The sequence below is a fragment of the Homo sapiens genome, chromosome 12, assembly GCF_000001405.40.
Source record: "Homo sapiens chromosome 12, GRCh38.p14 Primary Assembly".
Classification (NCBI taxonomy): domain Eukaryota; kingdom Metazoa; phylum Chordata; class Mammalia; order Primates; family Hominidae; genus Homo; species Homo sapiens.
This window is the reverse complement of record NC_000012.12, coordinates 108,078,143-108,365,801: the sequence shown is the minus strand read 5'-3', so window position 1 is coordinate 108,365,801 and position 287,659 is coordinate 108,078,143. Positions and strand designations below refer to the sequence as shown.

General features: G+C 46.4%; 2 protein-coding genes, 4 long non-coding RNA genes and 1 pseudogene across 24 annotated transcripts, besides 13 other annotated features; 5 read left to right on the top strand and 2 right to left on the bottom strand.

Moving 5' to 3' along the window:
- Positions 19,379 to 19,879: an enhancer, noted in NCBI's record as "H3K4me1 hESC enhancer chr12:108739700-108740200 (GRCh37/hg19 assembly coordinates)". NCBI's record gives its function as "activates a minimal SCP1, AML or CMV promoter by ChIP-STARR-seq in naive H9 embryonic stem cells {active_cell/tissue: H9 hESC(naive)}" and the evidence as "EXISTENCE:reporter gene assay evidence [ECO:0000049][PMID:30033119]".
- Positions 26,208 to 26,327: a silencer, noted in NCBI's record as "silent region_4826". NCBI's record gives its function as "represses an Ori minimal core promoter by ATAC-STARR-seq in GM12878 lymphoblastoid cells {active_cell/tissue: GM12878}" and the evidence as "EXISTENCE:reporter gene assay evidence [ECO:0000049][PMID:35858748]".
- Positions 26,435 to 27,058: an enhancer, noted in NCBI's record as "H3K4me1 hESC enhancer chr12:108732521-108733144 (GRCh37/hg19 assembly coordinates)". NCBI's record gives its function as "activates a minimal SCP1, AML or CMV promoter by ChIP-STARR-seq in naive H9 embryonic stem cells {active_cell/tissue: H9 hESC(naive)}" and the evidence as "EXISTENCE:reporter gene assay evidence [ECO:0000049][PMID:30033119]".
- On the top strand, positions 26,491 to 77,756 carry CMKLR1 (chemerin chemokine-like receptor 1). 5 transcript variants are annotated; one of them, NM_001142343.2, is made up of 4 exons: positions 26,491 to 26,775; positions 35,595 to 35,807; positions 72,138 to 72,213; positions 72,843 to 77,756. In NM_001142343.2, exons 3-4 carry the CDS (start codon positions 72,211 to 72,213, stop codon positions 73,959 to 73,961), a joined length of 1,122 nt encoding a protein of 373 aa, NP_001135815.1. In that variant the 5' UTR covers positions 26,491 to 26,775; positions 35,595 to 35,807; positions 72,138 to 72,210; the 3' UTR covers positions 73,962 to 77,756. The 5 variants fall into 5 exon arrangements, with proteins under 5 accessions (NP_001135815.1, NP_001135816.1, NP_004063.1 ...); NM_001142344.2 differs by lacking the exon at positions 35,595 to 35,807; NM_004072.3 differs by lacking the exon at positions 72,138 to 72,213.
- Positions 31,443 to 31,592: an enhancer, noted in NCBI's record as "active region_6959". NCBI's record gives its function as "activates an Ori minimal core promoter by ATAC-STARR-seq in GM12878 lymphoblastoid cells {active_cell/tissue: GM12878}" and the evidence as "EXISTENCE:reporter gene assay evidence [ECO:0000049][PMID:35858748]".
- Positions 48,742 to 49,260: an enhancer, noted in NCBI's record as "NANOG-H3K27ac-H3K4me1 hESC enhancer chr12:108710319-108710837 (GRCh37/hg19 assembly coordinates)". NCBI's record gives its function as "activates a minimal SCP1, AML or CMV promoter by ChIP-STARR-seq in primed H9 embryonic stem cells {active_cell/tissue: H9 hESC(primed)}" and the evidence as "EXISTENCE:reporter gene assay evidence [ECO:0000049][PMID:30033119]".
- Positions 48,742 to 49,270: a biological region, named in NCBI's record as "Sharpr-MPRA regulatory region 632".
- Positions 48,976 to 49,270: a silencer, noted in NCBI's record as "tiled region #632; K562 Repressive non-DNase unmatched - State 13:Ctcf". NCBI's record gives its function as "represses a minimal TATA promoter and a strong SV40 promoter by Sharpr-MPRA in K562 cells {active_cell/tissue: K562}" and the evidence as "EXISTENCE:reporter gene assay evidence [ECO:0000049][PMID:27701403]".
- Positions 49,376 to 49,670: a silencer, noted in NCBI's record as "tiled region #8395; K562 Repressive non-DNase unmatched - State 23:Low". NCBI's record gives its function as "represses a minimal TATA promoter and a strong SV40 promoter by Sharpr-MPRA in K562 cells {active_cell/tissue: K562}" and the evidence as "EXISTENCE:reporter gene assay evidence [ECO:0000049][PMID:27701403]".
- Positions 59,615 to 60,136: an enhancer, noted in NCBI's record as "H3K27ac-H3K4me1 hESC enhancer chr12:108699443-108699964 (GRCh37/hg19 assembly coordinates)". NCBI's record gives its function as "activates a minimal SCP1, AML or CMV promoter by ChIP-STARR-seq in naive H9 embryonic stem cells {active_cell/tissue: H9 hESC(naive)}" and the evidence as "EXISTENCE:reporter gene assay evidence [ECO:0000049][PMID:30033119]".
- Positions 61,707 to 62,228: an enhancer, noted in NCBI's record as "H3K27ac-H3K4me1 hESC enhancer chr12:108697351-108697872 (GRCh37/hg19 assembly coordinates)". NCBI's record gives its function as "activates a minimal SCP1, AML or CMV promoter by ChIP-STARR-seq in primed H9 embryonic stem cells {active_cell/tissue: H9 hESC(primed)}" and the evidence as "EXISTENCE:reporter gene assay evidence [ECO:0000049][PMID:30033119]".
- LOC196469 (DNA dC->dU-editing enzyme APOBEC-3G-like) lies at positions 83,520 to 84,852 on the top strand (annotated as a pseudogene).
- On the bottom strand, positions 101,598 to 111,904 carry LOC124903078 (uncharacterized). Its single transcript, XR_007063585.1, has 2 exons — positions 107,855 to 111,904; positions 101,598 to 106,150 (listed from the first exon to the last, which is right to left on the bottom strand). It is a non-coding gene; the product is annotated as an uncharacterized LOC124903078 (long non-coding RNA).
- Positions 111,905 to 115,264: 3,360 nt separating this feature from the next.
- On the bottom strand, positions 115,265 to 236,514 carry WSCD2 (WSC domain containing 2). 13 transcript variants are annotated; one of them, XM_017020244.2, is made up of 11 exons: positions 235,876 to 236,514; positions 198,221 to 198,377; positions 193,968 to 194,128; positions 169,588 to 170,520; positions 159,399 to 159,513; positions 155,497 to 155,681; positions 140,942 to 141,063; positions 138,638 to 138,812; positions 132,907 to 133,071; positions 125,258 to 125,458; positions 115,265 to 117,811 (listed from the first exon to the last, which is right to left on the bottom strand). In XM_017020244.2, the coding sequence occupies exons 4-11, from the start codon at positions 169,967 to 169,969 to the stop codon at positions 117,459 to 117,461; spliced, it is 1,698 nt and encodes a 565-aa protein (XP_016875733.1). In that variant the 5' UTR covers positions 169,970 to 170,520; positions 193,968 to 194,128; positions 198,221 to 198,377; positions 235,876 to 236,514; the 3' UTR covers positions 115,265 to 117,458. The 13 variants fall into 13 exon arrangements, with proteins under 13 accessions (XP_016875733.1, XP_016875734.1, XP_016875732.1 ...); XM_017020245.2 differs by lacking the exon at positions 235,876 to 236,514 and adding an exon at positions 233,942 to 234,016; XM_017020243.2 differs by lacking the exon at positions 193,968 to 194,128.
- LOC124903077 (uncharacterized) lies at positions 125,349 to 174,840 on the top strand. 2 transcript variants are annotated; one of them, XR_007063583.1, is made up of 3 exons: positions 125,349 to 125,474; positions 131,731 to 131,786; positions 174,783 to 174,840. It is a non-coding gene; the product is annotated as an uncharacterized LOC124903077 (long non-coding RNA). The 2 variants fall into 2 exon arrangements; XR_007063584.1 differs by lacking the exon at positions 125,349 to 125,474 and adding an exon at positions 131,519 to 131,610.
- On the top strand, positions 177,983 to 183,302 carry LOC105369965 (uncharacterized). Of its 2 annotated transcripts, none has more exons than XR_001749312.2 (3): positions 177,983 to 178,069; positions 180,888 to 181,031; positions 181,144 to 181,233. It is a non-coding gene; the product is annotated as an uncharacterized LOC105369965 (long non-coding RNA). The 2 variants fall into 2 exon arrangements; XR_007063582.1 differs by lacking the exons at positions 177,983 to 178,069; positions 181,144 to 181,233 and adding exons at positions 181,533 to 181,670; positions 183,222 to 183,302 and having other exon boundaries at positions 180,973 to 181,031.
- Positions 183,470 to 187,725, top strand: LOC124903076 (uncharacterized). The gene is made up of 2 exons (XR_007063581.1): positions 183,470 to 183,651; positions 187,455 to 187,725. It is a non-coding gene; the product is annotated as an uncharacterized LOC124903076 (long non-coding RNA).
- Positions 236,204 to 236,293: a silencer, noted in NCBI's record as "silent region_4825". NCBI's record gives its function as "represses an Ori minimal core promoter by ATAC-STARR-seq in GM12878 lymphoblastoid cells {active_cell/tissue: GM12878}" and the evidence as "EXISTENCE:reporter gene assay evidence [ECO:0000049][PMID:35858748]".
- Positions 246,140 to 246,259: an enhancer, noted in NCBI's record as "active region_6958". NCBI's record gives its function as "activates an Ori minimal core promoter by ATAC-STARR-seq in GM12878 lymphoblastoid cells {active_cell/tissue: GM12878}" and the evidence as "EXISTENCE:reporter gene assay evidence [ECO:0000049][PMID:35858748]".
- Positions 246,270 to 246,319: an enhancer, noted in NCBI's record as "active region_6957". NCBI's record gives its function as "activates an Ori minimal core promoter by ATAC-STARR-seq in GM12878 lymphoblastoid cells {active_cell/tissue: GM12878}" and the evidence as "EXISTENCE:reporter gene assay evidence [ECO:0000049][PMID:35858748]".

The window sequence follows — 287,659 nt, the reverse complement described above, 5'->3', positions numbered from 1 at the left end:
CTGCACTCCAGCCTGGCGCCTGAGCGAGACTCCATCTCAAATAATAAAAAAAAAGACTGTTGAGGGGACCTTATGTCTTTATGAGCACCCCCACTTTACAGAACAAAACCCCTGAGGTTTGGAAAGGGCACTTGACCTCCTGGCTGTAAATTTCACAAGGTGCATTTGGTTTTGTGCTGCCTCTCTGCCACCCATCTCAGTGCTTACAGCATCACAGATGCCATAAATATTTTCTGAATGGATGAATGTTTATCAGCAGATCAGAAACTAGAATTGTGTGATGTAAAGGCTTCCTTTGTGGCTCAATGGCCAATTTCAGGAGTGGCAGCCTCACTGCTGCACAGCTCAGCCCTGTTTTGTGTATTTCTCACATGGTAATGAAGAGTGGATGGGGGATCAGGATTCCCACAGGTGGAAGCTCAGCATCTCAGGCAGTGGGAATTTTCCTATAAGGGCTTTAAAAGCCCCAAGAAAAGGAAGAAAGTTTAAACCAGCACCCCCAATGCTTAGCTTTGGCCAGACAACCACCTCCTCCCCATTCAGGTGAACTCTGCAGTGAGAGAAGTTACTCTGAAGGCTCTATTGCTAAGAGAGGTTCATAGGGATGCATCTGAAATAGGCCCAGAAGATTTAGTTGTAGCCCAGGAGGGAGCCATGAGCCCATGAGCTGGAGGAAAGTAGGGAGATATATAAGAAGCAAGAGGCTGCAGAGACAGGGGAGGAAGTGGAAGGGAGGACCAGGCTCCTTGTTTGCAGATGGTGCTTGGGGGACTTAGCACTTGCTAAACACAGTGATGAGGACATTACTTGGACAAAGGCCCTGCCTTAGCAGAAACCATGGCCCAAAACAAGAACACAAAATCGGTGGGAACGACAGCACCTGATTCCAACAGATTCAATTCACGGAGACTTTGCTTCAATGTAACAGACATTCCCTGAGCACCTCTATGGGCTAAGCTCCGTGCAAGGCACTGTGGGAGTTAAGAGAGGTAGGACTGTGTACAGTTAAGAGATTGCATTCTAGAGCCAGACTGTCCAGGTCTGAATCCCGGTTCCTCACATACTAGCTGTGTGATCTTGGGTAAGTCACTTAACTGAGTCTGTTTCCTCATCTGTAAAGTGGGTACCAGCAGTGCCTATCTTATAGGGTTGTTGTGAGAATTAAATAGGTTAATACAAATAAAGCCCTTGGCACAGTGTCAGCACATAGTATGTGCTCAGTAAGTATTGTTGCTATGAAAATGTAACTGCAGCAAATATCCCTGGCCTTATACAAATGGGGCTGCAAGAACAGAAGTGTCCAAATGACATGGCTTTCAGTCCTTACTTGTGAGACCTCACTTTTTCCTCAGTATCTCCCCCAGTGATTTCAGTGGGTCTCCAGGGGCACCTCCTCGTGTTCCAGAAGTTGTCCATTCAGGTTCTGCATCGAGCTCGCAGAGGAAGTCCCTGGGCCACAGGCCACGTGAGGGAGGCCTCTCCAGAAGGACCCAGTTGCCAGGGTCTTCTCGAAGGACACTGCTTCCCTCCTGGGCCCTGGGTAATTCTACTCCTGTCCGCTTTCCATAGCCCATATTAGAATGGGGTGGAGGGACTTCCTTTTCATTCAGGCTTGCCTCGGTCAGCTGGGCCCCAGAGAAGAACTGCTTGAACCCAGAGTGCCCCCAGATTTTTCATGAAAGTGATTCCTTGAGCTTCTGATTCCATCTGTTCTGTCTAGGGGATCTCTGCCATGAACTTCGTTTTCCTGGCGGTACCTTCTGAGCATCTCTCCAGGATTGTGTTGTCTCTCTCTTTAATATACACACACACACACACCACACCACATACACATCACACACACACATCACACACACACACCACACACACCCCACACACCCCCACATCACACACACACCACACACACTCTCACCACACACACACCACACACACTCACACCACACACACATCACACACACACCACACACACACACCACACACACATCTCACACTGTGTACTCACACACACACCACCCATGTACACACACACACCACACCCCCCACACATCACAAACACACACCACACATATGCTCACACACACATCACACACACGGCACACACAGCACATACATGCACACACACACTCATACCACACACACCACACACATACACCACACAAACCACACACACCACACCACACACATGCACCACACACCTGTACATATGAACACAACACCCACACCCCCCCCACACATCACTCTCCAACACCACATACAAACATACCACACACGACACACACACCATACCACACACATGCACATGCACACACGCCACAGACACACCACACACACGTACACACACACCAAACCCCCCACACATCATACACACCACACATATCACACACACACGTCACACCACACCCACCACACCACACATATGCACACATGCACACCACACACACCACGCATACACACCACACACATGCCACACACACACGCCACACACACTACACACACCCACACACACGCCCCCATACACCACACACGTCACATACACACCACACACGCCACACACGCCACACATGCACACACACACCCCACACATGCCACACACACACACGCCCCCCCACACTCCACACACACACCATGCACACACACACTCTCCCAGCTCCTCCTCTGGAACAAGCTTGACCACGTCAGGTCTTCTCTTCCATGGTTTTTCCAAATCAGTTTGAGCCACGTTTTACTTTTGTGGCTCTTGTCAGAGAGGCCAGGCCCCATGAACTGCAGGGAGTGGGCCGTTCTGCCCATGTTGGGGGTGGCTACATGGTGCCACAGCCATCCGTGGCCCATCCTTGAAGGGTATGGATTTTGCTGGATGTCTGGGGTCTGGGGAAGTCAAGCAATTCGCTCGTGTGGCAGGATGTGATTTTCTGTCACTTTCACCATCTCACTCTTCCTCTTCCCCACCCCTTATGAGAAAGAAGGCTCTTTTACTAGAATATCATGTTAAAGTGATGCTTTGGGAGGTGGTTTTATTCATCAAACACTTATGTAATCCTTATTAGGCACCAGGTCTAAGGCCTTTAGATGTGTGATATCCCTTAACCCCCATGACAGCCCTATGAGCCTTATGACTCCCATTTTACAGATGTGGAAACAAAGGCCAAGATCATACAGCTAGTAAGTGACGGAGCCTGGATGAAACTCAGGCTGTCTGGTTCCACAGGAGTTGTGTTCTTACCCACCTCGCTCTGCTGCCTTTCCAGTGAGCTTGATCTTCCTAAGAGGAAAACTTGCTTGTCTTCTAGACCAGCCTTGCAGTTGGTCTTGGGCAAGAGAGGCTTCCCTGGGCAATGGAAGACAGAGGCCTGCTCTGATACTCCTCTGGCCTTGCCCTTCCCCAGGAAAGTGGTTATCCAGAGCTCACTTCCTCCTCCTTCTAGTGCATGTCCTGAGTACCTGGGAGCTGAGGATTCCCTGCCCAAGGGGCTTGCAGGGCTTCTTCCCTGGATCTTTTCTCCCAAGAGCAGTGCACTCAGGCCAAAGATGGCTAAAGAGTGACAGATTTTGGATCTGAGCACTGGGCTGTGTGTGTTCATCTGTGGGTGCAAGGCCCTTCTTAGTGTGCGATGAAGCTGGGGTGGGAAATTAAGAGGGGTGGGAAATAGATGGATGACCAGCTTTCTCTCTGCTGTCTTCCAGCGTGGAGCACTGAGAAATCTGAGTTCCTCATTAGATCCTAGGCTTCCAAGTTGTTGGGAAAGGTCTGTTTGTCAAAGTAGGAGGATAGAACATTTTCTGTTTAACGTTAGCAAGCTTGATTGATAATTTTAAGCATTTAGACATATGCTATGTGGACCCCCATTTATCCTCTTGCCCCCGGCCCCACAAATGTCAGGGTGGACTTGTGAAGTGGATGTGGGACTGAAAACCTATTGTCCCAGCAGCTGGGGATGCTGCAACTATCAGCCTCTGCAGGAGTCCCCTCTGATGTAGAAATCACTCTTGCTTAACTTTCTCAAAGCCATGTCCCTTCGGGAAACAGCCCACATTGATTACAGTGCAGGAGTAGTAAGGTCTGGTATCTTGTCCCACCTCTTCCTGGCTCTGTAGGATCATCTCAGCTCCAGCATTCTCTGTGGGGTTAACAGAAGCCTCCACTGAGGCTATGTCCCAGCCAGATTTCTCCCTCTGCCGATGCAGCATCCTTTCTGTCCCCATGCAGGTGTTGATTCCTTTGTGATGTGTCTTTGCAATGCCTTCACTAGGGGGTAAGTCTACTCCACCCCACTGGTGTTGGGCCTGGGGGCTATGAGGAACTCTATAGAGAATATATGCGGTAACAGACTGTAGCCTTGCCTGTTGGCTCCCCCGTTCTAGGGAAGAAACCTTGGCCAGGCAAAGATAGGACAATGATGCCAAATAAGTCATTCACTTTAGTGACATTACTGGGTCAAGACAGGGGGTCAGTTTTATGAGAAGCATTAAGCTGGGAGGAAGGGTTTGAAAAGTATTGGAAGATATAATGGAACACTGTGATTATTCACTTTCTTCTACACATCTATGGGGTGTGGCCTTGTGACTTGCTTGGCCAATGGAATGTGGGCAGAAGTGACGATGTGCCAGTTCCTCACCTGGGCTTTAAAAGTCTTCATGGGCTTATTCTCACCCCTCTTGAATTTCTGCCATCACCTTGAAAAGCACATGCCCTGGCTACCCAACTTGTCCAGGGAGAGTGAGTGGCACCTGGAGCAGATTGGGATCCAATCAATGGCTAATAGCCAAGCTTGGCCAAGCCCATCCAGGTTAGCTGATCACCCCCCAGCTCACAAATATGTGAGTGAGAATGAAGTATTATGGTTTTAAGCCACAGAATCTTAGGTGCTTTGCTAGACAGCATCAGTGGCAAAATCTGGACACAAAAGTACCTGTGCTTGTTTTGGGGAAAAATGATGGGTTTCCACTCTGTAATTCCTGAGTCAAATAGACATTGAAGAAAGAGGTTCCACAAGGATGTTTTCATTAGCAAGCCACTGGGGAATTCCAGGGAAGTGAGCTCCAGGCTGAGAAGCATAAAACTGGGAGGAAGAGCTTGAAAGGTATTAGAAAGCATAATGAGCCACTGTGATGATTCATTTCTCCTATGCATGTGGGTCAAGCCCAGTTGCTGGTTGGATGCCCTGATCTCAGCAGATGCTTCCACCAAAACCTCAGGGGCTTCCCACAGTCCCCAGGGAGGTGGTCTTGAAGTCTTAATGTGGTGTTGTATGTGTGGATGTTGGTGAGAAAGATGAATGCCCTGAATGCTTCAAATACAGGGACAGCTGCTGGCCTGGGGACCATGAGGAGCCCCACCATAAAGAATGTTCTGGGGTAACAGACTGCAGCCTCTTCTGCTGGCTCCTTTGATTTAGGGAAGAATCCTTAGCTGTGCAAAGGTGGGAAAATGACCCCCAAGTTAGTCACCCATTTTAGTGACATTACTGGTCCAAGACAGGGGATCAGTAATTGGCTTTCTGCTACTCACTAGCCATGTGATCTTGGGAGCAAGTCTGGCCTCAGTGTCCTCATCTGATCAATGGGCACAACAATGCCTCATACATTTATCTTGATGATGAATGAAAATAATTCAAGCTCAAATCTACCTCAGGGTGTTTGCCTTGGCAATTTCCTCTGGCTGGTACAGTCCATCTTGAGATTTTGATGGCTGATAATTGGATCCTTCAGATTCAGGGAGCCCACCCTGCCTGCTCACACAGCTGCTTCCTGACTGCCATCATCACACCCCCCATTTTTTTTTTTTGAGGTGGAGTCTTGCTTGTTGCCCAGGCTGGAGTGCAGTGGCGTGATCATGGCTCACTGCAGCTTCCACCTCTGGGGCTCAAGCAATCCTCCCACCTCAGCCTCCTGAGTAGCTGAGACTACAGGTGTGCACCACCACGCCTGGCTAATTTTTGTATTTTTAGTAAAGTTGGGGCTTCACCATGTTGGCCAGGCTGGCCTCGAACTCCTGACCTCAAGTGATCCTTCTGTCTCAGCCTCCCAAAGTGCTGGGATTACAGGCGTGAGCCACCGTACCTGGCCGACGACCCCCTGTTTTATGCACCTTTGAGTACTTACCACTATCTGAAATGATCTTGTGGACTTCTATGTTCCTTGCTCCCAGGGATGACCTGTTGACAGCACATATAGCAAAGGGCCTGAAAAATAGTAGCTGCTCAGTTAGTCTTGTTTGAATGAATAAGCAACTGGAGAGGTGGATGCAGTGTCTGCTGCCAGTAGGCATGATGTGAATATACAAATATACATTCTCTTTCATTCTTTCATCTGAGGACTCCCAGAGAATCTGATGGGTTTGGGCTTAAATTAATTGGAAATAACTTTTCATTTTCCAGGTAATTCCTCCAGTCTCTACTTCAGAGGTTACACATTGGCGGCGTGCACTCCATATGTGGTTCTCCAATATATTCTGATGGATGGCATGGTGTTTCCAAACCATTTGAGACAACTTCTATAAATCAGGATATTTCATATTTAAAAGAATCTTACTTTCAGATATTTTCAGATAAAAAAAGGGAGATCCAGCAAAGCCAGGCCTGAATTTCTGCTTGGCAAGGAGGGGCTGGCACTGAGTAGCCACCCTCTGGGGTCAGGTGGACCAATCCCTGACTGGTCCACCATTGCTCCCATCGCTCCTTCAACGAACCCCTGTCCAGTCCACTGGTTCCCATGACCTGCCTGGTCTCTGCACGTGTTTGTGTCCCCTGATCTATTCTTTTCTGGTTCTGCCGAATGGGTCACAGCTGACTTTACTGTTCCCTCCTGCTGTTCGGCTACTCCCGCAAGAATTCATGGCCCCGAGCTCAGCTCCAGAACCCTCTTGCTTTCAACTCCCACCCCATCGCTTGCTCTTGGTATACGGATTTTAAAACATGCACAATTGATTTGCCAAGAATGGGATGATTAATTAGAAACGAAGACTCATTGTGGGAGAGCCTCGGAGGCGGTTTTGATCTCTATGCTTCTTGAATTTCCTTGCCTTTGTTCTGGCCCCAGATAGGGGACTCATTAGGCAGCGGGGGCTGCTGGGCACAGAGAGTTTGCTATTTTTGAAAACCTCTGACTCAGCACCCCCCTCCCCAGCCCTTCTCTTTCTTCTTGAGCTATGCCCCTTGCTCTGAATCTGAAGGTGTGTGCTGGGAGCTGACATGGGGATACAAGCCCACACCTGGCAGGCTGCGAGGGTGCATTTCCTTCTTTTCCTAAATTTAAGAAAAAATCATCTCCAGACAATGCTCAGCCTTGTCAGAGTAGTGGAGACATGGTGGGGAAAAGTAGCCTGGATCTGAGAGATTTCCTTTAGAATCTTGCCACCCAGGTGTGGTTCTCAGTCCAGCAGCATCTCAGGTATCCAGGGGAAGCTTGCTAGGAATGCAGACTCTTGGACTCCAACCCAGACCTACTGACACAGAATCTGCACTGAGCTCCCCAGGCAATTGGTGTGACCAGAGAAATTTTCATCTTTATCTTGGTTCTAGTGCATACTTTGAAAGTGGGTGCCATCTTCCACACTATTGTTAAACCACAGTGGGATCTGATTCTCACGAATCTCCACTTCACCCCCAGCCCAGTGCCTGGCACATAATAAGTGCTCAGTGTGTCTTTGTAGATTTGCATCCACCATATCCACCATAGAGGTCAGGTTCCTTATGTGGTTCTCAGCCTTGGCTGCACATTGGATTCCCTGGGGAGCTTTATACATTACTGACCCCTGGGCTCCACCCCAAGAGATTCTAACTAACTTGGTTTGGGTGTGACTTGGGCTTGGAGATTTTGAAAGCTCCCTAGGGAGTCAAAAGTGCAGCCAGGGTCAAGAACAACTGTTTTTGTATATTTTTAAAATGTTGGTGCATCTGATGAAAGTTCTGAGTGGTCACAATCCTTCTTTAAAATCCCATGGGGGTGAGGGTGATGCGGAAACCCACTCAACATCCCTACATTTTTCCTCAGTGTTGGGATCAGATAGCTGTTTTCTTACTGAAGAACGGATGCCATTACTGGATTGTATTTAGGGGTCAAGACATATGAAATGCATATCTTGGAATCCAAGAGTCACACTCCCAGGGCGAGATGCTCACCTTGTGGGCTGCTCGTGGGATGCGAGGCCACACCCACACACGGAAGCACCTGCCCTTTCGCATCCTTCTCCTCTCCCACTTTCCCTCGTTCATTCCTACTCTTTCTTCAGATCTCAACCTGATGCTCACTTCCTCCAGGAAGCCTCCCCTGACCACCCACCTCTGGGTAGGCAGGTTCCTTTGTTAAATGTATTCAAAGAATGGGGCTCTTTTCAGAGCCTAGTTGGCAGTTAGACACTCAGGCATGGAAGGCTGGGGTTGAAGTTGGGGACCCCACCCTGGACTGGAAACTTGCTAGGAGCAGTTGTCAGGCCTTTGTAGCCCTTCATGGTATTCCAATGTATCTAGCAGGGACCTAGTAAAAATTGCAATGAATGACTGAATGAGTGAATGAATGAATGAATCATCGAGGTTGTTGAGGGTGTTGGGGGAAGGGTTATTCCTTTCCACACAACCTCTATGTAGATGTGGTTTATCCAATTACCATGAGCTACTCAGCCAGCCCTGCAGCATGCAGTGAGGCATAGCTGTATTTCTGAGGCCTATAATTTTCCAGTAATTAGACTTTCAGGCACATATGTCTTGTGGCTCGAATATGATTCTGTTATACCTCTGTTGCTAAAGTAACTGCTACGTAAGCCTTCAAAAATTTGCTTTAATAATGATGGGCTATAGTGGATCTGTGCTATTTAGGTAACTTGCAATCTACCTTCAGGACAATATAATTACATGGCTGGGTTATTTTTAATTTCATGGGACAGCATTCCTCAAGCTTCAGCCATCCCAGTGCCACCGTTTTTATTTTTGCCCTGCTTGTATACCATTTCTATGGTGTCGTGAATTTAATATTGTCCTTTAAATCTACTCATTAAAAATGTCAGTGAATGTACTCATTAAAAATATCAGTAAATGTAGCTCAAAAGGGAAATTTACATGACCACAGTAAATAGAAAACCAATATCAATTTCCTCAAATAGAAAGTGACCATAAAATACCACCCCTACATAAACAATCAAAATAAAACACGGTTATTAATGTTTGGTTGATACTGTTGCCTGCCCAAGGCTTTGAGCTTGAGGCCTGCTCTTTCTTTGTTATAAAGGGAGATTGGCAAATGTTGAAGAAGGTGTTAAAGACCTGGTAGCACCAAATTGAGACTTTCCCTGGTATAATTAGAAGGACAGAAAAAGAATCGAAAAAGCAACTTTCTCATGTTGTGATTCAATATTTATTTAGTGTCTTGTCTATGTTATAGGCTATTGTTTTATAATACAAATTGATTTGTCTGAGCTCATAGCTTGCTCTTATAAAATCAATAGCAAGTTTTATGTTTTGGCGTCAAGTTTATTGCAATTTATTTTGCTTTTCTCCAGTTATTTTTTATAACCAGATCAAAAGGGTGGAGATCAGACGGAGACTTCAAGACCCACCTCATTTTGAAGTCCTTTGTTCAGCCTGGCCTGTGAAGTTAAGAACCACTGACAAATCACAGGTGCCTTTGAAGTGTAACTGATCAGGGTCAGAACCCTGGCCTTACCACGTTCGCTCCCTGATCTGGCACAAAGCACTTCACTTCTTTAAGGCTACATTTTCTATGCTGTAAAATGTGAATGGTAGTATCAGCCACATGGGGTTGATGTAAGGCCTATAAGAAGTTGTTGCATGTGAATCCCCCTCTCACAAGGCAGGTGGTCCTTAATTGGTGGTCATTGTGGATCCTGTGAGCTCTGAGTGAGCAGGGCAGTGTCTGTCTTATTCACTGAATAGCACTAGGGCCTGGCACTTAGTCCACGCTCAATACATATCATCACATTTGAGGAAGTTTGGGGGTACAAAGGGTGGGGAATAGTGTCTGCTCATGCTGCCTTCTTAAGAATGTCTTCTCCAATTAGGTGGGTGGAAAAGAGGCATGTGTCAATTTAGAGACTGCCTTTTGGGGCAGAATGGTTCTTGAGATTCCTGGGGAACAAGGGCTGTGCTGGGCAGTCAATATGAGGGGATCCCTACTCTTTTTTACATGAATGGTGGAAACGAGGACAGCAGATGTAAATCCACAGAATTGTAAACCATCAGAAGGACCCAATTCCCTTGTTTAATAGAGGGGAAATCTGAAGCATGGAGAGAGGAAGTGACTTGACTATGGTCATCAGCTGGTTGGAAGCAAATCAGAGGCTTGAACCCATGTCTTTTAATGTCCAGTCCAGAGCTCTGTCCCCCATGTCATGCCCAGCCCTTATGTGCCTCCTCTAGCTGTTGTCATATAATGACCATTTGCTTTTTCTTTCTTCAGAATATTGCAAAGGCTCTGGCTTTATCTCCTCTCTGGGAATAAATCCACTTTCTCTACCAGCACCTGCAGAAAGCAGGGAATGCTGGAAGCTTCCTTGTGTGCACACACGTCCCGCATAGGGCTCAGTTTTGATGCCTGGGGCATGAGGTCAGGGTGTGTGCATCACAGTGAGGGCTGTGCCAAGTGGTCTCCAGAAGGACATTGCCTGATGTTTCCCTCTGGGACCTCAACTGTTGAACTAAACAATGTTTATTCTTTAATATTATGAAACATGCATTAAGACCATGGGAAAGGAAAAAAGTATCAAGAAGAAGAAGAAAAAACCAACTGTAGTCCCACTACCCAGATAGAGATAACCACTGCTAATATCTTGGCACATTTCCTTCCAGTCATTTTTCTCTGCATACACACACACACACACACACACACACACACACACACACACACACACACACAGACACACACACACACACACACATGAGCTTTATACATGCTTTATTTTTTCTTCTTAGAGCACAAATTTTATTCATGAATTTGGAGAAAAAAATATTTTTTATATTAAAATTAACATGGCCACATTTTGAAATAGAAGGCAGAATGTGCCCGAATTTTGTAAAAGAAATTATGAGGCTTCATTGAAAAATGCATTAGTGTCTTGGGCTTCACCAGAGACCTGCAGAGCTATGCATTCATTCATTTGGTGGGTAGGTAGGATAAGTATTTCTCTCTCTCTTTCTCTCTCTAACTGATACAGTTTGGATGTTTGTCCCGTCCAAATCTCATGTTGAAGTGTGACTTCCAGTGTTGGAGGTGAGACCTAGAGGGAGGTGTTTGGGTCATGGAAGCAGATCCCTCATGAATAGCTTGATGCTGTCCTTGGGGTAAAGAGTGAATTCTCACTATTAGTTCATGCGAGAGCTGGTTGTTTAAAAGAGTGTGGCATCTCTCCCTTCTCTCTCACTTCTTCTCTTGCTGTGTGACATACTAGCTCCCCTTCCTTTCTGCCATGACCAAAAGCTTCCTGAGGCCTTACCAGAAGCTGGGCAGATGCTGTAACTTGCTTCCTGTACAGCCTGCAGAACCACGAGCCAAATAAACCTCTTTTCTTTATATATTACCCAGCCTCAGGTATTCCTTTATAGCAACACAAAATGGACTAACACAATCACCAGGCACCATGTACTTAATATGTACGATGTAAATATACAATGTAATATTATATATTTAACATATATAGTTATATTTTTAACATACATATACTTCTATATAACATATTAAATTATATAACATATTAAATGATAATACATAATAGTTTTATTTATATACAATTCACATGGTATACAATTCATCCATTTAAAGTGTACATTTCAATGGTTTTTAGTATGTTCACACAGTTGTGCAACCACTACCACAATCAACTTTAGAACATTTCTTTTCCTCAAAAAACCCCCAAATGAAACCCTGTGTGTGACTGGGCACGGTGGCTCACACCTGTAATCCCAGCACTTTGAGAGACCAAGGTGGGTGGATCACTTGAGGTCAGGAGTTTGAGATCAGCCTGGCCCACATGGTAAAACTCTAGCTCTACTAAAAATCCATAAAAAATTAACTGGGCATGTTGGTGCATGCCTGTAATCCCAGCTACTCAGGAGGCTGAGACAGGAGAATCACTTGAATCCAGGAGGCAGAGGTTGCCGTGAGCCAAGACAGCACCACTGCACTCCAGCCTGGGTGACAGAGCAAGACCCTGTCTCTAAAGAAGAAGAAGAAAAAAACCTGTATGCATTGCAGCCACTCCCCATTTCTCTCCAATCTCCCTCCCACAGTCCAAGGCAACCACTGATCTACTTTCTGTCTCTATAAACTTGCCTGTTCCTGACATTTCATAGAAATGGAATCATTAAACGTGTGGCCTTTTGTGTCTGGCTTCCTTCATTTAATGTAATATTTTCAAGGTTCATCCGTGTTGTAGCAAGGATCAGTACTTCAGTCCTATTATGTTGGAATAAATTCCATTGTGTGCATATAGCACATTTTGTTTATCCTTTCATTAGTTGATAGACATTTGGGTTGTTTCTACTTTTTGGCTATTATGAATGATGCTGCTATGAACATTGGTGTACAAGGTTTTGTGTGGATATATAGTTTAATTTTCCCCAGGAATGGAATTGCTGGGTCATAAGGTAACTCTTTGGTTTTTCTAAGGAACTACCATACTGTTTTTCAAGGTGGCTGCACAATTTTGCATTCCCTCTAGTAGAGTATGAGGGTTCTGATTTCATCACATTCTCCCCAAACTTTATAAAGTTCCTTGGGGAGCCTGCTTCAACAAACAGGGCACTAAATGGCAATTCTGCAAACGCTTACTGACAAGTAGGCACCCTTCAGCATCAGTCACCACTCATTCTTGTTTGCACCATTAGTTTATCTCTTTTTTTCCCTAGTGACAAAAGATATTCTGACAAGAGTTCATTCAAGTTGCCTAAAATTCTGGATTAGTGAGGTTTGACCATCCAGGAAATCTCCTATCAGGCAGTTTGCTGCTTTCAGCTGTCATCAGTTGATTGATTCATTGATTCAGCAAACATTCTGTGAGCACCTGTCATGTGCCAGCCACAGTGCCAGGAACTAGGTACATGAATATGAATCAGACTTGTGGTTTTATGCTTATAACCACTAGAGGTTCTGGGATCCTTTTGAGAATCTGATGAAAATTTTGGACCTCCTCCCCAGAAAAGCTCATGCCCACACAGACATATGTGCATAATTTTATGTGTTTATGGCCTCCTTGAAGATGATCAATAGATTTATTAGGGAGTCTTCTTGAAGGTCATACGAAGATTTCCAGGTTCAGAATCATTGTTGTATTCCAATAAATGAACAAAAAATATGGTGTCTTATTTGTGTCATTATTATTATAAAACACCTTGAAGTTTGATTCCTAATCAAAGATTTTCTTCCTCCTACTGCAGGATTTGTGGGCTTTGGTATTTGAACATGGGTGCCTAGGCTGTATGCATGGGATATTTGGGGTGCTGCAGCTTCAGCAGGCAGCTCTACAGGCATGCTCCCTGCCCTCATGAAGCCTGCAATCTGGGGATGGACTCCTGTTCACACCTGACCTAGGCTCTCTCAGAAATAGTTGATGGATCTCCTGAGATCATCTGAGCTCTGGCTCTCATCCACGGTGTGCCAGGGCTGGGCACAGTGGCTCATGCCTGTCATCCCAGTGCTTTGGGAGGCTGAAGTGGAAGGATCGCTTAAGACCAGGAGTTTGGGACCAACCTGGGCAACATGGCCAGACTCCGTGTCTAAAAAAATGAATCTGATTTTTTAAAAAAGTAAAATAAATAAATAAATACAAAGAAAGAAAGAAAAGACAAAAACAGCGGGCCAGGAAGAATCAAGGATGAAATGAGCAGGAGAGAGGCATGCAGGCAGTGGGGCCCTTGTGGTGTCAGCATGCCTGGATCACACCAGCCTTGGGAACCTCCAATGAAGACGGGTGTTGCAGGTGACTGAGTCCAGCCTGGTCTTTTAGATGACATCAGGGCCCAATTAAGGGTTTAGGAACAAATACACCTAGACTGGTGGAAACCAAGGGGGGACATCTGTGGGTGTGCAACAAAGCCAACGAGTGTAGCCACAAACATCTTCAACATCTGGAAGGTCTGTGGTGACACTTTGTGGTGTTTTCTACATCACACAACCAAAATCCTATTAAACCAAGGAGAAAGAGGAGATTCTCTCACCTGCGTCCTGAAGGAATGCATCTGAGCAGATATAGGAATCTTTCTGGGGTGAGTGATTTCTGGGGCGAGTGACATCTTTTTGGCGTGTGTGATTCACAGGTTTCTTTTGCTGAATGCTAGGTAACTTCTTGGGGCTCCCATTTCCTTTCTCTCTCCTCAACATCACACAAAAGGAATGTGGAAATGTATGGACCAGGAGGCAGCCAGCTGCTGCAGAGCAGGCACTAAAGGAGCACAAAACAAAACCTTATTTATGAACCCTGGGTGTCTTGGAGTGGGACTGTCCGAGAACAGGTAAGCCTGGGAAAATGGAGGAGGTGTCGATTTCAGCATGGGCCAGCTCCTCAGATGCTTATGTTCCTGTGATTATGGGCTTCTCATCGGTCACAGCCTCCTTTGAAAAGCTCTGGACTCTTTCCCCATACACTATGGTGAACAATTTGAGGAGGGGTTTGAATCATTGCAGGACAATCATGGGTCACTGGTAGTCCCTAGAAAGCAAACCTTACCTTGTGTAGTCCACTGAGGGAACTGAAATGTAGTATGTACTGCAATTATTGCTATTAAAGAAGCTTACAATAATCAAAATCAAGTGTTGGCAAACTTTTTCTTAAAGGACCAGAGAGTAAATATTTGAGGATTTTGTGAACCATGCAGTCTGTTGTTGCAACTTCTCAGCCCATGGTTGCAGTGTGGAAACGGCCACAGACAATGCATAAATGAATGGGCATGGTTGTGGGTTCCAATAAAACTTCCCTTACAAGAACAGGCAGTGGGCCAAATCTGGCTCTTGGGCTATAGTTTTCCTACCCCTGATAATATTATAATACTTTTTAGGAATGAACACTCACCGTGAGCCAGGAGCTGAGCTATGTGTTTATGGTATTATCCCCATTTCACAGAAGATGAATCAGTTTCAGAGAGGTTTCATAACTTGCCCAAGGCCACGCCGCTAGTAACTGATGGAGCAGAGATTCTGATTTCATTGCTTTGTTCCTAAGAAATGGTTACAAAAAGTATTATGAAGGATGGGAGGTTAGAGACATAATGATATTGTTATTAAATTATTACAAGTATCAACTAATAATACATAATGAGAACATTTCTTGAGAGTCTTCTATGTGCTGAGAACTATGCTAAGTGCCTCCTACAGTGCTAATGTCTGAATGTTGTGTGTCCCTCCAAAAATTCATATGTTAAAATCCTTACCCCCAAGGTGAGGGTATTAGGAGGTGAGGACTTTTGGGAGGTGATTGTGTTGTCTTGATTAGGATTAGTGCCCTTACAAGAGACCCCAGAGAGGACCTCCCCTACTCTGACATGAAGTTACAGTGAAAAGATGGCTATGAGGAAGGACCCTCACCAGACTCTGAATCTGCCAGTGTCTTGACCTTGGACTTCCCAGCCTCTAGAACTGTGAGCAATAAATGTTTGTTGTTTGTAAGCAACCCAGTTATGATATTTTGTTACAGAAGCCCAAATGGATGAAGGCATACTGATTAACACAAATCATCCCCACCACAACCTGCTATTACTATTATTACGCCCATCAGGGAACTGAGGCACAGAGAGGTTAAGCCACTTGACTTAGGTCACATAGCTGTCAAGTATGAGGGCAGGATTCAAACCTACACTGTGCCCTCTACCTCCCCCAGTTGCTATTTTGAAGCCCACACACGCTACAATAATATCCCATTTATCATCTGATAGGGCTTGGGCCCTGACTAATAACAACGTAGCCTTACATGAGGACCCTGGGCTCCTAGCTAACAAGCGATACCCCTTTTTTTCCTGGATCATGGGTTGGTCCCAGGAGACGATCCTGTGTAACTGCGGTTTAACCAACTGATCAGGAAATATTTTAATATTTACAGAACTGGTACAACTCTGGTAGCTGTGCCACTATAAGGTGAGGGCTTTCTAAGGAGGCCGGCCTGGGTGGTGGGGTGCGTGGATGAGCAGAGCAGGAGGCCCAGGTGGTGACCAGAATTCCCCGGGCGTCAGGTTCCTAGCTCAGATGCCAGTAGAGGGATCTGAGGCCTGGGACCCCTGAGCAAATAAACTCAGTCCCTGGGCCTCACCCACCCAGGCCCAGGGCCAGCGCCCCCACTTCTCCCATCTCTCTGCAGTGGCAGCAGCCTGAGTCCTGAGTCAGAGGCTCCCACAGGAAAATAAACTTTCTGTACTAAGAGGAGGAGGGGGAAGCTTACTTTTCAAAAATAGGAAAGGCAGCCCCGTTGCTATGACGAATTCCTCGTGTTGCTCCGTGTTTTTGAAAATTTTTTATTTTTTTTTATGACCCACATAAAAAGGTACATACAGCCTCGTTGTAAAAATACATGGAAAAACCTCCATCTTATGCCCGATTCAAGTGAGGATCAAGATATGAGGCAAGGAGAGCTTGTTTTAAAGTCTTTGAAGGCTCTGGGATCTCTGACATTTGGGGACCCCACCCCACATCATGGTGAACCTCAAAATGCGTGTTTCTTATAAAAATATCTGGAAAGGTTTTAAAATAGTTCATACAATCTGGGCTTTTATGAAGAATAAATTATTCATCGTGTTCTCGTGACTTGTGCTCTTCTATTTCCAACGACAGGAGGGCCGTGGAGGTGCAGCTGATTCACTCATGTATTGCAGACGTTGAACCAGACGTTTATTAATTTTGATGTCGCAGTTTCCTTTTGGTGTTCTGGGGCCAACTCGCTTATGATTACAGGTTTCAGATATCTCTGCAGGCCCTTAACAAGCTGGTGGGCTCCAGGTTCTGGGCCCCAAGTGTGGGGCCATGGGGGCAGGGCCAGGGTCAGGAGCACCAAGCAACTCCTGGGGCCTCAGTTTACCCATATGCAAAATGGGAGTGTTTCAGGATAAAATATGTAGAAAGTTGGAGATAGAGAGGGAGAAAGAGGAAGGAGAAAGAGGATATAAGGGTGAAATCGATGGGATAGAATACAAATAATTGGCAAATTGTTTATATTTGGTAAATATAAATAATTTATATTTATAAATATAAACTTACCATATTATTTATATTTACAAAATATATGTAGTTATAAATATATTTTTACAAACTATGTATAGTTATAAATATATTTTTACAAACTATGTATAGTTGTAAATATATTTTTACAAACTATGTATAGTTGTAAATATATTTTTACAAACTATGTATAGTTGTAAATATATTTTTACAAACTATGTATAGTTGTAAATATATTTTTACAAACTATGTATAGTTGTAAATATATTTTTACAAACTATGTATAGTTGTAAATATATTTTTACAAACTATGTATAGTTGTAAATATATTTTTACAAACTATGTATAGTTGTAAATATATTTTTACAAACTATGTATAGTTGTAAATATATTTTTACAAACTATGTATAGTTGTAAATATATTTTTACAAACTATGTATAGTTGTAAATATATTTTTACAAACTATGTATAGTTGTAAATATATTTTTACAAACTATGTATAGTTGTAAATATATTTTTACAAAATATGTATAGTTGTAAATATATTTTTACAAAATATGTATAGTTGTAAATATATATTTTACAAAATATGTATAGTTGTAAATATATATTTTACAAAATATATATTTACAAAATATATATTTTACAAAATATATTTTTACAAACTATGTATAGTTGTAAATATATTTTTACAAAATATGTATAGTTGTAAATATATTTTTACAAAATATGTATAGTTGTAAATATATATTTTACAAAATATGTATAGTTGTAAATATATATTTTACAAAATATATATTTACAAAATATATATTTTACAAAATATATATTTTGTAAATATATATTTACAAAATATATATTTTACAAAATATATATTTACAAAATATATATTTTACAAAATATATATTTACAAAATATATAATTTACAAAATATATATTTTACAAGAAGTTCTTAAGTTTATATTTACCCTCAGTTGCCAATTATTTATATTTTAATAAATGAATATAAATTTAAAATATTTTAATAAATATAAATTTAAAATAGTTTATTAAATAAAATATTTATTTAAAATATTCTACTACATAAAATATTTATTTAAAATACTTTAATAAATAAAATATTATTTTAAATACTTTAATAAATATATTTTAATAAATATAAACTCCCTATAATGGAGTTTCTTGTACTATTCTTGCCACTTTTTTGTAAGTTTGAAATTATGTAAAAATGAAAAGTCTTCCCCACACCCCAGGTGGTGGTGGGAAGAGCGGGTGTCGGATTAATTGGGAGACTTTGAGCTGTGCTCAGATGAAGCCTGGGATGACCCCAGGGGACCCAGCATGTCGAAAGAAGTGGCTCCACTGTCCCTGTCTTCCTTAACTAAGCAGGTCCATTTCTGTACGCCTTGTATTTTGGGGCTCCATATGGATTCTTCTGGGAAAAAGGGGTCCTTTAAAAAGAAAGCCAGAGACTGGTGGCTGTGGAGGTGCCCCAGGACTTGGGTCTAAGGATTTTGATATGGTTTGGCTCTGTGTCCCACTCAAATCTCATGTTGAATTGCAATTCCCAATGTTGGGGGAGAGACCTGGTGGGCGGTGGCAGTCCAGGGGGCAGAGACAGATGCACACATGGTGAAACGAAAAAGCAGTGTGATTTGAGAAAGCATGAATGTGTTGGCCAAGTACAGATATGCTTGGCAGAAGGATGATCAGGTAGATGGGAAGAGAAGAAACAATCCTGGAAGGCTGCCTGGAGGACAGGACATCTGAGCTAGATTTTGAAAGATGACCAGGAGGTTACTTGGTGGCTGGGCACATGGTAGCAAGAGGGTATATCTGGCCAAAGGGGCAGTTCTAACAAAGGTGTGGAGTCTTTAAATTGCATGATAGGTTCAGAGTAGGAGGGGAAGAGGTAGGCCATGCAGCTAGGGGGATGGCCAGGGGTGAGGCCACCAGAAGCCCCTGTGTCTGTGTGTGTGAAATGGGGGCTGGTGGAGTTCTCTGGGAGTTGGGAGATTAGATCAGCTGCTCAAGACTTGCGGTGTGGCTTTGGGCAGTCACTAAACTTCTCTGGGCCTCCATTCCCCATGTCTCTCCCCACTGCATGTCTCTCACCCCCCAGAAATGGAAGCTTTCGCAGAACGAAGCTATGTGCAGTTGGACGTCACCTGAGTGCTGGGGAACAGCCACAGGTCTCATCAGCTCCGAGCTCCTCCCATCCCAGTCTGGGGTCCAGGAAAAATGCTCTAGAGCAACCTTGCCCAGCCCTCCGACCCCTCCCAGGCATCCAGGGTGGTCCCACCACCCCCAGAGTGGAAAACTACCTTTTTCAGAAGGGGCTGGGTAGGTGGGGTCCCCAGGGCTCACCAGAGAGCAGTGGGCCTTGCCCTCCCCCATCAGAGAAAACCCCTCTGCTGGCCTTAGAGGTGGGGCCTCCTGACTCCCATCCTCACTGAGGGCCATTAACCCTTCAGTGCTGTTAACCCTTTCCAGCTTGGACAAAAGTCTGGGGGCCTGGATGCTCATCTAATGGACAGAACAGACTAGGCTGCCAGTTTTTTCCTTCTGTTTCTCTTTCTCAGTTCCAAAACCTCAACTTCACAATTGTCTGTCTTTCCACCTCAGTCTCCAAGTCCTTAAGAAACTCCCTCCTCCTTCCCCCTCCTTCTCTGAGCCTGGTCTATAGGACAGAAGTAACTCTCACAGTTCCTGAAACACACTGCACAGACTTGAATCCTGTTTCCAATAAAATATTTGTCTGGGGGCATAGCACGTGTCTGGTGACAGCTCAATGCTCAACTTTCCTGTCTTGGTAACTGCAGTCCTCTCTGTGGCTAAGAACTAGAACTCAGACTTCAGGAAGGCTCCCCTGTGTCCTTGGCCCAGCTGGCCTGAGTTGGTTGCTGACTTTGGCCGTCCATTTATTCATTCATTTAACATATACATGTATTGAGCAGCTTCTTCGTCCCTGGCCCAATCCCTGTCCCCAGTCCCTGTCCCCCTGGAGCTTTAGGTGTGGAGGGAGGAAATATACTTTGCACACATCATCATGGCATTACGATTGAGGATGGTGCTGTGGTGGAGGTCAGGGTGCCATGAGAGGTTGGGAGAAAGTGACATTTCAGCTGACCTCTGAAGGTCCTGCTCCCCCTAGGTTTCTCTCCAGCTGTGCCATCCCTTTAGTTTTTCTCCATCTTGGAAGATGAGGTTGGCAAGAACCAGGTTATGGGGGATTTTGATAGACCAGAATCAAGACACTGTAATAGGGAGCCATGAAATGTTGTTGAGCAGTGGAGTGACACAAAACAAAATAGAACGTCAGGATGGCCAGTTCTGCGTGTCCCAAGACACAATTGAGGGCCTGCATTTGGGAATGTGGCCTTTTTCCCCCTCATAAAACCCACCTCCTGCACAAGGTATGTGGCCTTTTTAATGCTCAATAGAAGGGGGTGGAAATCCAATATTTACTACATGACAGTTGGGCTAGACAGTTTTCTAAGCATGTTATGTGTATCAACTCTAATTTTCCCACCAACCTTTTGAGGTAGGGACTCTATTAGATTCAGGGAGGTTAGGAAATTGCACAAGCCCACACAGCTAGCAAGTGGAGCAGAGACTCAAACCCAGATCTGCCTGCCCCCAAGCCCAATGTTCTGGTCTTCTTTGAAACAGCTCTTGTATTAGATTTCTACTGCTGCTAGAATAAATCACCACAAACTTAGTGGCTTAAAATAATACAGATTTGTATCCCTACAGTTCTGGAGCTCAGAAGTCCAAAATGAGCCTCATGGGCTAAAATCAAAGTTTTCGTAGGGCTGGTTCCTCTTGGAGGCTGCAGGGGAGAATCTGTTCTTTGCCTCTTCTGGTGTCTGCAGGCTGCCCACACTCCTTGGCTCCTGGTCACATCAGTAAATCTCTGCTTCCTTCATCACCCCACTGCCTTCTCCCTGCCCTGATCTCCTGCCTTACTCTTAATAGGACTCTTAATAGGACACTGGGCTCGCCTGTATGATCCAGGCTAATCTCCCCATCTCAAGATCTGTAATTCAATCACATCTGCAAAATCCTTTCCCTTTTACCACCTAAGGTAACATAGGTAACATATTCTCGGGTTCTGTGGATTGGGATGTGGGTATCTTGGGGGACCATTATTCTGCCTGTCACAGTCTTCCAGCCTATTTTGCCCTCTGCTCTTTTAAAGGCTGCTTGCATCTTCAGGACGTGTTAGTTGCCTGAGAATCTTTTATTTTTATTTTTATTATTATTTTTAAGACAGAGTCTTGCGTGGTGGCCCAGGCTGGAGTGCAGTGGTGCCATCTTGTCTCACTGCAACCTCCACCTCCTGGTTCAAGCAATTCTCCTGCCTCAGCCTCCCAAAAAGCTGGGATTACAGGCATGTGCTGCCATGCTTCGCTATTATCTTTTTTAGCAGAGATAGGGTTTCACGATGTTGGCCAGGCTGGTCTTGAACTCCTGGCCTCAAGCAATTGTCCTGCCTTGGCCTCCCAAAATGCTGGGATTATAGGCGTGAGGCACCATGCCTAGCCTGCCTGAGAATCTTTCCTGGTAATTAAGGGGTTCTTAGAAAGCATCATATCTCATTTAAAATGGGGAGTTTCACTGGGCGCGGTGGCTCACGCCTGTGTCCCAGTACTTTGGGAGGCCAAGGTGGAAGGATCACTTGAGGTCAGGAGTTCGAGACCAGCCTGGCCAACATGGCGAAACCCCATCTCTACTAAAAATACAAAACTTACCAGGTGTGATGGTGCGTGCCTATAATCCCAGCTACTTGGGAGGCTGAGGTGAGAGAATCACTTGAACCCAGGAGGCTGAGCTTGCAGTGAGCCCAGATCTTGCTACTGCACTCCAGCCTGGGCAACAGATTGAGGGAGACTCAGTCTCAAAAGAATTTTTTAAAAAAGTAAATAAATAAATAAAATGAATTCTCCAGCAGGCCAGCTTCCTGAGCATAGGGCATGGCTGTCTTGTTCACCAGCCTGTGCCTGCCACAGAGATGGGGTCCAGTAAGCATCTATTGAGCACTGAATGAACCAGAGAAGGTATATGAGTCCCCCAAGGTCACACAGCCCATCTTTGGCTGAAATAGAGGAGCTCTCATTCCCATGTGGCCTGTCTATGCCTTAAAGAAAGTCCAAAGTAGGCAGAGTTTGGACTTAGAGAGGATCCTTCATGTGGCAGGATGCATCTTTGAAGACCTCCTTTGGTTGGGAGCCTCTCTGCTGAGCCTAGTTTAGCCACTGATGATCAGGGAGGCTGGGGAAACCGTTCAGCTTTAAGTAGAGTGTTAGGAATCTGTGAACACTAAAGATCTGCCGGAAGGAGCTACCCAGTGGCTTGGGAATGAGATATAAGCTCCATTACACTAGGCACAGCCAGTACCAGGAGAGGGAGTGGTAGGGGTGGAACCAGTCCCTGCTGAACCAGTCCACCCTGCGCCAATGGGACAGAGTTTAGTTGGAGGACAGCATGGGATGAGAAAGGCAACCCTCCTCCCACTCCAGGTCCAGGGCAGGCATTGCTCACGGATCACTGAGTTCCTTGCAGCCAGGCCAGGATGTGGCCTCAGATTCCCTTTAACACAGAGCTCCAGGAATCAAGAACCAGTCAACCCGAGCTGGACCTCAAAAGGAAGCTTGACCCTCCATCCTGATTCTATGTGGAGCTGCCAGGGGTGTACACAGAGGTTCCTCTGAGGGTCCTGGAGGAGACTGCTTCTCTCTCAAGTCCCAGTATCCCCAGGTCAGCCCTTAGATTTCAAAATCCTCTTTAAAACAAAAGCATAAAAACCCCCACAAGCAACAACAAACACTTTTTGCTCCAAGAAAGAAAAGCCAAACTGTTCAGCCCTGTTCAAAAGGGATGGCCAAAGGCCCGTGGCTTCAGATTGTCCCACAGCCACCAGGTGGAGAGTCATAAGCCAGGCAGCCCCACGCCTTCCTCACTGGCCCAGTGGGGCTGTGGGTTCCCACCTCCTCTGCCAGCCACCCAGGGACCCAGCTGGCTGGGGGACCAGTGTCCTTGCTCTGCCAGTTGTGGCTCCTAGCTGATGAGACCCGAGCTTAGGTTTGGCTGGGAGGCCAGAGGCAGAGGGAGGCATGCCACAGCCACAGCCACCTCCAGGGAGGAAGAGGCATGTCCAGGAGTCCATCCCCGGGCTGGATTTACCCAGCTCCTCTTCCATAGTACCCGTGTGCTTGATCTTCCTCGAAGGCTGCCTTCTGGCCTCCTTCTCTTCTCTCCCACTCTCCCTCCTCTCCCCCACTCCTTCTTCTCCTCCCCTCTCCTTTATCTCCCTTTCCTCCCCTTCTTCTCTTTCCCCCTTCCTCCTTCTGACCCCCTCCTCCCCTTTCTTCCTCTTCCCTCCTCCTCTCCTCTTCCCTCTTTTTCCTCTTTTCATCTCCCTCCTCCCTTTCCCTCCTCCTCCTTACCCCCTCCCCCTCTTCTCCTCCTCCCTCTCCCCTCTCCTCCCCTTGACCCCTCCTCTTCCCTCCTCCTCCTCTCTTCCTCCTTCCTCCTCCTCTTTTCATCTCCTTCCTCCCTTTCCCTCCTCCTCCTTACTCCCTCCTCCTCGTCTCCTCCTCCCCCACCCTCTCCTCCTCCCCTTTCTTTCTCTTCCCTCCTCCTCCGCTCCTCTTCCCTCCTCCTCTTTTCATATCCCTCCTCCCTTTCCCTCCTCCTCCTCCCCCTCCCCTCTCCTCTACTTGGCCCCTCCTTTTTCCTCCTCCTCCTCTCCTCTTTCCCTCCTCCTCCTCTCCTTTTTCCCTCCTCCTCTTTTCCTCTCCCTCCTCCCTTTCCCTCTTCCTCCTCTTCCTCTTCCACTGTCCACAGCAGATGAGGAAACTGAGACTCCAAAGGTGAAAGGCCTTGCCCAAGTCACACAGCTTACAGTGACAGCGACAGGAATTCAAACCAGGTCCGTCTGCTATCAAAGCCTCTGTTCTTAGCCACTATTCTGTGCATTGGCAAGGTGACTTGTTCCAGGGCCCATTTCAATGGATTCCTAATTGAAATGCCTATGTCAGTGGATCTCAAACTTGAGCAAGCATCAGAATCCCCTGGAGGGCTTCTTAAAACCCAGATGGCTTCCTGGAGTCTCTGATTGCCAAGGTCTGCAGTGAGGCCCAAGGGTTTGTGTTTCTAACAAACTTCTGGGTGAGGCTGCTGGGGTTGGTATGGAAACTAGACTTTAGGAACCTCTGGTCTCTATTAGATGGTGATATACAAGATCCCTGCCACGTTATGGAAATATCCTCTCCTTTCACCAGGAGAACCTGGGGAATGACATGATTTGGCTTTGTGTCCCGACCCAAATCTCATCTTGAATTGGAATTCCATAATCCTCACGAGTCATGGGAGGGACCAGGTGGGAGGTAATTGAACATGGGGGTGGTTTTCCCCCCATCCTGTTCTCATGATAGTGAGTGAGTTCTCATGAAATCTGATGGTTTTATAAGAGGCTTCCCCCTTTGCCTGGCACTCATTGTCTCTCCTGCCACCCTGTGAAGAGGTACCTTCCATCATGATTGTAAGTTTCCTGAGGCCTCCCCTGCTATGCGAAAATGTGAGTCAATTAAACCTTTTTTCTTTATAAATTACCCAGTCTTGGGTATTTCTTCACAGCAGTGTGAGAACGGACCAATACAATTACTAACTTCTGGGTGACCTTGGGTGAGTCCCTTGCCTCCTCTGGGTTCAGTGTTCTCATCTGTACAGTAAGTGTTTCGATATGATGTTTTGTTCCCTAGATAAGCCCAAAGAAGAAGAGAGCAAGGAAGACAGTTGGGTAGACTGGGCCTGACTTCTGACTATAGAGACCTGTGTGACCTCAGGCAAGAGACTCAATCTCTCTGGGCTTCAAGTTATCTGTGAAATGGAAGAATGAAATTAGATGGTTTCTAAGTGTAAAGCTCACTGAATTAAAGGATTGAGGATGGTGGGGAGAGGTCGGTGGGGTTCTAAGGCTGATCAGACGATGAGGACATAGTCCTCCACCTGCCCAAGACTTTGAGGCCCAAAACACAGGTTTCTCTCCTTCTCTCCCTCCCTCCCCATCTCCCTCTCCCTTCACCTTCCCCTCCTCCCCATTACCTTCCTCCCTGCCCTCCCTTTTCTTCCTTTCTTTCTTCTCCTCCCTTCCCCTCTCTTCCCCTCCCCTGCCCTTCCCTTTTCTTTTTCTTTCTAAAAATATTATTTTAGGCAGTCGTAGGCAGTCTTGGCTTTGGAATCAGACAGACTCAGATCCAGCCATGGCTCGGTCAGCATGAGCTTGGCGCCCTGGGCAAAACGACTTCTGCTCTGTGGCCCTAGCATCCTCATGTGTAGAATGGGCAAGTGATGCCCCCCCGACGTGGGTGGTGGTTCACACGGCTTACTCCATGGAAGCACTTGGCACAGGGGCCCACATGGGCACTTCTGTTATTTCTTCAGTCTGGAGGCCAAGGGTGGGCCTCCGAGCCAGACAACATAGTTGGAATCCCAGCTCTGTCAGCTGCTGGCGGTGTGGTCTTGAGCAAGTGACTTAATCTCTCTGTACCCCAGTTTCCTTATTGGTAAGACTGGAGTAGTAATAATTCCTGTTATCTAGGGTTGCCGTGAAGAGTAAGTACGCATCGCCTAGCACGCTGCCTGGCTGTCGGTTGTTTTGATTATTCCACTAATGATGGTGACCACACAGCCGATGAACCAGGCACTTAGCGCCTGGTTAGGGCAGGGAACAGAATACAGTTCTTTCCCTACAGAGTTCCTGGTGCAAGGAGTTCTCGGTGCAAGGAGAGAGACATCTTAACAGGCAAGGACAGCACTGCATCAGTGAGGTGATGGGGTGACCCTGAGGGGCACAGCAGCCCCCGAGGGTTGGGGAAGGCTTCCCTGGGAGGTGACCTTCAACCTGAGACCTGAAGAGGCAGTAGGAGACCATCGGGCCACGAATTAGGGCAGGAATAGCATCCAGGTGGGAGGAACAGCGTTGCAAAGGCCCAGGGTGAGAGGCAGCCAATCTCTCGGTCAGTGTGGAGCTTGAGCCCCTCACCGGGAGCAGAGGCGCTTGCACTTCCCCCAGCAGCCGGGTGCTCAGATGTGCTCCCTGTTTGCGCTCAGTGGGCACGGCTCCCCGGCTGCAAGAGGCTGCCAGAGGGGCGGGTCGTCCCCAGCGGGCCCCCGCCGCCACCCACAAGCCCAGTCCCCGGCTGGTAGGGGCACCCTCCCCTCGCAGCCCCCTCTCCACGCAGCTAGCCGCCCCCGCCCTAGGTCAGCCCAGTTTCCTGCCCCTCCCTCCTGCTCTCCTCCCTCCAGCTGTTTCTCTGGCTGAGTTCTGTCCCAGTCCCATTCAGGGAAGCAGCCCCGGCGGCCAGCAGGGAGCTCAGGACAGAGCAGGCTCCCTGGGAAGCCTCCGGGTGATAGGGGTGTTCCAGCTGCGGCGCTCTGGGGGTTCAGAGGGGGATCTTGAATGAACAAATGAATGAACTGCTTTCTGGGCAAACAGCCACAGCCAGAGGAGCCTGTGATTGGCAGAAAGAAGCCAGGGTGTGCAAGTCTCCCCAACAGCCTCGAGTGGCCTGCAGTCACAGGGAACCCTCAGGAAGACCTTCCGGGCAGAGACCAGAGGGAAGGTATCATCACACACTTGCCTTGGGTGTCTTCTGAGGGGGGCCAGGGAAGGGGAATGAATACTAACAGAGAGAAAAGTTTGTTTCTTTTTATAATTTCATATTTGTTAAAAGGAAGAGTTTTGTTATTATTTTCAGATGTCAAAAGTAATGCATGTTCATTGTTTAAAGAAATAGCAAGGATACACAACTAAATATATGAATGTGGATTTCCACATCTAGTTTGGTAACCTGCTTAACCACAGATTGTGAACTTTTTTCCATATCACCTATATTCTTCCAATATACATTTTTCATGGCTGCATAGAAAGGCTATCTTAAGATTATTTGACTTTTCCATAATAGATTTGCTTCTTTTTTTTTATTAGAACAGTGCTGCAATGAATATTTAGTATGACATCTTTGTGTGTGTGTCTTATGAATACCTTTTAGAAATTGCTAGATTTAAGGTTTGCCTATTTTTAAGACTTCTGAGCTTTTGGTCACACTGCACCCTGGAAGGCCGTGGCAGCTTGACCTCTCTACGATGTTATACCAGGGCACAGTATTCTCACATACTAAACCCACCTTGTTGCTACCCATCCCTTAAACTTTCCCTGATGTGAAGTCGAGAATAATATCTAGATGCTTCAATAGGCATTTCATTTCTTTGTTAGTGTTGATTCTCTTTTATAAACTTATTTTTCACATTTCTAGTCTGACTCTCCTGTTCAAGTCTGTTCCCATTTTTTTCTCCTCTGGGGGCATGTTTATCTTTTTCCAATTGATATCTAAGGGTTCTTTGTATATAAAGGACACAAAACCTTTGCCGGCACTCTCTGTTGAAAATATTCCACTCCCTCCTCTGTCTTCAGAATAGCCCATTTTAAATGGGCAAGCCAGCTTTGGCAAAATTATAAGCATTACAACATCAGGGAACTACTACTTGATATAAGCCCAATCACTCAGACCTGTGCGGTTCAGAGATGCCAGATCACTGGTCTGAGGTCACACGCCTGAACGTCCAGGTTCTGAGTCTTTCTTTTTCTATTAGGGAAAGCCCTCAACTTCCCTTTTGCATCCCCTACCTCCTTCTCAAGACCAATCTTCTCTGTGGTTCTTGCTGTATCTCCTGCCCCTTCCAAACTGGTTTGAAGGTAAGATTCCTCTAAATGCCTTGGCTGCTGAGGTGAGTGTGACTGGGTCATTCAGGCCTCTGGTGCAGGAGGAGGCAGCTTGGCCTTTTCTTTAACCTAAACCAGTGGCACTCAAATGATGATGTGTCATACACTTGGGAGGTCCACAGGAGAGTTATCTCTTGATGCACAGGGGCCTTCTTTGGACTCCCCCAAAACTTCAGGGAACAGATAACCTTAACTTTGGGCAAGTCATGCCTTTCTCTGGCTTGACTTGTTCTGAGAAGTCCCCTACCCGCACTGGGTCAGGGCTTGTCTGCTAGGCTCTCCCAGGGCCTATCCCTCCCTTATCACGGCTCCTACCACACCGTGTTCTAATGACCAGTCATCTTGTCTGTCTCTCCTTCTAGCCGGGAGGCCCCTAGAGGCCAGATCTGGGATATTACTTTTTTTCTGCATCCTCAGTCCCCTGCACAAGAACTAGCATATATTAGGGTCATTGTTCATGGAATAAATAAAGTAACCAGGTGTCAGTTTCACCATCTGTAAAATGGGGTGGGGGAAGTTGGACTGAAGTCCCATCTCTTAGATGTTTACCTAATAACTCCTCTCAGTTTGCAAACCACTTTCTCGAGATGATTTTATCAAATCCTCACCATGGCCACATGATGAAGGTACTATTAACATGCCCATTTTACAGATTAGGAAACAGAAGCCTGGAGAGTTCTGATGCTAGACCTCCCCACAAAAGGGAGTAGAACATTGTGCAAGAAGGGGCACCTTGGTCTTAGGCAAGGTACTCCCACTCTCTGGCCACAATAATATCATCTGTAAATAAGGATGATATTATTTGATATTATTATCACTCTGGGGGTGGGCTTGAATTGGCCTGCCACCTGCCAACTGAGTGACATGGAATCAGTTATTCCTCATCTTTGTGCCTGAGTTTCCTCATCTATAAAATGGGAATATGATCAGTAACTGCCTCATAAGATTATTCTAAAGAGTAAATGAGATCATACAAGTAAAGCTGTAAGCAGAGGATTTGTTGTAAAATAAGGTCTCTATAAACATTAGCTATTGTTCTGATGATCATTTCTATTCCACTGTGCCTGTCTATACCTGTGACACTCATCTGAGCCAAATGGAAATTATTATTGATTTCTTTAGTGGATTATTAATGCTCTTATTCCCACTGATGTACAAGAAAACCAAAAGCTTATTTCATTCTCTTTGAGCTACACCACATGGGTGCAGACATTACCGCCAGTTGCGAGGCTATGAAGTAGACTCAGAGCTTCTCAAAGTGCAATCTCTAGACCACCTGCATTAGAATAATTGTGAGTGTTTCTTTTTTTTTTTTTTCCTGGAGATGGAGTCTCGCTCTGTCGCCCAGGCTGGAGTACAGTGGCGCAATCTTGGCTCACTGCAAGCTCTGCCTCCCGGGTTCACGCCATTCTCCTGCCTCAGCCTCCCAAGTAGCTGCGACTACAGGCACCCACCACCCCGCCCGGCTAATTTTTTGTATTTTTAGTAGAGACGGGGTTTCACCGTATTAGCCAGGATGGTCTCAATCTCCTGACCTTGTGATCCACCCACCTCGGCCTCCAAAAGTGCTGGGATTACAGGCGTGAGCCACTGCGCCCGGCCAATTGTGAGTGTTTCTTAAAGCTTCAGTTTGGAAATCAGAATCTCTGTGGATGAGGCTTCAGTGTCTGCATGTTGAACCAGCACCCCAGGTCATTCAGATGCACCCCAAAACTTGAGAACTACCAACCTAGAGTGCTTAAAAGTCTTTCCTTTTTGCCCTTTGTTCACACTGGGGTCTTGGGTTCTTTGCTGCACAATAAGGTTTCTTTTTTCCCTTCTAAGCAAATATTCATGTACTTCTGTGAATCCACATGTTCCGTGTCAGCAGTTGAGGCCAGAAGGTTTGGCAGAGAAGAAGCGAAACTTTGTCTTATAGTACCACAGAAAGTCAGATCGTGTTAGCAATCCCCCAGCATGGAGGCTTTGAAATTATTTTCAGTTGCAGAATCCTTTCCACAAATGAAAGTCTTATGGGGAAGTGTAATTTGAAAACAGATAAAGGTGGTGTTATTCTTGTTGAAACAGAGGTGGAAGACTCCAGGCTGCCACTAAATCTCACTCTTGTTGCTGAAGGGCCTCTAAGAATCTTTGTAGCTCCATGGGGCAGGCAGGAAACTGCAACTCCTCTACTCCAAGGAGTTAAGAGACCAAAGTTCTAGACATTTGTTGAGCTTACTGTGTGACCTTGGCAAGGCACTCTTACTCTTTGGCCACAATAATTTCATCTGTAAATAAGGAGGTCGAATGGTATATCAGCTAGGGTAGTAGCTGCAGTAACAAATAGGTCCCCAAAGGCATAAGGGCTGAAGCAAAGCAGAGCTTTATTATAAGGCAAGTATTTCTGAATGGAGGGTGGTCCTCTTCCTCATGGTACTTCAGTGACTCATCTGGTGGTCCCACTCTCTCCTCAGATATCCTCATTGTCTGCAGCCAGGTGCACAAGACAAAAGAAAGTATGGAGGTGGCATATTTGCTTATCTGCTTTGGCCTGGAAGCAGCAGACATGACTTCCACTCACATGAGAACTATCATGTGGCCAATCTAGTTGCAAAGGAGGCCAGGACATGGAGTTACAAGGATATGAGGTTCTTGGCAAAGAGCAGCTCTTTCCCAGCCACAGTCGTGTATTGTGGACAGGGAGAATGAATTTTTGTGGACAGCTACCTGTCTCTGTCACAAATGTGGTGACCTCTTGGGTTGCTTCCATTCTTTGATTCTAAGTCTACATTTCCATTAGTCAATCTTAGTTAACATGGTGATGTTGGACTCACAACATCACCTATCCTCAAGGTAATTCCCATCAAATATACTAAGTAAATTTCCAGACTCCAGGCCCCTAAACATGGATTTTTCTGAAACATAGGCAACTGCCATTCTCTTTTCCCCCTGGAAAAAGGAAATAAGAATAATGGTTTGATAGAACATGCTGCGGGTTATTAAGCCAAAGGTATTTATATCCATTATCTACTTGAATCTCCCTACAAGCCTACATGGAAAGGCCTCAGGACTATCATCCCCATTTTATAGGTGAATAAAATGAGGCTCAGAGAGCTAAAGGGACTTGCCTAAGGTCACACAGCTCATAGCAAAAGAATGGGATTTGAACGAAAAACATCTTATTCCTGTCCTAGGGCCCCACTGCACATTTGAATGTTGGTGTTCATGTACGTGTACATGGTGTGGTTAGAGTCGGGATTTTCCTTGGGCTGGGCTCCCCCAGGGCTGGGCATGAGGGAAGTGAAAGCTCAGGAATCATGCTCAAACTCCCCAGAATGGGCCAAGGCTGCTGACTGTAAGGCAGCTGGGTGGTTGTCCTAGGTCCTGGGGTGAAGAAGTACAGTGTGACCAAGTATTACAGCCACTGGCTGTGTAAAAGAGAAGGGACAGTGCATGAGGGTGTTGTGTGGTCCTGGAAGACACTGAGGCTTCAACTGGGCTGGCCACATAGTGGGTGCCTGGGAGCACTTTCCTGTGTGAATAAATGCATGTGGGAGTAACAGCTGCAGCACTGTGAGAAAATGAGATGAATCAGACCTGCTTCCTGTCTTTGAGGCCCTCAGGGGAGGAGAGACAAACTTGTAACATATACTTTTATTAATTCACTCAACAAACATTTATTAGCATCTACTACACGTCTGGCTCTCCACAGGGCAAGAACGATGGAAAGACAGGATTCCTATCCTTGTGGAACCCATTTGAGAGATGAGGAAAGTGAGGCCCTGATTGGTTACGTGACATTCCCAAGATCATTTGGCCAGATTAGGACTTGAAACACCTGGCTTCCAGCCCAGCACTTTTTCCATAGCCCCTGCTGAGGAGGTGGCCGTAGGCCAGGACTGAGATGCAGTGAGGAGCCCCTGTTATTGGCAGCCACTTTGAGCTGCCGCCGGACTCAGGACATGCTGGTTTCAGGCGATAGCACGAAACCAGTTATTTCTTTTTAGAACCTCTAGATTTTTGCAGCAATGGACACAGGTATGAATGAGAAAAAGTAGAAATCCTTGCACTGTCAGATGGAATCAAGAGGCAGTAATTCTACGTGGTGCTATCAGAGAAAGAAATGTTGACGTCTGGGTGACGTTGGCTGGTAGCACACTGTGGTGATGATAGATCCCAGATCCAAGTGCTCCAGAGTTGAGATCCCAGCTCTGAACTTTAACCTCCTGAGCCCCTCAGCTTCCTCATTCATAAGGTGGGCATGCTATGAGTACCTGCCTGTCAGGGTTATGGTGAGATTAAATGAGTCCATATCCATCAAGCACTGAGTACAGCACGTGGTCAGTTCAGTGAAGGCATTTCTATTTTTATTTTTGGGACAGTGAGCTTTGAAATTGGCCTTTGCACATCTGGGTGTCTGGTGCCTTGTGATCTTGGGTTCCCAGACTGGAAAATGTCATTTGGGCTAGTCTCTTGCCTCCATGTCTGGCCCCAAGGAGAGGTCTTGGGCTCTGCTGGTGGAGAGTGCCCTGGGCCTCACTGTCTTCACCATAGACAGTCTCTGGCAATGTTGGAAGTACCAGCGGCTGACTCAGCAGGGAGGTCAGCTGCTATCCAGGCAGAATGTCAGAATCGGTTCTGCTTTCTTGGGGTATAGGACATGGGTCCTCAGATTCCAGCCCTGGGTTCCTGCTGAGGGCAGCTCTTGTGCAAGGAGGTGGGTGGGTGGGGAGATGGGTACAAAAAACAACAGTGAGCACACTTGGTTTTTCCTCCTGGAAATCAGGGGTCAGAGAAACAGGAAGTCAATGGAGAGAGGGTGTGGTGTAGTGAGAAGAGGGCAGGCCCTGTGGTCTGGCAGATGTGAGTTCTAATCCTGGGTTTGACACCTATTGATTTATTTTTTATTTTTTGAGACAAAATCTCATTCTGTCACCCAGGCTGGAGTGTAGTGACATGATCACAGCTCATTTGCAGCCTCGACCTCTGGGGCTTAAGTAATCCTCCCACCTCCTGAGTAGGTGGGACTATAGGCATGCATTACCATGTCTGGCTAGTTTTTGTATTTTTTGTAGAGACAGGATGTATTAGTCAGGGTTCTCTTAGAGGGTTCTCTTACGGTTCACTCTCTACATATAAAAAGGGGGAGCTTATTAAGTATTAATTTACATGATCACAAGGTCACACAATAGGCCATCTGCAAGGAGAATCAGTCTGAGTCCCAAAACTGGAGAACTTGGAATCCGATGTTCGAGGGCAAGAAGCATCCAGCATGGTAGAAAGATGTAGGCTGGGAGGCTAGGCCGGTCTCTCCTTTTCAGGTTTTTCTGCCTGCTTTATAGTCTCTGGAAGCTAATTAGATTGTGCCCACCGGAGTAAGGGTGGATCTGCCTTCCCCAGCCCACTGACTCAAATGTTAATCTCTTTTGGCAACACCCACACAGACACATGCAGGATTAATACTTATTATATTTTAATCCAATCAAGTTGACACTCAGTATTAACCATCACACAGGGTCTCACCACATTGCCCAAGCTGGTCTTGAACTCCTGGACTCAAGTGATTCACCTGCCTTGGCCTCCCAAAGTGCTAGGATTGCAGGCATGAGCCACCGCATGTTTTTGCGGTGAGCCCGGCCACCTATTGTTTTTGTGAGCATGTGCAAGTCACATACATATAACCTCTTTAGGCCTCAGTTTCCTCCTGCCCAGGGTTGTTGAGAGAGTGTCTGCCATGTTCTTTGGCCTGGAGTAGGTGCTCAGTAAATGACTTGGGGTGGGGAATAAGGGCAGGGGACACTCAAATGCCCATCCTTTGTTACCTGAATTGGTTTGAACAGTTATCAGAATCTATGAATTCCTGAGTGTTATATGAAGTAAGAATTCAGGTAGCAAGTGTATATGTTTCCTGTTACTGCTATAACAATAACCATAAACCGAATGGCTTAAAACAACACAAACTTATTATCTTATTAGTTCTGGAGGTCAGAAGTCCCAAATGGGTTTCACTGGGCTAAAATCAAAGATTGCATCTCTTCCGGAGGCCCTAGGGGAGAATCTGTTTGCCCTCCTTTTCCAGCTTCTAGAGGCTGCCACATTCCTTGACTCATGGTCCCCTTCCCCAGCCTTCAAAGCCAGCAACCGCAGGTTGAGTCCTCGTCACATCAAATCACTTTGACTCTCCTGCCTCTCTGTCTCATTTTTAAAGACGCTGAGCTCACCTGGGTAATCCAGCATAATCCCACCATCTCAAGATTCCTAATGACGTCTGCAAAGTGTCTTTTGCCATGTAGGATGACATATTTACAGGTTCTGGGGATTAGGATGTGGACATCTTTGGGGATCTGTTATTCTGTCTAACAGTGACATTGGTCTGCATCTGATTGTTTCTTGAATTTCGAATTTAGATATTGGGAGTTCAGGTGGCCATCTATTGACAGTTGGTTCAGCAGAGTATTGACCAATTAGAATGGATGCAAGTGTAGCAACCAGTGAGGCTTTACCAGGGAGTATTCAGTGATTATCAGGACCGAACCAGGAACCAGACTTTGGCATCATTTAGACTGCGTTCACGTCCCTGCACTTATGAACCTGCTGACTCTGAACGAGGGGGTTCTCCCATCTGTGAAATGGGGATGGCGGCATGTTGTACATAGGGTAGTAGTTAGGATGGAAGGAGATAGTAAGAGTTAAGTGTCTGGCACCTGGTAGGAGGCTCAACAGGAATGAATGATCCCCCAGGAGTTTAACTTCCCAGCTTGAGTCTCTCCATCCCAGGTACTGGTGATTTCTAGTTATGAGAACCTTTCTGTCTCTGCCCCATGCTAGGGAGACATGCTTGTCTGGCTCATGGGCTGCAAGGAGCACAAGGGCTCCTTCTCTTCCCCCCTGTAAGAGAGGAGGTTCATTTTTGAGGATGTGGATGCTAACTAGGAGGGGAGAAGGTGCCAGCTGCCCAGCCAGCCTTGTGTTTGACCTGGAAGGCTCTTGGGATATGTGTTGGCTTGAGGGCTGGATTATCTTTGTCCCCTAGGCTGCAGGAGCCTGCAGCCCCCATTCAGCTGTTCTACTATCAATGGGGCTCAGTGTCTCCTATGTCTACCTCCTTCTGCTCCCAGTCCTGCTACCAACTGCTCTACTTTATTTCCAAGTCACTGTTTATATGCCCCAAGAGGGGCTACCTCATTGGTTCATGTAATCCTTCCAGGGTCCCCACTGGATCCCTGCTGGGGTTCTCTCTGATGGTGGATGGATTCCCTCTGAATCTGGAACTTGCATTTCTAGAAGGTCCCAGAAGAATCACGAATTGGCATTGAATTGAATTGGCACTGACCTTGACATGATCTAGTCCAGGGATGGAAGTCCACACCCCTCACCATGTGCTGTGGCAGACATCACACATCAGTCATGACTTTTCCTCTAGTTGAACCCAGATGTCTTTGTCATTTATCTTTGTGGATCAAACACCCCCAAATTTAGTGGCTTGAACTGACTTATTCATTTATAATTATGCAACTTAGCAGAGTTCTGCAGGGACAGTGCATCTCTGCTCCACATAGTGTTGGCTGCGTTACTCATGGGCTGCATTCAGCTGGGAGCTTGACTGGGGCTGGGATATATAAGATGATCTCACATCCTGGAACTTGTGTGCTCTGTTTCTCTCTTTCTCTCTCTCTGTAGCCCATCTCTCCAGCAGAACTGCTTGGATTTTTCTACCAGGAGGCTCAGGGCTCTGCAACAATGATAGCAGAAGCTGATGGCATCTAGAGATCTAGGCTGGGACTAGCACAGCATCACTTCTACCACTTTCTGTTGGTCACAGCAACTCACCATGCCAGTGCAGATTCAAGGGGAGGAGAAATAGAGTCCACTTCTTGATGGGAGGCGTGACATGTGAGTATTGGGGCAGGGTGGGATGTTAGAGTCTATCTTTAAAGACAATCTACCATCTTCATCTTAAAACAACGAATGACAGTGGCCATCTGAGATAATCATTTGTCACCCTAAGTTAGACTACACTCCCATTTTTCAGATGGGAAAACTGAAACTCAAAAAGGATTTGTTTAAAGGAGCCTCTGTTCACTTCACAAGCATTTACTGAGCACTAACTGTGTGCTAGGAGCATGGGATACAGGGAGCTCCTGTTGAGTGGGAGACAGGTGAGTAAACAGACAGAGTGGAGGCCCATCTAGCCAGAAGGTTGGCTTTAATGTTGGTTGCTTGGGGCAAATTTTGCTCACAGGTCACAGTCACCCATGATGATTCCATTCATCATCCATTCAGAACAGTAAGTGACTACTGGGCCATTTTTACCAAGTGCTTATTGTTAAATACCCTCCCACTTATGCCTGCTTGATACATTTAGTGTGCAAAGTACTGCAGGAGTGAAGTGGAGGTAGCTTTCACTGGGGAAGCCAGGAAATAGTGCTTCGAGAAGGAAGCATATATTCGAGCTGGGTTCAAAGGGTGAATTGGCCTTCAGTTGCTTATAGGAGCAGTTGGCTAGACATGAGAGAGATTTTAGGCAGGGAGAGCTGCATGAACACAGATCCAGAGACTTGATGAGTGCAGGGAGTCTGGCGTGGTGGGCAGGAAGCAGGGATGGCAGGAGGAGGTCGGAATGCTCCTCAGGGCCTTGAAGGCCCCACCCAATTTTCCAGGTGGTCCAATGTGCTTTATTTCATGGGAACAGCATCCTGCTGCCTCCAACCCTTGCCCTCTCCAAACTCAGTTGATTAAATTTGAACATTTGGACAATGGAAGATTCCAGACAACCCGAAGCTAATTAAGTTTGAAATTCCAGTGGGCATGCTGGTTTGTGGCTTTATCTCATGGGGTGTCTGGCCCATAAACCAGCTTGGAGAAGAGAATCTTTCTCTCCACTGGGGGCTTTCTTGATTGAATGGTGGGTCCCCCTCCCACCACTCCCAGGACTTGCTGATGGACGTAGGCATAGAGGCTGAGAGGAAATGAGGTGTTTCCTTTTGGTTTAATCCTAAAGGAGAGCTGATATAAGATGGCACTTTGGGTTGCCCAAGGCCATTTGGTGATGTCTTTACTGGAGAGAGGCAGACTTGGCCACCAGTTGCAGCAGCCAGACTAACCCAGGCTGGGCATTAAAGGGCCCCCCGGCCTCCTAGCTATGGGGAGGTACGGCTGACTGACGTCAAGAACAGGTCTTCAGGGAGTGCAGGCAATTTTCAGTCTTTTTTATGACAGACTCAACTCACAGGGGGCCTCTTCAGCTGTCAGGGATTTAGGTCATGAAGAAAAAGGGCTTCCCTTGAGTCAGAAGGGATGGCCACCGGGTGGATAGAGGCAGCTGCTCCGCTTTCTCCAGACCTCTTTTGAAACCCATTTCAGCCACGTGCTGGCTGGGAGGCCTCAGAAGAGTTGCTTAACTGCTCTGAGCCTCAGTTTCCTCAACTTTACGAAGAGGATCATAAAAGGGCTTTCCTCACTGAAGTGTTGTGGGGCTTAAACGAGATCACGTGTGGCCCGGAGTTGGGGCTAAAAAATAAAGCGTGGCCTTGGTGTCAGGGGGCTTGCCTGGTGGGGAAGGGATGCGGGAGATCAGCATTCTTGAACCATGAGAGGCTAAGAAATGCCGGTTGTAGGCAATGCCAAAGTCATAGTTTCGTTCCAGGCTTTTCCCTTTCGACTTCCTGCCTTGGCCAAAAGACATGGTAGGGACTGGGTGGAGACCTTGACTTGCTGGCCTCACTTCTCCCGGGGGAAGCTGGCCCTGTCTGGCCTAAACAGGCCTTTCTTTTACTGTTTTTCCCTCTCACCCCATGAAAAGCCTCAGATGTGAAGGAAATCAGGAAATCATAAACACGACTCTGGGGAGGGGAGAGAACTGCTGTGAGCAGCCTGTGAGGCCAGCTGGTGGGGAGATACCCTCCCTTCCCCATCACAGGGTTTCTGACAGGTCTCCCGGGAGGAGATTGTCAGGCTGGGACCCCGGACATCCTCCATGTCCTGGAAGGCTGGCCTCTGATCCACACTTTCTCAGCCCCGTCCCACCCCGTCCAGTGTTTCACATTTTCCCGGGGCCCAGGAAGCCCACTGCACCTCCTCGTTCTTCCTTCCAAGAGCCTTTTGCGTTGGTTCCACCGCCTGAAGGGACAGGTAGCCTTCACCCATGGAGTTCAGGCTGGGCTGCTGCCCAGTCCTGCTTCCCGCCTCCAAGATTGTCCTCTGGGACCAGTCCTACCTCTTGGCTGATCACAACAGGCTGCTTATAAGCCAAGTACCTACCTGCTGGCTTCACAGACACTCATCAGATGTGTGGGCAGTGGGAAAAACAGTCCTATTTTATAGCCAGGGAAATGGAGGCCCAGAGAGATGATGTGTGTTCACTCACTCCTTCATTCTCTAATTCACAACATCTCTTTCTCTCTTTTAAGAGACAGGGTCTCACTCTGTTGCCCAGGCTGGAGTGCAGTGGCGCAATCATGGCTCACTGTAGCCTTGAACTCCTGGGCTCAAGCCATCCTCCCGCTTCAGCCTCCCAAGTTAGCTAGGACTACAGGCATGTGCCACCATGCCCAGCTAATTTTTAAAATGTTTCATAGAGACAGGGTCTCACCATGTTGCCCAGGCTGGTCTCAAACTCCTGGCTTCAAGTGATCCTCCTGCCTTGGCCTCCAAAAGTGAAGGAGTTATAGGCATGAGCCACCGTGCCTGGCCTCAGGACATCTTTCTTAGCCAACCCCCCTCTCTGTCTTTGAAAGGCAGCCACCCTCTAGCAGCTGTAGCTCTTTGCTCTTTGGTGGGTTCTATCGTGTTACAGTTCCATGTTTGGAGTTAGACCTGAGTTCAAATCCTGAGTCCCTTGATTACCAGCTGGGTGATCCTGGATCAGTTTCTCTCTCTCTCTCTCTCTCAGCCTCAGTTTTTTCACTTATAAATTAGAGTTGATGACAGGATCTGCCATGAGTTGTGTGGTGAGGATTAAATCAGCGAATCCATGAAAAAGCACATAGCAGTGGGACCAGTGCTTAGTAGATCCCTTGTAAAAGAAGCATGCTGAAGATTTCCTTGCACTTAAAATAAGGCAGGGTGCATGCGAGGCCCTTGGGAAATGCTTTCTGAAATGCGATTGAATTCTGCAATCACCTCCTCCGCTCTAGCCCCCAGCCCCTTAGCAGCCAGCTTTCCCCTGTGTGTGATGAGGCCCAGAGACTGAGGCTCAAAGACATCAGCTGAGTGCCCAAGGCCACATCGCCCAGGCTGACCCTGTTCTCCCAGTCCCCTTCTCCAGAGTCCATGAATCCTCCCCTGTGATTTCCAGGCCTTTCTGCCTTTCACGTGCTGCAGACCCTTTCTATACTGATTATGGCCTTTATGATGGGACTGTCTCTTCATCTTCCATGGCTTGACTCATCAGTGTCATGGCCCATTGCCTCAGAAGCCTGTTCTCATCCAGATGGCCAGTTGGAAACCAAAGCAATAAACTCACTCACACTGAGGTGTTTGCAACTGATGATAGCTTGCTGGAGTGGAAGTTTTGGGAGCAGGATGCCTTAAGCCAGCAGAGAGTGCTCAGGGTGGGGGACATTCAGGTGCTGTGGACATAAACACAGGGAAGGGGAGGCTTTTGGTTGGGGATCTTCTTAGAGACAAGCAAGCCACAGCCTCCTCTGCTGCAAGGACCTGAGGAAAGAAAACTACTGAGTCAATTTCATAGGAGAAGTTTGTAGTTCCAACTTATTTGCACCTCCGTTGGGGCCTCTCTCTTCCTCCCTTTTCTTGTAGACAGAATGGCCAAAATTGGGTTATCTTAAAAAAAATGACAAAGCTGCATGTTAGCAGAGTTCAGAGAAATAGGGCAGGCCTGGGAGGTCACGGAGGTGAGTGTCCCAATCTTGGTGCACTCATGTCTACACTGCCCACCCACCCGCCAGCATTTCTGACAGAGCCTGGGGGTAGGAGTGGTTACCCCAACATGTCCTGTGCCCTGGATGAGGAGCCTGGGGTCCTTGCACTTTCTGCAGAACTGGTAAAACTGTCTTTCAACTCATTTTCCTCCCCTCCTTGTTCAGGGAGTGGAAGTGAGAACTGGGAGAGGATGTGGTGTTGGTGGCTGCGCTGGTGTGGGTAGAAGTGCATTTTATCCAGGTGTGTTTAGAGAGGCAGGATGGCAAGACGGTCAAAGCTTCTGGAATTCGGTGGCTTGGCTTCAAATTCCTTGACTTCCTTGCTTGATTGCCTCAGTTTCCTCATCTGTAAAATGGGTGTAAGGATGATGTTGCCTCATAGGGTTATCTGGGTGGGGCAGGGGGAGATGGATCTGTGGGAGGGTATGTTTTATTTCTTTTCTTGCTTTTGGTATTTGCAACAGCCAGCTATTTAAATATTTTTGGTATTTGCCACAGCCAGCTATTTACCCATTGGGGAAGTTGGAATTGGGCTGATAACAGTAGGGGTGCAAGTTGCCTTGCACCTGCCAGGAGTCTACACAGGGCTGCGCTTAGTGAGTGTACAGCCTGAGCTATTTTGTTACCAGCAACCCATATCCCCAGCCACGATGTGGATTTAGTAAGAAGCTCTGTGGCTCTGATCTTCATGCTCTCAGGTGATTGAGAGTGGACAGGGGTGAAATGAAAGAAGCCACAGTCCAAGGCAGGCCCCCAGGACAAGTTTCCAGAACGACTCATGAGGCTTGTCTGGGTGTCTTCTGGCTCCCCGAGGGGTGTGGTGTCTGGAAGCCCTCTGGAAATGCTGGGGACAACTCCAGGCTGCCTGATCCCTGTCCTCCCAGTGCACCTTCCACAGCCCTGGCTCTGCTGCCCTGTCTCGGCTGCTCCGTCTCCTTCTCCCTCCTCCTTTTCCTCTTGCCCTCTTTCTTCTGTAGCAAGTGCTCTGAACCAGCTGTGGTCTTCCAGAGGTTGAGTGCAGCAACTTTGGGCAAAACCAAGCACTTATTCCCGGTGGGAGTGTTCTCAAGGCCCTGGGTATTGACAGGGTTCTTGCTGGTTTCTTCCCTCTGGGACCTGGCTGTGGTCAGACTGGAGGCTGTGGGAGGAAGCATGCTCAGGCCACCCACCACATTGTGGGTGCTCAGTAAACACTTGCAAGGAAATGAACAAGTGAGCCCAACAGCAGAAGGGTGCACCCTCAGCCCTCAGGGAATAGGATCTCTTTCCCTTAGGGAAAACCAAACCCTCACTAAAATTATTTCAAGACCATGTGTTTTATTTTTAAACTGCATACAATTATTTTGAGGGCACATGCTTTAAAAAAATAGCTTGGGAACTTTGCATTCAGTGCCATAATAGGCCCATGCATTTAAAGATGAAAGTGGAGCCCCTTGGAAGTCTTTGGGTCGGCTCCAGGGAGAGGCGCCTCGTCTGTGCTCTGGCTTCCCGTCTGCGTGGCTTGCTTGGAGAAACTTGGGGTAGAGAACTCATGGATTTTCAGGTCTGAGGGGAGTGCTCCCACATGATAGGATCCTCTTCCCCTCACCTCTCCATTGTATATTGGAGGGAATAGGGGCACGGGGAGGTTAAGCGACTTGCCCAAGGTCACACAGCTGGTAAGCGGCAGAGCCAGGGCTTGAATCCAGGCAGCCTTCACTACAACACTTGAAAAGATGCCCCTTTGGTGAGCCCTGTTCCTATCTGCCCCCCTACATCTGTGTCTGGGCAGCCAGGCCACATTTCCTGGACAGCTGAGATGTGCTTGTTCTACAACAAGCGTGATCACATGCAGCTCCCAGAAAAAAGAGACCGGCAAGAACCCAGTCGTCACCAGGGACCCCAAGTACCTTTCCACTGGGGACAGGTAAATGCCTGGTTTTGCCCAGAGATGTAAACTCTGGGGTCTCCCTGCTGGAGCCCTAGACCTCTGGCCTGGGCTGGGTCTCTGACAGGGAGGGGACCTGCCAGGGCTGGACTGTAGACCCCTGGTCTCTCTGGAGCTGGAAGTAGTCCTCTGTGCCTCTTATCAGAGGTCCTTGGCTGTGGGGCCAGCCTATTCCTCCAGGTGGCTTAGCTGTTGCCAGTTCCCTTCCCTTGGCCCCTGTGCCACTGTCTGTGTGGCAGTCTGGAGTTGGCAATGATCAAAGAACTCATTTCCAGAAGAGGAAACTGAGGCGCTAGATTGGATATCAGAGAAAGAGGACTGGCATCCAGTCCTGTTTCTCCAGCCAAGCTTGTTTGTGAGCTCAGGCAGGGACTGCACCCCAAGTCCTACACATTGGACCAGATGGCAACTTCCAGCTCAGTGTCATCTGAAGATTTGCAGCCTTGTGGTTCAGAGAGGGGCAGAAACTTGTGCAGGTTCATGGAACATTTGGAGCAGAGTCAGGACTAAAACCCAGCCTTCCTGTCTCCACTGCACCTTGTTCATTCCTCAGGTTCCCTCAGGGAAACATTTGAGGGCTAGGGTTTGAATGGAGAAGGCAAGCTGTCCTTTGGGTCTTAGTTTCCCCCAATGTCAAACAGAAGGGTTGACAACCCCAGCCCACCGGAGCCTGTGTCCACATTTTTACCAGTCTGCAGATAAGCCACAAAAATAAATAAATAAATAAATAAATAAAATAAAAAAGGGAAAATCACAGATAGCAAGGTAAGCATTTCATAAAGTGAAACATTTTCAACTGAAAAAGATGAGTCTATGTCTCACCTATTTTCGTGGGTATTAATGTGTTGTTTCTTTTCTGAAGTGGTGGTGATGGTAAAGGATGGTTTTAGTTTTGCAGTGTCCTTACTTGGCAAATGTAGAAAGGTGGCAACTCTATGACAGTCTCAAAAATTTGTGGGAAATGTAACCAGTTCATGAAATCCCAAGGCGTGAAGTTGACTGAACTAAGCTGGTCTCTTGGGCTTCTTTGAGCTCAGTGGGGGATTCAGGTGGGCACTGTCTGGCTGAAGGGGGAATCTGAGAGAATGAGGTATGGAGGGAAAGGTATCTGCTGCCAGATCCAAGGCTGGATTGCAGGGGGAGAATGCACCTGGCACATAGTAGGTGCCCAGCTGTGGCAATTGGATGAAATGATTACCATGTGTCTTAGTCCATTTTGTGTTGCTATAAAAGAATACCCAAGGTTGAGTAATTTACTAAGAAAAGAGGTTTATTTTGCTCATGGTTCTGCAGGCTGCACAAACAGCATGGAATCAGCATCTGCTTCTGGTGATGGCTTCAGGGAGCATCCATTCATGGTAGAAGGGGAAGGGGAGCCAGCATCACATGAGGAGAGGAGGGAGAGAGGGAAGGAAGGTGCCAGGCTCTTTTAAACAATCAGTTCTTGTGGGAACTAACAGAGTAAGCCCAGGGCTAGGGGAACCTGTTGGCATAGTATCAACTCCAGCTGCCAAGTCAGGGAAGGCTGCCTGGACACAGTGAAATTTGAAGGACAAGCAGGAGTTGGCCAGTGGGCACCCCAGGCTGAAGTAACTGCAGAGGCACAAAAGCATTGCACTTTCACACGATACAGCTGGAGAAGAAAGTTGTGAACTGAGTTGGGATTTAAAGCTGTGATGGTGGAAACTCAGGCACTGTGTGGAGCAGAGGTAGAGTTTCAGCCGGAACATATGGACCCCAGTGTCTCCCTAAAATCCCAAAGGGGTGGCATGACTAGGGGACGAAGCCCTGAGCTTCCCTCCCCAAGCCCTGGGAGGTATGCACCAGGTAAGGGGTGCTTTCTCCTGAGCTCCAGCAGGAGTTCCAACCCGTTCCAGGGATCCGGGACTCAGAATTAACATCCTAGCCCTCAGACTGTTACCACTTCTCCCTCCACATTTAGAAAGAGCCAAAAGTGCCAGCCCACCTCCCAAGCCCCTCATGTAACATATACCTGATTACCCAAAAGCAAAGATTTATCCTTTCTCCCCTCCCTTCTTCTACCTTCCCCTCAACCTCTTCCTTTTAAACAATCAATTCTTGTGGGAACTAATAGACAACTCACCCATTACTTGGAGGACAGCACCAAGACAGTCAGGAGGGATCCACCCCTATGACCCAGACACTGCCCTTAGGCCCTACCTCCAACACTGGAGATCAGATTTCAACATGAGATTTGGAGGGGACAGATATTCAAACTGTATCACCATATGTGCTCAATTCCTAGTTCAGTCAGGGCAGTGAGCAGAGAGAGAGCCTTGGCTGGAAGGGGGCTGTGTGGGGAGGAGCTAGGGAAGGGCATCAGGGTGTCTTAGATCTGGGAATACAGAGGAGAGGAATGAGTCAAAGTACATTCTAAGAACCCCTGCAGTGGGTTCTGATCTGGATCCCTGTCTCAGATTGGGTTTCCCTGAAGCAGAGCCTGAGACAGGGATTTGGGTGCACGTTCTGTGTTAGGGTGTGCTCTCCAGCAGAGTCAGAGTTAGGGGGTGGTGAGTGACGCAGACGCGTGAAAGTGCAGGATGGGATCCCATCTTTATTTTGATGTTTTGCTCATCATGCAATATTTTGCGTTAATTTTTATTATTTATTTATTATTATTTTTTTGGAGACAGGGTCTCACTCTGTCACCCAGGCTGGAGTACAGTGGTATGATCGTAGCTCACTGCAGCCTTGACCTTCTGGGCTCAATTGATCTGCCCGCCTTAGCCTCCTGCATAGCTGTAAATTTGATTTTGAAAAAATGTTGCATTACATTATTATTTTTTGTATGAGTGAGGTTTTTGGCAACCCTCCTCCCTAAGTTTGCACTCAAGGCAAGTGCCTCACTTGCCTCCTCCAGTCCAAGCTGTGCTCTCAGGAGAATGGGAATCAGGGAAGGGGTTATTGAGGATATGGCCTCAGGTGAGACTAGCTTCAGTCTGATCCCACGGGGACCCCTGGAGTGAGCATTGTGCTCTGCGGCAGCCAGGGAGAGGCTGCTCCTGCTCTGCTGAGGGCAATTCTTAGGAGGAGAGGGCAGCTGTGAGCTGTTAGCATCTAATATTCCCTGCAGCTGGCAGATGGGGGACCCTGCTAGTGAAGAGGACCCAGACTAGGCACCAAAAACATCCACCACAATACCATCCTGTTGTTCTTTGAGAAGTGGCAGTAAAAATTTCACAGGTTTACAAGCACTTTTGGCTGCTGGACTGTGTTTCTTTGAATATGGCTGTGCTGGAGTTTCTGGGGTCCAGTTTCTATTCCTCTTGTAGAACGAATGAATGAGCAGGAGGGTGGGTGGAGCCAGTGTGGATGTGGGTGTGACCTGAGGACCTGGTTGGTCCTAAGCTGCTGGCTCAGTTTCCTGGAGGGTGGGAGCTGGGGAGAGGAAGGCCAAAGTGGAACAGGTGTCTGTGATTCTGCCCACGGAAGGAGACATGGAGGAGGAAGAGGCTGAGGGGAAGATGGAAGAAGGAGGGAAGGAAGGAGAAATCTTTGCTTTTGGGTAATCAGGTATATGCTATATGAAGGGCTTAGGAGGTGGACTGGCACTTTTGGCTCTTTCTAAATGTGGGGGAGAGGTATTCACAGTCTGAGGGCTGGGATGTTAATTCTGAGTCCCGGATCCCTGGAGTGGGTTGGGATTTCTGCTGGCACTCAGGAGAAAGCACCCCTTACCTGGCGCATACCTCCCAGGGCTTGGGGAGGGAAGCTCAGGGCTTCGTCCCCTAGTCATGCCACCCCTTTGGGATTTTAGAGACACTGGGGTCCATATGTTCTGGCTGAAACTCTACCTCTACTCCACACAGTGCCTGAGTTTCCACCATCACAGCTTTAAATCCCAACTCAGTTCACAACCTTCTTCTCCAGCTGTATCATGTGAAAGTGCAATGCTTTTGTGCCTCTGCAGTTACTTCAGCCTGGGGTGCCCACTGGCCAACTCCTGCTTGTCCTTCAAATTTCACTGTGTCCAGGCAGCCTTCCCTGACTTGGCAGCTGGAATGGATACTATGCCGACAGGTCCCCCAGCCCTGGGCTTACTCTGTCATGATTTACTCATCGTCTGTTGCTCTTACCTGGCTTTGGGTTTCTTGGGAGTGGGAACTATATCTTTGTATTCTATCTCCCAGCCTGACACCTGGCAGGTAATATGTGCTCAGTAAGGTTTATTGAATGTAAGAATGAGAAATGTGTAATATGTCATCAGATATTTATACCTCAGTGTGAAAGAAATTCTGAGAGGAGGTTTTTGTTTTGTTTTGTTTTTAAACCATACTCCCTTACAATCATGCCACATTTATGTGTGAGGCCAAGTCATATAATGGTAAGATTCATAATTATACTCAACAACAACAACAACAATAATAACAATGGATAATATACTGAGAACATACCATGGGCCAGGTATTATTATTCTAGCTGTTTATATTCCTTCTCTTATATCCTAATACTAACTTTATAAGGTATATATTATTTATGAGGTATGTACTTTGTGAGGCATGTATTGCTCCATTTTACAGATTGGGAAACTGAGGAAAGAATTTAAGCAACAAAGAGGTCTTACAGGTAGTAAGTGACAGAGCTGGCTCTGAACTCAGGTGGTCTGGCTTCAGAACCTGTACCCTTAACCATCACACATTGAACATGGCTTTTGGGTTGAAGTCCTAGCTCCTCCATTTTCTAGCTGTGTGATCTTGGGCAAGTTGCTTGACCTCTCTGACTTTCAGTTTACTCACCTGTGAGGTAGGGGTGGTCCTCAATGTTGTTGGGAGGCTGGGGCAAAGTAAGGGATGGAAAGGACCCTGAGGGTTGACAGGGATGGTTCTCATGGCTCAGCGAGGCAGCGGTTTCAAAGATCTCTGCTCATGGTTACAAAATGAGCCTTGGAAACCTGCATCAGCAGAGACGTCATGGCCAGGGTTCTTGGCAAAGGGCATGGAGGCCAGGAAGAGGGAGACAAAGGCTCCTTGTCAGCACCTTGGGGCCCTAGGGGAGGCAAGTTGGGAAGATGTGAGTGCTACAAAGAGGGAGATGAGGACTCTTGCCTGGAAGTGAGGCAGGCACCCTGTTGTCCACCAGGATTTGCTCTGCATAAGGCATGGGTGGAAAATTCCTTTGGATCCTTTCCTGAGTGGCTGGGAAAGCTGAGACTAATTCGTGGAGGGGAGGGGTGTCTCCACACCTTGGGAATGTGATCACTATTTTATTTTAAAACAGAATAAAAAGCAGCTTCAACTTGGCAGTTCTCAGGGCTGCTTGGGGCCACCAAAGGCACCTCCAGAACATGGCTCCTTGTGGGCTTGGGCTCTGGCTGCTATGGGATCAGGGACCACACTGGAAACCTGCCATTGGCAGGTGGCTGCTCTGTTTTCTGCAGAGACTCCCTCCTCCAGCCTGACTGGCATCTTCTCTGGGAACCCACAGAGAACAGATCTGCCCTCTGGGGTGACGAGGAGGCCTCAGGCAGAAATCTCCCTCACACTGTGGATACTGTCATATATCCACAGAATTCTCTCCTGATAGCTGATCCCCACAGTGACCCTGCAAACAATTGTCATTTCCCTTTGATAAACGTGGAAACTGAGGACAGGGAGTTGGAACAGCCAGTACAGCTAGAATAAGAACCAAGGTTCTCTGACTTCCCATGAGACAGACTTTGTACTAAAGACATGGCCCAGGTTCTATGGGGACTGAAGGTCTAAGTGGCTCTGAAGGATATTCTTGATGGATCAAAACACAGCACAGTCAGTGCAAAGGGAGTGCTTAAAGCCCATTTGCTCATTATAAAAGACCAGGGCTTGAGAACTCCAGACTCTATTAAGAATATGTGGAAAATGATACACATATGTAGTTAATTGTAACATTGTAACACACACAATGATTTATTATAACATTGTAACAGCAAGAAACCGGAAGCAACTCAAGTGCCCATCCCTGGGACTAGTTAATTAAATGCTGGCAAATCTACCAATGGAATACTATGCAGCTATCAAAAAGGATAAGATGCTTTGTACATATGAATATACTAATAAGAAATCATCACCAAGAGATATTGTTAGGCAAGAAAGGCCAGTTGCAAAATAATGTGTTTAGTATACTTCCGTTTATGCAAAATGAGAGAAATGAAATGAAAAGAGAATGTATTTCTCCAAAGAAACTCTGGAAGGAGACATGAGGAACTAACATAGGGAGGTGGGTACAGTGGAAACTGGATGGATGGTGGCAGGTAGGAGCAAGATTTTTCATTCTAATCTTTCTATAGTTTTAGATGGTTTGAACATCACCAGTTAGAAGGAGTTGTGATGCCTGGTCAGCAATTTAAATTCAAAAAGCCTATTAGAATTGTGGATGGATGGCTGTTAGGCTAACAGTGTTATTATGTGAATAGTATGTGTGTTGTAAATTCTAAGGCCCGTGGTTTTCATTCCTATTTTCTCCTTGATTGTGACATAAGCACATTTGGAGTTTTCAAACTAGCTGGATTTATTGCCCAGCTGACTACGGCTTTCCTTGATGTCAGAATGAGGCCACCTTTGGCCCACTTTGAACCAGCTGAGAGAGTCCTGTGGGGTTTACACAGAGCCCACCCCTCCCTCCAGTGTCCACATCATCCTCATGACCGTGATGCACTCCTGGTGGCCTCCTGAGGCCATGGGTAGTCAATACCTATGTCTCATAGTGGACCTGCCATTTCATTCCAAGCTCTTGGTGAAATGTTTGTAGGGAAAACAATGCGTTCTTGTGGGCTCTCCTTGACACTAATAACCATGGATGAAGAGAACCTCTAGAGCACATAATGACTGAAACCCATGCTCAATGAAGAGAACTGCTTGGGATGGCTTTCAGCTCATCTTGTGTCTGCCAGGACCTTCCCAAACACTGCCTCCAGCCCACCACCAAACAGGCTGTGTGTTAAATCACACCTTTTCCTGTTAAAATCAACCAATGACATTGAGGCTGGGTACAGTGGCTCATGCCTGTATTCCCAGCCCTTTGGAAGGCTGAGGTGGGTGGATCACTTGAGTCCAGGAGTTGGAGACCAGCTTGGCCAACATGGCGAAACCCCATCTCTACAAAATACAAAAAAAATTAGTGGGGTGTGGTGGTGTATGCCTGTAGTAGTCCTAGCTACTCAGGAGGCTGAAGTGGGAGGATCACTTGAGCCCAGGGAGGTTGAGGCTGCAGTGAGCTGTGATTGAGCTCCCACTGGCGGTTCCAACCGGTGCCTGTGGCTTTCCATCCCAAAGCAAAAGCCCCACCCATTTCTGCTATGGGGTTGACACCTTGCCCGTAGCTCCCTGATCTTTGGGGATTTTGGAAATCCCCAGCACTGCCTTTCCTGTGCTTTTAAATGTATGCAAATGCAATAGCAAATGGCCCTCACCCCAGGAGGACAGCTATTCATGGGGCCCCTCCCTGCCCACACCGGGTGGCTCCATGGGGTCTTGTTAAACCTTCTCAGAGGTTGGCAGAAGACTCCTTTTAGCCTTGTCCCTTTCTTCTTGCCTCTGGGTCTCTCTTCCTGGGGACTTTCTTCACCCTGCCTTCGTCTTTCTTCTGCCACTTTGCTGCTTTGCCCTGACCGCTCTGTCCTCCTTTTTCCAGTCCCTGTGCGTCTCTCCTCTTCCTGCTGGCTTTCCTCTCCCTGCCCCTCTTCCCCCTCTCTTTCTGTCTACGTTGAGGAGGTGTCATCCTCTGTTCTCTCTGCTCTTTCTTGGCTGTGCTGCTTCTTCCTCCCTCCTAAGATCACCTATCCCGCCGAGCCCCTGCCCTGCTGGGGCCTGAAGTGAAGAGGGCTCTTCCCTCAAATTCCCTAGAGCTGAGGGGCAGGGCCAGCATCTCAGGCTGGCGACCAGTGCAGCCACACAGGGCTCAGAAGGCCTGTGCTTTGTTTAACACTTGGCAGTTGCTGTCCTGAATTCTCAGTAATTTTTGAATAAGGGGCTGCATTTTCATTTTGCAGTGACTCCATGAAGTATGCACTGTTTCTGCTGAGGATTATGAACTTCCTGGGGGGAACACATCCCCTCCTCTTAGAGCTGTAAGAGCTGGGCTGAGGCGCAGGGTCCAAGTGCTGGTCCTGCGTCTGCTCCTCACTCACCCAACAGTAAGCAGCAAGATTCATCTTCATTTTACCAATGAGATAAATCAAGGCTCAGAGAGGCCATGTCACTTGCCCAGGGACCCACAGCTCATGAGCCCGGATTGAAGGAAGCTGACTCTGAAATTTGGACATTCTGTGGTCCTTTCCTGGCTGAAACCATAGGGGCTTTGGTAAGCCACCCTTTTATCAGTGAACTAAGGCTCAGTCTTTGCATCTGGAAAATAGAGGTAGTGAAAGTAGCCATCTGTGCAGAACCAGCTGGTGTTTAAATCCTGGAAAGTTCCTGGCACATGGCTACCTCCTGAAACAGCAGCCACAGCCTTTCTGAGCCTCCATTTTCTCATCTGTCAAATGGGGATCATGGTGGTACCTGCCTCACAGGACCCTTATGGGAATTTAATGACACAGGACGTGTGCTTAGCTTAGGGCCTGGCACAAGTAGGTGGGCAAGGCTAGTACACAGGAGCTTCTAGGCCAGAGGAGGGAGTAATCTATGAGTAGGGAAACTGTAGGATTTATTGTCCTGACTGGGGCACTTTGAGAATGAAAGGAACATGACAAGAAGCATAAACAGGGATTGTTGTGGGCAAGCCAGGATGGAGGGTCACTCTACCTGTGTATCAAGTATGTCTTTGTCATGATTGTCTGTTTCATAAAATATGTTCACAGATAGGTGAGTATAAGGATGCCCCAGGCCCACCCCCAGCTGGTGTGGAGAAAGACTGTGTTTGGGCTGGGTGCAGTGGCTCACACCTGTAATCCCAGCACTTTGGGAGGCCGAGGCAGGTGGATCACCTGAGACCAGCCTGACCAACATGGAGAAACCCCATCACTGCTAAAAATACAAAATCAGCCAGGTGTGGTGGCGCATGCCTGTAATCTCAGCTACTTGGGAGGCTGAAGCAGGAGAATCGATTGAACCTGGGAGGTGGATATTGCGGTGAGCTGAGATTGCGCCATTGCACTCCAGCCTGGGCAACAAGAGCAAAACTCCGTCTCAAAAAAAAAAAAAAAAAAAACAAGGCTGTGTTCGAGCCTGGGCCATAGAGAATGATGTCCCTCGGGCTGGGCATGATGGAACATGATGGTAAGCCCAGCACTTTGGGAAGCAAAGTGGGAGGATAGCTTGAGGCCAGAAATTCAAGACCAGCTTGGGCAATATAGCAAGACCTCATCTCCAAAAATTAAAATAATAAAATTTTAAAAAGGGAGGGGGAAAAAAGAAAGAGTAGTGTCCCACTTATCACTGCTACTGCTACCAAAGCTTCAGTTCTGAAAAAACATCAGGGAGAATGACTTAAAGGCCACGGTTCAGGCCCCTTCTCAGATATTCTAGAAAATTCTTTGGATTACACCAGCAGTGCATACACCTGGATGTGTAGACTGAAACTCACAGTCATATCTAGGAAAAGCAGCTTTTACTGAATTGCAGTTTGGGGCAGTGCTGTCCATCAGTGAGTGTTTGGAGCCTCCCTTAAAACATTCAGGAACTGGAGACCCCGTTCCGTGATCAGATCCCCCATGTCTTCTCTCCACAGGCTTCTGGAGACAGTCCTTCTGCTCCTAGCATCAGGAAGCCTTACTATTCCCCTGAGTGGGTTTGGTTTTTAGCAAGGAGCATGTGACTCATGTAACTGGGTCCCCCTTTCAGGAAGCTGGGGTTCCAGTGTATGGTCCAGCCACTGTCAGTGTCTAGGAACTTCTGTGTCCCCTGCATTTCACCCTTAGCCGTGACTCCATTTTCTGTCTCTACACATGTTTCCCTTCCTTCTTTTACTTTAATTTATGTTCCCTGTATAAGTGAGCCTCTTTTGAACCTCCCACCATCCACAGCTGCATCACGCCAATAATTAAGTGAACAAAAATAAAAAATCGACAAACCTGCAAGCAAAACCATATTGTGGCACCCCTCCCCAACCCAGGAGAGCAGCTCAGTTGGCCTGGTGGGGGTCGGCTGGCAAAGGGTTAAGAATGATGCAGAGGAAGTGCTGGCGGAGATTAAAGGGAGGAAGTGGCTGCTGCCTGGGGAGGGAGGTGGCTGGCTTGTCCTGTGTGACTCCAGGGGCCTAAACCAACACTGACACGAATGTGGCAGTTTGCTCAAGGTCAGTGTAGTGAAAAAAAGGAAGAGCTTTCCAATGACTTGACAAGTCTTTCTAGAAGTTCTACTGGTGGGGGTTTCAAACTCACTGATAGCTGACTCCAGACATAGCTCTCTTTAAACATAACAGCCAAAGGGCATGTTTGTTTGAGCCAGTCTCTTCATGTTCATAGAGTGACCAGCGGGCCCTGATTGGCTGGGACATTCCAGTTTGAGCACTTTACATTCTGCATCCCAGGACACCCCTTGGTTTCTGGCAAACCAGGACAACTGGTCACCCTATGCACCCTACGTATATGATCTCATGAAATCTTTACATTGACCCCCTTTACAGACGAGGAGTCTGTGATTTAGTAATCCAAGATTACATAGCATGGGAAGGGCCAAGCTGGGATTCACATGTGGATTTGCTGTAACTGAGTGAGGCTTAAGCTGTCAGCTGCACTGAGCCACTTCCCTTTTCCTGTAAGATGAGGGTGTGAGACCCCTTGATCCTAAAGCCTCTCTAGCAATGACTTTTAGGATTCTAGAATTTCCTCTGGTCTTCGAGCAGCTTTTTGTTTTCCATGGAAGGTGGGGTGGGGTAGGGTGGGGGGCAATTTTTCCAGCAAGACCCCTCCTAGGTCAAGGCTTGGGCTTTGCCTTGGGAGAGGTGACAGCCTGGTGACAGGGTCAAAAGGAAGGGCAGCCTGCCCCTCCTTCCCTGTGCCTGGGAACAGGGTGGGATCTCATACTCCACCGTCCTGATTGCTGGCAGTGGTGCCAGTCCATTTGTCAGCTGCTTGGGCTGGAGCCAGGGAATTCCAAGGGGCCAGAGCCTGCCTGAGCACTCCAAGGCCTCTGTGCTCGTGGCTGGCAGCCTAGGCAGGAGGACCCTGGGGCAGCTCAGGGCTCTGGGATTTTTCAAAGCTCCATGTGGCTGGACAGGCCTCTACAGACTCCCTGCCCTGGGAGTCTGGCCAGCCTGTGGAGACTGTGCAGAGGGGGGTGATTTGGAGTCTCTAAGTACCCCAAGTCAGTGAGGTAGCATTGTGAATGTGCAAGGTGCGGAAGTTGCACAGGTGGGGACAACTGATATGAGATCACAGGGCCCCGTGTGCAGCAGGCAAGCCACAGAACATAAAGGACAGTGACCGTCACTGAAGACCTGGACTCCAGAGTCAGGCAGTGCAGATTCAGATCTCTCCTCTGCCCCTTCCTACTGTGAGATCTTGGGCCAGTGCCCTTGCTTCTCTATGGCTTGATTTCCACATCTGAAAAATGGGAATGAAAATATCTACCTCGAAGGTTTGTTGTGAGTGGAGGCACTGAGTATGCCGTCTGTGCCTAATAAGCAGGGGGTGGATTCCATGAGCCCCAGACTCTCAGTTTTGGTTCCTCTCACCCCATAGCTGCACCCCAGGACCCTGTGACAGGCAGTGGGTGAGGGCTCTTCCCCATGGAGAAGCCGTGCTGGTAGGCTGTAAGGGAAGTCCTAGGGAGAGGAAGGAATGCTGCCTGGACACGTTTCACAGTCTTGTGATGAAAGGGGCCTGTCAGCCCATCCACGATGCTTGGAAATGCTGTGATAAGGGCATAGATGCTTTGAGTTCTCACAGATCTGAGTTCAAGTCCTGGTTCCACTGGGCACTGGCTGGCGATCCTGATCTGGTTCCTTTTACAGCCTCAGTTTCAACATCTGTGAAATGGAGGTAATGTCCTCAGGCCAGGGGGAAGATGGATTGTCAGGACACAAGGAGATGAGGGGGTGTCAAGCTCACAGCTAGGTGCCTGGCACGTAACAGGATGGGTCTCTTTCCTCTTGTCACCTTGCTGTTTGCTCTGCCTGGATTTGTGCACATGAGGCTGGGAGAAGCAAGGGGATGCTTGTGGAAAGCACACCCCAGGCAGAGGGACCTGCAAGAGCAGAGGCCCAGGTGCTTTGAACCATGCTCGGGGTACTGGGCTCCTTAAGCACAGGGAGCAGGTTGGTTTGGAAGGACTTGGCCTCTGAGGTCCCCCCAGCAGTCCTTCCGTGCCCCCAGCCTGGGGCTTCCCATGAGTCCTGCAGCCCTGTCCTGGGTCAGGGGTCGCTGACTTCACTTGGGTTGTCCAAGGGGAAGGGAGGCTAATGCCCATGCTCAGTGGCCCACCCTTCCTCCTGTTGCCTCTTGCCTCCACCAGCTCTCCCCCTCTATGCTGCCTTTTCCCCTTAGCGTCCTTTCCCTGGCACTTTTTTTCTTTTTAGGAGGCAAAGTCTTGCTCTGTCACCCAGGCTGGAGCGCAGTGGTGCAATCATAGCTCACTGCAGCCTCGACTTCCTGGGCTCAAGCGAGCCTCCCACCTTAGCCTCCTGAGTAGCTGGGACTAAAAGGTGTGTGTCACCACACTTGGCTAAATTTTTAAATTAAAATTTTTTCCCCTAGAGGCAGGGTCTCTCTATGATGCCCAAGCTGGTGTTGTACTCCTGGCTATAAGTGACCCTCCCGCCTCAGCCTCCCAAAGTGCTGGGATTACAGGCATGAGCCACTGTGCCCAGTCTCCCTAGCACTTTTAAGTGTTAATATCTCACACGCACACATACACACATTCATGTCAACCACTAACTGGATCTGACATAGTAGGAATGGTTTTGGCATCTGAGCCCCAGTCCTGACGCCATTTTGCTGTATAACTGTGGCCAAAAACCTCCTTTGTGTGTGGGCCTCTGCTTCTCCATCGTCATCACGACATTGACTTCAGTTCACTGGGGAAAAGTTGAAAGCAGGACCCTGATGGTGGAATTGAAGGCATAGCAGCAGTGTGTATCTGGCATCAATTTGCAGTGGGGGATGCCTTTCCAGAACCCCAGCACCAGACCCCAGAGACTGCTGACTGCTCCTTCATCTGCACCCTGCTCATCTCCTGGGCGGGGGGTGGGGGGGCGGTCTTCGAACTTACCTGCCTCACACACGTGTCCTGGGATGTGCCTCCCTGGTGAGCTGCAGGTTCTGGCTGCCCCTCAGCACTGCCTCCCTCCTGTCTCTGCCTACCCGCCTTGCTGAAAGGCCCTGGGTCCATGAGGCCCGGGGATGGGGGACTCGGTGTTACCATGGCAACCATAGCTTATCTGTGGCATCATGGACTCCGGGGGAAGATGGCTCCCAGCCCCCAGGACTGGACAGTATGGGCCCTTCTCTGTGACCTGGCTTTTCCCGTGAAGACCCATCTGAGTATCTCTGGTCCTCACTCCTCCGCTCACTCAAGACCTTTCTTGGAGCATTGGTGGTTGCCATGGAAATGGCTCTGGAAGCAAACCAGTCCCTGTGGGCTGAGGAAAAATCCTTAAGAAAAATAAAGAGATTGCTTGGCTTCCTGGCTCTCTGATGGGACATCCTGATGCCTGGAGCCTCCAAAAACTGCACTTTCTGGGTAGGCCTGGAACTGGCAGAAGGATCCTCAGTTCACCAGGCCTCTTGCTATTCTCCTGCCTCCAGCCTTTCCTCTTCCAACGCAGTGCCCACATCAGCCACCCAGGTTAGAAGCTGGAATCTTTTTAGAAGGATGATACCCTCTGCTTAAAACCATCCATGGCTCCCTATTGCCCATAGGATAAAGTTGATGGCTTGCAGGGATCTCACAATCTGAAACCCTCTTCTTTCCTTAGCCACATCTCCTGCCTTCTCCCCTCCCCTAACACACACACACACACACACACACACACACACACAGCCCCTAACCACACTTTTTCAAGCCTCTGTTCCTCTGCAGGTATGTCATTTCCCTCGGCTGCTCCACCTGGCAAAGGCTTCATACCCTCCAAGGCTCAGCTCAAATGCCACCTCCTCCAGGAAGCATCCCCTGATTTCCCCAGCCCTTTCTCTTTACTTTGTGCAGAGCCAGGGCCACACACTCAGTGACCAACAGGGCCAGGCAGGAGACCCAAATGACCCATTTATGAACATTTTTCATGTCCACAAAGACATACGTGCTCTCCTATGAAAGCTGAAAATGAGAATGACTTGGTTCCTCTTTCTCTCACTGGATTGCACTTATTTCTGCCACAGCAGAGACCCTGGACAAACTCAATGGCAAATTGCAACTGGCTTATTACCCCAGGGAACAATAGGGAGGGGTGGGGACTGTGGATAACCCCTGTTCTGTAATGCAAGCCCAGCATGGCCAGTTTGCTGGAAGCCTGGAATTTAGGTGACATCTCAGAATACTGACTGTGCCACGATCTGTTCCTGCAACCACTTTCTCTGCATGAAGGTAGTGACTGGGCCATCTTACTCCCACAGCATTTGGCAAGGAGTGTGACCCTTAGACGTTGCCCACTACTGGCTTTTTTTTTTTTTGGAGATGGAGGTCTCACCCTGTCACCCAGGTTGGAGTGTAGTGGTGCAATCATAGCTCACTGCAGCCCTAAGCTGCTGGGCTCAAGCGATCCTCCTGCCTTTGCATCTGCTGTTCCCACTGCCTACCATGCTCTTCCACAGCACCAGCCCATGTCTCCCTCTCTGTGTATTCAGGTCTCCATTCAAAGGTGGAACAGGGCATAAATGCTGGGGGAGGGGAATTCTATGTTAGGGAGAGCGTTCCAAGAAGCTTCTCTGAGAAGATGACCCTCTTTGTATTTTATTCACAGCACAAATCACTGCCTGCTATTATATTCATTGTATTTTTTCAGCATTTACATAGAGCTTCCGATGAACCAGGCATGCTTCTAAAACATTACCAACATAAACCCATTACCAACATTCAATCCTTGCAACAACTCTGTGAGGGAGGAGCAATGATCACTCCTATTTTCCAGATGAGGGAACTGAGGCACAGAGAAGTGTGATGACTTGCCCATGGTCACACAGCAGAGCTGGGATTCAAACCGAGGCAGTCTGGCTCCAGATGTGTTTGTCTTCCTTATTATGTATTTGTTTACTTGACTGTTTAGCATCTGTCACCCCCGACTACCCCTCGACTCCAAGGGCAGGGATGTGTCTGGTTTGTTCCCTGCTGCAACCCCAGTACTCAGATCCAGGCCTGGCTCATAATAGGTATTTAATGACTATTTCTTGGAAGGATGGAGGAAGGGAAACAGGAGGATTAGAGGACTGGAAGGAAGAATCTTTGGCCTTCAGAGCTGAGCCCAATATCAAGATTGTCTTGTCGGAAGCTTCTCAGCCTCCTGAGGGATTTGAGTCAGCCTGTCTGGAGGGGCCCCTGCCTTGCCCGTCCTCACCCTCTAATAGAACCTCTATTTTCTGACCTCTCCCAAGAAGAGGTGCCAAACCTCATTCCCAGCTCCCTGGACCCATGCTGAGCACACTTCCTACAGTGATGGGAGCCCTGGAGGGGAACAGTCAAGGCGAGGGCAGGAAGTCTCCAGAAGGAGGTGGCCTGCAGGGAACAGGCTGTTGAGCGGCCAGCGAGAGGTCCGGGCGGGGCTACCCTGGACCAGATGTGCTCAGGGGATGAGCAGAAGAGAGAGCTGGGAAGGGGCTTGTGTCCTGAGAAATTCTCCTGGGACCCTAAAACAGTGGACTTCACTGAGGGAGCAGTAGAAACACATTTCAGTTTCACCCTGTGAAAGAAATCCCCTTTCCCTATTAATGCAGTGGCTGTGGTGGTGACAAGCACCTCACCAGCCTTGTTTCATTGAATCCTCACAACTCCTTGAGACAGATGCTACAGATGAGGCTCCTGAGGCTCAGAGAGGTAAGTAACCTCTATGAGGTCACACAGCCAGGAAGTGCTAGAGCTAGAAGTGAAACCTACTTCCAGATGATATGTGACAGGATTCCATGGAAAACCAAGGGAGGAGAAGCTGGAAGCCCAGCCTGGAGCTCCTGATTCTACCCACGTGCTCACTCGGTCACTTCACTGAATCTGAATCTCAGTTTTCTCATCTGTGAAATGAGAATAATGGGCAACTGGCATTGTTTGTGACCTGATGAAGGGCTGGCTGTTTTTCTAGGTGTGCCACAGAGGTTATTCTCCTTCACCATCATGGTATGTTGGGTGGTCCACATGCCCCAGAAGTGGAAAAAGAGACTTGGAGGTGTGGAGAGCAGATCCAGGTCACCCAGCCAGGACCACCTCCTTGTTAGGTGTTAATGCCCTGTCCCGACTGAGGCCAGACAATAGCTTGGTTTCAGCTGAGGGACTTGAATAAAGTGAAACACGCTTTGCAGAGCCTCTTGCAGAGGATGTAGGGATGCTGGGGAGGTGGGAGGCTGAGCTGAAGCTGGGAATGGCAGAAGCCATGGCTTCCTTATCCAGCTCACCAGAGCAACAGAAAGGAAGGAGCGAGGCATGGGACTCAAACACAAGGGCTCCAGAGCGGATGAGTCTGGGTTCTCCACCTCCTTGCCCTTCTCCCCACCCGCTGGCAGATTGGGACCCTGTGGCTGGGTAAGTTTCTTGAGTTGCCACTTTTCAGGTATCTCAGGGTGCCAGAGAAGAGAAGCAAGGGCAGAGGGTGAGCTGTGCTGACCTGGTTGTAAGAGAAGAGTGACTTCTCAGGGGGCGCTTCTGGAGGCATGTGGGGCCTCCGCTGCCTCCCAGAGTCGAGATTCCAAGCCCACACCCAGAACAGCACACCAAGTGCGTGCCACAGGCTGGCTCCCAGCATGGGCAGAAGTCACTCACCCCAGCTGCCTTCTTGACCACATCCTGAGCAAGCTGTAAGCATCCCCAGCACCAGCCACCCTTTGGCTACAATGTGTTCATAGCTTGGGGATTATTTGCAAGAGTGGACCCAAGGCTGACGTCAGGGGATTAACTAAATATGGTGCTGGACCTCCCAGTCCAGTGGGATATGCGCAGGGGAGAAAATTTGTTTACAGGCCAGCTCCAGGGGCTGGGGCGGTGTTTATGGGGAGAGGCACAAGCTGGATGGCTGGGAAGATACTTAGGGCTTGTGTACGGGACCCATTATTGGGGGCTACAGGGGCTTCCTGGCCTGGAAGGACAGATGTCCATCAAATGCTCTTGCTGGGGACCTTCTGTGACTAGGAATGGCTGCTGGGGAGATGGTTACAAGGGCAGCTAGGTGTCCAATAAAGTAATGAGGCTGAGTTTGCAAGGGCGTGTTCTCATGGAACTTGGTTCCGTCTGGGTCTGGGCTCGAGCCTCAGCTCAGTCCTCAGGTAGGCAGGGTCTAGATTGCTCAGGCCATAGTAAGGCATTGGTCTTGATTCTAAGAACAAGGAGGTGCTAAGAGGTTTTCAGCAAGGAGTGACATGATGTGGTTTGCTTCTTGAAAAGATTTGTCTACTAGGAATAAAATGGTCTGTGTACTAGGTAGATAGGTTTCTAACCAGTTAGGAGCCCCTGGTAGCCACATAGGTAAGCAGAGGTGATGCTCACAGCTGTGAGTTGTTGGGAGGACAAAATGGGAAGAACTTGTTGATAGATGTGTGGGTAGGGAGGGAGGGGAAAGTGTGGAGAGTCTGGTTTCTGAGTCAGAGTGTTGGCAGGAGATGGACAACCCACTCAAATGAGGTGATTAACGAGAACTTAGTCAGGGGAGGACTGACAAAAGGGTAGACAGTACAAGGGATCCCTACCACGCTCCGGGTCCAGTGAAGGCGAGAACTCACTGTTCCTAGACTGAGGGGCTAGAGCAGGAAGTAGTTAAGGCACCCAAGGAGTGTGGCTGTGGCCAACCCGCACACCTCTGACAAGGAGGGAGCTGGAGGGTTTGTACCCAACCGCACGCTCCACGCCTGCAGTTGTGGATCAAACCAGAGGTCAGAGGGCAAACAGCCTATTGAGATTTTCAAGCAGGTCAGCCTGTAGGGCACAGAACAGACAGGGATCTGGAGACAGAGATCCCCGGAGAGGAAGGAAACGCTTTTAAGGCTCAAGGAGTAGTGTTCTAATGGGAGGATGCCAGGCAGTGGCGTGAATATTTTGGGTGGGGGGGTCTCCCTGAGTCGGTGAGCTCATCAGCTGCTTTTCCTGGCCTCTAAGCAGGTGGGCTGTCTGGGTTCAGGGGCATAAGCTCCTTGTTTTTGCCCATTCTTATGGAGTCCTAAGCTCCGTCGTGGCCCCTTCCAAACCCGAAAGAAAATGGGACAGTCTGTTAGGCAGCCCGTGCCGCTCTGCTCTGCTGCAGTGACTCAGTGCGAGCTCCCACATGTGGGCGTGGGACCAGGGAGGAAATTCTCTCCTGACACGGAGCTAATTCTGTCCTGGGGCTGGCAGCCAGGCCTGTGGCTGGAACATCTGCAGACACTGTGTGGTTTCCAGGTTCCCGAGTCTGTCAGAGCCTGGGGATACAGGGATCTGGAGGTGTCTCTGGAGCCATCCTTGGGAGATGAGAGGCCCCTTCTCTCTGCCCTGGAGGGTAGGAGATCTGGTGAATGGACTGGCCCAGAAGGCAGCAGGCAAAGACATCAGCACCTACAGTCGTCCAGGCCAGGGGGAGGCTGGTATGCTGCTCAGGAGAGACATTTTTGAGGGCAAGAGTGGTGACTGGCCCGCCTCATTACATTTCAGCTGCTGGTTGAGGCTGTGATCTTGTGCTTTGGGGTCAAAAAGTCCTTGGTTCAAATCCCGAGCTGATGCTTAAAGGCTGTGTGAATCTGGACTAGTCACTTCACCTCTCTGAGTCCCTATTTGCAAATCTATGGAACGGTCTATGTGGATCACACTGAGGCAGAAGTTATGGAAGTCCCAGGCACAGTTCTAGGCTCTGGGGATACACCATAAACAAGAGAGACCAAGTCCCTCTTTTCTATGATTTAGAGAGGGTCATGCACTCTCTGGGCCTTAGTTTCCCCTGCTACAAGAGATGGTCCTCCGAGGGGCCTCCCAGCTCCTTTTGGAGGCTGACAGAATTGGAGGAGAGGTGTCTGAGCCATCTGGCTGGACTGTCAGGGTGGGTCATGTGGGGAGAAGATGGGGACAGGAGCCAGGCCAAACATGGTCATTTGCAGAGCGAGGAATGTTTCCAGTTTCCCTGATGGGCTCTTACGCCCACAGGCCCTGATAAAGCCCCTGCATTTGGCCTGTGGCCTGCTTTCAGGAAGAGGTTAGTGGTAGCCTGCGATGAAAGAGACAGCAGATTGACAGAGTGGCTGCTGGAAGCTTGGGCTGGCTAGGCGCACAGGTGAGGAATGTTGCAGGTGAGGGGCAGCCGAGCCTGTCAGAGGGGGAGGGCTGACCCGTGACCGGTGTGCAGGAGGTGGAGAAAACATGGGAAGAGAGAGGAGGAGGTGGAGACTGAGAAGACAGGGAGACTGCAGAGAGATGGAAGAGACGGAGAGGGCCAGGAACAAAGAGAGGCAAACACAGAGACTGGGGGAGAGAGAGAGGCAGAAAGAACAAGTCAGATATGAGACAGAGGAGAGTAAGAACAGGACAGAGGTGGAAGCAGGGAAAGAGACAAAGGACAGAGAGACCAGGGCAGAAAAGGAGCCAGTGCTTTGCGATGTAAAGAACCCATTGGGCAAAGGGGTTTAATCAAGGAAGCAGAAGGTAAATATCTGCTGCCCAGATGGTCCCCGGCCCTGCTGTACACTGAGCCCATAGGACACACACCGGCAGGGGAACAGCCAGAGGAGGTGAGGCCCTGGATCCATATGAACTTGGGTTTTGAATCCCAGTCCTGGTAATGGCAAGGAGAACTCACTGTCTCTAGGCTGAGGGGCAAGAGGGAGCAGTGGTTCTTGGTGCCTGGAGAGTATAGCTGTGGCCAAGTCGACCCATGGAGACCCTACAGGGAAGGAGCTGGAGGGTAAACACCCAACCTTGCTGTCCTCCAGCCCTGCAATCCCTGCTTAACACTGTCATCGATCAACCAACCAGGCAGGTGTGAGGCAAGCTACTTGCTCCCCTGCCTCAGCTTCAGACATCCCCGTTGGTAAAGTGGGACTGATACCAGTGACCTTGCAGGGTTAGGGGGAGGCTGCAGAGAGAAAAGGTGTGCTCTCACCCACGGTGTGCTGCATCCCAGCAGCCACACCAGCTCTGGGGCGCAGAAGGCTCCACATGTCCTTGGAGGATGGATGAATAAATGAATGATCCCCGCCTCCAAAGGCTTCTCCTGTAACCGAGATTGGAGGCATTTCACATTCAGGCTATTAACCAGAGGCAGAGGGACCTGGGGGAGAAAATTGCAGGGGACCCGGAGCCCTGCCTTGCTCCGTCTGTAAAATGCACACCCTGAATCTTGCCAGATTGATTTTCTGGGGGCCCTTGGGAGGTTCCACTGGGGCAAAAGCCAGAGTTTTGTGGAATGTTCCAAGGAGGCGAAGCAGTGGACAGAGAGTGAGCTTGTCAATTCAGCAGGGTTTGGGCTTGAAGCCTGTCTCTGAGCATTCCTTCAGAATGGCTAATTGGACCTACCTTACTTACCTGAGCTCTCTGTGTGACCTTGGGCACGTTAGTTACCTTCTCTGTGCCTGTTTTCTCATTAGTAGCAGTGCTTACAACAGTGGCTGGACTGTAGTGAGGACTGTACGTGTATTTGTTTAATAAAACTTAAGCCAATAATGTCCATTGGAGGCTTTTGTTCTGCATGGCAGGAGAAGCCAGATGTGACCTTGAGGCCCTGTCCCTTTCCCAGCAAGGGTCCGGCAGCGGGGGTGTGGGCAGGACACAACTGTCTGCCTGGTGACCATCCCACCCCCAGCAGGGGCTGGGCTCGACGAGGAAGGACTAGGGCCCAGGACTCTTTGCACAGCCTCTCCTGGCTGGGCTGACGTTGTTACTTCCTTTGGCCGGTCCAAGTTCATTCCCGCCTAACGGGGAAAACGGGTGGAGCTCTGAGGGCTGCATGTTTGGCCCCCTGCCTGGCCACTGTGGCTCGGTCAGGGATTCAGTAACCAAGACTCTGAGCTGGGCACCACCCAAGCATGAGCCCCAGGCAGGGATCGGAGTGTTTGTTTGTTTGTTTTGGGGTTTCCTGGACCTCAGGAGAGGAGGGAGGGTTGACATAATTATACCCCTCCATCCCTCCACTTCTCCATCAGGGGCCCCCAGAAGTCCCTGCGCTTGTATTTTCTTTCTTCACTGTGCTCATTTCCCAGTAGCCCTATTTCCCAGTCCCGTGACCCCTCCCACCCTCTCTCCCATGGAGCCATTCTAATGTGTTCAATGTGCGTCTGGCTATTTGGCTGGATTCTTGCAAAACGTGTGTTGCCGCTTTGCAGACATGTTCTCAATGTACCACAGCACTATTAGGGTCCTGATAGCCAGCACCTGTGTGGCTCTTTGTTGAACTGACCTGAGGCTGGGAGTGGCTGGGAATGCACACTCCAGGACAGGGCGGAGGCATGCAAATACTCCTGGAATGTGACCTGCACTGTTCCCAGGGTCCTTGATGGGTGTGAGCCAAGGCCACCCTCTGTAGGACGCTGTGGGATGCTGCACCCCTGCCTGGCCTCCTCCCACTTCCTCACTCCCTCACCAGTTTTTCCTGAAATGCTTCCTTAATAAATCACTTTTGCCAGAATCGTCAGTTGAGGATTTGCTTCTGGGGAAAGAAGACATATCCAAAAACGATGCACATGGACACCTCCCTGTGTGTTTCCTTGCAGGGAGGTGGGGCACTGCCTGGATATTCACTCAGGAGCCATCACAGAGGGTTCGCAGATACCTGCAGCATGGCATGAGGTGCCTGTGCTCCCACCCGGCCAACCTGGGAAGCGTCCAGCTTTCTAGTTCTTGCCACAGTCTAGAAGGTGTAGAATGTCATCTGGTTGTGGTTTTCATGTGCATTTCTTTGATCTTCAATTTGTCATATGCCTGGGTTTGGGGGTTTCCCTCCTGTCAATTGCCTGTTCCTATCATTTGCCCATTGTCCTGTCAGGGTCGCTGTTTTTTGGATTTGCAGGAAGGGGCTCCTTGAGTACGCTAGATAGCAATCCTTTTTGGGTTTGGAGATTGTAAATATCTTCCTCCGTTGGAGGCAGGAAGTGTGTGTGTGTGCATTCTGATGTGTGTGTCTGTGTGAGCACACATGCCTGTGTGTGTATGTGTGTGTAGCCCATTATAATGGTGGGATCTGGGCTCCCACATGAGCTAAGCTTCAGGGCAGAGAGGTGGAGGCTGGATTCCCAAACACAAGATGAGCAATTGAGTGGAGCCACAAATAGCAACACTAATAACAATAACACAACAACGACATGGGCATTAAGCTCTGTATGTTTCCAAAGCCTCAGTCTCCTCGTCTGTAAAATGGGGGAAGGATACACCCCCTTTGCAAGGTTGTTTTGGAAAAAGTCTGTGACGACATTTCTAATGGGCTTGGCTCCTGCCACATAGTAGGTGCTTAATAAATTATGATGTCAGCAATAGTAAAGCATGTGCTTATTATGTGCCTACTATGTGCCAGGCACTGAGCTGGGGGCTGGTGGAGGATGAACACATGTTACATAGTAGGGCTTTTTTGTGTGGGTGGCCTGGGTGGCATTTTCAGGTAAGACATGGTCTGCAGCAGAGGGAGAGGCCTGGGGAACTAGACAGAGTGAGAATCAGAACCAGGTACTGATAGAAAACTTGGGTGGACGCGGCCGAGCACGGTGGCTCATACCTGTTATCTCAGCACTTTGGGAGCCCAAAGTGGGTGGATCTATAAGGTCAGGAGATTGAGACCATCCTGGCTAACATGGTGAAACTCCATCTCTACTAAAAATACAAAAAGTTAGCTGGGCGTGGTGGGATGTGCCTGTAGTCCCAGCTACTCGGGAGGCTGAGGCAGGAGAATCACTTGAACCCGAGAGGCAGAGGCTGCAGTAAGCTGAGATCGCACCACTGCACTCCAGCCTGGCAACAGAGTGAGACTTCGTCTCAAAAAAAAAAAAAAAAAAAAAAAGACTTGGGTGGATGCTGATTGTGGTCAGAACCACCACTGACAACAACAATAGCAACATTGACTTTCTGCTCTACAGTGATGGAACGTGCTTTGTAGGGCTTTTTTCACCCCCTGAGCCTCTGTGTCCCTCCCTGTCTGAAAATGCGTATAATTGTGTCCCGACCCTGTAGGGTGATCATGAGGATTGGGCGAGATGGGATAAACTCCTTGGCTCATTGTCCAGCACAAAGGAAGTACTTTATTAATGATTAATGGTGAACTTTCTTATGCTAGGCAGTGCTGCAAATGCTTCACCAATGCCACTTATTCAATTCTCACAACAGCCCTAGGAGGTGGGTCCTTGGATTATCCCCATTGCACCAATATTGAAATGGAGGCTGTAGAGAGGGCTAAGTAATGTGCCCAGGGTCGCACAGCTCACAGGTCATGGAGCAATAGTCCAGCCCTGATGGATGGGAAGCAATATCCTGGGCCCTTAATCCCTTTGTTGTGTTGTTCTATGTTCTATGGCATCAACAATGTCACTGTTATTATTTCTAATATCCAGACAGATCCAGTGAGACAGAAAAACAAGCATTCATTCATTCATTCATTCATTCATTCATCAAACAATATTCTGGGTAATGCACTAGAGTTACGTAAGATATTACTATTGGGGAAATTAGGTGATAGGTACATGGAACTTCTCTGTACTACTTTTGCAATTGCTTGTGAGTCTGTAATTATTTCAAAATAGAGTTATAAAAGGAGTAAGGCAGAAGTGACCCCAATGTGATTTCTAAGCACTAACCCCCAAGGTTAGCTTGTAAAAGGCCGTGTTCCCTGGCGCACCTGCTCCTGGAGCCCAGGGCTGCCAGGCAACAAGCCCACTCTCCTGAAGCTGCCATGCTGTGAGTAAGCTCAAGCCACATGGCGCCCTGGTCCATAGTGTAAGAGAAACAAAACGAAACCGAACAAAGCCCAATATCCAGAGGACCTGTCTGGTGCCTGGATTCTGCTCCAGTCTGAGGAAATGGAGCTGAATAAGACCCAATTCTTGTCCTCAGATAACTTGTTATCTAATCAGATGCATATGCCAGCAATAATCACATAAATGCCATGTGCCCCACATGGGTGAGCAGGACGCTGTAGGAGCCAGAATGGGGAGTGTATTTGTTTTCCAGCGCTGCCATAACAAACTGTCACAAACTGAGTGGCTTAAAACAACAGGAATTTATTCTCTCATGGTTCTGGAGGCCAGAACTCTGAAATCAAGGGTCGTGCTCCCTCTGAAGGCTCCAGGGGAGGATACTTCCTTGCCTCTGCCAGCTTCTGGTGGCTCCAGATGTTCTTTGGCTTGGGGCAGCATCCCTCCTATCTCTGCCTCCATCCCCACATGGCCTTCTGTTCTGTGTCCATGTGAAATCTTCCCCCTGCTTTTCCTCTTATACGGTGACTGCAATCTGGGGCCTACTCTAATCCCGGATGATCTCATCATGAGATCCTTACCTTAATCTCAGCTGCAAAGACCCTTTTCCCAAACAAAGTAACACTGACAGGTTCTAGTGGATGCACCATTTGGGGGCAGGGGGTGGAATGCAGAGGGCATCCTTCCACTTACTACAGGAAGGAGAGGGGATGCTTCCTAGAAAGGATGCCTGAACCTGGTTGCTAGGGATGAGGTTGACTTAGGGAAGGAATTTAAAAGGGAGTAGAAACTCCTACACTGAAAAAAAAGTGATTTTGATTTTTAGAGACTGCCACCTAGCAAATGTGTTGGTCAAGAGAAGTTTCAGTTGTTCCAGTTCATGCCTCTCCCACAAAGCACAGCTCTCAGACCTCTGGGGCCTTGACCTTCTGGGTCTTTCTCTGACATTCTTGCCAAGACTGATGAGCTGGGAGGAGCACCTGGTGCAGGCATATGCAGGGCATCCCAGAGCCCAAAGTGTTCTCCAGACCGTCTGCTGCCCAGTCCTGACTCCAAACACAAATTCCTGTCACTTTAGCTATTCTAGTCCTGCACAGCATGCGGGGTGGGTATTGTTATCATCCTCATTTTGCAGATTGCACATCTGAGGCCCTGACAGGAGAAGCAGCTTGTTCAGGTGACACAGCAGGTCTCCTGCCGCCCACACGTGGACCTTGTGCTGCCATCTCCTCCCTGGCATTCCCTTCTGGAGCCCTCCTGGGACCGTCCCAGGGAATGGACCAGTATGACTGGCTTAGGGAGTTCTGACTCAGGGGGATAAGAGCGGAGTGGCTTTTGCCCTGGGGCCAAATCCAGTGTGAGTTCAGGGTCTCAGGCAGAATCTTGGTGCTGGGCCTGGAGAATGGGCTTCCCCTGGGTTCTCTGGGCAGCTGAGGGTGGAAAGGGAGGCAGACAGGTGTCAGGCCGGCCTGCCTCTATGGGCTGTGATGAATGATGTGGTCTCTGGTGAGTAACCCCCGTGTGTGTGTCCCAGACCTCAGCTAGATTGTCCTGAAAACTGGGAGGGTAAATTCCCTGAGGGGCTAGGAAAAGTGGAGCAACAAGGAGGGTGTCCCTGTAGGGTGGAGCTGGACGGCCTGGTGTATCAGGAAAGGTGTGAACAGACATCGGTAAATGTGTTCTCCTTTCCAGTAAGCAGTGTGGTGAAGAGCAAGACTCATAGTCAGAGCAAACCCAGATGTGGATCTGTCACTGGCTGAACTCTGTGACATTAGCATCACTTCCTCCCTTTACAATGGGAGTGATAGCAGTACCACTCCTGGAGGTTGTTGGAGATGCATGAGCTGATGCAATGAAAGTGCTTGATACAGTGTTTGGACTCTTATGTGCACCCAATCAATTATTAGTTATTACAAGGAAGTAAAACCAATATAAAGTATAATTCGATGTAGACATAAGGACCAAGCAAAACCAGTGCAGAAACCTGCAGACTAGAGGTTTTTGTGCCTTTGACCAACAAACATGACTCTGAGCTTCCTTGTGGTCACATCAAAAAGGGAAATGTGATCAGTTGTAGAACATGGATGATCAAGAACGAGAAAGCAACCCAGTTCCTCAAGAGAAGCAACATTGTTCCTTACCCTGAATCCTCCAGAGTATTTCTCACTGAGCACAGAGCTTCATAAAGGGTATCCCAAGGGAGTCAGGGAGCAACATCATTGACTAGGAATTACATAGCATTGCAGGTGTGATTTTCATGTGGTAACTGACTGCAGAGGCCTTGAGGAGGAGATGAAGGGAAATCTATGAAGGTGGCTCAGAGAAGGCAGCTCTGTGGCAGGACCAGGAATGTGACAAAGGTTTGGGCTATCAGGATTGAAGGTTGAGGCTTACGGAGGTCAGAGTGGTTGGGATGAGAGCTGATAATCCCTCAGGGAAACAGGAGGAACCCAACAGCCTTTTCACTTGGGATCCTTGGAAGTCAGATTCTGGAGTCAGAGCTCCCTGCTGTGTGGCCTCAGGCAAGTGTATCCACCTCTCTGAACCTCAGTTTTCTCATCTGCAAATAGGAGTTATTTTTACAGGGCTATTATGGAGTCTTGCAAAGCACATACAGTGAGAGATCAAGCAAACGTTAACTATATGTATGTACATATTATGTACACTGGACCCTTGAACAAGTCAGGGGTTAGGGGAGCCAACTCACTGTACAGTCAAAAATCCACATATAACTTTTGACTCCCCCAAAATTTAACTACTGACAGCCTCCTGTTGACCAGAAGTCTTGTTAATAACATATGCAGCCAATTGACACGTATTTTTTTATGTTATATGTATTATATTCTGTACTCATACAATCAAGTAAGCTAGAGAAAAAGAAAATGTTATTAAGAAAATCATAAGGAAGAGAGAATATATTTACTATTTATTAAGTGGAAGTGGGTCACCACAAAGGTCTTCATCCTCATTGTTTTCATGTTGAGTAGGCTGAGGAACAGGAAGAGGAGGGGTTGGTTTTGCTGTCTCAGGGGTGGCAGAGGCAGAAGAAAATTCACAAATAAGTGGACCCACGCAGTTAAAACCTGTATTGTTCAAGGGTCAGCGGTATATATAGTGACGCATATTTTTTTCATAAGCTTCCTGGTTGTGGAGGATTTAAGGAATTTGGGTAACTAGAATTTTACAGCTCTTTATAATTCACAATTGGCAAAGGCTTCATTGTCATTTCACATGATTCTCCCAACAACACGAGGAAGGTGTTCTTACCCCCACTTGAGAGGAGAGGACATTGGAGCTTAGAGAAGCAAAATCCTTACCTGTGTCCCTCTTTTTTTTTTTTTGAAGACAGTCTCACCCTGTGGTCCAGGCTGGAGTGCAATGGCCTGATCTTGGCTCACTGCAACCTCCGCTCCTGGGTTCAAGCAATTCCCCTGCCTCAGCCTCCTGAGTAGCTGGGATTACAGGCACGTGTTGCCATGCCTGGCTAATTTTTGTATTTTTAGTAGAGACCGGGTTTCACCATGTTGCCCAGGCTGGTCTCAAACTCCTGGCCTCAAGTAATCCTCCCACCTCAGCCACCTGAAGTGCTGGGATTACAGGCATGAGCCACCGTGCCTGGCCTCTGTGTCCCTTTCTGACCTGCCCTTGATCCCACAGCTGGAGAGACAAGTGGCCAGGAACTCACTGGTCCTCTGGCTTCCTAGCCTCATCCCACCTTCCCAGGCAAAGACCATTTTAGAAGGGAGTTAAGAGTGGAAGCCTGAGAAATAATAACAATGCCAATAACAACAATATAGTGCTTACCCCATAAGGGGACCTGTTCCAAGCACTTAATCCTCACAACCATCTTCTTATGAGGCAGGAGCTATTATTATCAAGCCCATTTTACAGATAAGACAACTGAGTTGCAAAGAAGGTAACTGACTTGCCCAAGGTCACAGGGGAGTTCCTGCAGATCCAGGATGTGGATGCAGGCAGTCTGGCTGGGCCCAAGAGTCTGCTCTTCCGCTTGGTTTGGTAGCAGAAATGTGCTCAGGACAGGAGGGATGTGTGTTAGGACAGAGCAGAGGCTCAAAGCAAACCTGTGACTTGTGCCTCCCTTACGCTTCCAGAGAGAGAGGCGTCTTGGGGTGGGGGCGATGCACCAACAGGGGACACGAATCCACTCAATTCCTGGAAGGATGAGGAGTTAGGGGTGGAAGGAGGGACATGCCCAGAGGATGTCAGCATCATTCTGTGCCAGCCCAGCCTGGCCCCAGCTCTAAGATGAAAAAACATGGCCTCTGACCCCAAGCTGCTCCCAGCCCAGCCAGAGAGCCCGACATGATGTCATCTGCTTCAGGCTGCATCTCTGCAGATGCTGTGCGAAGCACTCAGTCCTGAGTCCCAGATCCTCCTCGACCTCCTCTCGGGACTCACACACCCAGCCCACTGTCAATGAGGGAGGGGAAGGTCAGAGATGGGGAGATGCCCGGCGTGCCCTTCCTCCTTTCTCTGCCTTCCACCTTCTTAACTCATACTTGTCCTTAAAACTCAACTCAGATGCCATTGGCCCCAGGAAGCTTCAGACTCCCAGGCTGGGTAACAGCCCCTCCTCTGGGCTTCTTGGGGCATTCTAGTCTTGCCCCAGCCTCAACACTGTCTCTTTGTCTCATACCTGTGAGCTCCTTTTGGGAAGGGACCCTAGTAAGGCCATGTCCTCATCCCTGGTGCCTGCACCGTTTGGCACAGGGAATGTCAACTTGGTCATTTCTTCCAAAAGGAAGGTTGGTGATGGTCATCAATCTGAGCAGATCATGGTCTCAGGGGCAGTGTGGAGTGACAGTTAAGAGCTCAGGCTTTGCAGATGTGGTTCAAATCCCAGCTCTTCCAGCCCCTGCCTGCATGCTTGGGCATGGGTCCTGATCTCTCTGAGCCCTGCTGTAGCCCCTTATGGGGTTAAAGTGAGACCATCTGGACTGAGGGCTTAACATGGTCCCTGGCATACACAAGAGCTCAATGTGCATTCCCCACTACTGTCATGCACACCTGTCAGGTTACCTCCAGTCATGGGAGGCCAGCTCCAGTGTCCCCATCTTCTCTCTGCATTCCAGTGCCATAGAAAACCCTTGGAGACCCCTTGGTGGGCACTTCTGAAATATTGTCCCAGCATAGAGTGGGATAACACCCAAGCTTTGATTGTGAGCCCTCTGAGTGCAAAGCCCTCAATGGAATTTTCCAAGTGGCTTTTATTTAATAAAAGCAAAAGATGACTTTTATGTAATAAAATATAACCTTAAGCTGGGAAGGATCAGTAATGAATTTATGTGCAGGAAGGTTGGAGTTATTTATAATAAAGCATTGATTAGCAGCCTTGTGAAGCTGAAATATCTGGTTTGGAGCCCATTTGACAAGATGGGGAGATCATGAGCCGCAGAAAAAAGTGCATGGGCTCTGGGGTATCAGAGCCTTGGTTTTAAATCCTGCTTATCAGCTGTGCACCTCTAGGCAATAATGCAATCACTAGTATTTATTGAGGGCTTACTATGTGCCAATACCAAGCTAAATGCTCCACATTTCTGATGCTTCTAGTTCTTATATACACTCTGTGAGGTGAGAAATCCCATTTATTGGTAAGAAAACTGAGATTCAGGGAAGAGAAATCACTTGCCCAAAGCCACACAGCTCATAAGTGTCCGGGGTTAGGTATGAACCCTGCATGTGATCACTGCCTCCAAGATCTTGCAAACTTGCAAACTCCTCAGAATATGTTTGTTCTTCCATAGACTGGAAAAATACTCAGCAAGATTGTTATGGGGCTTGTTTAAAGTGCCACTTAAGTTGTCTGCACAGCGGAGGCTCAGTGGATATATTTGTGTCTGTCTTCACACCAGACTGCTGTGGCTTCAGAGCCTGCATCTCATTCATGGTTCCCATAGGGCCCAGAGAATATCCAGCAAGAATGATGCTTCTTTCTCTGAGCCTCAGTCTCTCTATTTCTTAACACAAAAGGAATAACACCTGCCTGGAAAAGTCCCAAGGAAGACTAAATAACAAGAAAGAATAAAAGTTCTTGGCACATAGCAGGTACTCTGTGTGGGTCTTCTCCTGTTTTCTCTGTGCTCACACTTCCTAAAACAGTATTTTGTGGGTCCTGCCCTGGTAGTGGAGTTGAGTCCCGACCTGGTAGTGGATTGAGCCATCCATGTACCTCCTCTGTGTCTTCCTTTACTCATGCCCGACTCCAGCTGTCAGCTAGGGATGTGCTGGGAGAGGGGAGTGGTTAGAATGAAGAGTCCAGCACTTGACCTGGGAAGAGTCAGTTGACCTAGGTTCAAGGGGCTCCATCCCTTCCTGGCTGCATAACCTTGGCTGAATAACAGCCTTTCTGAACTTCTGCTTCCTTCTCTGTAAAATGGGAATAAGAACAACAGATCTTATTTCTGGCTGGGTCCACTCAACCCTCTGGTTCTTAGACCTGGATCCAATTGCTGCTTTTTTTTTTTTTTTTTTCCCTACAGGTGTTTCTAGCTGTGTACAGGGACTGATTGGCTGAGGACTCACATTGGAGAGCTGCAGACAACATAACGGTGAATGGTGAGGAAGTCTTGTGGTCTGAACTCCAAAGGGCACCAGTGACCACTGACAGATTGGGTGCACAGGGGGATCACAACAAGGCTGTCCACTTGGTTTTAGAAGCATGTTGGAATCAAGTTCACAGCACCATGTACCTCTTCTTCATTGCACTTAGCATTATTGCAATGTTCCCATTATTTGAGGGACTTTTTGATGAACAATTGTCTCCCCCACTAGGCTCTAGAGGAAGACAGGGCCCCAAGCAGACAGAAAACATGGTTGTCAAAAGGATAGACTCTGAAGCTTGGATTCAAATCACAGGTCTGCCTTTTCCTAGCTGTAGGACTTCAGGCAAATGACATAAGCTCTCTGTGACTCAGTTTCCTCATTTGTAAGTTGAGGCTCATAACCTACCTACCTCATTGAGTTACTGTGAAGATTAAGAGAGTGTAGAATGCAATAGTGCCTGGCATGTAGGAGGTACCAGAGAGGCATTTGTTCAATAAATAAAATAGCAAAGAAGGAAATGGTTAAATCACAAAACTGGACTTGCTCAGAGTCAGGGGGAACATTGTTGGTCTTGCTGGTATTGGTCAACCTCTTAAAGCCAACTCTAGGGTTCCTCTAATGGTCCCTGTCTTCTCTTGCAGAGAATGGAGGATGAAGATTACAACACTTCCATCAGTTACGGTGATGAATACCCTGATTATTTAGACTCCATTGTGGTTTTGGAGGACTTATCCCCCTTGGAAGCCAGGGTGACCAGGATCTTCCTGGTGGTGGTCTACAGCATCGTCTGCTTCCTCGGGATTCTGGGCAATGGTCTGGTGATCATCATTGCCACCTTCAAGATGAAGAAGACAGTGAACATGGTCTGGTTCCTCAACCTGGCAGTGGCAGATTTCCTGTTCAACGTCTTCCTCCCAATCCATATCACCTATGCCGCCATGGACTACCACTGGGTTTTCGGGACAGCCATGTGCAAGATCAGCAACTTCCTTCTCATCCACAACATGTTCACCAGCGTCTTCCTGCTGACCATCATCAGCTCTGACCGCTGCATCTCTGTGCTCCTCCCTGTCTGGTCCCAGAACCACCGCAGCGTTCGCCTGGCTTACATGGCCTGCATGGTCATCTGGGTCCTGGCTTTCTTCTTGAGTTCCCCATCTCTCGTCTTCCGGGACACAGCCAACCTGCATGGGAAAATATCCTGCTTCAACAACTTCAGCCTGTCCACACCTGGGTCTTCCTCGTGGCCCACTCACTCCCAAATGGACCCTGTGGGGTATAGCCGGCACATGGTGGTGACTGTCACCCGCTTCCTCTGTGGCTTCCTGGTCCCAGTCCTCATCATCACAGCTTGCTACCTCACCATCGTGTGCAAACTGCAGCGCAACCGCCTGGCCAAGACCAAGAAGCCCTTCAAGATTATTGTGACCATCATCATTACCTTCTTCCTCTGCTGGTGCCCCTACCACACACTCAACCTCCTAGAGCTCCACCACACTGCCATGCCTGGCTCTGTCTTCAGCCTGGGTTTGCCCCTGGCCACTGCCCTTGCCATTGCCAACAGCTGCATGAACCCCATTCTGTATGTTTTCATGGGTCAGGACTTCAAGAAGTTCAAGGTGGCCCTCTTCTCTCGCCTGGTCAATGCTCTAAGTGAAGATACAGGCCACTCTTCCTACCCCAGCCATAGAAGCTTTACCAAGATGTCATCAATGAATGAGAGGACTTCTATGAATGAGAGGGAGACCGGCATGCTTTGATCCTCACTGTGGAACCCCTCAATGGACTCTCTCAACCCAGGGACACCCAAGGATATGTCTTCTGAAGATCAAGGCAAGAACCTCTTTAGCATCCACCAATTTTCACTGCATTTTGCATGGGATGAACAGTGTTTTATGCTGGGAATCTAGGGCCTGGAACCCCTTTCTTCTAGTGGACAGAACATGCTGTGTTCCATACAGCCTTGGACTAGCAATTTATGCTTCTTGGGAGGCCAGCCTTGACTGACTCAAAGCAAAAAAGGAAGAATTCTCAAAAGCATTGCCATGAACTGGGATTGGCATAGGGCGGTGGGATTAAGCTGCCTATTGTGTGTGCCCCAGAAATGACACTCTCCAAGGTCCATTCCTGGTGTGAGCAGTGAGGGGGTCAGAGCAAACCCAGTGTGATGCAGATCACACTTGGCCCTTGTATATATATTATCAGTAGCTGGCCAGAAAACCCTACCTTCAAGTCACTGCTCTGTGTTAAAGTATGTGGAAATGCATAGGTGATCTGGGAGAGGAAGGTGACATATCAGCCCATGAACTCCATAGGCCATGAATTTGGCTTTCGGATCAGCTAGGAAGACAGAGAACTGGTCCTGAGAGGTCCTGTGGGCTCTTTGCAAGGGCAAGACAAGTGAGGGATGCAACGAGGACTTGAGATTTGGCAAAGAAATGAGAAAGGAGAAAAGAACCTTTAAAGGATGCAGGCATGGAGCAGCTCACCCTAGAACATCGCAGGCTGATGGTGCTTTAGGCTGGAGCTATTTGGGGCGTCAGGGTGGTGCCAGCCCCTGATCTCACCTTGCCCCTCTTACCTGGGGGTGGGGTTGTGGCAGGCATCTTCACCAGCAGCCCTCACCCCATCACAGGGATTTTTTTCTGCCTTTCCTAATCCACTCAGCTCTGGCTGGAGGTGCTTAGAATAAAACACTGGTGGTGGGGCTTCTCATTCTGGTTAATTTCCTCAACGCCTTTGGAGACAGGTCCAAAATGCAGCTTTGGGAAGCAACTCCGGAGAGTCCCCTGGGAAGAAGAGTATGTCCGAGGACTCAGTCACTTGAGACAGAGTCTGGAGCTGGACTCCTTGAACTGTGTTTCTGAGCTGCAGACACCAAATACCTCCTGGATACAGGTGCCTGGCATGGCTTTTCTCATCTAATACTGACACGTCCCTGTGGCCACAGAGTGTCATAGCCCCATTTACAAATGACATAGCTGAGGCCCAGATGGGGAAAGTAACTTGCCCAGCATCACACAGCTAATCAGTGGCAGAGTTAAGATCTGAACCTGGCTCCGTCTGGCTCCAGAAACTCTGTTCTTCTATTTGGAATTTATCTGTGGAGATTATTCTAGTATATTGATAGCCTACATTTATTTAGCACTTTTTATATTATGCACTTTACATATGTTTTCTCATTTAATCATTACAGCAACCCTGAGTTAGGTATGGTTATAACTTCCCTTTTACATAGGAGGAATCTGAGGCTTAGAGAGGTTAAGTAACTTGCCCAAAGGTACCCAGCTAGTCTCTGCCGGAGCTTGGATTTGAACTTCAGTTTGCCTGGCTCAAATGAGGCTGCAGAGTTGGGAAGGACTTAAAAAGTTTGGAGATTTTTGCCATAAATATTGATTTTTCTGCAAATGAGGATGAACATCTTAATGGCCTTTAAGAAACTTTGCAAATAGTTTTCAAAAATGATGCAACATGGCAGAGAAAATGCACTTGGCTTCCAGCTCCCTCAACAGCCATTAACAGCCTCCTACCGTGGCTCCCACCTCCTATGTCTCCAGAGATCAAGGCAATGGGGAGGGAAAGCTGGCAGGAGGCAGTCCCTTGTGGGCCTGAGGCCCTTTGGCTCCTAAGTGTCCACATTCTGTTCTCTTCCAAGTCCCTTCATTGTTAAGCTGATTCTCCAACAAGATGCAATGAACAGATGCAATGTCTACCCCGCGCTGGGCGAGTTCCCGAGGCCATGGGCTGTTTGGAATCACACTTCATTAAGAGACAAACTGTTCCTTCCCTTATTGTGCCTTAATGCTTATGACAAGGCAGCTCTGAATTGATCCCAAGCTGGAGCCTCTGAATGCTTTAAAGAGTTTGAATATAGACGGTTTGAGAGCAAAAAGGGAGCTTTAAATATTGCTCAGTGGCCCCCATCTCCCCTCTTCCCACATTTACTGAGGCACGAGATGGGATGGGACCTGTCCCGGGTCACAGCAGCAGTCGTCAGCGCCTTGGCCCTCCTGGCTTGTAGGATGCTGCTTTTCCTGGGCTTCTGGCAGTCCAGGCCAGGATGGGGGAGCCAGGAATTCATGTTGTCATTGGAAAAGCTGATAAACAGGAGCACAATTCAAACCGGCTGTTTTCCTCCTTAGAGTCTGGCCTCCCTCTTTCTGGCTGCTCTGTGGGTCTTCCTGTTCTGACTTAGGTTCCTGTCAAGTACTTAAATGCAGCCTTAACATCCCATACAGTCTTGTCCCCACAGCTTCATGTGAACATCTCCATGGGTCATGCATATATCGTCCCTGCAGTGTGCAAAGTGTGCTCACCTGCACTGCTGCACAGGCAACCAACATACTTAGTGCCCAGAGCCTTCTCTCTGGGCCCAGGACTCAGTGATGGGGCCTTACTTAGCCCTGCCTCCTGGGTGGGGTGGGGGAGCTGAGGGATCGTGAGGACAAGAGGTAGAGGGAAAAGAAAAGAAGATGGTGTTTGAGGATAGGGGAGGGACAGGAGAGGGGACAGAAAGGTCCCAGAGCATGATGATGAAGGAAAGGGATCTGGCATTCATGAAGCACCTACGATGGTTCAGGCACAAACACTGAAACCTCAAATTGGCCCTGGCAGAAGGGGACCATCATAGCAAGGTGGGGGGGGGGTGCAGAAAGTGAGTTTCTGTTTCAAGAACAGACTTCACTAGTTCAGAGTTGCACAGCTAGTGAGGTATGGAGCTGGGCTTTGAATCAGGTCAGCTGCCTGAATGCCCAACTTCTTCAGCCCTTGGAAGGAGAGGGTGGGGAGAAGAAGAAGGAAAAGACAAGGAAGAAAGAAAGAAGAGAGAAGGGGAGAGGAATGGAAGTCCAAAGAGTGGGAGGAATTTGATTTCAGAACCATCTCCAGCTGACCCTTGAGCCAGCAAGGACAGGGAGAAGGGAAGAGCAAGAACACGAAGGGCCTCAAGCACCGGGATGCCTTTGCCAGCCTTAGATAATTCCCAGAGCGCACAGAGCCCTGCAGGTTCCTGGGTCCTTCTCCAGAGAAGAGGCACAGAGATTCTGGCAGCAAGGTTCAGAAGGGGTGAGGAAACTGGGCACTGACAAAGGGAGGGGATTGGCTCAAATTCGACCCCAGAGTCAGCTCTGGTGGGGTTGGGAGCCTGGATGGGTGGGAGAAGATAGAATCCAATCGTGAAAACCATAAGGGACCTTCAAACTCATCTTGCCCAGATGTCTCCCATTTCACAGATGAGGGAACTGAGGTTTTGAGAGCTTCCCCTGAGGACTCTGCAAAACGAGGTGGTGTCTGGTTTGGATGAAAGTGGTCGGTGATTCCTCAACTCCTGCCCTGCCTCCCTCTCTCGTTCCTCCCTAACATGTTATGCTCTTGTTGGGGCTGGGATGCCCTAGGCCCAAGGTTACCAAATCCTGGGTTTGGAAAATTGCTGCTGGGGGTGGTATCTAGGACCAGAGAGGAATCTACTATTTCTACTGTGAAATAATTCAGCAGGGGGTCTTCTTACTTCTTCCCTTTGAGGACAAAGTTTCTCTCGAATAAAGAGACTGAAGCAAGAGTGTGTGGCTCAGTTCTGGGGGTTCCTGCCATCACCTCCCTTTTGCCTTCCTCACTTACTTCACAGAACAGCAGCTGAGGCTCAGAGAGGTGAGGCGGCCAGTGCAAAGTCACAGAGCTATGTTGTGGGCAGCAGGAGAAGCCCTGAAGTCCCCAACCTGCCATTCTCAAACCTTCGAGCTCCAAGAAATTTGCATTTTGAAAAAAATTCTTTTCACTTATTTTGCTTTTCTAGCAACTGAGGATGTGAAAGAGGTAGTTACTCACCCAAGATAATATAGTAAACCCTAGCAGATAAGGGACATAAAGCCAGGCCTCCTCATGGTCAGGTCTATACTCTTTGGCACTGCATCAGGTGGCCCAAGGACAGATGCTCCTGTGACACATTCATCCATTCACCTTTTCACCAACCCATTCACCCTAACATCCACCCACCTATCCACCCACCCATTCACTCCAAGATCTACCCATCCACCCATTCACCCCAAGATTCACCCACCCATCCACCCACCCATTCACCCACTCATTCACCCCAAGATCCACCCACCTATCCAACCATCTATTCACCCCAATATCCACTCACACATCCACCATCCATTCACTTTAATATCCACCCACACATCCACCCACCCATTCACCCACTCATTCACCGCAAGATCCATTCACCCATCCACCCACCCATTATCCCAAGATGAGCTCACCCATCCACCCCAACATCCACTCATCCACCCACTTACCCACTGACTCCGACATCCACTCACCCAGCCATTCATCTCAACATTCGCCTAGCCATCCATCCACTCACCCATTCACTTACATAACCATCTATCTATCCACCCATTCATCCATTCCATTAAAATGTATTTAACAGCTACTCTTTTGCTAATTCTGTGGTAGGCACTATATACAGAGAGATGATCAAGACGTACACAGCCTCTGTCCTCCTGAGCTCATTCATTGACTTATGAGAGAGACAGCCAATAATCAAAATTATACACGTCCCCCAATGGGAAACAACCCCAGGAAATGTTTTCTCTGTTGCCCAGGCTGGAATGCTATGGCACGATCACTTTAGCCTTGACCTCCCTGGGCTCAGGTGATCCTCCCATCTCAGCCTCCGGAGTAGCTGGAACCTCAAGCACATGCCATCACACCCAGCTAATTTTTGTATTTTTTATTTTATTTTATTTTTTGTAGAGACAGGGTTTCTCCATGTTGACCAGGCTGGTCTTGAATTCCTGGGCTCAAGTGATCCTCCTGCCTCAGACGTCCATAGTGCTGGGATTACAGGCGTGAGCCATGGTGCCAGGCCTGCACACACATTATAGAGGGATCCGATCCTGTCCAAAGACTAAGGAAACTTCCTTGGGGAGGGGACACTTGAGCTGACATGTGGAAGATGGGTGGGCACGGATGTGGTAAGGAGGTGCAGGAGGAGGGTGCTCCAGGTGGAGGGGACAGCAGGGGCAGTGGCATTGATGCAAGAGGGAGCAATGCTCACAGTGACGGGAAGTGGTGGGGGTGGGGGGCTGGCTGCAAGGAGGGTGTAGGATGAGTGAGACCAGGTGGGGGTGGAGTGGAAGGGCCAGGCAGTGGGGGAGACCTTCACCCTGAGATGCGGCAGCCATGTGCAGGGGAGTGCCATGCTCAGATCTGCATGCTGGAACAATGCCCCTAGCTGCTCTGGGGAGGACAGGTTGGAGAGGGGCAGAGTGGGAAGCCCGGAGGCTACTGCAGCCTCAGATGAGCCATGGTGGAATCTGGACTGGGGAAACAGAAGCGATGCTGGAGAGAAATGGACTATTGGAAAGATATTTAAAAGCTACCCAAGCTTTCTCAGGGGAGTGGTTAGTGGGAAACCAACCCAGGGCCCATTTCTGCTACACAGAGGCCTCGGTGCATTGCTTTATTGTCTGAAATTAATTGTAAATATTATTCAAATGTACCACCCAATGCACAATTATATTTCTCAGGGGAGCCCTCTGAACACATAATAAAGCCCTATAAATAATACATATATTAACCTAAGAGGAACAGAGGCATGTTAATGCTGCAATTGCAGGTTGTGCTGTGGGGACTTTATACAGATGAGATGCCAAGCACTTGGACTTGGGGTTTGACCTTGGGGGTCACCTGAGTTCTGTCCTGGGGAATCTTCCAGAAGTCTCTCCCCCTGGGATATGGGGATACCCCCAGACAAGTCAGGCAGCTACTGCTCTAGGTATCTAGTCAATAGACAGGTGGGGGCAAGATGAGAGTTGGTGAGGGAGGAAGAAGCACAGGTCTATAAAACACTTACCTTGTGCTCAAAGATGCAGAAACAGCAACAGCAGTAATAATAGCAAATACTAATTCAGCCTTGTCTAAGTTTTGGGCAAGCTCTTCAGTTTCATTGTCTCATTGAGTCCTTGCAACAAGGATTTCACAGTAGGGGTATTGCTATCTCCATACACAAGTGAAGAGATTGAGGTTCAGAAAGGTGAAGTGACTTTGCCCGATGCCACACAGCTGGTAAGTGACAGAGCTGGGATTCAAACCCCAGTATGTTTATCTTGAAAGCTCCTGCTGTTTTCCCCAGAAATGTGCAAATGCAAAATGTCCTCTGTAGAGACCCTTCCCTGGAGAGAAGAGGACAAGAACATATTCTCTTTCCCATGTCAAATTTTGAAGATGTGGGAGTCGGGGAGTCTGAGGAATTGCTTTTTCCTTGAGAGGAGGAAATTGCATTTGAATGGGCTTGTCACTTTCTCACAACCCTGAGAATCTTAGGGTTTTTGCGTTTGGAAAGGACTACTTCCTCAAGTTTGTCCCTTCCTGTTCCCCCATTTCACAGATGGTGAAACTGAGACCTCTTTGCAAATAAGATGGAGACCACCTGCCTCACTGACTGCTGGGAGATGAGAAGTGTGTGAAAATGCTCACCTGAGTCACTCTTAAAACACCATCACCCCAGAGACCTGAGCATTCACCAAGCCACCCTGCTTCACTTCTTAGTTTATTGACAAGCACTTTGGTGCTAATCTGCTGTAAAGAATTTCTGCCCAGGGTCTGGGCTCCCCTGAGGAGTTTCCAGCAGAATCCTGGCTGAAGGGGAGGCGGGAGATCTTGGCAAAAACTGCTGTAGGGCAGACATGCTTTGTTTGGGGGCATAAATGTTACTCTTAAAGATTGTCCTGAATATGAGTGAGGGATGCTCCCCATCTTGACCTAGATAGTGGTTACACGGGGTAAGGGGTGGGGAATGGGGGTTCATCTGTAAAAACCCAATTATCTGTACATTGAAGACGAACGCACTTCACTATAGTAAGTTATGCCTCAGCAAAAGTCTTTGTAAAAATAAAATAATTCATGTTGTCTGCAGAAATGAGTTCCCACCTCCACTGGTACCCAGGACAGGTAGTGGCAGGACAGGACCAGGTCTGACGGTTTGTCCTTGATTCAAGAGAGCATTTTAGAGGGCAGTGGCTCCTGCAGCATCCATCCAAAGAGGTAGAGTCTCAGGAAGGACTAAGCCCTCCTGGGGGCCTCCCCAGCCTCACCACCTGACTCAAAGGGACTTTGATGTTTATGACACCGGGTCAGGTAGGCTCAGGAATCAGACTGCGAGGGCTCGAATCCAAGCTCTGCTATTTACGTCAGCTAAGGGCAGGGTTAGAGTTAGGCTCTGTGACCTTGGGCAAGCTATTCAATGCCTCCGAAGCCTCAGTTTTCTCCTCTGTATGACAAAGGGCATGATAAAGGTTTGCAGCTGTGAGGATTCAGTGAGATTGCTGCACTTTAGCGTTTAGCAGGTGCCAGGCTCTTTCATCTGAATATGCATCGGCTTTCTTGCTGGCCTCCCCACTTCTGTCTTTGCTCCCTCAACCCACACTGTAGGAAGCAGCCAGAGTGAGCTTTTATCACAGAATACAGTAATCCAGAGCCCTTACTATGGCATCAAAACCCCTATGTGATCGGCTACTGCCTCCTTCTCTAAGTTCATCTCATGCTGCTTTCCAGCTAGGTGATCCTTTCTGCCTCTCAAGCAAAATGAAACAAACAGATCAACAGCAACAATACAGCCAAGATTGGTCCCACCTCAGGCCCTTGCACTTGCTATTCCTGCTGTTTCTGGGCCCACTTGCCTCTTCCCTTTGCATGACTGATTCGTCCGCCTCCTTCTGGTCTCAGTCCAAATGCCATCTCCTCAGACAGGCCATGCTAAGGTAGCCTCCATCCCTACTCGCTGCCTATCAGATCCCTATTTTGTATTAGTGTTTTCTTTATACTAGTTACTGCCATCTGAAATCATATTATTATGTGTGTATTTAGTGGCCTTAAGTCTGGCCCCTACTTGGATCCAGCAAGATGGCAGGGACTTTGGCCACCTTATTGTATCCCTAGCAGTGCTTAGCCCAGAAAAGCTGCTCATAACTTCTGGTTGAATGAATGAAGACATTATCATAAGCTGACATTATTTTTGCCATCATCATCATCGAGTTTCATGACAATCACTTTTATAATACACCGTTTCCAAAGTATTTTCACATTTTTTTCCTATCTTAATGAAACCTGGGGAGGGTGGGATTTTTCCTCATTTCACCAACATGGAAACTGAGGTCGCAGGTCACTTAGTTTAGAAGTGGAGGAGACACAGTTCTTTACTTGTGCCATTAAGAGTAATCACAGGCTGGGCGCGGTGGCTCAGGCCTGCAATCCCCATACTTCGGGAGGCTGAGACGGGCAGATCGCTTGAGGCCAGGAGTTTGAGGGCAGCCTTGTCAACATGGAGAAACTCCGTCTCTATTAAAAATACAAAAAAATTTAGCTGAGCATGGTGGCACACGCCTGTAATCCCAGCTACTCGGGAGGCTGAGACACAAGAGTCGCTTGAACTTGGGAGGCGTAGGTCGTAGTGAGCCAAGATCACACTAGTGCACTCCAGCCTGGGCAGCAGAGTGAGACCCTGTCTCAGAAAAAAAAAAAAAAGAGTAATCACAGACAAAGGAGGTTTCTATCAAGTGCTTCCACCTCCCTTGGCCTTTTCTTTTCCCTGTTGTCTGATTTATTACAGCCAGAAAATAAAGGAACCAGATGCCTCCCTCCTCCTCATATTGTTTTGTAGTTCTTTTCCGGACCAGGTTTCTGTTAAGGGTTTGGCTGGTACCACTGTGACCACAGACTTCCTGTGTTTATCCCTTCACTTAGAAATCATAGTCAACTGGGCATTAAAGTCTGTGCTGGACACTGGATGACGCTAAGACACCAACACACAGCCAAATACCTGGGGGTCCCGTGGGGCCCAGAAGCCTAACACAGAAAGAGGCAGATCCAGGGTATCTTTTCCCTGGTTTCCACTATGCAGATGTTTTCCACCTTCAGAGCAACATCAAGATGAGTGAACAAGTCTCCAGTTTGCCTCCAGATGTTGGGACTGCGGTTGTGGAGCAAATTCCATACAGGGAGGTGGAATGGAGGCTCTCAGCCTTGCCTGCTGGCAGATGATAGCCTGGTGGATGGCAGGCAGTTTACAATACCTAGCCCACTGCCTGGGCACCAGTGCCTTACTGGGAAGGATTGACTTGTGATGGGATTTTAGGGATGGTGACAGGCAGCCAGAGGGAACTCCACATTGGTCAACCTATTTCATCCTTATCAGAAGCTTAAATGGTAAAACCACCTTGTCTTCAGAAACGAAGAAATGCTGGGTCAGCTGAAATTCGAGCCCTCACTGTCAGAGAAGCTAAGCAGAAACATCTTAGAGGTAGGGACAGGGGACAAATTTCAGACAAAGATCATGGTCAGGGCAAGCCTGCCAAGAAGGCTGCACATGAAGCCTCAGATCAGAAACCTGATGGAGTGGATGTATCCAGGCACATTCTACTACAACTTTGAAAACAGACCCATCCTCTCAGGTTGGAACACCACCTGGCTGTGCTACAAAATGAAAACAAAGAAGGACCCCTCAAAGCCCCCTTTGGACGCAAGGATCTTTGGAGGCCAGGTCTATTCCAAGCCTGAACACCACCCAGAGATGAGATTCGTAGATTGGTTCTGCAACTCGAGGCTGCATCGTGACCAGGACTACCTGGTCATCTGGTACATCTCCTGGAGTCCCTGCTCAGAGTATGCAGGGAACGTGGCAGAGTTCCTGGCCAAGGATGGCAAGGTCACCCTGACCATCTTCGTTGCCCACCTCTACTACTTCTGGGAAGCAGATTACCAAGAGGAGCTTCACAGATGGTGTCAGAAAAAACAGTCCACATGCCAGCATGAAGATCATGAACTATGATGAATTTCAACACTGTTGGGACAAATTTGTGTACAACCAAAGAATGCTATTTGATCCTTGGAAGCAACTGAATACAAATTATGCATTACTGCACAGCATGCTGGGGGAGATTCTCAGACACATTCACTTACAATTTTACCAATGATCCTTCAGTCTCTGGGCAGCACCAGACCTACCTGTGCTGCAAGGTGGAGTGCCAAAACAATGATGCCTGGGTCCCTCTGGACCAGCAACAAGGGCATCCTACCCAGCCAGGCTTTGAATAATCTCAGTTGCTATTAAGATTTCCATGCAGAGCAGTGCTTCCTGTACCTGATTTCCTTTTGGAAGCTGGACCGGGCTCAGTGCTACAGGGTCACCTGGTTCATCTCCTGGAGTCCCTGCTTCAGCTGTGCCCAGCAAGTGGCTACATTTCATTGGGAGAACAGATGTGTGAGCCTGCACATCTTCGCTGCATGCATCTATAATTATCTCCCAGGATATGAGGGGCTGTGCATGCTGCAGAGGGCTGGGACCCAAATCTCCATCATGACCTCCGGAAGTTTAGGCACTGCTGGGTCACCTTTGTGGACCACCAGGGATGTCCCTTCCAGCCCTGGGATGGACTAGATGAGCACAGTCAAGCCCTAAGTGGGAGGCTGCAGGCCATTCTCCAGAATCAGGAAAACCATAGGATGGACCTCAGACTCTAAAGAAGGCAGAAAACCTGTGTTGAGCAGCAGAATGGAAATCTTTCAAGAAATGCAAACAGGCCATTCACCACTATCTCTGGCTGAGCAGTGGACACTAGCAAAGCAATGAGCTCCTGACAAGTAGTTTTTTTTTTTTTTTTTTTTTTGAGACAGAGTCTCGCACTATTGTCTGGGCTGGAGTGCAGTGGCACAATCTTGGCTCACTGCAACCTCCGCCTCCCAGGTTCAAGTGACTCTCCTGCCTCAGCCTCCTGAGTAGCTGGGATTACAGGCGCCCGCCACCAAGCCTGGCTAATTTTTTTTTGTATTTTTAGTAGAGATGGGGTTTCACTATGTTGGCCAGGCCGGTCTCGAACACTTGACCTCATGATCCACCCACCTTGGCCTCCCAAAGTGCTGGGATTACAAGTGTGAGCCACTGTGCCTGGCTGACAAGTAGATTTTTAAAAAAATCAGAGTGAATTACTTTTAATCAAAAATTTATACCATGTTTCAAGGATACAGTAGTTAAGATTATGGTCAATACACACAGAAAGTTTTCAAATTTACTAATCCAGTGACCATTTGATTTTATATGTAGAAGAATAAAATGAAATACTAAATAAAAAAAAAACTTCTAAAATTTGGTGAAGACAAGGCTTGGCAACGCCAAAGAAACTTTTTTCTCCTTGAAACAGGGTCTGGCTCTATAGCCCAGGCTGGAGTGCAGTGGTGTGATCATGGCTCACTGCAGCCTCGAGCTCCTGGGCTCAAGTGCTGTCCCCACCTCAACCTCCTAAGTAGCTGGGACTACAGGTGTGCACCACCATGGCCAGCTAACCACAGAAACTTTCATCTGTTTATTCTTTCTTTAGGCACCATTAATACCTAAGGCAGGTAGAATGGGTCCCAGAAAGACACAATTGGTAGCGGCTGATTGTTGGCTTCGGTCATTGCCCATAGGTCAGCTGGTACAGGATGCCTTAAGGTGAAAAGGAGTGAGGGTGCATGAAGAATAATGAGCACAGGGAAGAGAGAAGCAGAGCAAAGTACCAGATAAAATACCGGCCAAGCACAGATGAATGTCTTCAAGGAGCTGTTATGTTTCTCTGCACAATGTAAATACCCTTGCTATTTCAGGATGGCGGCTGGCCTGCTCAGTAACACACATGTTCCAAATAAAGATTTTGCATGAAAGTAAAAAAAAAAAAAAAGAAAGAAACGAAGAAGTGAAGTTCAGTGGGAACAAGTAAGCTTCCCAGAACCACACAGAATCTACCCATTGATTTGTATTGAGGATTTACTATATGGCAGGCAATGTGCTAGGCTCTGGGGATACAGCTGCAGATGCCATCCTGACCTTCATGAATCTTGCAATGTATTGGCATGCAGCAGAGCTGAGATTTGAACCCACAGCTGTATAACTGTGTGGTTTATACTCTTTTACTACATATCCTTCCTGAGTTAAATAAGTTAGATACAGAGGAATTAGGACAGAGCAAAGGGAAAGACTTCATGTTATGAAGCCTTGAACTTGTCAGGAGTTAGAGAAGACTCACATTTTGGCTAGGGATTGCTGAGTTGAGATTGATTCTGGGTTTTATGACGCACCTGTCAATAACTGCTCTCCCATCCCTGAATTCTCAAAACAGAAAAGTGACCTAATCCAATAGCTTTTCCTTCCTTTGAAAAAGCAGTAAAAGATGATGCTGCTTAACCCAAGTGAATGGCATGCTAAAGGTGAAATTGCAGGAACTGAGGCAGGTTAAAGGATAAAGAAACAGGGAATAGGTGGAGGCTCCCTAGCTTCTTCCATTCTCCCTATAGGGACGATTGGTTTTGCAGGTTATTAGAATCTGAAATGTCCCCACTTTCTGATTCCTGAATTCCTTGGGCATTCTATCCTTTTATAAACCTCATTTCGGTCTGCTGGCCACAGAATCCTCACAGATATAGATAGATGTATGGAAACAGCTAGTTCAATCTTAACATGTCAGAGATAAAAAGCCCTATAATCAGTATTGTCAAGCCCATCCCAGGATCTCTGATGAAAAATTAGTCTCACAATACATTAGCAGTGAGACATGGCAAAAACTTGGACATGTCCATGCCCGGCTCCGGTTTCCCACTCCATGATGTGATCCTCCATTTCATTCAACTGCTCAGTCATCTTCTCATATTTTGGTTCAGACACATCAATCCCTGTAAACTTGAGAAGCACAGAAACAGAAAATCAGTATATCTTTAAAGGCTAGGAATATATATTACACGAATAAAAGTCTTGATACCCTATGCTATTTAACATTTATCTTAGGAATCACGGTTTAAAATAAACCAAGCAAAGTTTGAAAGAAATAAGATTATATCAGTTAGAATGCATTGGACTGCAAGTAACAGAGACCTCATTCAAAACGGTAGAATCTATAGGAAAAGTGCATTCATTTGCATACTAAGAATGCCTGGAGGTTGAGAACTCAGCAACTGAATATTGGCATCAAGGATCCAGAGTGTTTCCTTCTGTTTGCTCTGTCATCTTCAGAGGATTGGCTTTGTCCCCAAAATGACATATCTCCTGGTCAAAAGATGGCACTCACAGTATCAGATATTGCAGCTGCCCATGGCATCAAGTAGAAGAGCCATTGATTATCTCAGAGTGTTGCAAGGGAATCTGCCCCCGCCCCCAACCCCCTAGCAGAACTCCCCTCACACCTTTTTGGCCAGAACTGGGTCACATGGCTACTGCTAAACCAATCACTGATAAGGAAAGAAGATTGGTTTAGACCAATCAGGATCCACCCAGGGGACACAGGACAAAGAAGTGGACATTCAGACAAGATCAGGGTTTCATTTACATGGAAGAAGGGGAATGGGTTAGGGATAGGCACTGAGTGGTGTCTCCTACAGAAGAGACAGGAGACACTTTAAAAAATAATGACCAACCTGTTCAGGCCGGAGATTCACATTTTTGTTAGGAGAAAACATAAATTATTGGATCTGAGCAAAATTATGGTGTTTGGTGGGGTGGGCTCTCCTAAAAAGTAAGAACTTATTTCTCAGAAAATCAGAATGCCTTATCCCTTGAGAGTAATAATTTTTCTCTTTTTTTAATATTAGCTCATCATATTTGGCAAAAAATTTAGTATATATAAACCAGGAAAAAGAAAAAGAAAGTAAGAGAGAAAGAAAGAAAGGAGGGAGGGAGGGAGGAAGGAAGGAAGAGAAAGAGAGAAAGAGAAAGAAAGAAAGGGTAAGAAAGAAAGACAGAAAGGAAAAAGTGAAAGAAAGAAAAGAAAAGGAAAGAAAGAAAGAGAGGAGGAAGGGAGGGAGGGAGGAAGAAAGGAAAATAAAGAGAAAGAAAGAAAGGGTAAGAAAGAAAGAAAGAGAAAGTGAAAGAAAGGAAGATTGATTAAAGGAAAACTACCTGTGAACCCAGGAATAAGTACTATTATCATTTTAGTTTATAATCTAAAGTCTAGTTTATATGTCTGTATCTTTTAATAACTATCTAGTAAAAAAGATACTCTGTTCTATAACATTTTTATTTATGAACAGACACTTCTCAAAAGAAGACATTTATGCCCAAAAAACACATGAAAAAATGCTCATCATCACTGGCCATCAGAGAAATGCAAATCAAAACCACAATGAGCTACCATCTCACACCAGTTAGAATGGTGATCGTTAAAAAGTCAGGAAACAACAGGTGCTGGAGAGGATGTGGAGAAATAGGAACACTTTTACACTGTTGGTGGGACTGTAAACTAGTTCAACCATTGTGGAAGTTGGTGTTGCGATTCCTCAGGGATCTAGAACTAGAAATACCAGTTGACCCAGCCATCCCATTACTGGGCATATACCCAAAGGATTATAAATCATGCTGCTATAAAGACACATGCACGTGTATGTTTATTGTGGCACTATTCACAATAGCAAAGACTTGGAACCAACCCAAATGTCCAACAATGATAGACTGGATTAAGAAAATGTGGCACATATACACCATGGAATACTATGCAGCCATAAAAAATGATGAGTTCATGTCCTTTGTAGGGACATGGATGAAGCTGGAAACCATCATTCTCAGCAAACTGTCGCAAGGACAAAAAACCAAACACCGCATGTTCTCACTCATAGGTGGGAACTGAACAATGAGAACACATGGACACAGGAAGGGGAACATCACACCCTGGGGACTGTTGTGGGGTGGGGGGAGGGGGGAGGGATAGCATTAGGAGATATACCTAATGCTAAATGACGAGTTAATGGGTGCAGCACACCAGCATGGCACATGTATACATATGTAACAAACCTGCACGTTGTGCACATGTACCCTAAAACTTAAAGTATAATAATAATAAAATTAAAAAAAAATCAGTTCACTAAATGTTCCTCTATGCAGGTTTGGTTATTCAAGTGATTGCCTAGTAGACATAGAAGTTTTGCAATTTATCTGACCAATCCCCTACTGATGGACGCTTAGGTTAGTTCCTTTTTATTATTGTTTCTGTAATTTCTTGATGGGTTCTTGCTCCAGTACAGCTGAGTTTCTGAGGCCCCACACTTAAGCCCTAGGAAGCCAGCAGATTTAACTAACCCAGGCTTTCTGCACACTAGCCCGGCCTCTGGGTCCCTGCTTCCCTCTTAGAGCAGAGGGAAGAGCTCTTTGGAACCTTTAAGAAGAGGTCAGCCAGCTTGGAAAAGAGGGGATGGTAGGCAGGCAGTGATCACATGCACAGGCTCTGGAATCAAGCCACTATAATTGGGTAAATGATTCTCCCTCTTTGAACCTCAGTTTTCCCATTTGTAAGATTGGGAGTGTAATAACAAACATTTTGCAGGGTTGCATGAGGATTCTGCAAAATAGTCCATTTACAAAGCTTATCACATGGTCTGGAAAACTACGTGATTAAAAAGTTGCCAGCTCTATGGGAGGCCAAGGTGGGAGGATCACTTGAGCCCAGGAGTTTCAGACCAGCCTGGGCAATATAGGGAGACATTGTCTCCACAAAAAAAAAAAAAAAAAGAAAGAAAAAAAAGAAAAAAGAAAAAAAAAAGAAATTGCTAGCTCTCACTGTTGTAATGTTTTATTCTTTTTTTTTTCTTTCAAAACTGGAGCTACAAGATTGCATTTGCTTTGTTATCTCCGGGGGGCCATATCTAATCCAGGCCATTGATTCAGGAGGCTGCACAAATCTGCCTAAATTATGTATTGGGGTTGCATGTTTAATGCTTGCTTCAATTTGGTTGTGTGAAGAAAATGTATTTTATTTGTCTGTAGCTGATCTGGTCTTCTCTTCCCTCTCTGACACACACCCTATGTTGGCAAAAAAAAAAAAAAAGAAAGTTTAAAAAATTAAGCTATACCCCTGTTATGAGTTGAATTGTATCCCCTGTCTCCCAGTTTACATGTTAATAGCCTAACTCTCAATACATCACAGTGTGACTTTCTTTGGAGAGAGGGTCTTTACGGAAGGAATCAACTTAAAATTAGGCCATTGAGGTAAGCCCTGATTCCACTAGGACCGATGTTTTTATAAGAAGAGGATATTTTGGGCACAGACACGTACAGAGAGAAGATGGCATGACAAGACACAGAGAGAAGATGGCCACTTACAACTCAAGGATAGAGGTCTGGGACAGATCTCTTATAGGCCTCAGAAGGAACCAGTCCTGCTAGCAGCTTGATCTCAGACTTGCAGCCTGCAGAACTGTAACGATAAATTTCCATTGTTTAAGGCACCCGGTTTGTGGCACTTTGATTTGGCAGCCCTAGCAAACTGATACAACCAAGTTTTAAAATATTTGTCCTAATGATAGTTTTACAAGTTCCTGAGGCAAATCTTCTATGGATAAACATATGCATCCTCTCTGAAACTCTGCCCTCCTCAATTTTCTCCTGGGGAGGCTTTGGGCATATGGAAGGTGGGCATGATTTGATGGTCCTAGGAGAGTATGGAGGAGTGAGGAGCAACTAGGCTCCTCTGTTCTCCCCTGTGCTGCTTGCCATGCCACAGGTGGTAGAATACAATGGATGGAGGGAGCTTACTCTGGGCTTGGCCAACAAGCTTCCCTTGGGCTCCCCTATGTGTAAACCCTGTCATTCAAGGCACCCCTGCCTTACCCTTTGTCTTAGTCATTTTTCTGTTGCTATAACAGAATACCCAAGACTGGACAATTTATAATGAACAAAATTTTATCTAGCTCATGATTCTGGAGGCTGGGAAGTCGAACAGCATGGCATTGGCATCTGGCATGGGCCATCCCATGGTGGAAGGGCAGAAGGCAGAAGTGAACACAAAAGACAGACAGGCACCAGGGGCTGGACTGGCTTTATAATAACACCGCCTCTATAACTTATCTGCTCCATCAGTAAGGGCATGAATCCATTCACGAAAGCTCTACTCTCATGTCCCAATCATCTTTTATTAGATCCCACCTCCCAACACTGTTGGATTAAGTTTCCCACATATACACTTTTGGGGGACACATGAAGCCATAGCACCCTCCATCCAGCTTTGATTGAGATGATGTATCCCAGGAGGGTGGGCATGGTTGCTTGAAGGTCACCCAGACCTGTCCCATGGCTACCCTGCTGACTGTCAACCCCACATCCATGTCATGTGAAAACTGAGGGGCCCGAGAAAGCCAGGGAAGTGGGGATGTGATCCAGAGAGGCTCTTCTGCCCTCTGTGCACCTGGAACAAAGTGGGGAGAGGGAAAACCAAGCAAGCACAACTGGCCAGTCTGCTCTTCTGCTCCTGAATCCCCTCCCTCTTCTTCTTTCACTAGCCTGGGTTCTGGAAAAGGGTCAGCTTTTCTCTGTATTTCCCTTTGTAATATTCTCCTGTCATCTAAGGGTAAGCCCCAAAGTTATAGAAGGAAGGCAGTCAGTTCCTCGCTCTGGCAGGATCCAGAAGCCAATCCTTTCTGGCTTAGCTGTCATGTGTCAAAGGAAGAGAATAAAAGCTGGAACATCCTCCCTCAAGGCAATAGCCTGACTTCAGTTGATAACCTTGCTGCACAATTCTATTTTGCATGTCAGAAACAGAATATCACATCATTCTTTCTCTTACATAACAGATCCTATCTTCCTCCCATGCACATGAACTCTGGGGGCCAATTGGACAAGATCACCTACTTGAAACCCTAACCATACGAGTTCCTTCATAATTTCCAGAAGAGTCATCAGATACAATTTTTAAAAATTCTTTCTGCTATTCCCAACAGGCTTTGGATCTTAAATGCTAGAATAAAAAGCCAAAATGATCATTATTAAGATAATTACCAAAAATTCTTCAATCATTATTAACAATTATTCCACCTTTCACAGAGGAGGAAATGGAGGCTCAGAGAGGTGACATCGCCTGCTCAAGGTGGCCCAGCTGGTGAGATAACCCGAAGGACAGCATTGAACACAGCTTCATCTGACTTCCAGATGTTGATCATTGCACCACAAAGAACCTCATCCATGGACAGCCTGGTATTGCTGTACTCAGGTTCCTGTCCAGTTGCACACAATTTTTCTGCTCACTTATGTGGAGTTGCTTACTAGACTTCTGAGAACCTGGGGACTGGCCAGGGACAGAATTGGAAAATATCCATGGAAAGGGTGTGCTGGGTGTGATTCCCTAAGGTTCTTAATGCATTTGTAATAGGATTAGTGTTGCCTGGAATCCTGGGCATCTGTCCTCCTCTCCTGTGCTCCGTGTGTCCCTTGGGTCTGAGGATTGCCAGGAATTAATAACCCATCCGGGGCCTTTGGAGACTAAGAAAATAGATGCTCAAGCTCTTCCCCAAATGTCCTGTATGTGATGCTCTTTGTAGTGTGTCTCTGGATGGTACTTTCTGGCTTACATAGGGCTTCATCTGCCTGACTTCATCCCACTCTACAGGTTCACTGGGACAGGAGTGATGGGCTTCATTTTTAAAGATGAGGACCAGGTGCTCACAGAAGTCAAGCCATGTGCCCAAGCAACACAGCTAAGGGACAACCAGGCCCAGGACACTGTGGCTACCAAGCTACTTTGCTCAACACTGAACCCAGTGACCATGGGCATTTGGTTTCTACACTGTGTACCTCAGTTTCCTCATCTTCAAAATGAAGAGGCAGCACAGGGTCTGAAATGGGATGCTAGACCAGGAGGCAAGGACTTGTGCTTAAGTCCTGGGACTTAACCCTGTCCCAGGGTCTTTGTGCAATCTTGCAGAGGTCATTTTTCCTATCTGGATCTCAGCCTTCCCTTCTGAAAAGTATGGAAAGGGAAAGGGAAGGAGATGAGTTTTGACACCAGTGCAATTATTGGAAGTTAGCATGCAACAATCATCTACTATTCACCGAGTCCTCTTCTTGGAGACTCACATTACTTCATTGACTCCTCCCCAAAACCTGGGAGGTGGGCGTGGTTGTGCATGTTTTACAGATGTGGAGACTCAACTTGGTGTGTTGCCAGATCCATACTCTTGGCCAGACAGCTTCTCGGGACTCTGATCTCTGACATTCCAAGATTCCAGGCAGAGGGGCCAATCCTGCCTCTCCCACTTTCTAGCTGTGTGACATTCTGGAAGGGTTGCTTGACTTCTCTGAGCCTCAGTTCTTTCATCTGCAAAATGGGTCCAATAGTGCCCACCTTGTGGAGCTACTGAGATAATTAGATGATACAGTACAGGTTGCACTGTCCAGCATATGGCAAATGGGGTCTCTTTGTCTTCTCCCACCCACATTCAGAAAATGCTTGAGAGGAGCCAGGCTAAGTGAGGGGGTCGAAGGATCTCCTCTCTCTCCAGCAAATCCTGCCTCCCCCTCCCCCAATTCTGTTCTGCTCCACCAGACTCAAGTTCCAGCAGCTGCAAGTAATTGGATTTAACTTAATAGTCTTATTGATGCCTTTTGGTTCAGGCAACGCAGAGGCCCCTGGGTAATTTGCACATTTTAAACAAACCAAATAAAGAGCTGATAAGCATAAACAAGTCCATTTTAATTGGATTAACGGGGGCTTGGCTTGGTGACCATAAAAACCACAGAGGGGCTGGAGAAAAAGGGCTCTTGGAGATTTCAGATTTTCTGCTTCTTTGGACTGCCCCTATCCACACCCTTTCCCCCACCCTGGGGCATTCTGCACAAGGCATTGGCTTCCTGCTGAATAAATTGTGCTCTATTGTATTCATGTCCATGTTTTACACAGACGCACATGAGATGGTGGTGTCTTTCCTCCACTCTCCCTCCCCACCTGCTATGTACAGTTTGACAAGTGGTTCTACCCACTGGCTTTGGTCTGAGATCAAAGGCCCAAGCCCTGACCCTGTCACTTTCCTGCTTATCTTGAGCAATTCATTTAATCCTCTGAACCTCAGTTTCCTCCATGGTGAAAAGGGATGGTACTGGTTTCTGCCCTGTAGGTTTGATGTGAGCATTACATGCTGGTAAGTTGCCCGCCACTTAATAGGTTCACCAAAATGGCAGCCACTAATAACATGAGCCAGTTGGAGCGGTCACAGCCCCTGCTCTCATGGGAGCCAAAATCTAGCTGACATCCCAGCTAAATAGAGACAGCCACCTGTAAGTGTAATACGTACTGAATGAAGACTCACCTAACCCAGCCAAAGGGGCCAGGATGGCTTCCCAGAGGAGGTGGCATTTAAAGAATGAATAGGAGCTGGCTAGAGTTGCACTTCCCAAACTAATGTGTGTGCAAGTCCCCTAGGGATCTTGTTAAAATGCAGTTTCTGACTCCAAGGATCTGAGGCAGGGCCTGAGATTCTGCACTTCTAACCAGCTCCCAGGTGATGCTGACTGGGCTTGTCCGAGGGCCATATCTTGAGTTAGTAGAAGTTAGCGAGTTGATGAAGCCAAGATTTGAGGCCAGCCAGCTTGCCCCCAAAGCTGGCCTTTTTAACTGTGCTCTGCCTCCTCAAGAGACCAGCAGGAGGATGGGGAACAGGTATCCTGAGGCATCTAGCAGGGCAGATGGGTCTCAGAAGCTTGTAGCCTGGGTGGGAAATTATATCAACATTTCCTTATTTTGTCTTACACTTCCATGACTGTTTTGCATTTGACAATGTGCTATATTTGAGCCTGTTCTTATGTAAAAATAACACTCCCCTCTCTGAATATATTTTTTCTTCTATATTCCAGTAAAATTCATGTCCCAAGCTGTGCCTTCCCACGTGGTCCGACATGGTCCCACATGGTCCATCCAGGGAGTGCTGGTCCTATGTGATCACTGGCCTGGGCAGCAATTCACAGATGCTTTTGAGGATGGAACTGTCTGACCTGGACTGCATCGTGGCCTGACTGCCAAGGCATATGTCCTGAAGTGTGGTGGGGTTTTGTTTACACACAAATTCTTATCTGAGGAAGGAAGTAAAAATCCTGGTATCATGCCTCCAATTGCATCAGAGCAGGGCAGTAGGGTGGAGTCTGGTCTGCAGAGACAGCCAGGCCTGGGTTCCAGAGCTGGTCTTGCTTTTTTCACAGCTGTGTGATCCTGAAGACATTATTCACCTCTCAGCCACAGTTTTCTCATCTGTCAAATGGGGCTTGTACTAGCACCCTGTCAAAAGCTGTTAAGAGCAAATGTTAATTTCTTGCTTTCTGGGGGCCCAATGTACTCAACTGTAAAATGGAAAAGTTGAGCTAGTCCAGGGGTTGACAAACTATATCCTGTGGACTGCAGCCTGTTTTTGTAGTTACAGTTTTAATGGCACATGGCCATGCTCCTTCATTTACATATTGTCTATGGCTGCTTTTGTGTTACAGAGACAGAGGTGATTAGTCATGACAGGCTTTATGGCCACAAGCCTAAAATATTTGCTATCTTACCTGTTACGTAAAAATATTTGATGTTCCCTGGGCTAGTCCAGTGAATTGCAAACTTTTATCAGCTGATATAGGGCACACTCTTGGTTGTCTACCTGTTGCATGTTGGATTTTTCAGATAAGTGGACTCTGAGATGGAATGTAGTGTCCAGGACATTTTTTTTTTTTTTTTAAGGGAGTGCCCTTGGATCAACACCTGTGGAAGGATGGGGAAGGAAGTGGAACCAGCCAGAGAGAGAAGTTGAGCTGTGATGCAGGCTCAATGACATTTTCAGCTGACTCCTTAGAGACATAGAATGCCTCTTTGGGAGTTGTCTTAAGTTGTGCTGTGTGTTCAGACCTTTTACCTTATATCAATTAGTCCTTCAATAAGGGCTGCCCCAGGAAGGGCATGACCTTGAAAGCTGAGGCAATCCCTGAATAACTGACAATTGAGCCCAAGGACTTCATTGAAAGGAGCAGTACATTTTAGAGTCCCCCACCTAGCCCCACAGCCACTCCCAGTCTATTCATTGTTGACAGAGCTCTGCTTTGTTTGATGACCAGCCCTAAGGGTTAAATTCTGACTCCCTGACTTGTTAAAGCCTTTCATCTTTCTCCCTTTCCCCTTTACCATCTTTTCCTTCTCAGTCTTCCTTAGAGCTAGCAGTGATCATGGGACCAATTCTGGCCAATAAGGTATAAGGAGAAGTCTGCAGTGATGGAGGAGATAGCCTGCAGAAATAGTGGTCCTGAAAAAGACACTTTGCTTTCTGACTAAAAGTGATAGGTTTGAAAGGGCAATTTGACTGACAACCCCTTTCCATTTTCTTCCTTCCTACATTTCTTCCAGATGTAGTCATTGATGCCTGGGGCTGTAGCAGCTCTATTGAGGCCATGAGGCAACATGAGTTCAAAGGATCATCACATTAGGATGGCAGAATGAAAACTAAATAAATAAATGAGAAAACAGATAAGGAAAAGTAAAGAGAAGAAAAGAAAATAAAAGAGAAAGGGTCTAGGCTATTCGTATCATTGTTGAATCATTGAATTAGGCCTGGAACCATTGATCTCCAGTCTTCTTGTTAAGTGAGATATTGTATTAAGTACTGTGAGTCAGATATTCTATTACTTATTGTCCAAAGCATTTCAAACTAATAGGGATTGTTTGGCCTTATGAAACCCTGCATGGAACCTTATATGTGAAGATGAAATCAGAGCTGTTGTAGTTAAAGCAAACCTGGAAGCTTAGACCTTCCCTCCTATACTTACCTCCCTTTGGGCACCTCCACAGATCTCTGGGGAATCCTGTTTTCAAACTGAGGATGGTGGTGTGTCAGTTACCTATTGCTGCAATGACGCTGTGTAACAATCACAAAATTTCAGTGCATACAGCAATAAGAGCTTGTTGCTCACCATCTGGGCTGGTTAACTAGAGAATGCTGCCGATCTTGGCTGGGGTCACTCATATGTCTGGTACACAGTTGATTGTTGGCTGATCTAGAATGGAATCAGCTTGGGCAGTTGGGTCACTAAGCTTTCCTCTCTAAGTCTCACCTTTCAGCAGAGGTAATAGACATGAAAGACAGCAGTCAAGCCTAATTAGGCAAGCACTTTTCTAGCCTCTGATGATATCATATTTGCTAACAGCCCAGTGACAAAGGCAGGCCACGTGGCCAAACCCACAGATGGAGTGGGAAATTACTGCAAAGTCACATGATGCAGGGTGTAAGGAGGATTAAGAAACTAGGACCATTTTTACAATGTAACACATGTGGTATCTGAGGATCCTCCTGATTTTAAATGTATGACCTTGAAAGGTCCACAGGAACCCCATTTTAAGGAAGTGGCTTTTTCCATTTCAATGATCAACCACATGGTTTAGCAGGTTAGTTCTTAGGGCATATGCTACAAAACACCTGGGCTTAAATACCTCAGACCAGCTAGATGTTGATCAGATACACCTGTGATGACAAATATGGCTACCTATAGTGGGGATTCAGTGGATTAGACCTATATCCATACATTTAAGAATTACACTAGGAGAACCAAGGAGCCTGTGGTTCCCACCCTAGTGTCCCTGAGTGGGGAGAGGGATGATTTGTAGCTCAGAAACATGAAGGGACTGTCAAAGACTCATGAAATCAGCCATATGAATAGTGGAACATAAGTTAAAGTTCCACTTGTTGCATGACACATGAATTTCATCAAGATTAAAAGAAAAGCACTGAGCATACTTATGTAACTAACTGAGGTTGGCACACCAATATGCTGCATTTGCCTATGTGGTGCTTGGTTCACCCTCCTGCGCTCAAGGATTTGTTTATTTGTGTGGCCACCCACACAGCTCTGTGCCACTGGATACACATGGTTTCCACTCTTCTTCAGATTTTCTTATCATGCTCACATGCAATTTCTTTCCTGGGAGCTGCCACCACTTGAAAGTTTGTCCAAATAACAGCCTATCTTCACCTAGTCAGTCTTTTCAGAAAACCATCAGCCTGTATGCATTTATGTGTCTTACTTTTGTTCATGTCTTTCTCTTTCTTCACCTGAATTAGAATCTCCAGAAGGGATAGATTGAAATTATAAGCATCCCAAAGGAAACAATGGTGCCTAGGCATAAAGGGTATTTCAGGACCACGGATAAAGCCCTTGACACAGTAGACACGGTATGTCTATCACACAGCCCATGGAGGACAAATCTGTTGCTTAATTTTCCTCTCTGTAGAGCACTGTTTCATCGGGAAATGGATAAGTGGTTAAGAGCTGGAGTCTGGGGTTAGCACGTCTCAGTGTCACTCCACCCCCTCTCACTACTACCTTCTTGACACAGCCTCTGTTTCCTCTTCAGTAAAATAAGAAAAATAAAAGTGTCTAACTCCTAGAGTTGTTGGGATTAAGTGGCATGGTAGGTTGAATTACTGGCTCTAATTCTTCATCCCTACTTGTTTTCATGCCATATGACATGGCAGTTCATTCTGCTGGAGTCAGGGTATATTTCCCCATTCCTTGATTTTGGGTTTGCCATGTGACTTGTTTAGCTAATGGGATATTAGCAGATGTGTTACAAGCAGAGGCTACAAATGTGCTTAGAAATTCTCTCCTGTGCTTTTGTCATTGTCATGAGCAAAGCTTCCCCCAGGTAGTAACTGCTTCTTCAGCTTGAACCCCAGAACCAACCTACATGGAAAAATTGGAGCTCAACCTTTAGTCTGCAGCATAAGACCTGAAGTCCAGCCTGGCCCTGCCATGTTGTAGCACACACTTAAACCTGCAAAATAAATGATTGCTGTTTTGAATCACCGACCTAGGATGGTTTGCAATGCAGAGTTATCAAGACAATAGCTGGCCAATACAAATAAGATAAAGCATGGACAACACTTAAAACAGTGCCTGCAAAAAGTAAATGCACCATAAATTTTGGCTTTCAGGGACATCATTATCAGGAGCAGACAGAAAGGTCAGTGGTGCATTACCAAGGTCTGTCTGTCCAACCTCAGGCAAGTTATTTAACCCACACTTGTTTTCACTTTCCTCATGTACAGAATGAAAACAAGAATACCTCTTCTGAGTATGTTTGAAATAATCAAAAAAGGTATGAACCTAAAACAGTTTTGGAAACTATAAGTTGTTCGACAATAAAGGCAATGTGGTCAGGTGTTCCTAGCACATCCAATGAGTTAGAAACAACACTCACATTATGAAATCAAGTTGAGAGACACAACCAGTGCCATAGGGAGCAACAGCCATTAGCTGAAATCAACAAGCTACTAGCTTTAATCCAATTTGTCAACAATACACCTTCTACTGATTTGCTGCCAATTCCCAAGTACAGCCTCTGGCCTCACCCAGAGGCATCCACCGGTGTGGTGTACTTTTAGCATCAGGAGAAGAACCAAATGGTTCCCAGCAATCTGCTGTAATGACTGAGAAAAAATGTTTTCATGAACACTGTTCTCTTGGGGTAAGGAGCTACCACCTGCAGGTCTCCTTGGAAAGGTAACTAAGTTACTAAGAATAGAGGCACATGAATAGTTATCCCTGTTTAAAACAGATTAGCAAGCTGTCCACCAACTGGGAGAGGGAATGAGGCAGAGGGTAGATGTGTTTTGATGGTAAGAATGAGGTAGGGTAGAGAGACAGAAAATACAAAGCATGAATCCATGCCAAGGAGAAGGGAATTGAGAGAATGGGAGAGGATGGGAGAAATGGACAGTAATGTTCTTTGGAAGCCACTGGCAATTAGGAGACCTTGATATGCCTGGGTTCACAAGAGCATGTGAAATTTAAACAAAGATCTCTTAAATAGACCAGAAAAAGCACAAATTAAAACAGAAAAATTGAGAAGTTGAACTTTGTTAAAATGAACATTTTTTGCCCTTCAAAAAATACTGTTAAGAAAATAAAAAGGGAAGCCATCGACTTGATGTAAATATGTATATTCAGTAAAGCTTGTTATCAGAATATGTAAATAATGCTTACAACTCATTAATAAGACAAACAACCAAATTAAAAAACAGGCAGAATATTTGAACAGACACTGCACTAAAGAAAATATAGAGATAGTAAGTAAACATGTGTAAAGATGTGCTGTATCATTCCTTATCAGAGAGATGCAAATACAAACCACAATGAAATGTCACTCAAACCCACTAGAATATCTGAAAGTAGAAAGACTGACAATTCCATGGCTAGGCATGGTAGCTCATGCCAGTAATCCTAGCTACTAGGTGGGAGAATCACTTGAGGCCAGGAGTTCAAGACTAGCCTAGGCAATATAGCAAGACCCTGTCTCTACACAAAAAGTAAAAATAAAAAATTAGCCAAGTATGGTGGCATAAACCTTATAGTCTCAGCTACTTGGGAGGCTGAGATGGGAGGATCACTTGAGTTCAGGAGTTCAAGGCTGCAGTGAGCTATGACTACACCACTGCACTCCAGTCTGGGCAACAGAGTGAGACTCTAAGAAACAAAACAAAACAAAACAAACAAAAAACCAACCGACAATAACAAGTGTTGGTGAGAATGTGAAGCAACTGAACTTTCATACATAGCTGGTGGGAATGCAAAATGGTACAGCCTCTTTGGGAAACAGTTTCTTTTTTAAAAAAAATAAAGTTAAACCTACACTTAATTTTTGACCCAGCAATTTCACTCATAGGTATTTACTCAACAGAATGAAAGCCTATGTCCATACAAAGACCTATATGTGAATGTTTATAGCAGCTATTCTAAACTGGAAATAACTCAAATTGCCAACAATTGGTGAATGGTCAAAAAAACTGTGGTATGTCCATATAGCAGGGCACGGTGTAGCAATGAAAAGGAATGAACCGCTCACACATGCAACAACATGGATAAGTCACAATAGCAGGAAGTCAACTGAAAGAAACAAGACTCATTGTATAATTCCATTCATATGAATTTCTCAAAAAGGCAAAACTGTAGTGATAGAAAGCAGATTGGTGGTGGCCAGGGGGTCATAAGGCAGAGGAAGGGAATCAACTGTCAATGTCAGGAAAGAACTTTTTGGGAAAATGGTAATGTTGTATAGCATGATAGTGATGGTGATTACGTGGCTGTATACGTGACTGTCAAAACTCGTCAAATCACATACCTGAAATTGGTAAACCTTGTTGTATGTGAAATATACTTTAATAAAGCTGACCAAAGAACATGACAAAAGAAAACACTAAGCCCATGGTACAGGATGTATTAATAGACAATACTGATTAAATGGCTTTGATAGGCTTGTCTCATTTTCTAGATTAGGAAACTGAGGGTCAAGAACATGAAATGACATTCCTAGGTCCACACCACTGGGAAGTGGCAGAGTCAAGACTTGAACCCAGGAAGGTGAGCTTGGAGCCCATCTGCTTTCCACAGGACCCCATTCAGGCCCTGAGACCAACCAGACTGCCATCCTGTGGCTTGAGAATTAGGTCAATTGTTGGGGAAAGACATAATCCTAACATTTGAGGGGCCCCTGGTTTCTCTTTAGAATTAGCTAACAATTACCAAATCCATGTATTTAATGAGGTGGAAAGCGGCCTATGATAACAATAATTAGCACTTAACCATCTCTCTCTGTAACACCAGCTTGCTTTAAAGGTATGTTTATTAATTAAACACTTTGCACAGAACTGGGAGGTGAGGGAAGGGTGGATGGTCGGCTTTCCAGGAAAGCCGACAAAGGCAAGGAATTGGGTGCGGTTTTTCCTAGGTCAGGCTCCTGCCAGTCTCAGCTTGGGGCCCTGTGGCCTTGGTTCACTCAGCCCATTGACATGCAGAGAGAAGGCACACAATCCTGCCGCCCCCTCTAAATCAGAGTTTTGACAACAGGGAATGTAGGTGTGAAATATTATGTGCCCTTGGGCAAGGCTCTTCCCCTCTTGGACCTCGTTTCTCTCAGTGAGTTGGTTCATGCGATTCCAAGTCCTGCATACACCCCTAGACTTCCCATTTCAAGGATGCACTGAATCCTTAGGGGATCACTCAGCCCACCACCTTGGGGTTACAGTGGGGAGGACTGAGACCTGGAGAAGGCAGGGCTTTGTTGGTATAGTATTTCTGAACAAAATCCAGTTCCATGATTAGAGAGGGGAATACATAGATTTTGGCTGAAGAAAGAGTTGCTGGAAAAGTCACACTATGGTTCAGTCCTCATGGAGCAGCCTGGATCTGGAGGCAGGGGACTGGATGCTTTTGTGGGGTGTGTTGGATAAGTGGAGGGAGGGTGCAGTGTGGAGTGACTGTGTGAGCCAAATAATTGCCAAGGGGTGAGTGAACATGCAAATAAATGAATGATGGATGAATAAATGAATCAATGAATGAATGATATTAGAGAGGCAACTAGATGTCAGTCTCTGTATGTTTCAGTCAGAATCCCAGGAGGAGATTAGGATAATCCAAGGAAGATTTTATTATGGATGGATGTTTATGAAATTGTCATCAGAGTGTGGGGGACCCTCAGGAGAGTGTGGTGACCTAGGAAACTGTTTCCACTTCCAGACTCAAAAGGAGGAAGGAAAGGGGCAGCTCCTGGAACTTGGAAGGAGAGAATGTGCAAAGAAGCAAAAGTAAGGGTGTGATCCAAGGCAGAGCCAGCCTACAGCTGCCCTGCAGGGAGGAGGCCAGAAGAATAAATTTCCTACCTCCCTCTGCTCCCGTCCCCAATCTCCTGCCAGCTCTCTTCTGACACAGCCCACACAGGTCAACCTCCTGAGAAGAAGGTAAGGAGGAGAGGCAGGGGAGTGGATTCAGAGGGGCATACAGACGTCATCCAGCCCCTTCCAGAAATTTTCTACAACTCGCAATTCTCTACTTCTGATCTCCATGCATACCCTTTTGAGGTACCTTGAAGCAAATAGTGAGTCAAACCAAGGGCGATCCCAGAACTGTGCCCCAGTTGCGGTGAGTCAGTTCTCCCCAAAGTTTCTCTACTTTTCCTCACCCAACATGACAGCTAATACTATTCAAAGATGCTACACCATGATCTCACATCCCATGTACTGTTTTTACAGTGGAATGTTGCCTTCCCCATCAAAGATAGAGTCTATGTCCCCTCCCTTCGAATCTGGGTGGGCTTGTGACTATGAGGAAATTATGCTCTGTGGCTTCTGAGGCTAGATCTATAAAATCAATACACTTGCCTGCCCCCTCTCTCAGGACACATGCCTTGGGATCCCTGACCACCAATAAGAAATGCTTCCATGAAGCCGCCATGCTGGAGAGACCACATGGGGATAGAGAGAGATGCCCAGGTGTTCCAACCCCTTGACATATGAGAGATGAGCAGTCAGAAGATTCTCGTTGCCAGCCAATGCCCAGTGGAACAGGGATGAGCTGTTCTTGTGCAGACTACACATCCATAAACAAATAAAGGGCACAGGTTCTGATGCTGACAGCCTGGGCGTGAATCTCTATTCCTCTGTGTGACTTTTGGGCAAGTGACTTCACCTCCATGAGTTTCAATTTCCCCATGTGCAAAATGCCATAGAATTGTGAAGGTTAATTGAGTTCGTCTATGTAAAGTGTTTAGCAGAGTGCCTGAACTGGTTCAATTTTTGTTTAATGTCAGCAATTCTTTACTCATCATAGCCACTGGTTTTGCTTCAAGCAAGTTCTTCCCATTATCAGTGTCCCAATCTCACTGTGATAAATAAAGGGTTTGAAGCCAGTGGTTTGCAAGCTCCCTTCTGGCTTTGGTTCTCTAGCTCTGGGACTAATTTACATACTCACCTGCTTGGGGGAAGGGAATTAGACCCCAGGCCATACACTACCTCCCAGCAGTCCCACACCAACCAGAGTTTGCAGTGCACAATCTGTACCACCATATACTGAGGACCTGTCTTCTAGATTACAGATCAAGAAAGCCCTGTTCAGAGTGATCCGGAGGGTTCTACCTCTGGGGCAGAAACCTTTATCCTCCCTCTTCAAAGCCCTGCCTTTCTTCCTGAGAGACCAGGCACTATCCTCCCCAGGGCAACCACTTATTGTCAACTGCAGATTTCTGGCCTCATAAACTTAATAAGAGGCAGAAGGAAGATTGAAGCTATGTATAGATCATAGAGAGTAAAATACCATCGGTTTCGGGCTTCTCCAGTATAATGTTCACAAGCCAGCTGATCATGGGGCCACATGTAATCTATAAATATGTTCTGTTTGACCAACATTGTGTTTTAAATGATAAAAAGGTAAGAGATTTTACCTAAAAGTTTCTTGAAAAAATTGGAAGCTCTGGAAACTGTAGCTTATGTAGGAATAATTGACTAAAGCTAAGTTGTAGCCATCTCCTTCATGGGATGTAAATTCTCCTATACAGCTCTACCATCTCCCTTCCTCACCTTTGTGTTGTAGGGTCACAAATTATATAAAAACACAACAATACTGGATTTTATATTTACTTATGTATTTACCTTTATCAGAGTTCATTAATCCTTCATGGCCTTGTGTTACTGTCTACTGTTTTTTCATTTCAGCCTGAATGTATCCCTTTAGCATTTGTTGTAGGGCAGATCTACTAGCAAGGAACTCCCTCAGCTTTTGTTTATCTAGGAATGTCTCCATTTCTCCTTTATTTTTGAAGGATAGTTTTGCAGGATATAGAATTCTTTGTTGGCAGTTTTATTTTTCTCTCAGGGCTTTTAATGTCTCACTGCCCTCTGGCTTTCATGATTTCTGTTGAGAAATTGGCTGTTAATCTTATTGAGGATTCCTTGTATGGGACAAATCACTTCTCTTTTACTGTTTGCAAGGTTCTCTTTGTTTTTGTTTTTTGGCCATTTGATTATAATATATCTCAAAGTGAATGTCCTTGAGTTTATTCTACTAAGAGTTTATTGAGCTTTTGGATGTATAGATTCATGTATTTATTCAAATTTGTGAAGTGTTGAACTGTTATTTTTTCAACTATTCTTTATATCCCTTTATCTTTCTCTCCTTCCTCAGGAACTCCTATATGCATATGTTGTTATTCTTGATAGTGTCCTATGTTCCTTAGGCTCTGTTCACTTTTCTTTATTCTTTTTCCTTTCTGTTCCTCAGACCAGATCATTCTAATTTTTCCATCTTCTGGCTCACTGATTCTTTGTTTCTGCCTGCTCAAATCAGCTACTGAACCCCTTTAGTGAGTTTTGATTTCAGTTATTTTACCTTACAGGTCTAGAATTTCTATTTGGTTTCTTTTTATAGTTTCAATATTGTTTCTGATATTCTCATTTTATTCATACATCATTTTCCTGATTTACTTTAGTTATTTGTTCATGGTTTCCTTTAATTGCTCAGATATATTTGGAACCATTTATTTAAGGTTATTGTCAAGTTACTCCAACGTCTGGGCTTTCTCAGGGATGATTTCTGTTAATTTATTTATTTTTCCCTTTGACTAAGTCATACTTTCCCATTCTTTTGCATGCCTTGTGAAAGCTGGTTGTGTTGAGTATTATATAGTGGTAACTCTGGATATCATGTTTTCCCTGCTCCCAGGATTTACTGTTGTTGATTGTTGGAGGCTGCAACTGTTCATTTGTTTAGTAACTTTTCCAAATTATTTTCGCAAAGTCTGTATTCCTTGTCATGTGTGGTCAGTGAAGTCTCTGTTCCACCATCTCAGTGGTTAGACAGTGACCCAACAAAGATTTCCTTAAATAGTGAAATTCAGCTTCTCTTTTCTTCATTAAGCGTTCCCTTGGTTGTTGTAAGTTTTGGATTAAATTCCCAAGTTCCAAAACGTTTATTCTTTCAGTCTTTACCACCTTATGGTTGTTTTAGTGGAGAGACTAATTCTTTTAATTCCCTACTCTATACTTTTCTGTGATGTCACTGAAACAGATGATATCCTGTTCCCACCACTCCCTATTGGTTCTTTGATATAGAGTTAGCTGCCATTTAGTACTGTGCCGGCATATTTTTCTTGTAGTAGAGAAGTACATTTCTCTATATGTCTTTATCAAAAGTGAGAATTGAAAAAAGGCTATGAGAACCCCATGTTTCATGAAAATTACAGGGGTAGAATATATTTCTTTGTGGAAATGAGAAGTATTCTTTTGTGTTCAGTATGTGAAATTACTTCACACTTAACTCACTTGTGGTACACATCTGTCTCCTCTTGCCATGTGAATTTGAGATCCTCTACTGATGGTCTGGTAGTTTCTTTAGTTGGAAAGTAAGAAAAAGTTATTTCTGTTCTATCGAGACAATGTCAGGTGAAACCTACTCTGGATATTAGCTACTAATAAGGACTTGGGGATGACTCTGATGTGGTCTTCTAGTGGAAGATACACCAGAGAGCCTACCGGTGATTTGTTTCTCCCTTTATCTCTTGCCAATCTGTCCTTCCTTTGACCTTTGGCCTCAGGGTTCCCCAGAGTCACCAAATTTCATTTCTGGGAATTTACTCTGTGTCTGACATAAATCATGTCAAACAGGTTAATGAAAGTGGAGTAGATTCCATACCCAATAAAAACTGCTTTGAGACCAGGCCTGCTCCTCAGGCATAAGGGTGGTAGCTCTTGCTTACTGACCACCTACTGTATTTCAGGTGCTTCATAAACACAAGCTTATTCCATTCTCCCAATAGCTCTGTGAGATAGGTACCATTACTTCTACTTTACAGAAGAGAAAATTGAGACTCAGGGAGTTTCATATTTGGTGGAGGTGAGACTTAAACCCAGCAAGAACCTCAGAAACTTTGTGTCCATAGTACTATGTGCTGTAATATTTCACCTGGTGCTCTAAATTGCACCTGTCAGCCCACTTCCAATTTCAGTTGTGGCTGGCATAGATCAATTTTGCAAGGCTTCCCATTCACTCCCTCTTTTGTTTCTCACCTCAAGCAAATGCCACACACCCTACTTTTGGCCCTTGGCTTCTCTAGTGTCATGAACTTTGGTTGTATCTTGCTTGGGCTCATGCAAGGGGAGTTATTAGCCCCAGGGACAACCCTCAACTAGTAAAAGTGGAGAGTTGATGAACATATACTCCCAACTCCTTCTGGCAGTTGATCCTGGGAGGCACTCTATATACTTCTTAGGAGATCCTAGTGGAATCACACCCTCACGACCCAAAGTCATGACTTGATAATGCAGTACACATTGGTCTTTGTCTTTCTTGTCTCACTTCTCCTGCTCCCTAGGGCCATCTCTCAATTAAACAACCTATACACAAATCCTTGCCACAGGCTCTGCTTTCAAAGGACCCCAAGCAAAGACAGGCAACATACTTAGATTTCTTGAATCAAGATTTTTTCCATGGATGAATATTGAAGTTTGAATAGGTGAAAGTGGGAAATATATCTGTACAATTATAAGGTGAGGTTTTGCACGAATCCACCACACTGGACATGTCCACATGGGTTTTTCTGGCTTCTTCAAGGTAGTCCCTATGACAGGTTTCCCCACTTGACATTACTGAGAGAAGTTCATACCCTGTAGGGCTAGTTTATAAACTACACAGAGGAAAAAAGCCTCATGACCACACTGTTGTGCCAGGTTTTCAGCTGACAAAGCACTTCATGGCTTAATCATGTCCTTGACCCCTCAAGTTAGCCAATGGCAGACACTTCTCTGAGCTATTACAAGCTGATTTCCTAATTTGTAAAATCTTCCATGACAACACTAACAATAATAGCGATGATAATAAAGATAATAATACTGTCGCCTTTTTTTTTCCCCTGTGTATATAGCACGGTGACTAACACAACACTCCCATAAGTTAAACTCCATGATGACCTCCATTTTAGAGATGACAGAACTAAGGCTCTCTGACATTTGACAGTTGGTCCTAGGTCACACAGCTGAGTCTAAATGTAAATCAGGTTTGTCTGACACTGGAGGTGTTCCATCCCCCACTCCTCACCTTTATTTATTATATTACACCAGCGCTTGTCAAAGTCGACACTGTTGACATTTTGTGTCAGATCACACTTCATTGTGGTGGGTTGTTCTGTGCATTGGAGTACATTGAGCAGCATCATTGCCCTCTACCCATTAGATGACGTCAGCAACTCCCCCTTCCCCTGGTTATGAAAACCAAAAATTTCTCCAGACATTGCTGAATATCCCCTGGGGTGAAAAATCATTTCTGCTTGAGAACCACCATTAGAGATTAGGATTTTGCACTTGGTTTTGATTAAAGATAGGGTTCCACTGCCCTAATTTGGAAACCACTGGATTCGTTGATTTTTAATTTCCTAATTTCGGTCCCAAGGGGTCCAAATGTTCCTTAAAACTATACATAAAACTTTGCGTGCGTGCATGTGTATATGTGCTTGCACTCATTTTTCTGGAGAAACAACTCATGGTTTTCATTAGATTTTTAAGGGGGTCTGAGAATTCCTCTTCCTCTCCCAGCCCCTTCCCAGTTGGATGATATGACTTTTGAGATTTTAAGTCCCTTTTCTCTTTTTTTTCTGCCTCCTCTCAAATTTCCCTCCTCCATTGTTGTAACAAAAGGGTCTTGGGCTATGGTTTCTTCTCCAGTGTAAGTCATTCCTGGAGAAGAAACTGCCACCCTGCCTCCATGGGCTGGGGGCTGTGGTGGTGGAAGCGAGGAGGAAAGAATTTCTAGGGAACCACTGAGCTGTGGAATAAGAGATTATTGCTTGGCAGTTGCCATGGGAACCTATAAACCAACTGTGCAGCTAAGAACCCAAAGGCGTCTGTACCACCAGCTCCCAGCCTGCTTCCCTTGTGGTGGCCTGATCTTCATCTCACCTCACCCCACGGGTCCTCAGCCCCAGAAAGGCTAGCACTTTGCTACCAGAACCCTCACTGCTGCCTTGCAAGACTCACCCTGTCTTCTTGACTCTGGACACACATGGCCCCCGCCAGGATGCAGTATAGTGGTTAAATATATGGACTCTGAAACTAGACTCCCTGGGTTCAAAGTCCATTATTTCCAAGCTGTGTGACCTTGGGAAAATAACTTCACCTTTTTGAGCCTTGGTTTCCCCGACTGAAAAATAGGGGCAATAAGAATCCCTGCCCCCCAGGGATACTTCAATGATGTTACATATGTGAAGCTCCCATCATAGTGCTCAGCACAGAGTTATTATTCAATAAATATTAGCTACTATCATCACTGTAGTTTCTTGTTTCCCTTTCTCCTTGGCCAATCTCTGGGCAGGCCAGATCCTTCTACCCACTGACTCAAAGATTTATGAGGCCAACAGATTGGTAGATGGTGTTAAATATAATTAATGTATTCATTCTTTCATCAGCTGAACATTTGCACATCATATAGTCTGTGCCAGGAGGCACAATGGGAATCCAGAAATGAAGATTTTGTTTCATCATAATGAAGCTCATATCCTTGTAAGACACACACACACACACACACACACACACACACACACACACACACTAGATTACTAAACTAAATGGCTATGTCCAGAGCTGTGATTAGGGAGGTTAGAGGAGGAATCAAATCTGGTCTCTGTAGTCAGGGGAAGCTGCCTGGAAGAGGAGGAGGCTGAGAGAAGTTATAAGGAGGCCAAGGCATCAGTCACATAAAGGCTTTCAAGTGGAGGAGACAGTATGAATGAAGACATGGAAAAGAAAAGAAATAGCATGGTACGTGCCTGTGTGCTTTGGGCAGTGGTGTGCTGGTAAATACTTAACTGTTTAAACCTCCAAAAAAGAAGAAGAAGGAGAAGCAGAAGGAGGAGAAGGAGAAGGAGAAGAGAGAAGAGAAAGAAGGAAGGAAGAAAGGAAGGAAGGAAGAAATGAAAAGAAAAACCTGATTTGTAGCATTTGCCAATTTCCATGGTGTATATTCCTACCATGGCCAATTTTAAACTACCCATGGGATGCCACTGAATGTGAGTTTGGGAAGAGATATGTTGGCTGTTGAGGGCTGGGCTGGTGGACTGCACCACACCATTGGCTTTGGGGGTCCAAGATGGGGTTGGGACAATAAAAAACAATTCTATATTACTAGAGGTAATATTCAGGGCAGCTAAAGGACTAGGTCAGGCCTGGTCTGGCAAGTGGCTTGTGGCTTTTATTTCAATATCCTTTAATATTCCTTGATTCACTTATTCAGAAAATCAATAGACATCTCCATAGCACTTACTATGTGCCAGGTACTATGCTAACTATAGGAATACATAGATCAAAATGCATGAAGAGCCATGGATGCACGGATAATATCAACAATGCTTTGTGCTCTGTTGTCATAGCAGTGCCTACATTGGGGCCAGTAGTTATCAAGAGGTCCATTGTAAACACACCTTTGCCTCACAGCAAGTCTACAGGATCATTGTAACCCACCCTCCTGGTGCACCATCTCTTATTGCAGGGTTGCCTGTACTTGGGAAGCTTTGGGAAACACAAAAGGACTTCCTGTCCCCATATTTTAGAAAATCTGATTCAGGAGGTCTGGGATAATAACTAGGCATTCCAAGTTCTGGAAGCCCAGGTAATTACGGTAACAGTTTAGGTACCTAACTTATGTCTCAGAAAGGAATTTCCCTTCCTCCCTCTTGTCTCCCACTTTGAAAGGACACGCAAAAGTCTTGTCGCCATCAAGTGCTATACCCTCTGTCTCACCCCTGGCTGACTGTTCATTTCTCCATAATTGTTCAGCAAATGACTCCAGAATACACAAAAATCATTTTGCTGCAACACATTCCATTCCGTAATGACTGCTCATTTCAATTAGCTGTCAGAGGCCTGAAATAGAGCTGCCCAGCCCTGCTTGGATAAATCACCACCTTTGTTTGAAATTGGATTTAAGGCAACCGGGGCAGAGCGGGTGGGGTGAGGGGATAAATATTTTATCATTTCTTCCTCCTCAGTGCTCTGCCAGTTTGTTCTCATTCTCGTGTTCCTCCCTGTGTTCACCGGCAGATTGCTGACTGTAAATTCGAGGGGCAATAGTAAACCTGCAAACATGATAAACAAACATGTAGCTTTTGCGAGGACGGATATTATTATCATCCAGATTTACAGCTCTCCGCACCTACCCGTTTTATTGCTTTTTGGGAAAGCTGAGCTAGGTTTCTGTGTTACATTGATCAACTTTCTGCCCTCCGCCCCCTGACATCTACTCTGAGTCATTTAAATATCAACATGGACTGGGGATACAATTCGTCTCTCTGGAAGTGAATGTGTCTTGACAGGTGTTTTCTTTGGGGACAGTTATTTATAACCACCAAAGCTATCATACAGTGGGGCGCCTTTGTCTCCTCTCATTGCTCTAAAAGTGAACATATTTTTGTTTTCCCAGTGGGAAGAAATGCAAGATCAATGATGTAAATCTCTCTTTCTCTGCTTCTTTCTCCCTGTCCTTTCTCTCTCTCTGTCCTTTCTCTGCCTCTGTCTCTTTCTCTCTCTCTCTCTCTGCATCTTCTGCCCTCTTCTGTCCCCTCCACCCTCTGGACAGGCCTTGGATCGTCCCCAGGTTCAAATCCAAGTGCTGCCACCAACTTTTGTGTCTCTTGAGCAAATCATTTAACTGCTCAGAGTTCAGCAATTTAAAACTATACATGTTCCCTCTCCCATGTTCCTCGTTGCCTATTTATAAGAGAGAATTGAATGAGATATTTCTGTCATCCCTATACCTTCCCTCCCCGCACCCCCAGCTTAGGTGGTGAACTCTCGGGGACAGGGAGCCATGCCAACTCAACCTCTTTTCTCCCTTTCTCCCTGGCTCCTCTGCTCCCTCCCTGGAGCTGCTCAGGCCAGAACCTTGGGGTCCTCTTTGTCTTGTCATCTCCCCATCCCCACATCCAGTGTGTCACCGTGTCCTGCAGATTCTTCCCCAGCTCTCTCCACACTCTGTGCCTCTCTCTGACCCCAAAGCCCCACACTTCTCATATTTTTGAGTGCCCCCAAAGTGCCAGGCACTGATCTGGTCTCTGAGCACTGTCCCCTCTCATGAGGAGCACATAGCAGTTTCTTTACTGTTTTAAGGCTTGTCCCCCCCCCCCGCCCCCCCATCCTCTCTCTCTCTCTCTCTCTCTCTCTTTCTCTCTTACTGTAATAGCTAAGGGCTGGGGCAGTGGAGCGCGTGCCTGCAGATTCTGTTGCTAAGGAAACCACTTCCTTGGTTACCAGCCTGGGTAGCATTTGTCTCACTATGTCTGGATCCTGCTGAGTCGCCCCCACTCTTCAGGAAGAGGATGAGGAGATGGGAGAGGACAACAGGGGTGGGGGAAGGGAGGGGTAGAGAGAGGCAGAGAGCTCAGAGATCAAAAGGTAGAGATGGAGAGATTTTGCACAGGCAGAAACAAAAATCAAGGAAGAGAGAAAGGGAGAGAGAGAAAGGGGGGGAAGGAAGAGGAGAAGAGAGAAGAGAAGGAGGGGCAGAAAGACAGGAAAGAAAAGAGATTTAATGAGCAGCTGGAGGAAATCAGAGACCACAAAGAGGGGAATTGAGAACAGGAGGCTGGGTAAAGAAAAACAGAGAGAGAAAAGGGGGAGGGATGAGGTGACAAAACAATGAAGGAGAGAAAGGGGAAGGAAGGGTGCTGGGCCTCCGGAGGAGGCTGGGTCCCTGAGGATCTGCTCCCAGCATCCTTTTTGCCTCCCCCTCTGCCCACTCCCACGTTTTCCACTGGGATGTGTGTGCAGCCTCTTCTGGGGTTGTAGGAGAATCCAGAAGAAATCCCCCAAATCAGCAGATTCTGAGCCCTGGTCTTTCTCCTGAGTCCTGGAGCCACAGTGAGCCCCAGGCAGCAGCAGGAGGAGAGTCCAGGTGCCCTGGTTTCCAGGCCAGGCATGGACCCTACATCGGGGAATGCTTGGATCCAAAGCTTTCCTTCTTCTTTGGGTGCAAGGGCCTTGTCACTCTCTGTATGTGGAAAGGACTTTTAGGCCCTTGGAGGAGACAGCAGTGGCCCCAGCTCTGCTATGGCAACCTAGGCTTTCTGGGTTTTGGGGAATGCACTGTGAACAAGTATCCACTTGTGACTGTTGCACGTTGAGTTTTTGCTGTTTCGAAAAAGTTCCAGGAAGAAGCTCAGCCCTGGAAAATCAAAACCCAGTTGGATCCACAGATGCCTGAGTTGGAGATGAACTTTGGCGAACTCTCCTCATTACCATACTAACCCCACACCCTGCCCAATCCCAGGGAAGAACTTATTGGCCATTTTCTATGCATGCGACATATGTGGAAGGATGATCCTTGACTGCACATTTGCGGCTTTGACCCCACCTCTGCATACAATGGCTCAGCTCACCAGCTCAATACGAGCCCTGTGTTCACTGTTGTTCAGGGAAGCACTGCTTTGGGAACCATCTCTAGTGTCCTACTTACTCGTGACAAATAATAAAATCCCCCTGTTAAATCCTCCTTGGTTGTAGTCACCCGCCAAACAATTGAACCCACCGGTTGTGTGGGTAACACTATTAGTTTCTGTGTGGCTTGGGCCAGCCACTGCCTGCCTCTTAGCAATGATGCCCCCCTCTAAAATGGAGTTAATGATCTCTGTTGTAACAACCTCATGGGGTTTGTCAGGAGCCACTCGAGTCCTTTTCCTTCTTTGACTCACAGTCTTCTCCGTGAAAGCTTTCTGATCACTTTGAGATACCTGCTTAGTACTGGTAAAACGTACATTGCTGGAGCATAGATTTGTGTCTGTCTTATTACTTTTTTAGTTCCTAGAATTGAGAGCATTGCCTGGCACATGGTAGATGCTCAGTAAATATGTGCTGAATGAATGAATGAATGAATGCTACCTTGGTTCTTTCTGGGTCTGAAATACAAAGATCTTATTCCAGATGGCTGATGAAGTGTGATAGGAAGGGCAGAAATTAGCCGAAGAAGAGGCTGGTAAACTGTCCAGCCCCACCTATGGCCTAAAGGGCTTTCGCGCCACCCCCTCCCACCCGACAGTGATCTGTGGTTGGGGGCAGGTGGAAAGCAGGGAGTTGCATAAGGCACATAATCTGAGAGTTCTAAGAAGGACCCGTGAGAGCTTGGGGCTAGAAGCTGCATGGCTTCCTGCACTTCCAGTTGGGAGGATTTGGTCGCATGGATAATATTTAGAAAAGTGAAAGAAAACTGGCACATTGGTTCAGGGCTCAGCCTGTGACCTAAGTCAAGGCTTGATCTGAGATCAGGGGCAGGACCAGGCTCAGGGCTTGGAGTGACCAAGATCATGACTTCTGCAGGGCCAGGACTGGGGCTCCCCCTGTGACCAGAATCAGAGCTCAGTCCGTGACAGAGATTAGGGCTCAGTCAGGAGACACTATCAGCATTAGTTCTGGGGCAGGTCAGGGCTCAGTCTGTGACCCAGGTTGGAGTGTAGTCAATGACTAGGGTGAAGGCTCAGTAGAAGTAGTTTGGGACTCAGTCCAATGTGATTCAGTCAATGTGGGGCTGGAATGAGGGGTTGTGGATCAGTATGTGCACAGGATTAGGGCTCAGTCTGTGATCAGGATCAGGGCTTAACTTTGACTCAGGTTCAAGGCTCTAGGATTGGGCTCAGTCTGTGACCAGGTCAGACTTGGTTTAATACTGGGGACAGAGTGTAGCCTGGGCCCCAGATCAGAGCTCAATCAGTCATCACAGAATGACTTTTGTGAGCCAAGATGAACCCGTAGAGAAAGGCCCTGTTCTTCTGGATTCTGGAACAAACTCACACCCTTTCTGAGATCTTCCTCTCCCCTCCCCACCACAGTCACCCCAGCACTCTCAGTCCTCCTGAGCTCTCCGTGCTTGGGGGAGGAGAAGCCCCTCTCTCTTTCCTCTGCCTGGCCCAGCTCCTACCCCGCTTGCTGTCCATGTGGCAGTATATAACACTTTGCCTCTCCCTTTGGCTGGGAAACAGCCCCTGGACATCAGCACCGCCTCACAGAAGCCCCTCTGATGCATGAGGAGGAAGAACACAGGGTCTTCCTTCAGCGGTATGTGGAGGTTTAGAAACACTCATCCCCACCCACCAGGGAACAGAGCAGACTTCTCTGTCCTCCTGGACTCTCACTGACTTCCCTGCTGCATATGGCTGTGCAAAGCATGATGCTCAGGGTCTGTCTCTGTGTCTCTGTTGCTCTCTCTCTCTCTCTCTGTCTCTCTCTCTCTTGCTTACATACACACACTCTCTCTCTTACAAACATACACAGAAGGGATGCCTCTCATAGATAACCTCTTCCATACCTGTGCACATACTCAGGTAGGAACACTTCCACCACACTCTAGTGACCTCATCCCACCCACCACTTCTCCCCACATACCCTCCCTGTCACAGCAGCCAAGGACAAAAGGTATATGCAGAAGATGTGCCCCCCCTCCAAAATAGACAGGCAGCTTCTCACACATGGATTTCATGCACACTGACCATTTCCTCCTTTACACGGGTGCAATTCCATACACAAGGACCTGCACAGACTCATTACAAATAAGATGGTCATACCGGCAACTTGTGGGATACAGTTTCAAAACATAGAAAGGCAGGAGAACACAAAGGCAATTTTACACACAGAGGCACGTAATTCTCCCTGAGCAGCTATGCCAGAGTCACACAGGCACAAAGCAGTTATACACCAACCCGCCTGCCACCCCGAACATTTTCTGTCTATCTCTGTTTCTTGTCTCTCTCTCTGTCTCTCTATGCCTCTCTGCCTCTCTCTGTCTCTGTTGTCTCTCTCTCTCTCTCTCATACACACACACACACACACACACACACACTAGGAAAACATCCCATTTGTGAACCTGTCTTACACAACACTCTACCACATGGTAGAATCATCAACAAAACTCGCATTTAATGATGGTGTTGACCTGAGGAATCTTCAGGCAGAAGCTTGTGGTCAGAGGGGACCACCAGCAAAGAACTGACCCAGGTCTTGGACCAAGAGTCTCCCAGAGAGAGTCAACCTCCCAGTAGAAGGGAGGCCAACCCCTCCACTGCTTCATGAAAGAAGACTAAAAATTCTCCTGGGGGAAAGAAACACGGTACAAAATACATTCAGAGCCCCCTGGGTGGGCCTGGGGCAGCCCAAATCCTACAGATGAGGGAATTGGGGAAGTGTGCCACAGGTCTAATCCCTGTGCCCTTGCTTTGCATGGCCAGGTTCCAAGGGGCGGAATGTATTAATCATATTCCTCTTACAAAAATATATCTCTTTACACGCACCTTCTCCATGGTCTCTTTGCTACTTGGGAATGAGCATTTACCTGCACTCCAAGGCTTCAGAGGGACTGCCTAGGGAGGCTACTCCAATAGAATAGCAAAGAGGCTATGACCTATGGCTTTTTCATCTACATAATGATGGATGGTGCAGGTTTGGACTGGGTGGGAAGCTACTGGTATCCAGGGTTGGGGAAGAGATGGGACTCTGGACCAACACTTTGTAAGATTGATGCTCCGTGATTTAGGTCCTCAGAAATCCTTCGGTTTGGCATTTCAGCATCAAGAGAGCAGTGTTTGTATAGAAATGACACAATTTCATTCACCCCATTCCTTAAAGGGCCCCCAAGGGAAGCTGGCCCTGTTGGACTATGATCAAGGGGAGATATATGGTCTGGGAAGGTAGTGGGGGTCCATTTTGGGTGTGGTTCCATCTGATTAAGAACACTCTTGCTGTCTCACCTGGATAGCAAAGGACCCATTTGTAGGGGTCAGAAGGGCAGTGTAAGACTGACTGGAGCCCACCATGGAGAGATGTGTCACTGGGGCTCTCTCTTAAGTCAAATTCTGCACATGGCATGTGACCATCCTCGTGGGCTCACTGTTGGTGCCTGAGGTTCCTTGAAGGTGGTATCAGGATCTCAAGGTCACCTCCTGGACACAGCATGGATAGAAAGGGGCAGGGTTCATGCCCTGGAGGTGGAAAGGCAAGCAGCTCATTTCTGAGAAGCAGTGTGGCCTGGGGGGCTCATAACACCAATGGCCCCACATGGTGTCTCCAATTAACCTACTGTGAGCACCATTACCTCCCCACACTATCCAGGATGTCAGAAACCTAAGGCCACGGAGAAACTTCCCAGCAATCTTTCTTTAGAACAGAAGGTGGCCTGAGTTAAACATCGGTGCCAGCACTTCTTGGGTGGAGATGAGAAGGGGGCTGCGAAATCTCAGCCCAGAAGGGACAAGCATCTGGGGCCAAGTTTTTACAATAGCCCCCTGGGCTCTTGCATCAAGAGCCTTGACAATTGCCATGGGGCATCCAGCAAGTCTCCATGATGTGGATGAGCCCTCCCTCCCACAAATGGAACCCAGAGTGGTGGGGGCAGGGACCCAGGAGACAGAAAAGAGTCCATGTAACTAGAACCCCCTAAACAAGATGCCCCACATTGCCAAGGGGGGAACATGTGAGCAGAGTGGTAGTGCCTGGGCAATCTCTTCCCTTGAGCCTCCTCTGTCATGCAGGAAACTCATTGAAGGCAAAGAGCAGCCAAGGGGATTGTCCCCAGACCAAAGAGAGGACAGATGAGTGGGGGTAACCAGGGGTCTTGAGTCCCCAGGGCCTGCGTGGTCAGGACTCCCAGTCTACCCTCCCCCTGTGTGGACGCATCATCTTGGGTAGTAGTCATCGGGGACACCCGTTAGGTTCCGCCCTTTGAGGGCTGCATCCACCATCTTGATGTAGGCAGAGATGGTCTTCTGCATGTCCGCAGTATAGGGGTCATACTCGAGCTTCCGGAGCCCTGAGCGCTTGAAGTTGCCATCCTTCTGGCTCTCCACACAGAGCAGCCGGTCCTCCCTGACAGCCACGCCCAGCAGGCTGACCATCCGGCCCAGCTGGACAAAGAGGTCCTGCTTCAGGTCCTCAAAGTGCACCACCAGCACCTTCTTGCCAAACTTGAGCCAGTCCAGTGTGTGAGTGGCCCACCACGGGGCATAGTTCCTCACGAACTCTGGCCACTCTGCAGAGAGAGGAGAAAGGACACAGTCAGAGGGAGGAGGAGTTTGAAAGACCCAGTCAGATGGTGCTGGCAGTGGTTACCATTATTCACAGCACAACACGGTAACACAATTAACAATTAACTGTAATAATACAGGCCAGGTGAGGTGGCTCACACCTATAATCCCAGCACTTTGGGAGGCCAAGGCTGGAGGACAGCTTGAGGCCAGGAGTTAAAGACCAGCCTGGGCAACATAGCAAGACCCTGTCTCTACAAAAAATAAAATAAAATAGCTGGGCATGGAGGTGCATGCTTGCAGTCCTTGTTACTCAGGAGGCTGAGGTGGGAGGATTGTTTGAGCCCAGGAGGTCGAGGCTGCAGTGAGCTATGATGATGCCACTGCACTTCAGCCTGGGTGACAGAGCAAGACCCTGCCTCTAAAAAACAAAAAGAATAACAACTTAGCTCAATTCACTCCTTTTAGAGCTCTAAACACACCCCGATACTTCTCACCTCAATGCTGTTTCTCCCTGGAATATTCTTGACCACCACCTTCTCTTTGGGGATAACAATGTTACTTGTTTGGTGATTACTATATGCCAGGCAAACCCCATGTATAAGTATGTGTTACTGTAATATAATATACAACATATTATTATGTTATATATTATTTATGTTAATATATATTGTGTATTTTAGATTACATACTTATATATTAATAAATATATTAATATAGCTTTTAATTCTACTTAATCTTCACAACAACCTTAAGAGGTATCACCATTATCTCCATTTAACAGAAGAGAAAACCGAGGCACAGAGAGGTTAAGTAATTTGCTCAAGGTCATATAGCTAATAACTGGCAGAGCCAGGATTTGAACCTAAGCAGTCTGGCTTCAAAGTCTGGGCTTTTAAGTACTAAGTTTTTCTGTGTAGTAGTGGTATCTCCTCACAGGATAATAATGGAGCTCTTGTACAAAGTAGAAAAAACATATAACAAAGTTTCTAGCATGGCACGTTGAGTTCAGCAGGTGCTCAATCAATGTTGGCTATCGTTATTACTGATATTATTCTGTTTTCAGGTCATCTTCTTAGACTCCCTGGGCTCAGGCGGGTGCCTCCTCTGGGTTTCACAATTCCTCTCTCCGTCCCCTGCAGCCCCCCACAGCACTCATTATGCTGTGCAGAAACCCCCCACTTCTGTAGTCTGTCTCCCCAGCAGACGGTAAGCTATCTGAGGGCAGGGTTTAAGTGGGACTATTTTTATCATCATCTTCACACATTTCTTTCCTACCTTTCTTCATTTTTCATGGAAGTGTCATGGTGAAATGACAGGATGGATTGTCATGCAAACTTGGAGGGTGAATTTGGGACTGTCTGACTTGAAAGACAGGTTATAGAGAACCTGGGGATTCCATGGGGAGAGGCAGTCAGTTCCTGGAGCTGCTGAAACTCCCGCAGAAGGAGGAGCTGGGGAAAGTGCAGAAGGGGAACCTGGATGGCGTTGGGAACAGAGAAGAGGAATCACAGCCTCAATTCTGAGCCCCAGCTGGAGAATCAGAGGGCAGGAGCTCCAAAACCATGAACTGAGACCTGCTGCTTCTCACAAGGACAAACACTACCCGGTGCCTGCCAGAGCAGGCAACAGAAGAACTCTGTTTATTGAACGAGGGTGGTGAGTCCCCCAGGCTGCACTGGGGAGCCCAGCTGCTTCTTAAAAATTAAGTCCTAGTCCCTTGCTGGGTGATGGATACCCATTATCTTATTTAATCCTGCTGACTACCCTGAAAGGAAAAGGACTACTGTCTGCTCCTCACCAGGGAGGAAACTGAGGCTCAGAGAGGTGAAGTGACTTGTTCATGGCCACACAGCCAGGAAGGACCGTCCAGATCAGGCCTGCCTGGTTCCAGGATGGATCTTTCCCAGGCACCAGCAGCCTCATCACCACTTCCTCCCACTGCCTGTACTCAGCAGGTGCTCAGTGAACGGTTGTTGAACTAAATTGAAATTTGCAACTGCCAAATTGCAGTGTGGCGAAGGCCTCCCTTTCTTTGCAGAACACATCAGAATCTGTGGCAAGACTCCTTCCCCACCAAGTCCCCTGGAACATCACAGCTGTTTGGGAGATATTTATGCTGCTGACAAGGATATTTTTTATCCTTAAAATAGATTATTTATAATGTATCTGGCTAATTGGGCCCGTACTGTTATAATGGGTTAAGACCAGATGTATCTGAGTAATTAGGAAAAATTGAGCATGTTGTATGCTCTGTTTTCCTTTTTCAGAATTTCCCCACTCCTGCATCACCTCACAGCATCACTGGTGATTCAGAACAGCTGCTACTCTCAGGGGAGATGCCCAGGTGATAGAGACGGTGCTTGTCACCCAGCACCCAGCAACAACACAGATCCAAACTTCTAGGCTTGGCCACCTCTCACTATCTCAAGTGGTTGCTGAAAGAGGGCTGCAGGATGGCTCAAGAAAAAGGAAGGAGTCTCTCAGGTAGCTCCAGGTATCCCAGTCTTAGATGCAGGTGGGATGGAGATGACAGAGTGTCCTTGTTGACTGCAAACTTCTGTGGGACACCAGGTGCCTCTGTCTGAGGGGCAGGAAGGGAATGTATGTTGCCTGAGCATTTCTTGGGCGTTGGGAGCTATGTGGGGCACTCTGCATGCATGATCTCATTCTGTGCTCTCAAGTAGCCTAGAGAGTAGGAATTCTTAATACTGGCTCCATTTTAGACACAGGGAAAAGGAGTCTCAGAAGCAGGAGCAACTTGCCCAAGTCTACACAACGGGCATTGAAGGCAGAGTTCCAACCCACACCTATCCCAGACTGAGCCCAATGGAAAACAGTGTGGAGATTTCTCAAGAACTAAAAATAGAAGTACCATTCAATTCAGCAATCCCACTACTGGGTATCTACCCAAAGAGAAAGAAATTGTTACATAAAAACACACCTGCACACATGTTTAGTGCAGCACTATTCATAATAGCAAAGATATGGAATCAACCTCAGTGGAGGACTGGATAAAGAAAATGTGGTACATATACATGTTTGTGCATGCATATATAAAATATTGATTTTATATATTTACTTATATATATTAAGAAACCTGCACTTGTACATCCTAAATATATAAAAATAAATAAATTTTTAAAAAGAAAAAATAGAGCACCTGGTCTGATCAGCTCCTGCCCTCTTTTCACTCCAGGACCAGGGAAGCATGACTTCTAGGCTGCCTACTGCTCACTTTACCTTCAGGCTGTTGTCTGAGACCTGGGGTCTGTTTATAGATGATTCTGCAGTCAGACTGCTGGGGTTCAGGACCCAGCTCCTCCCCACATGAGGTATGTGACTTTGGAGACATTACTCGATCTTCAGCCTCAGTGCACCCATCTGCAAAGTGGTGATCTGGATAAGACCTACCTCCTACAGATGCTGTGCAAATCGAGCGAAATAAGATTTGCAAAGATCCTGGTACGGCTCCTGGGACAAGCAAGGTGCTCAATAAATACTGGTTAGTGTTATGATTGTCCACGATGCTATTTGTCCTCCTGTATCTCCTGACTCTCCACATGCTCCATCATTTTAGTCCAAACATCCCTCCAAAAGCACAATAGATATCCAAGCTGTTTCAGCAGCAGATGTTTGTCCACCTGGCCCCCTCCTATGGCAATGCTTCCTCTCTTGAAACTCTCAAATTACTTCATTGGAAAGAAGAAGAAGAAAAATTAAAAACCAAAGCCCTCGTTTAACTCAGGATTCCTGATCATTGATTGCTGTCTGCAAACTGGGCAATAAAGCCATGGAACATTGGTAATGAGTTCTGGTTCCACCGGAACTGTCATACAGGTGTGCCTGGCGGGGCACAGGCTGGCCAGCCTCCCCTCCATCTTCTTGTTGATGGAAAGAACTGGGGCCTGATTAATAGTTTAACTGTACTTAATTCCCCATGGAATGATTAAACACAGTATCTGTTTCATTAAACAGATCCAGGACAATTCACCTTGTATAATCATATCACATAAAATTTTGCTGTGAACTCACTCTAGGGAGATTGTAAAATTAACTCTATGGAACCAAAAGCAGAGTGGGGGTGGTGGTTCTAGGAGTCTGGACTGAGCTGTAATTGGGAGGGTGACAAGGGCATGGTGGGGTGGACACACTCAATAGCTAGGTGACCTTGGCTCTTACAGGGTGATCTTCACATTCTGTCACCGAGGGCATCCAAAAGCAGCACTTCTCAAACCTTAAAGTGCACATGAAGTATCTGGGGAAATCTTGTTAAAGTGCAGATTCTGATCCAGGAAGCCTGGGATAGGGCCTGACATTTGCTTGCCTAAAAATCTCCCAGGTGATGTCCATGTTGCTGGTCCACAGGCCACATTTTGAGTAGCAGGGACTTATAGCAATGGTTCTTAAACTAGGGTGCTCATCGGTATCACCTGGAGGGTTTTGTTAAAACACAGATTGTGGCTGGGCGCGGTGGCTCACGCCTGTAATCCCAGCACTTCGGGAGGCAGAGGCAGGTGGATCACGAGGTCAGATTGAGACCATCCTGGCTAACACGGTGAAACCCTGTCTCTACTAAAAATACAAAAAATTAGCCAGGTGTGGTGCTGGGCACCTGTAGTCCCAGCTACTTGGGAGGCTGAGGCAGGAGAACAGCGTGAACCCGGGAAGCAGAGGTTGCAGTGAGCCGAGATCACACCACTGCACTCCAGCCTGGGCAACAGAGTGAGACTTTGTCTCAAAACAAAACAAAACAAAAACAAAAAACCACACACACAGATTTCTGGAGCCCCACTCCCAGAATTTCTGATTCAGTGGGTTTTAGCATTTCCAACAAGCTCCCAAGGGATGCTGATGCCACTGATTCAGGACCTTAAAGCAAGGGTCTCAAACTCAAGTGTCTCCAGGGGCCAGATGGTGAATGCAAAGGGGAAGAATGGGCTGAGTGGAGACTGGGGGTTCTGTTCTTTAAGGAAGTCTCTCTACCAGAGCCCTTGCATGCCTGGGTCAGGCCTTGGAGGGGGCACTTGGAGAAGATCCCTTCTCCCATCTCAGACTCATATGGGACCCCAGGCCCCCAATATGAGATGAGTGTGGTGGATCCCCTTATCCCATACTCCCTGCAGCCTCTCCGTTCAGCCTGTTCTGACTCTTTCCTTAGTATTGGTTTAGAGCTCCCAGCTGTTTTGAATAAGGAAAAAGAGTGGGGCCTGTCGGTGTTGGGGAGGGAGAGCATCAGGAAGAATAGCTAATGCATGCTGGGCTTAATATCTAGGGGATGGGTTGATCTGTGCAGCAAACCACCACGGCACACGTTTACCTATGTAACTAAACTGCACATCCTGCAAACGTAACTCAGAACTTAAAATAAAAGTTGAAAAAAAATATACTGATGTCCAGGCTCCACCCAGTAATAGTCCAGGGTGCAGCCTGGGCACTGGGGTTTTCCCACTCTCCTCTAGGGACCGTAAGGAGCAGCCAGCACAGAGGCCCACCGAGGTCACTGATCTCCCAGGTCTTTTCCAGCTTTGACAAGCAGAGTCTGTGCTCTTAGGACAGGCTACTACCATTTGCACATATGGATATCTCAGCCTGGTGACCAGTTTTGCTTTTGATTGACTGTTCTACCAATAAATAATTCAGAGGCCTCTCTACCCCTGGGAATAACTGGACAAATGTCACCACCTATCCAAGCTTCCACCCCCTCACTGAGAAGAGGAGTGAGGCAGAGGGAGGAACAGAAAAACCGCCTTGAGTGAATTGGGACCTGAGGGGCAGGCCCAAGGGTTTTAATCAACGAAGTCAGTGTTGAGGGTGTTATGGGTGAATTGCTGAGTTACGTCATCCTGCCCTGCTCTGTTCCTCTCTGGGGAGGGGCTGGAGTACTGGAGCAGCCTGGTTCCTGGAGGCTGGATGAGCTGGGGACAACTCACATTTGCAGAGCGCCTGCTATGTGTCGGGGGCTCTGGACTGGGTGATTCATAGCCACCAATGGTTCATCTAATCCATTATCACAGCGCAGTGCTGAAGAGCGTGGGCTCTGGAGCAAGATTCCCTGAGTTCAAATCCCAGCTCTACCACTTTATGGAAAAACTTCTCCCAACCCCAGCTTTATTAAGATCTAATTAATATACAAAATACTGCACATAATATCTACAATTTAGTGACTTTGGTTATATGGATACACTCATGTTACCATCACCATAATCCAGGTAATAAACATTTCCATCACTTCTGGAAGTTTCCTTTAGTCTGTTTTCTTTGTTCGTTTTTGTGTGTAGTAAAAAACACTTAACATGAGATCTATCCTCTCACCAAAACCTTAAGTAAAGAATACCTTCTTGTTAATTAGAGGCACTATGTTGTACAGCAGGACTGTGGAATTTACTCATCTTGTATAACTGTAACTTTATACTCATTGAACAACAACCCCCTATATCCCCCTTACCCTGGAAAAGCTCCTTAACCTCCCTGGACCTAGGTTATCCCATCTATCAAATGGGGCGATTATGGTGGGGATTTAAGAAGTTAGCCTTTTCCGAAGCCCTCAGTAGATGTGACTTTCATTATGGTGGTGGAGATCATCCTATAATGGATATGGGACTTTGAGGCTGAGAACGGTTAAGAATACTCAAGATGGCAGAAGTTGGGTCTGACTTCAAAGCTCTGGCCACTGCCCTGGGTGGCTGCTCTGCATTGAAATGTTGATCCACACAGCCCTCTGTCACCTAGTAAGTGCCAGAGCTGAATCTCAAACCCAGGTCATCTTAGTACGTTCCATGCTTGGGGCTCAATGCTGTCATTTCCCAGCTGTGTGATGCAGGGCAAGTCACTTAACCTCTCTGAGCCTCGCCACCCAGAGTTCCTGGGAGTGTTCATTGAAATGATGCCCTGTACCTGTGCTCTCAGGACCTTGTGGCAACACAGGCACTGACCTGGGGCTGGATTCAGGTCTCTCGACTCCCAGGGTGGGGCTCTTTAACCTGCTTCCATCAATCCCACATCGATTTCATGAGCATCTCCAGTGCCATGAAAGTCACACCTACTGAGTGTTTGTAAAATTCTTAAAGCCTCACAGTTTTATAATCTTCACTTTATAGATGGGGCCATGTAAGTTCAGGGAGGTTAATGAGCCCTTATGGGAGGTGGTAGAGCTGAGATCTGAACCCAAAGAGTCTTTCTCCCAAGCCCATGATTTTAATCCCCTGTGCGATGCAGCAGCCCGGCTCACAGAAGGTGCTGCTTGTGGGAGGTGGGGGGTTGTGGGAGGCACCTACTCTACTGGAAGCAAGGACTGGAGCATGACACGCGCCCTCCAGGATGTCCTCCAGGGTTCCTCGCATGAGGCATTGCCTCCTGCTGGTCACGCTGGTCCGGAGCACGGGACCCTCCCACCGCCCCCTGCAGCCCGAAGCCCCTCCCCTCCCCTCCCCTCCTCTCCCGAGCTGTACCTTTGCCCTTCCAGTGGGCATGCGCAGCAAAGCCTATGTGGCCGCCGTACTTGCGGTTGAACTCAGCCATGAGGGCTTTGTAGGGGTTGCGGATGAGCAGGATGGCGGCGTCGAAGGCCTCGATCTCTTTCTGGCCGCTTTCGTGCGTCTTGATGCAGATGGTCCGTCCGCTGCGCCAGTGGTCCCGCTCACCTTTAAACCCTTCCCGCAGCCAGAGGTGAGGAACAGGACTGGTGAGCTGGGGAAGCAAGAAGCCCACCCCACTCTCTTCTGGGCCACCTCGGGAATCCTCATGCATTTGTTCACTCAGTCATTCGCGTATTTATTGAGCACCTACTATGTGCCAGGCACTGTGCTAGGACCCCGGGATTAAAATGACTTACAAAAACATTCACGGGTCTTCAAAAATATTCACGAGTCTTCCTGTTTTTGAGAGTTAGATTATTCAAATAGTGAACACAAATAAATGTAAAACCACTGCCCTGGTGAGTGTTACAAAAGGGCAGTATTAATGCTTGGGTGCTAGCTAGGCACAGTGGCTCACGCCTGTAATCCCAGCACTTTGGGAGGCCAAGGTGGGAGGATAGCTTGCTCCCAGGAGTTCGAAACCAGCCTGGGCAACATAGTGAGACCCCATTCTCTACAATAAAAAATTAAAAAAAAATTAGCCAGGCATGGTGGCATGCACCTGTAGTCCCAGCCACTTGGGGGGCTGAAGCGGGAGGATTGCTTGAGCTAGAAGGTTGAGGCTGCAGTGAGCTATGATCATGCCACTGCAGTCCAGCCTGGATGACAGAGTGAGACCCTGTCTCTTGACAAAAAAAGAAAAGAAGAGAAAAGGCTTGGGTGCTGTGAGAGGGGCCAGACAGTGATATACTGGGTGATTGCTCTTTGTGGGGAGTCAGCGTCCCTACCCTACTGATGATGGGCATGGCCATGTGACTTCCTGTGGCCCATAGAATGAGGGCGGAAGTAGGTCTTTAGCACAGTCTCAAGACACATCATATGTTTCTGCTTACTCTCCATGAGGGAGCTCTGCTATCACCATGAAAGGACATGCCCTGGGGGTGGGGGATGGGGGATTGGTCCCAGATGATGACAGACACATAGAATAGACATGGTCCTAACCTGCAGCCTGGAGGTGGGCAGCCCAGTCAGCTCAACCAAAATCACTGACCTAGTCAAGTGGCATCCAGAAAGGTTTCCTGGGGGAAGAGATGCTTAAGCATAGAACTGAAAAATGAGGAGAAACTTACTAGCTCAAGAGAGCTGGGAAGGGAGGGCCAGGTGCTGGGAAACGTAGGTGCAAAGGGCCTGTGGTGGGTGGGAAGAAATCTGTCACATATGAGTGACTGCAGAGAGAATGCAGGTAGCAAGAGGGGAGCATGGGGCTGGAGAGGTTTGTGGGGTCTGTGATGAAGAGGCCAGCACTAGACCAGAAAGACTGGAGAACCCTTAAGAGGATTTAAGCAAAAAAGAGGGGCATGATCAGATTTTCCTTTCAAAAGCTGAGGAGCTGAGAGAAGTTCTGTGCAGCTGGAGACTAGTCTAAGCCCTTTACATATATTAAGCAATCCAATCCTCTCAACAATTCTATGAGGAATTTTACAGATGAGGAAACTGAGGCAGAGATGTCCAATAACTCGCCCAGGTTACAGAGCTATGGAACAGGCAGAGCCGAAATACAAACCTGGGCTCTGGGCACACATGTGTCCTTCACCCTCTAAGTGCCCCTTAGCTCATGCAAGCTAAGGCATTTGGATATGGTATTAAGGCCAGGTAGAAATGTTATTGTAGTAAGCCTTCAAGATACTGGCTGTGTTTACAACCCAATGAGTCATTCTGGATATCATGTCACCTCTCTGGGCCTCAGTTTTCCTCATCTGTAAAATGGGTCCATGCACTTTCTCCCTCACAAGGCCATTGTGAGAAGTCAATGAAGCCCACAGTAACACTTCAATAAATGGCAGCTAATGCAGAATAAGACTTAGGGTGAAATCATGGACTGAGAAGTCGCCCCGTATCATCAAACCTTGGAGTATGGCTTCTTCCCTCCCTGTTGTGCTCTGGCTTTTAAGATGGATGGAGGTGAAGACTGGCTTGATATCTGCTCCTGTTCCTGGAGACAGGGGTCCATAGAGGTGCAGCCTTTCTCACATGGCCACTGAGCAGAAGAGCCAAGAATGGAATGTGATTTCTTCAGTCAGGTTCCATTCTGGGACTTGCCAAGTTAAGTTGCCTGGGATAAGCCTAGCTTTGCAAATTAGCACTGGCCCGTGCCCATGAGAAAATATTAACCCACAGCCTTTGAGGTCAATGGGAAGCACAGTGTCATGGAAAAAATCTCCTCCAGAGGAGAATGAGGAATAGGATGTGGGAGCTTGAGAGAGAGAGACAGCTTCAGACATAAACATTTATGCAAGGCAACCCTGGATATAATTTCGTGTCATGTATTCTGGTAGAGCTCTGCATGACATGGACAAAGGGCTTTCCATCCATGGTTTCATTTTATCTTTACCAAAATCTATTTCACTATAAGCACAGCAATGGAAAACACAGGCAGGGGGTATACCAGAACTCACACAGATTCTTAACAAGGAAAATAAATTGCCAGAAACATGGAAGGATGGTCAAACTATTTTCAATCAGCTCCATGCATTGGGAGACCCAAGTTACAATATTTCTATTTGTTCATGATGGGGTCAATTTAGCACAGTATTTATCAAGATTAAAAACAAACAAAAACAAAAAACCTAGAAAAGCTATAAAGATTGGGAAAGATCTGTTTCATATTCCAGATTCTGGTTGCCTGAGGAGTTTATCTATAGGAGTACTGCAAATGTAGAGAAAATTCCATTTAGCAGAATGTCTCCCAGAGAGGGAAGAGTACTATGTCTGGAAAGGAACTTTTGAGAAGGCACATAGAATAGGTTTGCCTGAGGAACAACAGATAGTTGCTCAATTGTCTTCTAAAGAGGGCCTGTCTAGGTAACTGCAAGGGAATCATGGATGCAAGCTTTGAGCCAGAGCGGAATTGCCGGACTCCACCACTAGGGTGTCCCCCTCTCCACTGTCCTTAACACCCAGGATCCAGCATCTCCATGACGTAAACATGATATATTTAAATCCTATCTTTTAAGAGTCACCAAAATATCAGCTTATCTTGGGCACCCATGTGACCCTCAAACTCTAAGGAGCTGCCCAACTGTCCCAGGATTTGGAGAAACAATCTTGTTCAGGGCCACAGAGAGAACAAGACATGTTTTTCCCTTCTCTCTTCCAAACCTCTGTTACTATAGTTGCTCGTGCATTTTTCAGTTAGGGGAGCTAAGGAACAGAGAAGGGAAGTGGCAGATACTGCACATCTCTGCATGCCCTAGAGTTTACTGGGACAGGAAAGTCCCATCTTGGCTCCAGGCATGGACACCCCTGAAGGCTGGTGGTTCTCCAGGACACTGGGATTTGTTTTGAGGACAAGGAAATCCTCAGAAATTGTTGTCCTGCATCAGCTGGGCTGAGAGGCTGCCAACTCTGTAGGCTGATGTACCAGTCTGAGAACATCATCCTGCCCTTCCCTCTTCTGTCTCCCCTCCTTCAGAAGTCAGGGCTCTGGCTCCTCACATACCGCAGAGCTTGAGTCTGCATTAGGACAATGAGGTCTCTGAGATGGGGAGAGGCAGGGAGAGGGGGGATGAAGCCCAGGGAAAGGGGAACAGTGAGAGAGAAAGACACAGTTACCTGGAGAGAGGGAGGGACTGAGACAAAGTCGGGGAGAAGGCAGGAGTTGGGGGAGATAAACAGACACAGAAATAAAATGAGACAGAAACAGAGAAGGGGAGATAGACACCTAGAGAGAGAACAGAGAGAGACACAAAGAGAGAAGCACAGAGAGGCAGAGGCACATACTGGGCAGAGGTAGACATGCAGAGAAAGGAAAGGACAATTAGAGAGAGAGAGAGAGAATGAGAGAGAGAGAGAAAGAGCGCCAGATGGCAGATGGACACAGAGACAGAGAAAACCATGCTTTGCAAATGGCAGTTGCACCCAGTGAGGGAAAGGGAAGAAAGACCCAAGTGGGACAGACATTTGGATTCTGGGAGGGAGAGGTCCCTACATTTCTTCATTCATTCACTCATTAATTCCCTCCCTCCCTGCCTCACCAGCTCACTGGTGGAGTGGACCCTTTTCCAGACTGAGGGAAGAGCAGGTTGCAGAAAATGTGGAGGAAAGAGAGAAAATGTCAGGCAGCCTGTCAGGCCTAGGAGGGTCTGGGAGACCACCCATCTGATACATGCTTCTCACAGAGCAGGAAACTGAGGTCTCCAGGGGCAGGGGAACATGCGTCCAGCCATCCAGCAAGTTGGTAGCAGAAGAAAAGAAACTCTAAAAGACTTAGATAAATCAGCAAGAGTTGCCAGGGGATCAGCTCATTGTACAGATGATAGCACGTGCAAATCTCCAGTGCATTCTTGAACTACAAAGAGCTCATTATACCTGGAGTCTGAAAGGGGCTGCAGAACTTTGCCCCAGTGTGGCAAATGCGGCAAAGGATTTCATGAAGTTAAGCATCTTTCAGCTGCAAGGTGATGTGGGGAGAGACTGGGCAGGGTTAGCTAGATTGACTGATGCTGTTGGGGGGCAAGCGGCTCTTCATTTTGTCTATACCCCTACTGCCAACTCCAAGCTCCCAGGGAGAGTTCAATGTTAACTGCAAGGGCTCAGGCTGCGGGAAGGATTTTAAAGCTCCTAATGAAAAGGCAACTACATTCAAAGCCTCAGCTGCCTGTGACCAGCCCACTACCCCCTGCCTGTCTCAGTACGAATGAAGGAAACATCCAGTAACTAGTCACAGCTTGAGGCAGGGAATTGCCACAGGGGGGTTATGTTTTCTTTTTTTTCTTTTAAATCAAGTTAAAGTTTTAGTAGGTGTCTCACTCCATTAATGACCAATTAATATTGCCCACACTAGAGTATTAACAAACACAGGAAAAAAATGAATTTTTGGAATGTTTTGGGTCTGGAAGTAAGAATGCTGGGTTCTTTGTCTAGGGCCAGGGGTCTTGGCTCTGGTTTTGCATTGGAATCCCCTGGGAGCTTATAGAAAACACCCATGCCTGGGCCCGCTCCTGACAGTCTGATGGAAATGGTCTGAGATGCCGCCTGTGTGTCAAGACTTTAAAAGCTCCCTGGGCAATGCTAATGTGTAGTCAGAGACCAACCCCCTTTGCCTTTGACTAAGTAAATGACTGTCCTGGCTACATAGCATTTAAAAAATGTCTATTTTACACCACAGGCTCACACATATTATCTCACAAACATTATCTTGTTATATTTTTTGGAAAATCTTTGAGTTCAGTACTGACATTCCTGTATTATAGATTAGGAAATTAAAGCTCAGAGAGGTGAAGAATTTTGCACAAGCTCTCATAGCTGATAAGTATCAGAGTGAACTTTCAGACTGAAAATCAGATCTCTTGACTCCATCTTAAGATTCCATTTCTTCTTCTCTGAAGTTAGGAGGTTGAGTTAGATCAGATGGCGAATACTTGGTGTATAGGCCACCATTCCCCATTCTCTACTTTCAACAGGCGTCACTACTAGATTAAGGCATTTTGTTTCAGAGAGAGAATAGAAGAACCTCAGAATCTTTCTTAACACATCATCCTTAAGCAAAAATTCATTGGAATCAACACTAGATGAAACCAATTTTGATCCCTGAACTAAATAATCCTGAGGGACCCTTCTGTTTGTGACATTCTGGGATTGCATGAGTAGGGTTGCTGCCACAGCCAGGACAGTGAGAATGTGGGCCAGCCATGGCATCCTTTCTGAACTTGCATTCCACAGCCACTGCTTCAGGACAAGCCAAAGGGATTCTGGAATATCCCAATGCTCTTCCCAGCAGCTCCCACAAGGAAGCACAGCATAGGGGTTAAGATCATAGGGACTGCTGACAGCCAGCCCTGGGTTCAAATCCTGATATAAGCATGTAATACCCTCAGCATGGAGCCTCATAAGTAATAGGTGCTTAATAAACAATCACTCAAGCCAAAACTGGAAATTAATAAATATATAAAAAGCTAGGATTCTTAAGCAGCTTCCCCTGCCTGACCCGTTGCCAACTCCAACCATTAGCCTGTCCCTCTTCACCCTTCTTGCTTTTCTCCCCCAGTCTCTGCCTCCCTCCTGTGTCTCACCCTGAGAAAGACATGCCCCCTGGCTCTCCCTGAGCTAGGGTTAGCGGATGACTCTCTATCAGCACCAAGCTGTGCCTGGTTAGTGCCTGGCACCCAGACCAGAGTACCCAGAGCCAACTTTTATTGACGACGTTGAATGCGGCCCAACACAAATTCGTAAGCTTTCTTAAAACATTATTAGATTTTTTTGTTATTTTTATTTTATTTTTAGCTCATCAGCTATCATTAGTGTTAGTGTATTTTATGTGTGGTCCAAGACAATTTTTCTTCTTCCAGCGTGGCCCAGGGAAGACAAAAGATGAGACACCCCTGCTTTGAAACAACCTCATGAGGTACGTACTCTTATCTCTAATTTGTGCATGAGGACACAGGATGAGAGAGGTAGGTACAGTAAATTGCCTAAGGTCACACAGCCAGGAAGTGGTCTTCAGCTGGTTTGCAGACACAAAGACCATGGCCAAGGGCTGCTCCACATGTAGATGCAAAGTCTCCCACAGGAGGAGGCCTTGCTTCCCTGATGTCTCCCACCATGCCCAGGAGAGGGCTTCATGCCCAAGGGGCATTTCATCCATGATTTCTTGTTCCTCAGTAAGAAACCCAGGAATTTCTTACCTGTGTGATAGAGTAATAAAGATGTGGGCTTTGAAACTGGGAAACACTAGAATGCAATCCCCAATCAGCTTGTTGAAAAAAAAAATTGTGTGACTTTGGGCAAGTTATTTCTCCTCTCCAAGCCTCAGTTTTCATTTCTGGGAAAGAACATCATCATCCTACCTCACAGGGTTTCTATGCAGGGTTAAATAAGAATACAGCACCTGGCCACCTACTAGGTGCCAAGAGAACATCTTTGGCAATCTCAACCTACATGAGGTGCCTCACACACAGTTGGTGCTCCACAAATGCATGTTGGGACACCTAACTTAGGAAGTGCATCCAGAACATTCCGGTGCTCAGTAAACATCTGTGAATGGAATGAAAATAGAGCACCCTGCATAGCGAATATTGTCGACTTAAATGTGGAGAGGACACCTGGTGAATAGTAGGTGCTCAATAAATGTCCCCAAAGTGAACTTAGTTCTTGTACCTCTATTACATCAAAGAGTTGCTGGTCAGTAAACATCTGTAATGAGGTACCAGCACACAGTAGGTGTGTAAGAAATGTTTGTTGTAACCTAAATGGAGGAAAGGTACCAGGCATAGGATAAGTACTTGACAAATGTCAATTATTGAATGGATGCTAGTGGAGTATCCAGGACATGACTTAAGAAATGTTTGTGGGGCATAAAGGAAGGTGGGGGGGTACCAAGCATGCAGTGAGTCTCAAAAAGTGTGCCTGGGAGAGCTGAGTGGCACACAGTAGATACTCAAGGAGGAGTATTCCCATACCCTCCAAGTGGGGACCTTCCCAAGCCCAGGGAACCTCTTGCCCTGCCCTCCCTGCCATCTCCTCACCTTTGTTGTAGAGGGAGCCATCGAAGTAGTAGCTGCCAGTGTAGAAGCCTGTGGCCAATTCAATGAGGTGGCGAGCCCACGTGTTGCCAGCACCTGGGAAGCTGGCCAAAGCAATGAGCTGCTTGGACTTGCCTGGCAGGAACCTTCTGTCCATGCAACGGTTGTCTGAAAAGGGCGGAGCATGGACAGAGGTCAACACCAGGGGCAGATGGAGCCTGTCTGAAAGGGCCAGGGTATGAGTCACACCCCTGCCACTTCTCAGCCAGGTGATCAAGGGCACAGGACACTTGCGTGGGTCATGGGAAAGCTTCCTTGGGCCTCAGCTTTCCCATCTGTAAAATGAGGGAGATGGTTCCTCCCTCATAGAGTTGAGGTGAGTGTTAAATGGGATAATGATGGAAAGGGATAAGCACAGTGCTTAGCCCATAGTAGGGATCCAATAGAAGTCAGCTAGGAGGGTGAATCTTCTCTCCAGCCCCAGTTTCCCCCCAGCAGAGCAAGTCTTTCCCATTCACCCCTACCCTTTCCTCCAGATCGAAACCGTCAATGGCATCCGTCGTGTATTTTTTGTTATTCTTGTATTTTGCGGGCTCTGAAAAGCCAGAGAATCAGGAATATCCAAATGGTACTCACCACCTCCCAACCCATTTTACAGATGAGAAAACTGAGGGCTAGAGAAAAATAATATCTATGCCTTTTGAGTATAGGATGCAGTCCAGGGTTCTTATCTTGGCCTCCAAGCCCACATGGTTGGCCTTTGCAAACTCACAGGCTCATTCTAATCCACTCCACCACATGCCAGCCACCTGGTCTCTCTGTACTTCCTCTCCTGTGCTTTGCTGTGTCCTGACATAGTGCCTTCATGCATGCTGTTCCCTCTCCATTGCCTCCTACCTGCCTTTGCTTTTTGTTCTTCAGCTCTCAGTTGAATGGGTCCCACTGTCTATCCGTCTGTCCTTCCTTCCTTCCTTCTTCCTTCCCTCTTTCCTTCCTCCCTTCCTGTCTCTCCTCTTTTCCTGACTCCCTGGGCTATCATTAGTGCATTACTATATCCATCTCCTTCATATTGTTGATCACAATTGCAATTCAGATAATTATGCATGCAATTAGTCGTGTGGTCAGAAACCCTGCCCATATTGTGTTTTGCTGATTCACCAAAAGTTTCCACAATATCTGGTATACAGCAGGTACTTAATAACTGCTTCTTGGACGGATGCATGAATGGGTAGAATGGTGACTGGGTGGATAACAATAATATCTATTTTGTAGGGCTCTTGTAAGGATTGAATGAAACAAAGCATGTAATATGCTAATACTCTAAAGTGCTCAAAAGGCATAGATATTATTTTTCTCTAGCCCTCAGTTTCCTCATCTGTAAAATGGGTTGGGATGTGGTGAGTACCATTTGGATATTTTTGATTCTCTGGCTTTTCAGAGCCTGCAGAATGCCATTACCATCAGAGTTAACAGAAAATGCAAGCCCCAGCACCTCCCACTGCAACCCCAGAGGGAGCTAAGAAAGCACAAGCTTTTCTTTTGGTTCCCTCAGTTGCAAAGGCAGCTGAGGGAAGGCTCAGAGCAGGGGGCGCTGGAGCAGAAAGGAAGATGAGAGAATCCCAGATCCAGGCCTGGAGGCCCCAGGTCTCAGTGCTGCCTTCTTCAGCCTGGGGCAGATGAGCTCCACCCTTATTTATCATCCAAGGGAAGGCAGGCAAACCTCCCTCACCTCCCATGGCCCCTCACCTCCATCTCTCCCTCTTCTGGGGAAGCCACCCATCCCCTGCTCATGTATGTGTTCTCCATTCCCTCCTTCTCCAAGCTCTTTGCTCCTTCCAAACCCCAATATTTTTTCTCTCTCAGCTGGCTCAATCACATTAGCACTCAAACAGGAACAAATAGCTCCCTCGTTTAGAAAGAGCCCCTTCCAGCGACCACCAGCTCCCCTTCACCCCATCACCGCCACATTGCCAGCAGAGTTGTCCACATTCCTTCATGTTTCCTCCCTTCTATCTACTCCTTGGCTCTTGCACTTGGCCTCTTCCCTGGTCACTGCCCTGGACCGGTTATGGGCAAGGTCCTCAGTGACTGCCCCATGCTCAATTCAAGAGACAAGCTCACCTCACGTGATTACTCGGGCATGAGGGCAGAGCGCTGCCCTCCTCTAGGTAATTCCTTCCCAAGATTTTACCAGGGTCTTCCCTGTTCTGCATTAGCTGCTATTTATTGAAGTCTTACTGTGAGCCTCATTAATTTCACACAAAAGCCCTTTGAAGGAGAGGTGTGAAGTCCTAGATTTAAATTCCAATTCTTCCACTTACTTTTTGGGTGACATAGGAAAAAAATGATCTGTCGGAGCCTCAGTTTGCTCACTTATAAAATGGGACTATTAAGCAGCGATGACAGCCTGAGGTTGTTTAGGAGAATGAAATTCTTGAATGAATGCAGTGTTAGATTGAGACAAACATGCCGGAATTGCCCACAGAATCGATTGTGGTTCCTGGTATTGTTCCTGCTAGCTGGAGGTTCAGCTTTCTTCTCCTGCCTGTTTAATTTTTGTTCTGAGATGATCAGATTTAGGATAAAATAAACCAGGGGACATCTGTGTCGAAGCCAAGTAAGCTTCAGGGAATGGTTTTCATTGGAATACACTGCAAAAAGGAGCCCAGACACAGGGACTTTATAGAATATGGTTATGTTTTATATTTTGATAGGGGAGTGGATTAGCCAGTTGATATTAACTAGTACACTTAAAATATGTGCATTCCACTCTATGGAAGTGTTACTTCAGAAAGCTAATATTGAATTATATAACCAATGACAACATCCTGAAGTATAATGATGCTTGCAACTTGCTTGGAAATGCACCAAAAATTAGGAAGGATTGAGGGATGGAGAAAAGGAGAGATGGACAATAAAGTAAATACAGCAAAAGTTAATGTATGTCACAAAATTCTATGGAATGAGTATATATGTGTTCACTGCATAATTCTTCCGACTTTTCTGGAGGTTTGACTTTTTTTTTTTTTTTTTCCAGAGCAAAATGTTGGGTTGATAGGTCGGGTGGGGCAGACCAGGCTCCTTAATGTCCCCCCAAAACAGAATTCTCTATTCAAATATTTCCTGGGAGGCCAAGGCCAACCCGAAGGTAAAAGTTGTGGTTTTCAATGCTATAAAGAAAGTTGATTTGGTTCCTAAGCCCCATACATTAAGCAACTGTTGCAGGCAGTATTATATGCAGTTTTGGAATCAGACCGACCTGGGTTTCCATCCAGAACTGTCATGGCCTACCTGTGTGACATGGAACAAGGCTTTCCCCTCACTAAGCCTCAGTTTCCTCACCTATAAAACAGGGCTAATAAACCTTACACAATTATGTGGGATAATGAGTGTGAATTTTTCACAATGTATTTTGAGAAGCTAGGGTTGACAGTGCAGTCTTGGGACCTAGATTGCCTGGGTTTGCATCCCTACACTGCCATGTCAGAGCTGTTTGACTTTGGCCAAGTTACTCAACCTCCCTGTGCCAAGTTACCTCATTTGTAAAATGGTAATAACAGTGCTTATGCAACTGGACTGTTTGGATGATTAGATGATTTAAGGCAGGTAAAAGATTTGACAGAGCCTGGCACAGAGCAAGTGTTCAATAATTATCCCATAAGGGGCATCAGGGCTTAGCACACAGTAGGTGCTCAATAAATGTCAGTCCTGGTGGGCCAGGCTCTTGGCAGGCTGATGAGCCACATAACTGTCAAACCTCCCCAGTGTGTAGAAACTGCAAGAGTGACGTGGCAAAATGGAAGCCCTAGTAATGGCCTGGGGGTAGGGCACTGGGAATGAGCAAATTCATCAATTAGGGAATTGTTATCTGCGTTGAAAAGGCTCCAGTGTCTGTTCTGGCCACCTCAAAGCCATTCATGATCACAGGGTAATTAATCTGTGTATGACTTTCCCCTGCAGGCTAAGGCAGCACAGCTCTGCACAGACTAACCAGCACTTCCCCGAAAGCTAACAAAAACCCATCCTTCCCCATCGGACTGTAAATAGGTCCAAGAGCCACATGCTCACTAGGCTCTCAGAAGGACTTTAGCTACCATAGAAACAGCCACAGTTGATCACCACTGGTACCCCATCAGTCAAACAGGGACAGGCTATTGGTGGGGCTGCCACTAGCTCATACAGCACTTTTGTGCAAATCAGAAAAAGGTGCCCACTCCTTCCTCTGGACAGATGTTCTGCCATCCAGGGCACACAACATGTGGCTGGCTTTTAGGCACCACTTTTTCTGTTGGCTGTGCCAGTGCAATGCTCAACCTGCTCTACCACATATGGCAGCTTGGTGACTGGGAAATGAGAAGGAGGAGGTCTAGCCAAGTGGTGTTTTCTTGGCTCTCCAGACTGTGGGGAGTGTCACTGGAGCATGGGCAAAGGTTTCTAGCAGGGGCTTTGGAGTCAGACACCTGAAAACAAATTGCTTTTGTAGATGTATAACTGTGGCCAGTTCCCAATCTCTCTGAATTTTAGTTCTGTCATCTGTAAAGTGGGGATGATACTGCCCTGATCATAGGTTTACTGTGGACTTCACATCACTGAATGAGATGAGGCTCGGCATAAGGACTGGTACATAGTAGATGGTCAATATATTCAGATATTGAGGTGATCCTTCAGGGGCTTCCTTTGGGCTGAGTGTCCTAGCAAGGGATGCCCCCCAATCCCCATCCAAGTGCCACCCACCCTTCATGATACCTCGGTCAGGAGAAACGGGTTTTATTGGGAAAGTTTATAAACAGTATGACTTAAGGTAAGTTCCTCAACTGTTCTGAGTCTCAATCCCCTCCCCCGCCCCACAGTAAAGAGGGCATAATGACTGTTCCCAACTCATAGAGAGTTGAGGGGATTTAATGAAAACATGTATATGAAGGATGCAACACTGAGTCTGGCACAGAGTAAGACCTCAAGAAACTCCAAGTGTTGCTGCCTCCTCCTCTTCCTCCTTCTCATCACCATCATCGTCATCATCACTTTCATCATCACTATCATCAGCACTATCAGCGTCACTCTTATCACTATCATCACCATTATCATCATCACCATCGTCATAATCATCACCATCATTATGATCATCACCATCATCATAATCATCACCATCATCATCATCATCATCATCATCACCATCATTATCATCATGTCTGGTAGCCCCAGGAGACAGAAGAGGAGATAACAGTAAGTGTGGATTCCGCTAGCAAAGGAAGAAGACTAGAAGTGGAAAGGATGAGTGAGACAGGGAGAGAGAAGAAGGAAGAACTTATAGATAAAATGACAAAATCTTAGAATTGGAAGGAACACTGGAGGCCAACAGTCTACAGCTTCATTTTACAGATGGAAAAACTGAGGCCCAGAAAGGGGAAATGACTTGTCCGGGATAACACAGTGAATCTGTGTTGCAGCCAGTGGGAGACTCAGTCTCTCTTCTCATTCAGTCTCACTACAGGAGCCACCAAGGGTCCTCAGTGATGAGGGATAGAGATGGGTCATCAGAACGCTTCCCACCCTGGGAATTCCTTCTGTTGCCCATCCAGGAACTCTAAGCCTGGTGGAGTTCATCAGCCCTGCCCTCTGGCTTGCATGGTTTTCTCCTTGCTGCAGGCTGTGTGGGATGGACTGGCAGGAACACGTCTGGGAGGGAAGCCACTGGGAGTGCATCTGGGGTCCACTGGGGAAGGGCCTAGCTCACCTTGGACTTGTGTCTGGTACACAATGAAGTAACTAGGAGTCCCGCAGCTCTCAAACTCCTCCGCGCTGCACTTCTGGGCACAGAGCTGCTCATCCTCTCTGTCATGGAGCGGGAATCGGGTGGTGGGAAACCCACAGTGGCAGGCGGTGCCTGCAAGAGCTGCCAGCGGGTACTCCTGGGGATGGAGTGGGAGAAGAAGAGGAAGAGAGTTGCTAAATCCCTGGACAGCTTCAGACTCCAAATGGAGAACAGGATTTGCATTTCAACCACTGTCTTCTCTGTCAGTCTCCCTTAACTTGAGGGTCCCCAAATTCCATCCACAAACCCTGCTTTTGTGATTTTGCCCTACCTGTGCACCTACTGTACTATTGTTTACTTATTCGTTTCCTTTAAGTCGATTCACTTTTTGAAACTTAAATTTAAAAGGATACTTTGTATGGCTACCACTAATAGTACTTGTGGACAAGTAGCACTTCCATACATCTCCATACTGTAAATGCACATAATATAGAAACAAAACAAGTGATGAAATTCTACCTAGGCACTCTGGCCAACCAAGACTGTGAGCCTGGGGCTGGCTCCATTTTTCCTGCATAGAGAGTAGTTAAGGGTGAGAGGTGTTGACGCTTAAACACTGAAACGAAGCTTTCTCCTGGAAAGACAACTGAAAAAGAAATCCCTTTCTCGTGGTCATGCAATACACCACAGTAAATGCCCCCTTGATGAGATGGTGATATGAGACCCATGCTTTGGGAAAAGCTGTCTGAGTCTGCTCTTTTAAGCCAAAGGAGATACTGATACCCTGTGTTCCCAGAGTCTTTGTTGGGAGAGCTGCTTCTGATTGCTTTATTTGTTCTATTGAACAGCTAAGTGGGGGCAAGATGGACCTGAGATCTGGCGGGCAAGGGTCTGTCTTTTGCCCAATTTGCTTCTAAACTGGACCCACCACCCCTAGTTCTCCCTGGTAGCCAGTCCAAGACTAATCTGGTAGCAAACCAGGGTCACACTTGTGTGGCTGGATCCACTAGCCAGTGGATCTGTGTGACTCAGAGCCACTGAGTCTGAGAACAGACTCAGACAGCTTTTCCCAAAGCGTGGGTCCCATATCACCATCACACCAAGGGGGCATTTACTGTGGTGTATTGCATGACCGTGAGAAAGGGATTTCTTTTTCAGTTCTCTTTCAGTCCTGCAGGAGAAAGCTTCATCTCAGTGTTAAAGCATTTATACCTCTCTACCCTCAACTACTCTCTAGAATGAATGAAATGCCCAACCATCTTTTTGTGGTGGAGGAGGGATGGTTCTCCTCTGGACACTTGAGTCATTAGCTCATTTTAAGAAAAAGCTGGAGCTACTTGGACATCGCTGAGTGCCAGTTATGTGCCCAGTTCTGTGCTGGGGGTATTGAAGGGGGGCACAAAATATACAAGGCACAGCCCCTACCCTCCGGGAGTTCACAACCTGGCTAGGGAGGAAACATAAACAGTCAGACATCTAGCTCCTTAGGCCGAAGAAAGATCATCCAACCCAAGTGCTATCCAGTGCCAAAGCTCTGAATGACACTGCTGCCTGGCCTCTGCTCACACACCTCCACCAGTGGGGAACTCCCTCTGTCCCAAGGTGGGACTGTCTTTACCTTTACCTGGTAATTTTTTCATGCTTCTAGGCCCAGTTCAAATGTCACCCCTCATGTGGTTTGGCTGTGTTCTCCACCCAAATCTCATCTTGAATTGTAGCTCCCATAATCCCCATGTGTCATGGGAAGGACCTGGTGGGAGGTAACTGAATCATGGGGGTGGGTTTTTCCCATGCTGTTCTCATGATAGTGAATAAGTCTCATGAGATCTGACATCTTTAAAAAGGGCAGTTCCTGTACACACGCTCTCTTGCCTGCTGCCATGTAAGACGTGCCTTTGCTTTTCCTTTGCCTTCCACCATGATTGAGAGGCCTCCTCAGCCATGTGAAACTGTGAGTCCATTAAATCTCTTTTTTTCAAATGAATTACCCAATCTGGGATATTTCTTCATAGCAGTATCAGTATGAAAATGGACTAATAACCCTCATTCCTAAGTATTCGTCAGTATTAAACTCACTTCCTTAAAGGCAGGAAAATCTATTCTGTGTAGCTGCAGCCCCTTAGATCCACGTGAAATGGTCACATCCCTCTCCCACGTCATAGATCCCAGTCAACGACTACATCTATCCCGACTGAGCTGTTGCTTCTCCAGCCAAGCATGTGGTTCCTGCAGCTCTGCTGCATGGTTCCCTCCCCCTGAGTTCCATGGGCCCCACCTTGTGCTCACCTTCTCAGTGCAGAAGTCCACGCATTTGTCCACAGACATGTTCAGCATGGCAGCTGTCACGGGTAAGGCCAGGGAAAGGTTGTCGGGCCTGCGGAAGCAGCCCCGGAACACTGCACTTCCATCTGAAGAGCCAGAGAGAAGAGGACTAGTCAGATATACAAGGAGTCAGATCTGGTTGGGAAAACCACATTCTGAAGAAAGCTCAGAGAAGGCAAGAGTCTTGCCCAAGGTCACAGAGCAAGCCAAAGCAGAGATGGAAAGAGTGGCCATGTTTTCTGTTCTTGAACATGCCTGTTCACAGTCAATGAGCTCGATACATCAAAGAATGTTCTCCTCAACCCTGGCCCCTTTGTCAACAACCCAGGTCGCTGAGATGAGATTCTTTCTGGGCCATGCTATCCCCCTTTCTTTGTCAGATTCCCATGCCTCACTTCCTCATTCCCAACCATGGCAATGCCCCATTCAGGGAAATGATCAAGTACACGGAGGATTTTTGTGATCTCATCAGGGCTGAGTGTTTGAGGACTGAGGGAAGCAAGGATTCTGGGGCTGTCCTGTCCTTACTCACTACTACCAGGGTTCTCCTCTCCCTCTCATTGCCCTGGGCTTTACGGGAAAAGTCCTGGGCCTCAGAAGTCTCTACCTACCCAGTATTGGGCACCGACAAGCTGCAAGGGACTGACATGTCAGAGGCAATCCCTTTAAGAAAATTTAACCCAGAAATCGTGCAGCTACACAATAAAAAATTTGGAGCCCATTGTCAAATCTTCAATAGAAGTCATCCCTTAAGAAAATATTCAGAGATGTTGTCTTAGGTTGGGGCTACTGAAGCAGAGCCTGAGACAAATGTTTCATTGAAGGTGTGCTCTCAGAGAAAGAAAGCGGGAGGCAGGACCAGACAGAACTAAGTGAGGATGTGATCTCAGCTGGGTGCCACCTCCATCCTGGTCTCACGGCAGGGATCAGGAGGGGGCTCTGGATGAGAAATTGCACTACAGAGTTGGCCCCACCTTAAGGAAAGGGGGCTGGCTTGCCTTGGCCTTGTCTATCCTAGCTTCCAATGTCAGTCAGTTTTTGGCTATGGGCTGTCCCCCAGGCTGGGGCGTAACTTCCTGGGAGGGGCTGCTTGCTCCTGTTGGGCCCAAGGCTATTTTTCAGAGAAGGGGGCAGTTGTGAGCCATTGATCACCACCAACAGTCACCACAGGAAAGGGGACTTGGGTGGGTGCCTATAGCATCCAGTACAGATGTGCACAAAGATTTATCAATAGGGATGTTCATTGCAGCATTTTAAAAATTAACAAGTGAAGGAGTAGAAACAACCTAGGTGTCTAGCAATGAGATAATTGTGCCAATAATGTCTGGAATGACAACACACAATGGAATTCTACTGAAAGTGGAATTCCATTGAAAAGAATGGTGTTAAAGGTTATTTTAGCCAGGTGAAGATGTGTTTAAGATACAAAGTTAAATAAAAACTGAGAATGTAAAATTCTACAGGTTATAAAATATCAATTTTGTAAAAAATTAATCTCTAGAGAGACATATACCAACATTTTAATAACTGTGATGTCCCTGGACAGTAGGTGTGAAGGATAAATTTTATGTGTCAACTTAGCTAGGCCATGGTGCCCAGTTGTTTGGTGAAACATTGGTCTAGATGTTGCTATGAAGGTATTTTATGTATGTGATTGACATCTACCGTTAGTTGACCTTAAGTAGAGGAAATGACCCTTGATAATGTGGGTGAGCCTCATGCAATCAGTTGAGGGACTTAAAAGCAAACCTAAGGCTTCCTGGAGAAGAAGGAATTCCATCTCAAGATCGCAGCATTAACTGCTGCCTGAGTTTCCAGTCTGCTGGCCTGCCATATGAATTTCGGACTTGCCAGCTCCCGCAATTGCGTAAGCCAATTTCCTTAAAATAAATCTCTTAATATATCTATCCACATATCCTATTGGTTTTAATCCTGTTGGTTCTGTTTCCCTAGAGAACTCTGACCAATCAAGTAGGAATATAGGTAATTTTTATTTCCATCTCTTTGTAAAACTCTTTTCTAACTTTTTTCTACAATGAATATGTATTTTTATGTAATAAAGACAAAAAAAGTGAAGCCAAGGCAGGAGGATTGCTTGAGGCCAGGCGTTGAAGACCAACCTGGCCAACATAGTGAGACCTCCATCTCTATTAAAAAAAATTTTAAGTGGCCACTGTTAAATCTTTTGAAAGGCTGGTGATATACATTTAAAATTGGGTTGTTTCTCAAATTCTGAGTTGTATATACCCTTCCAGAAGCACAGCCATCCACATATAACAAAGGGCATTGTTAACACAGTGTGATCAAAACCATCAGCACAAGAACAGACCCCATTTATTGAATACCTATTATGTGTCATCTGCTCTGCTGAGCACTTCAGAAACATCAGCTCATCTCACCTTCTTGAAAATCCTGCAAGGTTCATTGTAAACTCTCATTTTACAGATGAGAGAAACAGGGCTTCGAGAGAAGAGGTTGCAAGACAAATCTAAGGACCCATCGTTTGCAAAAACTTATTGAGCCTCATCTCAGAAGCAAAGTGTTAGCCTTTGGAAAAAAGCAAAGCAAGTTGCAGAAACCATATGTCTCTCTCTGTAGCGGTGTCTGGGTCTATCTAGAGTGTAAAAGCGTTTTTTAGCATACACATATATATTTATATTTATGTGCAGAGAAGAGGATATGGAATAACTCCCTGAGTAGAAGGGTGGGGGGAAGGTGTTTATGAATGATAATTTTATATTTTAGCCATCAAAGACTCCCTAGTGATTCTTTCTACCACATGGCGCCTGATAGCCTGAAGTTGCTCATTGCAGTGACAAGCCAAGAAAACTAAGAGGACATTAGGAATTTGGTTAAATGATGAATTTCCAAGGCATCCCCCAGACTCCTGCTGTCTTAGCTTTCTGGGTCTCTGGCTTTATCCTGGTGAGACAGGTGGCAGTGGTAGTGGTGATAGTGTCAGGATGCTGCTGATCTGCTGCGTGGTCCCTCCAGGCCTCAGTTTCCCCACATATAAACGAGGACTGGGAGTTAAACTATGCAGTAACTCTCATGCCTACTACCCTGAGAACATTCAAAGAGGTGTGGGAACGCCTGCTCCAATGATTTGAGGCCACTGGCACTTGAAAGTTTGGGGCCAGAAATGTGCATGCCTGTTCTGTACAGGACAGCCCTTCACCTCCTAAATGAGCACATGCACATCCAGATGCCACTAGTGCCCTGTAAAGAAACACTGGACAGTCTTCCATCTTGTGGCCTGGGTTGCTGAGAGGGATGCCCTGTAAGGTCACCCAGAGGATGGAGTGCAGTGGTGCAATCTTGGCTTCCTGCAACCTGCACCTCCTGGGTTCAAGTGATTTTCCTGCCTCATCCTCCTGAGTACCTGGGATTAAAGATGTGCACCACCACACCCAGCTCAATTTTTGTATTTTTAGTAGAGATGGGGTTTAACCCTGTTGGCCAGGCTGGTCTGGAACTCCTGACCTCAAGTGATCTGCTTGTCTCAGCCTCCCAAAGTGCTGGAATTACAGGCGTGAGTCACCACACCCACCGGGAAAGTGGGCATTTGAGCTAAAGATTTATGGCAATGAGGCGGGAAGTCCCAAGCACTGTGGATGAACCCTCACTTAACCAGAAAACTCAGTCAGCCGGATGCTAACTCAGGTCACCGGGCAACCAGATGCTGGCTTTTCCTCCCTCTTTCCACTCCACTTGAATTTGCTGAGTTCCTGCTGATGCCAGGCTCCATGCTGGGAACTCTGGGTCCATTCAGTCTGCACAGCAGCCATAGGCGATAGATGCTATGAGTACCTCCATCTCACAGATGAGAAAACTGAGGAGGCTGAGGGAGGCTAGCTGGCTTCCAGTGTTACAGAGCTGACAAACAACAGAGTGAGATCGAAGCCAGGTTTCTGTGTCTCCAAAGCCTGTGCTTCTTCCAATAATAATGATACTATTATGAATAGATGCTTATATTAATATAATGTTGGCAGGGTGCAGTGAGTCACACCTGTAAGCCCAACACTTTAGGAGGCCAAAGCAGGAGGATCCCCTGAGCCCAGGAATTTGAGACCAGACTGAGCAACACAGCAAGACCCTATCTCTACAAATATATATATATATTTTTAATTAGCTATGTGTGGTGGCACACAACTGTAGTCCCAGCTACTCAGGAGGCTGATATGGAAGAATTGCTTGAGCCCAGGCAGTCGAGGCTGCAATGAGCCATGATCATGCCCCCGCACTCCAGCCTGGTTGACAGAGTGGGACCTTGTCTTTAAAAAAATCGTAATATTGTTGTGATCATTATTGCTACCATGTACTGGTTGTGTGGTATGTGATGGGAAGTAGGCTGAGCTGTTCACACATGTGGTCTCATTGAACTCTCCCATTCACCCTGGTCCTATGGGGCTTCCCATTTTTACAGATGAGGAAACTCAAGGCTCAGAGGACTGAAACTGCTTGATACAGGTCACCCAGCTTGCAAGAGTTAGTCTGACATCTTTGATATTTATCAAGTGCCAGGCATTGTGTAAACGCTTGATATATCTTATCCAATGGAACCCTCCTAACCCTTAGCAGGAAGATCTCATTCTCTCCATTATAAAGAAGAGAAAACAGGTGCAGAGGGGAAGTGACTTGCCCAAGGCCATACAGCTGACAAGTGGCAGTATCTGGATTCCAACCTAGGAATGTCTGAACTCCAAGTTTGCACTGTCCTGGGCTGTCTCTTTTTAAAAAGCCACCCCTGGCTTTAGCATTTCACAACAGTGGGACATTGATTTTCTCTCTCCCACCCTTCGTGTCCACTCTGCTTTTCACCACAAATCACTCAGAAAGTCAGGGCTGTCACTCTGAGGTTGCCTGACACTGGAGTCTGATTATTCTTTAAGCATCCTCAAATGTCCAGATCTTGACCCTGGGTCTCTAGAACCAACTTCAAATTGTTAACCTGCCACCAGGATCTTATTTGAGGGACCATCATGAAATCCTAGAGCTTGGAGGGTTGCTACAGACAGTATTTTGGGGGTTGGGGCCAACGGAGGCCCCTTTGGGGTTGTCCTGGGTACCCTTGCAGGGATCCCAAGCCCACCAGCTCTTATCCTGTAATGTGGGTCCTTTCTTGAGTCCTGTTCCACTACCCTGGTGGGGTCTGAGGCCCCCAACACAGCAGTGTGTTGGGAAGACACAGTCGTGTCTGAAGAAGTGAGTGGTGTTTGTGCATGTGTGTGTGTTTGTGTGTGTCTGTGCATTAATGGGGGCAGGAGAGGCTGTGTGAGGGCAGTTGTGGGTCTGGCTGCACTGAGATTGTTTGGGCAGTGGGACATGACACTGAATGTGTATCTGTTGCTGTGCACACAGTGTGCATCTGTGTATGAAAGGGTGTGAGTGATGATGTGTGCCTCCTATGTGTATGTGTGACTGTGCTCATGCCAGTGTGAGTGCAGATCCACCTGTCTGGGCATGTGGATGCCGACCTCTGGGAATGCAAATGTGATCCTGTGGACCGTGCTCATCTGCACATAGTGGGTCTGTCTATGGGGGAACATAGGAGTCTATGGCCCTGTGCATTTGACTTTGCACTTCTGTAGATAACTTGTGTGGTTGTGCATCAAATCAACCTCTAGGAGGGCAAGTCTTACCATAAGGTGTTTATGCACGTGGAGACAATAATCCCACGGGCTCTCTCTGGGTTGCCTGGCAACCAGCTGGCTGAGAAGAGGGCTCCTCTTCTAGTAGAGGATGAGGCTGGGCTTCAGCCAGTCCCTCATGAGCCCAGCTCAATGCCACCAGGGGTTTGACATTTCCCAACCATCCCCTCAACAGCTGGCACCTAGGTTCAGATAAAAATACTTATTTCCCCAGTGCAAGGGGAAATGCATCATAAGAAGAGAGAGTAACTTGATGGGTAGGTCCCTCTGATGGAGCCCAGCCCAGGTGGAGTCTTTTCTCAGGATGCCAAGAGCACTGGGGACCCTTGCACCTGGTGCCCACAGCCAGGGACACTGCTGGTGTCTGTCCCGGTTGTTTGCATCACAGTGGACCTCATATACAAGTCATCTCCGTATGGGAGTGTGCATGTCTGACTGTGGGTATGTGAAAGCTGAAGCAAGCCCAGGGTGGTCTTTGGGGTCCTTCACCCTCAGGAGTCACCCTTGCATCCTCTAAGAGCATGGCCCCAAATAATTGAAGGCACTGGGGCATCACTCAGGGCCTGTGGGTGGCACACATGCATCTTCCTCTAGGCTTCCTTGGCCAAGCGCTGTGCCCTCTCCCCTGCCCCCAAGCTGGGCACCCATCTTTTGGGCTCAGTCCACTGATGGGTCACATTAACATGCATCTCCAGATGAGCTTCAGGGGACCCATCCTAGCCCAGAGCCCTAGGAGAGGCCTTCCATTCTGGCACCACACCAGAGAGCCATGGCATTTCCCTGGACTGACAGGCTCAGGATGAGCCATCCTGGCTGAGGAACAGAAGACTTAGCAACTAGGAAACACGAGCTCTAATCCCGACTCTGTTTCTCCTCTCTGGAACTCAGCATCTTCAGCTGTAAAATGGGGAACTCTCCTTCACATGGCACCCACTGGCACCTCTGCCCTTCTTTGTCTTTGACCATGGGCAAGTTTCCTCTCATTTCAGAGTCTTAATGTTCTCATCTCTAAAATGGGGGCATAAATATTGGGTGGATCATTCAGAGATGGACATGGATAAACTTTGTGAGCTGCAGGTACTAGAGAGGGGGCAGTCAAAGGTCCGTCTGCTTGCCAGCTGTCCTTAGACTGAAAAGAGGGGGAGACCCATGTGGAATCCCTAGGCTGGCATTTCTCCATGTGATTTCTTCCAGCCTGCCTAGATATTAGGAGGCCAGAGTAGGAAGAGGAAGGAAGCTCTGCAGAGACTGGCCTCCCTTTGACATTTAAGCACCTGCTAATGAGTCCCTGACTCTCCCAGCTTAGAGAGGAGGGCTAAACTGAATGCTCTGAATACCAAGTAAGGTGAAATTTTTAGAGGACTTAAAGGGCCCGAGATGGATTAGAAGCTACTGCTGTGCACCTCTTTGGGCAAGATGTGTTCTGGGGGTGCAGTGAGGGGGATAAGTTTGGGAAGTCAGTTCCAGGAGCAGTTAATCTCCTGGGTGGAAGATATTCCTGAAGTCTGGCCTATTTTACTTTGTGGGGAAACGGTGTGAAGTCACAGAGGGCTTCCTGATGTCCGGTGGAAAGGTTGGAGAGCCTTCCAAGCCAGGAAGGGAAGGGTTTAGCTCGACACCCAGGGACCTGGGGAGCTCTCTGGAGACCATCTCTCTCTGCAGGTGGCTCTCCACTGTCTTGGTGATCTGGACACAGAATACACACGGTAGCCAAGACATTTAATCTCCCCACTTCCCTCATTTCCTGCATCTGCAATATGGGTCACCTGGCCCTCCCCTTCAGTGGGTGAGAGGCTCTTTCATCTCTTATGTCTGAAAATGAAAGGGAAGTGGCTAGGGAATCTCTTGGCTTCCCTGACACTCTCCTGTGGTATAAAGAATTCTGGATTTCCATAGCAGTGAAAAGATGCTTTCTTGTTTGCAAAAGGCTCTGGTGTCCCGAGGAAAGGGCCTTGGCTTTAAGTCAGACAGACCTGGGTCAGCTGCTTACTTAGCTGTGTGCCATTGGGCAGGTGTCTTCACTTTGCTGAGCCTCAGTTTTTCTCATCTGTACATGAGGATTGTTGTATCTACCCTGCACAGTTGGGGTGAAAGTCTATGAGATGGCATTTACAACAGTGTCTGAGACATAACAAGTACTCAAACCATGCCACTTCCTGTTCCTTTCATCACTTGCCCATAATATGTGGAAGGTGGCTAGATCCCATGCACTGTTTGCTGTCAGTAGTCCATTAATATGCCTGCTCTTGGCATTTGCCATTCCATTATTGGCTGATAGTGACCATGACTCTGCCTTAGGGCCTGTGAGGGACAGGCTGGGCCTGCCAGGGTGTTAATTTCCCCAGGAGCCACCCTCAGCCAATGATGGATGAGAGTTGGAGGAAAAAAAAATACAGCAGCTTTCTGCTCCTCAGGTGGAACACGTCTGAGGTTTGTTCAATACCATCCTCCAGAGCTCTCCAGTGGGGTTAAGCTTCCATTGTCCTCACTAGAGACCTGCTTTGTCAGGGACCCTGTATTAGCTTTCTTCCCCATCTAACCTTTCTAGTCCCCTATGGGTGCATCTTGGCAACACCTTCCAGGTAGCCAAGGTTCACATCCCTGTATTGGGGGAACCCAACTTAAAACACCTTGGATCTTTGAGCACTTTCAGTTACAAGGAAAATCCTTCACAGATTTCAGGGCCACTGCTTTTCACAGCTCATAGTCTATGTGAATGGTACTCCCTGGAGTCATGAATGACAACAGCAGTAGCCCTGGATGGCATCTTCCTAATGATCAAACCTTTCTATATAATAGCAATGATGGCAGTAATAACAGCTGTTTACTCTATGTCATTAGTGCTAAGTATGTTGTGTGTATTATATCTCAGTTAATCCTCACAGCAACCTATGAGGTGAACAATATTATTATCCTATTTTGTAGGCAGAGACCCTGAAACTTAGCAAGATTCAATTACTTTTCCAGGTCACACAGCTGGTAGGGAGCAGAGCTGGGATTTGACCCCAATCTTGTTTGACATCACATCCTTGTTTCCCATCTCTACTATCCTGAAGAAGATCTGCTCAATTTTAACAAGTTGGGCTCCATAGACCCCCATTCCAGCTACCTGAATTTTCCAGAAATCCTCTCGGCCCCACAGTGGGAGTCCAAGGATTGCAAAAGCCCATGCCCCACATTCTGACAATGTCAGCTCTGCATTGCCAGGCTAGCTGGGATGGTACATGACCTCAGCAGCTTGGGCTTTTTACTAGCAAGAAGCAAGCAGAGCAACTGTTCATCAACTCCCTTTGCTGGGGGCAGATGAAGAACAGCCCGGAACCAGCTGCAAGTGTCTCTGAAGTCCTATCATCTCTTTGTTCTGGAGCTTCACAAAAATGAGGTAAATGTCACCAGGCATCAGCTTAGAGGCAGCCGTGGAAGAGTTCTCCTTGGTTTGAAAGAAGCCACCAACCCCTGGGTAATTAGGCCAAGCTCCACTGCATTAAAGATGCTGGTGAGGAGGAAAGGCAGTGAGCTGGAAGCTGTTAATGGCTACCTAGCTACCTATAATCAGAGAGAGATTGAATTACACAAAGAGCCTAACTGTCCAAAGAGAATTCAAGCCAGCTATTTTTAGACATTACCAAAGGCTCCTGTGGGCTGTTGGAAATTCAAATCACTTGAATTGGGTGCTTCTCGGAGTGAATTGGGGAGTTTCCATTAGGAAAAAGCTACTCTGTAACAGGCACTGTGCTAGGTGCTTTCTAGTCTTTACCTCACTCGGTGGCCCCAGAAATTGTGAAAGATTGGGATTGTCTTCATTTTATAGACGAAGCACCAGACGCCTAGAAAGAACGAGTGGCTTGGCCAAAGTCAATACAGCCATCAGGTGAGAGAGTTGGGATAGAAACATTATGCCTGATTCCAAAACCTGCATTGCTCCCAATATTTTCCTGTCCAATGGCCTAGATTTTGCTTAGGGGAGAAGAGCAAACCAATTCTCTCCCATCATGATGCAGAAGAAGAAATATTTTCTATCATTCCCTTGGCCCTACAGAGAAGAGCTCATGGGGTCCCATATGAATTATGAAATTCAGGGCTCCCAGACCTACAGCAAAGGGAAGTAGAAGAAGCCTCCAGGTCTAGCAAAGAAGGAACTAGACATGGTCCATTCCAGCAAATGTGACTGTCCCCTAATCATCTGAGGGTTCCCCTCAGTAAAAGTAGTTGGAATGGAGTATCAGTGAACATAAAGCAAAGCACTGCACAAAATTCTCCTAACTTTGGGAGACAAAAAATTGCCGGAATTAACAACAGTACACAAAAACCACCATGTAAAAAATTGTGAACCATAAACAAGGTATCTATTTTTTCAGTGATAGTGTAAGCTTCATAATGTCTTCACTAAACTAGGAAGGAAAAAACAAAAGGAAAAAAGTACACATCCCTGGGAGAGGCTGATTTGCCATCATTGGGGTTTTAGGCAGTGCAGTGGTCAGCACCATGGACAGCCACCCTTGGGACTCAGGAGCCCCGTTCTGATGAACTTTGCAACCCAAATCTTGCAAGAATCTTTCAGGCAAATGAAATTTCTTGCAACATCGCGTAAAGCCATAATGTTCTCAAATCACCAGCAGGTCTCTATCCCTGGGAGGAGAGCTACACTTGCCGACACATTTAGCAAACTGCTGTGAAAAATGTAATCTGACCAAGAAAGAAGTCCATTTCTCAGTTCTTTTGTAACAAGGGCAAAGAGTCCACGTGCCCGAGAGTCTGTGTCAAGGCAGAATAGCAGGGTGCCTGCAGACATTTGCTTTGCTAACCTTTTAATGCTCTCACTATTATGGGAACATTCCATCACCTCACCTCAGAAACACGTAGGCTGGCATCCTGTGCGAGGCAGATGCCCCACCAGAATGGTCCTTGGGAGATAAAAACCTTCCTTTAGATCTCTCCAATCATTAAAGGTTCTGTGCCACTGCTTAGGAAAACACAATTAGGACACAGTGTTAATACCAACTAATGACTCTACAAATGAAATCTGGTTTCTGCCATAGCTGTTTGCTGGAGTGTTCGCTCATTTCTCTTGCCTGATGTAATACATGCCAGAGTTGTGTGCCAGTGACTTGGAAGGCATCCCTTTCTGACTTCTTTGTGTACAAAGCAAATCCTAGGCATAATCCTAGGAAATCGAAGGCACCACTGAGTCAGAGCAAAGACATTGCAGATTTCACATTGCCTAGAGTCTGGAAACAAGGTGGAAGGAGGGATCAGGGTCAGGGAAGGAAGGAGATGAGCTGGAGCCAAGGAGCTCCCCTAAAAGAGAGATGGTGTTCTGAACCAAATTCCAGGGTCAGGGTGTCTACAACACTGTAGCAAGTGGGTATACTAACTGGGATTCATGGACCTGGGTTCAAGCCCATGGTCAGTCCCTAAGAGGCACAGTAGCCTTGGAAAAACCATGCCTGCCAGTCATTTCCTGCAATAGGCACCAGGCTTTTGTGCACTCTTTTATTTGCCTAATTCCTCTCCCACTGCTTGGTGATTTGTCTTGAGTCTGGGTATCCTCCTCTTCTCTGCCAGGCAACAACCTTTCAAGGCTCTTGTCAAATGTCCCCTCCTTTATCGAGCTGCCCCCTTCTTTGTGGAGCCTCCCCCAGTGCTGTTCAATTTAGCCATTTCTATTCTCTGAGCCACAGTTTCTACAAATATAAAATGCAGACATCAGTGAGAAAGGTGCTTCCAACATAGCATTCAACACATGACCTTTGCTGACTCTGGACTTTTGATCATGAATTAGAACACATGGCTGTCCCTTTCACCTGGAATCCTCTCAGAATGAGATTCAGCTCAAAAGTTGCTCCCTTGGCTCTTGAAGACAGAGCCCCCGCAGCCCTCTGGGTCTGTGGTTCAACCAATCCTACTTGTATTGGGTCTGCACAAAATTATCCTTTTAACTCATGGTTGAACCAATTTCATTAGTATCAGGTCTGTTGCCCCATGAGATGGAAAGCTCCTTGAGGTCAGGCATTGTGCTTTACTGACCACTGAGCCTCTCCATACCTCATCCACAGAGGAGCTCATCAAGTGTTTTGGTTCAATGAATGGTCCCTGCACTCTCTTTGTATACCATGTTGCCAACTGGATTTGAAACATTGTCAACCATCTCTCTCCTTGTCCAAGCTGCCTCCCTTCTAAGTCTCAGCCTTAGTAGCCTCAAGGCTAATAAGGCTTAGATTTTCTTTTAGGGTCTCCAGCTGAAGGTGCTCAAGCTTCAAACCTTACATGGCGATGATTCGGAACAACGGTGATGGACTTTAGAGAATCCAGGACTCCACTCTCAGTAGAAATAAGTGTGTTTCTTCCTCTTGGACATAATACAAAAATGCTATTCTCAGATGGTACAAAGCACCACCCAAATAATTGTGCCACACAGAAGGGGGCAGGTGAGGGGTGCAGCATTGTTCCTGCCAGCAGCCCCCCAGCTCACCCATGGCCAATGAAAGTGTTATTATATAATACAAGGTGATCACAGCAGTGTGTGTGTGTGTCTGAATGTGTGTGTGTGTGTGTGTGTGAGAGAGAGAGAGAGAGAGAGAGAAATGGGGGTGGAGAGACAGCGGAAGAGAGAGGGAGGAAGGTGGGGGAGAGAAAGAGGAAGAGAGAGGTGGGGAGAAGGAGAGAGGGGAGAGAGGAGAGAAAGAGATATTGAGAGAGAGTGTGTCCAGGTTATTCAGCCAACCTGAACATTAACCAAAAGGAGGTCTGGCTAGTGTCTGGCTAATGACATACACAGTCCAATTCTTGTTATCTGTCTCAGCTTCATCCACTAGGATGTGTTACTGGCAGCAGCTTTCCCTATAAATATCCCTGACTTTCAGGTCATCTCTTCAGATGGTCCAAATGTTGCTATCAAAATAACATAACATAAATATTGACATAAAGGCGATCAGTTGTAAAGGTGACAAATCTGCCACTAAGTTAAAAACTCATAATATTAGCAGCCAAACCACAAAGCCACTCTATGGACATTCTCTGGCCTGGATTTCACATGCTACCTCTGTCCTCTGCCCTCTGCCCTCCTAGGGCTTCATACCTGAACTGATGTGACTATGGGGAGGTGGAAGTTGCAGTTAATTTGGAAAAACCAGCCAGTTTGCAAATTGACCGCATGCTTGACCCTATTGCACAGCAAAGCTTGAATGGAGCTTCAAAAATATGGGATTTGAGGCTGGGTGTGGTGGCTTATGCCTGTAATTCCAGCACTTTGGGAGCCTGAGGTGGGTGGATCACGAGGTCAGGAGTTTGAGACCAGCCTGGCCAACACAGTGAAACCCTGTCTCTACTAAAAATACAAAAAAAAAAAAAAAATTAGCCAGGCATGGTGGCGGGAAACTCTAATCCCAGCTACTTGGGAGGCTGAGGCAGGAGAATTGCTTGAACCTGGCATACGGGGGTTGCAATGAGCCAAGATCACACCATTGCACTCCAGCCTGGGCAACAGTGTGAGGCTCTGTCTCAAAAAATATATATATATATGTATATATATATATATATATATGGGATTTGAAACACTGGACACATTTTCAAGCAAACAAACAATGAGTTTCTATAAACGATGAAATTCACATGCAAGAGGCCCTTCTCTGCAAACAGACTAGCTGTTAACTTTCTGCTAAAGCCACCCGGGTGGGCAGGACTACATTCTGGACGAGATCCACAGAGGCTCAAAATGTGGTCTATGGACCAGCATCCTGGCATCACCTGGGAGCTCTTTAGAAATGCAGCATCTCCCTGAACCTGCTGAATTGGAATCTGCATTTTAACAAGATCTCCCAGGGGAACTCTCAGACACATGCAAATCTGGGAAGCACTGGCCAGAGGGCTAGAGAAGCAGCTGTGGATTTCTGCTTCTGTCCTTGGACTGTGTGGGAGGGGTAACCCCCAGAAAGGTCAGCACCCCCCATCTTTTATCAAGCCCATTAACTCTTCTCATAGGTCTTAAGGTCATCTGGAATTAGGCTATGTGACCTTGGACTGGTTGGGGATAATGAACAACAGTAATTACCTGAAAAGGCTGTAGGGAAGGTAAATGAAATCAGGTCTGTAATTGGCTTAGGACAGTGCCTGGCATACAGCAGATTATTTATAAATAGTTACTAGCTGTCATTAAACATTCCTCCCCAGTCCCCAGGAGGGGACCCAGGAGTGCCCTCAGACAAGGAGCCAGCTCCTGTCCTCTTATTCACTCCCTCCTTCTGTTGGTTTGGAAATCAGAGAGATTTTCCAACAAGACTCAAACCAGAAGCTTGAAAAAGCCAGGATGAATTCTCTCTTTGAAAGCATCAAGGACTCCAGAGTCGGTTTAAATTCTCTGCTGCTTACAAGCTTTATGACATTGAGACTCAGTTTCCTCATCTGTAAAATGGGAATAAGTAAATAATAGTACCTATGTCAAGGGTCATTGTGAAGATTAGATGTGCTATTCTATATGAGGCATGGAGAAAAGGACAAAGTGTTTGCTATTGCCATTACCACCATCATCATCATTAGAGACAGTCTGCTCTGAGAAAATCAGGATGGGAAGGCGAGGCTCAGGCTCCAACTCAGTTTCAGAAGGAGGAAGACTGGTGAGAATGAGGGATACAGCTGGAACCAGACGCAGCTCAGTGGGAGGGAGAGAAAAGCGCATGCAGGACCATTCAAAGGAGCTGGGGCAAAGGGCTCTGTGAGGGAGTGGGAGAGGTGAGGCAGGGGCAGGACGGTGGTGGCCTTGGAGTGATGGGGAGCCATGGAGGGTACAGGGCAGACATGTGGGACTCTTTGGTGGGCAAGGGCTGCAGCTGAGGGAGGAGCAGCAGAGAGGGGCAGGGCAGACTCACGTACACCTGCGGGCCGACTCCTGGGCCAGCTGCAGCCGGTAGACAGAGAGGCGGTTGGCGCCGCCGCACACGCTGCCTCGCTCGCCCTTGCACTCCATGTCGCACTCTGCCTCGCTCACGTTCGTCGCCTGGATCTTGTGGCCGCAGTAGCACTCGGCGCCGAACTCCAGCCCGCCATACAGGTAACCCCTGGGGGAGGCTGCTGTCAAGCAGGGTAGCTGCCACCATGGAGACCCCGAGGCAGGGAGACACAACATGGAGACCTGGGGGATGGGAGGGCTCTGGGGACCAGGAGATCCCAGGGGAAATGGGGAGACTGCTGATGGGAGGTTGGGGCAACTGGGAGACCCCAGGGGACAGGAGAGACCTCAGGGGACAGGAGACCCACCCATTGTGGAGACCTGGGAGATGGGGGCCTTCGGGAGACAGGGGGACACCAAATAAATGAGATTAGGGAGGTAGCACACAGGAAGACCCTGGAAAGAGGGCAGGGGAGACCCTGAGGTGGGCAGGGAGACTCCAGGAGATCTGTGAGACAGGCATGCTCCATGGGGCAGGGGGATCTGGGTCTGGGATAAGGAGACCCTAAGAGGAGTCAGGGAGGCTGCAGAGTTGGCCTTGCAGTGGGGCAGCGTGGAGGCAGGAAAGCCAAGAAGGAATACAGGGAGGCCCCTAGAGGACATAGAGACCCAGGGAGGGGACAGGAACACCCAGGGACCATCCACCTGCCTTCATCTTCACCCTTCTACACCTACTCACATAGACACACCATGTCCATATTCACACTCACCTGTACACACCTGCTCATGGTACACCTGTCACACACACACACCCCAGATCCTGTGGTCTCCCCTACCCCACTCTCTTTCTTGCTTTTCCCTGTCTGGAAACCTGAGACATTCATCTCTCCAGAGTCCAGCTTCTTTATTCTTGGAAATATCACCCAGGAATGGTGCCTCCTTGTCCCTTGAGAGGAGCTAGGGTGAGGGGAAGAGGCACAGGGAGCTCATGAGGGAGGCAGGGACTCTCACACCCCTTCGAGAGAAGACAAAAATGAGCTCACACATTCATCAAGGAAATATTTATTCCTAAAAATAAAAATCCAGGCACTGCAAGGTTTTCAAGTTTTTTTGAAATTTTTCATAGTGATGGAATCCTTTCCTAAAAAGGACGCTTAGTGGCTACCCCACTCTGTAAACAAATGAAAAGAGCATTGCTTGCTCTGGCTCTGGGAGTAGGAAGGACAAAACCTGAGATGGAGGAAAACTGAGGTTCAGGAAAACCCATAAAAGAGGCTTGAGGGAGCACTTGTGCTCTTGTTCTCTAGAATATAATATCTTTAGACACCCTCATCACTTTTGAAATGATATTAGTGATTTTTAATGTAGTTTGTAAATTGCTTTTGTTCTTATTCTCTAGAATATAATATCCAGGAGGGCAGTGACCCTGTGGGTCTTGCCCACCTATCCCTGGACAATGCCTGGCATATGACAGATGATTAATACACATTCATAGAATGAATGTAGACCACTTCCCTGATAGACACCCTGCAGTGGCTCCCCATTGCCCTCCTGGTCAAATCTGGATGCTTTAGTTAGCTTTCAAGTCCCCATTTCACTGGGCTTTGAACACCTCTGTGGCTTCCCCTCCTGATACTCCCTTTGTACCCTCTGTGTACTCCCATGCTGCCTACCTGAGCACCCTGAGTGTTTCAGTGTATTTCAGGAGTCCTGGCCTTTGAGCATGCTGTTATTTCTGCCCTACCTAGAAAACTCCTACTCATCCTTCAAAACCCAGCTTATGGTCTCACTGTGATAACTCTTCCTAAACCCTCCACATGGAGCCCTCCATCCCTTCCATCTTCTTGACTTTCCTGCACCTTGCAAAGCACATCCACCCCAGCACCCATTATACTTGATGTCTCTGTACCCTGGTTTCCTCATCTGTGGAATGTGGCTCATAGCATTCCTGCCTCATAGGGGTCTTGTGAAGTTAAACAGTTAATATTTGCAAAATGCTCAGACAGTGCCTGGCACAGAACAAGTGCTTTTTAACTGTTATAAACTGTTGTTATTCTATTGCCCAAGCCTATTGTTCATGCCTCTATCTCCCCAACCAGATGGGAAGCCCCCCTGAGGACAGGGCTGTGGATGGCTCATCTCTTCATCTCCAGCACCTGGAATCAGGTCCAGCACCCACTGGCAGTCAACAAATATTTGCTGAACCAAATTGAATTACATGAGTAGCTCTGACTTATCTTGGCTGACACCTTCTCTGAGAAGTATTTCCTTTCACCCCAGGCAGCTTAGACCTTGTCTGCATGTCTAACTGCCTGCGATTCTTCCATCTCAACCCTTATCTGACTATGTTATCCCTCTCTGTTTACATGTTTGTCTCCCCTTGCCGGCTGTGAGCTCATTAAGGCCAGGGGCTGTGTAGAATGCACCTCTGTTTCCCCCGCCCCCCTGCACCCAAGTTTGACAGATAAGTTAGTGATTTCATATTATCAAGGACTTGGAATCCTTTTCAAATTGGAGAGGGTCCTGGGCTCAGGATTTTAATAGTGGGCTCCCTAGGCAGCTGATTTTAAAGGGGACAGTGTTTCCTAATCAAGAACAGCAGGGGCTGGGTTTGGTGCCTCACACCTGTAATCCCAGCACTTTGGGAAGCCGAGGTGGGCAGATCACGAGGTCAGGAGATCGAGACCATCCTGACCAACATGGTGAAACCCTTTCTCTACTAAAAATACCAAAAAAAAAAAAAAAAAAAAAAAAAAGCCAGGCATGGTGGCATGCGCCTGTAGTCCCAGCTACTCAGGAGGCTGAGGCAGGAGAATTGCTTGAACCCGGGAGGCGGAGGTTGCAGTGAGCCGAGATTATGCCACTGCACTCCAGCCTGGGTGACAGAGCAAGACTCTGTCTCAAAAAAATAAAAAATAAAAAATAAAGAACAGCAGGAAGAGTCTCTCAGGGGTCATCCACTTGCCCATTTCCACACCAGGCATGCAGCTGAGGTTGGCAGAGCTTGTGACCGTCAGAGACAGCCACCTGGAGCCTGAAGGTGAGCATATTAGAGCCTCTTCATGAGCCACTACAAGGTCAAGGGGCCCAAGAAACAAGGAGAGAAGCTCAGCTCAGCCCCATGGTGCCCCCAGGGGTCCTGTCCCTGTTCACCAGGCCTCTGGGGACTTGTCCACTCTCAAAACATCAACTCACTCCCCCCTAGTCCCAGTGCATGTCTAATAAAAATCATCGTTGTCTTCTTAGATTGGAAAACACTGTCTGAACAGGCAAGTGTTTCTCCCTTGGAGAAAAACAAGGAGTTTATATATTGAGAAACTATTAGATACCTTCACCTTACCCTTCATTTGGACATCTTGCAAGCCTTATGCTTACTCATCTGCATGCACATGCACATCTAATGGTGCATTTCTAAGTTGTGTGCAATTCTTCACAACCTTGCATGCTCTCAACACACTGTTGAACATTCAACAAATGCAATCAGACACCTACACACACAAGCACAACTCTCAGCCCTTGCACACATATTCACAAAGACTCCTGCATACACGGCCACTATTATTTAAAGATCATTGCATATTGGCATTAAGCTCACAAACACAGCTAGCTGACCCTGTACCCTGTATGCTACAAAATTGTTCCTAGACACAATATGACACAGTTGCACAACCACAGACTCCCATAGACCAACTCTTGAGCAGTCCTCAGTTGTGTGGATGTGCTTATGCACATACACACAATGCACACACACCCTTGCGTCAACCTTTCCTGTGGTCACGTGCTCACCCTTCAACACACCCTCCCATAGCAGGGCAAAGAATACCACAGGTGGGAATCTGAGAAGGAAGGGCCTGAAATGGACAAGTCTGGGATGCTGGGACCCTACCGTTCAGCACAGTTGTCCTGGCAACGGAAGATGGTCATCTTTTTGTAGTCAAAAAAGGACACTCCTCGAAGGGCCCGACTCTGGGTGTCATCCAGGTAGCAGCCGATGTACTTGGCTTTGGGGAAAGGAAAACGTCAAAGGTGGCTGGGGACAAAGCTGCAAGGGTTACAGGAGGAAGCCTCACCAATGTGTCTCTGGTTATGTGACCTTGTTGACCTTTTAATGTCAAGTCCTTCCTTTGGGCAGAAATGAGAGAGTGAAAGTCATTTGTCTTGGCAGAACCTGGTCTAATCAGGGCAGCGGAGACCAATAGAGAGGAGTGAAGCCTTCTGTGGGCTGCAGCCAAGCCCTTGAGGTCACCTGGTGACAGCTGGGCATCCAGGAACCCAAGCCAAGGCCACTCCCTAAGCACCAAACAGAGCTTCCTATTTCTTGCATTAAGACAGCTCTAAAAGGCTTAACATTTGACAACATGTTGCTATCTCTACAAGCTGCCTTAAAACATATATTTTTCCTTTGGAAAGTGCCCTGGACTTAGCTATCTCAAGGTCTAGGTCCTCATTTCACTTCGTTTACCTCCTAGCATGGGCCTAGAAAGTTTAAGCCAGTTAACCTTTCAGATACCTAGTTTTATTTGAATCAGGAACAAAAATAACAATCCAGTGAGGTTAAAATAGAATGATTTATGTAAAAGTTTCTACCATAGTGTCTTGCATATGATAGGCATCAAATTAAGATGAGTAGAATAAGAAACTGGCCATTCACAGTGCTGTGTAAAGTACTTTACAGTTTGCCTCTATTGTGGGTCAAGGTGAATGTTTCCATTCAAAGGAAAATTGTAAATAATGTGAAATAACCATCCAATTATAAATCATACACTTAGTTTTCTTAAAGTAGTAAACATTTTTCTTGCACTTTATGGTAAATAGTAACCCCTATACATGAAAATAGCACTTCACAGTTTATAATGTCTTTTCCCATATGTTTTTTAAGATTATTATTATTATTATTTGGACATTCACTTTGGTAAGTGCTTTACATACATTGTCTCCTTGCATCCTTACAGCGATCCTATGAGAATATTATTACCGTTGTATACAGAAGAGAAAAGGGCCCGGAGAAGTCACTTGCTCAAAGTAACACAGTTCATATGTGTGGATTCAGAATTGAAGCCAAGCAATCTGGTTTCAGAGCCTGTGCTCTGAACTGCTTGCTTTTTGAGTTGGGGGATCTTTGTAATGCCCCCATGTGAAGTGGAGAACATTGACATTGTCATGCTCTTATCTTAGATGATTTAACAGCGGCCCAGAAAGGTGAAGTGGCCTCCCTAAGACCCATAGCTAATTGTTCACAGAATAAATGTTTAAATCCAGGTCTATGAGACCCCCAAATCAGTAACTGGAGGTTAGACCGGGGATCCAGCCAGCACTTGGAATTAAATGTCCCTTATAGGGAATGATTGAAGAAAATACTAAATGCCACTTAATCACTTCTTTGGCTAGGCAGCTGTCTGGTTTAAACTGAGCTTCTTTCCTTGCTTCCTTGTGGGGAGAGCAGGATCTAGCAGAGAATGCAGGCTCATTACTGAGCAATCATTCCCCTGAACACGGCTCTGCTAAGTGCACTATTTTTTCAGCCCCGCTGGAGATGTGTCTTGACCTGATCACCTTGAATTTCCTTCATAAGACAGAGGTGATTTGCTGGACTAAGAACAGTCCATCTTTAAAAGAAGCATCATCTCCCTGGAGCAGGCACACCAGACAGTGACAACCCTGGAGAAGCCCGGGTCTTGTCTCTGTGCTTGTTCAACAGCGCGCGCCCCTCCCACCACAGATGGAGTCACAGCCCTTGACTTGGGGCACGAATGCTGTTCACACCTGAGCTGGGAGAAAGCACTTTGTGGCCACGTGGGCAAGGGCTGCACACTAACTTCAGTTCAGCCATTCCCTAGAGGACTGAGTGTCTAAAGATGCATTGTAGGATAGGCAAGAGGGAAAAATACAGGGAGCTGGAGGGAGAAAGAGCAGGAAGGAAAGGAAGGAAGGAGGGATGATGGAGTAGGGTGGGAGAGAGAGGGAAGGGAAGAGAGGGGGTAAAGTTTGGTTTATTTTGGTGGCCTGAAGTTTTTGTCAGCAGATCAACAGGTTGTGTGTCTGTGTGTGTGTGAGAGAGAGAGAGACAAAGACAGAAACAGAGGAGACAAAACTATCATGTATTGAACACCTACTACGTGCTATCTACTTTACTGTGGGCCATGTCTCATTTTTTAAAAATTCAATCTTCACAAACTTCTTATGAACCCATTTTAGAGATGAGGCAACTGATCATAGTGACTCTTCTATCTGTTTACCTTAGAAGCAAATCTTAGTTTGGGCATATGGTGTATGTTCTGACTGGTAACTACTCATGTTACTTCCGCTTTTCCTCTTTTCAAAATGCAATGGGAACCTATGTCATCTGCCCAAGTTCCTACAGCTTGTAGCATCTCACTTCAAATTAAAGCCCAGGTCTGTCCTCCAACCATCTTACACTTGAGGAAGTTTCATTTCTCTTTGGCCACCCCAAGACCTGAAGGGGAGGAATGCTCATGCTGCAGAAATGCTGGGCTTGAAGTTGGATGTGATAGGACTTTGGATGACTTCACCTTAGGGTAAGGATAGGCACATTCGGCTACCTATGGAACAGTGGATCATGTTAGATAAGATTTTTATAAGCAAATTAATGGGAGTAAAGATGTATGTGGGCATGTCCATTGCGTGTCCATCATGGAGTGAAGGGGTGGACTGTAGTGGACTGTTTGTGCCTTCAAAGCATTTGCTCTAGATAGGTTTTTCCATCAGCAGACCTTACTTTCCCTGACCACAGGAGACATGATGACCTTGGCAAGGTCAATCATATTGTCCATCCCAGCAGCCAGTGTTTGCTTCAAGGAAGGACACATGACCCATTTGTTGCATTCTGATAGAGTAAAGCTGGGAGGAAGAAATCTGCCTCTCCCAGGTGCTATAACCCCAGAGCTACCACCAGCCCAGTCCCTGGCACCAAGGCCAATCTGTGTAGGAGAACAAACTAGCCAAGGCATAGAAGAGCAGAGATGAGAGTGACAGGAAGAAGACCACCAATTATTCATTTAAAAAATCCAGTCCAGCAGAGCCACTGCTGTAGTTTGATGACATGACACAATGCATTTTCTTCTTTAGCTTAAGCTAGTTCAAGGTGGATTTTTGTCCCTTGGCACCAGGGTAGGGGGAGCACTAACTACTACACTGATACTCAAGCTTAGCAACTTGCCCGAGTCCACCCCACAGTGAGGGTCTCAGACCAAATCCATGTCCAGGTCTGTCTATTCAAAGTTGCCCCTTCCTATATGCCACACTGAGTCCAGGATTGGGAGGAGATGTCTTGGGAGGAGATGTCTCCCCAGAGAGACCTGCCCAGGAGGAGGATGGAGCTGGGAAGTGGGGTGGTTCGTTGGGAGAAGATCTGGGATTTTTACCATAGGTCCATCTTCCCCAAAGCCTGGGCTTTTAGTTATTTCTTTTTAAGCTTTATTTTAAGTGCAGGGTACATGTGCAGGTTTGTTATATAGGTAAACTCGTGTCACGAGGTTTGTTGTACAAATTATTTTGTCACCCAGGTATTAAGCGTAGTACCCAATAGTTATATTTTCACCTCTTCTCCCTCCTACCACCCTGCACCTTCAAACAGTCCCCAGTGTCTGTTGTTCCCCTCTTTGTGTCCATGTGTTCTCATCACTCAGCTCCCACTTATAAGTGAGAACGTGCAGTATTTGGTTTTCTGTTCCTGCATTAGTTTGCTAAGAATAATGGCCTTCAGATCCATCCATGTTCCTGCAAGAAACATGATCTTATTCTTTTTTTATAAGCCTGGGCTTTTAAATGGTGCTCTGTCCCCTTCCTCACCCTCCCACCAGACCAGGCATCAGGCTGAGATGTCCCACACAACAGGTGCTCAAAGACTTGTTGAATGAACGAATGACCCTCTGTTTCCTTATCTGTCAACAGGAGGGAGAGGAAGATACATGGTCCTTTATTAATGCTTTTGGAAAACACAGGCATGTTATGCATCACGGCCTGATTAATGGACTGAGCTCCATGGATCAGGATATCAATATTGAGTCAGTTTCCTTCCTGTCTTGGGAAAGATCTGGTGACCCCTTTCCCACGGACCTTTGGTGCAGGCTGCGACCAATACAACCATGGTCCCTGTCCTCAGAGTTGTTTCACCCTTCTGAGCTCATTAGCGTGGTTACTGCCAGCCCGCTAAAATCCTCTTCAGCCGTTCCTCAGGGCTCCACCTTCAAATCCTGCTGTGGTAGCAGAATCTCTCGGAGACAGGAGGTCAGATATGTAAAACAGGGACAAAATCACAGGCCACTTGAGGGTGGATTAATGGCCAAGTTCACACAATCTATCAGCTCATCTCCACAGCGGTCTGAAGACTGCTGAAATGGCAAAGTCACCCCAGCTGGGCTATTTATCTCCAGTAGAGAAACCAGCATCTGAAAAGAACCCTCCTGGTGGCAGTTTTTTTTCCTCCTTTACTTTTTTCTTTTGCTACAATTAATCTTTTCATGGAATTTTGCTCTCTTCAATGAAGGTGATTTGTTAAAAGGGTAGCTAAACATGAACTAATTTGTATGCCTCTGATTTATAGTTTGTGAACAGATTCACGAATAGGAGGCCTCATGCTGTACTGGAGTCAACCAGATCTAACCAGATCTGGGTTCAAATCCCACACATGATGCTGCAGTAGCCTCAAATATTACTCAAGCTCTTCGGGGTGCAGTTCTCCACCTGAAAAGTGGGAGCAAAAATTCAACTAGGGTTGTCAGGCTGAATTGTGTGCCCTGTCCCGCCCCCCACCCACACCCCAACAAAATGACATGTTGAAGTCTTGACTTCCAATTCCTTAGAATGTGGCCTTATTTGGAAATAGGGTCATGGCAGATGGAATTTTGTTATGAGGCTAAACTGGAGTAGGCTGGGTCCCAATCCAGTATGACTGGTGTCCTTATAACAAGATGGCTATATGAAGACACAGACGCAAAGGAGATGGTCATGTGAAAATGGAAGCAGAGATTGGAGTAATGTGGCTGCAAGCAAGGGATTGCTGAGGATGGCTGGGAACACTGGAAACCAGGAGAAAGGCATGGAACAGAGTCTCCCTTTGAGCCTTTGAGAGTGCATGGCCCTGCCAACACCCTGACTTCAGATTTCTGGCCTCCAGAACTGTGAGAGAATAGATATCTGTTGTTCAAGCCACCCAGTGTGTGATACTTTGTTATAGCAGCCTGAGAAAGCTAATACAAAGATATTGTTAAGGGTGACCTAAGTAACATTAATTTGATGCATTGAGCCTATCACAGGGTCTGGCACAGAAGGAAGACACAAGAAATACTTTTTCTCCTTCTGGGGATTCTCTGAAACACTGGAAGGTGGTCCCTCCAGAAGACCACCCAGTGCTGCCTGGGTTTCCTTGTACCGGCGATGGAATTTCCTGCTCATATCTAGGCTTCCCCAGGGCAGAAGGGATGCACCACTCACTTTGGTCAAGGCATAAGGATCCTACATACTAAGCTCACCTATATGCTTTCCCAGAAAGCCAGTTGTGATACCCCATGACTGAATGGGGTCCCTCCTTTGGGGTCCCCCAAAACTTTTCTAAATTTTCTTAGTATTGTCCATTATTTTTTCAAATTAGAAATAATTTTGGCTTATTGTAGAAGAACTTTTAATAAAATGAAAAGGTGTTATAATGGGGAAAAGCACAGCTTCTTCCTCTGAGGAATATTCACAACCTGTGCTTGAATCATTCCTGTATCTCCACCTTCCAGCAAAGATCTGGGCATGTAGTAGGTGTTTGATAAATACAGAATGAATGAATGAATGAAAGAATAAATGAACGAATGAATGGAGTTAGAGATCTTATATTTTAAGAAAGAAATAGTATAAGTCCAGTGGTTAAGAATAAGGGCTTTGGACTCTGATCAAATCGGGCTGGAGTCAGCTCTGCCTCTTGGCATCTGTGTGATGTTGGGCAAATAATTGAACCTCTCTGAGCCTGTTTCTTCATCCGTGAAATGGCACTCAATATTTTTACCTGATATGAAGCTGAAAGGAAAATATGGACAAATAGTCCCTGACACAGAGCACCTCAGTAACCTGCAGCCATTGCATCTCCAGCTGGAGGAGATGGGAAGTGGGTGCTCCTGCTATCCTTCCAAAAAAATGCAGACTAAATCTTCCCATGGCCACCTTCACACCCAGCCCAAGCCTCTCTGTAATCTCATGGAAATAGAAGCAGCACAACCTTTGAAGTCAAAGTGGGTTCAGCTCCTGGCTCTGCCCCAGATTAGCTGTGTGACTTTAGGAAATTCACATTACCTCTATTCCTCCATTTTCTCCTGCAAAATTACAGTATAAATAATAATAGCTGGCATGTATTAAGGTAGTATGCAAGCTTATTATAATAATAATAGCTGGCATGTACTTTCTGTACACTGAGAAGTGACGTGATGTAGTGCTTAAGGTTCAGGTGTAAGACTCACAACACCTGGGTTCACATACTGGTTTACTCCCTCCCCCAGGTGGGTAATCTTGGGCAAGTTACTTAACTTCTCTGTGCCTGACTTTCCCTCCTGTAAGATGGAGTTAATAACAGTGTCTATCTTCCTTCATTACTATGAAGATTATGTGATGTAATAGATGTAAATGCTTTGAACAGCACCTGGCACTTAGAGAGCACATGCTGAATTGACCTTATGTAATCATCACAACGCCATCTGATGTTAAGTACTTTTTATCCCAAAGAGGAAATGGCATGTCAGAAAGGTGAAGCGACCTGCCCAAGGCTGCACAGCCAGCAGGTTGCAGAACTGGGATTTGAACCCTGATTTGGCTGCTCAAAGTACAGGCCCTCACATGGCCATGTGAACCTAGAGAGGCCTAGGTAAATGACTGGCACATGGTAGGTGTCAGTTACACCAAAGAACTCAGACTCCTGCCCAGCCTCAGCTCAGCCTGGGTGCAGCTCCTCCCCTCCCACTCCCGGGCCATGATGGGCTCTGAATCCTCTACAGCCTGAGTCCTGCATCACTGCATCAAGCAGAGCCCTCACCAGCCTTGGAGAAAACAAAATGAGTTTAGCGTCAGGCCGGAGAAGTGTCTCATTTTTATTAGCGTTAATCTAATATGTTGTCTTTCCTCGCTAAACTCTGAATAAGTTAATCAAGGACAGGCTGGATTTGTGTTTTCTTGATAACACTGCCTGATTCCAAAGGCTGTCTGCTGAGAGCCCTGGCCTTGGGGCTATGTTCTTATTTTCTCTTCCTTCTCTCTGCACTTTATAAAATATATAAGATTGCTGGGTAAGGCATGGTGGGGGTGCAGGTGGCATGGTATAGAAGAATGCTCACAAGCTTTGGAATTAAACAGACCTTGTGTTAAACCTTGGTTCCCCCACTATTGACCTGTGTAAACTACGGTAAGTGATTTCTTTCTGGACCTCAGTTTTGCCATCTGGGAAATGGAATAATAATCCCTAACTTACTGAGTGGTAGTAATTAAATGAGTCAATGAAACACGTAACATGGTCTAGCCTGTAATGATCATTCACTAGATATCAGCTAATATTACTACAAATAACAAGGACAGCAACTATTAAGTGACCTATTATTATGAGCCAGAGGATATTATAAGCATGTTACATATATCATTTCATTCAAATAATACATGAAAAGCAAATAGACAAGTGGTTGGTGTGAAGTAGGTACTCAAGAAATGGTCCTTATTATTAGCATTGATGGCAGTATTTCAATCTCACAACAAATGAGAGACGTTGTTGTTTCTGTATCACCTACACCATAAGGAATTCATATTCTATCAGGGGACATGGACAAACATACACAATTGCCATTCATATAAGGGCCATGCCAGGGAGCATAGAGGAGGAGCATTTGATCAAACCTGTAAGGGGATCAGGGAAAATTTCTTGAAGATTAGCAAAGATGAGACTTGGAGGAAGAGTAGAGCTAACGATGTAGAGGTACTCCAGGCAAAGGGATAGTCATTCATTCGTTTATTCATCCAGTCATTCACCCATTCAACAAATAGGTATTCAGCAACAGCACTTAGCCAGGTGCTGTCCCGGGTGCTGATAGAACACAGACAGGCAGGACAGGTAATAGCCCTGCCCTCCTGGAGCTGACAGTCCAGTAGAACAGGCTGATCTTAAACAAAGAGGCAAACACATAAATGAGATGCTTTCAGATGGTGATAAGTGTTATGATGAAAATAGAGTCGGGGATTGTGGTTGTGACTGGGTAGGAAGTGGGGTTATTTGAGTTAGGATGCTCCGGGATGGTCTCTATGGGAAGTCGAGGTTTGATTAAAGACTTGAAGGAAAGGAAGAAGGGAGCTATGCAAACATCTGGGGAGACGGCATCCCAGATAGAAGGCACTGCATATACAGAGATCTTGGGATAGAAACAGGCTTGGTGTGTTCAGTGAACTGCAAGGACAGTGGGGCAGAGCATGGTGAGGGGAGTGGGGTTATAAGATGAGGTTGCAGAGTTGGACTGTGGGAGGCGTCTGGAATTTGTCCTAAGCATTATGGGGACCATATCTCAAGGTGCTGGCTGGTGAGGACTTTGGGGCTTTCAAAGGCCAGAATGGAGTTTGGAGTGGCTGGGGTGTAGCACTTCACACCTCACCTATACCTATAAGATGATACCCCGGGAGATCCCAGGAGCACTTCCTGAGCACCTCTAAGCATCTACTCAGTGCTAGGCCTTCATCACCCTTGTCTCATTGAACTCTCAGGAGCATCCAGTAAAATCCCCATTTTACAGATTTCAAAACTGAGGCGGGAGAAGGTAAAACCATTTGCCTGGGCCACATGGCTGGTGGGGGTGGAGCTGGAATATGAATCCACATCCCCTGATCCATTCTACCACTTCCAACATCTCCTTTGCCTCCCTGTGAGCATTGGTTCTTGAAGAGGCAGAAGTCTAGGAAATTCCTGAGGGCAGAAAGATAGAGTCTTCTAGATGGTTCCCAGGCCAGGTTGGGGGCAGGACTGGGGCAGGAGAATGTGTTCCAAGATGAATTCCCTCCATTAATCCTGCTTCCTTCCATGGTAGCAGAAGGGTTTTTTATGAGTTGAATCACAGTAGAACACAAAGGCTAGTGAGATTTTCCATCTGCCTTGATTGGTGGTTTATTCTCCCAAACCATCTGGCCCAGATTTCTGAAATGTCCATTTGTGTTAATCTTATGAATTGTAGGGGTTGTGGGTTCCTCCCTAGCATGCTGGTTGGATGGGTAGATGCCAGTGGACTCTAGGAGACAGCCTTAGAGAACTGAGCATTCAGGCCAGATGAATCAGATTTAAACTCCGTTCCTGCTGCTGACCAGCTGCGCAGCTTTGGGCAAGTGTCTTCCCTTCTTCAAGCCTCAGTTTCCACATCTGTTAGCTGGGCACAGGATAATAGGGGCCTTGTTTAAGCCCATGAAGTGTAGTGAAAATCAAATAAGGTAATGCAGTCATGAACAAAAGCCTTTTTAGATTATAAATGGCTGAGAAAATGCAATGAAATCTATCCAGGGCAATGATCTCTCCTGAGATCCATCACCAAGGGACCCAGCAAGATGGACTGAGAGACAGTCTGGTGGAGCAGAAGCTCTGCCACTTAGCTGTGTAATCTTGTGCTCTTGGTACCCCACTTTCCTCATCTTTAAAATGGGAATAAATAAAATCTATCACCTACAGTTGTGGTGATGTTTCTATATATGTAAAGTGCTTGGAAACAGTACTTGGTGCCTAGTAAGTACCCAATAAATGCTGACTGTTTTATTTTCATGTATATTTAACAAGGACTGTAAAAGGCTACAGGGGAGAGTCAGACTTTGACCTCTGATAGATGTGGAGTTCAAATCCAAACTTGCCTCTTGACAAGCTGTGTGACCTTGGGCAAGCCGCTTCATCTCTCTGAGCTTCAATTTTCTCCTCTGTGCAATGGGGATGATAATGGCAGGCACTATTTATAGCTACAATGATATGACAGCTGGTTCCTATTAAACACTGAAAACTGACAGCTGTTATTACATTGTTAGTATCTCCTCCCTTCTCCCCAGCCCCTCAGTGTCCAGATGTTCCTCGCTCTTACCTCGCTCTTCCTCCTTCTCCCGGACAACCCTCCCCTTGAGGGCTCGGCTCCAGGCTCCACCGTAGTCGCCAAGCTTGGCTCTCTCATTCCCATCCTTGCCCTTGAACCAGGGTCCGTACCTGCGAGCAATGCTTGAGGCTTCACCTGTGTCCCGGAAACCTCTGCCCAGATGCATGTCACCCAAGAAGGACAGCTCAGCACCCTCAGCTGGGCCTCCTGCAGCAGCGGGGTTCGCCTGGTTCCCCGAGACAGCGGGCTGGCCCACAAAGCCAGAGTGAAGGAAGACAAGGCTCCCAGCAGTCAGGTAGAGTGCCAGGAAGGTAAAGAAGCGCACAGGTTTCCGGCGGAAGTACCGCTGGAATTTGAACCAGAGCTTGGCCATAGTGGGATCATTCCGGACTGGCTCTCTGGGGCTTGGCTGGGGTGCTTGGGAGAGGATGGAAGGGGCTTGGTTTCCCAAGCTTTCCTTAGGGATGGAACACTTGGGGGTCCTCAGTCTCACTCTTCCTGAAAAAGTGATCACCAAGGCCAGAAGGGGAGGGCAAGTTCAATGCTTGGCTGAGGCCATGAGAAAGGATGGAGCTTACCAGCCCTCCCAAACTGAAGGTGAGCTTCTTTGGGCCAACAAGGGGGTTTTGAGGCTCAGAACACACATAAGTTGGTCCCATTTTCCTACATATTGTTCTTCACTTCAGAGTGTTCCTAAAGAACTGTGAGAATAGCACTTGGAGAAGGTTTCTGAGGGTTACCAGCAGCTGCAGTTCACTTCTTGCCCTTTCTCTGCTCCTCAGGCCAATGGATCTGGGTTATTTCACTGGGGGCCTTGTTTCTGGCCTCTTCCCCAGCTGAAGACCAAGCTTGGCCTTTCTACCTCATGGGAACAGAAGCTGGTGGGCCTCCATCCAGTCAGGCATCAGGACTCAGGGATGCCACCTGCAAAACAGCAGAGACACAGGCATGAGAAGCCCCTTCACCAAAGCACAGAACCCACAGGGTTCTTGAGCATCCTACAGGGAAATGCAGAGGCCCGGAGAGAGGAGGAAACCACCAATGGCATGAAACAGTTTAAGAGCAGTGCTAGATAAAGAGCATCCCTGAGTCTTCTAGAACACTGCCTTTTTCTTGACACCAAACTGGGAATTTAGGGACCTGGATCCTAGTGGGCCCTAGTTGGGGACAAACTTTGTCTTGGACAAGCACAGGTTCTTATGGGCCAGTGGTTTGCTTTGCTCCATACTTCCTATATATTTGTCAAATATATACTGATCCAAGGATTACCTTAAGTCTGAAAAGTACTTTCAAGGTCCTTGCTGAACTACCTGCTGAACCTGGGCAATTCTGAACCAGACCAGATTCATTCATTTTTTTTCCCAACAAACACTCAGTGAGACCTACTTTGTGTGAGGCACTGTCCTAGGTGCTGGAAATTAAGCTGTGAGCGGCAGAGGCAAAATCCCCTCTTTCATAGAGCTCACATTCTAGTGGGAGAAATAAAATCCATAGCCCCTCTCCTCTATCCAAGAAGGAAAAGGAAAAAGAAGGAAAGTAGGGTTATTTAGCAGCATATTTGTCCATTCAGTGTTTATTGAGTGTCTACCATGTGCTCAGCTTTGTGCCCAGCCATCTACACTTGTCTCCTTTATTGCTCCCAACATTCCTATGAGAGGTAACTATTTCTCTTCTTTACAGATGAGGAAATGGAGGTCACACAGCTGGTGAGTGATGGAGCTGGGATCTGGACCCAGGACAGTCCAAATCGCAAATCACAGCTCTTAACCAGTGTCTCTTTGACTCTGCCTCTTTCCCACATAGTCTGGACATCACTTGAGAATTCAGAGACAGCCCCCCAGACGGTAGCCCATCCTTACAGCCTCCCGGTCACCAGCATGGCTCACCCTTTGTCAGGGTCTCCCGGGTGTGGGTCTGAGAAACAACTGATTCAGAATCACCTGAGAGCCTGGTGAATATAGATTCCTAACCTTTCCAACCAGAATGTCTGGTTGAGGGGGAAACCCACATCTGTAACCAGGTGCTCTCAGATAATGGTAATGAGCACAGAGAGTTGAGTACCACAGCTTTATGAGTAAATGTTCAGGATCATCAGTCAAGAGGAAAAATAGAATGTAAATTAGAAAACAGAAAACCCCATTTAGCCAATGCTTTTTCATATTACCACCAGCAGGGGGCCCCATGACCATCTTAGCCAACGCCTGAGATTCCATAGTCAGCCAATGGAAGATACAAATTGTAACATACTCTCCTAATCCAGACAGTAGTGTGGGCATTTAACTGTGGTTTAAGGTAGAGTCTGCCATCCCATTTATTCAAGAACTAAGTACTGAGCACATACTATGTCACCCTCGTAGGCACTTGGAATAAATAAGTGAACAAAACAGACAAAAATCCATGCCTTTGTAAAGTCAAACTATCTGTCCATCTATCCATCCGTCTGTCATCCAGCAGTCCACCTACCCATCCAGTCATTAAGCCAACCCTCTATCCATCCACCCATCCATCCATCCAACCATTCATCTGTCTGTCATCCAGCATCCACCCACCCATCCATTCGTTAACCCATCCGTCCATCCATCCATCTATCCATCCATCCATCCATCCATTTGCCTTCCGGCAGTTCACCTACCCATCTATTCATTGAACCATCCATCCACCTACCATTAATCTATTCATTAATCTGTCCAACTATACATCCATTCATCTATCCATCTGAACTATAGCAGCCCATCCATCCATCCATCCAACTCTCCACCCATCCAGTCATCCACTCATTCTTCCATTTATTTAAAAACATATGCTGATTGCCTACTATGTGTGTGTTTGAGATGCAGGAATAAATAATTCACAGTCCCTGCTTTCAGAGAATTCAGAGTCAACTGAGGGAGAAAGCAATGTAAACAATCACTATGCTAGACAGACTATGATAAATCCCATAGTAGATGTGTGTACAGGATACAGCAATCAATATTATAGTTAATGTTTATTGGACAGTTAATACATGCCAGACATTCTTCTACACATATACATACTCTCATTTAAACATTTCTATGAGGGAGACCTATATCTATTTTTACACAAGAGGGGAATGAGTATCAGAGAGATTAGGTAACTTGTTCAGGGTCACAGAGCTAGTAAGTGGCAGCAGGATGGTAAACCCAGTGCCACCTGATTTCAAAGCCTATATTCCTAACCGTATGTCTATTCTGGTCTTGTAACTCTTTGAGGATCTCATGACAACTATAGATATATGCCCAGAAAAAAAAAAAGCCCTTGCACATAAGCTCCCAGAATTTGGCTTAAAATATCAGGGTGGGGTTTGGACCCTGGGTTGAGAAGCCATGGAATGTGGGAGCCCAGGGAAGTGAGGGTCTGCAACTGCCTGGGGGAACCATAGAGGGCTTCCCCAGGGAGGAGTCTTTGAGCCAGTAGGTCTTGCAAAAGGAGTCAAAATTCTCTGGGTGAAGGAGCAACAGAAGGTTAGCCCAGGGAAGAGGAACAGCCCACATGAGGGTGCATCACTGAGGGGTAAGAAACAAAGGAGCTTGGGGGACTGTGGGCTGGGAACACAGCCAAGCAGTGGGCAGGAGCCAGACCATGGGAAGCCTTGGATGCCAAGCTCAGGAGTTGGGACTGTGTTCTAAAAACACACATGAGAATCCACTGAGGTTTCATGGTCGTGCCAACACGTGCCAGATGTTTCTGCAGCTGGGATGGGATGAGAAAAAGCCAGCAGTCCTCGTGGGATGGGCAAGGGGACACCAGCCCTTCCAGAGGCACTCAGGCAAGAACAGAGGTGGACTCCACAGGCAAACAGACCTGGGTTCAAATCCTGCCTCTTCCATTACCCCAGGTGAGTGACTGGGGCAAGACATCCCTTCTCAGCAAGACTCAGGTTCCTCACCTGTAAAGTGGCCTAAAGGATCTTGACTTCTCCCCTAAAAAGTATGTTGCTGGAAGGACTGAATTAAACATTGTAGGAGGAATACCTGATGCATAGGAGATGCTCAAGATAAGCCCCACCTCCGCCCCTCAAGGGCACATGTGAGACACTTGAAAGCCATTTGCCACCTCAGCACATTTGCTGTCGTGGAGACAGCAAAGTTTTCAGCTGTAGTGTTCCCTGTGGCTTTCTGCCTCTCTCAGGATATTTCTGGGTCTAGTCCTTTTTCATTGTTCCCTCTTCGTTCTTTCATATTCCAACACATCTCTTCTCTAAGTGGGTGCGAAAGGGGCTTTAAGAGGATAATGAGCTCATTAGGGGCTGGCAGGGAACAGAATGAGACTGAGGCATGGGTGATGTGGAAAATGAAGGAGATCTGCCGGAGGGATGTGGACCGTGTGGAGAGGGGCTGTGTCCACCCCCCACTTTCAGAGCTCCCTTTTCTCCTGGGGAGGGAAGGTGCTGACCTGAGCCATCCCACAGCATCCTGCCGGTGCTAGGAGGAGGCAGGGGCTCGCCCAGAGGAAGAGCCCCCTGGAAGCTGAGCCCCATGGAGGGGATAAGGCTATTTGATACATAGGAGGGTCCCAAGAAACACTGGTAGAGAAAAATGAGTAAAAAGAGTCAGGTTCATCCCCCCAGGGCTTACACCTACAACCATGGCTTCACACACTGGCCAAAACACTCAGGTGACAGCCTTGGAGAACTGTAAATCCAGGGCTCTGTGGAGGTAGCATTTGTGTTACTCAGCACTGGGTGGTTCTGGGGTTCAAGGGTTCCAGGATTCGGCTGAGCCAAAGCCCCATATCCTCAAAGGTATCCCAGACTCCCCTGCCTCCCACATCCATCTGTCATTCTCTCTCTCCTGCCTCTCTCTCCATCTCTGTCTCTCCAAGTCTCTCTCTAGTCTGTCATTGTCCCTTTCTGCTATCTCTCTCCAGAGAGAAATTCTGCCTCAAAGGTAATGGGGAAATGAAACTAACTGCATTTGTTGAATACCTACTATATGCTGGATACTGTGTTTGAAGGTTTTACAAATACGTTCTCCCATATTCCTCCCTCTGGGATAGCTGCAAGGCAGGTGTGATGTTTCTTCACAATCCACAGATAATGTGTCTACAACCCTGGGTGAGACAGGGGCTGTTGGCCTTCAGCAACCCACTTCTCTCTGTCTCTATTTGTTCATAGCATGTTGAGGATTATAATTGTATTAATATCCCCTCCTGTCATTCACTTACAGGTGTGAGGTCCAGACAGGGGACTTCATCTCTCTGAGCTGCCATCTTCTCTCTATAAAGTTAAGTCAACCATAGAATGCCCCTCCCAGAGGTGTGGGGAGGATTCGATGAGACAATCCACAGGGCTGGCTATCACGACTTCATCCCCCTTTATTTTATGTGACACCTCTCTAAGCCTCAGTTTCCCCATCTGTTAAATGTGGTGGACGACCTCTACTCTGCCTCCCCCCCAGGGCTGGCATGAGTTTCCACAGGGAGGAGGCTGAGAGGCCCCCTTTGTGGGAGTGGCAGCATTTGGTTACTGCAGTTCATGTTTCCAGCAGGAGCCTCAAAGTGTCTAAACACAGACTATTTTTAGCACCAGAATGAGGCTCTGGTGTTGAGCTGCCAACTTGAAGATGGGTGGGGAAGAGCTGCCTGCAGGGGAAAGAAAAACAGAGGCATAGCCTGCCCTGTGGTTCCTTACCTCCCCTGGGAGTAAAATTATGCCTCCCCCTTCCAGGTTCTATTGGCTAGGGTAGGCCAGAATGGAAGCCTGTGAGGCTGGGTAGGGGGCTGACTCCCTCTCTGTAATCCCCAGCACCTGACTTGGGGGGCAGAGGCAGTTCGGAGGGACTGGGCAGGCCCAGCGACCAACTGACCCCCAGACCACCCAAGCTTCACCGAGAAATAGCTATTGAGAAATCAGGTTCATGAAGGTTTGATTTCTTAAGAGTTCTGGGTAGGAGACCCATCTGGGAAGTTTCCAAGAAACTGGGGAGCCCAGGTAAAATTTCAGTCTTGTTCTAATAATAAAAATATCAGAAGTCACTGGTGTTTGTTGAGCGCATACTATATGCCAGTCATCTTATTCCCATTGTGCCTTTTAATCCCCACTATCATTCTTTGAGGTGGTCATTAACTTCTTTGAACATCAGTTTCCCCATCTATAGAGTGATGATGTAATATAATTTATCTCTTAGGGTTAGCGTGAGAACTAAATAAGTCAATATATACAAATATATCATATCTATATGTATTAGGTGCAAATGCTACATCTTATAATAATTTCTGGAGAATACATGTGGTTTTGCCTGTTCAGTGCCCCTTCATTCTGATACAAGGACTCTATTTTCCTTCACGGAATTTCTCCCTCATTAATTCTCAGCTCATGTGGCTTGGATAGAATGGATTCCTCTTGCCAGTTGCTGCAGACATTCCTATACCTCCCTCCTGATGCATGTATATAATAATTAATGTAGAGTGCATGTATACCTAGGAGTGAAAGCGCTAGTTTTTGTCTGTTTGTTTTTGTTTTTGTATGAGCATCTTATGATTATCCTAAAAGATGCCAGTTTTTTTCCAAGGTTGCTGTAGTCACAACTTCCCCAGTACAGTTTGAGCATTCCTGCTGCTCCAAATCCACACCAACACTTAATGTTGTCAGTCCTTTCCTTTTTGGTCAGTTTGGTAGATCTGTAACAGATGCCATATGTGCCCCACCCACAGAGTTAAATTCTGAATGTTCATCTGGTTGTCTGAGGGGTTTCTCCAGCACCTTGAATGCTTTTTGTGCTTGTGTGGTTGGCAGGCAAGACATGCTAGAATATTAACATTTGGAAGCAGCTGCAAATATGACTGATGGGAGTTGGTGTATAAATGCCCCAGCTCCCTTGCTCCTCAGCTGGAATAACTCTGCAGTGTGTATTTCTCCAGTGGGACTTAGCCTCAACCACCCTCTGTAACAGATGACTCAATAATACACCCTTTATTGATTTCTTCCCTTCCCTGTCTCACTTCCCCGCTCAGGGAAGGACAGGAGTAAGTATACTCTTTATTTCCTAAATGAACTACTTATCAGTGGTATTCATTTCTTGGAATAGTTGATTCCTTAGAATAGGAATCAATATGGTTGATTCATATCATATCAATGGTTTTTCAACCTTTTCCTTATCATAGACATGTAAAATATTTCCAGTCTTCCCTCTTTTATAAATAAGTAACGCTATGATAAACATCCTGTATGTAAATCTTTATACAGATCCCCGGAAAGCAATATAGGACCTTTCAACAATGATGAGACATCGGCATATTATACCCACTTTACAGATGAGAAAGCTAAAGTTCACAGAGATTAAGTAACTTGCCCAGACACACAAAAAGTGGAGCATGAATTCAAGTGCAAAACTGAGCCTCAGTGTCATGATGCCATGGCGGACACTATGCAGACCAGCAAGGCAGCTATTCCCTGTCTTAACCACTAATCCCTCAGTTGAATCCAAGCCTTGATGAAAGGAACCTTTCTGAGCCTGAAGATATGGATGGCCATGCCTCGAACACTTCTCAGGTAGATAACCCCCAATTCCTTTAATCAAAGTTCTTTCTCACCCTTCTTGGTGGTGGACCAGCCATTTGGCAAGTGAAAGACTTAATGAAACAGCTTGAGAAGAAATGCCATTATAAATGCCAAATCCTTTCCCTCATTGTCTTAGGAATCCAGAATTTTAGTAACCCAGCTAACCCTAGGGAAGGCTTTTGCACCCCGTACAGTGGGTGGACCCTCTCTGGGACACACCCTTCCATTCATTGGTGTGCTGTAGTTTAATGATTCCATCGTGCTCATGATGGATATATTGTGGTTCTGCAGATCTTTGATGCAACAATTCTGCAGAATCTTTGACACAACAATCCCACTTTTTTGACCAGGAAGCATGTACACACCAGGAAAGCTTCACCAGGTTCCTAGGCACACCCGTATGTTGCCCCCTACACTTGCTCACCCCACCTCCAGAAAGAATCCCCTGGGTCCCCACACTTCCCTCTGTTCCCAGGAAGGAAACTCACTCAGCACTACCCTACGCTCACAGCCTGCCAACCATGTCCATTTTCATTTATCTTCCCCAAAACTCAAGAAAATAAATGAGAAGGCAAAGTGCCATTAGCTTAATGGCCTTTAACACCCAGCCATCTGCCATGATGTAATTAAATAAAAAAATCAGAGGGAGCATATGGTGTCCGTTATAAATAAATATTAAAATTTTGTTTATCTGGGTAATGACTCTAGTGCCTCTTGCTCCATGGGCAATCTTTACAGCCATCTTCGCTTGTTGCAGGGTCAGGGTGGGCCACTATGGACAGGAATGGCCACGGAGAGGAAACGTGGAAAGGGGTCAGGGCCAGAGTCACACACTCCTGCATCTGAACCTGCCTCAGGGCGGTGGTGGCTGTGTGATCTTCAGCAAGGGGCCTCTCTGTGACTCAGTTTTCTCACCTGCAAAATAGAGCCAATCCACCCTGCCTCATTGGAAAGGTAGGAGGGTTAAATGAGCTACTGTTTTTAAAATACATAGCACCCTAATAATAATGTGAGCTAGTATTTATTGAGCACCAACTATGTGACAGACACTGTCTAGAGAGTAACTTGTAATCCTTACAACAACCCTATAAGAAAGGTTCCACTTGTTAGCCCCATTTTACAGATTAGGAAATCAGAGAAGTTAAGTCATCTGTGCAGCATCACACAGCTAGCAAGTGGTGGAACAGGCTTCGAGCCCAGGAAGCCTGGCTCTGGGGCCTGCACTCTTAACCGTATGCTAAACCTGTCATGACAGTTTCTTAGTAGGTAGTCATTCTCTGCCACAACTTTGGCCAACTAAACAAAACATTTACCTCTTCTCATGACAATACCCTTTGCCCAGACTTCAGAAAAAGATAAAGGTTCAATGAGTTGGTGCAATGATTGGTGACTACCTAAGGTAGGTGTGGAGGACACATTTTGAGGAATCTGTCTAGTATGTGACACCCACCCCTTGCTTACAGAGGCAGACCCTAGGGGCTGTGTTTGCAGCATATTACCCTTCCCACTGGCACTGCCGGTGGATAATAGGTAGGCTCAGATCTAAAACTGGTCAATCCATTCTTGGCCCCAGAAATATGGAGTTGGGATTTGAGACATTCACATCTTTGCTGATCACTTAGACTATGGACCTGTAGCCTCAGGAGCTGTCACCAGGTGCCCAAAGAAAGAGCAAAAGTTAAGTCTGCAAAGAGAAGAAGAAGAAAGTAGCTGAGCAGAGAAGAGACACTGAACCGAGACAAAGAAGAGACAAAGGACCCGAGAAAGACTTGAGTCCTTGATCTCGTAGGACCAAGCCTTCCAGGGTTATAGACAGCACTGAATGAGAAAACTTTTCATTTGTCTCTTCTTACCATGGTGCTAGGTATACCAAAAGGGCTCAATAAGCTACAGTTAGTCTTCAAAGGGCAACTCATAAAACAAAACATACTCTTACCATACGATCCAGCAATCATGCTCATGGGAATTTACCCAAAGGAGTATGTACATCCAGACAGTGGAGTATTATTCAGGGCTAAATGACATGGAGGAAACTTAAATGCATATTATCAAGTGAAAGAAGCCAATCTGAAAAAGCTACACACTGTACGATTCCAATGATATGATATTCTGGAAAAGCCAAAACTATGGAGACAGTAAAAAGATCAGTGGTTGCTGAGGGCTAGAGGGAGGGTGAGTAGGTAGAGTATAGGATTTTTAGGACAGTGAAACTGCTCCGTATGATACTATAATGGTGGACACATGTCATTATACATTTGTCCAAACCTACAGAAGGTACAACACCAAGAGTGAGCCCTAATGGACACTGCAGACTTGAGTGATAATGATGTGTCAGTGTAGGTTCATCAACTGTAACAAAGGGACCACTCTGGTGCGGGATGTTGATGGAGGGGGAGGCTGTTGGAGGAGGGTCTGGGGTTATATGGGAACTTTCTGTACTTGCCGCTCAATTTTGCTATGAATCTAAAATGGCTTTTTAAAAGTCTATTTAAAAAGGGGGGACAATAATTTATTTGAAAAGGCAGAGACCCACTGAGGTACATGTCAACGAAATATCCAAACTGTGGGCTCTGGGGAAGGGGCCATGTTGCAGGAAGGGTCAGGGGATTGGAGAGAGATGAAGGGGTGAGCTGACAGTCTCCCTTGTACAGTGGTTTGATGAAAGGGACCCAAGGTGCAGGTCACCCAGTCCACTGGCCACCCCATGAGGCAGCTGGCAGCCCTTCTCCAAGTGCAGATCACTTTCTTCCCCAAGAGGGACTTCTGAAGGGACTTCTAAATCCCTATCATTAAGCCATCTGGAGTCATCCTTCTCCTCCAGGAGCTGCTGTGTCTTGGGTCAATTAGTGCACATTTGCATAGAGTTCCTTAATAGGCTGGGGGAGATAATGGACGGTTCTGCTGGTTCTGGGCAGAGTGTTTACCCAAGAGGCAGACCTACAGGGAATGGCAGAGAACAGGGAGGAAGGCAGGAAGGAGGAGATAGGATGGACTAGGATAGGATGAAAGGGAATGGCGTAGAGTAAGCTATCATTGACTCACATACAGTAAGGAGAAATGTTATCTTGTGAACCTTTGCCTCGGTTGTGTGTGCGCATCACAATGTCAAATACATTTCTCACTGTGGGGTCACTGAAATAATTGGAAAGTCCTAGCATGGAGAATAGGAGGAAGCTGTGTGTGGTAGGGTGGTTCCCAAAGGCCCCTCTCAGAAGGCATTTGAGCTGAGATCTGCAAAATGACAAGGAGACAGTCATGGGAGGATCTGGGGCAAGAATGTCCCAGGCAGCAGGAGACACCATGCAGAGACTGGGAGGTGGAAAAAGGTCAGTGGGGGTCCATCCCACAAGGGCCTAGAGTTTCTGCTCAGGACTGTTCTTGAACTGCAGTGTGACCGGAGCCCATTTCCTAAATAATACATTGAGGACATTCCTGTCCCAGTGGGATGTGACCACTTCTCAGAGGCTGAGCTGAAAAATGCTTGTTGATTGCTGGAGCTTAGAAAGGTCCAAGGTCCAGGTGCTTGGCAAGGCTTGTGGGAGGATTTAGAATTTCTTTCTGGCTGGGGCTCAGGGAAATGTGGCCCTCAAAGCCTAAAATATTTACCTTCTAGCCTTTTACAGAAAGTATTTGCTGACCCTTAATTTTCATCAGCAATGGAAACTGATACAGAGTTTATGGGGGAAGGGGCTTAGGACCACTGAAGGAGTTCACCCTGTCCCTCTTCAGAGCTCAAAGGCCACTCTCAGGTCACTCAGCTTCTTCCTTACAGCAAGTGACAGAGCTACAAGAAAGCCTGGAGATCCAACACCTAGCGAAACAGCCTTCCTTTACATAAGGGGAAACTGAGGCTTGGAGAAACTTGAATGAAATAACCTCTGTCCATATAAAATGTCTCGCATAGACCTGGACCCAAGTAAGTGCTCAATACTTTTTAGCTATTACCAAGATTATGATTATGATACCATAGAATCCTAGAGTTCAAAGGGCCCTTAGACACCAGCTAGTTCAAGTCTGATGTTTTACAGATGAGGAACCCGGGGGCTCAGAGAGGCTGGAGGAGTGGTCCAGAGTCACACAGCCAGGCCAGGGCTGAGCTGGTTCCTGCCCTGCAGGTTTCTTCCCAGAGCACACGCTGCTCCCTGGCAGCCCCCATTGCTCCCAGCCGCAAACACGAGCAAATTGCCATTTGCTGGTTCCACACTGACCACGGTGGATTGAACTCTAATTTAGGAACGGTGACAGCACCTATTAGCAACCCTTCCCCAAAGAGGAACTTTCCACCAGGAGTGAAAAATAACTGCCATCCCCACCCCCAAATCACCCAAGCCCAATCTTTCTGTCCAAGGCAGTGTGTGTGTGTTTGGGGGGTGGTGGTGGAGAGGTGGTCTCTGTGCTCCCCAGCCCACCTCTACAGGTTCAAATTCTCTTCCCCTGTCCCGGAGAACCTTGTGCCCTTGGAGGGGTTGCCAGCACCTACTGCCAGCTCTGAGCAGGACTGAGAGGTGGGCTCACAGCCATCAAAGCAGGAGGGAGGACTGTTCATAACCTCCAGGTCAGCTTCCTCACAGACATATGGGGTAACTGAGGCCTAAAGGGGAGGTGGAGGGTGACTCTACCCAGACCCAGTTTTCCTGCATCCCAGCCTTCAGCCTTGGCACCCTCCTGAGAAAGAAGAAAAATGGATAAACACCTTTTGTTGCACAATTACTATGTGCCAGGCCCTTCCATGTACCCTGTGCCATTGCCTCTCCCCAGGGGCTCTGCTTGGTAGGTTGGGTTTAATCTCACTTTACAGATGAGACAACCAAGGCCTGGAGAGGTCAGTCAACTTGCCAAAGGGCAGAGCTGGTGAGTGGCAGAACAAGACTCAACCCAGGCCTGTCTGACTCCAGACCCTTAATCCTAACCTCTATGTGACATTGTTTTCTGTGGAAGTGCCACCCTCTGACCTCTGACCTCGGGGCCTCCTCTCTGTGGGGCAAGTGGAGTGATTTGGAGGCTTTCTGTACAAGACAGCCTTTCTCCTCTGAATGCTCAGAGCCCGCTCAGAAGGCACAGGGGTTCCCAAGCCTTTAGTGGCCCAAGGAGTTCTGCTGGCATCCAACAGAGAGATGTCCCTTCATATGCAAGCAACAAGTGCCAGAAACTGACTGACCATTCTATCCATGAAGACATCACTTGGACACCATCGTACCACAGAGAAGGTGCCAGGAGGCCACACAGAGGTGCAGAGATTCATGCATGCTGAACATGTGCACAGCCCCATGGCTGTCATCCCCCTCACCCCCAGCACATACACAGAGTTAACCAGCCCTATCAGGCCATACCCATTTATAACACATGGCAGGAATCCTTATTCCCACTTCATGAGTGAGAAACAGCAGACACCATGGGACCTGCCTGAGATACATGGTTAGTCTTGGAGCTAAAACTAGAAACTGGATCTTCTCATTTTGACCAAAGGTGGTTTCTTCATCCCCTGGAATTGTCAAAAGAATAAAGAAGCACCTGTCTTGAAAAGTCACGACCAGAGTTTCTCATCATCAGTGACACTGGCACTTTGGACTGGATAATTTGTTGAGGAGAGCTGTTCTGTGCATTGTAGGGTGGTTGATAGCATCCCTGGCCTGCACCTAATGGAAGAGAGAACCAGAACACTGCCTGTGGACCCATCTGAATCCAGGCTTACAAAGTTTTGGTGCCAGATTCTAGAGCTCCTTTCTAAGATTTTTATCCTAGCTCTCCATCATAAGATCCTATTGTGAGGTTCCACGCTAGGATCCCCAACTTCTAGCACTCTATGCTGGGATACTAGGGTCCGTTCTGTGCAAGGAAAAAAAAAAACTATATTAAAAGGAGGAAAAAGTTATGCTGGAAGCTAAGTCAGGCAAGAAACTGCCTCTCCTTTTGTTCTTAAGCAGATAGCTACAGATAAAAGGTGAAATATCTCCACAGGTAGCTACTTGATGTTCACCTTATCTTATGTAAAGTGCTGATTTACTGAGAGGGAAACAAATAACGTAATTGACTACTCCTCTACCTGCTCCTTTTCTCTTGCAACCTGTGGGTTTAGTAACGTGACCATACCTTCTTTCCCCTCCAGCTTGCTTTTCTCCTTTAAATACTGAAGCCCTCAAAGTCATCTCTGGAGAAATGCACAGACCTCTCTCCTGGGCATATCCTTAACCTTGGCAAAATGAACTTCTAAACTGATTGAGACCTGTCTCAGATAGTTTTTGGTTTAGTTTCAATGTTGGTGGGCTCTCCAATTGTGAAATTTTTTTCTAAGCTCCTAAGATCTCATCTCCCATGTCAAAGTTGAAATTCTCTCCGGGAGACAGTCATGCCTCGCTGCCTTCCAGTGACCAGGATGAAAGATGCACCCATGAATTATATATTTCAAGTCATCTCTAAATTGCCTGGCAATTACAGAACAGCAAGGTCAGCTGCCGGGAGCAAGAATCTCCCTTTTGGCAGAGAAAAACAGATGGATGGAAACACAACGATATACAGAAAGATGTTACCTCTTGGAGGTAGGATTAGGAGTGATTTATTTTTTCATTTTGCAGATCTGTGTTTCTGTTTTCCATAATTAGCTGGATTTAAAGAAAGAGATAGAGCATGAGTTTTGATGTCAGTTAGACTTGAGCTGGAATCTTGGCTTGTCACTTAACAGCAGTGAGAAAGCTGAGGAAACCATTTAATCTCTCTAAGCCTTAGTTCCTTGCCCATAAAATGGGATGAGAATATGGCATGCAAAGCATCTGCGTATTGGCAGAGTTACCTGCAGTAACTGTTTAAAATGCTTACCATGGGGCCAGGTAATTCCCAGGCCTCAGCACAACCACAGTTATTGTTATTTGCACGTTTGTATCAACAGGGGCAGCTATGGCTTGGTGGAAGGTGAGTTCTGGAATGTGTAGGAGTCCTCCTCCAGCTCTGTCACTTTGTTTAACTCAAGACCTTGGCAAGGCTTAAGCCCAGGAATTTGAGGTTGCAGTGAGCTATGATCATGCCATCACACTCTAGCTTGGAGAACAGAGTGAGACCCTGTCTCTAAAAACAAATAAACAAAAAACCCTTAACAATCGCATGTCACCTCTCTGAGCCTCCATTTTCCCAACTTGTAAATGGGTGCCATCATGCCACCTCTCAGGGTCCCTGACAGGCATCTAGTCCCCGTCAATATCCTTTACTCTTCTTATCCCAGGCCAGAGGGCTGATAGGCACAGAGTAAGGTGGAACAGGGACAGAAGTTAGAACTGGGGCGGTCTTGTATCTCTTAATTTATTTGGGATTCTTTGAAAAGTGAGTCCTCACCAGCCCCAACATTAATAGGTCTTTGCTGTCATGATGTCTTTAAATTTAGATGAACACCCCCCACACAAACACGCAGCCGCCCACACACCCCCAGGAATAAATCCGCCGGGGTGGGAGGGAGGAAGGTCTGTCTGGTTGCATCCCAGGGAGGAAGAGCAAGGCACGAGGGTTGGAATAGGCTGCTGACGGCTGCAGCATGTCAGGTTCCTAAGGGGATGGATAAGCTCCTTTCATTTCTCATAGATAGCACAGGACGCCCTCTGCCCATGGCAGTGCACAGGGAGTCAGACAGGCTAGTTCCATGAAGAGGTCAATCAGATGACCACTAAGGTTCTTGGGCTTGAATCCGGACTCCCCTGCAGGACAGGCTGGGTGTCCTGGGTGACATTTGCAGCCTCTCTGAGCTGGGTTTCCCCATCTGTAGAGGAAGTGGTTGCAGGTCCATTTTCACAGGCTCACAACCTGCACTGTGTGGTCCCACAGGACCCACACTCAGAAGGCCTGCTGTGCTCGGTTTAAAGCTCTGCTGTCACTGTCTTGAAATTCTTCATAATTTTTGGAGAAGGAGCCCTGCATTTTCATTTTGCCTTGCACCCTGCAAATTATGTAGTGGGTGCTGGGTAGTTGTGAGAGTTGGAGGAGGCTCAAGCTGTGGTCTCAAACTTTCCTTCTTTCTGTCCCCATCTTTTAACCTCATTCTAATGACTGTGTGGCCTAGAGCAAGTGGACTGAGCTTTCTGTTCCTCTGGCTCTTGCTTAGTAAAACATAAAAATAAAAACTACCTTAAAATTTCTTCTGGTTCCTATTTACTTCTCCCTCCCCCGACATTCAAACTACAGCTCATCCATTCATTCAACAAACATTCATTGAGTGACAGCCATTTGGCAAGCCAAGGTTTGTCCCACGGGCCTGGCCTGAGCCAAGGGATCTATCCACAGCGAGAGTATCCTGCACAAACTGCACAAATGCATCATCTCTGAGGAAAATTTCTCCCTCCTTGGCTGAAAAGACCTCTATTCTAATCAGTGGGAGCCAAATATTCTCCACTGCGGGGGGCGGCATGTTTTTATATCTTCAGTTAACAAATATTTATTGAGTACCTATTGTATGTCAGGTGCTGTGAATACATCCATGAAGATGATATGACCCCTGCCATCAGGAAAATGACAATCTTATTTTTTAGCTTGTAAAATCTTGGGGTCTGTCTTAATTTCAAGCAAAATCAATCCCAATTTTACTTGTTGGGCTTCCAGAACCTTGAAATACATGATTTCTTTTCTTTTCTTTTCTTTTTCTTTTTTTTTTTTTTTTTGTTTTTTTGAGATGGAGTCTTTCTCTGTCACCCAGGCTGGAATGCAATGGAGTGACCTCAGCTCACTGCAACCTCTGCTTCCCAGGTTCAAGAGATTCTCCTGCCTCAGCCTCCCAAGTAGCTGGGATTACAGGCACCTGCCACCACGCCCAGCTAATTTTTTCTTTTGTATTTGAAATGCATAATTTCTAATGTTCACCATGACTCTAGAAGGCGAGTGCTATTCTCCCCATTATACAAATGAGAAACTGAGGCTCAGATAGGTCCAGCGACTTGCCCAAGGTGACGCAGGTCATAAGTGGCAGAGCTGGAATTTCAACCTAGGGCTGTGTGGCTCCAGAGGGATTTTAGTGGCACCACTGCCTCCCCAGAGGCAACATGCACTCCTTGGAGCTGGGTCTTCCCCTCTCCTCTATGGCTAGCTCATTGCCAAGTCCTGGATGATCGTCTGGATCAAACCATTCCTGAAGGAATCTCATGTACAATTGCCAATCCCACCAGAGAGAAGGGAGGCCTCACACAGCAAGCTGGTCTTTAAAGTCTCCTGAATCAGAGAGAAGACCTTCCAGCCCAGAGAAAGCTACTGGCCATTAGCCACGTGCTTGCTGCAGTTTTATGTCCCATATGGAATCTGGTTTGGCCTTTTGGTTTGATCCAATCAGGCAACTCATTGCTACAGTGTGATGCTCAGGGGCTGCATAGAGCAGGAGTTCTCAAACTGGAGTGAGCTTGGAAATCCTTTGGGGGGCTTGTTAAAATACAGGCTCTGTGCCCCCTCTGCCCCCCCTCCCCCGCTGAAAGTTCCTGACACAGCAGGACTCCCGTGGAGCCTGAAAACGTGCATTTCTAACAGGCTTCCAGGCGATGTTGATGCTGCTGGTCCAGGGACTAGAGTTTAAAAACCTCCTATCCAGACAATTAAACAGGCCATGTGAAAGTGATTAGAGGAGGCCGGAAAAAAAACTCAGAGTTTGATCCTCAGTGAGGGGACAGGTGGACCTTGACTTAAAGGCCAGCCTGCTATTAATGCCCATGAGACACAGGGTGTGTCCCAGAACCTTTCTAGGCCTCAGATTGCACATGTTAAGTGGACAGTATCTCCTTCAGAGGTTGTGAGAATTAAATGAGAATGAATGCCTTATAATAATTACCACAAACTACTACTCAGAGGGTGTTTTCTACGTAGGCGGTTGTGGGTTGAATTATGTCTCCCCAAATTAATACGTTGACATCCTAACTGCCAGTACCCCAGAGTGTGGCCTTCTTTGGAGACAGTCTCTTCACAGGGGTAATCCAGTTAAAATTAGGTCACTGGGGTGTGCTTTAATCTAATATGTCAGGTAGCCTATGAGTATTGTTGCTGTTACTGTGAATGGAAGAATAATACCAGTGTTTCAAGTTTCTAAGAAGGTGTAGGATCTGTAGTATAGGCCTTAGCTTACATGTAAAAATAAGCGGATAAAGAATATTGAAGCCCCGTTGGCATGTAGATGTCGAATGATTCAGCCATAGTTTACATCTTGACAGATGTGTGTGACTGAGAGAAGGTGGTAAAGTATCTGATGTATAGTGCATAGCAAGGAACAATCGTGTCATGATTTGAAGGGTCAGGCAAAGGCCTAGAAGCGAGCCAAAGTTTCACCATGCAGAGAGATTCGATGGTGCTGGTAGGTCAATGAACAAGTGATTATACTTTTTATTAGGGGGGGTGTTTTTCAGATGCTGGTCACCATAGATGCTGGTCACCACCATGCCCTTTCATAAGTGTCCTTACAAAAGGAGGAAATCAGGACAGATACATCCAGAGGGAAGACGCTATGAAGACACAGAGAAGAGGGCCATCTATGCCAAGGAGAGGGGTAGGAAGCAAATTCTTCCCACACACACCTCGGAGGAACCAACCCTGCTGACACCTTAATTTTGGACTTCCAGCTTCCAGAACTGTGAGATAATAAATTTTAGTTGTTTAAGCTACTCAGCATGTGGTGTTTTGTTACAGCAACCCTAGCAAACTGATACACCAGTGCTCTGCATAGGACCTCAACATTTCCTTTTCCTTTTTTTTTAATGAGAGAGAATTCATATGTGGCATGGTAAAAACAAGTGCGCAGGAATTTCACATATGTACACACCCAGGTGACCCACCCAGATCAAGACTCTGAACATTCCCCTGGCTCCTAGAGGCTCTCCACTGTCCCCTCTCAGCGAATCACCCTCCCCAGGGGCCATCACTTTTCTAACTTCTATCACCATAGGTTAGCTTTGTACATTCTTGAGCCTCTTATTATTATTTTAGAAATGGGGCCTCACTATTTGCCCAGGCTGGTCTTGAACTCCTGAGCTCAAGTGTGATCCTCCCATCCCAGCATCCCAAAGTGCTGAGATTACAGGTGTGAGCCACCACGCCCAGCTGTTGAGCCTCATAAATGGCTGAACAATGTTGAACAAAGGAAGCTGGCCCCTTACATTTAAACTCATTTGTGCCATATAAAAACCCCTTGAGACAGGCACTATAATTATCTTCATTTTACAGGTGTAGAATCAGAGGCCCAGAGAGCTTCAGTAACTTGTTCAAGGTCACACAGCTAGGGTGTAGGAGGCAGAGCCAGGATTTGACTGGGTAAGTCTGGCTGCACTCACTATACTTACTGCTTTTAAATACACAGCAAGTGCCCAGTAACTATAATCACGGCGACTTCTAACAAGCAGGGGCTCTCACTCTGGGCCAGGCACCATGCCAGCTCTCTCCACATTACTTCATCTAACTCGCACACCAGTCCTATTTAGTATTTTTAAAATATATCTATATAAAATAATACACATAATATATATTACACATATATACATACTAAATTTTCTATACCTCATAATATTACCAGTGAGAAACACTAATACAAGCCCCATTTAACAGAGGAGTAAACTGAGGCTCAGAGCATTGAATAATGGATGCAAGGTCATAGACTCAGCAAGAGGCAGAGCTGGGATGGCTTGCAGAACTCGTGCTTATAACTACTGACATCAGCTGCCTCCTGCCAGCTGCTGCTAAGAGCAGCACCAGGACCACAGAACTCAACAACCTGTGCTTTAATTAAAATCACAATGAGATGCCACCACACACCTGATTTTTTCCAGTCACTTCTAATCGCTTTCACGTGGGCTGTTCTAATCGTCTAGACAGGAGGTTTTTAAATTCCAGTACACACACATTGTACTGGAATGGCTCAAATAAAAAAAAACAAAAACAAAAAACAAAAACTAATCCCAAGTGCTGGAGAGGATGTGGAGCAACTGGAACTCCCATCCATCCATGGTAGGAATGTGAAAAGGTATACTGCCACTTTGGAAAACAGTTTGACCATTTCTTAAAAAGTTAAATGTCCACTCCTAGGTATTTGCCCAAGAGAAATGAAAACCCATGCTCAGGCAAAAATCTGCATGCAAATATTTATAGCAACTTTATTTGTAATTGCCAAAAATGAAAGCAAACAAATGGTGAATGAACAAACTGTGGTGCCTCCATACAACGGAGTACTACTCAGCCATGAAAAGGAATCAGCTACTGATGACACAACAGCACTGATAAACCTCAAAGGCATCATGCATTATGCCGAGTGAAAGAAGCCAGACTCAAAGGCTATTATGATTCCATTTATATGACACTCTGGTAATGGCAGAAAAGAAAGACAACACAAAACAGATAGTGGTTGTCAGGGGCGAGAGATGAAAGAGGGATTGACCACAGAGGGGCAAAGAGGAATTGAGGGTGATGGAACATTTGTTCATCTTGATTGCAGTAGAGGTTATATGGTTGTACACATTTGTCAAAACTTGCCAAACTGTACACTAAAATGGGTGCATTTTACTGTAGGTAAACGATACTCAATACAAAACATTAAAGAAAATATAACAATAGGCCGGGCGTGGTGGCTCGCGCCTGTAATCCCAGCACTTTGGGAGGCTGAGGTGGGCGGATCATGAGGTCAGGAGATCGAGACCATCCTGGCTAACACGGTGAAACCCCAACTCTACCAAAAACACAAAAAATTAGCCGGGCATGGTGGCGGGTGCCTGTAGTCCCAGCTACTTGGGAGGCTGAGGCAGGAGAATGGCATGAACCCAGGAGGCGGAGCTTGCAGTGAGCCAAGATCGTGCCACTGCACTCCAGCCTGGGCGACAGAGCGAGACTCTGTCTCAAAAAAAAAGAAAAGAAAAGAAAAGAAAAATGCCATGTAACATTAACCCACTGTGCTTTTTTCCTCCTATGCTGGCTGCTTCCCTGAAGGAAGGGATGCTTCCAAGAGGATTAACGCCTGCTCACTTATTCTAGGCGCCTGAAAGGTTCACCTGGAGGCAGAGGATGGCTCACTGGGGCAGGGATGGCTCCCAGGAACACCTGGGTTCCCACACGCCCCTCATCCCATTGCCTGCTTTGCTCCCAGAGCAGTAACACTGGGGTTATTTTTGCTCTGAGAAGTACCAGCCACAGGGTTCTTTCTCTGCAGGCAGCCACCACCCCCTGCTGTGTTTACATAAAAACACATTTGCACAGGGTTTTGTTTTTACATTTGCCTCAGCGGCCTGGATCCTATTAAACCGAGGGGAGGCCTGATTATCTGGCTGGAAGCAGCTGATGAGAGAAGGCAGGTTGGAAGAGGGTGGTGCGGGCACATGCTTCCTCTCTTTTAGTCTGTGGAACCCTGGGGTCTCTGTGCAGAGGCCACAGAAGTGCTCATGGGGCTCACTTGTGCATGTCCCAGCATTTCCCAGCCTCTGCACTACTGACATTTTGGGCCAGGTGCTTCTTTGATGAGGGGAACTGTCCGGTGCTGTGCATTGCAGGATGTTTAGCATTCCTGCCCCCTGTGTGCTGGTAACACCCACCAGTCATGACAAGCAAACCTGTCTCTAGACATTGCCAAATGTCTCTTTGGGCAGGGAAGGAATTGTGCCCTGTGAAGAATCACGTGCTTATAAAAAGAAAGCTGATGCATGCTCGGCTCAGGGTCCCCCTCCCTTCCAAGACCACCATCAGCACTCTGAAGAGAGGGGCGAGTCTTGTCTTCCTCACCTCTGTGTCCCTGGCTCCCACCACAGTGACTGACACATTTCCATTTTAGAAGCTCAAGGAGGCGGAGCATGGTGCTTCACACCTATAATCCTAGCCTTTTGGGAGGCCGAAGCAGGAGGATCGCTTGAAGCCCAGAGTTCAAGGCCAAATCTGGGCAACAAAGCAAGACCCCATCTCTGCAAAAAAACTCACGTTTTAAAGTTAGCCAGGTGCAGTGGCATGCACCTGTAGTCCTAGCTACTCATGAGGCTGAGGCAGAAGGATCCTTTGAGCCCAGAAGTTTGAGGCTGCAGTGAGCTATGCTTGTGCCACTGCACTCGAGCCTGGGCAACAGAGAAAGACCCTATCTCTAAAGAATGAAAAATAATTTAAAAATTAGGAGCTCAAAGATATTTTGTGGGATGAGCAAACCCTGGCAATAGGCATGACCCAGTGTTCATTAGCTTTCTTGGTTTGGAGGACACTGTCCAGCAATGACATCAGACTCTGGCTACCATGTGGGGACTCATGTACTAAGTGCATATTCCCTCACCAAATCCCCATAGGAGCCCCCGAAATCAAAATCCATGATTGTCTCTAAGTTACAGGTGAGGAAACTGAGGCACTCAGTTGGCAGGTGGTAGAGCTGGGATTTAAGCCTGGAAATGTCTGACACCAGAGCCCAGTCTCTTAATTATAATACTCTATGTAAGGCAGCTTCAGCCTTGAATATTTTTTAAGGGCAAGATGCCTACATATGTGGGGAGGGAATGTGGGTGGAGAGTGGAGAAGCTGCCCAGATTACTACGGGAAGGAGTGTGGACTTTGATGCAAGATAGACTAACATCCAAATCCTGCTCAGCCACTTGTCAGCTCTGGGAACTTGGGCAAGTGACTGGGCCTCGGTTTTGTCATCTGTCAAGTGGGGACAGTGATCATAATTCAGCACAGGGATTCGTAAAGACCAAGTGAGATGACGCTGTAAAGTGCATAACGGGGCCTGGCAAACACCCCACATTCAAGGAGCATGGTTGGATGAATGCACAGCAGGCTTTGGGGAGAATGGCCCAAACTAAGGTGGAGATAGAGGTGAATTTATGCCAGATCACCCGGTAGGGCAAGGATATTCAAACCCCTGATAGTCCCTGACACACACACACACACACACACACACACACACACACACACACACAGAGAGCCAGGAATCAGCTCTGCCTCAATGGCTTCCTGCCTTCTGATTGGATCAAATAAAGGCCGACTGTGTGTGCAGACCAGTGACAGGACTCCTGGTTGTACAGGAAACACACTCAGGCCCCTTCACCATAGGAGTCAGAAGGATGCTGACCCCCTGGAAACAGCAGAGCCTCATTCAGCATCCCCTTACCCCAGCATCTACTGGGCAATCAGTCCACAGGTGACTTGGATCTGGCCTCCACCAAGGCTGCTCTTGTGGGAACTCCTGAGAAGCACCTGGTCAGGGAACCCCCGACCAAGGGATAGGATGAAGGCAGGGGAGGGTGGGGGGGCCTCCTGGCCATCAGCCATAGAAGCTTCTGATTCTCTGAGTTAATTCAAGAGCCTTCACGTCTCCTGCTGAGCAGCTGAAGAGCCCTCTGGAGCCTCTTTTCAACTGAAAACAGTAATTTGCAAGAGCTCACCATGCCTGGAGCAGAAGGCCTTTCTCACAGCCAAGAGCCAGCAGGGCCACTCTGAGGCTCCGCACCTGCTCAGGCTGGTGGCTGGTGGGAGGGTCTGGGATGAGGATGGGAGGGGGACATCTCGACAGCACCCCAGGATGAGCTGGGGCTTTGCTAGTGAAGCAGCAGCAAGGGTGCCATGTCTTGTGTCTTAGCCCTCTAGACTGGAGGGCTTAAACAACACACATTTATTTTTCAAAGTTCTGGAGTCTGGGAAGTCCAAGATCAAGGCGCCAGCAGATCCAGTGTCTGTGGAGGCCCCGATTCCTGGTCTTCTCACTGTGTCTTCCCATGGCAGAGAGGGGGAAGGGGCGGGGAGTGGGGGGAAACAAGCTATCTCCTGTCTCTTCTTGCAAGATCTCTAATCTCATTCATGACCTAATCACTTCCCATTTAAGATTAGGGCATTAGCTTGTGAATCTGGGGGGACACAAACTTTCACACCATAGCACCTGATGTGTTAGCTTCCTAAAGCTGCTGTAACAAATTACTGCAAACTGGGTGGCTTAAAACAACAAAAGTTTACTCTCTCACAGCTCTGTGGGCCAGAAGTCCAAAATCGAGGTGGTGGCAGAGTTGGTCCTCTGGGAAGGCTCTGAGGAAAAATCTGTTCTGTGCCCCTCTTCCAGCTTCTAGCAGTTGCTGGCGATCTTTTGCATTTGCCAACTTGTAGAGGTGTAACCCCAATTTTTTTCTCTGTCTTCACGTGGCATTCTCTCTGTGTGTCTGCATGTCTCTGTTTTCTTTAGTAAGGACACTAGTGACTGAATTTAGGGCCCACCTGAATCCAGTATGTCCTCAACTTAACTAGTTACAGCTGCAAAGACTCTATTTCCAAATAAGATCCAATTCTGAGGTTCCAGATGGACACGGAATTTTGGGGGGCACTCTTTAGCCCAGTATATCTGGCATTGAATGCCACCTGCCACTGTGTGACCACAGACAAGTGCCTTAACTTCTCTGATCCTGTTTCTTCATCTTTAAATAGGGCTAAAAGTAGGACTTTTGTGATAATTGGGTATGATGACAAAGTATAGCAAGTGATCACGAGCACAGACCCTGGCAGGACCTAGTCTGCCACCTACTTGCTGTGTGACCTTGAACAAGTTACCTAACCTCTCTGGTCATCCATTCCCCTGTCTGTAAGGAGTGAATATTGATCACGGTACTCCTTTCTCTCCCATAGTCCCAGCTTCTTAGAGGTCTCTGACAGCCCTCTAGGGTCCAAGGGACCCCTCAGGATTTCCAAAAACCCTAGAAATCATATATTAACTCTCAACAATGGTGCAGCTCTGTGCTTTTGGCTAGATTTGAATTGACTGAATGCAAAGCCTATTCTTTCTTAAGGCAAGTAGAATTCCTCATCAATAATATTTGTCAGTGTTTCTGATAGTATTTCTTTTTTGTTTAGGAATAAAAAGAATTCTTATTTAAAATCATACAGTTTGACAAAATTCTTCCCAAATATTTACCTTTATTTTACAAGCAGGTACACTGAAGCCCAGAGAAGGGAAGTCACTTGCCCAAGGTCACACAGCTGGTTAGAGGTGAAATGGGGATTTGATTTCAGTCTGTTTGACTCCGGGATGGAAACTCTTAATCCAGCTGTTTAATCACCTCAGTAGACTATAAACTGTAGAGCACAGAAATACAATATGAGCCACATATATAACTTAAAATCTTCTAGAAGTTATGTTAAAAAATGAAGAAGGAACAAGTGAAATTAATTTTGATAATATATTTAATCTATTAGATCTAAAATGTCATTTCAACATAAGTGTGAAGCATTATTGAGATATTTCACATTCTTTTTTTCATACAAAGACTTAAAAATCTGATGTGTATTTCACATGTCCAGCACACCTTACTGCAGTCTCGCCATATTTCAAATGTTCAATAGCCATACGTGGCCAGTGGCCACCATAATAAATGGTGTAATTGTAGCAATATGGGTGTCTGAGCCTCTCTCTTGACTTCTTCGTTCCTCCATCCATGACCCTGGAAAACTTACTGTCCTGTGCCCTGTTCCCCTACATGCTCCCAGTCTAATGAGCTTGTTAAAGCCAGTGACAAGATGGTGATCGTGGATTTTTATGCAGATGTTTGCATGTCAGAGAGGTCTTCCTAAGAGCTAGAAAACTAGGTTCTTTTGGCTCCAAGTCAAGAAGCACCACCAGCCTTCCTGGGCGGGAGGTAAGAGATTTGAGTGACTTGTGTCTCTGCCACCCAGACTAGTCCAGGTACCCAGCGATTCATTTCATGGGCACAAAAGAACCAGCCTCTCCTACCTTAGCAATACCTTACCCTGGCTGAGGGCTTTGTATGCTCTGAAGCCAGTCTGGTCTCATGTGGACCTTTGAGCCCAGCCTTAGCCCAGGGACCCCTGTGGATCAGAACTAGCCCTGCAGAGATGCCTAAAACAGCTTCTGCAAGCCCACAGGACTGAAATCTCATGACTAGCTTTGAGCCCCAGCTCAGCCACTCCTAGCTGGGAGAACTTGCCTACCATTCTGTAAAATCAGGGTCAGAAAAATACTTCCTCTTTCACAGAGTTGACAGGAGGATCAAGTGGGGCTACATAAGAATCACTTTTATCTCTTGAACGCTGGCATCATGTCAGACATTGACTAAGTGTGTTACCCAGAACTGCTATTTTTATTTCCATTTTATAGATAGGGTCACTGAGTCTCTGAGAGGTGAAATAACTTGCCCAGCCGCATACAACTAGCCGGTGGTGGATTCAATGACCATAGATCCTTTTTCATAAGGTGATTATGGGACTTAGATAAGTTAGTAAATTAAAGCACTTAGAAGAGTACTGGGCGATAGATTTTTGTTCTCATCATCATCATCATCATCATTGTTGTCAATATCATCATCCCTGCCATCATCAGCAGCATTAATATTTACATCATCACCATCATCATCATTGTTGTCTTGTCATTGTCTTTGTCATCACCATCATTGATGTCATCATTATCACTTATTTTCCCGTTTCTCTGTGTGTGTGTGTAGTGACTACACTGCATAGTGCTGGACCTGCATTAAGTGAGTTTCCTAACTTAGCTAAGCAATAAATTGTGCTAAAACTAACCCATAACAGAAAAAAAATAAAGGTAAGGCTGAAAGGTGGTTCTTGTTTGGAAGACACACATACAAGCTCACACACATACATCCAGGACATTTTCTTTGGCTACAGAACACTGCCAGCATACAGCTTTAAGAATGCCTTTGGGGAGAGAAAAGCAAGCTACCTGCCACAGGTTCTGCGGGGCTTATTCTCCCCTTCCCAGTACAAGAAGGCTTTGGGAGCACAGTCTCTGCCTTCAGCTTCTTGGCCACCCTGTGGGGAAGCTGCCAAGTAAAATAACCTCCCTTGGGTCTTTAATGTGCTGCTCGAATAGTGAGGACCTTGTTTGGGGTGTTATATCAACACTGCCAACAAAATTTACAGAGTCACTGCCAGTCAAGCTCTGGGCAAAACCAACAGTGTGCTCTTTGGCTACCTTTCCTCTCACCCAGGGAGGTAGCCTCTCTCTGACTTCTTCATTCCTCCAACCATGACCCTGGAAACTGTCCTGTGCCCTGTTCCCCTACATGCTGCCAGTCTAATGAGATCATTAAAGTCAGTGACAAGATGGTGATTGTGGACTTTTATGCAGATGTTTGCATGTCAGAGGGGTCTTCCTAAACTCCAGGCTCTGGGTGGGCGGGAAGCAGAGAGAGCCAAGAATGGGACTTCAAGAAGGGGAGTGACTTTGGCACCACTCAAATCAGTCACAGACGAAGCCTCCTACCAGCTCACACTGACCTTTCAAACTTGACGTTTCTGTCAAGGCCCATGGACAGCCTAATTTTGCAATTCTGTGCTCTCAGCAGAGCTAGGGGAATACCCTAGAACAGTGGTCCCCAACCTTTTTGGCACCAGGGACCGGTTTCACTGAAGACAATTTTTCCATGGACCAGGGGGTGGGGGGGATTGGTTTCTGGATGATTCATGTGTATTACATGTATTGTGCACTTTATTTCTATTATTATTACATTGTTACATATAATGAAATAATTATACAATTCACCACAATGTAGAATCAGTGGGATCCCTGAACTTGTTTTCCTGCAACTAGACGGCCCCATCTGGAGGTGATGGAAGACATTAGATTCCCATCTGGAGGTGATGGAAGGCATTAGATTCTCATAAGGCGTGTGCAACCTAGAGGTCTTGCATTCGCAGTTCACAGTGGGGTTTGTGCTCCTATGAGAATCTAATGCCACCACTGATCTGACAGGAGGCAGAGCTCAGGCAGTAATGTGAGCAATGAGGAGTGGCTGTAAATACTGATGATATTTTGTTCACTGGCCCACTGCTTACCTCCTGCTGTGTGGCCCAGTGGTTGAGGACCACTACCCTAGAACATGATGAACTAGGACATTGATTTAACAAATTTTATTGAGGACTTGCTATACACCAGGAACATTGCTAGATACTGAGGTGCAGGAGAGAATGGTATAAAAACACAGCTCCATGAATCTCATACAGTAAGGGAGAAGTTTTATGTCACAGGCTTGTTTTTCCACTTGGATTTCAGAACCATTCTTTCAAGCTAGCATTTGCTGAGCCCAGCCCTATGTTAAATGCTTACATAAATTATCCATTGTAATCACTGCAACAACCCCATGAGATAGGTACTAGTCACAGTATCCCCATTTGACAGACAAGGAAACTGAGACACAATGAGACTGATAAACTTGTCCAAAGTCATTCAGTAAGTAAGTGGAATAACTAGGATTTGAACTCAGAAGTCTAAGGCTGTATAGGCACATGGAGGAGCATCCCACCCAGTCTTGGGATGGGCAGTCAGTCTTGGGATAAGAGATGTGTAGGGGTGACCTAATGGAGGAGATGGGGGCAGAGTAAAGGGACATTTAAGGGAGACATGGAGATGGTGATCCAGGGAAGATATGTGACTTGCTCAAGGTTTCTAGCTGAAAAGTGGCAGAGCATGATCAGGATCCAGGACTTCTGCTCCAATCCCATGTTTCTGCTCCTTCTTCATACCCTTGACCTCACGAGCCCTACTGTCTAACCAGCTAAGCTAAACCAGGGCTCAGCAGGAGCCCAAAATAGCTACGGCTTCCAGGCAAAATTAGTGCCGAGTCAATGTTGCCCCCATTCATCACTCTGACTTCAACCTTGTTATTTTCAGGCAATGTGGCACAAGAATGAGTTGAGACAGAAAGAGAGAGAGAGGCTCCTTCAATCCTGCTCCATTGCTGAGTTTCTAATGGAAAATTTGTTATTTATTTGAAAAAAGCAATGGGACATCAGTTGATTGCAGCCCCAGGATCATTTTACCCCTCACCCTCTTCTAGCATTGATGCTCTCCAGAATCCACATTTCATCCAACAGTGGGGCTTGCATGGGGTTGACCCAACACTCACCTCCAAAAATAGGTCCTGCCTAGCCTAAGCCCATCAACATGGCCCATATCTCTCTCCTACCACAGCGATTGGTTCAGAAACAAGCAGGTATTCTAATCAGAAACAATAAGCCTTTGGCTGGGAGAGAAAGGTTCTAGATTCTTATGGATTTGGGCATCTGGGAGAAGTGAGCTTGGCCTCCTGGCAGTATCTTGCTACCATCAGGGCAGCTGAAGCCTAGGGGAAGGTAGAGATGCAGAGAAACTAAGATCTCATGAGCTTTGTTTGAGCCTGGATCAAGCCATACCTGAAGCAATCCCTTGCGAATTTTGATGTCTGGGAGCCAAAATAAATTATTCTCTTTTTAGAAAGTCCACTTGAGTTGTGTTTTGGTCTTACTCAAGTTGTAGCTGTTGCAGAATAACCACCTGGGTTTGGGCAGTGGAGAACACACAAGCGAACATCTGGAATAGAATGAAAATTGAGAGATTGGAGTGGGGTGGGGGAGGTTCTTTCTGAAACAAAGATTTAGAATGATCATGAGTCCAAGAGGCAGAGTAAGTTCTGCAGAACATTTAAATGCAGCCTATGACTTCCTCAAGTAAGAACAATTACAGCAATGATTTTTGTCTATTAAATACTTGGTTATTGTATTTTGTGCTTCATCTCATCTTATCATTCATATCACTCTATAAGGTTCGAATATTCCCACTTACGAGACGAGCAAACTGAAACCCAGAGAGGAGAAGTGGCATCCCCTAAAACATACAGCAAATAGTCCGGCCACTGTGGCTCATGCCTATAATCCCAGCACTTTGGGAGGCCGAGGTGGGTGGATCATTTGAGGTCAGGAGTTCGAGACAAGCCTAGCCAACATTGTGAAACCCTGCCTCTACTAAAAATACAAAAATTAGCTGGGTGTGGTGGTGGGCACCTGTAGTCCCAGCTACTCCGGAGGCTGAGGCAGGAGAATCACTTGGATCCGGGAGGCGGAGGTTGCAGTGAGCCAAGATCATGGAACTACACTTCAGCCTGGGCAACAGAGCGAGACTCTGTCAAAAAAAAAAAAAAGAAAAAAAGAGAGAAAGAAAGAAAGACAGAAAGAAAGAAAGAAAGAAAGAAAGAAAAGAAAGAAAGAAAGAAGGAAAGAAAGAAAGAAAGAGAAAGAAGGAGGGAAAGAAAGAAAGAAAAAATGCAGCAAATAGTGAAACTGGGGTGGCACACAGGTAGGTCTGACAGGGAATCTGCTGCCCCAACACATCATCACCTCCGTAAGAACAGATGCATGGGAGAGATCCTGCTTACTCTCCGGTGGATCAGATTTAGTATCTGTGCCTGCGAGCCAATGACAAAGTGTGTGAATTTCAGCAGGACCACTTTCTCCATTTAACCTTGGCAGAATCCCAAGGGCAATAAACATTCCCCCAAAATGGCAGAGAACTTTGCTGAAGCCAACAGAGGATTTTGCTTAGGAGCAGACACCCTAAGAATCTCAATGTAGAAATCTCTGGGATGTCCATTCCCACTGCTGGCATCAATCTTTAGACATAAGATTCATTAGATGACCCTATCACAAAAATACCAAGAGCAGAGTCATTTACTGAGTTCTTCATTCACACTCACAGGCCTCTGAGGCAGGTGCTATGATCATCCCACTGCACAAATGAGGGAGTTAAGGCTCAAAGAGATGAAGTCACTGATCCAATATTACAGAGCTAGCAGAGCATTTGGACAAAGATCTGACTCCCAACTAGGAGGCTTTTCAATACATCAGTGTTTCTCAAAGTGTAGGAGCCATCTCAGCATAAGGGAAGATTCCAGTGTTAAATACCATTCTATCATAAAGTGAGAAAAGTATTCACTTTTAATTTTCCTTCAATATCTCTGATGACATCAATAAAAAATCTCAGTTTGGTGCTAATAGAGCTTCAACACCTCTCAAATGCTTGCTAATCTGCCTTTATAACAGAGAGAGGCCTCAGGCACAGAATCCCAGGCAGGTAATGGTGCCGGGCTAGAACTGATCTACCTTGTCTTTGTTTGGAGTGTTTGTAGTGATTAACCTCTATTTAGGGAAAGTCATATTGATTTCATATTTGCAGGTAAGTTAACTTCCTAAATAAACAACTTTCAGTAAAAAAGTAAATCAATTCCAAGAAAAACAGCAAATGTGGGAAAAATTGCAAGGGTGGTGTGCTGATTATTTAAGTTTGGGATATGTCTCCACCTCACACTCAACTAAACTCCAAACCTCTGCCTCATCAACTCAGCAAATGGGAGGGTCCCATATAGAAAGAACATGTAACCTTGGTACCAGCCCAAACTGGGCCTGCTCTGTTGAAGACAAAATGCTGAGTAGACTGGGTTCAGTGGCTCATGCCTATAATCCTAGCTCTTTGGGAAGCCAAGATGAGAGGGTCACTTGAGCTAGAAGTTCAAGACCAGCCTGGGAAACATAGCAAGACCCTGTCTGTACCAAAAAAAACACCAACAACAAAAAATTAGAGTCCCCTTTGGGGTAACAGAGCCTGGGTATGCACAATAGAAAAATCTTTGACCTTTAACAACACCTGGAACCATGAATCCTCCCCTTGGAACCAAGAAGACTGGGACATGACCAGGACCTGAACTCTGGAGCTCTTTCAGAAGTGAGGGGTCTATTGGCCCGGAAGATCCAGGGTTAAAATCTGCCTCAACATACTTTACTGTAAATGGTCAAATTTGAAGCCCTTTAATCAGACCCTGCCAACCCACCACTCCTAAATCTTTTCCCTTGCCCTCTGATCCCTTAAAATTTGCTCCAGATCCCAAATTAGGGAGACAGATTTAAGCCTGACTTCTGTCTCCTTGCCAGCCAGGTTTACAATAAAGTCTTTCTTTTCTCAAAAACCAGTGCCATAGTCATTGGCTTTTATGTGCATCGGGCAGCAAGTCCATTTGCTGGTTAGCAAATGAGCCCACATGAAAAGGAGACTGGGTACCCCCTTTGTCCCCACCTTCTCCTACATCACATCTCTGAAACCCATCAGGTCAGATGAGGCTTTCCTGGACTGGGATGTGAGGAGTTATTGGGCCTCCTTGTCTCCTAAGCATTGTGACCCACACAATGTGGAGATGTGGGTAGATCTGTTGGAGAGAAAGCTGTTGCGGGCAAGGAAGGCATTCCTCAAGTTAGATTCAGGCTGGAGACTGGTGTTGTCCACTGAAGCGAAACATTCACATACCTAGGACCCTGCAATTCCACTCCTGGGTATACACCTACAAGAAATGAGTGCTTAAATCTCCCACAAGATTTGTACAAGAATGTCCCTAGCACCTCTGTTCATTAGGGTCCCAAACTGCAGAAAATCAGCCATGTGTCCTTCAAAAGGAGAAAGGATTAAAAATTGAATGAACAAGAAAGAAACCGCTGATATATGTGACATCGTGAATAAATCTCACGGATTTATAAAAATAACATCAAGCAAAGGAAGCCAGGCACAAAAGAAAAGACAGTACAAGATCCCATTCATATGAAGTTCAAGGACAGGCAAATTAATCTCTGGTGACAGGGGTATCAATTAGGAAGAAATGCAAAGAAACCTCTCTGGAGTGATAAGAATGGTCTGTATCTTGACCTTGGCAATGGTTCCATGGCTCTATAAGTTTGTAAAAATTTATTGATTTTGTACTTTACAGTATGTAAGGTATACCATTGTAGGACGTTTTCAAACATCCCCCTCTCTGAAAAAAAAAAAAAAAAAAAAAAAGGATTTAAGATTAAACAACAGTATAAATAAGTGAAGGGCTACAGGTCTAGTGGTAATGCCAACCACTCTGTCATGGGTCCTGGGCTGTAGAGAAGACAGTGACCCACTGGGATGTCAAAGGCAAGCCATCACTGATGCCACTATGTTTCACTCATTTATTCACTACCTTTCCAGGCATTCACTTATTCTTTTAGTATCTTTCCTTAATTTTTTTTATCCATGCTTAGTATATTAGTTTCCTGTGGCTGCAGTAACATATGACCACAAACTTACTAGCTTAAAAAAACATAAGTTCATTCTATTCAGTTCTGAAAATCAGAAGTGTAAAATCAAGATGTCTGCAGGGCTGGTTCCTGCTGGAGGCTTCAGGGAGAATCTGCTTCCTTGCTTTTTCAGCTTCTAGAAGCTGCCTGCATGCCTTGGCTCCTGGCCCCTCCCCTTCCTGCCTGCATTCCATCACTCCAACGTCTTCTATCATCGCATCTCCTGCTACTGACTCGGATCTTCCCTGCCTCCCTCTTATGAAGATCCTTGCGATGACAGTGGGACCACTTGGAGAATCCAGGATAATATCCCATCTCAAGATTCTTAACTCATTTACGTCTGCCAAGTACCTCTTACCATGCTTAAGGTACCATATTTGCAGGTTCCAGGGATTTGAACGTGGACAGGTTTGGTGGGGCAGAGGATGATTATTCAACCCACCACACTTAGAAAGAAGAATGGTATAGACTTTTTCTTTCTTTTTTAATTTTAATTTTTATTTTTTTTGAGACAAAGTCTTGCTCTGTCACCCAGGCTGGAGTGCAGTGGTGCAATCTCTGCTCACTGCAAGCTCCGCCTCCCAGGTTCATGCCATTCTCCAGCCTCAGCCTCCCAAGAAGCTGGGACTACAGGTGCCCGCCACCACGCCCAGCTAATTTTTTGTATTTTTAGTAGAGACGGGATTTCACCATGCTAGCCAGGAGGATGGTATAGACTTTTTACGAGCTCAGACTTGGAATCAGATCAGACCCATCTGGATTCAAATACTACTTATTAGTGGTATCACTTAGCTGATGACCTACCACTTATTAGCTTCATGTCCATAGGAATACGATTCAGCCTCTCTTGAAGCCCCAGTTTTCCTGCCTATACAATGAGGCATCACTCCACTTCCTCCAGGTTTTTGTGAGGAGTAAGTGAAGTGATGTTTAAGGCAGTTAACACAGAGGCTGGCACAAGATGCAGGCTCAACACACAGCCTGTGCATGTAGTGATATCTTATGAATGAATGATATTGATGGAAACAGCCATTTACCAAGTCCAGGGTACTTTGCTAACCAGGTCTGTCAGACTCCAGAATCCATCAGAAACTGTTCTGGAAGGGCCTCCAGGTCTGAGCAGAGGTCATTTGGAGAGAGAAAAGAGAAGGCCTTACTCCCAGCCCCTCCAGAAAATGGAGGAAATGCATTCTCCAGGATGCTCAGAAGAGGGTCTGAGCCCTGTTCCTCTCCCCAGGAGGGAATAAACATCCAAGCTTTTCTGGTGGCTGCCTGTCATTTATCAGAGATGGAATTTCCTTGGCACTTTGGGAAAAATAGATGCCAAGATGCAGAAAGAAATAGATTTTTTTCTTTCCCCCAGAAGTAGAACTTGGCTCATACATGTGTGGGGCACATTGATACAAATGGAATGAGAAAGCTCTGGGAGCCCTGGGGACTGAGGGTGTTGCTTGCATCTGAGTGTGAAATGGGTTGGGGGGCTGGGGATCCCCCAGCCCATTTTCCAAGGCATATGTGTTTGATTATTCCACCCGTGAGTCTGAAGGGGGCTTGGTGACTCCTCCCTATGAACAGGCAGGATTCCAAGAGCTTCCGGAGAGATGTGAGCCTGCAAGGAAGATGCTGAAGAAGCCCAAAGGAGGAAATGAGAACAACGTGGCCAACGTTGTCTTCAGGCTTGGAAGAGAATCTGAGGTCACAGTCCCTCTGCCGTCCTTCCTTTCCACCCTCACCAGTATTCTGTGGCCAAGGGCAGGCCTTAGCATGGACTGGCTACCATTTTACCCCATCTCTGCCACTTGGCTTCTGTGCAATGTTGGGCAAGCGACTTCTTCCCTCTGTGAGCCTCAGTGTCCCCATCTGTAAAGTGGGGAGGATGGTGATGCATGGGCCATGGTGAGGGCTTGAGATGACAGTGCACAGTGAAGCCACGGTAAAATCTGCATGTGAGGGGTCTCATTCGTTATTCTGATCAGGTGGAGCTTTTGTTTTACAGATAAGGGCACTGAGGGCCCAGAGTGGGAAAGCAACTCACCCACATCACATAGCCCAGCTGTGTTCTGGGTTCTGACCCATTCTGGACCCACCACAAGCTTCCCAGGTATCACAGGACTGAACATGCTGGTCATAGGAATAACAAAACAAGAACTATGCAGTGAGCACTCGCTTTGTGCCGGGCTCTGTGCTAAGCCGGGCTGCCAACAGAGTACCACAAACCAAGTGGCTTAAACAGCAGAAATTTATTCTCTCCTGGTTCTGGAGCCTGGCAGTCAGAGGTCAAGGTGTCAGCAGGATTGGTTCCCTCTGGGGGCTGTGAGAGAATCTGTTCCAGGCCTCTCTTGAAGCTTCTGGTGGTTTGCCAGCAATCTTTGGCATTTCTTGGCTCATAGAAATACGACCCTGATCTCTGCCTTCCTGTTCCCATGTCCTTTCTCCTGTGTTCAAGTCTGTGTCCAAATTTTCCCTTTTTCTAAGAACACCAGTCACATTGGATTAGGGGCCCACTCTACTCCACTATGACTTCATCCTAATTTAACTAATTCCATCTGCAATTACCCTATATCCAAATCAAGTCACATTCTGAAGGCCTGGAGGTTAGAACTTAAACATTTGAATTTGGAGGGAGGAACACAATTCAACCCTTTACAGCCCCTATATGCATTATGATATTTTCTTATAACAGCTCTGCAAGGTAAATTGGAATCAATATTTCTATTTTACAGATGAAGAAAGTGAGGTTCAGAGAGCTGAAAATCTCCCGTAAAGTCACATACACCATGTGTGTGGTGGCAGCACCAAGATTTAAACATCAGGTTGCACCATTCCAAATTTCATTCTCTCTACCACACACCTGCCTGCTTCCATACACTTGCTTTCATCTATCATCCCAATAATCCAGTTAGGTGGCTTCTGTTATTATTACCACTTTATAAGTGAGGAAACTGAAGCTCAGGAAGGTGGTGGGACAAGGCCAGGGGTTGCAAAGCTCGTCAATGTCAGAGCTGGGATTTGAATGCAGGCACCTGCCTCCTGAGTTTGTGCTCTTGACAATTTCACCCCTCTCCTATTGAGAAATCCTGAGTGTGCTGCACAACACAGTATAGCATAATATAATACAGTATATTGTGCTGTATTATCTATCACATCATATATCATATCTGACATGGTTTGGATTTGTGTCCCCATCCAAATATCATGGTCAATTGTAATCCCCAGTGTTGCAGGTGGGGCCTGGTGAGAGGTGATTGGATCATGGGGGCAGATTTCTCTCTTGGTGCTGTTCTTGTGATAGTGAGTGAGTTCTCATAAGATCTGGTTGCTGTTTAAGTGTGTGGCACCTCCCCTGCCAGCCTCTCTTTCTCCTGCTTTGGCCATGTAAGATGATCCTACTTCCCCTTTGCCTTCTGCTATGACTGTAAGTTTCCTGAGGCCTCCCCAGAAGCCAAGAAAATGCCAGTGTCATGATTCCTCTACAGCCTGCTTAACTATGAGCCAATTTTCCTTATAAATTACCCAGTCTCAGGTATTTCTTTATAGCAATGCAAGAACAGACCAATACAATATACTATCTTGTCATATCCTATCCTATAGCTACAGAGTAACTAAGGTGGGATTTAAAGTAAGCTCTGTCCACCCTCAGACTGCAGGCTCTGAAGTGAGTCCTTAGAATCAGCCCATCCCACCAACCATCTTCCTGCAGAACTCACAGCAACAGTTCATTTTCACGTTGGGTCTTGAAAGAAGCTCACCTTCAGCAGCCATCCTTGGCAGCCTCTAAAGGCCAAGCAGCCACACCCCTCATCCAGCCGAGATCCTAAATTAACTATGAAGCTGTAACGAATGTAACATGGCTCTCGTGCTATCATACCGTGTCTAATATCTCCACGAAGGCCCCTCGCAGAGCCCTGGTTGGGCAAATTCCCTTTGTCTCAGCACAGGGGGAAACCTCAGGAGCCCTCACAGCCAGAAATACCCTCAACAGTACTGAATCCTTGGATTCTGTTGTCTGCCAGGGGCAGATTGTATAGGAGAAAAGCCAACGCTGAGAAAAACAAATGATGGCAAGGACCGTCCTCCCACGCCTGCATTCCCCAGCAAGAGATGCTGCAGGGGCTGCTGGGGGCTTTCTGGGGCAAGGAGACAGATTCCTCCCCTGGGCAGAACCAACTCACAGTCCAAGAGCAAGAATAAGAATCCCTCACGCTCAGATGATCCCAAGCAGTTGGAGTGGGGATTTCAGAACATCACTAGCTCATTTGTTTCAGCAAGATGGCCATTCATCATTCTATGAGAGTTCATTGAGCATCTATGATGTGCCAGACTCTGTGTGCTGGGGATGCAGAGATGAGCAAGACAAGAGTCTTACCCTCCACGGGGATCACAAATGAGTGGCCAGAGGCATAACACTGTAGTACTGTGGAGCCCCAGCTTAGCCACTTTCGTCTCTGCCTTGGTTCTCTCATCTGTAGAATGGGTATACTGTGAGTAGTTTCTGTCTCACAGAGCTGTTGTGAGGACTAAATGTGTCACTATAACAAAAGAGGCTTAGGACTGAGTATGGTGTACAGAAAGCACAACAGGCACATTGGCTATCAGCACCAGCATCATCACCAGAGCTGTGATGGGGAAGCAGCAAGGACTAAGGAGAGTCAGCTGGAGAAGGAGGTCTCAAGAGTGACACCTGAGAAGATGATGTCCTATTAAGAAAAGGAAACCAGATGGAGGAACAACCAGGGCAACCTCCAGAGGTGGGACAGGGCTAGATCCCTTTCAGAGACACAGAAGAGGCTAAGATGGCTGGAGCACAGGGAGCTTTGATTTTATTCTAGGGGCCACAGAAGGTCTTTAACCATCAGATGTGTGTTTCCAGGAAGAACTCTGGCTGTAGTGTGCAAGATGTTACAGAATCCAGGCAAAAGACAGATGGCTTGGATCAGAATACCCAGAGGAGAAGGTACAAGCATCAAAGACACAAGGAGGGTAATGTTGGTTCCATGAGGGTGGGGTGGGATCTGCTTTGTTCACCATTGTATTGTCAGTGCCTGGCACATAGGAGGTGCTCAGGTAATACTTGTGGCTTGAGTAGACACGGAGAGTGAGGGAGAGGGAGGACTTGAGTATGATGACTTGGGCAGTCGGTAGGATGTTGGTACTGTCAGGGAGGGATGTAGGGCTGGGACAGGAGACCTGGAAGTCCCCTGGGATATAACATCCCTGTTTATTCTGCTGTGAGAGAAGCATCATTGCCACCTCTATCTTCCAGAGGTGAAAATGGAGACTCAGAGAGACAAAGCAACTTACCTGAGATCACACAGCACCTAAGGGGCAAGTTTTGGGCCTTGCATCTAGGGCTGTTTTGGCCACTCCCCACCCGGCCCAGTAGCCCTGTGTGTAAAGACCCCCACCCCGCCCGCCCCAGGGACTTGTCATAGGAGAAAGGATGGGAACATGCGCAGCCTAACGCCAGGTTGTATTTCACTGCTTAGAGCCTCAGGCTCTTCTCCAAAATGAAACCTTGTAGCCAAGTTAAAGGGTGGCCTTCATTGCTGGCTGTGTCTCAGTAGTGTGCTCTGAACTTGAACCTCTCCTACTCTCTCCGTTTGTGGCTGCTATCACCCACGCCTCTCCAGGGGCAATTTAATCTCTGGGTGTCCAGTTCTCTGACATGCTCCAGAAACGAGGTCAGTAGGGTGAATTGCAGCATTAGCATAAATTATTGACCCAGAGGTGTATGGCCACTGAAGGACTTTATGTGTAGCCCACAACCGGGCTCACAGCCTCAGACATCCCGTAAGTACAGGCTGTGCAGAGCATGCAGAAGGAATCTGCCGAGTGTAGGATGTTGGCTGACATGGTACCAGCCTCAGACAGCCTGTAGTGGCTGGGTGTTTGTGTGGCCTCAGAGGAGCCTCCTACAAGTTACTAGATAATTGCTAGAGGAATTCATTTGTATTTGATTTCCCTAAATTTTTCTCTCTTTCTCATTTCAAGCAGGTGGCCAATTTTGTTGTGACCCTCAGCCCCAAGAATATATTTGCAGGGCAGGAGATAGTGTTTGCAGGAGGCCAGGCTAGATTCACAAACCCAAATATCTACCAGGGCCAAGGAAGGGAGAGGAGGCTGCTTGCAAGATGACGAGGAAGAACAACTGCAGGAGCTCACCCCACTCTGGGTAGGGAACTTGGGGGAGACAGCAGCTGCACTCAGCTCCAGCCTGTGGTTGCTTGGAATATCCTACATTTTTAAGAGACTTTGGACATCTGGGTTTTCATATAAAATATTCCACTTTTTAAATCTTGGAAGCTAAAGTAATTAATTTAAAAAGATACAAAAAAGGGAAAACTGTGGAAAGGGTAAAAAGATCAGTCATTGCTAGCAGCTCCAGGGGTAGGAGGGAAATAGGTGGGGCCCAGAGGAGTTAGGGGCCATGAAACTCTTCTGTAGGACACTGTAATGGTGGACACATGTCATTATACACTTGTCAAAACCCAAAGACTGTGCAACACAGAGTGAACTCCAATGTATGCCATGAACTTCAGGTAATAATAATGTATCAATATTGGTTCATCGGTTGTGCCAAATGACCCTCACTAAGACCAGATGGTCATATAATGGTGGAGTGAAGGACAGAGCGGAAAGAGTATATGGAGGAACTCTCTGTACTTTGCTACTCAATTTTTCTGTAAACTGAACACTGCCCTCCAAAATAAAGTCTATTAAGACAAACTAAAAGCAAACAAACAAACAACGAAGAAACCACAGAGAAATATCTGGGGCCCTCATTCAAGTTTACAACTGCCTGTTTGCAAATTCTGTTGAAAGCTCATTGGTGAGCTTATGGGGTGGGGTCCTGGGGAGGAAAGTGGAAGTGAGAAGTCGATTTCTCTGGGACAGGGAACAAGCCAGAGGTTCCAAACAAGTCCTGGCAGTGCCTGAGGAAAGCGTCTAGACACGTAGTGCCAGAAATACCAATGTGGGCAGAGGTTCGCCTGTTGCTCCAAGCTTGGCTCAGAATAGCAGAGTTTCTAGACTTAGAGGAAACATGCTGGATGGCTAGTTGGGGTTTGGTGGTGACCAGGGAGAAATTCATCCATCTGGGAGCGAGGAGCCTCAGTAATGACTGAAATCAGAGTTTTTCTACAACTCAGTAGAGACTCCAAGTCGAATTTGACTTCATTTAAAAAGATTTAAGAAAGTTGATATTTCTGGTACACCTGTATTTGTGGGCTTAAATAGATTTCTTGATACCCACAACCCACACCTGTCCACCTTAGCAGAAATCAGCAATCTGCCAGATCAGATTTTTTAATGTGCTGGCTCCTTAAATATATAGACAACGTAGGATTTCAACCCATTCTTAGAAAGGCTCTGCTCAACAACCCAAGGTCATCCCTCTACTACTGGGTCCTGCTTATGGGGAAATGAAGACCTATGAAGACCCTACTATGCACCAGCCAGTACATGGATATTCTTTTAGAAAGTTATAACTGCTACTATTGATTGAGTGCTTACTATGTGCTGAGCTAACCTGACTTGTTAACCTGTGAGTTAACCCATTGTACAGAGGAGGAAACAGCTCAGAGGTACTAAATGGTGGGCTGAGGTTGCCTGATGCTAAGTGGTGGGGCCAGGACACGGACCTGAGCCTGCCTGGTTTCAGAGCACGTGTTCCTCCCCTTTCTCTTCGTGAAGAACCAAATCTACTGCCTTCATCTTCTCACCATCTGACAGTCTATTCACACAACGCAAAGCCAAATAAAAATTATATTTTTTGCTCACGTGAGATTTTTAGAGTTTTGGCAAGCATTTAGGAAGCATCTGAAAAACACTTTCAAAATATTACATTTGAACAATATTTGAACTTCAGCAGATGGCTCGTTGGTATGTGTGTGGGGGGCACAGCCTGGGTGGTGTCGATGTATATTTGAAAGAACTCAACATGCCACTTCCTATGTGGGGTCTCCAACAGTTCCCTGAATCTTTTGAATAGCCTGGGAGAGGCTGGGAGTCTTTTCAGATCATCTTCATCTTCCCAGACAATATGGGAGGCAGAATGATAACAATAGTATTTGTCATTCTTAATATTTATGGAGCTATGTGCCAGGCACTGGGCTGTGCTCTTTGCATAGATTATCTCATTTAAATCTCACCACAAACTTACAGAGGAGGTACTATTCTTATCTCCATCATCTAGATAAGAACAATGAGGCTCAGAGAAGTGATGTAAACTGCCCAAGGTCACAAAACTCACAAGTGGTAGAGCTGGGATTTGAACCTAGGTCTCTGACTCACAGAGATCACATACCCACCACTAAGTCTCCTGGGGTCTTCCAGTCATAAGCAAGGCCTTTCAGTCAGTGTTGACCTCTTGGGACTATCACAAGAATCATACTGCCATTTCTTCTGTCAGTCAATCAGTCATTCAACAACCAGAAAATATAACGTGTCCTTATTCTAGGCTTAATAAGACACACATGGCTGAATAAAATTTTGTCTCCCTGCTGAGAGCCCTGATTGGTGTATGCATATGGTACTAGCTGTGCATCAGGAAGAACAGTAATTCTGGTCCTAGGGTACGGGGGCCACAATCATGCCCCTAACACTACCCCCATATACCAACTCTCTTCCATCCATATCAAAACTTACCTGTCCTGTGCCCCATTCTCCCACTTCCAACATACTAATATGCTAATAGCAAAACCTTATCATATCTAAGCTGGAGTTAACCTTAGGAATTGTCCCCATTATATAGATCAGGAAACTGAGGCCCCACAAAAGAATGTGACTTGGCTGAGGTCACAGCAGATCCAGAACCAAAACCCAGGTCTCTTCACTCCTCTTTCAGAATCCTTTCCACAACATTACCCCGTAGCTGCAGGCTGGGATCTGGGGCATATTCGCCATGTCTCACGTGGTACTTCTAGGTAGTACACAGATAAACTCTTCTTAAAATGTCAATAGTTATGTAATTATTTTAATGGGAATAGTTACAAAAATCATAAGTGCCCATCACACCTTGATTGCATATGTATTATTGCTTAGAATGAAGCAATAATAAATAATGAGTTCATTTGGATTCATGAAAAATATGCAGCTCTGGGAAAATTATTGAAGATAGGTTAATAAATGCTGGAGTTTGTGGACATTATTAATCCGAAAAAGAAATGTTAATGGAGGTGATTCTGGACTCTTGTGCACGACAGTGGGAAGATGCCTTTCCTCTGAGAAGCCTCCTGGAACCCTTTTGTGGTGAGTAGAATGCTACCCCAAAGATATCCGTGTCCTAATCCCCATAACCTGTGAATATGTGACCTGTCATGCAAGCAAAAGGGACTTTGCAGATGTGATTAAGCTAGGAATCTTAAGAAGGGGAGATTATCCTGGATTATCTCATGGATACAATATCATCACAAGCATCCTTATGAGGGCAGCAGGAGGGTCAGAGTCGGAGAAGGAGAGAAGACAACAGAAACAGAGCCCAGAGGCATACAATTGCTGGTTTTGAGGATGAAAAGGGGTCATGACCCAAGGGATGTGGGTAACATCTAGAAGCTGGGAAAGGCAAGGAGCCAATTTTCCTCTGGAGCCTCCAGAAGGAACTCAGTCATGCCAACCTGGTGAGACCCATGTTGTACTTCTGACCTTCAGAACTGTAGTAGAATAAATGCGTGCTGTTTTAAGCTATCAGGTTTGTGGTGATTTGTTACAGCAGCTATTGGAAACTAATACACCCTTCGCAACTCCAGGACACCATCTACCCACTCTGAGGACACTCAGGGGGCCCTGACCTTCCCTCCTGGTGCCTCTGCTTTCTCTAAATCAGTAACAACAGAAATACCTTCAACTTAATGCTTTACAGCCATGTGTTGAGCATCACACTTCATCTAGACTAAGAAAAACCTTCCAGCAGCATCAAGGCAAGCAGTACCACCACCACTCCCATTTCTCAGATCTGTCTGCTGTCTTCCATTTGCCCCTCGAGACACGCTCTTCCCCTTCAACTGCCCTGCTGTCCACCTGGAGGTGGCCTGGGGGAACCACATCAATGAGCTTTCTGCTTCCCTAACTTCCACTAGAGTTTGGCCAACGGGAGGCCCTGGCAGGATATTGGAAGCTGGGTCAAGGATGGTCAGGGCGTACATTTCTTTCCCCATCACCTCTCCCTCTGTGCAGCCACCAGGGTTGGCTGAGCCCCTCTACCAAAGAACATGGCACTGCAGGTGACCCTCTCCATAGAGCTAATTTTTCTAGGTTTCTGCACTTTGCCTTTTCAGGCTTGGGGGTGAATATAGCTCCCCACTACTGCTAACTCTGGGGTGCTGCACCATCCCTTGTGATTTTCCCACATCCTGCCCCTATGGTTATAAGCCCTAACTCTTACCAGCATCCCCACTGATACTGCAGAAAATGCAGACGCAGCACAGACAAGTGCCATCACTCTTCCAAGGTTAGGAACCAATGAGGGGTAGAGACAGTGGTGGAGGCTGAGTCTAAAACCCTCCGCCAGAGGTTGCCAGGATGGCTCATGGAGTATGGGGCTACAGAGATCCACAGAGCACAGGTTTTATTTAATTATTTTCTTGACTTGAATTCATCACTAACATTGAGCCAGTGGGAGCTTTTAAATACAAACCCAGTCTCTAGGTCTCTTGAAAGATAAAATGAGCTGCACCATTCTAAGTGCTTTCTGTGTTAACTTCTTTAATCCTCACAATTCTACAATGTAAGTACTCGTGCTAAGTCAGTTTTTGTTTGTTTGTTTGTTTGTTTGTTTGAGACAGAGTCTCACTCTGTCACCCAGGCTGGAGTGCAGTGGTGTGATCTCGGCTCACTGCAACCTCTGCCTCCAGGTTCAAGCGATTCTCATGCCTCAGCCTCTCAAGTAGCTGGGGTTATAGGTGTGCACCACCACACCTGGCTAATTTTTGTATTTTTTAGTAGAGACAGGGTTTCACCATGTTGGCCAGGCTGGCCTTGAACTCCCGACCTCAGGTGATCTGCCCACCTTGGCTTCTCTCCCAAAGTGCTGGGATTACAGGCATGAGCCATCATGCCCAGCCAAACTCAGTTTTAAATGGGGAAACAAAGGCACAAAGGTTAAACCACTTGCCTGAGTTTAGGGATCTGAACCTAGCATATAGATTGGTTCTGGTAAGCTGAGCCTCCAGATGTGGCATGGGCTCCTTGTTCTGCCATGGTCTGCAACAGGCCCTTCTTATACCACCCACCTGGCCTCCAAAGGCCCCTCGGGCTTCTGGGATGGCCCCGGTTAATTCCTGGGACTCATCTTTATCCCAGAGCAGGCTCTGCCACCAAGAGGGGAAGTTCGTCATCATCCCTAATGTGGCTCACCCTGAAAATGCACTATTCAGGGCTGAATTACACAGCATCAGCACCTGCCCGACCCTGTATTTCTCTGGCCACATCGTGGGTTTCTGATTGTGTCCAGCGCCTGGCTGGAGCCTGTGGGAGCCCAGCGCACATGTCCTGTGCCCAGGAGCACACAGAGCCCTTGTTCTCCTGGCCTCCCACCCTGCCCTGCTCAGGTTGAACCCTTGCCTTGGCCTGAATGGGGCTCTCACTTTATCCTTCCTTGGTCACAGCCCACCAATGGGGAAACCAAGCCAAACAGAGGCACTTTCTAAAAATCTCTGAAACTGGAGCTGGCTAGGCCTCCTTCTTCAAGTGCAGCACACTCAGAATGGGCAGTTTTGCTGGGTTTTGCTTCTCTTCTTTTTCCTCTTGGCCCTTCCTCGGGTTTCCTCTGAGCGTTTCCCGGGGGGATCAGAGTGCAGCTAAATGCCCTCATTGTGAGAGCAACTGCAGCGTCCCTGATGCCTGGAGCTGGATCCAGGAGAGCAGCGACGCCGCCCTTGGAAGGAGATCGATGGCCCTCCTATCGCAGAGCCATTCTCCCGTCTGGGCCAGTGTGTGCAGGAGGAGGGCTGGGAGGGAGCTGAGAGAATGTTGGAAAGAACTGGCTTGACCTCAGGGGAGGCAAACACAATTCTAGAAAAAGATGAGAAGTGTTATCTGTCCAAAGAGAGCAATTAATTGGTCATTAGCCCATGGAGTAGGTTTTCATCTCAAAAAACCCTCAGAGGTGAGAGAGAGGGAACTAGATCAGGTCCCAGAGAGTGGCCTCAAGGGAGTCCCCAGTGAGTGTGTGGTTAATCAATATTCATGGCATTCCGGGAGATTCCCAGGAGGGCTGCATGGATCAGGAGGCATGGCAGAGTTAGGCCTAGATTCTAATCTTGACTTTATTCTAAATGGCTGTGTACCTTGGGCGAGTCCCTTCCCCTCTGAACATCAATTTCCCCAAATACATAATAAGAGTTGAATCCACTTCTGATCTTGATTCAGTGAATCCTGTACTCCATCTCTTCCCTCTTCCTAGCCAATAGAACCCCCACCCCTGGGGAGGAGGTCATTTGCCAGTTCCCAGGGAATGTATTATGATTGGCCCAAACCAGTGGTTCTTAACTGGGGCCAATTTTTCCCCCTCTCCACCTGCATCAAGGGGACATTTGTCAATGTCTGGAGACATTTTTATTGTCATGATTGAGGAGGAGGTGCTATAGGCATCTAGTGGCAGAGGCCAGGGATGCTGCTCAACACACTGCAATGCACAGGGCAGCCCCCAACACCCGCAGAAAGAAATTATCTCACCACAAATGTCAACAGGGTTGAGGATGAGAAAGCCTGTAGTAGATGGTAGGTCAGCAGTTTGACCAGTAGATGAATCTGCGGGACCTCATGGGAGTGAGCTCCCTGGGAGATGGCACAGGGAAGGAGTGAGGGACAGTGAGGGAAGCTCGAGTGCTGACCACACTGGACTCAGCCAAGCAGAAGCTGAGCACCGGGGCACCAAGGGGCCAGGGCGTGGGCTCACGCTCAGATGGCAGGAGCCCAGATCCAAGGAGAAACTCAGGTCAGAGGAAGGGTTGTGAGGTGGGGACCGAAGCCAGGCTGCACCAGGAGGCTGGCTCCTGAAGGCTCCAACAAGGGGCCTTTTTTCCAGAGCTTCTCGCAGAGGTCTGCTCAAGTGCCTGCTGGGCCCAGCAACATTCAGCCCCAGCAGCAACCCCACTGGGCTTGGCACCTGGACTTGTGTGCGGGGGCAGTCGTATCCGGGCAGGGTGGGCAGAGAGAGTGCCAAAGGGAAGGTCAAAGTGGATCCATTCCCAAGCATACACTGAGCACCGACTGCATATCGGGGTCCTGCCTGCCTCTCTCCTGTGTCACTGCATCCTCTTTACTTCTGCTTCTGTGCTCCGGCCAGGCATGCTGTGTTCCTACCATACTCCAACTCCACCCTCTGTAGGGGACTTTCTGCAAATCCATCCCTCACACTGGAATATCCCCACCACACACACTCCTTTGCATGCTTGAGTCCCGCTCATCCTTCCCATCCTAGACTCCACACCTCTTCCTGGGAGAGACCCTTTCAGTCCCCCGAAATAAACCAAGTCTCCCTCCTCCATGTTCTCGTAACACTCTAGCCTCTCCCTTTGGAAAGCTCACAATACTTCCTTTAAAGAACTTATTTACAATTAGAGGGGGTGAATTCTATACTCCATTCTCTGCCCAGAGGGGAAAGATAGAAGAATGGTTAAGAGCACAGCCTTTGGCATCAGTCAAAGGCAGGTTCAAACCCTGGTTCTGCCACCAACTGCATGACGTAGCGCAAACCCCCGCACCTCTCAGAGCCTCAGTTTTCCCATCTATAAAATGAGGGTAATAATAACACCACCCTCATAGGGCTGTTGTTAGGATTAAATGAGGTCCTCCTAGCAAATGCCCAGCACATAATAATCCATCATCATGATTATAATTATTATTATTACCATCACTAGCATGGTGGTTAAGAGCATGAACTCTTGGGCCAAGCATCCAAAGTCAAATTGCCCGACCTCACTGGACCTCCATTTCCTTGTCTGTGAAATGGGAACAATAATAGTTCTTACCTCTTAGGGTTGTGGAGAACATCACATGAGCCAGTGTACGTGATGTCCTGAGAAGAGTGCCTGGGGCATGGGAGGCGGAACCTAAGGGTTTGTTAAAATCAAGTTGTAAGAGCCAGGGGATAGGAACTGGGTCTGTCTTGTTCACTGTTGTATCTACAACAGGTGCTCAATAAATACTTGTTTACCAAGTTTCCGCATAAGTAGCACACAGCCTAATTGTGTGTGTGTGGCGGGGTGGGGGACACATCATGGTCACACCATCACCATCTTGTTGGGGCTATATGTAGTGGTGAATAAAATACTCTGGCCTCCAGAGAGCATCCCCCTGCCTGAGCACTGAAGGCTCAGCCTCAGCTTCCTCATCTGTCAAGTGGGCCCTCAACAGGACTTTCATCACAGGAATGGGGGCCTGGCTGGTGGGGGCCGATGTTGGTGCATACTGAAAGCTTCTGACAGGCCTACTGGGGAGATTTCCAAAAAGGGAGAGTGGTAAAATGTAGGGAGTTTTTGTCTGTTTGGTTGTTTGTTTAAACTGCAAAGCCAGTGTTGTGATTGGCTTCCATTCCAGCATTTAATTAAGTTAACATCGAGTCTCTGTTGTCTTTGGGTGAAAAGAAATAAAAGACCCTCCATTTGCTCAGAGGTTTCCCAATGTTTAGCTTGACTGCAAATCTGTTGCAATCCCGCAGTCCCATTCTCTGCTCAGTCCCTGCCCATCCCACTGGGCCAGGGAGATCAAGGTTAAGGACAAAGAGGTTTCACATGACCAGGGGTCTTTGTGAATTTTACAGGGTTTCCTGCAAATCACTCTAAAGTGAAGCCTTCCATAATTAGCACGCCAGTGAGAATCCTTTGATCATGTCTCCTCTGCTGACTAAACAGAAAGGAAAGGGACATTGGGGTGATGCCTATTACCTGAAGGTGGGTTGTGTCTCCTTGACCCCCACCTTGAAATCAGCCTCAGACTCTGAGTCAGACATGCCCAGCTCCACATCTGCTGTGTGACTGTGGGCAACTCACTCCACCTCTCTGATCCTCAGAGGCCTCATTTGTAAAAATGGGATGATAACAGTAATCACAGGATATTGTCAGGGGCTTCAGTGAAGTGATCCATACACAATGTTTAGCCCGGTTTCTGGCACTTAGTAAGAGCTCAATAAACAGCAGTCATTGTTACTGTATGACATCATCTAACGCTTGCAAAGACTTCCAAAGACCTAGGTTCCAGCCTGGTTCTACCACTCATTACTGAGTGGTTTTTACTCACATCATGTTACCCCTAACCTCTCTGATCTTCCTCCATCATATGATGAGAGGAATTCAAGCCCTGGAGAGGATAATGAAGTGGATGAGAATGATCACCATCATAAGTATAATGATAATTCCATTTATTAATTGATTCTATCACTGAACTGTTTCCAAAACCCTTACCTCCCACACTACCCACCGCCATTGTCCCAGCCCAGGCCTCATCACCTCACACCACACTCACTTATTCATTCAACAAACACGTAGTGAGCACCACAAAAGCCAGGCCCCTTTCTAGGTACTGGGGCTACATTGGCAAATACACAGGCAAACATCCCAGGCTTTGTGTGCAGCGGTTTTCAAATGGGGGTGGTTTTGCCACCCCTTCCCCACCTCAGGGGGTGTTCGGCAAATGTCTGGAGATGACTTTTGGTTGTCACAGAAATCATGCTACTGGCATCTACTGGGTAGGGGGCCAGGGATGCTGCTCAACATCCTACAATGCACAGGTCGGCCCCACGCCACACAAAGAATGACCCAGCTCAAAATGTCAATAAAGCCAACATGGCAAAACTCTGTTCTAGAGGGAAGACACAGGCAGGAAACAAAATAAATAAGTCACTCACAGGGTGGATTTGAAGGTGATAAGAGTTATGGAGAAAAGACAGAGCTGTGGTAGAAGAGGCCAGGAATGGGATGGAGGGGGTGAAAGTGATGGTGATGGGATTTACCAAAGATCTTATGTAGGGTAGGAGAGAAAGAGTATGGTCATTTTCTTTTCTTTTTTCTTTTTTTTTTTTCTGAGACAGGGTCTCACTTTGTCTCCCAGGCTGGGGTGCAGTGGTGTGATCATAGCTCACTTTAGCCTCGACCCATCTCAGCTCCCCAAGAAGCTGGGACTACAGGTGTGCAACACCACACCCGGCTAATTTCTGTAATTTTTTTGTAGAGGCAGAGTTCTGCCACATTGCCCAGGCTGGTCTCAAACTTTTGAGCTCAAGCAATTAGCCTGCCTCAGCCTCCCAAAGTGCTGGAATTACAGGCATGAGCCACCATACCCGCTGTCCCTGACATTTCTGACCTGAGTGTCTAGAAGAATAAATGAGTAGGGCAGCCCAATCCAAGCGTCCCTTGATATCCGCTAGTAACCCTCCCTTCCCCTGCCAATCCCTCCCCTGTTCCCTACACAGCAGCCAGGAGAGTCTTTAAATAGAAATTTTACACCTCTATTCCCTTCTCTAACCTCTAAGCCCACATGGCTCCCAATGGCTGTTAGCACCCACCCTGACCCAAAGGCCTACCATGACATGAGCCCTGCAGGCTCCCCAGTCTTCGTCTCCTTTCCACTCTCTACCCCCGCCTGACCCTGCTTCTCTTGAGTGGCTCAGGTCAGATGCCACCTCCTCCAGGAAGCTTCCTCAAGCAAAGTGCTTGCTGAGCATGCTGGTCTGTGATGTCCTGTCTCCTCCACCTGAGCTCTGTGCAGGTGGGCATCAGAGCTTCTTGCTCACCATTCCAGGGTGACCCACCATCCAGGTTTGCCTGGGATCCAGTTTCCCAGGCCGGTTACACATTCGGTGCTAAAAGTGGGAAAATCCTAGGCAAACCGCAACCAGTTGGTCACTCTCATTATATACTTGATGTTTAGCAGAGTCTAGGTCCAGCTAAGCTCAATTACTATCTGTTTAATAAATGGCAAGAGATGTATAAATGTTTTGTATGTATGGATGAAGTTCATTGTTAATGAGTTAATAATCCAAAAGGACTGGCCGGACTTTTGGGAACCTCTGGAAGACCCTAACCCTGATCCATCCTGACTTGAGCTTGAAGGACCTATAAAAATCACAGCGTCTCTGCTCTCTAGCCAGGGCCCAGGCCAACCTGTCAGTCTGTGCAGAAAGGGAGGTCAAGGCCATTGGAGAACACTTGGAGCATTTGAGTCCAAAGACCTAGTTCTCCTGAACCTGGACGCCAGCCCACCCTACGCCTGGGCCTCAGCTGCCCCACCTTGGAGCCCTGTGTCCTGATTCAAATCCCTGCCCAGCCCTGTCACCTGAGCTCCATCTGGGACAGTTTATCTCCCTGGCCTGCAAAAGTAGGTATCTGAAAATGCTTCTCCCCAGGTTTTAGTTTTCTTTTTCTTTCGTATTTTCTTTTAAAAATACTTTCTGGTGAAATCAATCCTCCATCCTTATCATGTTCTGAGAAAAGGGGCTAACTGTATCCTCCAGGCAGGTGGCCTCTGTGCCAGGACAAAAGCTGCTCTGGTTCTTTTCACACATGTAAATCTGAACCCCTGGGGGAATGACAGGACAGAGTGGGGCGCACCCACACTCAACTACAGAGTAACTTGGCTTAAAACAGGATTTCAGAGGATGCTCTCTGTGCATAAAGCCCAACCAATGATGGTCCTGGTGGATGGGGGCCCCCAAAGATAATTATCTTGGGGGATGGAAGGGATGTTTTTCATTACCACAATACAGAAGATAACATAAAACAAAGATGTACAATTTGCATCATGTACAATGATGTGCAGTTTGCACAATGAATGCACACCCCATGTAACTCCCATCCAGGGCAAGAAACAACACTGCCAGCACCTTGAGACCCCTTCCAATGACATGCCCCCCTCCTTCTCCAGTCGAGGTAACTACCTTCAGGACGATGGTGGTAATTTCTTCCTTGTTTTTATGTTTCCACCAAAGCATGCCTGCATCCCTAAACACTATAATGTAGTTTAGCTTCTCTTTTGAGCATTTTATAACAAGAATCCTGTAGTATGTGCCCTTTTGTAGCTGGTTTTTTCACTCACCATTATTTTCGCACAATGCCTCCTTTCATGGATTATAGCTGTAGGTTGTTCATTGTCACTGCTGTGTACTATTCCTTGGTATGTCTAAACCTTATTTTACTTATCTATTCTACCATAATGGACATTTCAGCAGTTCCTGTTTTTCACAGTTATGAGTATTATAAAGCAATAAAAGAATGTGTATACCGATTTCTGTTGAGTGTATATCTTGACATGAAACAGCAGAGTCATAGGGCATGTATTGTGCTGCCTAAATAAATACTGCTGAACAGTTTTGCAAAGCAGTTGTACCAATTCACACTCCCACCAGCAGCGCATGAGGGTCCTAAGGCCTCTTTGAACTCCGTCTATTAACTCCACAGTTTTGTTGTACATATGTGGCAGGCTTGGAATGTTAGCCTGGGAAGCCTACTGAACAAGACCCAGCTGGTTCCCTGACCCCCAAAAGCAGACAGTCCGGTAGAGGGGTTGCAGGTTGGTTAGATCAACACACAACGCTGTAATCACAAAGCCTTAAGGAATGCTGTGGAGCTTGGAGAGCACATGCCAAGGGGAGCCCCAGAGGAATTTCCAGAAGTGATGCTTCACCCAAGACCTGAAGGAGGAGCTGCAGTTAATTAGGTGAAGAGGGGTGGGGGTTGAGTGGCAAAGCATGCTGGGCAAGGGCACAGTATGTGCAAAGGTCCTGAGGTGGGAGGCAGCAAGGTGTGTTTAAGGAGCTGGGGGAAACAAAGGCCCAGAGAGGTCAAGAAAGTCTCCTGAGATGACATAGTAAGTGAGTAGCAGAGCTGGGCCTGGATTTCACTGCTCAGGGATCCTTGGTGCTCATGGATGCAGCCAGTGCAAATGTAAACCGGTTCCCTTGAAATGCAAGGCCCTGTCACAAGAGGCAGGGCCTGGATTCAGGCAGGCCAGAGTTCAAATCTTGGCTCTGCCATGTCCGAGTTGTGCGAGCTTAGGCAGGTCTCTTTGCCTCTCAGAGTTTCCTCATCTGTGAAAAAGAGGACAGTGATGGGAAAGCCACCACTCAGGGCTGCTGGGGGAGTAAAGGAGGCTGTGCTGGGAAAGGGCCTGGTATGGAGTGAGTGCTCACTCACAATAAGAGGCATCATTATCTCACTCCCTTTCACCAGGCTGCTGGGGCTGCAGTTTTACAGGAGGAGCTAAGCTTTGTTGTGTACCTATCATGCTCCTGACACCTAGAAGGCAGGAGCTCCAAGGGTCTCCATGCTACGGATGAAAAAACTGAGACTCAGAGAGGTGAAGTGAGTTGCTCTCCAACACACAGCTACAAACTGGGAGAGAGCTAGGATAGAATCCTCTCGCACACATAAGGACGACAGCTGAATTACCTTCTCAGCCTCTGCAGAGAGAGTTTTATCCCAGGAAATCAATAGTGTGAAGCAGGAAATCAGAGAGAACATTAATAAGCTCAGGCAGCAAAATGAACTGCTTCGAAGCAGCCATTCTCGCTGAATTCCATCCTCAAAGCCTATTACAAATGGCACAGCTCAGAGGAAGACAGGTGCTCCCATGGCCATGAAAAAGGATGCTGAATGCATAACGCGTATGACCCAGGTTTGTAGAACAATGGGCCGGTGTGTCTTTTGAGGTCATCCATAACACGAGCTCTCAACGTACAGACAGTACAGGCTCTGGGTCCCACATGCTGAGGAGACTTGGCTTTACAAGAAGTGGTCCAACAGGGCTCACAGACACACTCATCTAGCCTGCCCTAGGTTTTAAAATTGCCCGAATTAGTGGAATTCTCTTGGAAAAAAAAAAATCAAGATATGTGGACCATCCTGGGCAGGCATTCTTGTGTGGCAACAATAGGCTGGGGCTGGGGCTGGGAGAAGCTGTGCCCCGTGGATGGGGCACTTGGTCTCTGGCTCACCATAGTCCTCCTGCCTGTCTCATGCCTATGGGACCCACCTGTCCTGGAGGCATCTGGATTTGTGACCGCCCCCCTGCATCCCTGGTGCCATCACAGCTTTCCGCTGATAAACTGACACAGGAGCTGGGGGCTTGCTAGGGAACAGCCACTTTTGTCAACCAAATGGGAGGGAAGTGACTGATCCAAGGCTACACAGGGTTTAGTGGGATGTTCAGGTTGAGTCTTCAGGATGTGGAGTGCCTCCCATCGCCCTGGATACTGACGGGCCCCTGTCTGGCCTATATTATCACCATGCTGAGAATAATCACAATTGTAACATCAGTCATAATAGGCGTGATTTACCAGGCACATTGCACGCTGGGGGCAGTGCTAAGTACCTTGCATGCCTGATCTCATATCATCCTCACAGCAAGGCTCTGAGATGGGGACTAGATGGCTTGTTGACCAGTCATTTTAGTCTGACCAGTTATCTCTTCCCTTTCCTTGGTTAACTAGGTTCTGATTTTCCACTGGGGGCCCACCCCCTCCCCAGCTATTGGTCTTTGTGGCTCAGGAAGCCACAGACAGTAATTCATGCCCCTCCCCCAAAGAGGTGTCATGGTTGATCACATGACCCTGACCTGATCAAACAGCAGCGATCATTTCCCTAGTCACTGTGACAGGTGCCAGGAGGCTGTAGGTCTCAATTTCAGAATTGCTGGAACTGGGCTTTCAGATGCCACAATATAAGTAGTTAGAGACTGATGGGTATTTGTGTTTAGAAGAAGATAGCTAGTCTAAAATGAAGCCCACACAGAGAAAATGGGAGCCAAAAGATTGGTGAAGCATGACGGAGAGGCTGGATGCGGTGATTCACACCTATAATCCCATCACTTTGAAAGGCCAAGGTGGGAGGATCGCTTGAGGCGAGGAGTTTGAGACCAGCCTGTGTAACAAAGCGAGACTCCATCTCTGCAAAAATTTTTTTAAAAATTAGCCGGGCACAGTGGCACCCACCTACAGTCTCAGCTACTAAGGAGGCTGAGGCAGGAGTATCTCTTGAGCCTAGGAGGTCGAGGCAGTGAGCTTTGACAGCACCACTGCACTCCAGCCTGGGTGACAGAGCAAGACCTTGTCTCTAAAGAGAAATAAAAAAATAGAGAGAGAGAGAGAGAAGGAAGGAGAAAGGAAGGAAAAGAGAGAGGTGACCAGAAAGAGAGACCTGTAAGATGTCAAGCTCCTGGATCCAGCCAAGCCTGAAGCTAGGTTGCTAGTTTTATAAGCCAATAAATTTCATTTTATGCCTGAGAATAAAAGAGTGTAAGGATGTTTAAGTTGGGTTTTCTGTCACCTACAACCAACAGAATCCAGATGAATGCAAACACTATCATTATTTCTATTTTACTCATGTATATGAGGAATCAGAGGCCAAGGAGATTGAAGTAAATTATCCAAGGCCACACAACTGTGAACTGGAGCACTTGTACTTGAGCGAGATCTGCCTTACACCTGAAGCTGCTGGGTTAGAAATCTTGGTCTCTTATAGGGCTGTCCCTCTGCCTCCAGGAGCTGAGGGTTGGAGATTTTAGAAATAGCATGTGTTCAGAGCTGCAGGTACCTGTGGTGTTTTGAGGAGGCCAGGGAGGGAGTAGAGGAGGCTACATAAAAATGAAATACATAATTGTTATTTAAATCAGTTCAGATGCCATAAGAAGAAAAATCAAAGCTTTCTGTGGCATTTACCCAGTGCCATTTTTAATTCTACCTTATCAAAACACAGCTGGGATTAGTTTTTCAAAAAGGAAAAGCTCCTTTAATAAAAAAATAAAAATGTTCTAATAAAAGTTAAAATAGCCCACAGGCCCATCAGGTGACAAAGGAAGGGAGACGGGGGCATTTTAGCAACTTAAAGCAGATTAAGAAACTAATTTGTTGACTCTTTTCTCCAAAGCTCACCTCTCCCTGGAAGGCTGTGTGTTTTGCATAATGAAGCTGAAATCACCCTGTTCTCTCTGCTCTTTGCAGGGATTTCAATAGGCTCCCATCTCAAGTTGACGGGGACAGCTTGGAGGCCTTTCTTCTTCTTGCTCTGGCCAGGGTTTAATGGAATCATTCAACTCCACTTTACTTAAACTCTTTACAAGGTTTCCCACTGCTGGGAGGGGCTCACAAGGCCCTGAGGACATTCCAGTTTCATCATATACCAGCTCCCCGACCCCAAAAGCAGGAACCTGTGACTATGAGACATTTACCTAGTAAAAGAAACTTTGCAGATGTGACTAAGTGGAGGATTTTGGGATGGAGAGATTATCCTGGATTACTCAAATAGGCCCAATGTCATTACCAGGGTCCTGATGGAGAGTCGCAGCCAGAGACAAAGATGTGATGACGGAAGCAGACATCAGAGTGGCTTGGGGCTATGAACCAAGGAATATGGGCAGCCCTCCAATGCTGGAAAAGGTAAGAGAGTGGATTCTCCCCCTCGAACCTCCAAAAGGAACCCAGCCCTGCTGACCCATTTTAGACTTCAAACCTCCAGAACTGGCAGATAGTAAATTTGTATTGTTTAGAACCGGGGATGGTGGTGGCCATCTGTAGTCCCAGCTACTCAGGAGGCCAAGGCAGGAGCATCGCTTGAGTCCAGGAGTTCGGGACCAGCCTAGGCAATATAGTGAGACTCTATCTCTTCAAAAATTTTTTAAAAATCACAAAAACAAACAAACAAAAAAGAACAAAAAGTTTTTAAAAACTAGCTGGGTGTGATGGCACTTGCCTGTAAGTCTCAGCTACTTGGGAGACTAAGGTGGAAGGATCACCTGAGCCCAGGAATTCAAGGCTGCAGTGAGCTATGATCGTGTCACTTGCATTCCAGCCTGGGTGATACAGACTCCATCTCTAAAAAATAAAGAAACAAGTAAAGAAAGAAAGAAAAGAAAAGAATGTAAAGATTGTCTTGCTCAAGCCACTACCTTTATGGACATTGTTTCCCGTAGCCATAGGGAACTCATCCGCTCACGCTGAAAAGCAGCATGGGAGCGAAGGGGCCGCAGGACCTGTCATGGATCAGGATGTGAAAGGCCCACGTTCTAGTCCCAGCTCTGCCACGATGCCCAGGGGGTGGGAGGGCTGGCCGGCTGCTCCCTGGGACCCCTTCCAGAGCTGGCAGCCTTGCTCTGCTGAAGTTCACACTCACAGGGACAGTGATCACAGCAGCCCAAGGCTTCAGGACTGTAGCAGGGGCTGGCAGGGGGTCAGGGGGCAGGAAAGGCCCCTGGCTGGGGGATCATGAGGGGTGAGGGCAGAAGATCTGGGCGGTCCAGGGGAGAAGACACTGACACCTCAATCCCCAGCACTTGAGGAACAAGCTGTGTGGGCCCCCAGCTACTACTACCTGGTTCTTTTTGAGTGACACACAGGTTTACCTCTCATGATCAGCCAGTGCCCAAAATCAGGCGGACAGACAGAGCAGCAGGTTGCCGTAAAAGCTATGCCAGGATGGATTATGGGGAGAGGCCCTGATGACCAGAGAATCCCCATGCCTCTTCACTCTGCTCATAGACAGTAAGGAGGTGCCTCACCACTCTATGATGTAGCTCACCTCTGACAAGACCTGAAATAAAAGCCACCCAATCACAATCATTATGTTACTAACTGGCACTTATGTAACCTGTACCATATGCTAGGCGCCATTTTAGGTCATTGAATCTTCACTCAGCCCTTCCAGTTTTGTATCTCAGTTTTAAAACGAGGAAACGGAGGCGAAGAGTGGTTAACTCACAGCCCAAGGCCACTCAGCTGAGAAGCAGCAGAGCTAGGATTGAAACCCAGGCAGGCTGACCCTGGGCGTGACTCGGGATGATGCCATCATTCTACCCCGTGTACCTTCTGAGTTCTTGCCCTGGGCTGAGAACTCTCCATGCATAAGGTCACGTCATCTTCACAGCAATCCTAGACACATCAGCTCACCCTCTCTCTTTTGCAGGTGAGGAAACTGAGGCACAGAAAGGTGACGCCAGTGGCCCAAGGTTGTGTGATCAGCTGATGGTCTCTCTAACCCAAGCCTGGTGCCTCTTCTCAGCTTTTCACTGCTGAGCTAGGTTCCTGCTCACTCGCCACTGGCTTCAGCCAGTGTGAGAGAGTTTCTGTTATTTAAAACCTGCCATGTCCCATTCTGACATTTCAGAACCTCATATGGGCTTGTTCTCTCCCTACTAATAATGATGAATATTGTTCTGAGCATTTACTATGTGCTAGGTATTGTGCTGGGCTTCTATGTGAATTCACTTATAAAACACTCATAGCAACCCTTGGAGAATGCATTATTATTATCCCCATTTTACAGATGAGAAACTGAGGCACAGGGGTTAAGACACTTGTCCAAAGTTAGAGAGTGTGCAAGTGGCTGATCTGGGCTGTGAAGCCAAGCAGTTTCAGTCTACAGCCCATGTTGGTGACTCCAAAACTACACAGCTTCGAATTCGCTCACTTTGCAGCATGTACTACTCTGGACCCTAATCTCCTCCCCACCTGAACCTGAGCTGGGAAAACTCTTCCTAGGTGCAGGCATTGGGTCTGTTCCAAGTCCCCAGTTCACAAGGGCTGGTGAGGGAGTCTTCCATAAAAATGGAAACAAGAAGAAGAACACCTCCTAGAATTACTACAAGTCATTCAGCCATAAATTCTCTCTTGTTTGAAAGTATGTTTCCCCCAATTAATTCCATCCCATGCAACTATCAAATTTTATTTGGAGATAGACCTCCAATGCCTAAGGAATGATCCAGGAACTCACACCTTCATTATTTTCTTTCCTAAGGTGGTAAGCTGAGGCTGCTCTTCTCAGTCTGGGACTCAAGAATTCTGGGGCTCAGATAGCAATAGGATCCACCCATCTGATGGTGCTAAGCACAGAACACTCATTCATTCATTCTCTCAACAAACATTGAGCGTCTACTATGCACCAGTCCCACCTTGGTGCAGAGGCACAGCTGTGAACATGAAGCCTGCTGCCCTCCCAGGACAATTACCCAGGTGTCTCCTCTGTCCTCCCAGGGGGCATTGCTACCCAGGTCTATCAAGTTGGGCTCATCTCCCAGGGCCCAGCACAGGACCTGGCAGCTCTGAAATGAAATAGGTGCCTAATAAAGGAGTGTTAAATAAATGAATGGATGCACAAATATGTTTATGAATCAAGCAAATCACTAAATAACATTCATGGCAGAGGAAGCTGAAGTTCAAAGAGAAAACTTATTGGAGATGCCCCAGATGGTGTGAAGAGGCAGAAAATGACTGATTCATCATGAGTCCTGAACAGATGCCCACAGACACATTAGTGCTAGGAAGAATCTTAGTTATGCCCATTGGAGAAAATGACTTATCTTCTGGCTAAGATGACCATTGTTGAGTACTTACTCTACATAAGCATGATCTCATTGAATCCCTGTAAGAACCCTATGAGGTAGGTATTATTGCCATTTTACAGACGAGGACATGGAGGCACCATAAGCTCATGCAACCTGCTCAAGATTACACAGCCTATAAGCTACCGAGCTGGGATCGGAAGTGAACCTGTTCAATCCCAAAGCCCAAGTTCTTAGCCCTCACTCCTAAGGCACAACAGAGTTAAATGGGGCATCTTTTTACCCAGCTACTGGACATGTATGAAGATGCCATCGTATTTTTTTGAGGCCGGGGCATCTATGGCAGGCTGGCTCACCCAACTCCATCCAATGTCCTGTCCCAGTGGTGGGTCTTCCCGCATGCTGGCCATCAAACGATAGAACCTCACTTCTCAGAGTCCTCTCCAGCCTGGTTTCTGCATGTGCCCACCTCCCACATGAGATATAGAAGTTGAAAGCAAATGTCATGAGACAGGCTGTGGTGCTGTTCCTTCTACCATGCACAGACAAGAAGGTGCTTTGGGTTTCTGCAGCAGTTGTAGCTCATGTACAGCTGTCCTCAGTGTATAGCGGATGCCACTGAGGCTGAGAGGGAGCCATTGGCTGCTGTTAAGTGGCTAAGATCTGAACCTAGACTTGCCTGATTTCAAAGAATATTCATTTCTTGAGCACCTATCACACACCAGACACTGTCTAGGTACAGTTAGATGTCACTTATCCAACATTGTGAAAAATGAAGAGTTCCACGTACGTGAATTTTTCAGACACCAGAGGCTACCTACACAGAAACATTTATTAGTTTAGCCATGGGATCAAATACTGTATTCAATGAATTATTCCTTGCCCTTGCTCCTGCCTATTAAATAGGATTTAACTATTTCTTGGGGCCAGCACAGAGGCTGGCCATTTCAGTGTCCTATAACATTCAGCTGGACAGAAGTTACGGGATGAGGTTGTTGGACCACTACACTAAATTCCCCCAAGCTGTCATTCTTTTATTTCCATGCTTCGTAGTTTTGTAATCTCTTCATCTTCACCCTTGTTCCCAGGCTGTCAGCTGTTGCTTCTGCCTGCTGTCACTGTGCACTCTCTACCATTCTACAGTCTCATCACTTGCTTCCTCTATGTGCTATAGGGCCTGGGAAATCAGGTCACTGAGCTCATCACAATGGTGTGCAGAGAAAGAGTAAACAGGCCCTGAGTGAGGGAATGCTGGCTCTTTTCTGATATGGGCACTGGAGTAATTAAATCAGACTACTTTCTTATTGTGTTTTACAGAGAGTTGAGTTCCCAGGGTAAATGGCATGCAGTTATGATGGTGATACACCTAAGAGCTATGTGAAAATTAAAACTAATCTAATTGTTCCAGAGATTCTAGCTTTTCTACCTGTCCCACCAGGGAGGCTTTCAAAATGCAAAGAGCCCAGGACACTGGAGTGTAAACAGATATTCTAGAGGCAGAAATCAGGGCCATCTTAGCCAAGTGGGGAAGAAATGTGGGTGATCCACTGTCTCTGGAGGCTTAGGGGCTTTCTATGAACCTGCAAATCCAGAGCCCAGCATGCTCAGCCCCCAGTCCTGTTGAGTAGTCTGCCTTTAACTGTCCTAGCAGGGGACCCTCCAGCCATTCAGTCACCCAAGCCTGCCCAGCCTCAGCCTCACTGATAAACCCATGTTTACTATCCTCAGGCCTGTGGGGATGGACCTGGCCTGGTGCATGCCATTTCCAGGTTAACAAATGAGAGGGAGAGAAAAGGGAAAGCTTCCTCCGAGGAGTTCCTGAAACCGTGCATCACCCCCACCTGGGAAAGACAGAGCGGGGAGGCAGCGGGAGGAGTAGCTGAGAACACGGGCTTTGAGGTCAGAGAGACGTGGGCTCTGCCATGCGCTGGCTCTGTGACTTTAGATAAGTGAATGAATCTCTCTGAGCCTCAGTGTCCACATGGGTCAAGTGGAGACTGGGGTCCCTTAACTCACAGGACTGTCACAAGGATTCAGTGAGAGAATGGAAGTGAAGTCTGATTACAATGCCAGGCACTGTAAACACCCTGCATACACAAGCTACGGTGATCAGGAAGGTCCCCAGGTCAGGGTCCTGCAGGGCCACCTTGGAGCACAGGCCAACATATATTAAGGCTTTAGTGCTACTCCAATTAGAAAAGAAAATGGAACCATAAAAAGCTGCACTGGAGAAGTCCTTCGTGATCATATGTAACTTCTCTCCCATTCTATAGATGGGACTTGCTAAAGGCCACTAAGTCAGTTGGCGCAGAGCTGGGATTCAGACCTCTTCACTTCCCACTCAGAAACTCTTCCCCCAGGACCATTGTCACCTGCCTCCTACTGTCTATGTGGCCTTGGGTTGTCTCTCTCCCTTTCTGGGTCTCCATCTCTCCATCTAAGAATTCTCCAGCTCACAGTCTCTGGAGTTACTGCACCTCTTCTGACCCTTCAGATGCCTCACCTGTGGATGAATGCAAACCCCATATGTCACCTGACTCACAATGATACAGCCGAATCCATCAGATTTTTGCCTTGGTCATCCTAGTCCAAAGCTCAGGACCCTGGCTGAGATTTTTAGCTCATGGGTCAGCAAGTTTTTTCTGTAAAGGGCCAGATAGTAAGTGTTTTAGGCTTTGCAGGCCATGTGATCTCTGTCACAAATACTCAACATTCCTGTTGTAGCTTGACAGCAGCCATAGACAATAGCCAATGAATGGGCTTAGCTGAGTTGCAATAAAACTTTATTTACAAAAACAGGCAGTGGGCCAGATTTGGCTTGTGGGCCATAGTTTGTTGGCCTCTATTCTAGACCATTCCAAGCTGGGTCCAATATTTCCTCTGGGATGAGAGTAACCAATTTGTCCTGGTTTGTGTGGGACTCTTCCAGTTTTCGCACTGAAAGTCCAGTATCCTAAAGAAACATCTCAGTTTCAGACAGTCAGGATGATTGGTCACCCTATCTGGGATCTGGAGGCCCCTACTTTCTCTTATCTCTGCATTGCTCTGGTAGTGACATTCAACCGTCTCCACCATAAGGAGGAGGAGGAGAAAGAATAGGAGGAAGAGGAGTTATTGTTTATTATGGCTTCCAGCATGAAAGGCACTGTGTGAAGGACTTTGCCAAATTACTTTGTTTGATCCTTACAACAATCCAGTGAGGTGAGGCTGAAGTTCCTTCCAGTAAAGGGTAAAGTCTGGACTGGAACCCAGCTTCATCTGCCTCCATAACCCAGGTTCTCCTACTTCTACCTCAGATTGTAAGCTCATTGAAGACAGAGCTGGGGTCTCTCATTTCTGTATCTTCAGTGCCCAGCACAGAGTATGATGCTGAGAAGATTCTGAGCAAACACTGAATATCAGCAAATACTGATGCTGAATGAATACTTGAATGGATGCATGGAAGGATGGATGGATGGATGGATGGACGGATGGACGGACGGATGGAAGGATGGATGGCTGAAGAAATCTCACCACATTCAAATAGACAATTCCCACTTCTGTGACATGATTCACTTCCGCGAACCAAACCTCCAGGTGAGTGAAGGGGGGAAATGTCAAATGTATGCTATGACATCAGTTACATAAAACATGCCTGCTGGCACTGGGAGGCAATATGACATCATGGTTAAAAACACGGTCTCTGACATCAGGTGATCTGTGTGCAAATCCCAGAAAGCCTGGCTTCTGAGCTGTGTCACCTGGGCAAGTCATTCATCTCTCTGACAGAAGACTAGATGAATACAAAGCTCCTGGCATAGTGTGTGCACCTGGTAAACACTTTGTATATGGTACTTATCATTATTAGTGTTGATATTAGGATGGACAGAAAGCAAGGTACGAATGGGACACCAACAGTGAAAAGTACAGGTGTTCATTATGCACCTCTGAATAGGTACCAGGGTCAAACAGGAGAAGGAAATAAAGATGACTTACTGGTAACTGCATCAGTTAGCTATGACCATGACAGTGGTGTGTAACAAACAACCAGAAAACCCCAGTGAGATACCTGTGAGGGGCATTTATTTTGCCGATCTGCTTGTGACCAGCTGGAAACTGGCTGGACTCATCCCTTCACCAAGGTCTGGGCTTAACATGTGCCCATTCTAGGGCCAGGCTGAGAAGGCAGCTCTCCACCTAGCCATGGCAGAAACACACAAGGTTCCCTAAGGCCTAAGCTTGGAATGGGTACACTATCTCTTCCACTTCACTCTAATGGCCAAACCTGGTCACATGGCCGAACCCCAAAGGGAGGGGGCAGGGGCATAAGTTTTGCCTGCTCCTTGAATGAGAAGAGCAGTGACGTCTTATGGCTAAGGGCATGGATACAGGGAGGAGGGAGGAAATGGGAACAGTGATGCACCCATCCCAATAACCAGGCACTGGCGGACCTTGAAAAGGGGCCCCACAGTGGCCCAGTCCTGCCCTCCTCACCAGCTCCTGACCTCAAGGTTCTGCCTCATCAGCTCTTGGGCAAAGTCTAGAAGGCCCCTAAGCAGCAACACTTGCAGTCCGTGGGGAACCAGAGACCCACCCATACCCCACCACAGTCCCTATCTTCCCAACATCTGGACCTGCTCCAGGGAGCCATTAATCTCGGGCAATTTCTTTCCTCACTTGATTTGTTTATTTAAGGAAAACAAGTTGCTCCTAATTAGAAACACTGCTGTCGAGATGTTCAGCACATCCTAGGCTGCCTATTTTCAGACCTTCTGCCTAAAATTATACCTGTGCTTTTAACATCTGCGAGTTTGTTCAGCAGCCGTCCTAAGTAGAAGCTTCTGGCAAGACAGATTTGGGCTGTTACAGAAGGTGAGGGAGGCGGGGGCAGGGGGATACACCGGGCTTTGGAGCACTGCAAGGCAAAGGCACTTGGAAAAATGAGCACGCATCATCCAACACTCTGCTCAGAGCTGGCACCAACTGCTGAATCAACACTCGGAAGGTGCACGGCACAAGCACAGTTCAGTCCTGAGGAGCAGGGAGAAGAGTGATCTTAAATGTTCAGAGATGGTTTCTGTTTGGAAGCTCACAGGTATGTTCACACCCCTCCACCCACACACTTGTTTATACCCCTAGAGACACTCAGACACACCCTCAGAGATGTGCATGCTTAGAAGCACACACATACACACAGACATGCACAAAAGTTACACTGCTGTACAAACAGGCAAACACGCTCAGAAAAACACACATGTACGCCCAGAGATGTGCAAAAAGATACAGTACAACACCACTCAGAAATTCACTCATACGTGAGACAAAAGTTACACTGGAACACACAGAAATACACCTTCAGAGACACTCACGTGCACACAGACACACTCAAATGTACGCTGCAACTGACACACCCAGATACTGACACTCACAAACACACACATACACACAGAGATACGCTCAAGTGTGCAATGCTACACAGAGGCACATACACTCAGAAACACCTGTGTATATGTCGAGAGATCCACAAAAAGTTCACACTGCAATACACACAGTCACACACCCACAGAAACACACATGTATACACAGACACAATCAAATGCACATGCTAACATTCACGGATACACACGTTCAGAAACACACGTTTACACAGAGACATTCACAGAGATTACACCAGAACAAACAGATGCACACACATACAGAGACAATCAGGTGTGCAATGCTACACACACATATGCACATAGAGGCACACACAAAGGTACATTAAAAAACATGCAGATACATAATGCCTGTAAGTGCATAGCACAAACTCACACTCACATGGCTGTATGCACATGTATGCAGGCACTGAGAAATGCCCACATACACATGCAAATAACACACACAGCTATGAAAACATGCACCAGGCAGAGAGTATAGCTTCTTAAACACGGATATTTCTGCACAGATCCCCTAGAGCACACACGTGGATCTGTGCAGGCATACACCTGCTTAGCCCAGACACACATGACTCACATATATACAACTGCGTAACATTCACAAGTGTATATACATACCCACCCTTGCACCGATTCACAAATGCACCAATTCTCTTGCAGGCATGCACACGCACACTCACAAATCCATAGACATGCACGCTCACACTCATAAATCCATCAGACACCAAGTACACACTCACACTGACACTATCTCATGAGTGCACACACTTATGGTTCTCATGTAAGTTATGCTCACACAAGCACATGAGCCCACACCTGCATGAGAATGCACACATATGCACACATTCACACACGTGTCCACACACACACCTTACTCTACCATGAAAGCAAATTGTTCGTTTTTTCAGAGTCTTAAAAGTCAAGTCCAAGCAAGCACACAGTGGAATTGCTCCTGTTCCCCATGAATTCACTCCATGTCACTGGGATGGGGTCTGCCTTCCCCACTGATGGTTTCAGCATAAACCCGGGGCAACCCACAAGCCTCAGAACCACGCAGAAAAAAATCACACTGACCAGTCCACTGCATTCCCTGACAATTTCATCATTCCCCCATGTGTGCATACGCAGGCACACACACACACATGCGTACACACACACACACAATGCTGTAAGACACTTCTTTCCCCAGCTTGACTTTTCCTGCCAAGAACAGTAGCCTTGTCTGCCCAGCATGGGGTAGTTCTCAAGCGTCAGCTGAGTGCCCTACACGCAGACATTCTGAACTTCTCTGCCCTGGTCCCTAGACAGCTGCGAAGTTGAAGCCATGGAGACTGCCTACCTCCACCTCCTGATGTCCTGGTGATACAGCAGCTGGGTGCATGCAGCACTCCCAGACCACCCTGGGCTCCCCACTAGGAGTGGCTGGTCCAGCAGAGATTTTATGAGAAAGCAGAGAGAGGGCGGGGACTGCAGTGTCAGGTGATTGGAGAGAACAAGGGCCCTGCCATGTAGTCAAGGATCACCTGGTGCTTGGTGGGACAGGGCCAGCCTCCCTGGGGAAAACAGCACCCAGATAGATGCCCCACACAAGACCCAAAAGCAGGTAGCCTTGGCACCGTTGAGCTTCACTCTTTGCTAAACTCTACACTCAGCACCCTCCAGGCACCATCTCAGTTAGTCCTCTCAGCCCTGTAAAGTAGGAACTGTGAACTTCCCATCCTACAGTGGAGGAGCCGAAGCGTGGAGAGGGAAGTCACTGGTCAAACTTAGATCTGATCTGAGACCTAGGTCTCTTAAATTCTAAATTAAGATCCCCTCCTGGGATTACAAAAATCTCATCAGTGACAATCACTCAGGGCCATAGAGTGTCTCAACTGAACTGGGACCTCTGAGGATACATGAAATCTCTTCATTTTTGAGAAGCAGCAACTGAAGCCCAGAGAGGTCTAGTGATTTGCCCAAAGTCACACAGCAAATGAGAGCCAACTTGAAGCTCAATCTCCTGACCCAGACCCAGGGCTTTTTCCAGGACATCAAGCACCAGATTCTGACGCCCTGGAGGAATTCTTGGGTTTTGGCAGCCTAGGGACGCAGCTCTAACTTGGCCTGAGATCGGAATCCCACCTCACACCCCAAGAACTGTCTTAAAAACAACACAGCAATGCTACTCCGCAGAGGCAGATGCCCAGCCCAAGTAGGTAGCACCATGCCATCTATGGGGCTGTGACCACAGGGGCGGCTCTAAAATGATCCTCAGAGACCAGGTGATCTCCTTGGAGCATGCTTTTTACTAATAGAAAAAATCATCTAGCCAAACTTATGAGCTGTGCATGGGGCTCAGCAGAGCCTCTAGGGGCCTAGAGTGTGGGGATGAGAATGTCAGGAGGCCCTCTCCACGTGGCCCTTCCAGCCCCTTTTCTGCAAAAAGTTTGCACCTCCCCAGGCTCCAATAGGAATGGTCTCATTGAGCAGCCAGGAAACTTCCCCTATTTTTTTGCTCACCTAAGGAGCAGCCCCTTTGAAGCTGTAAGAATTAGGAAGTGACCTCCACCCTTCCTAGTGGTTCTGCCAAGGAGGTGAGTTGGCTCTTTCCAAGATACCTGGGGCTGCTGGAAAGGCTTGCAAGGAGGCGATTTGGCTGAGTTGGTCCCCTAGTCTCTAGTTCCCTCTCTCTCTTTACACACACACACACACACACACACACACACACACACACACACACACCCCAGAATGGACATAAGCAAATCTGCAAGGCACCCTACACAAAGCCCATTGCCTGGGCAGCTCTGGCTGTTGGCATCAGATGACAGGCAGCCTTATTCACCAGAGTATCACCCCCAAGAAACATCTTCTACAGCCAACTTGGAAATATGACTAGCTCCCTCTCCCTTGGAACTCTGCACTGGCCAGAAAGAGGGTGATTCATAAATCAAATTTACGGGGCCCACTGCCTCCCCGCTGGCCCACCTCCGCGGGAGAAGCCCTTGAATGCATGCCTGTAGGGGGCACAGGAATGCCCAGAGGAAGGATGCCTGGATGAGCCGGAATGTCCCACCCTCTGCCAGAGGAGAGAAAGTTTGTCATCTACGCAGAGCTGGGCTGTCACCACTCTGGGTTCCTCACTCGCCGGGCTCTGGACGACGAGCCCCCAACCTGCGGGGAAGCGTCTGGAAAGCGAAGCCCAGATCTAGGGGCAGAAGACATTTCGCACCAGCTCCGCGCCCGGCTCCCTCCTGGAGCCCTCTTCCCAGGTCCAGGCACCTGAGTCCTTACCTGAAGGGTCTCCGCCACTTGCAAACTCTGCCAGCTGAGCTCAGCAGGCGCCCGGGGTCCCTCTCTGCGACTCCCGCGTCCCGCTTGGCGCGCCCGCTCTGTGGGCGCCTTCCCAGCTGCTGCAGTGGCTTTAAGGAAAGGGGAGCCTGGATTTCCTTTCTCGCCACCAAGGCTCCTCCTGCCGGGCCCTGGGGCTATTTCTCCAGGTCTGGCTCAAGGGGCATCCTCTGCGCCTCCAGCGGGAAAGTGGGATAGTGTGCGCCTTGAATTGCAGCAGCGGCGACAGCGGTGGCCGGGGACGAGGAGGCGGTGGCGACGCCAGCCGGCGAGCCAGGGAGGCGGGCGGAAGCGAGAGGAAGTGAAAGCCGGGCTCCTGTGAGCCTGGCGCTCGGGCGGGCGGCACTGCGGGTGCCCCGAGCCGCGGCGAGGCCCCGCGCGGGCACCCGCCCCGGGGATGGAGATGCCCGGGCCCGGTGCGCGCAGGGCACCGGCTGCGGCTCGGCGCGGAGCTCCGGCCGCCTGGCTCTCTCTCGCTGCCTCGCCGCTGCCTCCTTGGCTGCCTTGCTCGCTCCCCTGGACTTCACGTCTCCAGCCCTAGCTCCCGCGCCGCTGCCGCCGCCGCCACCAGCAGCGCGCCTCAGCCCGGCGCGCTCCTCGCACGGAGCCACAGCACTGCCTACCGCTTAACTCCTTGCATGCCACCTGGCCCTCCCGCAGCCTCCCGGGGAGCCGGGCATAGCCGGTGCCAGGCCGGCTGAGCATATCGGGCAGGGGCCTCAGCCTTCCGGCCTCAGTGTCCTCTTCTGTAAAATGGGTTCGAGACCCAAGCCCAAACCATAGGGTCGCTGGAAAAATTCACTGAGCGGATTACGCAAAGTGCCAAGCTGCCTGACATGGGGAGTATGCACCCCAAATGGCAGAGTGCTTGCTGCTGCTGCTACTGTTGTCGACCAAGAAGCTTAGCACGGTGCCTCACAAATAGTAAACACCCAATAAAGCGCAGTTTCGGTTTTTGGTATTTAGTTTGTAGTTTTAACAGGTGGTAAGTTTTAGCTGTGTAACCTCTGGGTGATCACTCGCCCTCTCTGAGCCTGTTGCTTTCCAATCTCTGTGACCTTGGGCAAGTCACAGCACCTCTCTGAACCTTTGTGTCCCCATCTGTAAAATGGGGACAGTAATGCCCGTAGTCAAAGAATTCCCAGAGAAGCTCTGGCAGAAGAGCCCTTCTCATGACGGGGCAGGGCATCTAACGGGAGCTGGACATCTTTTCTTTCTTGATCTGGCTGGTGGCTGCACAGGTGTTTGTGACAAGTCGTTGTACTGTACATTTACATATCAAGTGCTTTTCTGTACATGGGTTAAATCTTAACTGTTTTTTGTTTTTTTGTGTTTCTTTTTTTTTTTTTTTTTTGAGAGACCATTCTTGAGCAAAACAGAACTGGGTTCAAGCATGGGCTCTAGTACTTTCTGGTTGTGTCACCGTGACCAAGTTATTTCATCTTAAGGAGCCTCAGTTTCCTCATCCATAAAATGGGAACAATGATAATACCTACTGGATAGGTGATATAAGGATTAAAGGGTTTCAAGCAAAATGGCAGATATAAAGCTTGAGGCCTGAACTCAACCAGTATCTGCTGGTACTGATCACATATTCTACAGTATTATATATGTCCCATAGTAAGGGGTGTCTGGGAAATAACAAAGAGAACTGAATTTGAATCTCCTCAACAGTTGCCAGGTAAAATACAGGATGCCCAGTTAAATTTTTAGTATAAGTCTGAAATTTTACATGGGATATACTTTCACTATTTTTTTTACATTGTTTACTCAGAACCCAAATATAATTGGATGTCCTTTATTTTATTTTGCTGCATCTTGCAATCCTAACTCCATAATTACCAGCTGTATGTCCTAAAGTAAATGACTTAGCCTCTCTGGCCTTGGTTGCCCAATCGGTAAAATAGGACTAAAGATTTCTTCTAATGTTGACAAGAGAATGAAACTGATTAAAGTGGGTGGGTGTTCCCAGCAGCACATGTTAAGCCCTCCACATTTGTTCCGTACACTTCCTGTCAATCATCTCCCTCCCTCCTCTTCGGTTCTTCCTCTTTATCCCTACCTGTCTTGAGGTTGCCAGGGCTCTGCACAAGCATTGTTTAGCCCTCTTGCTGGCCTTCAAAACTAGCAGATTATAATTAGCCATAAAAAAATAAGCAGTAAAGTTAGGATTTTCATCTAAAACACACACACAATCAATTTTGCTAAGAAGGGATGAAGTCTGTTTTTTCTAGTCCTAACCATTGAGCACACTCTAATTTTTGCTAAGGGCTTGTGCTCCACCCCTATGTATCCCTGACATGATTTGTGTTTCAGGTTTCTGAGAGAAGCCTCATCCTCTCTCATTGCCTTTTATTTCAGCTCAGAATTTTATTGTTTCTGGCTGAAGTCTGTTGCAGGACTCACGGAGGAGGGAGAAGAAACAAAGCGATCTTTGAAATAAATTATAAAGAGCAAAACAGGGTGATGTAAGAGAGTTTCCGAGCAGTAAGATCCGCCGACACCTCCGAACTATGTTCATAAAACGAGTCACTACCCCATACATCACTGTCATTTGAACCACAGTGTCTAAAAATAGGATTTGCTCTAATTTCCTCAGTAGCTGGAGCAAGTGGAGAGAATGTGCGAGTAGTGAGTGGGCTGTGTCAGGCGGTAAGTAACTTCCCTTAGATGGTATTGCTCTATTGTGGAAAGAAGGGGACTTGCCTTCAGAAATGTCAGGCATATCCTGACAGAGCTCAAAGGGTTGAGATGAAGGAATCTGGAGTCAGCCAGACCTGGAATGGAGCCCCAGCTCTGCCATCTCCTAGCTGGGTGACGTTGGGTAAGTTAATTAACCTCTCTGGGCCTTATCTTCTACAAAATTGAAAGAATAGTATTTCTAACTTTATAAGCATTTTGTGCAGATTAAGTGATAGGCTCATACAGACAGTTTACCATAGTGTCGACCATACATGTATTATGCACACAAGCCATGACCTGTTATTATAATGATTCCAGATGGACAGTATATATCCAAGGCAAAGTGTGGATGTCATTTATTCAGGGCGCTGGAGAGAATTCTAGCCCTGGAATTCAAGTGTGTGTAGTTGTCACAGATTTTTTTTTCAGGCAAAAAACAACTAACTCACATTACTATTAATATGTGAAAGGGAGAATGAGGTTGGGAAGAGGGAGTTGCAAGGGGTCACTGTGACTTTGTCCTGGGGCAGATATACACTGAAAGAGGTCTTTGAATTCAAGGAGCTTGGGTGCAGTGTCCAAGATAGGCTGGTCATAACCTCCACAGCCCTGTGTTTCTCCATCATCCATGGCATCTCTTTGCTCCCTGGCCACTCCATTTAGAGCCCTACTGTGAGCTCCCAGCATCCCCCCAGCCCATCTGACAGAGGTTGATGCTTGGTCTCCCAAGCACTCCTGGAGATCAAGAGCTGTGTCTTGTAACCACTTCTCTGTTCCTAGCACCCGACACAGGGCTTGGCACATAGTAGGTGCTCAGAAAAAAGTTGATGAATGAAGAAAACTGTCCAATATTATCATAGATATATAGAAATTAGAAGAAAACCTGGTATCTTAGTCTGTTTGGGCTGCTATAACAAAATATGGTAAACTGGATGGCTTATAAAAAATAGAAGTTTATTTCTCATAGTTCTGGAGGCTGAGAAGTCCAAGGTCATGGCACTAGCAGATTTGGTGTCTGCTAAGGGGCTGCTTTTTGCTGGTTTATAGATGGTACCTTCTCACCGTGCCCTCACATGGTAGAAATGGCTAGCTAGCTCTTTGGAGACTCCTTTATATGGGCACTCATCTCAATCATGAGGGTTCCACCCTCCTACTCTAATCACCCCCCAAAGGCCCCAGCTCCTAACACCATCACCTTGGAGGCTTGGTTCAACATATGCATTTTGGAAGGACACACATATTCAGACCAGAGGCCCTGGTATGATCAAGAGAGTTCATCCATCAGAATTTCAGTATACAAATGTAGAAGAATATATATTGCAGCACTTTTTAATGGTGGAAAACTGGAAGGAATCTAAATGCTTATCAACAAGAGAATGGATGGATCAATTCCAGTATATTCTTAAAGGAGAGTACCATGCAGCAGTGAAAATTAATGAGCTAGAACTCTATGTATCATCACAGATAAATCTAAAATACTATAGTGTTGAGTGGGGGAAAAAAGCGAGTTGCCACAGGACACATATAGAATTTTACTATTTACTAACATGCAAAAACCTGAAAAGCAATTCAGTATATTTTTATGCATATATATATGTATATATATATATATATATATAGTAAAATCATAAAAACATGATGGAATGATGAACACCAAATTCAGGAGAGAGGTTACCACAGCTGGGAAGAAAGTGGTTTGGGAGGGTTTGCAAAGAGATTTAAGTGTGTTTTTCATGTTCTGTTTCATAGAAGCTTGTTCTGTTATTTTTTGCACGTTTTTCTATGCCTGAAATATTTAATTAAAGAAAGAAGAATGGGGCCACTGCTAACAGTCAATGCCAGAGTGGAACTGGCCTCATTTCTACCCCATTCTGAAGTTTGTTTGTTGGCTGTGTGCCTTGAGCAAGGGATTTAACCTCTCTGAGCTTCAGTTTCCTAAACATTACGATTCTTCCAAGGTGATTTCCTTGACGAATTAAATGAGATAATCTGTAGAAATTGTTTAAAGCAATATAAACACTCAACAGATAACTGTTGTCATAATTATGAATCGTCAACAGCAAATCAGTCTCAAATCATTTGAGGGCTGGAAACATCTCAGAAGATCATCCATTGCTAACCTTTCTTTGCAGGTGAAATCGCTGAGACTAACAAGATTAAGTTGCCCGAGGTCATATGAAATTCTCCATGTGCATGGAGGGTCCTCCTGGGTGAGGTACTGTATGGGACTTCCACTTTAATGCACTTCCTACAAAATCTCCAGAAACCTTTACCTTGTTCCAGGGGATCAATGACAGTCAGATGGCAGACCTGGGAAAGCTAGGACACAGATCCCAGAGGCAGGGGGACAAGCGCAGCTTCAGGAGTCCTAACATGGTTTCACCCCTTCTCTCAATCCAAAACGTATTTATATTATTTTGAAAGAGATTAAGAATGATAATCCTATAAGGCCATCCTTTTCTAATCAAACTTTTAAATAACAAAAAATTTGACTCAGTTTGGGCAACAAAGTGAGACCCTGTCTCTATAAAAAAAAAAAAAATACAAAAATTAGCTGGGCATAGTGGTGCGTGCCTGTGGTCCCAGGACTCAGAAGGCTGAGGTAAGATCACTTAAGCCTAGGAGGTTGAGGCTGCAGCGAGCCAAGGTCATGCCACTGCACTCCAGCTTAGGCAACACAGCCAGACCCTATCTCTAAAAAGATTTTTAAAATTTGATACTTAACACAAATGGGCAGATATTTTTACAAAAATACACATCCTAGAATGGACTATTTATAATACCCCCAAACTGGAGCCAAATATCCATCAGTGGAAGAATGGGTAAATAGTGCTGAATTCATTCATGCTCGATCTGTTCAGTCCTCTGCAAAGCAGGCATCAAGGTGGAATTAGAAGTGCAGAAGGTGTACTGGAGGAAACTTCCATCGGAATATAGTATTCCATGGAATACTATACAGCAGTACAAATGAATGAAGCATGGCTACCATACAATCATATGGATGAATGTCACAAACTGAATGTTAAATGAAGGAAGCCAGACCTGGGGGAGCACACATGGTCTGCTGCCATTTATGTAAGTTCAGAAATTGCAAAACTAACCAAGCTGCTAGAAGAGTGGTTACACTTGGGTGGGAGGTTGTTACTGGAAGGGGGCTAGTGGGGCAGGGATGATTCCCGGGGCTGAAATATTAATCTGGGTGCTGGTTACATGAACGTGTTCTTTGTAAAAATGCATCAAGCTGTACCCTTATTTGTACGCTTGTGTACATACGTTAGACTTCAGTTAAAAGTGTTTTTTAAATGCAAAAATTTGCAAATTTCAGTATTTTAACCTTTATCAGTTACTGATGCCTAAGCACCATCCTGGATGGAGCCACATAATAAGGGGGGTAAATGTAGGACTCTAAATTAGCGTCTCCTCTTAAGCCTTGACCTTGAACATACCAGCCAGAGCCAGCTTTCATTTCAGGCTTTCTGAAAAGAAGATTGTCAACGTAGAACCAGGCCAGGTGGAGACCAGGGCCATTACTCAGGACATGTGATCCAGAGAGACAGGCAAACCACCAAAATTATCTGATTTGGCAGATTCTCGGGCTCAAATGACCCAGATAATGGTCAAACTGCCATAGTGACACCACATATTGCAGCAAAAATATCTGTGAGGTGGACCCTTTCACTGGGGCCATATTTGTGGGCAGAGAGAACAGATGCCTCCCTCGGGTGTGGCTTCTGCAAGAAGAGCCGTGGGAGCTCTTTGAGAGACTGCAGAGGCCACGGAAAGGTAAGGCAGCCTGGGATGCCCGAGGGGCTCCTGGTAGGCCCCCACCTCCTGCCATCCTGCCGTGTGGTTCCTCCCACACGCTTGCCAGAATACACATGGCTCTGAGCCATTGAGCAGGAATTATTTTATTTAATCCTTATTTAATCCAACAGCCTAGGAGAGAGGTAATAGCATTATTGTTTTTTACTATTTTGTAAGGGAGGAAACTGAGGCTCCAATGGGTCACCCAAGTGTGAACACCAGAAAGGAGTGAAATCATTTATTAAATTATTTATTTGTGAACTGATTCTGTCCTCAGCCACACCCTCTCCTACCCTTCCTTCCCCCAGAAGCACTGCTCCCCATGACTTGCCCCAGCTACTGAGGCATCAGGCCTTGGTGTGAACCTCACTTCTGCAGGACACTCAATCCACTCAGTCCTCTGCAAAGCAGGTACCAACGTGGAATTAGGAGCACAAAAGATTTACTGGAGGAAACTTTCATTGGAGGTGGAGGCTAGAGAGAGAGGGAGGTTAGAGAGAGAGCAGACAGTGCCTTCAGACTGTGATGCAGGTCTGACCCCTGGGAAGGGAGAGGAGGAAGGAAGGAAGGCTATGCAGAAAGAGCCTCGGACTGCAGCACAGCCCTGAGAAAGTCTCAGCCAGCCTAGCAAAAGCCTGGAGAAGACTGCTCTTTGGTGGGTTTGGATTCTCAGGTTAGGCATGGATGGCCCTGCCTGCTTGTCTTCAGTAGACCATGAGTTCACTCCAAATGTTCTACAGAAGGCGAATATGAGCATTAGTTTATTCAGTGAATTGGTTATGGAGTGGGGAGCAGAGTATCTCTTAAGAGCATCCATGTTAATTATTTATTGCATGGCTGTCTTCCCCTCTGGACTATAAACTCCACAAGGGCAGAAATCATCCTGTTCAGAGAGCAAGCCTGGCAGAGTAGATGCTCCATGAATATCTGTGGACTTACAGACTCTTCTGACCAGTTCCTCTGTGTCTGTTGGTTGCCACGTACTTCCTGAAGATGTTCCATGTGGTGTATTTTCATGGTACAGGTGAGGGATTAGATGTTGGATCTGGGTTCAAGTCTTAGACCCAGCTCTTCCTATGTGACCTTAGGCAGGCCATCTCACTTCTCTGAGCTTCAGTTTACTCATCTGTAGAATGGGGACAAGAATCTCTACCTGTGGAGTTGTTTTGAAGGTCAAATGCTATAACAGTATTTTTGTCATTACTATTAAAATGAACAGACTTATCATATGTAGATGGTTACTTTCAGTATTTCTATGATTCCATAAACTGTAGGGCCATAGTCTCCAAGACATGAATATTATCTTGAAGTATATTTTTACTTCCATGGACAACTCATATTCAGCACACATTGGCACATCTCTTGTTGAAAGAAACAGTACTGAGCAGAGATTATCTTTTATCATCATTTGTTATCTGTTCAGTTAGCTGTACCACAAGCTTGCCCCTGAATGCAGGATCCATATCTAATTTGTCTGTGTATCACTAGCACTTAGCAATGGCCTTACACACTGTAAGGACTCAATACATGCAGGTTCCTGACCCCCACCTGGAGCCACAGCCACATGCCACGTGCATTTGTTGATTTAATCCTTGCAACAGACCCCCATGGCCAGTATTGTTTCCATCTTGCAAATTGAAAAACTGAGGCCCATGAGATGAAGTGACTTTCCCAAACTCACAGAACGTGCAGGTTTCAGGCCTAGGTTATTCTGGCTCCACCCTGGGGATTTTCCACTGGGACACATGGCTGTCACGGCTGGCAAATGGGTCAATCCCAGTTGCAGTCTAAAATGTAGCACGATGCCCTCATTCTCTCAGGGGACTCCAGCCTGGCCTCCAGAGAAAGGATCTTGGAAAGCAGCCTCTTCTGGCACGTTCCAGTTTAGACACACAAGCCTCCTGGGATCTCTGAGAGCCATGGGCTCACGGGCTGGATGGATGATTTTTACCTTGCAGTTTGCAGGAGTCAGCCTGACCTGGTTACAGAACTGCTCCAAGAAGCTTCCGTCTTTTGAATGTCACTTTTCCCCCAGGACTTCACAGTTCAAACCTTTTCCATGTGAATACACTTACGAGCCACAGCCCGTTAATAACAACAGCAACATTTACTGAGCTCCTATTCTGTGTAGGTCCAGGGTCCACTGATCCGGAGCCCTCACATCCATTTTGGCCTTGCAATCTCACTACTGCCGTGAAAGGCAGGTATTCCCCAAATGGGAAGACGGAGGCTCAGGGAAAAGTTAGATCACCTGCCCAGTGTCACAGTGCTGGGAACTGGTGCAGCTAAGATCCGGACCTCACCCAGCCAGGGTCTGAGCAAAGAGACAGGGAGTCAACACTCAGGCAGCCAGAATGGAGCTTGCTGTTCCACCGCCCACCTCTGAAGCAGGAGCTCTTTAAAGACATATGGGGACATCGTTGTCCTTGGCACCCTGCCTCCTCTCACCATCTTGTCCATCCCCCAAACCCAGCCGCAACAATCTTTTAGGACAGACACAGCTCTGGCTATACCCCGCTCCTGCTTAAGACCTCTAAGCGGCTTCCCAGCACACACAGCTAAAAGCCCAAACTCCTCCACTCAGTGCTAAGGCCTTTTGACGTCTGGCCTCAGATCCACTTCCTGCTGCATTTCCACAGCTCCCCTCCACCCTCCAGGGCGGATTCTCCATGCCTCCTCCCATGCTCTACTCCTTTACTGCCTTGCCTTTGAGTGGTTTTCTCTCCTTGGACTGCTCTTTCCTCCCTTCCATTTTTCCATCCAACAAACTCCTGCTCAGCCTTGTGTTTCACATGTTGCCTTCCTTTGGGATGTCTTAGTTTCTAGAACCCTCACTAATATAGCAGGGCCAGGGAGTACAGACGGAAACTGGTGTGGCCAGTTGAATCTTACTACCCTCATTATACCTTTTGACATGATCAAAGAAGGCAGTTTTGTATCCATGGTCTAGCGCAAAGAAATACATCACAACTACCTTGTATCCATGGTCTAGTGCAAAGAAATACATCACAGCAACCATTTTCTTGAGCTCAAAACCCCTCCTCTCCTCTCGTGCATTTGTTGTTTCATTTGCCCAGCAGAGCATACCTCATCTTTGTAGGAACTGCTGCTCCGAACTACAACACATGTGTCTGGAGGAAGTCATCCCTGAATGTAGATGTAGATGGGATGCCATTGAGCCTGGCTGGGCCAGTCTTAGAACTCCATTGCCCTGGCCACAGTGATTGGTCCAGCAATTGGCACATGATGACTCAAGCCCGGCCAATCAGAAACCTTCCCTGATAATTGTTCTGCTTGGTCTTGGTGGGTGTTTTGAGAGCCCCCAGCTCAACTAGGGTTCCAGTAGCAGACTGGCTAGTGGCCCTGCTCTCATGGGAAACAAAGGGGAGCTGGACATGGGTGTCTACACAGTGCCTTTCATGAGATACTTATTTTACCTGGCAGATGACCTAATGCCTAGTTGTCTGACCTGCGACCAGGAGATCTCTCACCTGGGAAACTTGTTTATATTGGCAGACACCCTGTCGCTCTCATCTGACCCGTAGCCAGTTTATCCTTGTCTGACCATTGCATTGGCACTGGGATCCTGCCCTTCTGTTTTACCTGGTGTCCCTGGGGCAAACCCAGCCTGGGGCAAACCCAGCCTGGGGCAGCCCCTAGTTCTTCAGATGCAAGATGCAAATTCAATACACCATCACAAGAGGAAATAAGTTCAAAATTTTCTACTAGAAGATTCAAGGCAAGGAGGGCATAATGAGTTGGGAGGACAGTCTTCTGTCCCCAGGTCATGCAAGGCAGAAATGAAGAGTCAGGCAGAGAGAGAGAGAGAGAGAGAGAGAAGGACATGGTGTGCAGTACATATAAGGGAACAGGGTGTGGGTCACTTTCAGTTTGCAAGGAAATGTCTGAATGGCCCCTTTAAATGATTCAACAGGAAAGTGGGGAGCCCAGTTGCTAGGCAGGACAGAGGCCTCGAGTTCTTATCTTCAGCCACTGGCTCTAGCAATTTGGGTGTGGTGTAGAACTGAAACTATGTCAGGAGTCAGCGAGCCCTGCTTCTGGTTTGAGAAAATTAAACTTGTGTTCCAAGCAGATGCTAAGGCAACATAAATTTGTCAGAATTCACTACAATGGAAAACAGCTCTATTTGATGTGGTCATGAGGCTCTGAGTTGGGAGGTGCAGAGCTACCTGTGATGTTGGTTTGAGCCCAGTGGGGACAACTGTCCTGAAAGAATGAATGCAGACAAACCGCGAGAGAAAGAATATGTTGATGAATTAGTTCCTGGATCTAACCTTCCCACCCCAAGACCAGCTACACCCCAGATCTTTCTGCAATTTGGGTCAAAAGAGCCAATTGGTAGGCCTTTGGTAGGTTCAAGTTTAAGATGGGTTTTGGTGACTTACAATCATAGGGTTCTGACATGTGAATGGTTTAAAACTCCTTCTCCAGTTTTATTATGCCATAATGTCATCAATAAATATTTACTAAGAAACTGATGTGGACCAGGCACTCAGCTAAGTAATGGGACACAACAGTGAGCTAAAGATATGGTCCCTCCCATACAGAGCTGACAGGCTGGAACTGCACAGTCCAATGCAGTAGCCACTAGCCACTGTGGCTATTTAAATTTAAAATAATTAAATTAAGTTAAATTAAAAATTCAGAGCAAGAAAACAAATAACCTGATTGAAAAACAGGCAATGCATCTGAATAGACATTGCTCAAAAGAAGAAACACAAATGGTCATCAGGTATGGAAAATGTGCCCAACATCACTAATCATCAGGGAAATGCAAATCAAAATCCCAATGAGCTATCACCTCATACCTGTTAGGATGATTATGATCAAAAAGATGAGAGATAACACGGGTTGGGAAGGGTGTGGAGAAAGGGAACCCTTGTCCATTGTTGGTGGGAATGTAAACTGGTACAGCCATTATGGAAAACAGTATGGAGATTCATAAAAAAATTAACAATAGAACTCACATATGATCCAGCAATCCCACTTCTGGATATAAATCCAAAGAAAATTAAGTCAGTATATTTTAGAGACATCTGCACTCTTATGCTCATCTGCACTCTCATGCTCATTGCAGCACTATTCACAATAGCCAACATATGAAATCAACCTAAATGTCCACTGATAGATGAATGGGTAAAGAAAATGTGGCACACACACATACACACTGAAATATTATTCAGCTTGTAAAAAGATGGAAATCCTGTTGTTTGTAATAACACAGATGAACCTAGAGGACATTATGCTAAGTGAAACAACCCAGACACAGAAAGACAAATACTGCACAATCACACTTGGTAGAATCTAAAAAAGGTCAAACTCATAGAAGCAGAGAGTAGAAAGGTGATTGCCAGAGGCTGAAGAGTGGGAGGGGAAATGGGGGGATGTTGGTCAAAAGGCAGAAAGTTTCAGTTATGCAGGATGAATAACTTCTGGAGATCTAATATATAACATGATGACTATTGTTAATAATACTCTATAGTACACTTGAAATTTGCCAAAAGAGTAGATCTTAAATGTTCTTATTGTAACTTCACAAGACTAATCTGGTTCAACTTTTATGTAAGAAAGTTGTGAGTTTTCAGTTGCCATGGACTCCCAGTTTGAAGGTTACGTAACCTGAGCATGCCCAGATGAACCAAGCATGCAACCAGGGGTAGAACCTAAGTGCTTGGTTGGAGGAGGGGATACTGAATTAAGAAATGGACACCATATGGCAGGGTCCGGGGTCCAATCAGATTGAGCCCTGGCCTCACCCCACGGTATGGTCCAGTCAGAGCACGCCTCCTGGTATCACCTCATGGCAAGATCCAATCAGATCACACCTCATTACCCTCTGACTATAAAGCCTGCCCCAACTCCCAGCTTGTGGAGACAAGTTTTGAGTGTTTCCTCCTGTCTCCTTGCCAGTCAATTCACAGTAAACCTTTATCACTGCAAAAACCCGGTGTTTCAGTGTGTGACTTGGCATTACATGTCGGCAAATGGACCCAGTTTGGTTCCATAACATCACCACAAAAAATTAAAAATAATAAAGATGTGAGGTGATGGATATGTTAATTAGCTTGATTGTGGTTATCTCTTCACAATGTCTACATGTATGTGTATCAAAACATCATGTTATACACCTTAAATATATACAATTTTTATTTGCCAATTATACCTCAATAAAGCTGGGGAAAAAAGAACACATCAGTTAAAAAAAATCTGAGTGCCTTTTCTTCGTCCTCTTCTGGTACTTAACCTGCTTTTTCAAGGAGGAAATTTAGTTCATTGCTGAGAGCTACTTGATAGTTGATGTTGAAGTCCTTATAGAACCCTAGAATATATATGTGTATATATGTGTGTGTACATATGTATATGAAAATATAAATATGCATACACACAAACATACACATATACATTTCAAACACACACACATATTTCAAAGGTTTGGTAAGCCTTCCGATGCCAATTTCTAAGCATGAGATTCCAGAAATAGAATGTCATCATAACACAGATGTTACATACTCTGGAAACTTCCTGCAAGAAGTTTGTCCTTTTAAGCATTTAAAAATAAAGAATTTCTCCAAATAAATTCAGTTATTTACTCTCACCACATTTCAATTACTCAGTAGGAACATGTGGCTAGTGGCTACCACACTGAATAGCACAAATATAGAACACTGCCATCAGAGCAAATCAGTCTATCAGACAGCCTGGTCTAGAGCTTCACTAGCCAAAGTGTTATCCTAAGACTAGCAGCACCGGCTTCACCTGGGAGCTTGTTGGAAATAGAGAATCTCAAGCTCCAACCCAGACCTATAGAGCCAGAATCTGCATTTCAATAAGATTCCCAGTGATTCATGTGTACATCAAAGTTTGAGAGACCCTGTCCTGTCAGCCACTCCTAGTTTAACCCCGTCTTCCTGACTGTCACAACCCAACTTCCTGTGTCCAGGATTGATGGTTCCAACCTCAAGAGAGACATACAGGCGTGTATGGCCATCAGCTTACTGACCTCTCCCCCAGCCACAAAATCAACTCCAAAGGTGTTTATCCACGAGCAAAGGTTTCAAGGAACAACCCCAATGTTCACCCTAATAAATACCCTCTCAAGGCATTGGCCAAGTCAGAATATAGGATTGGCATTAATAAGACCACCAGACTAGGTTGAGGTTTGGTGGCAATCCCACCCCAGGATTTTTCAATGATTCATTTTTTTCAGGGTAAAATAACTGCAGACTGCTGAAGGGAGTAAAGTGTTTGTGTTGTGTTATATTTTTATTTTTGCAGAAAGAGGAAGAAGACTTTCACTGTGTAGCAGAAGGGTCCTCCTTGCTTTCATGCTGTAAAGGATTTGCCCACTCCTGTGTGGGTTTCCAGGCTGCCAACCAACTCAGCCTGACTGAGAAGCCCAGTGTACTCTGAAAAACCTTTATACACACACACACACACACACACACACACACACGCACACACGCTTGAACTAATTGGTGGCACCCAACCATAACCAAGAAAAAAGGCAACAAACTACCGACATTTAAATTGCAGATTGTGACCTTTATGCTTGAAATCGTTTCAAACATCCTGTTTATAGCTTTGGGGTTCTGGCACTCAATAATCCTACAAATCATTTTCCTCTGTTTTTTTAATGGTTATTATTATGCATTACATTTCCCCAATTTCTGGGCCTCACCCCCAGTTGGTTTCTCCAGAGAGACTAGGTAATTTGAAAATGCCTGCAGCATGACTTTTTTGCTTTAATGTTGCCAGTTTATTCTACTTAGCTGAACCAGATGCAGAAGCTGGTGAACAATGCTTGGCCCTGCCCACTCATGACAGAGGGAGGGAAGTGAAAAAGAGGGAGGGGCTGTGGAGGTGGGAGAGAAAAAGGCTTTTTCTCCAAGCTGTAAAACTTCTCTGACCCAAAGGTCTTTAATGCGTGGGTCTAGGTTAGCATTCCCTGAAGTGTTGGTAAATTACAGGGGAATATATTGGTAGGTGTTACAAGGTAACTGTAGGTTAAACAGAAGTGAAAGGATTCCTTAATGCAGGACTTCTCAGGACCTTTAAATGCTAAAGTATATGGAGAAGTCTCTTTGGTATGAAGTGGGGAGGCAGGTCTACTGTGTCATTTCGCAAGTTTATTGAATTAAGGTGCACCTATTTCTCTGAGTGATCTCACAAAACACGGCTCACAGCCCACTTGGGAGGCACTGCTTGTTCTGGATACAATGGTACAATTGCAGACAGGTGGGCTGGCTTCCCTCCCTCCCTCCCTCCCTCCCTCCCTCCCTTCCTTCCTTCCTTCCTTCCTTCCTTCCTTCCTCTTTCTCTTTCTTCCTTCCTCTCTCTCTCTCTTTCTTTCTCCCTTTCTTTTCTTCGACAGAGTCTTACTATGTTGTCCAGGCTGGAATGCAGCGGCTATTCACAGGTGCAATCATAGCTCACTGCAACCTTGAACTTCTGAGTTCAAGTGATCCTTCTGCCTCAGCCTCACAAGTCTCAAGTCTGGGACTGCAGGTGCACATCACCACACCCAACTTGCAGCAAGGTATCTATGACCCAGCCTTAGGTGCTCCAGGATGTCACTTCTGCCACATTCTATAGGTCAAGCAAGTTACTAAGGTCTGCCCAGATTCACAGGAGGTGAAATAGCCTCTGTTTCTCAATAGAATGTACATCATTTTCAATCCACCACGCTGCCCCGGGCTTCCCAAACAGTATGTTAAAGACTCAAAATCAGAAAGACAGGAACATGAGCCCTGCTTCCTGGCACTCTAAACATTTCCATTTTAAACACCAACTCACACCCCTCCAACTATACCCACAGATCTAGGAGTTGGAGTTGGATATAGTTGTTTCTGCTTTCCAACATTTCTCTCCACTTTCTTCTGGAAAAAAACCCCCCTTTCCTGAGGGGACCCACAGGTACTTAGAACTAGCCTGTTGAGAGTAACAGCACACACTTGATTTCTCTCTGAGAGCTCATGCCTGAAGCACAATAAATGTCTGATGATTGAGTGAGTGGATCAAGGAATAATTCCAGCAGAAATAAACAGTCATGTGTATTGTGGGCCAGGCACTGTGCTATGTAGTTTATATTCACTTACTCATTTAATCCTTTTTACAAATTTATGAAGTGGCTACTAGGTTTATTGCCGTTTGACAGATGAGGAACCTGAGTCATTTGCCACATGGGTAACAAGTAGTAAGTCAGAGATTCCAGGCCAGATCCATCTGACTTTGCATCTGATGTTCTGAAAAGCCCTATAACTGGACAGAGGGAAAGAAAAGCAGTCAGTACCCACTGTGGTCCCTATTTTCTAAGTACTTCTGTATGCAAGATTCATAGGTTACTATTTATTGTTTTCTCTATGCCAGGCTTTGTTCTAAGAACTGTGTTTGCTCACTCAACCCTCACAGCAATGTCATCACGTAGGGATTATGATAATTGAGGAAATTGAGGCACAGCAATGTGAATTGACCTACTCAGTGCCACGTGGCTTCTTGTTAGAGGCAGAGCCAGGATTTGAACTCAGGACTCTGGCCCCAGGAGTCATGCTGTCCTCCATTTGGCCACTCTAAGGCACATCCTTTGTTTACTTCCCAGATGGCAACAGAAGTTAGAACCAAAAGACCAAATCTCGATTGCATTCAGCTCTGTTAGAACCTTCCAAACTCAGAGCTTCAGCACAGCTGAGACAGTGTCCTGCCTCCTGCCTGGGTTTTGAAGACATGTACCTTTTCAGCTTCTGTCACCCTCCCTGGGCCAGTCCTGGCATGAATCAAAGCATTCGAGCAGAAGGAAAACTACAGCTGGGTCAGGAGCCCAGCCTTGGGGGTCCTGCTTGCCTGGTCTGGCAGTCTGAACAGCCCCCGTTACTTCTGACCACCCCTCTGACAGCAGGATAGAGAAACTCTCTTTAAGGGGCTCTGAAGGCCCACCCTGCATTCCCCACATTCCCCACTGCCTCAGGGTGGAAAGAATTTCCAACCAAACTTGGCAAGGCAGGAAAGACTGTGGCCTGGCTGCCCCTGCTGGAAGTTGCAATACCGGCCTAGCCCTTCTGCCTCCCCTTGCTCACTGCTAAGAATAACCAGGCTACCTCCACACCCACCACTGGGGCTGCAGCCTTTTCTGAGATCTCCCTTTGCTCGGTTTAAACCCTCCATGGTAGAAGAGAAATTAGACTGCGAGCCCCAAGAGCGGGAGCTCGAATCTAATTTGTGTGTTGCAGAGAACACTGTCTTGCTGTGTTGGGGGAACCACCTATGTCTAGGGCATTTCTGGAGATCGGAGCTGCTTTCTATTAGGACTGCGTTCGTTTGCAGGGAGCTGGCCCTTACACCCTCTGGGGCAGATGCTGTCAGTGCCTGGCCTATATTCCCGCCCAGTGCGGCAGCTTCATAGTGCAAGCCTGGGTCTCTTTCCTGAAGATTTCCCTGAGCCAGGCCATCAAGAAGTGCTAGGGAGTGGATCCTGCAGGAAGATCCTTAAAACAAGGACAATGGGAATTTGTGAATAAACACCCCAGGTCCTTGTCCCTGGGGTGGGATAACTCCGAGCATTTGAGCAAGTCTTATGCTGCCTCCCACAGTCACACCACTCACTTGCTCATCAACATACCTGTGTTGACTTTCTTCTCTTCCCTGTTTCACTTCCCTTCCTCCCTACTGACGTTTCTAAGGATTTGCTCCTTGCCTCAGTGTCTGCTTCTTCTAGAGACGCTCAAACTGAAACACTTTCTGAGGCTCCTGATTGGGAAGAGTGGGGAAGCCTCTCACCTTGAGGGGCCAGGCTCTTCTTTGTCAGGGCTCATGAAGGTGACGGGTGGAGTAGGCAAGCAGACCTGTGACCAGCCCCGAAATCTTCAGCCTGTGGCCTTGCGATCCCTGGCGTGGGTTTCTATCCACTGCAGCTACTTTCCTTCCTGCTTATGTTTAGCTCCAGAGACTTTGGAAATCATTTGCAGTCCAGGAGCCTGGGCCAAGCAGAAGTCCATGTGCTGAAATCTATGCTGGGTGCGACTGTGTGTCAGACACTGTGCAGGGCTCTGGGGACCTGGTGATGAGGGTGCAGGGAGCATTTATCAGAGGGAGTCAGTCCAGCAGGGGTCCAAGAGGTCTTCCTGATGGAGAATTTTTTTTTGAGACACTCTCATTCTGTCCCCCAAGCTGGAGTGCAGTGGCATGATCTAGGCTCACTGCAACCTCTGCCTCTCAGGTTCAAGCGATTCTCCTTCCTCATCCTCCCGAGTAACTGAGACTACAGGTGTGTGCCACCACATCCAGCTAATTTTTGTATTTTTTGTAGAGACAGGGGTTTCACCATGTTGGCTAGGCTGGTCTCAAACTCCTGACCTCAAGTGATCTACCCACCTTGGCCTCCCAAAGTACTGGGATTACAGATGTGAGCCACTGCACCTGGCCCTGGAGAAGGTGGAGAAGATTCTGATGTCTGCACTCCAGCACTAGAAATCCTGATTTGATAGATCTATTACAGGTGTGGCCTGGACATTGGCAGGGTTGAAATCTCCCCAGGTGATTCCAATTTGCAGTCAGGGTAGAGACCTACTGCTTTAAGGTCCTCTCAAAGCCTGGTTCTGCCTGCTCAGCTGGTGGGCTCAGGGGAGAAGGTGAGAGTTTTAATGGTAATGTCCAAGGCAGCAGTGTAACCCGGCTTCTGTTGTCTTACCCACCCTGGTTCATGGGGGTCAAGGAAGGCATGGCCCATAAGGGACCTGTGGTAGAGGAGTCAGGCCTCCTAGGGCCCTCGAGTATATACCCCAGATATCCAACCAGTCCACACTAGCTGTGCTCATGTGTAACCCTGAGAACTCATATTCCCTGAAAATGGAGTCTATGACCTAGTGAGGAAGCCCACGTTGCCCTGGAGGACAGCCCAGCTCTGAACACACACACACACACACACACACACACACACAAACACTAACACACACACTCTCAGCATGGGACCAGGCACACATTAGGTGCTCAATCCACTTATCGGCACTTACTGTGTCTCTGTGACTGTGCTGAGCAATTTGTATACATTCTATTTTCATCTCTTCTGACAACCATAATAGGGTGCTGATTCCACTGTCCCCATTTTAAGGCTGACGCAAGGAAGGCTAGGAGATGTTAAATAACTTGTCCAAGGTCACACAGCAGCAGAACTAAGATTTGAACCCAGATCTGATTCTGAAGTCCAGGAGTTGCAGAACCATTATGGAAACTCCTTCCCTATGAAATAGGCAGAAAGAACCTATAGTTGAATGTTTGAATGACCGAATGAACTAATGAGTGAGTGAATGAATGAGTGAAGGAGTGAGTGAATGAATGAGTTATTGGTTGGCTGCCAGATTTCATGTCCAGTGGCCCACTTCTCTTTCCCATGTGATTTTTGTGACTTATGCACCATCCTTGAGCTCAAGACAATCTCATTGGTAATGAACTTCCAGGTCTCATTCTCTGTGGATTCCTCAGTCTTTGTCCTTCTCCACTGACAAAGCTGTCCTGAGACAGGGTTACTATGCTGCCCAACTTCAGGCCACTATTCATATTAAAACTAGAAACAGGCCAGGCACGGTGGCTCATGTCTGTATTCCCAGCATTTTGGGAGGCCGAGGTGGGTGGATCACGAGGTCAGGAGTTCGAGACCAGCCTGACTAACATGATGAAACTCTGTCTCTACTAAAAATACAAAAATTAGCCGGGCTTGGTGGTGCGTGCCTGTAATCCCAGCTACTTAGGAGGCTGAGGCAGGAGAATCACTTGAACCCAGGAGGCAGAGGTTGCAGTGAGCCCAGATAGCATCACTGCACTCCAGCCTGGGAGACAGAGTGAGAGTCCAAACCAAAAAAACAAACAAACAAACAAACAAAAAAGACTAGAAACAACACCTCCTATGGCACAAGCTCCAGAGAGTGGTGACACCTGGAGTTGTACAACGTGGTGGCCATGGTGGAAACATTTAAAGGGATATAAAATGATCTTATCTCACCATCCAGACCCACATCCTCCCCAAAGGAGGCGTCCTTCCCAGCCAAAGCTCGACTACCTCCTGCTCACCCTGTTTGCTTTTCAGCCATGACTTTCACTCTGACCTCTAATTAAAGTGAGTATATTGGGTCAATATTCCCAAAAGTGCAACAGAATTTCTGGGTTTCCCTGCATGTGGACATACAGCCTTTGGAGTCAGAAAGACATGGGTTCTAATCCCAGCTTCACCACTTTAGCAGCTGTGTGGCTTTGTGCAGGGAACGTTACCTCTCTGTGCTTCAGTTTCCCCATCTGCAACATGGGGATAATAATAGCACCTCACAGAGATGTGAGGATTTGAGGAATAAATTATATCAGTGCTTCTCAAATGGGGCTGATTTTGTTCCCAGGGAACACTGGACGATGTTTGGAGGCATTTTTGGTTGTCACAACTGGGGCAATGGTACCGACATCTGGTGGATAGAAGTCAGAGATGCTGCTCAGCATCCTGCAATGCACAAGACATCCATCCCTCTGCCCCAGCAACAAAGAATTATCTGGTACAAAATGGCAATAGTGCCTATATGATCCAGCAATTCCACTTATGGACAAATACCCAAAGGAATTAAAAGCAGAGCCTGGAAGAGATATTTGCATATGCATGTTAATAGCAGCATGAGTCACATTAGCCAAAAGGTGAAGCCATGCAAGTCTCCATGACAGATGAATGGACAAACAAAACGTGGTGTATTCATAGAATAGAATATTATTCAGCCTTAAAAACGAAGGAAATTCTGACACATGCTACAACATGGATGAGTCTTGAGGACGTCATGCCAAGTGAAATAAGTCAGTCTCAAAAAGACAAAGACTGTATGATTCCACTTATATGGGGTACCAAAAATAGTCAAATTTGTAGAAACAGAAAGCAGAATGATGGTTGTCAGGGGCTGGGGGGAAAAGGGAGTAAGGAGGTATTGTTTAATCGGTATAGAGTCTCATCTCTTTCATCCCAGATGAAAGGAGTTCTAAAGACAGATGGTGGTGATGGTTGCACATTACAAATGTACTTACTGCCACTGAGCTGTACACTTAAAAATGGCCAAAATGGTAAATTTTATGTGCTGTATCTTTACCACAACTTTAAAAATTGGAAAAAATATTCATAGTGCTGCTTTTGAGAAACCCTGACCTAAGTAAATCATATAGCACTCAAGTGGATAGAGAGTAGCTACCCTCAAAATGTTAGTTCCTTTCCACTTTCTTTCTCTTTTTAATTTTATTTTAATTTTATTGAGATAGAGTCTTGTTCCATCCCCCAGGGTGAAGTGCAGTGGCTCAATTTCAGCTCACTGCAACCTCTGCCTCCCAGGTTCAAGTGATTCTTCTGCCTCAGCCTCCCGAGTAGCAGGGATTACAGGCCTGCACCCACAAGCCCAGCTAATTTTGGTATTAAAAATGCAAAAATTAAAAATACTAAAAGTAGAGATGGGGGTTTTGCCATGTTGACCAGACTGGTCTCAAATGCCTGGACTCAAGCAATCTGCCCACCTCGGCCTCCCAAAGTGCTGGGATTACAGGTGTGAGCCACCACACCTGACCTATTTTCTTTTTTTATAATCACCCAGAATTTAACCTGTTACAGTTATCCTGGCTGATGTGTTGTAAGAAAAACATATTAATTTAAAAATGTGGGCTGGGTGCGGTGGCTCATGCCTGTAATCCCAGCACTTTGGGTGGCTGAGGCGGGTGGATCATGATATCACAAGATTGAGATCACCCTGGCCACACAGTGAAACCCCGTCTCTACTAAAAATACAAAAAAAAAAAAAAAATTAACCAGGCATGGTGGAACGTGCCTGTAATCCCAGCTACTTGGGAGGCTGAGGCAGGAGAATCGCTTGAACCCAGGAGGCGGAGGTTGCAGTGAGCTGAGATCGTGCCACTGCACTCCAACCTGGGCGACATAGCGAGACTCTGTCTCAAAAAAAAAAATGTGGGGTGATGAGAAACAGGTTCTAGGCCTATGCTTTCCAATAGAAATATGATAGGAGTCACAATACTTATTATTTTTATTTTAACAGCTTTATTGAGCTATCACTAACATATAAAATTTTTTATATATACATATATATTTAAAGTGCATACCTTGATTTTTTTCTCATTTAATTTTTTAAAGTTTAGATTCAGGAGGTACACGTGCAGGTTTGTGACATGGGTAGATTGTGTAATGTCGAGGTTTGTGTTTCTAAGGATCCTGTCACCCAGTGGTGAATATAGAACCCGGTAGGTCGTTTTTCAGCCCTTACCCCACACCCTCCCTCTCCTCTCTTGGAAACCCCAGTGTTTGCCGTTTCCATCCTTCTGTCCCTGTGTATCCAATATTTAGTTCCCACTTATAACTGAGAACACACACATGTAATTTTAAACTTTCCAGTAGCCACATTAAGAAAGAAAAATAAAACAGGTGAAATAATATTACAATATTTTAAATATTCTATTTAACCCAACATATCGAAGATATGATCATTTCAACAGGAAATAAATATAAAATATGAATGAGCTATTATATACCTTTTTTTGTACTAGGTCTGCAAAATCCCGTGTTTATGTGACCCTCACAGATCATCTCAGTTTGGACTTGCCACATGTTAAGTCCTCTGTAGCCACAACTGGCTCATGGCTGCTGTATGGAACAACACGGTGTTAGACGAAAACCTTTCCACTCACAGGTCAGATTGGTAATGGAAAAAAAAGACAAGGAGAAATAGGAAGAAAGGAAGGTAGGAAGGGAATCTTCCAGAGCATACCAGCAGGAAACAGAACTAACATCTCCAAAAAAGGGCTGGAGCCTTGTTGTCTGCCTCTCTGACCGTAGCTGCTGGAGACAGTGTTCGCACCCTGTCTCTCCAGGTCAAACTGGTTCCACAAGAGGTCAAAGACAAGCCCAGCCTGGGGAGCTTGTTCTCCACTTGCTGCCCACAGCGGGAACACACAGTCACTGGGGAGGACCACCATCCCCACCCCCATGAAATCAAAGATACTGTTTGCATAAGCCTCATCCAAGGCTGGCTCTTGCAATATTTTACATTTTTATTTTATTTTATTTGTTAGAGACAAGGTCTTGGTCTGTTGCCCAGTCTGGAGTGCAGTGGTGCCATCCCACTTTGCTACAGCTTCAAACACCTGGGCCCAAAGGATCCTCCTGCCTCAGCTTCTCAAGTAGCTGGGAGTACAGGTATGCAACTACCACATCCAGGTAATTAAATAAATTTATTTTGCAGAGATGGGGTCTCGCTATGTTGCCTGGATTGGTCTCAAACTCTTGGTCTCAAGCAATCCTTCCACCTTGGCCTCCCAAAGTGCTGGGATTACAGATGTAAGCCATGGTGCCCAGCCCTCCTGCAATATTTTAAATCACCTTTGGCTTAGAGAGGTTGAGTGCCTGCTTGTTTCATCAAGCAATTCCCTGGATGAGACAGAGCCCATTTCCATGGCTAATATGATGGAGCGTTTGGGGAATGCTGAATCCATTAGGGACCAAAGTGGTTTCCCATTGTCATTAGCTGAAATCTGATGACTGGACAGCTCAGGGCTCAGGGTAGAGGCCCCAGGATCAGTGGGTGGATTCCCAAAACAACTGCTAAGTCAGGGCAGTCCTGATAAGACCATCTGCAAAGTGCTTAAGGGCACAAGCAGTGGGACTGGGCTTCCTGGGTCCACATCCCAGCTCTGCTCCTTTGAGTCCCTCTTTTTTCTATTTTAAAAAAATTTTTAGTTAACATATAATAATTGTATATATATGGAGCACAAGGCTTACATTGTGGGATGATTAAATCAAACTGATTAACCTATTCATAATCCCATATACTTATCTTTTTTTTTTTTTTAATGGCAACATTTAAAATCAACTCTTTTAGGGCTGGGTATGGTGGCTCACACTTGTAATTGCAACACTTTGGGAAGCTGAGGGAGGAAGATCACTTGAAGCCAGGAGTTTGAGACCAGCCTGGGCAACATAGCAAGACCTCGTCACTGTAAAAAGTTAAAAAGTTAGCTGGTCGTGGTGGTGTGTGCCTGTAGTCCCAGCTATTTGGGAGGCTAAGGTGGGAGGATCGCTTGAGCCAAGAGTTCAAGGTTGTGGTAAGCTAGGATTATGTAACAGCACTCCAGCCCAGGTGGCAGAGAAAGACCCTGTCTCAAAAAATAAATAAATAAAATCTACTGCTTGAGTAATTTTGAAATATACATTATTATTAACTATAGCCACCATGCTGTACAATAAACCTCTAAAGCCTATTCCTTCAGTAAAACGGAAACTTTGCACCCTTTGAACATCTCCCCATCCCACCCCACCCCACCCAGCCTCTGGTAACCACCATCCTACTCTCTACGTCTATAAATTCTACTTTTTTAGATTCTACATAGAAGTGAGATCATGCAGTACTTATGTTTCTATGCCTGTGAGCCCCTTTATTCATTCATAAGGTGGATGTAAGAATTGTTATTCCATTTGCCTTGGACAATCTTTCCCCAGACATTGCTTGACTCTCACAGTCACATTTCCCTAGTCTTTGTTCAGATGCCACTTCCTCCGTGCAGCCTTTCAGCACTGCCTTGTTAGAAACTGCGACTCCACCCCAGCACTTGTCATTCCCTTTCCCTGCTCTATTTTATTTTTCATAACATTTACTACTAACCACACTACATTACAGTTTTATATATTTTATGTGTTGTCTCTCTCTCCCCAGTAAGAATATCAGCTCCAAGAGGGCAGAGGTTTTGCCCGTTTTGTTCACTGCTGTATTCCCAGAATGAAGCAGGTGCTCAAAAAACATTTGTGAAATAACGTATTAATTAAATAAGCACCTAACAGTACCTGGCACAGAGTAGGGCATTATTATTACACAGACATTGTTCACAAATCAGGCCAATGCCACATGGTTCCTACTTTACTAATTCATCTAAAAATATTTCTTGTGCATATACTATATGCCAAGGAGTGTGCTGGGCTCTGGTGACGCAGGAATGGACAAAAGGACTTATAGATCAGCAGAGGACTTCATAGTACCTCAGAGGTTATTGTGGTGATCGAATGAACGAATGTATGCAAAATACTCTGCACAATCAGGCACAGAGTGGTTGTATCAGTCGGCTTTTGTGATGATAAAGCTATGAGACAAACACCCCCAAAATCTCAGTGGTCCTCAGCAAATAGTTATTTCTTGCTTATGCCTGCAGGTTAGCTGTGGATCAGATTTGGGTCTGCTCCATGTGTCTTGTCATTTTGCAATCAAGGCTATAGGACTGGCTCCTAATTGTTTTGTAGAGACTGAGTCTCACTGTGTTGCCCAGGCTGGTCTCAAACTCCTGGCCTCAAGCAATCCTCTCACCTTGTCCTCAAATGTGCTGAGACTACAGGAGTGAGCCACTGCATCCGGCCCTCCTGCAATATGTAGCATGCTATTCTCTTAGGAGAAAGCAAGAATTGGCAGAAATTTGTCATGCCTAATAGAGGCTACTGCCTGGAAATGCCACATCATCACTTTTGCCCACATTCCAATGGCCAAATAAAGTCACATGGCTAAGCCCAACATCAGCAGAGTGAGGAAATATACTCTGCCCACTGACCAGGAAGGAGAGAGTGAATATTTGATGGGTAATAGTACAAAATACCATATGTTTAATAAACTTCTTTATAAGGGAGAAAAAAAAGTTTCTCCCACAAAATCCAATATGGGGGGCGGTTGACAGTTACACATTATCCCAAGGAGAGTAACCTCGATGGTGATAGAGTTGGAGGCTAGAAACCCGTTGGTATTTGTATGAAGAGGAGAGAGCACCAGTTTGCAGTCAAGGCAGACTCAGGATTCAAGCCTTGGCACTATGAATTGACAACTAAGCCTCTCAGCCTGTCCTTTCACCTCCCCAGGTGTCATCTATAAAATGAGCCTCCTACACGGGGTCGCCTAGAGAGGCAGGAGGTCTAATGTGTGGGCAGGTCATTTGTGAGCCATGAACACCCCACAGTTGTTGGGTATTATTCAGAGCCATTAATGGGTGTAATGCCCAGTGGCTCAGCTCAGTGGGCATTTTCTGAGCCTCGGACCACTCCTGGTGGAAATTTGCATAAGGTTCCGTTGAATGTGACAGCTCAATATTTATCTTATAGTTCCTTCTCCAGCATCTCCCATCCCTGATTCAGAGTCCTAGTCCTAGCAAAGAAGTCATTCAAAACAAATATTTATTATGCTTCTTGATGGGCCTGGTACTCTTCTAGGGGCTGGGAACACAGCAGTAAAGGAGGCAGAAATAACACTTGCTCTTATGAACTTCAAGTTCTATGGGGGAAGAGGGATTTTGGGCAAGTAATTCTGAGTGTAGGGAGAATTAGGGTGGCACAGGAAACAATGGATGAGACTGAGAGGAAGAGCCAAATCGGAGGGGAAGTCTTACCAGGAAAGCCACCCTTATAACACATGGTGGCCAGAGTTGTGATGGAGACAAGCATGGGAAGCTGAGAGAACCCAGTGGGGTCACCTGATCCAGGCTGGAAAGTCCGAGGTGGCTTCCTAGGGGAGATATATCACACCATACTGGTTGATTCTCCCAGATCTACTCCATCAAAAGTGATTGGATGTGTCAAAGCCAATGATGGTGATGCAATTCTCCTTTCTGCCAGTGATTGGTTCAGGGAAGGACATGAGACCAATCCTGGCCAAGGACACATGAAGGACAGTCTGTTAGGAGGCTGCCGGGAAAGTTTCCTTGGTTCCAAAAACAAGGCATAAGAAAAAAAAATCTGGTTTCTCTGCATGTTCTGGGTCTGGTTATGATGTCAGGTTTGCTACATCCACGTTGAAACCTGCCTGGCATAACACCTCCAGAGTACATACATGGAAGGGACAGGGATGCTTGAGGACACCATTGAACTGCTGCCTTGACCAAACCAGGACTCTCCTCCCCTCTTGACTTCTGAAGTTCCATTCATGTGAAACATTAAATGTTCTTACTAGTTCTGCCAATTTGAAGAAAGGATTTATATTAGTTGCTTCTAAGAGCTAATATAGGGGAAACCTGAGCTGGGTTTTGAAGGATGAATAAGAGTTTTCCAGGTGAAGGAGAGAAGGTCAACTAAGGTAGAGGGAAAGAATCACAAGGGGCCAGGTCATGGAGGTCTGCTATATACCAGGCTGAGGATTCTGGCCTTACTCTGAGAATGGCTTCTATACAGATCAGGTGAGGCCCCTTAGGAGGCAGTGCAGACCTGAGTTCCAGTCCTGCCTTCCCCCACTTGAAAGCAACTGAAATTAGACAATGCACATAAAACTTCCTGAGTTTCCATTTCCCCCTCTATAAAATGAAGATAACACCTACTTTGCAGGGCTTGATGAGAATTAAATAAGCTAATGGGCATAAAATCCTTAGCAAAGTCTCTGGAATGGGGTAAATGCAGCCTTTATTGTTACTAGAGTTGTATTATTTTTATACCATTATCGTCACACATACACTGTATTGGTTAGCCATTGCTGCCTAATAAACCATCCCCAAACTCATTGCTTTAATTATTTTGCTCATTGTCTGTTGGTGAGCTGGTGATTTTTCTGGTCTCAGCTAAACTCACTTAAGTGTCTGAGTACAGCTGGAGGTCAGGTAGGTGGCTTCGTTGTCTTGGTGGGGTTTTCAGTATTTGAGGGTCAACTGGCCATAGGCTGATATAGAATGACCTTGTCTGAAATGACTGAGCTCCCCTCCACAAGCTCTTATCTGCTAGCAGATATCCTGGGGTTGTCCCCATAGTAGCTGGGCAAGATTTCAAAAGAGAAAGTAGAAGTGTTCTAGTCCTCTTGACTCCTGAGAACCCCTAGGAACTCTCTGAGTCACTTCCACTATACTCTATAGGCCAATACAAGTGATAAGGCCAGCTTAGATTCAAGGATTTTTCAGGAACCAGACTCCACTTTTCAATGAGAGGGCTGCAAAAGCACATTGGAAAAAGAGTAAATACAGAGAAGGGCAGCAAATTGCCACCATTTCTGCATCTACCACACATAATTCTGATGTCAGGAGACCTGGAATGCCCCACTCAGAATTTGTCTGATCAGAGTCCCCAGCCAGCAAACATCCAGAAAAGGCTGTGGTCCACTCCAAAGGCCTCCCCGAGCCTCTTTCTTGGCTGTATTTGTACATTTTGATTGGTTCCCCTACTTATCAGCCCAGCAGGAAGAACCTTCCTTGTCACCAGCCCCTGGAGAGTTATTAAAATCCTGCACTATCATCCAGACCTTAATAGGAGATTCCTGAAGGCAGAAACCTGACTTGCCCTAATTTTCCATAATTAACTCATCAAGGCACATGGCATGGCTGCTGCTGTCCTCGGGGGCTCTCTGGCTTTTCCCAGACTGCCCAGTAAGTCCCTGCTCACCACATCGCATGGGGGAAGGGAAGCTACTGTTTATGGAAGACCTATTATGAGGCCAGCTGGGTGGGCTCTTTCTAGGTGTGAACTCATTGCTTTTCTCAACTGCTGAGCCAGGTGGATATTATGATTTCCATGTTATGATGAACTGGCTGAGGCCCAGAGAGGTGAAGTCCCTTGCCTAAGAACACACAGCTGGGAAATTCCTGAACCTAGGTTAGTGGTTATTTGGTTACTTACGGGGCCATACCTGGACAGGTTCCAAAGAAACTGAAGGTGCAAGTCAATACAGTCTCCTTTCTCTGAAAAATAAAAAAAAGAAACAAAAAACAAACAAAAAAAAACTGGCCCCCTGAGGTGATGTGATTCAATCACAAGTGTCTCCCCTAGCGGCTATCACAGTGCTTGGAGCCCCTGCGCTAATCACTCCCTTCACTGGGTATTTCTTTTTCCATCACTGTCACCAAAAATTAGCACCAGGCAAGGAGACCCTGTTAAAATACAAATAGTGTGGAGCTCCAATTAGTTAAAACACAGTTTCCTGAGCTTCCCCTCAGACCTTTTAAAACAGACTCTTTAGGAATGAGGCCCTGGAGTCTGTATTTTAATGTTCTCCTCCATAGGTAATTCTGATGTAAAAGCCAGTGACAACATCCTGCATGGAAAGACACCCACACAGTGTTGCTGTTGTTGTTGATATTAAGTGAATAAAGCAACTTGTCTAAAGCTTGACCCCATATTTGACAAAGAGATCTCAAATAGGCAAAGAAAAAGTCTGTATGAAAAAGAACATACTGACAGTGGAAAATTCCCACTCAGAGAGGGGTGATGGAGCTAGGTCATGATTATCTGTATGGCTTGAGCATTGTGCAAAGAGCACATATTCCCTTGTAATCAGAAAAAGCAGTAAGACTCTTTTAATGCAAATATCCTTGAAAGAGAGAGAGGGCATTGGCAGTTGGGAGGCAACACTGAAGAAAATCTCTGACTGTGGCAGCTAGCCGAGAGCAAAGCCTTACGGGAAAAGGCTTTGGTGTAGGCACCTAGGGGAGAAATGGGAGGAAGTATGAAAATCCCAGCAGGAAGAGGCACCAAAGTCCAGGTCCAGCTGTTTCTATATCCTGTAATCTTAACCTCCATGCTGAACCATTGTGGTAGATTGCAGTGGTGGCCCCAATTCTTCATCTGTCCCTGTGCCTATGTCCTTGCCCATGTGACTGTAATGCTCCTCCTCTCTCAAGTTGGCTCCACCAAGTGACTTGCTTTGGCCAATGAGATTTTAGCAAGCATGACCCAAGATGAGGCTTAAAAAGTGGGTGCCTATACCTCTCCCATGAGACCACACCAGGCTGCCTGTTGGAGGATGAGATACATGTGGAGGAGACTCCAGTCATCACTGTTGACAATGTTTCTTTATCCACCACTGTCACCCAAAATTAGCACCGAGAAGTCCCAGTGTAAAATAGAAATAGCATGGATCTGCAATTAGTTAAAACACAGTTTCCTAAGCTTACCCTCAGACCTTTTAAAATGGACTCTTTAGGAATGAGGCCCTGGAATCTGTATTTTAATATTCTTCATGGGTAATTCTGATGCATAAGCCACTGACAACATAATGCATGGAAGGACAGGCTGATAGCCGACTGCCCCCAGACATGTGAGTGCACCCAGTCAAGATCAGCATAGCTGCTTTGCTGACCACCCAGTAGTCACAAATGATCAATGATCAATAAGTGTTTATTGTTTAATGTCACTGAGGTTGTTTGTTATGCAGCATTTCATAGCAGTAAATAATTGATAAAAGTTTGGACCTGTTCACGCTGACTGCACAGAAGAGGAGCCCTTAATGCTGACCTATGTTTGGTGGAGTCTGATTCTGGCAAAAGGGATGTTCTGGGCAGGACTTGCTGGTGGAGCTGACTCATGGGTGTCACCCCTCAGTCATTATTCTGATTTATTTGGTATCTCCATTGCTCATGAGCTCTCAAGCATGAGTATACTTTTTCCTATCACAGAGTAAATAATGGAGCCCTGTCAATTCCACAGTTCATCAGTCACATGCACATTAGACTCGACTCTGCTGACAAGCGCTTCTGCTCACTCTCCCAAATGAGCAGACACAAGACAGTGACATTCTTTTTTCCCCTTCTCCTAGGTGTTTACATTATAGATCACAAGTACCTCCTTGCCTGGCACTGTCATTTTAACTAACTCCATCAACAACACACATTCAGGTAACTCCAGAACCATGTACCCACACTCAAAGCCTGTAAATAATAGAAATGCTGTATTGAAATTACCAGGATTTCTACTATGTGCTTATATACATTAGGCTATCTAATCCTCACGTGACAGTGCAGTAATACCATTATAGCAACATTTTAAAAGGAACAAAAGATGGTTCTTAAAAAAACTGTAATGCAGGTGAAAGATAAAATCCATGCTATATTAGTATAATGTCCATATGATGTCAAAGAGTTCTCACAAACAGACCAGAAAAATGACAAATGGCCCCACAGAAAATGGGCAAAGAATAGGAATTTATGGAAGAAATCAAAATGGCCAAGAATCAGAGGAAAAGATGCTCCAATTCTCTAGAAGTTAGACAAGTGCAAACTAAAGTAACAATGAAATATTATTCTATACCCATTGAACTGACAAAAATTAAAAAGAGTTCTAACACCTCCTGCTGGTGGAGATGAGGGGAAAGGACGTTCTCCTGAATGGCTGGTAGATGTGGAGACTGTGAGCCAGGAAGTTATCGGCTTGCCCAAGTTAACACATAATAAACGGCAGAGTCATCATTCAAATCTGGATGCAATGAACACCAAAGCTTATGCTATTAACTACTAAATAACTAGAAGGAATGTAGAGATCTATCTAGAGGGTTTTCAAGTTGCATATATATAGCAGCAGAATCTCTCTCCAAATAACATCGTACAGAAAGTCCTAGACTCATGAAAGAAATAGCAAAGAGCTGCTATGGTTGAAGATGAGGTTGGGTGTGGAGGGGATGGTTTCAGTCTCTCCTCCTGTGTCCCTATCCTCATTATACAGCCAAGGAATCTCTAGATCTCCATGGAACAGAGTTTGAAAATGGCTATCAAGCCCAATCCCACAATTTCCGAGGATCAGGGGCATAAGCGAATGGCCCAGAGAAGGCAGGAATTGCTTGAGGTCACACAACCCATCATAGCAGAGCAGGGACTAAGATTAGCCCTCCTGCCATATGACTCTCAGGTTTCTGGATAGTCCTAACTGTCATGATTGTGCCCACAGTCATCCTTCATTCAGCACCTTCTAGGTGTCCGGCAATGTCACGCCGCATGTCTGCTCCTGACTGTGACCCAGCATGAGTTGACCAAAGCCAAGAAGGGTGACAGGACATGCCCAACCCCGCACACCTAGGAAGTAACCGAGACAGGATTTGGACCAGGTCTACCCGAATCCAAACCGGAAGTGTCCTCCACTGTACAGGATTACCCCAGGTAAAGCAGGTGTGGGTTATGAAGAGTGTGGGCAGATGGGGCAGGGACTTTAGCCCAGAGCCCACATGCATGATCCCTCAATCCCAGCTGCCACGTTGTGTTCCATCAAGATCTTCACCGTCTTCTCTTTCTTTATGCATCAGCTCCCGACCACTCAGCACCCAGCACTGCCCAAAAACTAGATAGTACTCAGTAACTGTTATTTTCTGGCTGCTCATTCTTAGAGGCTAGCTGTAAGTCACCCCTGGGGAGGGAGGTGGACTGAAGGCAGAGTCCTGGGCTCACAGCCTAATCAGTCATTTCCCAGCTGTGTGATTCTAAACAAGTTAATCCAGTGCTCTGTCCACCTGCTCCTTCAGAGATAAATCAGGGTTCCACAGTAATAGCGCTGCACCCATTAGGATGCTTTGGGGTACAGGTAAAAGAAACCCCAACACGCACTGGCCAAAACATTGACAGAATCTATCATCTTGCATAACAGGAGGTCCACCAGGCAGAGTCCCCTTTGGGGTATAGATTTAGCAGCACAACGATGTCAAGGAAGATGTAGCTCCCTCATCTTTCAATACTGCTATCTTCAGAGTTAGCTTCCTTTTCTGGCATATAGTAAGATGGCTGTCTGAATTGCAGGTGTCACATTTATTAATACATAGCTACAAGCAGTAAAGAGTATCCCTCCCTTCTTACGCCTTCTTCTTAGTAATGGCAAGTTTCCCAAAAGCCCCTAACAAATTTTCTCTCACCTCTCATTGGACAGAACCAGGTCACATGCTAACCCTTAAACCAATCATTGGCAAGGGGAATAGTATTGCTGTGATTAGCTGGAACCAATCATCTGCAGTGCAATGTCTGACGAGAAGCCAACTATTTATTTTGAAACAATGCATTTAAGAAGGATCTGGTGTGCTAAATGGCAAGCCCAGTGGGACTTCTGCTTTTTTTTTTTTTTCAACTTTGAATCTAGGACACTGGAAACACTCCGCAACTAGTGAGTGAGGGTATGAGTGAGTGAATGAATGAATGAAGAATTTCTTTCCTCTCATTGCTTTCTCCATTGCCCAACTCAATAATCTCTGGATGACCTCAATGCCCAAATGAAGCCACAAAAGATGGTGGATCTGGAACAAATTAGGAAATAATTTGAACTCTCTGGAAAGCTCTACTGAAGAGATGAGTGAATCTGGGCCAAGCCCAAGTTATCTATGTCCAAATATACTCATCAACTTGTCAACAGACTCCCTTGGGTTAGGGTGGACACCACATGGCTCACTTACTGATTTTGTCAGTGGTGGTGTTGCTGCTAGTGTCCTAAATGAGTTGTCCCTAGTATTGAGATAATTTTGGAAGCCCTTTTTATGAGTATGGTTAATAACAGACATGGTTGTTCAGAATAAATAGCCAACTTAGTTTTGGCAGTGGGAGAATAAACATTTCAGCCAGAGGAATTAAAATGGGCAGGGTTGACTACCTCTAACTGGAATTTTGGTGGTCTCTATCCAAGATAGGGGCTGTTTGGTTATTTTGCCTCACATTGGAGGCACAGTGGGAGAGGACAGTGGCTGTCTTCACATTCCCCCAGTAAATTAGTCTCCCTCTGGGAATTCATGCTGAAGGCTACCGGTTAGAACCCAAATGAAAGGAGAGATACAGCATCCCCACCACTACGAGTATGGTTAATAACAGACACGGCTGTCCAGAGTAAATAGCCAACCTAATTTTGGCAACCCTCTGTGGTTGGAGACAAACCATGGGAAGGCGCTCAAACCTCGGTTTATCCACCTATAAGGTAGGGTTTCAATGACATGATAAACCTTGAGAAACATAGAAGGCAATGTTGGGCAGAAAATGGGATCATATGGCCCACAGTCATGCTGTGAGTTTTGGCAATTGTGGTAGGGGTACAATTTGCTCACAATTTTTTTCCTTCTCCACTCTTAGTACATTTCACTGTGGGTGGAGTGTACCTTCCTATCCCATTGATACTGGGCTGGACCATACAACGTGTGTTAGCCAACAGTAAATGTTTAGAAATGCTGAAGTAACTCTGGGCCACTTCTGAGCTTAAGCCTTACACAGTTTTGCCTGTGTTTTCACGTGCTGTCTTGAGATTTCTCTTCCCTTCCTTTAGAAGGGCACATCCTGCAAGGCCACTAGCTCCAGAATGAAAGATAAAGGGAGTAGGGTCTTTCCTAACCTGCAGAGCCATCCCCAGATGATCCACAGGACTGTTAAATAAATAAATAAATAAATAAAGTTGGCTTTATCATAAGACAGGAATAATTATCTCTATTTTAGAGGTGAGAAAGCTGAGGCTCTGTGAAATTAGAGGACTTGTCCAAGGTCATACAATCCGAAATCTGCAGAGCTGGGATTTGAAGAGCCCCAAAGGCTAGATTTTCCTGCTCTCTTTTGCTCCACTCAAGTGAATGATCAAGAATACAAGCATCAGCCGAGCACGGTGGCTCATGCCTGTAATCCCAGCACTTTGGGAGGCCAAGGCAGGTGGATTGCCTGAGCACAGGAGTTTGAGACCAGCCTGGGGAATATGATGAAACCCTGTCTCTACAAAAAAATACAAAAAATTAGTCAGGCATGGTGGCACATGCCTGTGGTCCCAGTTTCTCAGGAGGCTGAGGTGGGAGGATCACTTAAGCCTGGGAGGCAGAGGTTGCAGTGAGCCGAGATCACTCCACTGCACTCCAACCTGGGTTGGAGTGAGACCCCATCTCAAAAAAAAAAAAAAAAAAAAAAAAAAAAGAACAGAAGTGTAGTTCCTTAAGGGCACAAGACCGCTGCTCTGCCGTCTGTGTATAGACAGAAAAATAGAAGCCTCTTCTGGAAAACCCCTCTCCAGAGACCCATTGAGCTGACCCCAAATTCGTAACTCTACAGAAGGTCTAGAAGTGGTCCCAGGCAGATGGGTCACTGTCACCTGGACAGGTCTCAGCATCTGCTGCTGTGTGAGCATCCTGTAGAAGAAGCCAAGAGGAGACTCACTCCCTCTTACTGGGGGATGCCATTCTGTTCTTAAAGGCATTTATTGAGGACCTACTGCTTACCAGAAATAAATGGGATGCCATGAGAAACCCGAGGTTCTTTCTAGATAAGGGAAGGAAATACATTCCAAAGTTCTCAGCCTCACATCCAAGACTCTTCTCACCTGACTCCAAACAAACCGCTATTGTTATTTCTGTCAACACTTCATCCTCTCCTACCCCTCCGTTCACTCTAAACTCAGGCATATGAAAATTGCTTTGCTCTAAGCTTTTGCTTAACTTGTTCCTGTGGCCTGGGATGCGCCTCTCTGTTCCATCTCAATTACGACATTTCTGTTCACCATTAAGGGTGTGATGGGTCACCTCGGAGCCCTCTTTCCCAATCCCCTCCTCTGGGCTCTTGGTTGTCTGTGACAGCCATCTCGATGCTGGTCTACATGGAGGGCTGACTTTCCCACAAGCCCACAGTTTCCCACAAACAGAGATGTTTCTTTACTCATTTTGTATCACTTGCCATCCCAACAGGTAACACAAATGCCAGATACTGGGTAGACAATGTATGTGAACATTATGCCCTTAGTAGTATAGAGCACTTTGGAATTTATTCGTTAGTGAGCTCCAGGTTTAAGTCCCAGATTCCCTTCTTTCTAGCTCTGTGACTGTGGGGAAATGGCTCACCTCTCTGAGCACTGCCAGACCTATTGTTGAAGGATTCCATGAGATATTCCACAGAAAGCAACTAGCACTCAAGAAACATAATCTATTCTTACAGATCACATAACCCTCAATAAATGTGATCTATTCTTATTACTGTTGTTGTTATCATCCATTACCTTAGATTCTGGGATAATGGGCAATGATTATCCTAGATTCCAGGGGTCAGAAAATTTGTCTTTAAGAGCCAGATTGTAAGTATTGCAGGTTTTGTGGTCCATGTGGTGTCTGTTTTGCTACACAACTGTGCTGTTGTACCATGAAAGCAAGCACAGACAATATGTAAATGAATGAGCATGGCTGTGTTCCAATAAAACTTTATTTACATAAACTGGCAGTGGGACAAATTTAGACCATAGTTTGCTCACCTCTAACCTAGGAAATTGAAGGAAACCAGAGATGGAAGGTAGAACTCAGGCTGTTTACATCAATTCTAAAAGTCACTGGAAGGGGGGAACCTGAGGCAGGGGAGGAGTCATTCTTGGCTTGCCAAGCAGAAGAAGAAATGAATAAATCATAGCACACTGACTCATGACCTCCAGATTCAGACAGACATAAGTCCTGAAGCCACTTCGATCAGCTGCTGTGTATGACTTTGGGCAAAGGACCCCTCTCTGTTCAAGCTTCAGTTTCCTTGTGTATAAAATGGAAATAACAACAACCCGTATTTCCTAGGCTTGTGGGGAGCATACAGTCAAAGTGTTTAGCTACCTTGCCAGAATTTATAGGAACTGTGTCAAAATGCCAGAGAAAGGGAACATTACTGAGACCCTAGGCAGTGGGAAGGAAAAAAAATCAAAATGGAAAATGCTGACCTTCTATTAGCTTCTAGTAAACAGAATTTCTCAGCAAGACCTTGTAAACCGCTTAACTTTCGGCAAGGCTGACATTTGGGGGTTGACAAGCTCAGGTGTCGCTCATAGCCAGGAAGCTTTTCTTCTCAAGAGGACACGAGAGCTTCAGCATTACGATCCCAACACCTCTAATCTCACCCCCAAACAGGTGCAGGCAGGGGACAGGGTCTTGGCACCTCTGGAGTTCCAGGACCTGTCCTTTGACAGGGGCTGGGCAACATTCCCCAGTCCTGCCAGTATGATGGGAGATGGAGGTGGGAGTCTTGTGGGTGGGTTATTTTTCTCTGGATGATCCAAAATGGAGGGGAATTCGGGGGGAGAAGCACAGATTAATACTGGAAAGCAAGGGGATTAAAAAAGATTAAAGAGGGTAAAGAGAAACGAATGCTGATGTACTGGATACTTCTGACTCAGAACGCCAGGTTTTTCCCTGATTTCAATAAGCTCTTTAAAAAATTCATGAGGTTTCTGTTTCTCTGAGTATTTATTCAGGGCCCCGGGATAAAATCTGCTTTCATTGCGGGCAAGTCCTGGGGGGAAGGCATAATTTGAACAGTTCAGGCTAATAAATTACACAATGTCAACATGTTCAGTCACTAATGCCCTTCAGCAGTCTCAGGCCCTAGTAATGAGAGGTGGCCTGAATGAGAAAGGAAACCATTCCCTGGCTTTATTCCTCCTTTTCTTTATTTCCTTCCCTTCATTTCTGAGAGGGCTTCCCTGTATCAGGCACTGGGGACATAGAGATGAAAAGGCCATTGAAAAGACACAGTCTTGCCAGGCATGGTGATGTGCACCTGTACTCCCAGCTACACCGGAGGCTGAGGCGGGGGAATCTCTTGAGCCCAGGAGTTAGAGATCAGCCTGGGCAACATAGCGAGACCCTGTCTCTAACAAAAGAAAAGAAGAAAAAAGGTCACAGGTGATGGAGATGACACTTTCATGGAGAGTTCTAAGGCAATGTGATGGGTCCTAGAACAGGGGCCAGCAGGTACTCTCCACCAAGCCATGCTATATAGTCACGGTGGCACCAGGGGTGGGAAAAGGGCAGGAAGCCACAAACCTTCTACCCATGCCTCCATTCTCTCATTTAAAATTGGACCCATGATCCTCTAGAAAGGGCAGGCTCTAAAAAGTTAATACTTTTAAAACTATAAAGATGAAAAAAAGACTAGAAACTACCTAATGTCCAACAACAGGAGGCCAATTATGTAAATTAGGCTACTTAGTGTCATATGATGTGGCCATTAAAGTAATGAGGATGAAGATTGTGTAGCAATATGGAAAAGATGCTTACAAACTAAGTCTGGCAGTGAAAGGTGAAAACTGCATTTTACTAAATGAGAAAACAAAAGAAACTTCGTAAGAATCTTGTTGCCCTGGGGAGTTGAATCTGGAGGGGTGAGTATTTTGGGGATTGGCTCACATGCTTGTCTCCCCACTGGATTTGGGTACTTGGGGAGCAGGGACCAGGCGCTGTGAGAGATATATGTAAAATCTCCAGCTCCTAGCCCTGTTGCCCAGCTAGGGTAGATAAAAAATGTGTGAGAGAACACAGGACATTGATGCCACTCGTCCCTGCGTCCTGGGCAGAGCACAGTAACTTGCACATAGAGGTTGAACCTGCAGCCCTGGAACATGGAGGGAGGGCTGGATGAGCAACAAGGGAATACGGAAGGAGAGAGAGAGAAAGGAGAGAAATGAGAAAAAGAGAAAGAAAAAATGAGGTAGAAAGGAGGGGAAGGAGAGAGAAGGATGATTCTGCCTCGATTTAAAGCACTAACATATATTCGAGAAGTTATCTCTCCCAGGATCTAGCCAGACTCCTACACCTTGCATGGTTACCGCCTGTAAAAAGCTGTCTCCTCTGTGGCCCCAAAGTGAGGCACATGGAAGCTGCAGCCTTGGGGATCCCTGGGACAGCTTTGGGCCCCAACGTAGGCGCAGGCCGAGGAGGCTGGGGAAGGAGAGTGGGTGTGGCCCTTAGCCTTGAGCTGCTTCTTGGGCTCTGCTCACCCCATGATCAGTCTCTTAAGCTGTTAAATCCCCAAAGTAAACTTGGATGCACTTCTGAAGGCATTGACAAAAAACTCTGGATTTTACTGATGGTTTAATGGGGCCCAGAGAGTGGAGATTACAAAGCATATCCAAGAGCAAAGCTCCCTAAAAATCCCCTTCTGGTGTCTCTGCCTTCCCTAGATTTCCATTTCTTCTGGACGTTGCCATGCCTCTCCCTTCTCCCTCTCTGCCAGTCTTCTTCAGTCATGCTTGTTTCTCTCTCCACCCCTTGTCCTCAACCACCTTGTTCCTCTAAACTCCCTCCGCATGCACACCCACCCTGCAATCAATACCAAGTTCCAGCTATTGGCCACACCCCACATGTCCAGCTTCCCCAGCCAGCCCGTAATTTCTTCCCCAGAAGTCTGTTCCTTGCAGCATTTTTTCCGTCTAGCATCATGTTGGAATTTGATTAGTAACATAAGTCTCTGGCGACTGGGATGAGCTCTAAGTTTAAATTTAATCTTTGCAAGCCAGGTGACCTCAGACAAGCGACATCATCTCTCTGGACCAGTTTTCCTGTCCACAAAATGAGGATCAGATGAATACATGCCTAAAAAGTTTTCTGTGTATATTTAACAAGATGATGCATGCAAGGTGCAGGTCGAAAGAGAGCATGAAGTTGTTCTTAGCCATCAGTACTATTATTTATCCACTGAAACATTCGGTGAGGTCAGTAGAGCAAAACTATGGTCCTCATTTTGTTATGAACAAACCAAGGACCAGAGAGGCGAGTCGACTTGCCCAAGGTTGCACAGGACCAAGCAGCCAAGTCAGAGGTCAAGTTTAGTTCCTTAAGCCTAGACTCTTTGGCTATCATCCCAACTCCTTGAGGTCAAGCATTAAGCTGGCAGGTACTGTTATAGGAGTTATTAAGAAATTATTTTAGCCAGATAGGAAAAGGGGTCCTTGGGAAGTTTTCGTTTCTTTTAAAGCAGCCTCAGAAAATTTCTTGTCTAGCAGGAAAGCCCCAGCTCTTGGTGGGGGAGCGGGGGGGGGGGGGGGCAACCTTTGATATGCAAATGCCGACTATTAGAAACTGGGTCCACCCATACGTGGCGATTCCCACTGCCTTCTTCTTGCCCTTGCCCTCACATGTGCCTGGCAACATGGCTGCCTCCACATAACCCCATGTGTGTAGAACATCATGGCGTCCTTCATTTGCATATTAAAAGGCTAGGGTGGGAAGGCCAGGTTTTTCACGGGCTACATGAGTGACATACCTGGTCAAACCAATCCCCTGAGCCCTATGCAAATCAGACACCACCTCCTCCAACGTCCTCATATAAGCAGCCACTTTTGTTCCACACACGGGTTTTCTCTTTGTTCAAGTACCCCCTCCCACTGTCTCTTAAGGGGGAGCTGTTTTCTTCTTCCTTCCTTCTGTCTTGCCTGTTAAACTTTTTGCTCCTTAAAACCACTCCACATGTGTCCATGTCGTTTTATCCAATTCAGTGTGAGACGGAGAAACCTGGTGTTCCTCCACTCATCGGAGATCTATCAGTACTAGTGGCTATGAACCTCCACATCTTTGGCCCTTTACATCCCAGGTCCTAGAGGTCAAGCCCTGCAAAGGCAAGTACTGGCGAGTGGAGGGCCCTGCAGCCTGGATGCTGTTAACGCACTCTGGGGAAGGAAGGTTCTCCTTCCTGGCTTCAGTTTTAAGAGGCTCAACATTAAATTATGATGATATATGGCATGGAATTCTGCTGCCTTCTGGCCCCTGACAATTACATTTCTTCCAGGCACAACTCCAGAGAATCCATTTTGCTGTTCTCGGCAGAGTCTGGAGAGACCTGCAGGAAATTTGGTGCCCTCAGGAGCCACTTCTCACATCAGCCACTCAGAGACTTCCTATATAGTTTGACTACGTGGTGCTCCTCTCTGGGGTGCTGTCATTATTCTAAAGCCCAGAATTCAAAGGTTGTCACTGGACCCCAAGCTATCTGCCAAGACTCCCTCCCCTTCCTCTGCCAACATCATCACTTGGTACTTCATGGTATTACATGGTGCCTAGGGGATTCTGGAGTCAGACCAATGTGAGTTCAAAGCTTAGGTGTTACTCTATGAACTGGGTAAATTATTCAGTCTCTTTCAGCCTCCATATCTTTACCCGTAAAATGGATATTTATATAATTATGGAAAACAGGTAAATAATACTTCATAGGACTATGATAATTCTATGAGATTGTATCGGTTAGATGAACTACAATAATGCCACATAATAAATAACCATAAAACCTTAGGGATACATGAAAATTTGCAATTCAAAGAAGAAATATAAGCAGCCAATGCATGCACACATAAAAAGGCTTCATCACACTAGTAAACAAAGAAAGGCAAATAAAGAAAAAACAAGGTGTTAGTTTTCACCTATGTCCAATTGGCAATGTTTTAAAATACAGACTTTATGTTTTAGAACAGTTTTAGATTGACAGAAAATTTAATAAGATAGTTTGGAGTTCCCAGTCTTACCTATTAGTAACATCTTATCTTAATGTGATATATTTGTTTCAGCTAATGAACCAATATTGATAGAAAATTATTAACTAAAGTCTATATTTTATTCAAATATCCTTATGTTTTACCTAATGTCCTTTGTTTTGAGCCTAGAATCCCACCCAGGTAGCATTTACATATAGTTATCATGTCTCCTTACATTCCTCTTGACTATGATAGTTATGCACTTTCCTTGTTTTTTATTACCTTGAGAGTTTTGAGGAGCACTGGTCAGGTATTTTGTAGAATGTCCCTCTATTAGCTGATTTTTTTTAATGGATTGACTCAGGTTATGGGTCTGTGGGAGTAAGACCAGAGAGGTAACTGCAATTTTCATCACATTATATCAAGGGTACATACTAACAGCATGACTTATGACAATTGGTATTGGCCTTGATAACCTGGCTAAGGTAGTCTTTGTCAGGTATCTCCAGCCCACACTGAAAGAGTGAGGAGTTATGCTATCCCTCTTTGAGGGCAGAGCATCTAGGTAAATTGTTTGGAATTAGGCTGCATGACAGATTTGTCTCTTCTCCCCCATTCATTAAGCTATTCAGTCACTTATTTATATCAGTATACACTCAGAGATATATGATTTATACCTTGAGTTATAACTCAATTCTTTATTTATTTATCTTGTTCCAATTTTTCCAGCTTTGGCCATTGGAAGCTCTTTCACTTGGCTTCCGAGCTTCTTTGATATACACTCATTTGTTTTAGCACATCCTTGCAATCTGACACTATAAAAAGCTCCAGGCTCATCTTGTGCTTTTACTGCCCCAGTCATTGAAACAGCTATTTCTCCAAGTACCTCTGGTTCCTTTTATTAGAGAATGGTATTAGTAACCAAGATCTGGGCATTAGGTGTTCTTCTTGCTACAGGGGTGTCTTTGCTTCTAGGCCCTCTCAGCTGACATATTTTCTTATGATCTGTGAATACACTCACTAACCTGTGTAAATACACATATCTATAAATATTTCTGTATGTAACCATCTGTATCCATATTAAGCTAAACATTGAGTTCATACTGATGTCCCCAGCTCTGATTCATCGCCATATGGATCATCTAGCTTCCTGCCCTGGCTTATCTGTAAACTCCCACTCCAACAGTGAGAAACATGACTTTCACCAACTTATATCCATTTACTTAATTCTTCAACTCTAGTATACATGTATAGCAGTGTCAGAATTGTTAACCTGTATTCCTGTGGGAAACAACTTTATCAACTAGAGTACAGTCCTTATGTACAGTTCCTTCTGCCTTTTGTCTTGCAGACTCCATTTATTTCCAAAGTTATGCCAGCACCTCCCGTCACACTCCCTTCAATGTGGTTGCTTCAGGCATTTGTCATACAGTTAGATTCTTTGTCATAGTCTGCTTTCCCTCCTGGGATCCCAGCTCCTTAAATAATTTTTTTAAATTGCATTCATTAAGCTTCACTCTTTGTGCTTGAAAGTTCTATGGGTTTTGATAAATACTTAATGTCTTGCATTCACAATTACAGTATGATACAGAATTTCATTACTTTCTTAAAAATCCATTTGCTCCACCTACTCATCCCTATACCCTCTCTCTAAATCCCTAGCATCAACTGCTCATTTTACTCTCTCTTGAGTTTTGTCTTTCCCAGAATGGGTGATGATGTTTTCAAGTGCTAATATTTATTAAATAGTATCACTGAGATTATGAAGAAATAGGCCTCTGTTATGCTACATGTTGCAGTTTGCTCATTCATAGCCTAAATGTCTTTTTTTAAAAAAGGAAAAGGGGTGCCTATTTTTTATTTCCAATCCAGCAAATTCCACATCTAAAAGTTTATCAAAAGTAAATCATTCTGAATGAGTACAATGATTTGCTATGAGGATGTTTATGGCAGTATTTTTTATTATCATGAAATCATCCATCAATTCAATAAATATTTAGTGTGTGCCTACCATGTGCTATTCACTATTTTAGGCACTGGAGATTATAACCTAACAAGAAAAGACAAAAATTCCTGCCTTCAAAAATCCAATATACCTCATAAAGCTTGTATCCTAGTAATTAAAGACAGACACACATATATGCATACATACATGCATGTATATATGCACACACACACATACATATTCTGATGATGGTAGGAGTAGGAAGAAAATAAGTCAGGGAAGGTCATTAGGCAATGCCTCTGTGGTTGGCAGGGTGATTTACCTCACTGCCCATGGAGTCCTTTGGGGATTAGAGAAACTCCAGGTGTCCTGAGCTACTTGTGGTGGCTAATGTGAAAAGTATAAAGGACAAAATTATTTCCGAGCATCTCCTGGCAGACAGTTGCAGTGAGGCTGTGAGCATTTGATGAGACAGAGAAGGAGGAAGGGGTGAGAGTTTTATGAGGAGCATACAGATCTCCTGAGGCATACTCCTCACCCCTGCCAGTGCTGACTAAAGCAGAGGACAGGGCATTTATCTGGAACATACAGAACTTTGGAGGTTCCTCTTGGCTGCAGAAAAACACCAGCCAGTCATTAAAAACAATGTGTTGATAAATACTTAATATGAAAAAATATTCATAATATATTTTACATGAGTAAAAAGCAACTAAAGACTGTATATACTATACGGGGATAGTTTGGTCACATAAAATATAAATACTTCTGTGTATATGAACATACAGAAAACATGAAATAGAATGTTGTCTTCAAATTGCCTCTTTTCCTTATACTCATGTAACAAACATGCACACGTACCCCCTGAATCTAAAGTAAAATAAAATTTTAAGAAATCAACTTGCAGAAAATTAGCACCTTGATTTTTCAATCTATAAATATGGCACACCACTTCATTTCTTTAATTCTTTATTAAGCTCTTTCCACAATACTATGATTTTTTTTTACTTTAACATTATTGCAAGTCTTTTGTTAAGTTCATTCCTAACTTTTCTGCGCTCATTAACACCAGTGTAAATAGAATTAATTAATTTCTGTTTCTAATAGTTTGTAGCAAGTATATACAATTGATTTTTGTATATTTTGCATATTAACATGGAATTATATATTCAATTTGTTTTTCCTATGATTATTTGTAGATTTTATAAATACTATCCATGGAAATAATCACATCATTTACAAATAGATTTTACTTAACTCATTCCTTTCCATCAGCATGCTATTAATATCTTTTCTTTTTGCCTTCTTGGATGATTATGGTCTCCAGTAAAATGTTAAATAGAAATGGTCCAGCCTGTCCTTGTTTTGCTAGTAAGGGGAGAACATTGAATATTCAATTATTAAGTATGGCATTACCTAAGGTATTTTACTGATGTCCCTTTTCAGATTGAGGAAAGTACATTCTCTTCCTAGTTTTCTGAGAGTTTTTCTAAATATTACAGATGAAAATTGTTTTGTTCAATGCTTTTCTTAAAATTGTATGTTTTTTTCCATTAATCTGATAATATCATGAGTTACAATTTTTATTTTTTATTTCTTTCTTTTTTTTTTTTTTTTTTGAGACAGAGTCTTGCTCTGTCTGTTGCCCAGGCTGAAGTGCAGTGGCGTGATCTCGGCTCACTGCAAGCTCTGCCTCCCAGGTTCACGCCATTCTCCTGCCTCAGCCTCCTGAGTAGCTGGGATTACAGGCACCTGCCACCACGCCCGGCTAATTTTTTTTGTATTTTTAGTAGAGAGGGGGTTTCACCGTGTTAGCCAAGATGGGTCTCGATCTCCTGACCTCGTGATCCGCTTGCCTCGGCCTCCCAAGTGCTGGGTTTACAGGTGTGAGCCACTGTGCCTGGCCTTATTTTTTATTTCTAAAGAAGTTCCCATTAGTCATTGCATTAGGTCGTTCTTGCATTGCTATAAAGAAATACCTGAGGCTGGGTAATTTATAAAGAAAAGAGATTTAATTGGCTCACAGTTCTGCAGGCTGTACAGGAAGCAATGTGCTGGCATCTGCTTGGCTTCTGAGGAGGCCTCAGGGAGATTTTATTCATTGTGGAAGGTGAAGCAGGAGCAGACATCTCACACGGTCAGAGCAGGAGCAAAAGAGAGAGTGGGAGGTGCTACAAACTTTTAAACAACCTGATCTCACGTGAACTCACTCATCACCAAGGAGATGGTGCTAAGCCATTCATGAGAAATCCACCCCCACGATCCAAACACCTCCCACCATGTCCCACTTCCAGTACTGAGGATTATATTTCAACATGAGATTGGGCAGGGACACAGATCCAAACCATATCAGTCATGTAATATCCTTCATATATGCGCCCCCCCACACCATACACAGCTGAATATGGTTTGTTAATACTTGATTAATGATTTTTCTGCCTAATTTAATAAAGGATGGTTGACTGTAATTTTATTTTAGCATCCATTTCTTCATTATCAGTGTCATGGTAGCCTTATGAAAATAATAAGAGGTATTTAGACTTTTAAAATTTTTCTCTTTTTTTACTTATCTGTGTTTTCTTAAGTTTCTACAGTCAAAATTTATATTGCTTTTGTAATCATAAGGGAAAAAGTGAGAACAACAGAAAAGAATGTAGAAATGGATGTTGAAACTATCTTCAGTAAGAATCAATCATGATGTCTAGAGAGATAAATTACCACTCCCCAAGAATACTGCCTCTAATCTAAAGAGAGTGCCTTGCACCTCTGCCTTCCCTTGCAGCTGAGGATCAAGGCACAAACCGTTTCCAATCCTGAGATACCACGCTTGCTTCTCTGAATGTTTTCTGTGGCTTTCTCTGGTGGTTGGTGGGACTTTGGAAGCAGGAATGCGGATGGGAGTGGACTCCTTAACCTGGACTCAAGAATTTTACAGAGGCAGACAGAAAGGGGTTTCTCCCACTTACCGCAAACACCTCTAAGTCTCTCACCCTGGCTCATTGGACTAGAGAGCATCATGGTGCCAATTTCCTCCAGCATAAGACCTGATACTCGAAGGTTTTCTGCTCTGAGTGAGCAAAAAGTGGTGCCAACTTTGACAAGGACAGAGAGTGAGTATAAGGCAACAACACCTAGGACATCAGAGTGAAGCTAACATGTTTGGTTTAAAAATTGGCTGCAGTACTTCATCTAAACACCTTTCTCACGCTAGAGCATTTACCAAGCATCACTTCATTGTCTCCCCTACCATCACCCATGCCGAGGAATCAGAGGTGAATCAGATGTGGATCTAGCCCTCAGAAATCTCCACATCCAGGAAGGGATGTAAATCATAGGCACATATCATCTTAATACCAGGCAGACAATAAAAAACAGCAGAAGACAGCAGTTGAGAAAACAGAGCATTTACTTCCAGCTGGGCTGGGAGCCCCAGAGAAGATTTGTGAACTCGGTGCAAAATGAACTCCAGGAAACTGCCTAGGAAGGAACTATTCTGAGGGCAAAAGCATGGGGAGTGAGTAAAATAAGAAACAACTCTGTGAATATGAGACTGATTTTCTGATGTCATTGTATTTCACTTTTTGAAATAGAAATATACATCATTTTTCTAACTTAGAAAAGTATTTTATGCTCATACTAAAATAGCCATATATATTCCAGTGTGGGGCTATCATGTAATTTATTCAACCATTCTCATTGGTTAGCCAAAAGGATTGTTTTCAAGTTTTCATGATTAGAAGTTACCCTATGATGAATAAATATATTGAGATTTTGTCCAATTTTATTTTAGAATAAATTTCTAGGAGGAAAATTGTTTGATCAAAGTGCATATATTTCAAAGTTTTTAATATATACTGCAAAATTTTCCTACCTGGACCAATTTATATTCAAAGGCATGAGAGTGGCCATGTGTCCACAATTGCCTAATTACATATTATCATTCTTTTTAATCTGCTTGCTCTGTGGAATGATGCCATGGAAGCTCATGAGCCAAATGATATAAACTAGTCTGTCACCATTTTATTTTGTCTTTTCCCCTTCATTGAGCTCAGTGGCTCAAATGAAAACCTCTGAAATCCTCCATACACCACACCTAGAAATGTCCCTGCACTCTCTTTCTGTCTTTTCCCAGTGACAACTTGAGAGCAGATGGCTTATAAGCTCACTCTAAAAGCAACATTTTCTTTATCTTTCTCAGGTCAGGTTTTGAAAACCTGGGCTGCAGGGGAGGAGGCCTATGTTGTTGTAGAGAGATGACCTGGCTCTTAAGAATGAGTATTTTATTCACACTCCTGGTGTGCATCAGCATTTCTGCAACTGTCTCTGTCTCTGCCTGGCATGGATCACTTACAGCCTCCAAGGCAGACCTCTGCTATAAGCACCCTTGTCACTCTGTGGACCCATTCCATTTCCCAGCCATTTGTAAGCCAATGTCTCCATAATGCAGGATAATTGGAGGTCCTTAGATCTTGAGAGAACGGGCTTGGGTAGTGTTTAACAAAGAGCGTCTCTATAATGCTTAGTTCCAAGTCTCCTTATGTGCTAGGTAAACCAGGCTGATTCAGGAGGAAAAGTGAGGCACAGAGAAGGGGAGACATCCACATGAGGTCAAACAGCAATCACCCTACCTAAAACCTTATCACCTGAGTCCTCTGTTAGAACTCACTGCCTCCCCCATGGCAAACTCCTGATTCTAAATCTTAGCACACTGTGCATCTCATGCAGAGGATTGTTTGTGATGTTACATTACCAAGCTTTTAAAAGTCCAGATGGTTCCAGTTGTGGGGGGTCTATGGGCCATAAAACTGCCATCCTCACAACTCAAGCCTCTCTTGTGGTAATGATGTAATCTGTTTGCAGAAAAAGGCCCCAGTCCAGGCTGTCACTAGAGCAGTCACCTCCGATGGAGGCACAACCAGGGATAGGGAGTGTTCATGATAGTTCCATTCTGAGCTGTGAAAAGCAACTTTCCTTTGACTGTGTTCTCTAGCACATAAGGACCCAATGTATTAGAGGAGTGCAGGAATAAGACTAAGACCTCTGTACCCACCTCATCTCCTACTTCTCTTCAAGCAGAACTGCAGAACTGCTGCCCACTCTGAATTCTTGCATGTGCATTTACACTTCAGGGAATGTCCTTTCCTACTTTTGTCTTTAAAACCCTTTAGAACTGTAGGTACAAATCTCAGCTCTGAGGTTGTCTAACTCTGTGACACAGGACAAGTCCTTCCATCTATATGATCATTTATTTCCTCATCTCTCAAATGGTGTCAGTAATTGATTCAGCCTCATAGGATTGCTTCAAAGATTAAGCAAAATAATCCTCATGGGCTGAGGTTGAGGAAATTTTGGCTGTAACAGAAACCCACTCAGATTAATTAAAGCCAAAAAAAGCAGGGTGAGGATTTGCTCAGAAAAGGCACAAATCCAGTCTTGGGATGCAAAATAAGTCACGTCATGTATAAATTTTCAAGCAATCACTCCAGACCCCCACATGCAGGAAGTTCAACATCTTCCTCCTAAAATCCCACTTGCACCCTCACTTGGTGTTGGCCAACACTTCTTGAACAGTTCGTGGATCCCGGGGCAGAATGTCCAAGGGAGCAGCTTCCCCAGAAGACAGTAAAGGCTGGAGTCCAGGCAAGGCACCATTGCTGTGCTTGGCTAACTTTTGGGCTGCTGTGAAGATGGCTGTGTTGTGGCCTGGTCAGCAGCATTGCAGGACTGGACTGGACTTTGCACGAACCACTTACTGGATGTCAGGAGAGGAGTGCTCCACTCCCACGCACCAAATTGCAGTGCTTAGCCTCAGCTTTCCAGTCATATCCCACTTCCCAAGAATCTGGAGTAAGTTCCATGAGGTCAGGAAACATGCCTATCTTATGTATCACTGTGTGCCCAGTGTCTGAAATATGGGCCTGGTACAAAGTAGTCATTACATGTTAAGTAGATGGATGGATAGGTGGGTAGGTAGGTGGATGGATGGATGGATGGATGGATGGATGGATGGATGGAGGGATGGATAGATGGATGGATGGATAGAGAGACAGGCAGACAGAGATGGACAGATTGACAGATGGATGGACAAATCATAGTGTGAAATATCAGACCCAAGTCATGGTTAAGAAATGTTATAAATGAATACCTTTGGTAAATTACCATTTTGGAATAGGTAGGTATGTGATGTTTTTAAAACAGAACAAGTAAACCAACATTTTAAAAATCACAGTCTAAGAATTTGCTGGCTGCGTGAATTTGTCATCTTCACTTGCATTAGGCAACAATCACAAGCATGCATGTAAATATATTTATAAAGACAGTCTTTAAATACAAGGATGTGATTTCTATTGATGCCTCTGGAATAGAATTAGGTCAAAGGCCACTGGGAAAGGAATGAGAGCAAGCATTTATTGAGTGTCCACCAAGGGTCAAGTTGTTTAATTAAATGCTACCCTGTCAGATCCTCTCACAACTCTGTGCAGAGGGCATCACCATCCCCGTTTCTCAGGTGCGGCAACTGAGGTGCAATGAGGCTGCACATGTCCTGCTTGGGGACACACAGCTAGTAGGTGGCAGAGCTAGCTTTGAATTCAGTTTTGCTCAGTCCCAAATCCCATGCTGTCACCATTTCCCCACATGACCTGACCGGAAGAGGGCCTATGGGAGGAAAGAAATGGGGCAAGCATTGTTTAAGGATTAAGTCCTATAAGTCCTGTTATCTCCTTCATCCCACAGCAATTCTGTAAGGGAGGAATTATACGGTTATTACTCATGCCTCAAAGGTGGGGAAACTGAGATTTGGAGCTAAATGCCACTTCCAAGGTCATTGATTTAATCCTCAGGAACGCTCTTTGAGGCCGATTGGATTTCATGTCTATATGACCCTGGCAAAAGCAGACAATAGACTGGGGCCCTCGCAGGGCCCGTCTCCCATGGCAACAACAGCATGTGTATTCTCAGAGAGCACATGAGTAAGTCTTGAGTGCTTACTCTATGCATGGTTTGTGGCAGAGGGCTCAGAGGGAAAAGGCAATTTGGGGAAGGAATGGTTAGCAGCAGAGCCCACGGAGCCTGACTCTAGGCTGGCGTGTGATCTTGGGCTTGCTCAGTGCCCTAAATTCCTTCACTACACTCTCCTTGGAGTCACAGCTTTTTGACTCTGGTTAAAATGCAAATCATACCTGGAAGGGATAACACAGAAAACCATTATCAGCCTGGAACAAAGCCAGACCACATTCATGTCCAAATTTCATTCTCAATACTTTTGTTTTTTTTTTTTTATAACTTTAAAAACATTTTTTGGGGAGCAATTCATGTTCATTGTAGAAGTTTAGAAAATGCAGAGGCAAAAGAAAATTAAAAAAAAAAAAGGAAAGAAAACAATCACCTGAAATCTCCCTGAAGTAGTCATTTTATCCTGTTGGATCTAGTAATAGTACTCAAATGTTACAATTTTGCCCTGAGAAGCCATATATCCCCCACTCTCCACCCAACTCATTAAGGTAAAGCTTATTCCATGCCCCTGCCTTTAATGGGGTTAGAAGAGCATGTGACCCAGAAATGGCCAATCAGAGCATCACAGTCCTGGCCACAATGATTGGCTCATGGCACGGTATACTACCAATCCTAGCCAATAAGAGCTCTGCCCAAAACTTTCAATGGAATCATTGGGAAACATTTTTTTTTTTTCCTCTTCCTAACTGCAAAGAGGATGGGAGCAGATAGTGGTCATTCTTGACCCAGTCTGTGGAGAGCTTACCTGAGAATAAAGCCAGTCCCACAGAGGAGTTGAGGCATGTGTAGAAGTAGAATTTTGATATTGTCTGAGTGTCTGGATCCAACTATACCTGAAGCCAGTGCACATAGACTTTTCAGGTAGTAAATTGAATCATATACAATTGCCAGTATTTGACAATTTTTGACCTGAAAATGATGATTTCATACGGTTTAACTCAGTACATGAGAAAACAAATTTCCTTTCCTACTTAAGTAACTTGAAATTGAGTTTCTGGCTCTTGCAACTGAAAGAATATGGTTCAATACATCCATCACCCAAATAAAATCAACATTCACATTTTGGTAGGTCTCCTCCCATACGTGTGTGTGTGTGTGTGTGTGTGTGTATGTATGTTTGTATTGTATAATATAATGATAGTTCCTTTTGTAATATGCTATCATATGGCACTTTGTATTAATAATTAATGATTTATGACAATTTAATTTCACTTATTATTTATGTAATTAGTTCTTCAAACTCCTCCTTCTGTGGCCTGACAGTTTCATGAGAACAGTGCTTTATTCTAGCCAAACACATTGTCAGCCCCATAGTAGGTACTCAATAAATATTTGTTGACTTACTAATATGCAGGTATACTAAAAAAAATAGAATTCAGTATGACTGAATGGTTTAGAGAAAAGCCAACCTGCAGCCAGGCATACAGCTACTGGATTCTATAAAAGTGAGACATATTGTCCCATTGGAGTAGGGCCCAGAGATAGAACAAGCAATGAAACTTGGGCATCTGCATTAACATATAAATGATACACTAGTGGAGCCTGGCAGTTTCCATAGAAGACTGGCAACTGCCCATCAGCCTTCTTAACAAGTTGGCATGGGGTGGAAGTTGGGGAGCACAGAAAAGAGATCTGAAAGCAAGACCCATGGTTCGAAACCCACAGAAAGAGGTTCAGCAGAAGGTTTTGGATGCATCTACTGTATGTTCATCACTCAGACCACAGGTCCATTATACATTAGTGCCTCCTCAAGGTGGTCCGGCAAAATGCACGGAAGACATGAAAGGCAATCAGTCAATCAATCATGCCACTACAATTATCATAGGCTCGTGGATTATCAGAACATGGAGATATGTTGTTGTTGTTGGCCTGTTGTTATGGTAATTATCATCAATCTTCACATCAGCAGCCTAAGAGTGCCTGATATGTATTGCCTGGCAAGGTGCTAAGAGGTTCTTGTGCATTGTCTCATTTTGTTCTTGCAACACCCCTATGAGATAGCTACTATTAGGTATCCATTTTAGAGAGGAGGAAGCTGAGGCTTAATGCAGTGAAGACACTTGCCCAGTGGCACATAGTTGGGAAGTGGCAGAGCTAGGATTTGAACCCAAGGTCTTCCAACTTTTCCCACTCTGGTTTTCTAGGTGATCTCATCCACCCCACTCATTGTATAAGTGAGGATGATGAGGCTCTGAGAGGTAGTAGTTCTGAGGCGGAAAGAGATGCCAAACAGCTGTTAGAAGCTTTATGCCATTATACCAAAATATCGAACCTTTGCCTTTTCAGAAATGATCCTAAGCAGAGGATAGGGAGGGCCCTGATGCCAAGGGATCCAGATGGAGTTG

Excerpts from the sequence above, each read along its gene's own strand:
- WSCD2 (XM_017020244.2), bottom strand. The coding sequence starts at position 169,969 with ATGGCCAAGCTCTGGTTCAAATTCCAGCGGTACTTCCGCCGGAAACCT. Across the intron at positions 141,064-155,496 it reads CCAGGAGTCGGCCCGCAGGT|ATGGAAGTGCAGTGTTCCGG; the intron begins GTACGTGAGTCT and ends CTGGCTCTTCAG. Across the intron at positions 133,072-138,637 it reads GTACCAGACACAAGTCCAAG|ACAACCGTTGCATGGACAGA; the intron begins GTGAGCTAGGCC and ends CGCCCTTTTCAG.